At 37.9% G+C, this 288,358-nt stretch overlaps 15 protein-coding genes across 34 annotated transcripts in view; 11 read left to right on the forward strand and 4 right to left on the reverse strand.

Moving 5' to 3' along the window:
* trim8a (tripartite motif containing 8a) overlaps positions 1 to 17,902 on the reverse strand; it is a 20,931-nt gene extending 3,029 nt beyond the window's left edge. Inside the window, exons 1-5 of the mRNA XM_066679214.1 lie at positions 15,462 to 17,902; positions 5,495 to 5,590; positions 1,249 to 1,482; positions 896 to 927; positions 656 to 771 (exon numbers count right to left, since the gene is read on the reverse strand). Of these exons, the coding sequence (XP_066535311.1) occupies positions 656 to 771; positions 896 to 927; positions 1,249 to 1,482; positions 5,495 to 5,590; positions 15,462 to 16,055 (1,072 nt within the window). The 5' untranslated portion in view covers positions 16,056 to 17,902. The remainder of the gene's footprint in view (positions 1 to 655; positions 772 to 895; positions 928 to 1,248; positions 1,483 to 5,494; positions 5,591 to 15,461) is intronic.
* A 2,375-nt stretch (positions 17,903 to 20,277) lies between these two features.
* sufu (suppressor of fused homolog (Drosophila)) lies at positions 20,278 to 40,153 on the reverse strand. 3 transcript variants are annotated; one of them, XM_066678936.1, is made up of 14 exons: positions 40,042 to 40,153; positions 39,761 to 39,971; positions 37,120 to 37,254; positions 33,783 to 33,919; positions 33,417 to 33,559; positions 32,745 to 32,830; positions 32,378 to 32,450; positions 28,577 to 28,733; positions 27,722 to 27,824; positions 24,052 to 24,090; positions 23,127 to 23,261; positions 22,008 to 22,146; positions 21,860 to 21,928; positions 20,278 to 21,763 (listed from the first exon to the last, which is right to left on the reverse strand). In XM_066678936.1, the coding sequence occupies exons 2-14, from the start codon at positions 39,904 to 39,906 to the stop codon at positions 21,674 to 21,676; spliced, it is 1,452 nt and encodes a 483-aa protein (XP_066535033.1). In that variant the 5' UTR covers positions 39,907 to 39,971; positions 40,042 to 40,153; the 3' UTR covers positions 20,278 to 21,673. The 3 variants fall into 3 exon arrangements, with proteins under 3 accessions (XP_066535033.1, XP_066535031.1, XP_066535034.1); XM_066678934.1 differs by having other exon boundaries at positions 39,761 to 40,131; XM_066678937.1 differs by having other exon boundaries at positions 28,577 to 28,730; positions 39,761 to 40,129.
* An 8,109-nt stretch (positions 40,154 to 48,262) lies between these two features.
* zmp:0000000662 (RING finger protein 145) lies at positions 48,263 to 59,977 on the forward strand. The gene is made up of 10 exons (XM_066679939.1): positions 48,263 to 49,004; positions 50,721 to 50,829; positions 52,218 to 52,309; positions 54,478 to 54,719; positions 54,849 to 55,018; positions 55,252 to 55,392; positions 55,488 to 55,670; positions 56,029 to 56,176; positions 56,319 to 56,675; positions 58,262 to 59,977. The coding sequence occupies exons 1-10, from the start codon at positions 48,836 to 48,838 to the stop codon at positions 58,802 to 58,804; spliced, it is 2,154 nt and encodes a 717-aa protein (XP_066536036.1). The 5' UTR covers positions 48,263 to 48,835; the 3' UTR covers positions 58,805 to 59,977.
* Positions 59,978 to 61,304: 1,327 nt separating this feature from the next.
* On the forward strand, positions 61,305 to 70,836 carry ube2d3 (ubiquitin-conjugating enzyme E2D 3). Of its 3 annotated transcripts, none has more exons than XM_066678384.1 (7): positions 61,305 to 61,789; positions 64,585 to 64,648; positions 64,733 to 64,764; positions 66,546 to 66,631; positions 66,803 to 66,837; positions 68,061 to 68,154; positions 70,227 to 70,836. In XM_066678384.1, the coding sequence occupies exons 1-7, from the start codon at positions 61,766 to 61,768 to the stop codon at positions 70,270 to 70,272; spliced, it is 381 nt and encodes a 126-aa protein (XP_066534481.1). In that variant the 5' UTR covers positions 61,305 to 61,765; the 3' UTR covers positions 70,273 to 70,836. The 3 variants fall into 3 exon arrangements, with proteins under 3 accessions (XP_066534481.1, XP_066534480.1, XP_066534479.1); XM_066678383.1 differs by having other exon boundaries at positions 61,311 to 61,789; positions 66,732 to 66,837; XM_066678382.1 differs by having other exon boundaries at positions 61,333 to 61,789; positions 66,546 to 66,623; positions 66,732 to 66,837.
* A 3,835-nt stretch (positions 70,837 to 74,671) lies between these two features.
* On the forward strand, positions 74,672 to 80,843 carry si:dkey-20i10.7 (uncharacterized protein LOC799792 homolog). 3 transcript variants are annotated; one of them, XM_066678379.1, is made up of 4 exons: positions 74,672 to 75,048; positions 76,853 to 76,953; positions 77,052 to 77,116; positions 79,167 to 80,843. In XM_066678379.1, the coding sequence occupies exons 1-4, from the start codon at positions 74,728 to 74,730 to the stop codon at positions 80,276 to 80,278; spliced, it is 1,599 nt and encodes a 532-aa protein (XP_066534476.1). In that variant the 5' UTR covers positions 74,672 to 74,727; the 3' UTR covers positions 80,279 to 80,843. The 3 variants fall into 3 exon arrangements, with proteins under 3 accessions (XP_066534476.1, XP_066534477.1, XP_066534478.1); XM_066678380.1 differs by having other exon boundaries at positions 74,677 to 75,048; positions 80,367 to 80,842; XM_066678381.1 differs by lacking the exon at positions 79,167 to 80,843 and adding an exon at positions 78,062 to 78,539 and having other exon boundaries at positions 74,677 to 75,048.
* Positions 80,844 to 93,335: 12,492 nt separating this feature from the next.
* manba (mannosidase, beta A, lysosomal) lies at positions 93,336 to 103,183 on the forward strand. Of its 3 annotated transcripts, XM_066678961.1 has the most exons (18): positions 93,336 to 93,547; positions 93,780 to 93,919; positions 94,424 to 94,518; positions 95,712 to 95,817; positions 95,962 to 96,132; positions 96,225 to 96,348; positions 96,556 to 96,725; positions 97,021 to 97,131; positions 97,205 to 97,356; positions 98,034 to 98,151; positions 98,247 to 98,333; positions 98,424 to 98,591; positions 99,005 to 99,223; positions 100,435 to 100,599; positions 100,720 to 100,864; positions 101,851 to 101,993; positions 102,115 to 102,375; positions 102,742 to 103,183. In XM_066678961.1, exons 1-18 carry the CDS (start codon positions 93,502 to 93,504, stop codon positions 102,964 to 102,966), a joined length of 2,646 nt encoding a protein of 881 aa, XP_066535058.1. In that variant the 5' UTR covers positions 93,336 to 93,501; the 3' UTR covers positions 102,967 to 103,183. The 3 variants fall into 3 exon arrangements, with proteins under 3 accessions (XP_066535058.1, XP_066535059.1, XP_066535057.1); XM_066678960.1 differs by having other exon boundaries at positions 93,474 to 93,919; XM_066678962.1 differs by lacking the exon at positions 102,742 to 103,183 and having other exon boundaries at positions 93,466 to 93,919; positions 102,138 to 102,304.
* A 226-nt stretch (positions 103,184 to 103,409) lies between these two features.
* On the forward strand, positions 103,410 to 110,113 carry slc39a8 (solute carrier family 39 member 8). Of its 2 annotated transcripts, none has more exons than XM_066679506.1 (8): positions 103,410 to 103,840; positions 104,339 to 104,498; positions 106,336 to 106,505; positions 106,683 to 106,805; positions 106,891 to 107,094; positions 107,909 to 108,113; positions 108,261 to 108,445; positions 109,457 to 110,113. In XM_066679506.1, the coding sequence occupies exons 1-8, from the start codon at positions 103,688 to 103,690 to the stop codon at positions 109,604 to 109,606; spliced, it is 1,350 nt and encodes a 449-aa protein (XP_066535603.1). In that variant the 5' UTR covers positions 103,410 to 103,687; the 3' UTR covers positions 109,607 to 110,113. The 2 variants fall into 2 exon arrangements, with proteins under 2 accessions (XP_066535603.1, XP_066535604.1); XM_066679507.1 differs by having other exon boundaries at positions 103,764 to 103,840; positions 104,379 to 104,498.
* Positions 110,114 to 111,236: 1,123 nt separating this feature from the next.
* Positions 111,237 to 115,024, forward strand: LOC136705895 (N-acetyltransferase 8-like). The gene is made up of 2 exons (XM_066679714.1): positions 111,237 to 111,315; positions 112,884 to 115,024. Exon 2 carries the CDS (start codon positions 112,886 to 112,888, stop codon positions 113,552 to 113,554), a length of 669 nt encoding a protein of 222 aa, XP_066535811.1. The 5' UTR covers positions 111,237 to 111,315; positions 112,884 to 112,885; the 3' UTR covers positions 113,555 to 115,024.
* An 11,058-nt stretch (positions 115,025 to 126,082) lies between these two features.
* dctn1b (dynactin 1b) lies at positions 126,083 to 161,529 on the forward strand. The gene is made up of 30 exons (XM_066678638.1): positions 126,083 to 126,546; positions 132,735 to 132,986; positions 133,128 to 133,206; positions 133,604 to 133,635; positions 134,706 to 134,726; positions 139,630 to 139,647; positions 143,263 to 143,283; positions 144,442 to 144,612; positions 146,748 to 146,945; positions 147,435 to 147,639; positions 147,739 to 147,817; positions 148,395 to 148,554; positions 149,076 to 149,180; positions 149,321 to 149,512; positions 150,158 to 150,271; positions 150,439 to 150,591; positions 151,404 to 151,564; positions 152,026 to 152,194; positions 152,623 to 152,691; positions 153,134 to 153,346; positions 154,179 to 154,340; positions 154,504 to 154,635; positions 154,831 to 154,956; positions 156,330 to 156,472; positions 156,721 to 156,887; positions 158,600 to 158,721; positions 159,101 to 159,287; positions 159,380 to 159,453; positions 159,533 to 159,622; positions 159,732 to 161,529. Exons 1-30 carry the CDS (start codon positions 126,514 to 126,516, stop codon positions 159,867 to 159,869), a joined length of 3,786 nt encoding a protein of 1,261 aa, XP_066534735.1. The 5' UTR covers positions 126,083 to 126,513; the 3' UTR covers positions 159,870 to 161,529.
* A 2,556-nt stretch (positions 161,530 to 164,085) lies between these two features.
* Positions 164,086 to 179,791, reverse strand: desi2 (desumoylating isopeptidase 2). 3 transcript variants are annotated; one of them, XM_066678731.1, is made up of 7 exons: positions 179,686 to 179,791; positions 179,305 to 179,413; positions 179,000 to 179,206; positions 166,046 to 166,118; positions 165,833 to 165,926; positions 165,612 to 165,753; positions 164,086 to 165,087 (listed from the first exon to the last, which is right to left on the reverse strand). In XM_066678731.1, the coding sequence occupies exons 3-7, from the start codon at positions 179,036 to 179,038 to the stop codon at positions 164,833 to 164,835; spliced, it is 603 nt and encodes a 200-aa protein (XP_066534828.1). In that variant the 5' UTR covers positions 179,039 to 179,206; positions 179,305 to 179,413; positions 179,686 to 179,791; the 3' UTR covers positions 164,086 to 164,832. The 3 variants fall into 3 exon arrangements, with proteins under 3 accessions (XP_066534828.1, XP_066534827.1, XP_066534826.1); XM_066678730.1 differs by lacking the exon at positions 179,686 to 179,791 and adding an exon at positions 179,523 to 179,561; XM_066678729.1 differs by lacking the exon at positions 179,686 to 179,791 and having other exon boundaries at positions 179,305 to 179,530.
* A 1,995-nt stretch (positions 179,792 to 181,786) lies between these two features.
* Positions 181,787 to 208,440, forward strand: adss2 (adenylosuccinate synthase 2). Of its 2 annotated transcripts, XM_066678727.1 has the most exons (13): positions 181,787 to 181,974; positions 188,936 to 189,038; positions 190,979 to 191,047; positions 191,166 to 191,216; positions 194,820 to 194,886; positions 195,995 to 196,102; positions 196,651 to 196,732; positions 197,606 to 197,732; positions 201,052 to 201,206; positions 202,006 to 202,130; positions 202,338 to 202,435; positions 203,475 to 203,624; positions 203,839 to 208,440. In XM_066678727.1, exons 1-13 carry the CDS (start codon positions 181,813 to 181,815, stop codon positions 203,889 to 203,891), a joined length of 1,350 nt encoding a protein of 449 aa, XP_066534824.1. In that variant the 5' UTR covers positions 181,787 to 181,812; the 3' UTR covers positions 203,892 to 208,440. The 2 variants fall into 2 exon arrangements, with proteins under 2 accessions (XP_066534824.1, XP_066534825.1); XM_066678728.1 differs by lacking the exons at positions 181,787 to 181,974; positions 188,936 to 189,038; positions 190,979 to 191,047; positions 191,166 to 191,216 and adding an exon at positions 193,992 to 194,066.
* Positions 208,441 to 210,882: 2,442 nt separating this feature from the next.
* LOC136705678 (uncharacterized) lies at positions 210,883 to 216,199 on the forward strand. 4 transcript variants are annotated; one of them, XM_066679373.1, is made up of 5 exons: positions 210,885 to 211,347; positions 212,741 to 212,816; positions 213,010 to 213,154; positions 213,315 to 213,654; positions 213,703 to 216,156. In XM_066679373.1, the coding sequence occupies exons 4-5, from the start codon at positions 213,453 to 213,455 to the stop codon at positions 216,024 to 216,026; spliced, it is 2,526 nt and encodes an 841-aa protein (XP_066535470.1). In that variant the 5' UTR covers positions 210,885 to 211,347; positions 212,741 to 212,816; positions 213,010 to 213,154; positions 213,315 to 213,452; the 3' UTR covers positions 216,027 to 216,156. The 4 variants fall into 4 exon arrangements, 3 of the variants coding, with proteins under 3 accessions (XP_066535470.1, XP_066535468.1, XP_066535471.1); XR_010804070.1 differs by lacking the exons at positions 213,010 to 213,154; positions 213,703 to 216,156 and adding an exon at positions 216,172 to 216,199 and having other exon boundaries at positions 210,883 to 211,347; positions 213,315 to 213,430; XM_066679371.1 differs by lacking the exon at positions 213,010 to 213,154.
* A 10-nt stretch (positions 216,200 to 216,209) lies between these two features.
* On the forward strand, positions 216,210 to 219,388 carry LOC136705680 (uncharacterized). Its single transcript, XM_066679375.1, has 8 exons — positions 216,210 to 216,267; positions 216,440 to 216,582; positions 216,669 to 216,753; positions 216,864 to 217,011; positions 217,558 to 217,751; positions 217,859 to 218,009; positions 218,171 to 218,298; positions 218,678 to 219,388. Exons 1-8 carry the CDS (start codon positions 216,241 to 216,243, stop codon positions 218,984 to 218,986), a joined length of 1,185 nt encoding a protein of 394 aa, XP_066535472.1. The 5' UTR covers positions 216,210 to 216,240; the 3' UTR covers positions 218,987 to 219,388.
* A 29,178-nt stretch (positions 219,389 to 248,566) lies between these two features.
* zbtb18 (zinc finger and BTB domain containing 18) lies at positions 248,567 to 256,873 on the reverse strand. Of its 4 annotated transcripts, none has more exons than XM_066679975.1 (2): positions 256,547 to 256,873; positions 248,567 to 252,515 (listed from the first exon to the last, which is right to left on the reverse strand). In XM_066679975.1, the coding sequence occupies exon 2, from the start codon at positions 252,499 to 252,501 to the stop codon at positions 250,879 to 250,881; it is 1,623 nt and encodes a 540-aa protein (XP_066536072.1). In that variant the 5' UTR covers positions 252,502 to 252,515; positions 256,547 to 256,873; the 3' UTR covers positions 248,567 to 250,878. The 4 variants fall into 4 exon arrangements, with proteins under 4 accessions (XP_066536072.1, XP_066536073.1, XP_066536070.1 ...); XM_066679976.1 differs by having other exon boundaries at positions 256,750 to 256,864; XM_066679973.1 differs by lacking the exon at positions 256,547 to 256,873 and adding an exon at positions 254,620 to 254,821.
* A 19,427-nt stretch (positions 256,874 to 276,300) lies between these two features.
* The window catches only part of akt3a (v-akt murine thymoma viral oncogene homolog 3a), a 103,940-nt gene continuing 91,882 nt past the window's right edge, over positions 276,301 to 288,358 (forward strand). The window contains exons 1-2 of one of the 2 annotated variants that reach the window (XM_066678995.1): positions 276,301 to 276,740; positions 287,717 to 288,140. In XM_066678995.1, the coding sequence (XP_066535092.1) occupies positions 288,095 to 288,140 (46 nt within the window). In that variant the 5' untranslated portion in view covers positions 276,301 to 276,740; positions 287,717 to 288,094. The remainder of the gene's footprint in view (positions 276,741 to 287,716; positions 288,141 to 288,358) is intronic. The other variant, XM_066678996.1, reaches the window with a different exon arrangement.

A 288,358-nucleotide genomic window follows, 5' to 3' on the forward strand; every position in this document is an offset into this window, starting at 1 on the left:
GATGGGATGTGGTTTTCAAACAAGAGATGGTAGTGTGTTAGATGCAGGTTGGAACTAATCTTAGCAGGAAAGCAGCAAAGACAAAGGCTGCTGACCACAGTTCAAAGGAATTGACTCAACATTTCTGTCATTGTACTTGCCATATGTACAGACGTCATGACAAAAACAGGAAGTGCAACAATACATTGCCTCAAGCATTGTCAATAAGACCAAGCAACTCGGTGTTATGACAGAGAGAGAGAGAGAGAGAAAGAAAGAAAGGAGAGAAAGAAAGAGATTGATTCAAAAGCCAGAAACATCTTTCACTAAAATGGCTATTTACTGAAAGCTACTCATTTGATATTTCTGAGGAGGTCAGATCTAAAATAACCTACCTGTATAAGGCAAAAGAAAAAAAGTGGACATTTTATTTATTTATATATGTATAAGTATATATCAATTACTCTAACAGCGTGACTTTTTGTATGCATATACTAATATATCCCTTTTTAATTTTATGCTACACTTTTTCAATAGATTAAATTGATCTTTTCCTGTAAACATCCTTTAACCTTGCAACGGTTGCTATGAAAGAATGCATTGTAGGTGGAGCATGGATAAGTCTAGTACAAGATCAAAGCAGTTTCTATAAAGCTGATTTTCAGGCATGATGTACCTTCCAGCATTTTCCGTAGGCTCTTTTCCTTTTTAGAAATCTCAGAGAGAAAGATTTTGGAGTTAAGGTGGCCTGCTTTGTAAGGAGGTAGTGCACTGCCTGTACATGTCTGAGATCTGTGAAAAAGAAAAAAAAAATGAATGCGATGATCTGACATTGTGTAATATCAAATTACATTCAACCATAAAATTACCCCTGGCCTTTTGTTAGTTTGGAGTTAGAATAAAGCGAATGACTTACCGATCCATGAGTATTTTCACAGATTTGGTGTTCTGGAAAAGAAATGGAACAGGAAGAGGCATTACAGGATAAATAGTCTACAAGCTGTTGCATGGCTGTTTCTTTGTCCATGAGCATGGAAAAAGAATATCTGGAAGCTCAGATCTTGTGACAAACACACGCTGAGCTGAAGTATTTCTCACAGGTATGGCCACATTCACACTGTGCATTTATGCAAGCGAATGAGAGCATGTGGGCGTTGGCGTGTGCGGGAAAGATTTACAGCTCAAGGCAGAGTGAGTGAGAGAGAAAGAGAGAAAAAGGGAATAAAAGGCAGATGGGTGTGGGTGAGAGACAGAGGAAAGATGTCTCACCTTCATAAAGTTGATATCGTCAGCCTTGTCGAACAGCACCTGTACAGAGCTAAGCAGCTTTTTGGCTTCCTGGCGCCTTTCGTTGAGCTGTAGGACTTGGCTAGAATTTTCCTGGCAGAATTTGGAGCGTGCCTTCTCCAACACCTCCAGGGTCTTCCCCAAGTCCTCCTCTAGGAGCTGCTGCATTTTCTGGTACTGCACTCGCACCTCCTCCTTCAGCTGCTCCACCTTATCCTACACACACACACAGAATGTTAAAGCAAAGCACACGTATATACGCACTGCCAAAACGTGACAAAAAAGAAGTGTCAGAAGTTGTTTTGCCAGCACCCAGCTTAATCTGTTGCTGGCTAAATAATCCAAAAATGTTTTTACAAGCACCCACAATCCCACGCTATTCACACACATTCCAAACATACTTATTTTGAAAATAAGTGAATATCTGACCAGGCCTGTGTTCATAATCACTCTCCTTTTTGCCAGATAGGAAAAGCAATTAAATTACTATTTTTCATGAGTAAAGTACACTACATTTAAAGCACTACAAAAAAAAAAAAAAAAGATGACAAACAATGATGTGCTTTTGATAGCAGTTAAAAGTGTTTGTTGCGCTGGCAGTTGAACAAAGCTTTGATGGTTCAAAGCTTTGCCTAAGCCCACAGAACAACAAAATTTGACCAGACTTCTCCTTGATGCAACACTACTTTGTATTATAACTTTTTTCTTTTTTTGTTAAAAGTCTTAAGCCGAAAGGGAGGTTTATTTTTTCTAAAATGAACAGAAATAAACATAAGAGGACTGAGGAAAAAGCCAAAGGATAAGACCTTGCCACAAAGACTGCTCTTTTATACTATATACACAGAATAGTGCAAAAGTAAGTATCTTTTCGATTTGAGAAAATGAAATGTAATTTATTTGGGCAGTATGCTTGAATTTGAATGATTGAATGAATTAAAATAAATAAATAAATTTCATAACAATTAAGCTGATGCTTCTGAGTTATTCCATGCAATGACTCAAGAGCAACAAGTCAGAAACAGGCCTGTTCTTCTAGCCAAAAATATAAAATAATAATAAAATATATCACCATCATATGTTCTTCTGTGGTCTTTCAACACATTTACTGGCAAATTGCTTTGGAAGATAAGCATCACCTACTGTATATTTATACAGATTTGTTTGCTTGAAATTCAGCATGCATACATGTTGAATGGACTCCACAAGTTGCAAATGCCTTTTGGGTCTATCAGATCCACCCAAGAGTCTCTAAACACCAGCAATGGAGAATAACATAAGACTAAAAAAAGGCCATTTGCACAAAGCCTTTAATATACTCAGTGTCTACAACATGCTTAAGTTGGAGCAGTGACCTAGAGACAGTGTAGAATAGAGGATATTTCATTAGCTTTAAATGAAATCACTGATTTTCTATGTGCTCTCAGTCTTTGGGCTACACTCTACATAATATTTATACACAAACACAGTAAAACACATGTTTACAAGGCACAGATTCAAATTCATTATTTTATTCATTGTCTGAAACCACTTATCCAGTTCAGGGTCGGAATCATTGGGTGCAAGGTGGGAACAAATCCTGGAGGGGGTACCAGCCCCCCTCAGCACGACACACACACACACACCTACGGACACTTTTGAGTCTCCAATCCACCTTCCAACGTATGTTTTTGGACTGTGGGAGGAAACCGGAGCACCCGGAGGAAACCAACACAGACACAGGGAGAACACACCATACTCCTCACAGACAGCCTCCCGGAGGAAACCCACACAGACACAGGGAGAACACACCACACTCCTCACAGACAGTCACTCAGAGTGGGACTTGCAGTCACACAGCTCCAGGGATCTGGGGTTGTGGGTTCAACACTACATGCTGCGCCACCATGCCATCCATGAATTCAAATTGTATAAAATAATTTATTTGTACAATAAACGTCTTTATAAGCTTAGTATTAAAAGAAAAATGTATGAAGCCAAATCAATGACATAAGTATTTGCATCTAACTTTTGAATATTTTTATTATATTTGTCTGACCTTTGCATATTTTAAATACATTTATCTTAATCTTATAATATATTATATAATTGAATTTTATTTACTTGGATATTACATTTGCATCATTTTTGTATGTCATTTGATAAACCTGAAATTAGAGGTGGTGAAATATTCAGATTTGAAAAATTCAGACTGAAAATTTAGATAAAAAAATTCAAACCCATAAATTCAGGTCTTAAAAACTCTAATTGCAAAAAATATGACTCTAGGAGAGACGTCAACAAGCTGACTTCTCAGGAAAAGTAAACTGGATTACAGTGTTTAACTGGAAAAATCAGGCTGAAATACCTTCTGTCCAATTAATCTAAACAGCGTCTGTTTAATTTTAACTTTACACCAAAACAGGCCAAATCTCTGGATTATACGGCCACAACACTAGAGTGCATTTTTCCCCTCACTAATTTTATATGAAGCGACTGGACCTCTGTTACACACAGCTATAATCAGATGTTTATACATAAATGTAACTATTTCTACATAAATGAAGGGTTCCCAATGAAGCCCTTTGCGTTCAGTAATGTTACAAATATCACAGATGAAACGTATTAAAGATCTGAGCGTTTCTCATGTAAATGAGTGTAATTTCTGTACAGTGTCTTTTTAAAAAACATACTGAAGTTTCACAGGAAAGCTCTGTTTATCTTGCAGTAGATATATAATGCAAACATCATGCAGTTTAGGACAGTTTATTACCATGAAAAGCATGTCTTGTTCATAACAAACCACAAAACTTAAGACACGGTGCTGAAATGACACTCAAATCGTTTACACAAGAAAACTTGCGAACATTGCAGGAGCTAAAAATGGTAATTATTACGATTAACGACATTAAACACAAGCATCTTTACACTTAAATGCCTTGTTCATTTATCAAGTATATATTATTCTGGTAATTAAGTAGTTTAAATGTTTCACATTTTTATAATGGTCTGATTGATCCAGACAGCAATCCACAGTCTAGGGGGTGAAATAATCTGAATGGCAGTAACAGTCTGTGTCCAGTGTTGGGGTGGGTTATGGACTGAGGAGCTGACTTTCAGTCAGAAAGTGAAAGAGATGTGTATCACAGAAACACCTCCACATATGAATAAGCTTATCATAAAATCTTAATCTTCAACACATTTCTGTCTGAGCATACAGTAAAACACTAAAGTTGAGCGGAGCTTGGCTAAACAGCGTAAATGGTTTTTAAGCTGCAGTGATGGACACAAAAGGAGGAGGTGAAGTGTGTCCCAGTTCTACTCCAAGACCCCTTGATCAGTTGAACACTTGCGCCTTATTTGTTCACGCTTACAACGTCATTTAAGTGCTGACTTCATTTCACCATCTCAAAATTTCAAGTTTATCAAATGCCATAAATAAATAATTAAAATACAAAATAAATATATATTCATTCAATTGAATTCAAGTCTACAAAATTAAGATAAATGTTTTTCAAATAAACACAGATGCATTCAAATCAATGTTCAAGAGGGTATTTTATATTTTTAAGGGGTTTAGAAGAACACAGGTGATTCCAGATTCTCTTCAACAGCCATTACATGGATTTGTTCAAATCAGCAGCACACTTGATTTAACTTAATGAAATATTGATTAGCTAAAACAGGCACTGAATGATAACTACAAATAATACTAGCCTGACACAACGAGAGGCTTCAAAGTGTCCTTTCACTGGGTCAGGATAGTATTGTTTTTTATTTATCACCCAGATAGCTACACAGACAAACTACCGCTTACTGTATTACCATTATATTTTTTTTACATATATCTCATGCAAAATAAATAAATAAAATTTAATTATATATGCATATGTAATGTCTTTAAATCCACAGAGTTGCCTAAAACATATACACAAAAGGGAAAATATATAATATCCATGAGTGTGTGTGTGTGTGTGTGCACACACTGAGGGTTGTTCCCTTTGTCATAAACCTCCTGCTAATTATATAGGAAAGGATAAAAAAAAAGTTCATGTTAAGAGATATTTCATAAATGTACTGAATATTATTTTTTTCTATTTCTATTTTTTCATATTTCAATACTCCATTCAGCATACATTAAGACTTTGATATGACAATTGAAAATATAAATTCACAAGAAGTGTAATAGACATAAGGTGTTAATGTGACGCGGAGAGACAGAAAGAAACTGTGTTTGTGTGTATCTTTTTACCTCCACCTGTCGTTTGTCTGACTCCAGTTTGTACAGTTGCTCTTCTATGTCTTGCACTCGATCATCAATACGATCCTGCTGCTTCATGAGCATTTGCTGCAGAACAGAGAGAAAACGATCACATTACTTTGCCTGTCACCCACATTAATAGACTGTAAGAATGTATTTCTTGGTCACAGAGATTCTTCTGTTCACATTTGGTATAATCAGTACACACTGTATGATAACATGGGCATCTAGAATGGACAATACATACCTGCAAATAATTTTACATAAGGGTGCGTACAATGCAAGAGCCATTTGTTTCTTAGATGGAAGTAAGATACACATCAAGCAATGGGTCAGTCCCCCAGAGAAAGGCCCACATAACTGATCCAATATAAACACATTTTTTTGGTCACTTTTGTAGAACCACCTCCAATTTTCCACTGCCTGTCTCAGCATCTCTATGACAACCAATTCCAGCAACCATATTATGGCAAATGAGAGAAACAAAAGCTGCCAACAATGAGACTAATTAATCTGAATCACCCTCCATTTTTGAGCGCGCACACACATTTGCCCATCTGATTCTGCCCCCTATTAGATGTCTGGACGGGTTTTAAATTGGATTCGGAAGAAGGCACTAACCCCCAGCATCCCCCATCCCCCAGCCAAATCAAAGCCTGTCAAAGCCTGGCTTTTATAATCCCCCTCTATTCCCCCGCTCTCTCTTTTTGGCTGAGGGGAAAAACACTGTACCTAAAACCAACAAAAATGCTACACAACAAACCAATTCATATTGAGTCTGATAAATGTTTATACAGTATGCGCAATAGGTAAGCCTTGGCTGGAAAAAGGTAACACAGCTGTCATGACAACAAACCTTTTGTGCACGTGTGCGTTTGCATTAATAAGCATGAACACAGGGAGAAAGAGGGAGGGAGGGAGCAAGGGTTAGAGAGAGAGGGGGGTGTGAGGGTTTAAAAAAAAAAAAGTCTGGCTGCCTTGCACTCTCTCCATTCCCCTGGTATCTCCCCCTTTGTTTGCACTGGTTTCAGTGTCAATGACAGATTGTGATGTTGGCTGAGCAGAGCGGCCAGCCCTGCCCTATAGTGCCTGTGTCATAGCTGCAGGGTCACTGCTTTTCCAGGCAATGTGAGTGTGGGAGGACACATTCCTGAGGCCTCTGAATGGGGATGGGCTAAATGACTGATTTTCATTTTGAGATACTTTCAACTACCAACCAAAAACAAGGCAAATATTCCAACACCAAGGCAAAGGCTATATTTTGAAAAAGTTTTCAGGTGGATACTAAAAGTACACATATTGGGGAGCACATCAGTGGAAATTCTGACATCACAAACAGACTAATTGTCCAGAATTGCAGCTAAATGTACTGTATATAAAAATACGTTCAGTTATTAACACGCCCTACATTTTTGTACAATAATATTTTTCCTAATGCCCACACACACGTTGTGTGCAGATTAATCAACCAAAAATAGACCGTCCATAAATGATTACTATTCTGTGTGTGTTCACAGCAGCACTGCTGTATCTGACTCTAACAGACCACTACCAACATGTCAGTGTCACTGCAGCACTAAGAATGACCCACCATCCAAATAATACATGCTTTGCCATAGTCCTGAACTTCATATGCAAATATATAAAGAGTAAAGAAACATGGAAGTAACATTGAATGTTATGGCTAATCTGTGTATATCTGTGCGTGTATGTGCGTGTGTGTGTGTGTGTGTGTGTGTATTGAATTAAAATGTAATGTTTTTGCAGTTTAATTTTTACTTACAGGTCTTATAGATTTAGATTTAACCCCACCACCCCCCACACAAACCCACCCAAGATGTTTCAATTAAATTGCCATTGAATAATCAGAAAAACCACACATACTGGCAAATAGTGTTGCTTCACAGGATAATGTGGGTTTCACAAACAGAGGATACACTTTATTGAGAAATCCACACATTACACAAATATCTAGAGCATAGATTACTAAGGATATTCTAAACTAAAAGTAATGTCTGGGTTTTATCTTTCTGGCTCTTGAGAAAAATTAATGATACCTCTGTCATATTTCCACTTGTGAGCTGAGCCTGGTGCAGGCAGCGGTATCAGAATCATAGAATTAGTCAATGGTTACTCAACAACCTTAAAGTGAGCAGAGGAAATTGTATATCATGAGTTCAACAATGGACTAGTCCAAGAACATGACAAATGCGCTCTGATTGTGACGGGAAGTTAAAGGAAATTGCTGCTCTCCTGGTACCAGGCAGAGAAGAAGTTAAAGGAGGTGCTTTTCTGAAAGGAGGCTGAATTTCTTTCTCCAGTCAGAATAGACTGAGAGTGTTGGTGTTCAGAGGAGCGCATCCATATACTGTATATCCATCTGTGCCAGTTCCTCCTATTTCAAAAACTCACAGATGTGCAGACATGCTCTGTGTGTTTCTTTTGTTCATAAAGCTGAAGGTAACATCTAGAGAGGGTTTCACAACCAACAGCAAATGCTTGTCTTTATGATAAATATAAGCATTTTAATTGCAGTGATACAAATCCTAATGAAAAGCTTTTTGAAGCCATTTTGTAGTTTTTTTTTTAGCTTTTAAAGCTGAAGTACATGTAAGTTCAGGCACAGACCAGAATAATCTGGTTTCCGTGAGGCGGTGTGAGGGGTGTCTGTGAATTTCACAGTTAAATGATGGAGAGAGTTGATTTATTTCTGCAATTTGTCAGTAAAGTACTTTGTGACTCAAAAACAACCCACGTACACTCAGAACAAAGACAGAAGGTCATGCATCATTACAATGCAATGTTCTGAAGAAGTGTATATTCTCAAGAAGTCTGATCCATATCCATTGTGCAAAGTGAAAAGTCTTGTACAGTATGTTCAATACTGTACTCATTCATAACTAGAGAGAAGACGTCACATTACTAAAAATGAAAAATATAAAATAACTACTTCCTGACTTTCCTCTAATGAATAGTAACCATGACTGCCTGTTCAAAACACATGTCCAGAGCCCAGTGCAGTATTAAAGGAAAGGTCAACGCATTTCTGAATCTTCCTCTTCAAAACAGCAGGCCTGTGGGAAGAATCCCATCGATCAGCAGCTCAACTGACTACAGTCTCTGACATGCCTGCTGTGTATTCACCGATTGACAAAAGCTTTTAAGAGCAGATTCTAAATGGGAAGACCTGCTACATCATCAAACATGAGTTGTTCCCATCCACAGAACAGTTTCCACCAGTAATGCTAAGTGCAGGGAAGTATTTATAAATTGAATATCATAATATTCTCCAAATATTATTAACATTACTAATAATTTATTATTATAGAGCACTTTTCTAAAACCCAAAGATGCTAACAATAATTGGTAATTATTAAATGCTGTCAAATTGATTCAGATTTTATGTACTAGCAATGTTAATTATACAAAGATTTTATATATTAAAATGTGATGTCATATTACATTCTTTTTCAATACTCAGTTAATTAAGTCAAATAATTTTGACAGCAGTACAAAATTTAAAAAAAAAAAAAAAAAACAAATCTTAGCTTTAAATACAACAGCATCAGATACTATTTACGTTAATAATGCAAAATGACTCATGCTTTGACAACTGCTACACTAATGTTTCACAAACCTGACAAACCTGTTTAGACTGTGCTGTGTTTTTCATCACAAATTATACCCAACTGACCTTAAAAATAATATACTTCTGCCTGTGTAGCAGCAGAGACCGCTATTGTCTAATACTGTATAATAACTTATGAATGTAATGTTAGCCCCAGAAAGTCTTATAACCATCCATAGAATGTATTTGAATTACCTCAATCAAATATATATATATATATATATATATTAACCTAACATATATATTTTTAATTTAATGTAAATAAATAATAATAATAAAATAATAATAATAATAATATAATAAAATCAACAAATCTGTGTGGCAATTATTGACATATAATCATTTACTAAATATTTTCTTACAGTATTCAGACTGGAGTATAACAACGTAAAATATCTATAGCATGAAGAGCATGTGTCATACAGGTGTCTCTGGCATTTAAAAAATGGAATGTAGGGAATAAATAACATACTTTGCTTATAAGAAACACCGTAGAAGCTCCGGTGCTTCATATAAATTAGTTTTATATTGTGACACTAGTACTGTGTGTGTGTGTGTGTATTACACAAGAGACAGAACAAAAATGGCAGCCTAATATTATGCATTTTTAAAATAATATCTAAAAGTATTTTGTCTGGTAAATACAGTATATTTGTATGTATTGGACATGTTAACCACACTGGGAATATAGTCTTGACAGTCAGATTTCCATTGAGTGATGCACTGGCACCATATTGTAACAGCAGGGCCATTTAAGATAAAAAAAAAGCTTAATTCTACTAGCAAGTTGTATTTTCAGGTCTCAGCTTCATCTACTTTTCCAGGACAATTTTCACTACCAGGGTAATGAGATTAAATTAGCAGAGTCTGAATATGAATGTTAAATATATAGTTAAGTTAGCATCAAGCTAAATGAGATTACTTTTAGTTGATCTTACATACAGTCACAAGTAGGGGCTTTTGCATCAAGACAGCTGAGTTTGACAAACACATACATACCACTCTATATCGTCACAATATTTCCCTTTGCAATAATTTTTCAAGCAAAGACAACCCCAAAAGAGACCAATTGAGACAACTTAAATGTTAGCTTTTCTTCTTGGTTTTTCTAGCTTTGTGGCAAGAGTCAGTACATGTGCATGGATGTTTCAAAGTTTGTCAGTCAATCAGTAAATAAGCAAAAATGTCTCTTCTAGGCTGGCCCACAAAGTGGTTTACTGAATTTCCAGGATTCCAAGACCTCTCATCAGTAGAGAACTTCTCCAGGGTCCTAGCTTGATTATGTGGTCATTGAACAAATTTCTGTATGGTTTGGACTTTTGTTTTGAGTCTCTGTCCTACTGGAAGATCCAAACCTGACCCAGTTCCATAAGTCAAAGAATGCCAAAATTAACAGTGTTGATAGGCCCTTTCAGTAATGCCATTCCTCTTACACCATTGTGTGTCCATCTTCCTTCCCGTGGGGATAAATGACTAAGGTGATTTGACCTCTGTGGCACCTCAATTATACCTCAGTGAAACAGGAAGTCATGAGTTCCTGAGTATTCAGGTTGAGTAGGGGAACATTTTGCTAATAAAAAATTGAGTAGCATCAATAAATCCAGCATGTGGTTTTGTATAAATAAATCAATAAGCAAGCTTTTCTTTTAATTAAATTTGATTAAAAATTATATTTCTCTTATATATGCCTTGTGAGACTTGACTAAAAAAAGCCAAAATATTTTTCATAAAGTTCCCTACATGTTTATTCCAAGGGCGCAATAAGGTTGGAAATAATAGTAATTTTGTCTGTCTGTCAATACTGCTAAAGCTAAAAGTAAAGATTGTTCTATGGCATCGATTCCATTATATCAGAAGACTAAAGAAAATCAACTGAAAATTGATACTACGATAAAAGTCAAATTGACCAGACACTAATACAAAATACTTTGCAAAATATAGGACATGAATTTACTTACATTTAAATAAAATAATTTACAAACATGAAGAATCTCTACTGTTCCATTAGAGACATAAAAAGGAAAATGTGCATTAAAACTGAGGTGGTATGACATGCATGCATGTGAGCCATCTGAAAAAAACTAAAGCCAGACCAGTGTCTGTATGAAAAAGCCCAAAGTGCTCCCACATATTTGTGTCCACTGCAGCAGCAGCTTTGTCTACTTTAATCCCTGTCACACAGGCCACAGTTTGCATGACTGATGAGCTTACATGCTCAGACTTCCTGGGTGTGTGTGTGTGTGAAAGAGAGAGAGAGGACCTGATTTCTCCTTTGCATCTTCTTTACCTGAGCTTGACCTATTTTGCCTTTTGAATCTAAGCAAAAGAAAAAAAAATATATAGCTTATTGTAACAATTTAACCTAAACAGAAAGGGAAGATTACAGATTTTAAGTCCTCTTTCAAAAACCCTTATGCATTATGGCATGTCATGCCATGGGCACAGCAACACAACTTTAATATTCTTCATTCTATACTTTATGTATTCAGCAATCATTTGTGATCCTGGTAGACTTTCACTGTGGAACTGAATCTGAATTAGATTGATGGCATCAAGAAAACTTGACAGCAAAACACAGGCTCATCACACATTTGTGGTTTTATATTTTGCTTAAAGCATTAACATACTGAACCTCCCACTCCCAAAAGAAGGTGCCAATGTGTTACATGTTCAGGCAAATCTGACAACTCAACATCAAGGCTTTTCCTATCATAAATACCTATGATTCTTAAGCTCCAAGCTCACCAAACTACATTCAGTTCTGCCCTACTACTACACGTAGAGCACTGTCTGGACTTGTCTTGTTGGCAGAATCAACAATTCTGTGAAATGGAAATCAATTTCCCCAAACTTTCCACAGGAAAAAACTAAACAGTTAAGTTTTGAAAATCCCATTTAAAAAAAAGAATATATATATATATATATATAAAATGGCTCTACTAAGAAATAGTCAATAAAAGAAATACTCAGTATACAGTGGACAGGCTTTCCACCATAACATAACACTGCCTTCACCTGAAAGATTTACTTCCTCCTGAAATGATCAACCTATAAGCAATATATATGAGCAAAACAGGCCATAACAGGTTTTAAATAATCTTTCCTGACTCTCACCCGGTCCTTCTTCCTGCCACAGCTTGGTGCAAAGGGAACAGGGATAAACAAGGAGAAACAGATAGCATGAGGGCAATAGTTCAGCAACTCAAACCCTGCTTCCTCCAGAGGATTTCATATGATGTCATCCCTACCAAGAAGAGAGAAAGCACTTGTGTTTGGGGGAGAGCAAAGAGGGACTGGGGTCACACCCTTCCTGCCTCAGCCTAAAAATCACATCCTATCCCCCACACGAGGGCCAGAGACTACTGTGGGACTGCTTGAGTCACTCTCTATATAAATGTACTACTGAAAGAAAGAACAGAGGGATGTGTGTGTCTTTCAACAGCAGCTGTGAGTAAAGCAAGCTTGCCCCCCCTTTCTAACCCCACCCCACCCCTATTTGCGGAGGCTTGGCCGCCTTAGGAGCCATGACACATTGGCCATCTGAAAAGCATTCCTCCACGCATCCAGGAGTTGGCCCTGCCAAGTCCGGCAGCAGCTCACCTCACAACGGCTCATTATTCTTTGGGGAGGCAGCTGCAGAATCACCATGTGGTCTTCCTCATACACTCCGGTGTCTTAGCTACTATATTTTTTAATCATCTACGTCTCTCTCATATTCATTTGGCTGGATCGAAACATAGTCCTTCATTTCTTAAAAAGAGAGAGATTAAATCTTCCACTTTTACACATTTCATTAATTTTGATATCTTTGGTACTGGGTCATATCAGAGTCATAGCAGAGTTCAAAATGTGACCAACCTGCTAAATATGTTTGTAACTAGTTAAACAATTTATGGAGTGTTCAGTAAGAATTTATTAGCTGCCATTATGCACGTTTTTTTAAGCTAAAACTTGTGAACTCTCCTTTTTCTGGCCAATCAAACTTCTCCCTAACATCTCCCAGCTGACCTATCAATGTCCTGCCCACATTGCCTTTATTGGTAGTAACTCCTGTCATGTGGCCAAGCTTTCTTGAATTCTGCCAAAAATCCCATTCATTCACAAACATGTTTTGGTCAAAAATAAATACCACCTTCTCTCTGGGTTGCAACAGTAAGTTTTTACAGTACAAAAACGTTTAAACTGCTATAACACCTTTGAGGACTAAAAGGGTATAACTGGTCAGAAAAGAGCTATTCTAATAACATATCAATTAATAAGAAATCATCATTAACGGCATTAAAAGTTCATGAACATTCTGATTTGGGATTATGGGTTTTTTGGTTTTGTTTTAAAACACAAAATCTGAGTGTATCTGGCTTTTAGCCAATTTCCTGCAAAGCTAGTAAATAAGGAAGTGCAAATAAAGTGTTTTCTCCCATCCCAATATGGAGTATCTTCTGACATAAAATCTTTGTCTGGTACTTGCATTGTCCTAGATAATACTGTTAATACTGTTGTTTGTTTGTTTGTTTATATCCCTGGAGCAGGATTTACACTGCCTGCTGCCCCACCATGCCACACATATTTTATATACATGTAAAATCCCACAACTTGGTTCATACAGTAATAAAACTAACATGGACCATTGACTGACTGTTTTTTTTCTCCAATTAAAAATATTTCCACACTGTGGACATTTCAGAAACTTCCTGCCACAAGTTTTACTCTCTGTTTACGACACCTGATTGTTTCATGCTAAATTCAATATCGATCAGTTACAAAAAAAAAAGATCTGCCCCGGGTACAATTAGATCAGACTGGGACATCACTGGGACGGTTACTACCATTCTATGTTTGTGAAGAGTAAGAGAGCAAGAAACAGCTAAAGAGAACAACGAAAGTAACAACAGTATAAACGTTAAAATGCAGTCTTACTTAAAGACGTACATATAGTATGGCTTCAATTTAAGCCAAATATTTGCAGAGGTGCAATGTTAACTACTACATTTCCTGCTACATAACTGCACATAAACGTATTCAAACTTACAGGTGGTTGGGAGGCACCACACTGAATAATTAGATTTCATTTTAAAAGGTCTGTGGATATGTAATTGTTCCAAAATCATTGTCAAGTGTCATAATATATAAGCAGGCTAACGTGTTTAGGTTGCAGTAGCTACATCAGTGTGGATAAAAAGGCTCATATTATCTGATAACTTCCTGCTTAGCTGAGCTCAGAGGCTCCTTCAGTCAGAAAGGCATGTAGGTTCAGTCTACTTAAAAAAACTGGTTCAGTTTGATTCCTCGGTCAGCTTCATCAGAGCTTTGGTCAGAAAAGTTTCTTCAGTGAGGTCCACATACAATGTTTGTCATTTTGTGCATCAACAATCCTTGTGATTCATCCATATAATCACCATTTTCACAACCTCTCACTCAATCCCTTTTATTAAATTAAATAAGCTGTGTGTGCCATTTTGCCATTAAGACTGATATATGAAAATGACCTCTTCTACAACTGGTCAGCCTCCAGCTCGGTTTCCATATAGAGACTAAGTGCTGTGGAAGGAATGATCTTTTTTTTTAAACTATGCATACAGCATGAATATTCATTTCAAGAAACTGGAAAACTGGATGTCCATGGCATTGAGCCTTTAAAATCGATGTGGATATTAACTCTTAAAAGGCTTTAAGAGTCAGAGAAGCAATAAGGACTAGTTGAATTTCAGTAAAGAGCCTTCATAAAGTCTTAAAAGAAATCCTCAGGTTTTGCTTTGGTAGTCTCTCTGTGTGCATGTATGTTTCCGTCAGAAAGGTTTACTTTGTTAAGCTATCATTTTGCTGTCTTAAGCTTGATTTAAGTTAAACCAAACTTCACACACACCGATGTTTACATTGGTCTGCCTAAAGAATGAATAGATCATGTTTAAAACTGTGAAGCATCTATTTGACCGTGGTTTCCCTGGATGAGACACACTATAAATCAGAGGGAACATCGGGAAGCATTCCACACAACACAATCTCTGTAAGCCAGATACCTTAAGCGCAAAATTGTATATACAGTGAGCTTGTCCCTCACTTTTTCTATTGGACAGGATTGAGTTTGGGCTCATGTTATCCATTTAAACTGAGATATCCTGCTTTGTGGAATTCCCCTCAAGGATGTGTGTGGAGTGCTGATGGAAGCTAACTGGTAAGGAAGTAGGAACTATTTTTATGTCATGTTCGTACAGTAGTGTCACTATCTAGGGCCAAACAAAGACTTATATGTTCATAAAGCCCCAAGGGCGTCCCTGACAATACCTTCCCCTTGTCCATTCTCCCAGTATTGTGAAAGTCGGTTTTACTCACCCTTATGTCATTTCGTCGTACTTCCACATCACAGACTGCGTGCCCATGGCTGGCTGCACATCTGGAGAAGCAGCAGTACTGGCACACGGCCACCTGCTCGGCCTCGCAGTGGTAGAGTCTGTACTCGTCATGCTGCGGGCAGCTCCAGGCGCGCACATCCTCTGCGTCCACCAGCAGGTGTCCGGGGTTGGGTGAGGGCTGCTGCAGGTGCGTCTGGATGTGCGACTGGCAGCACGGCGCGTTACACCGGAGACACACTTTCTGCGCAGGAAGAGGAGGTCCCCGCCGGCACAGGATGCATTGCAGCACCGCCGGCGTCTTCTCGGCGTTCAGCGCGTTGAACTTCTCCACGATGTTGGTCAGTTTAATGTTCTTCTCCAGGTTGGGCTTCTGGTTGTAGGCGTGGTTGCACTCCGGGCAGCGCACCAGCCCCGTGTCTTTGGCCCACGCCTCGCTGATGCACCCGCGGCAGAAGTTGTGCTTGCAGGGCAGCTGAATGGGCTCCACGAACACATGCAAGCAAATCGGACAGATCAGCTCCTCTTCGAAACAGTTCTTCCAGTTCTCAGCCATCTCAGCCGATTGGGTAGACATCCAGACCTGCGGGTGAACGGCAACCGATCCACAAACAAACTGAGAAGTGACTTTAAAACGAGCCTCGAGTTGGAAGCAAGCCTTCGCTCATTCCTGTAACTCCTTTTTCTCGAGTTAGACGTGGGGCTCTGCTCGGGTAGTCCAGGCAGGGAGCAGAAGCAGCTGCTGAAGAACCTCCATGAACGTGACCATGCCAAAGGGAGCGCCTCTTCCGCCCCTTCGCCAACTTGTCAGCAATCAAATTCCGCAGCAGAGGGAGAAATCAGTAATCCTGATGTTGCAAGGCGATTGCGACGAGAGTGTAATTGCAAACCGGCGCTGCTTTATGAGATTGACTCTTCAACTCAAACGCAGCAAACCACGGTCCTCCGAAAAATAAACAACCCTCCGGCCTTTTGGCTGGATATTTGTGTTTGTTCGATCAGAACGAAAAGTGCACGAGACAAAGACCCTGATAGACTACTCAGCTAGAACCTATAAACAAGGCGCACAGAATAATTACTATTATTATTATTATTATTATTATTATTATTAAGGAGCGGCCGGTTTAATCACACTCTGGCGAGAGTGAATGTAAGGAGCTCTCAGAGCCGGTCTCGTGTTGAAATGTCAGCGGTCGAGGTCTGACTGAGCGCTGGAAGTCAGGAGGATTACATACGAATATTACTCTTCTGCATAGTCTAGAAAACGATTCTCTAAAACGAGCTTTCACAGCAGTCCATAAACGCAGACGAGGCATGCATAATCATTTACAAAGTTTAAACCCGCACCAGAAGTTCAGAAACGGCTCCCAGTCTTCACCGGAGGGAAGCGGTGGAGGAAAAATAGCCACCAGCGTCGGACTAAAGCCGTCCTCAAATCACACTGGACTTAGTCGTAGCCCACGGCATATGACATTTGCCCCGGCAATATAACAGGCCTACTGTGTGCTGATCGCTGCACACGGTACGAAGAAATAATAGTCTCGCTCCCGGGAGAGGTGAGCTTTTACCTCAGCTGTAAGATACAAACAAACAGCTACACCAGTTCTTCTTCTCCTGGTTGTAATAATAAGGAAGTCCGTTACTGAAACACGAACAAACTGCCAGCTCAACGGTCGCGGGCTGATTTCAATTCCAGTACAAACGCCTGAAGCCTCTCACGCACATACTGCCAACGTTTCCGCGAAGCTTTCCCTAAGCCCACGGCTCCGAGGACACACACGGGTCTCTTTTATCGAACTCCGCTCCGGCTCTTCTCCGTAAAACCCCTCTCTCTCTCGCTATCTGTAGTCGTTAAACGTGAAGGGTTTTTCCGAGACGTTCAGCCTTGCCATGGTTCAGTCACAGCGACTACCTACCTACCCTCGCCGGATAGCCCCGTTTTCTGTCCGCGTTTATTCCTTTCAGTTAAAAATAGTGAACGCCGTAACGTCAAGCATTTTTTTTTCACGCTGACTCGTTAAAATATTGATGTTTCACAGACAGATACCGCTCTCCTTCTTAAAGGGGACGATATGGTTTTGTCCTTGTTATCGTTTACTGTCATCAGCCATTTTGTTTTCCTGTTTAAAGCCTCTTTAAAACGACGTATCTGTTTATTTTCCTCTCATCTGTGTAGCCCTTTTCAAGAGCGAGCGCCCTGAAAGGCAATATCCGAACAGTTCGGAGGTCCTCCAATAAAACCGTGTTTTTAAAGCGCTGCTCGGTGCTGTAGGGGTCCGGGGGTCCGCGCTGTACTCCCGTCCGCGCCTCTGTTATTATTTATGATGATTTTTTTTCTCTTTCAAGCAAACCCTTGATGAGAGGAATGCAGGCTCAGTACTGCAACTCAGGACACACTTCACATTTACACCCCCGTCCTGCGTCACGTGACCGCCTTAGACCTGCTACAGCTCAGTAGGCGGGGTCAAATGCAGGAGGAGGGGCTAGGCTTCAAGCGGCAAGCCCTTCAGCTTGAGCGCCTCGTCTACAAACGACAGAGCTGCGTAGAAATGATTAGCGATATCTGTATTGCTACACTTTTTTTTACCACTTTGACTGTGTTTTGAAGATTGCATTGCACTTTTAAGCATTTTCATTTGCGTTACTGCTACGTAATTTGACCCCAGAGCATCAGTTAATGCTCTAAATTTAACTCTGTAAACATTTGTATTTATTTGGGTCTTGGCCCCACTCGACACGTACGTATATGCTATATATATTATCTTAGTACTGCAGAATATGGAAGCCGTTTTTGTCTGCGTTACTTACATTTGTCGTTTCCAGTTTGGCCACTGCCATTAATTTGGCTCGAAGAGGAACGAGACTTTCCATTTAAAAAGGAAACTCCGTGGTAGATATGACGATGTCAGTGGGCCCCACCTCAGTCCAACAGCGGGATCCGTCAGGTCAGATTGGCCCGATTTAAACACTAGGGCATGATAATTTGTTTTGCATAATAATTTTACTGGTGGTAGAGCCCGCCCTCTACTTATCGGTGACTCTCCGTTCTCTAATAATGTGCTGTGTCACTGGCTGTTGGTAATGTCTTATTTATGGCACAATTTCTCAGCCATTTACTATTTTGTACTAATCTGAGATAGAGAGGTAAGCCATGTTACACAATTGCTTTAGCCAACAGCCATAACTATGAAACTGTTATCAGGTGGAAGTTGGAAGAACAGCACATATTCTGCTTACCCTGACAGGAATTAAAGTATAAAAAATTACACAATCCTCTGAGTTCCACTGACCGTAGGAGCACTTTGTAGTTTAAAAATTACAGACAGTAGTCCATTTGTTGCTTTGTATACTTCGTTTTCCACTTTTCACCTTGTTCTTGGTCAGAACCCCCACAGAGCAGGCGTGATTTGGGTGGTGGATCATTTTCAGCTCTGCAGTGCCACTGACACAGTGGTGTGTGGTGCTGGTAAGGGTGAATCAGACACTGCAGTGCTGCTGGAGTTTTTAGAACCCTTACTGTCACTGCTGGACTGAGAATAGTCCACCAAACAATAATATCCAGTCAACAATGTCCTGTGTCCACTGATGGGCTAGAGGACAGCCAACACAAACTGTGCAGTAACAGATGAGCTGCTGTCTCTGACTTTACAAGGAAGATTGCAGAAGTGTGTCTGAGAGTGGACAGTGAGTGGACACAGGGTTTATAAACTCTAGCAGCATCCACGCGTACCACCACAATGTCAGTATCACTGCAGCGCTGAGAATGATCCACCAGCCAATTCATACCTGTTCTGTGGTGGTCTAAAAACATTAAAATTGATAATCTAATATTCAATATTCATTGTCCATTTTGTAAGTTTCATTGATCATAAAGCACTTAATAGTTTTATAATTATAAACTGTATTCAATTTGCAGCTCTGCAAAATTTGTTAGCCCTCTTCAATGGTCTGGACCCTCAGAGGACTACTATAAAGCAGGTGTTATGTGTAGTGGATTATCAGTACTGCAGTAACATTAATGTGATGGAGGAGTGATACATCTAAGTGCCACTGCTGGACTGAGAATTGTCCCTAAACTATAATTATCCTTTCAGTAGCATCCAGTGACAACTTTTAAAGGACTAGAGCATGACTAACACAGACTGTGCTACTGTTATTGCTTTTACACCTACAGGATGGACAAAACAAGGTATGTGTGTTTAACACAGCACTGTTTAAATACTCCAGCAGCACCAAAGCATCTAATACCAAAAGATCTAATACCAAAGCAACACACAGCAACACATCCACAGCTTAGTGTCCCTGACACAGAAAAATGGTCCACTGCCCAAATGATACCTGTAACCCTGTGGTGGTTTTGACTGTTGAATAGGGTTATAGAAGGCTAACAATGTATTAAAATCATGAGTAACTGTGAATATTACAATACACTTAATACAAAAAAAAAAAAAAAAAAAAAAAAAGTGTTTAAGAAGCCAGAACTCAAGACTGAGATTTGCAAAACAATTATTTGAGACTTCATGTACACAGGACTGATTTCTTCTTTAAACTTGTGCAAAATAAACTACTATCCATTGGCTAAAACAGCTTTTGTCTAATCTTGAACAGGCCACGGTAAAATTAGTGTTCATTGGCTCAAGTTGCAGCACCACCTGTTGAAATAAAAACACATTTAGTACACAAGGGCCAAGATTATACTGCAAAGCACATAAAATACAATTTTACAATATATCAGTGTTAGATCAGCTACATACGAAAACCCTAACAGAACAAAATCATGATTATACATCATATTTATGTAAATAAACTTTAATGCACTTGAGTAACAAAGGCAGTTTAGTGATTCAAATGGGTATAAAAAGACAATACTCTATACTTAAAATCATCTCTTTGAAAAGAAAAAAAAAAAAGTACAGGAAGCTATTTTACATTTTAAAGATTTAAAAAAAAAGTATTTTAACTATTTTATTTTGCAGACATTGTTCTCTTCACTTTTAGTTTACTTCTACATAATGTTATGGGAAGCAACAGGAATGTCAAATGGAAATGCTAACTATTTCTAAGTGGCTAATAAGAGTCAGCAACATTGTTTAAAAACGGTCTATAAATCCCATAGGAGAATGTACAGGAGAATGCTAGTTAAATACTGACTTTGGTATAAAGGAAGAGTCTCATAACTAACAGTGTTTTGAAAATATTTCAAGACAGATAGGCTCTAGTGTTTTGAAAATATCATGAAAATAAGTCCATAGAGGTGAGTAATTCATAGGCTGAAACAGTTGGCTTTGTTGTAGTTTGAAATGTGTGTCCTTTCACATGTGAAGCAGGTTCATGATGGTAGTTTTACTGGTAGCAGTTGGCCATGTCAGTTCATTTTCACACTAGACAGAGAAGCAGCTATAATCTGTTCTTGCAAAACCCCACACCATTTCTTACAGCATGCTTCTTTAACAACTAACCAAGTGTTTCACATTTCTCTCCAAGAGTAAGTGATAAATGAATACTCATTTGATGACTGAAAGGCACTGGTTTGTGTTGTAGTTTTTGATCTGTCACTGAAATCAGTTCATTCGTTTTAGCTCCACACATCACACCTTTGGTATAACTGACCATTACATGTTACAAAATGTTCTGTACAATTATCACATTTATATTTTAATGCAGTTTTTACAAGTGAATAATTGTGATGTTTAAATCAGTATTTAATTGAGTACAGAAAATGCATAATCAAAAATATTTTTATATACCTATATAAAATTGTTTATCCCTAAAACAACGTAAATATTTTCATCCAACTACTTCTGTAGCAGTATCACACCTTAATCACACCTAATTTGTCAACATGGTGCATAAAGACCATGGAAAGACGTGAAATTCTTACGGCCATCACTTTGAAAGTTGATTCCAATTCTTCTATATGTATAAGCACATATGTAGGCAGCAGGAATTAGAAGAAAGAGGAATTAAGACCTGCCTGTTGAGACGAGAAACAATCAACAAAAACATTTAAATGGCAAGTGGTATAATGGACTCAAAACTTAAGGGAAAAGGCATATTCTTGTAGTGTTTCAATATCTGTCAGAGAGGGAGTAAAGTGTCTGTGTCCATTTCCTCCAATTGTGTAGGCATGAGTCTCACTGGAGCCCTGCGGCTCAGCTCTTCTCTGGAGATGTGGGGGTAGTCTCAGCTTCAGTCTTATTGCAGAGGGCTGTCAAACACTGTATCTGGCAAGACAGAAATCTTCAGCTTCTTATCAGGCCAGCTGTACTCCTTTGGTAGCTTGGACTGAAAAAGAAAAAAAAAAAAAAGGAAATACCAAATCAGATTTTTATTTTTTAAATAAGTTATATGATTGTAATGATGATGAACTAAAATATATACCTCTTCATGAATGCTCATATCTTGGATGTCCCCTAGCATCTGCTCAACAAATTCTTCTGTGAGTAGAATCTAAACACATGAGAATGGAATGGTTATCATGGCTGAATGACATGGCAATCACATGAAAAGAGAACAGAAATTCCATTACTTGTAGCCAAGGACCATGTGCAGCATATGGATGCTCCTCTGTGGCAAAGGCACCTTCCACTCCAGTGGATACAAAAGTAATAGCTGTGTCACCATTGATACTTTTATATGTAAAGTGCCTCCCATGGAGCAGACGACCTCTACAACAAACCAACAAAAAGGTAAAAAAAAAAAAGGGGGGGGGGGGAGAGAGACAGACGTATGATTTTTTTTTCTAATTTAGCACACTCAGTGATAATCTTTTTTTAAAAAAAGATCGCATTTAGTCCTAAACAAAATCATCCACAAGCAAAGCATGGATTGTTTCTGTTCAAACAAAAAGAGATCACACATCAAACAAAGATTTATGCTAAAATCCTTAGTATCAGTGATGAATTAAGTTTGACAGCTTGACTGAGCTTGGTTTAAAATCCAATAATTACATTGTTCATGTTGAAAGAGACATTTTTCTGCTCTAATTATATGGGAACATGGAACTTATTTTCAAAACATAAGTACAGCGAAAGTGTATAACAAGTAATGACCATATAATCATGGACTTTAAATTCAGGTAAGGGCTTTAGGTGGACTTTTCTAAATTCAAAAAGCTACTAATGTAAACCATGTTTATTAAACATACTTATCCTGCACACAGCAGATAAGCAAATCAGTACCTTTCCTAATATTAAACAGAATGTCTCACTCAGCCAAACTCTCATGCGACATGGCTTGTGGAAGCATATAAACCCAGGTGTATCAAAGCATATAAGCATTAGTTTTGTATCACAAAACGGTATAGGTAATGACTTTGAACATTTGTTTATAAAAGACTTATTTTTTTATTATTATTTAGGTTAGCTTGGTGTTACCCTAATGCTGTATAAACCTCAATGAAACTAGCAAAATGAACACTGTTGTGGAGTTGTGGATGGGGTGAAAATCCTGTGTGTAAACAATACAAATCCTTGTGATTTCTACAATAAATCTAATTATGAAAGACACAGCTGGTGCATGTTTATGATCAAATGACCTTTATAAACAACAATATGGTTAAAACCTAGGGGACGCTTGTGTGCCTGGGTGCGATTGATGGAGGCACCAACATGTGTAATGTGTGCACAACTGACCAGGTATATCTTACCTAAGGCACAGTGGAAGCAAAGTCCCAGATTCTTGGTTGAACTTGAGGTGCACACACTCCAACTGTCGCGTTCTCACCAGCTCATGAGGAACAATAGCAGCTGAGCTCTCACTCTCCAAACTGTCCTTACGACTTCTGGACAGGGTGGGACAAGGAGAGGCAGCAGGGGTAAAGGATTCAGAGGAAAAAGACAGAAAATGCAGAAATTCACATATATAACAAATTGCTCTTGGATCTCTACAAAAAACTATACAACAATTCATCAAGATTCATAGATCCCTTCTACTTACCCACTACTCATGTCACCTTTTTTTTTTTTAAATAAAGCTGCGTCAGTAGAAGAACATGTTAACTGTTTATTTGAGCATGAAAAATTTTGCAATGTTGTGCATTATGCCCATTTTGTTGACAGTTACAGGAAGTGGTCTTGATGACAACTTGCTAAGTAGAAAATGCAAAGGCCTATGAAGTCATCAAACACGTACTTAAGAAATTTGTTTCCGATTTCTTACCTCTGTGTCCTATGAGTGTTTAAAAAGCAACATTACTTCATCACAATTGTGGAACATTTCAACTGTAGCTATATCAATTTTGAAATTGAATTACATTATAATGAATAATTTAATGTTAGTCCATTCCACCACTAGCTATGACCATGACAAGTATGGGTCAAAGCTTTCAAGATGAAGGCAAAATAAATAAATAAATATAATAAAGATTTTAAATTTTTAATTGAATCCAGCTCAGGTAAAAAGACAGATACCATGCCATGTGGCAGTTGACAAAATGTGAGTACCCTTATTCTTAAAAAAAAACAAAAACAAAAACTAACATAAATATTAAAAGTGAGCACCCTCTCTTAGTGAAGAACCTCCTACTTCATCATGTTGAGTGCATTTCACTTTATCTTTTGATTGGCTCTTACCTTGATTTCTGCTTGCTCTGCAAATGTCCAACTGATTGTCTATGAAAAAATCAGGGGCAAATTTGTACCACAGCGTAGAGAAATTAATGCATTTACCATTACTGCCAAGAGGCAAATCAATTTCATTCCTTTCAACAGCCACTAAGAACAGAGACAACTGTTTCCCTCCTTTTAAGAGTTTTGAAATGCTTTTAGCTCACCATGGCACATTACAATATTCAAGGTTTTATTGTTGCTATCATATTTGATCATTTAATGGCAAAAGAAAGTTTTTGAATTAACAATGAAAAGAAACAGTTACTTTATAGGTCTACCCCCAACCATATTTGGCATTTGGAGGTGGTGTTTCAAAAACAGGAGTTGGAACAGTCTTAAGGCAAATGCCACTCTTCATATCTCAGTTTATATTCATTAATATTATCCTTTTATATTTCTTTATACAAAGGTTGCATTGTATAGAGGATGCACAAATAAAATATCCTGATATTGAGGCCTTTGCTAAACTAATGTATTTGTAGTTCTCAAAATACCCCAACTTCATATTTAGTTAATCTTAGTCATCTGTGACAATCAATTTTCCTTTTGGAAAAACCAAGTCAAGCTTTGCTTATTAAACCTTGGTTACTTGAGCCAAATATCTGTAGCGCAAGTTATATTGTGACTTATTCAAATAGCCTCATGTGCCATGCAGAGAAAAATGTGACAAACCAAAAATCTTTACAAAATCGTTCTCTGTGAAAGCACCTCACATTAGTTCATAAAAATATATATATGATATGACATTTTGGTTTCTGGTTGTATTTTTATTTATTTTTTTACAGTGATGTGAAAAAGTTAGGACACCCCATGAAAACCTTTGTCTTTTTGAACATAGAACATTAAACATATGAGATTCATTTGAACAGTATTGAGAGATGGATCTTATATAGCTAAACAAAAAAATGACTTAAAAACACAAGTTGTAAAATTTAATGAACAAAATTGTACATTCTTTGGGAGGCAAATGTTAGGACACCCCCCCCACACACACACACTTCTGTTTAAAATGTCTATATTTAGAATCAGATGCACCACATCAGCTGCAAATGATTATACCATCGTTAAAGAGTAAATTGGAGGAGGCTCTTATTTAAACCTCAGACATTAGTTTGATTTGCCCTTGGTTGCTGAAGTGAGTGGTATCACCATGCCAAGATCTAAAGAGATCTCTGAGGCCTTCAGAAAGAAAATTATAGATGTATATGAATTGTAAATTACTTTCAGGACAGCGGAATGGCTGATTTCTAAGTGGAGAACATTTAAACCACCTGCCAACATGGCCAGGTTAGGTTCAGTCCAAGATGCATTTATTTAAAAAAAAAAAAAAAAAAAATAACCCTCTCCAACAATCCTAAAATGTCATCACAGGACCTACAAGTAGCTTTTGCCACAGTTGGTGTCAAGGTACAAGCATCTACCAATCAGGAAACGAGGAGGAAACCCTTGCTGTCCAAAAAAAAAAAACCAGGGCAAGAGTAAAGTTTGCCAGAAAGCACATAGACAAAGACCAGGACTTCTGGAACAATGTGCTTTGGACAGATGAATCCCAAGCTGAATTATTTGGGCACAGTAACAGAAGACGACCAGCACAAGAACCCCATACCAACCGTGAAGCATGGAGGTGTAAATGTCATAGTTTGGGGCTGCTTTGCTGCAGCGGGGCCTGGCAAGCTCTCCATCATAGAATCTACTATGAATTCTTCACTGTATCGGAGGGTGCTTGAGGGAAATGAGAGACTACCTTTGCAAAAACTGAAGCTGATGTGGACCATGACCCAAAACATTTCAGTAAATTCACAAGGAATGGCTCAAAAGAAAGAAATGGAGAGTTCTGAAATGGCCAAATCTGAACCCAGATCTTAATCCTACTGAGATGCTGTGGGGTGATCTGTGCATTCAAGAAACCCCTCAAATATCACACAGCTGAAAGAATTCTGCATGGAGGAGTGGGGAACACTTTCTCCCAGTTGATGTCAAAGACTGGTAGATGGTTACAGGAAACATCTAATTGCGGTTATTTCAGCTAAAGGGGGAAATACCAGCTATTAGGGCATAGAGTGTTCTAACTTTTTCCTCAAAAGAAATGTACATTTTGCTCATTACATTTTACAACTTAAGTTTATAAATAATTTCTTCAGTTTTATTTGTTTCGTTACATAAGCTCCATCTCTTAAACCATTCAAATGAAGCTCAAAAGATCATCATGGAGTGTCCTAACTTTTTAACATGACTGTATATCTAACACCTATCAAAGGCTCTGCAAATCTATTCCATGGTCCACTGCATTACAAATGATAAAGCACCCATTTATATTGGGAATGGAGCATCTCTAATTTTGAAGGTTGAACCTGTCTGTGGTAGCAGATAGAATGAACACAATTCCACCAACTAATCAACAACAACATGATAGTGAGACCTTACAGCCCCAATTTTCATTTCATCAGTATTCCATTGCTGAAAGCTTGGCAAGGCTAAAGAAGGACACAGCAGGTGCTTCACATGTAGACAGGGGGCAAGGGGTGGATGACAAGAGGGAATAAGCAACAGGAGACTGAGATTAGTCCATACTTGCTGATGTATGCATGATTGCAGAGATCAATGAGAGGAGGTGGTGTTTCAAACATCTCAGCTAACTACCAGCAGTATTATGAACAACCAAAATTCAGAACATATCACATGTTGCTCACAAAACCCTCTCATTATCAGCTTAAAATCTGTCACCAAGACTAAAATATTTACCAGTTATATATACACGTTTTAGAGTATTTAAGCTAGGGAAATGTATTCAAGATTGACAAAAAAAAAAAAAGGTAAATATATGATGTAGCTTCAAGGGAGATAATCTATAAAAGGAATAAAAAGGACACCTGTCATTTTAAACAACATGCAGATGAATATTAAACATGTAAATATATAATCTATTCCCCTTTTACTGTCTAAGCAATTTTTGCCAATCAAATCTCATTTTACAGCACACCTTAAGAGAATGCTAGTAAATAAAATAACTATGCTAAATATAAATATTCTTACGCTATGTGACTTATCGTTTTCATTCATTCATTCGTCTGAAACTGCTTATCCAGTTCAGGGTCACAGACTTATCAGACTCATAATCAAACAATGAATCATGAAGAACGATTTCTGCACACATGAAAACAACCAAAGAATGAAAGTTTGTTTCCTCGTGTCTGACTTACTTTAGTTTTGTCTTTGGAGTAATTAACTTCCTAACAAATCAGAGAACTGTCAAACTGACCCATTATGCACTTTATATCTAGTACTCAAGTGTACAGATTTTCACCTTGAACAGCAAGTTGTAACATTTGACAAACAGGTTGCTCAGTAAATCAACATCAGATGACAATTCCCCAGGCTCACACAAGACAAACAGCTTTGTTCCAGCTATTCTGTAAATAAATGCTTAGTACAGTGTAGGCTACACTCTGCATAAAATTATTCAATGTGGAATGATATATTTATATATATATATATATATATATATATATATATATATATATATATATATATATAAGATCACTCTCCCTGTTGAAACAGTTGCTGTATACACACACACAAAATAAAAATGTAACGCTAAAGACGATCAGGGCAACTGTACAAATATTGGACTTACAGTGGCCGGTCTTGATTGTGTCTCTGGCTACTAATGGGTGGCAAGACAGACTTGCTGTTTATCTCCAGTCCCTTCCTCAAGGCTTCTCTAATCTGTTCAGTGTCTGCAAATGTGACAAAAAGCTTGTTAACCATCTTTAAGGGAAAAAAAATCATTTAGTCAAAAACAATATAGAACACCAGCAGCAGGGGAAAATGAAAATCTTGTTAAAAAATACAACAGATTAAACAGCATACAAGTAGCCAATTAAAGGTTCATTTATGAGCAACATTAAAAGGAGGATATTGCTATGCATGGAGCCTTCTGTGTGTACTCTGCTTTCATTTAGTCTGTAATTATGCATGTTCTCTGAAAGCTTATGAATACAGACGGAAAGGAGCAGAACCACTGGAAACTGTGGGGAAAGTAGCTGACAGTTCAACAAAAACAAGACCCCTGGTAGAATAAGTGAAAAGAATTCACTGTCCATATACCGTGAGGTATTTAAAGGCCTCACAGACCACCACAGTTTACACCTCTTCCCCTTCCGTCTTTTTGTAGTAACTAATGATACATTTTTCCAACCTCCTCCACCATCACAATATTTTGTCAAACTTTGGACTCAGAACTGCCCTCTATTGGATGTAGTGCTCAAGCTCTGTGCTAATGTAATTGACACACAGAAGTTATGTGGGCAGTAAACTTTCAACACTCAAACATTTATATACGCAAAAAGAGTATAAATGAATCTTACTGACTCAATTCTTTAACTGGAAATTTACATTTGATTCACCCTAACACTAGCCGAGTAGAATTTCGTAGACCATGTTTTTCAAGAAATGCCTTTATTAGACAACAGCCTTATAAATTCCTCACCTTTGTCAGACAACCTGCGTGGCTGTGATCCAATACAGATGCTTCGGCTGTCGTCTTCATCCTCAGGAGGTCGACTGAGGTCATCCCAGGCACACTTGGCACTGACACCACTAAGGTTGGACCCATCCGTCTCAATGCCTTTATCAACTCTCTCCTGCTTGGGATGATGAAGTCACATACACAGGTATCACCAGAGGGTTGGAACACTCTTGACCAGACATTTGTAATTTGCCACTGTGGAAGAGCTTGCGAGGAAGCTTTTTTGCAGCATTGCAGAAATTATGTAGTTCCAATTTCATCAACAGAGATTAATAAATGCCAATCAGAGAGGCGGTTTGTGGAGGGTTTATTTTCTGGAAAGCTATTCTGCCAGTTGAAAGTACAACCAAAGTATCAACAGATGATTGAAACAGACCTAGTGTTTTAAGTCAGTTGAAACTTCTTTTTAGTTGATTGTTTTATGTCAGTGTGTGTGTGTGTGTTTCTCATTTGGTGATGAACAAAAAAAATTTTCAAATCAGAGTCTGATCTGAAGTGAACTCAATAAAATTATAATATCTTTGATCCGTGGTCAAGTATCTATTACTTCAAACACTATAAAAGTGACAACACCTAGCAAATGGACCTGACAATGTATGCAACATTGTCACAAGAAGAAAAAAAAATATTTCAAAGTTTCGGATATTTGAAGTAGTTCTTACAACATTTTACTCCAAACTGCACACTTGAAAAGAAGGAAATTGAAATTAATCTAATCTAAAGTTAAACTTTACACAGCACACAATGGAAAACTGCTTAATAATTGTATCATACAATTAGCTACAAATAGCTTCAAAATTAATTTTGATACTTTACTGACCTGTAATAGGGAGAATAGGGCCTCTTTTTGCTACTCTGGGCTCAACACTGCAGAAACGGCACTATGTAACTTGTGGAGGAGGTTAGGAAACCACTGCCCCCCCACTGATTTAAATACGGTGATGTAAAAAAATGAATTACACTGTGAGGAAGCCCCAGGAGCAAAAAACACCCTACCTTATCTAGTGTCCCCTTAACAGACAAGCCACTTAAAAGTACAACCTTAGTGAGCTTTTTATTATTTTTATATATATATATATATATATATATATATATATATATATATATATATATATATAATTGTGTGTTCTTTTAATTGTGTATGTCTGTTCATGTTTGGTCAATGTCAGGTCATTTTTTTTAAAGACTCTTTTCCTAGAAGTGTCCATAGCACTTGGTTAAATTCATGTTACTTGAAAATCACAGGTCCTTGGGGCACACCTATAAACAACCTGAAACAGCAGTGAGCATGAACACTCAGATGGAGCAAAACTCTTTATATTTTTTTACAGGGAGGGAGGAAAGGGGGAAAAAAAAAAAATTCTTTCTAATTTTTTTTTAGTGCCTAAAATAGACATCCAGTGACTACCTTGGGGGTGGGGGTGAGACAGAACATACTGCTGCAGAACAAAGAATTTAATCTTTCCATATAAATAAGAATGGTTTATTATGAAAAAAAAAGTTCTGTATTTCACAAATCTAAAATTATTTACACAAAAATAGGATCCACAAAGTATTCAATCTTTGCAAGTAAAAGATAGATCCTGGCCCATCATATTGTGCCAAATTTCATGAGAGTATTGTTAAATGGTTCAAAATGAACATTTATCAACACAAGATTGTAAAGTATTTAGGTCTTACACCTTACATAACATTGTGAAAAGATCCAGGAAATCTGGAGAAATCTCAGTCCATGTAAGGCAAGGCTGGATATCACTGTTGAACAGGCATGACCTTCAAGCCCTCAGATGCAATACATTAAAATGCTACTGGGATAAATATAGCCAGATAGGCACAGGAGTACTTCAGTTTTTACACAGTTCTGGGTTTTTAATACAGTGTGCCTGAAACAGAAGGGGAAAGCCATACACCAATGCTATGTACAAAAGCTGCTGATTTCATTGGGTCTGAGAATCTCAGAAAGTTTGGGAGTGGAAGGTGAGCTTTGGTCAGGAGGAATCCATGTTGCAACTTGTTTTCTGTAAAAACTAACATGGAATTCACCTTAAAGAGGAAAGGGTCTGTCTGACTCTGTCCCAACTTTTTCAGATACCCTGAATTATACATTTGTTTACATACACAAAATATTATCGAGTTGGTCAGTGAAAACATTTAAATCCTTTTCTTTCAACATTTGTCAGATAAATAATGGCTCATAAGAATTAACAAATCAGATTATTGCTTTTATTGCATGTTATAATACAGGTGCATCTCAAATTAGAATATCATCAAAAAGTTAATTTCAATAATTCAATTTTAAAAGTGAAACTCATTATATAGATGCATTACAAAGAGAGTGATCTATTTCAAGCATTTATATCTTTTAAATGTTCATGATTAAGGCTTACAGCCAATGAAAAAAAGCCATCATCTCAGAATATTTAAACATTTAACACAAAACACCTGCAAATGTTTCCTAAGCCCTTAAAATGGTCCCTTAGTCTGGTTCAGTAGGCTACACAATCATGGAGAAGACTGCTGACTTGACAGATGTCCAGAAGGCAGTCATTGACAGCCTCCTGCTGCATCCAAGCATATTAACTGAACGTGGAGTGGAAGAAAAAAGTGTGGCTGAAAAAGGTTCACAAGCAACAGGGATAACTGCAGCATTGAAAGGATTGTCAAGAAAAGGCCATTCAAAAATTTGGGGGAGATTCACAAGGAGGCGGTCGCTGCTGAAGTTGCATTTCTTTGGTCAAGTCACTCATGACCCAGAGATAACCCCAGAAGTGTCTCACACCCAAGGAGAAAAAGGACTGGACTGTTGCTCAGTGGTACAAAGCCTTGTTTTCAGATGAAAGTAAAATTTTGCATTTCATCTGGAAATCAAGGTCCCAGAGTCTGGAAAGTCACACAATACAAGCTGCTTGAGTCTAGTGTGAAGCTCCCACAATCAGTAATCTTTGGGTAGCCATGTCATCTGCGGGTGTTGGCCCACTGTGTTATATCAAGTCCGAAGTCAGCGAAGCTGTCTACCAGAAGATTTTTAGAGCACTTCATGCTTCCCTCTGCTGACAAGCTTTAAGGAAATGCACATTTCATTTTCCAGCAGGACTTGGCACCTGTCCACACTGCCAAAATACTGACCTGGTTTTATAACCACAGTATCATGGTGCTTGATTGGCCAGCAAACTTGCCTGACCTAAACCCCATAGAGAATTGTTTAGAGGAAGATGAGAGACACCACACCCAACAGCGCAGATGAGCTGAAGGCCGCTATCAAAAGCAAAGGGCTTCCATAACACCTCAGCAGTGCCACAGGCTGATCGCCTACATGTCACACAGCTTTGGTGCAGTCATTCATGCAAAAGGAGCCCCGACTGACCAAGTATTGAGTGCATATACTATACATACTGTTCAGTAGGCCAAAATTTCTGTATTAAAAACCAATCATTTTCTAAATTGGTCTTATATAATATTTTAATTTTCTGAGATGATGACGTTTGGGTTTTCATTGGCTGTAAGCCATAACTATCAACATTTAAACAAATAAACACTTGAAATGAATTACTTGTTTGTAATTAATCTATAAAATGAGTTTCACTTTTTGAATTGAATTATTGAAATAAATTAACTTATGACATTCTAATTTATTGAGATGCACCTGTATATCTGAAATGTGCCCTGAAATGCGGTTTTTAGATTTGAATTGAAATGTAGATTTAGAAATGTGATAAACCTAAAACAAGCATATAAAACAAAACTATAAACAAAAAGCCTTACTTGCAAGTGAGGATCAATGTCAAATATGGTCTCCCCTCTCCTCATGTCAGTGATTAACCATGGACCTCCAGCACTGCAAACAACAGGAGGAGGGAAAGGCCCATTTAGACAAAGTTAATGAAACATGAGAGTAAAAGAAAGCTTCTCACTGCCAGTGACCCATTTAACTACAGACAGTGGATTATTCTGAGAAAAACAAAAATGTTTGAAATTTTTATCTGGTGTCTCCTAGGCAGTAATGAGTGAAACATAAAAATATTACCAGTTTCAACATAGAACAGTCAAGCATGTGCCCTCTTTGAAAATCTGCAACCATATGAACTGTTTGTCCTGGTTTTGTATCTAACCCGGTTTTGGTAATACTTACATATGCACTCCACGCAGCAGGTCCAAAATACCCTGACCGTTCCATTGCTGTGCTGCCTGCAGCTCCTCTGTACACACACCCACAATCTACAGAGAACGAAGAAAAAACACACAATTAGCACTTTCACCCTGAGACATCTGCATAAAATTACATTAAACAGCTGCTCATTCTCTTATCACACAGGGCCAATTACAAATGATCCCAACATTTGTTAAAATATAGATGTAGTTAAAACTAACCGCAAGGTCAAAGATAATTCATTTTTATCTTCTGTATCAGTGTTTAGCAAACTTAACATTGTTTGAAATACTCTAAAAATTACATACAAAACAGGTTTTATGTTTTCTATACCTTCAAAAAGAATCAAAGACCATTTCCAGGCATCAGGCATTATTAATGTTTTATAAAAACTGGTAAACATATGTTCTATTGATTTGCTCATTTAATTAATTCATCATCTGTAACCACTTATACAGTTCAGGGTCACGGTGGGTCTGGATCCCACTCGGAATGACTGGGCGCAAGACAGTAACACACCCTGGAGGGGGTGCCAGTCCCTCACAGGGCAACACACACACACACACTTTCTAGCCCAAATTATGGTTCCTAGGTTCTCTAAAATTCAAAGTAATGTAACATTTCTCATTTTACAATACAAGTTATATATCTTACCTGAAGGAAATTGACATGTCCAAAAGGGGTCTGTACTGGTTGCATCTGAGGGTCCTCTGTGAGCAGCATGTGTTGGATTCGGGACTCACTGTTGTCTAGTGGGCTGTGCCAAGAGATGTGGTCACCACTGCAGAATGTGTTTTCTGTTCTCCGGGGGGGAAGGGGAAGGGGGGGGGGGAATGCTTACATTTATGCACGCTGAATATCAATAAAATGACAAGTTTAAAATTAAAAAGTAATTCATTTTTTGTGTAAAATAAAATACTTTCTGACTCTTAATAGTGATTGAGGCTTACTCTGTTCTGTCTTATCAGGACTTAAAAAGTTCTAACATACAAAGTCTTCTATGAATACTCCATGTCATACCTGATTGAAAGACATATCGAGCAAGACCCTGCATGAGCTCAGCAGGCCAAGTGGGGGGCGCAGTCTCCCCAACTTCTCTCTTCAGCCGAAATGTAAGCTCAAATCCAAATCCACTTGGACCTTCTTGACCTGTAAATCTAATAAATAAATAAAATATTTATATATATGAAAAAAGCAAGCTTTAGTACTTAATATGTGTATTCCTATCACCCCAGTAGTCCCTTGTGAAGTGCACTACACCAGGGGAATACAACCTGTGGAAAGTGCCCCTTGGACAATGGTGGGGAGCAAGTACCTGTCTCTATGGGAACATAGGTTAAGATTGTAAACATCAAATATTCAACAGATAAATCTAATACAGCAGTGACCCTGTCCTAATGGTCCTTAGCAATGCATGATTCACTCACTAGATTCTAGAGTGGCTTCAGTGGAAAATGATAAATAAAACCTGTTGTCGATTGGCTTAATGGAATGTAATTGACAATGAAAATCTGACATTGGATTGGCTGCAGTTGAAACTTGCTGACATGTACCCCACCCACTACAGCATAACCATGCACTCAGTTATTCAGCTCATAGTTTGAAATAAATAAATAAATAAATAAATAAAGGAACTGGTGGCTCACAATTAAAAAAATAATAATAATAAAATAACTGATTTCCAAGCATTTTAATTTTGTGTTAACAGGGAGGAGATGATAAACTTTGGATTTACTTTAATAGCTATAGAAAACAAGGGCTGGGGCATCACAAGCATATTAATTACAAATTAGAAAGACCAACTGACAAAGTACTTGTGGTGGAGGGAAGTGTGAGTCTAACGTAGACAAACTAAATGGGCTTCATGTACAAAAATCACCTGAACTACAGTGTTTTTCCACCAACAAGGAACCGGAATTTATCCTGTTTGCGAACAGTTCTGCATGTTTCCACCAAAATAAATTCAATAAAATAAAAAAAAGCTGATTCCTCATCACGAATGTGAAATTATCCATGGGAGTGTCAAGCTTCAGAAACTCCACGAAGACCACAGTCTCTCAAAGTGATATCATGCAATGGAGCAGAATGGGGTCATTTATAGCATGTTATATAAATAAAAAAATAGAAAATTAAACAGGCTCATGCTCCATTTTTGTCTTTCAGAGGCTGTGTTTGTGACATGAGGCCTGTTGGCAACTTTTCTTGGCTGTATACAAGATCTGCAGGATGGCTCAGAAATTTTCAACATTTACACACATACATCATGTATCACTATCATCTGGATCTGCTGTAAACAGAGAATATACAACAACCTTGTCATGAATCTATCCGTTTATCTACGGCTCTGGCACTGTATTCAGTCACAGCAATGTTGGGACCAAGCACCCCCATAATGCCCCATGCTGATGATAGATCTTTGGTTCCCATTTAAACTAGTGAAAACTGGTTTGCTGGAAAGCACTAAGGTTCCAGGAGGCACACATTTATTTTGGTGGAAAAGCAGTAACAGGAATTCAGACATCTTAAGTGAGATTTCAAATCATAGTGAGTGAAAGCATTCAATTGAAAGGGAACTTCAGACGGCATAGAGAGTCGTAAGTAACCGTTTGTCATTGCACAGGAAGATAACAGTGAAATGTACCCATCTGTCATCTTATTTCATTGGGGTTTAAAACAGCTGGCACATTATCTAAAAGCACAATGTCTGAGTATATTCATGTGTGAGTGCAGTTAAACTAATGATTCTTTAATCACTGCTGAATAATACAGCAAAAAAAAATTAAAATTAAATAATAACTAAGAGCTTTCATGAACAAATGTGTGTGTCTTTTAAAGACATTTCAATCGAGAGGGAAAAAACAACCCCAAAACATTGTCAGCTATCCTGAACTGTAAATGTCCCTAAATGTTAGAACAAAATTAGACCATTTCTTTTCACCCAATGGATTTGCACTTAAAAACGTAAACCATGTCTTTTTGGGCACAGGCACATTATAATTTCTGAAAATATATTGCACAAATCCAAAACAAACTTAGCTATGACAGTATTATGGGCAATTAAATTTGAAATTAATAACATTATATTTTGAGAGAGTGTTCTCCCCGTGGGTTTCCTCCGGGTGCTCCGGTTCCCTCCCACAGTCCAAAAACACACGTTGCAGGTGGATTGGCGACTCGAAAGTGTCCCTAGGTGTGAGTGAATGTGTGTGTCTGTGTTGCCCTGTGAAGGACTGGCGTCCCCTCCAGGGTGTATTCCCGCCTTGCGCCCGATGATTCCAGGTAGGCTCTGGACCCCCCGCGACCCTAAAATTGGATAAGCGGTTACAGATAATGGATGGATGGATATTTTGAGAGAATAAAATCATAATAATAATAGTCAGAATAAATTCACTGAGCTACTAGACGCCTACTGCAAAAACACAGGCCCATTATACTCTGTGGACCCCTGTAGGTGGCAGCGGGGTTTTCTCATAATACAATTTCAGTTTTTAAAAACTGAAAACTGGGATTTCCTCTAAAATATCGGCTTTAAATCCATAATAGCCTATATTTTATATGAACAGCCATGTTTTTACGTGATTACACCTAAACCAAAGTAAATAATGTGTAAATAAGTTTAAGAATCCAGTTGTTTGAAGATACAATACTTGCTTCCCTGCACCTCACAAATGCTCTACTGTAAAATGCAGTGTAAATGTGTAAGTAGAATGAGATGCTGCTGAGTACTCCTGTGACTTTACATTAAAATCATTACATTTTAAACTCAGAATCTCTTACTTTTATTTATTTAAATAAACTGGGTGTCTGTTAAAGACGGTACTGTGATTATAGTGGATCACCATATCAATCAGTGGCCTACTTGCTTAATGCTATGCCCTCATTGATTTCCATGGCAACAGTAAGCAGGGAAAATACAAAACTCACCTCATATCTATGACACTGTTTTAGGGCCACTTGTTAACACATACAACACATTATTTTTGAAAGAGTCCCAAATAAGCTTTTGTCTCATTCTGCATTCTATTTTTATCAGCTCTGGGAGAACCGAATGAAGTTAGGCTGGAGCAATGTTTCTGATATAATCATTACAGCTGTCTCACAGCATCCTTTTAGATGTCTGCAATACAAGATGTATAAATGCAGTAAGAAACATATTTAGGTAAACAATTCTGGAAATATTACTCTATAAATGGTAGTACTGAAATTGATTACTTGAAAATTTGTTTGAAAACGCTAACAAGTATTCATTCACATTAAAATGCAGTCCGGGGTAACACTATCTACAACGGCAATTATGTCTGTGCATCAGATTCTAGAATTAATACTGTATGTTACCACCGCACTAAATTACACTTACTCATGGACTCTGTTGTCACCATACAGATCACTGAGACCGAGACTGACATAGTGCCAGTGTTCCTGTACTTCCAGTGTAGGGCATCCCACATTTCTGTACATACTAATGTAGTCCAAGGGATCCGGTCCCCCTAACCTGTGCCAAGAAAACAGAAGTTAAAAACAAGCGCAGGAATACCGATATGAGCAAGAAAGATTTTTGCACCAGCAGCTACTAAGTTCTTATTAGCTAGGCTTCATAGGCATTAAGGCAGCATAAAAAACTCACTGAAAGTTATGTTGCAATAAAAGAATTCTGTACTTGCTGGGTTTGATTAAACTGTGCATCAATGTAAAGCATTTAAAAATCACATGATTTAGATAAAATACTCTGTAGCTTATTTAAATTTTATTAAAAAGTTTGGGCTCTCTGGTTGCACTGCAGTATTTGTTAAAGACACCCTCTTGTGATAATCAGGTTTGAAACTCTGCTAAAATGTTCCCATGAAGCTGTATGTATTCTAGGCAATGTATCATACTTTAAATAATCAGTCATTGCCATGGCTGAGCATGCCTACTTTAAAACTACAGTGTTCTAAAGACAGTCTCAAGCAGGCATTTCAGAGAACCAGGATTTATTACATCATAAATCCATGCATGTATGTAGTTTGTATTTAACACCATATCTGTCCATAGGTCCATGTTCATGGCATAAAAGGTGGTAAGATGTAATTAATTTACTTAAACAGTTTTATTTTAGGGAAGTTGAAGCTGCCATCTATATAATTTTTCTTCATGTGTGTTGCTTAAATTTTGTTATCATAAATCTAAGATACCAAAAATTCCAACTTTTTCATGCAGGTTAGCTGCAGGTGAGTGGTAGAGGGGTAAATGGTGATAAAGGCAGTGACTAATTATTGCATATAAAAATTTTAATCTAATGACCACCTCAATATAATTTTTTTTTCTTCCCATTCCATTCTCTCAGATCCTTTGAGAAACCTACCTACAGCAGTGCTGCTGTAGGTTTTAAACCTCTCAGTGTCATTGCTAGACTCTAAATAATCACCTAACTAATAATAGCCAGCAAAGAAGGTCCGGTGTTCACTGATGAAGAACTCGAGGGTGAGCAACACATGAGCTAGTGTCTCTGACTTTACATCTACAAAGTGGAGCAAATCAGTAGGTGTGTAAGAGTGGACAGTAAGTGGACACACTGTTTAAAAACTCCAACAGCACTGTTGTGTGTGATCCACCTGTAAAACGCACACTAACACAGGGTAATGGTGCCTACACACTAGACAATGTGGTCTACGCATGCAGTATGCATACGCATGCAGTGCTCCTCCATCTAGAATCTGTGTAAATGGCAGGAGCAGGGGTGGGGTTTGTAGCTCAAAATCTAGTGGGGAAACAAGATATTTTACAACTAGAAGAAAATATGGATTGTCGAAACCAGACAAAAACACTGATAAACCAGAATACACACAGTCACACTGTGCCAGACTGCCACGTGAATCTTTAAATGTTGTTAATCTGGCATCCAAAACTGGGAAAGAATACATTGCCACGCTTAGCCTTTCATCCATTTTGGATTTTGATCTGTTGTTGGTCTGTGCCCATCCTTGATTCTATTAGTTAACGTGCCTCCATGTCATGAAGTCCATTGTAGCAAAAGTGGAAAAGGTTTGAACTTTGACACTCAAAGGAGCGTAGTTTACTACATACAGTCACATTTGTAATCCATCAGAGCAGATGCAGAAACCTAACTGAATTACATTCAAGGAATACGTTTCTGATGCGCCTTAAGTCTCTAGTGTGCAGGCACCCTAACAGGTACAGTCTATAACTGTAAAGCTACAAAGTGCTCCTGTATGGTCAGTGGAGCTGGGAGAATGGACAGTGGGAGGATCATTACATTAATTACAAACAAAAAAAATCAGTTCTTTAATCAATGACTGTGTGAGGACAATATTAAAATAATTTCTTATAAGTTATCAAGTTATAAAATCTCAGCAAAGCACAAACCTTCAAAGATGCCATTGTTGAATAAAATAATATTTCTCAATTTAATAAACTGTTCCCTGAGTTTTAAAATGCAGTCCCTCTGTTTATATTTTTAGTCCCTGGATATAACATACTGTTCCCTCTAAATAATCAAATGTAATGAAGCTTATTCTTGAAGAGCTTAGTTAGTAGAACAGGTATATTTATTACATTAAAAAAAACGAAATGTTCAATATAGGTGTCAATATATTACGTTAAGAGGTCTATTAAATTATTTAAATTGGAGAGAATAATTTCTTACACTGAGGGAATTTAACCTAGTTAATTTTTTTTAAACCATGAAAGGGATTCTTTACAAAAAAATAAATAAATAAAATAAAAAAAAAAATCACCAACCGGTTTTATTTACTGAATTTAACTTGCTAAAAATATTGTGTGTTAAAACATTTGCACATGCTACATTTAATGTGTTATTATTAAATGTGTTAGACTGCAAAATTTAATAGTAAATGTTCTGTACATCAGCAATCTGACACAGAGCCAAACTCAGCTCCTGAGTCTAAGCTCTTTAAAACTTAACAACGATTAGTCAACTTATTTGTTGAATAAAGCACATTTTTCGAAGCAAAACAGAGCTTTATTTGATGGCGATTTACCAGTATTTGACGATAGCTGTGACCTGGAGCGGGTTGGGCTGGTCGGGGTAGAGCCGGCGGCACTCCCCGTACACGGCCTGCAGACCCGGGGGAAAGAGCGAGGCGAGGCCGATGTGCGCGCCGCTGCTAGGCCTCATCTCATCCATCCTCACCACGACTCCCGCAAAGAAGGCTGAGATCTTCAGGAAACGATGAAATGACGACGCTTCCTCTGAATAAATAAATATTATAACCCTTTGCACTGGATACTTGCGCCCAAACGTCACTTTTCGTGAATTTACCTCATCTGTACTTAGGGTTTAAAACCCTCTTGGGTCGCTTCCCTCAGGGTTTGCAGGGTCGGCGTGGGCGGGGCTCCTCAATTTGATTGACATGTCTGCTGTCCAATTAGACCTTTAAACAAGAGAAGGCAAGGCCTGGGATTGAATATTGGGTCAGAGAGCTGAAGATCTTCTGGTGTTTCGTTAAAGAGCCCATACCCTACATTTCTACTGTATTGTTTTACTTTTTAGATGCCTGTTGTAATTCATCTACCAACACCGCCAGAGATTGGGCATCCGGAATCTTGACCAATGCATGAGTGCAATTTCTGCTTCTGCGTTGAATCAATGCAGAGTCTAGGCCATATAGCCTGTGCAAGTGGCCCATGTTGTTTTGAACGTTTTTACATGTGTGTTTGTGTTTCTGCATTGTGTTTCTCAGTTATCTTTCATCAGCTTGATCCGTGACGTTTATCCTATAGCAGTCCAATCACAGTTTTCTTTAAGTCTGTGCAGCAATGTATATTCAAGGCAAGCTCCAATGGACATGCAAGCAAACCACAACAAAAATACTTCAAACAGGTATTCTCAGGCATAGAATGCATTTTTCCTGAAGCTATTGCTACACTAAATCATTTGTAATTATTTCCCTCATATTCTGCAGTTATTTTGTACTAGTAGGAAAATTAAATATATTTATCTACTGCATATTTAAATATTTCAAACATAAAAAACAGTTTGTTTAACCTGAACAGATTCCAGTATCTGCTTATCTTAAATTAACTGTTTTTGTTAAATAAACTCTGTTCTGATTGGACTCTGTTAACTAAGGAGACAAATAACACATTTGGATGCATCAAACTTTTAAAAAGTTATTTTTCATGTTATATGAAAGAATTTTAAGAGTTTTTCAGTTCAGAAAGTAAATAAAGTCTGAAATAGATCTGTAGGTGCCCATAAAATAATATATTAACAGAATAACATCAACATCTAGTCTGTAATATTTTTATATATAATAACTCAAACCCAGTGCACATTGATTAGATTAGTCAATTTCACTATTATGCATGTGTTATTGTAGTTCACATACCAATCCAAAGAGGTCACACATCCAGACCAGTTCTTGCATTAGTCAAGGTGACTTCCAGCAGCTAGGAAAGTGAAACACAGAGCCAATGGATTTTCTCACACACAGAATGAACTGGTGCTGATTCAATGCCTATAAACTTTTCTTTTAATTTTTACAGTTAATCTTTACTAGTTAGTAAATTTAAAAAGTTCCTAGTGCAGCTTTATATTTAGTAGCTCATATTCTGTGAGAAACAGGCGCCACCTACTGGTGGCACTAATTATTAGTTCACATATAGTGTTTTGATTCACTTATCACCATAGGAATTATGAGTGCTGTTGGGACACAGGAAATATAATGAGTTATGTGAATTTACCTGCTGTTTAGAGACAGAAAACCTGTTTAAAACCCGATTATTTAAGTGACAGAGATAATCAATCCAATCTTATTAAAAGCTTCATCTTCTTTCACGAGATTATGATTATTTTCACAAAACGATGGCTTAGAATCATGATTAGTCTTAGTCATGCACTAATGATAGTCATAGATTAAATGTCTTATGTTCTTCAAATATTGACTTAGCATCTTGATATTTTGTTATTATTATTATTGGTACTCATTGATATTCAGTTGGGAATTACTGTGGTTATAATAAGTTGAAATAAGAATATATTATTTTTGACATACGTGGCAATTTTGAGAAATTAAGTAATTAATTAAAGAAATTATTTTTACAATTTTGGATTTAGAATACATCTGATACCCTAACTCCATTAAATTAAATTATGAACATCCATCATCCACACATGGATCACTAATTTGGCTCTGTGTTTTCCTGATTGCTCTACAGTGTAAGAATCTAAATCCAAGTCACAGTGCTCCAGCATCGCCCATTCTCATAGAGAACATCACAGATCCTCATGACAAACTGCCAGAGAACCACCATTACACTGGACCTACTCCAGACTTTCCTATAACCCATTTATACAGTCATTATCCTAATATTTATGCACATATTTGACCAATCCTGCCTGTAAACAGAACCCCTTAGGGCAGTCCTCTTGAACCTCAGTATGGAACGTGGCAGGACAACTTCAATATGAGAGGTGAGTTGCACTGGGGGAAAGTTGAGAGGTTGTTTGGTGACTGCAGGGAGCTTCTAGATTTTGTAAAAGATGGCTTATGAGTTTATGGTACCTACCCCAGCATTGGTGTGAGCATCAGTTATCACGGAGGGGATTACGAGGTCTGTGGAGTCTCCAGGATAGAACAACAAAAGTGTAAAAAAAGAAGAAAGTGGTCTGAAAGAGTGTGGACCACTGTGAAGGGGAGATTGTGAGTGAAAATGTCAAGGAGAAGGAATTACGAAAAGATAGTAAAGTGATCTAATATTAAGATTATCCATTGTTTCTATATTTACTTTACTTGAATTTATTTATTTTTCTTGAGCAACCCCAATTTATATATTTACATTTTAGCAGAACTGAGCAGAATCTTATCAGTGAGTGTGGGCTGAGGTTATTGCATCATTAATTCTGAACCCTATCAACTTTGTGTGTTTTTAGCCTAGTCACTGTGTTTTGCCAAGAAAAAGCATGAAAACAAAGTTTAAATTAATAATTTTGTTTGGTTTTTAAAATATCTATATGAGAATTGATGACTCAAAAAAACCTGTATTCAGTCTATAATTGTGTATATACAACATGTCATCTTCAAATGTATCTAGTCTACACCATTTTCCTGTGGTTCCACAAACAGAAAGTGTAATTACACTTCATGTATTTCATAATTTTTACAACGCAATCTCCGATGACTTCATGGATTTTCAGTTGCAGTGGGTGGTGAATGTTCTTGGTATGGTGTCCATGACTTCCAGTTTCCATGGAATGATCCTGAGTCATTTACCAGGAGCCAGAGATAAGACATATTTGTGGTTGGTGTGTGGGTGGACATGTAACGTTTGCATACTTCAACTCTCATTTCATTACTGTATGCCTTATTGTGCACTGGTATATATACATATATACATAGATTTCCTGCTAACAAATAAAACAGGTACCTGATAAACCAGCATCCTGGTCTGTTTCCTTTTCTTGGTAGCCATGTGTCTTGGCTTATTAGACCTACACTTTTAGTTGCTTTTCTACAAATGAGTATATTGAATTGTTGACTAAAAATGTGTGGGCCAAGTGAAGGAAGTTATAAAAGAATAATTTGCGTGTCTTTCTAAGACCATTTGACTAACACGCCCACTCATATTCCCACTCCAAAATGCAAAGTGTGTATCTTACATTACTGCTCTGTGAAAAAAACCTTTTACAAAAGAAACAACACAGAATGGCTTGTAATATATTTCATGGAATGTTTTGGATTTTAATATAAGCAGTTAAATGTCAAACAAATGTTTCACAAAGGCCTACAACAAAAATCAATTTAAGAAAAAAATAAATACATTTCAAATAAGTAAGAAAAGATCTTCTTGGCACATTTTTTTAAAATAATATATCCAATATATAAAGTCTATCTTTAGAGAGTTTGGCTTGTTATGCAGACAGAGAATACTTTGCCAGAAGAACTGAGCCCATAGATGAGCTCCTCAAGACCACCATCTATGGAATTCAGTTCTCAGGGCCAAGTGCTCAGGAGAAGAGTGTATCATCTGAAGAAGAAACCAACCTCATACATTCAGAGAGGGCCATGTCGCTTAGTAATAACCAATTAGTAAACAGAACATCATTATATCATTTTATATTCTATAGAAAATTTAAACAAATAAATGATGGTGTTTAATTTGTCAGTATATATCCCAACATATAAACAGAACATATTGCAGTGCATTTCGAAAACAATTAGTTCTTACTAAGTTTACTAAGGGACTGTATTGGGCATGAAGCATTCCAGAAAGCCATATGTTGGGAATAAAGCTTGTCAGAGAGTCATATTACTGGGAATAAAGCTTTTCAATGACAAATCTCGTCGATCTGAAAACAGACCCAGTGGTAGTTGCAGTCTTAAATATTAGACAATTTGAAAATCTTATCAGTTCTCTTCCAAGCCATTTTTGCTGCACAGTCCTATAAAAGTCACTGCCAGATTAAGTGACATGCGGTTTATTTTCTCAGTGTTATCTCAATCACGTATTTGTTTAATGTTTGATCATTACTGACTGACTGACAGACAATGCTCTTCATGTCCTCAGCTAAGTTCTAGCCACACCTGAGAAGTTTCAGGAAATTCTTTCTTTCCCGTTAAACAAAACTGAACCAGTTGAACTGCCTTAATAAGTGCAGTGTTGGAAACCCCCATAAGAATCCAAGCAAGATCCATTATCTGCTTTGATGCAGGCTGGTCACATACAGAAGGCCACATGACTCCATATGTACGATGAAATACTGTCAATAGATTCTATGAAATTTTGTCAGTTCAATAAGACGATATTAATTATGTTACTGAATATACTCATTAAATAATGTCATGATGAAATAAAATGTTGGACATAAATTCTAAAGCAGGTAATACACAGATGAATAGATTTGTTATATGCTACATAGCTTAATTTACACAATATGTTTTCATGACATATTCAATTGTTCAGTTATAATTTTCAAATACTTGGCACTCACCAACGGGACAACTTATCCAAGATGTTTTTATACAAGTCCTTCTTGGAAAAAAGCTCCTGCTTCAATATCCACTACCAGTAAACCAGTGCGAGTTGCTGCTAGAGCCTTCGGTGTAAACACACACGAAGAGAGTACGTCTTCTTATAAATATGGCTAAATCCTTTCAACTTAAATACCTGCGTCCCTCTGTTTTCCTGCCCCTTTCAAACTCACACACTCACACTCACTCATGCTCTATGAGTACGGTAAGTCTGGCAGTCACTTCCCAGTAAGAAGGAAGCAGTGGGAGGGAGTCTCCCGCCCCCTCGTAATGAATCAATACACAGCACTTCTGAGGAAAAACATCTCACTGGTCCGGCCCTCAGTTCCCATAAAACAAAAAAGGGAAAAGGGGAGAGGGAGAGAGAGCGAAAGAGAGCAAGAGAGAGAGAGAGAGAGAGAGAGAGAGAGAGAGAAAGCCTACTCGCCTGTGTAGGAACCAGGAATTCCCCTATTGCAAAAGAGTAGTTCCACACAACAAGAGGCGACCCAGCACAAGCTGAAAGAAACCAACACAGACTCAACACATCTGTTTTTCCAAAGAGGAAATGGAAATCATACCTGCCGAACACTCATTTGCAGAGTCATGTTTACTGTTACCACTCCAAAAAAAAGAAGAAGAAGCAGTTCAAGTTTCCTCATATGGAAGTTTCTGCTGATTGATACATGTACATTGCATCATAACTGAGGTGTGGTGCAGAAACCATGTACACACTTCTTCCACCTTCCCACACTCTCAACTTCCATGCTTATGTTTTACTGTAAGGTGAAGTCATGGAATGGTTTTGCAGCCCACTTACTGACAGAGATATGCTTCACCCATTGGCCAATTCTCCAATCATAATGGAGATAACATGATTGTTGCACACCTCACTTTTCTTGAAATTAAACACCAGAAAGTTGCTGATATTGCAGCATGGAATGAACTCATGCCGAACCTCATGATTCATGTTGTCACGCTGATTCATCCTCATGCTTGTGCCCAAAAAGATATTGGTGCTTTTCGGACAAAACCTCATATCTCCAAAAAAAGTAACTTTACAGTAAAAAAAGACGTAAAAGAATCTTAATTAAATGTTGAAAGAAAATTATTGATAAGAGATTTTGGGGCTTTTCTACTGATGAATTTGCTATTAAACATTAACGCAATGTAAAGAGCAGGTGACATAACAAGATTATGTTCCAACAGCCGCAATATATTTACTAGGCCACAAATGTGCAGTTAATTGTTCTGAGACTGCACACATAACATCATTATACAAAATGTGCAATCTCAGTAAGTAGACAGTAAGTGATATAGCTGTACAGTAGGTAACACCGCTTCTCTCAACACTGCAAAACTGGGTTTGATTCCCAACTCTGAAAACCACACATTTCACCATTTTACAACATTTCAACATCCTAATGCTGCTAATATCTGGAAAAATATTATGTTGTAATTTGCTGTAGATAACAGCAACTATCTAATGCCACTTCCTAAATTTAGTATATTCAGCTGAACATAATGTAGAACTGATTAACAATTTGTTAATCAAAACAGGTATGCGATGATAACTATAATGTTGAATGGTTTAGAAATTGAGAGGTTTAGAAAAGGTTAAACAAATACATTGATAGATGTAAAATCCTTACAGTATTGAGAATGTTTATTCAAACAAGCAAATGCTCATTGACCAAACAATACGCTTTTTACATTTAATATTCTCAAGTGCCTCTATTACTGTATGTTGTCAAGATTCTTTTGTAATAAGTTACTGTAATTCCCAGTGTAATCATACTGATCAGCAGTCAATGAAAAGAAAGAAAGAAAGAAAAAAAAAAACGAAGTTTCACAATATCCTTTTAGTGACGCTGGGTTAGCTTTCTGTCTTGTTGAGAAGTATAGACCATTTCACCATACACGTTTCCTCATAAGACAATTTTTTGCTTGAAGAAGCAAAAGCATCTCCCCAGTTCTTAGAAAGCACACAGTTTGAGGAGAGGGTTGGGGTCAAACCATCCGTGTGCAGTGACTTAAAAGCCCAGAGCAACAATGAAGGAATCTACTTTCAGAAAAAATCCTTTTGCTAGTGGGATAAGTTGCAATTGACATTTTGCGCAGGACTTCAGAAACAGTCGCGGCTTTCATGCTGCTGTTTGAACACGAGGGAAATTGGCTGCAAAGGTCACTGAGCCCATTTCCTCCCCCCCTCCTCCCACCATGCTCACAGAGACAGACCTTTACAGCACCCGTTGCTTTTTTACTTGCACTTTAACCGATAGTCACCACACTGAAATGCTCTACATGTGTGTTCTGGGAGAGTGTAGGTTACCCAAGGGGAGTGCTGAGCGGATTTTCCTTCCCCTCAAGTAGCCCTGACCTCTCTCTGGTATCACTCTTTCCCAAAAAGCTCAGTTTTATTTTGAGAAGGATGAATAAGCAAGCAAATCATAAAAACTTTTATATTTAAAACAGTAGGCTAATGCTTTCCCTCACTTTATCATTTATGACCTAAAAGACTACACGTGCTCCAATTTCCTACTGGATCCTATGCATAACTATGCTGTTTACAAAAAAATGCTTTAAGTGTCTGTTTTATATCAAAGATACTTTACTCTTGAAACCTAAATATTCTTAATTTGTATTTGTTGTTTTTTGTTTTCTTGTGTCATAGAACATTTACTTCACTACTTTACTATTTAATTCACTATTTAATTCACTATTTTTTTTATCTTAAAACCTTGTCATGCACTGACAGAATAACAGACCCATGTAAGCCTCTTAATTTAACATTTTCCCTATGAGTCAAGAGGCACCATTTTCATGACAGTGCTCCCTATGTTTGTTTTCACCATAATGGCTTACATTTCCAGAATTTGACATATTTAGTTGTCATGTTTCTCTGGTACTCACAAGAATATTATTTCAGGCTAATTAATGACCATCAGTATGACCATGACCATTGTAGAAGAAATGGTTCATGAGAAAGGTTTACATGAGACCTAGGTTTCAAGCCATGTCAACTGCTTACTACTACTACTACTACAACTAATCAAGCATTTCTTAACTTTCTTAATAGGCCTAATGTTACTTTGACATAACTTTACACATATAGTCCCTTAACATTAAAATAAAGCATTCCTCTTCCTTAAAGAAAAAAAAAAAAATAAATAAAATAAATAAATAAATAAATAACGTACTCATGAATATCCAAATTACCTTCCGTTCAACCAGATATTATTTTCCTGTTCAACGGTATGTAGCAGTGATAGCACACACTGCAAGTTCAGCACTCTTCCGTTTAAAATAAAATGAGCCCATGTTCATTTACTGTACTCTCATTAAGTCGACAAATGCATGATAAATGCGGAACCAAACAAACAACTAGCAGAAGGTTGAATTGTTCATAGCCCTTTAAAATGCCTTGGGTAGTGCAGTTGACGCTATCTGGAATTTAAACAGTTGTGTAGTTGCTGCAGTGTACTTCTTTATAAGTGGAAGTGTGTGAGAGTTCGGAATCGGACGCGCCCGGGTCTGTTCCACAGGAAGAGGACGAGCTGAACATGTCAGAGCTGGAGCGTACACTCCTTCAAACCCGCTGTTATTAGTCTATAGAACAAAGTTGGCAGTGATATTTGTATGATATAGTCAGTCGTTATGTAAAGTGCAGGTTATATTTTTACTGTCCTGTTAGTTTGTTTTCTTTATAATACGTTTACTTTTAGAAGGAAATGAAAACTACAGCCTGTGCTAAACCAGGCCACGGAGGCACTTTCTCTAACCAGACACCGAGAGAAACAATAAACCGCCTTTTTAAAAATTAAATGTACTGTTTTCCTTTTCTCGTACGTGTAAAATCTGAGAAAGAGCACATCGAACCTAAACCATTTCGGAGACCCACTCAGTAAGAAGAACTCCGTAAATGTTTACATGAGCTCATCTTCTGCAAGCTTGTGACCCAGTGCTGCTGTCAGAGTATCAGCCATGTTACAGATCTCCATTCAGTGAAGCTTTTCAGAAACGGAGGCATTAAACTTCATCGGTCCATGACGTGACACAAGCCCCGTATCTCCTGTTTGCTGCTCACTGTTTGCACTGGTAAACATGCTGCGCCTGGAGGACGTGGCCAATGTGGTGCTCAGGGTACCCAGCATCATCGTGCTGGACTTGCTGTACAAATGCGACATCGAGAGCTTCACTTACCACCTCAGAGCGAGGACAGAGGACATGCTCTTCAAGTACAAATACGTCCTGTGGAACATGTACTACATAGGTACACATTTACATTCAGCTCTTTATGTTGTCCTGTGCAAAACAGCCTAAAACTTTTCTCAGTTAAATAAAGGATTTGATCAGTCAATACTGACGACATCCCATTGGTGCATCATCAGCCTGCTAAATGTGCTAGAGTGAGTTACAGGCTGGTCCTGTGAGGAGCTTTGCATCTATCTACCAAGAGCACGAGTAAATGTCTGTACTTTCATCAACCTAGGAGTGAGCAAAAATTAGAGTGGCAATAGAAAACATGTTCACAATGAGCAGTGTACCTTGTTTAAAATGAATCTAACAGACACAACACCCCAGTTGTTCTGTGTTTACAACTGTTATAAAAAATGATAGATTTAGTGATTAATAGAAACACACTATAGACTGTAGTTTTATGTCACACATTCATTCATGACCATTTAACATACTAAATATTTTGTTCAAGTGAAGTCAAGTTAAGGATTTAATATTATACAACCTAATAGATAATAAGACTGGCACATTGTTTTGATCATCATTGTTTTAAAAACATTTATATGAATAACACAATATTCTACAATACAGAAATAAGAGCTTCAGCAGTGTCTTTGTGCTTCCCCACACTGTCAAAGGGAGAATATTCTGAGCCAATTTTTTTCTATATATATATATATATATATATTTTTTTTTTTTTATATTTTATATAATAATTTAATAATATTTAATTTATTTTTTGTTTAACCAGTCTTTTGGTAAAAATAGTCCATCCATCCATCCATTATCTGTAACCGCTTATCCAATTTAGGGTCGCGGGGGGTCCAGAGCCTACCTGGAATCATCGGGCGCAAGGCGGGAATACACCCTGGAGGGGACGCCAGTCCTTCACAGGGCAACACAGACACACACACATTCACTCACACACTCACGGACACTTTCGAGTCGCCAATCCACCTGCAATGTGTGTTTTTGGACTGTGGGAGGAAACCGGAGCACCCGGAGGAAACCCACACGGACACGGGGAGAACACACCAACTCCTCACAGACAGTCACCCGGAGCTGGAATCGAACCCACAACCTCCAAGGCCCCTGGAGCTGTGTGACTGCGACACTACCTGCTGCGCCACTAAAAATAGTCAGTCTGGTAAAAATAAATGTGTCAGCAATTATCAGTTTGAAATATTGGCAAAATCAAAGTATATGCAGCTGCTGATAATCTTTAAAGAACTAATTATCTGCTGATAGCGAAAGGATACCTAAATCATTGTGCATCACTAGTTAAAATCAAACAAAAGCTAAAAGGATATACTCAACTTATAGATTGATGAGTGAAAATTATTATGATAATAATCAAAAAGTTAGAGTTAGGTCAAATCTATACTAGCACTAAACTCAGTTAATGGAATTATAGTGAACATGCAGTTGGCCCTCTGTGTCCTCAGGGGGTTAGTCCATAAAGTCACTTCAGATATCTTAATCTTCTGATGTTCAAAGTATTCCCATGAAATCTACTTAAATCCTGTAAATTTAAATAATTTTTAGATTGATTAGGAGTAGGAGACTACAGCAGAATATAGTGCTTGGTGCAAGGCTATTTCAAATGTTCTTTTTTTAAAACTTTGTGTAATATAGTTCTTTGTTTGTTTGTTTTAAACTAAATTTTGTGTTTGTGGTTGGTTGCATTCACAGTCAGTACTCTTGCAGACTATTGCTGGTTGACACACTGCTTTCTAATACTTGTCCACAGGTCACCTAGTGAGCATAGTAGTCCTGCTGTTGCCGCTTGGACATATTGTTCAACTTTATCTGCATATACTCACTGCACTTCTGCTGTACATGGGCCATCAGATCTCCAGGTGAGCACACCTCAAACCGAGATTGACTATTGGGGAATACTTCATTCACAGTTCAATGGTGTCTGCTGTCTGGACTTGCATTTGGCAGGCATTTATTTTTGTTAAAACACCACTTGTTTTAACCTCCTCCTGCTTGCTTGTTCCTTGATCCTTAAATGATCAACAACAGAGACTATACAACCCTCAAGGTGTTTCCTTTTCGTGAGAAATTTATGTGAAATCAGTCGGAGGATGGAAAAACATTTTCAGATTTAGATTTCAATGTGTCACCTACAGATGCTGTTCCATTCCAAAGTTAACTAAAAGTGTCTAAAGTTTGAATATTTATTCTGAAATCTGGATGACAGGAACAGCCTGTACAAGCTGTCAAATATATCTTAGCTATGTTGACTGCTATCATGGAGCAAGCAAATCAATATATTAACAGGACACAAAAAACAGACATGATGTTGGTATACAAGTATCAAATGTACTATATATATAAGAGACAAAATACAAACATCAATTCTGAAAATAAATAAATAAATAAATATAAATCAGGGCAGTGTGAGGAACACCCCCTTCAATGATTATTAAACCACTTTGACTGATACTTGGATTAAAACAGTACAGAATCAAGACTTAATTTTTGACCTTGTATTTTTTATAGATATGCACTTATTCTGAATTAAATGTCTGCAGCATATTTAAAAGAGGTTAAGACTGAGTAATAATATAAGTATAAAAAAATAGAAATATAATTAAAAATTTAAAATAAACTACCATCCAGGAATGGCCTTATTCTTTACGTTCAACATGTCAGTAAACATGCTAATGCATTTCAACATTAAAAATATGAATAGAGTGCATGTTTAGCAAAACTTGCAAAGTTCATGAACATAAACATCAATATCATTCCATGATTTCAGTATATTCAATTATAGAGAATTACTTAATCAATGCTAGTTAGATAGTATTAGATTGTTATATAATTTCTTAATTTGTCTGTAATTGATAGTTATAATATTAGAAGGACCAGCTGGGTCTTGTCATTGTTTTTGATCAGTTAAGGTTCTATATGTTAGTTGTAGTTAGATATAATTATTAGATTCTGAAGACAGAAAGGCCAGGATTTGGTTTAGGGCTGTGTTTCAGAATAATGCCTTAATCAACAGTTCTCCACATTGTCTAAATATTAATGCTTTTGAAATATCTATTATGATTTATAAATAATGTCCAGAAGTCCAGAATTTTATGCTTTACACATTCAGATTATACATACATACATACATACATTTTCTTTTCCGCTTCTCCATTTCAGGGTCGCGGTACATTCAGATTATATACTACATAAAATGCATTTTTGTGCAGCTATTTTAATATTCGGTTATACTTTTCTGTATTAACAGGGAATATGTGCTAACAGAGGGCCAGTACGGCTATGACCGTATACTTATCCTGGATCCTCCTGCTTTGAATCGTTTTGTGACTGCTCTTACAAGTAGGTAAAAACCCTATTACATTAGTAGTAACATTTCATCCATTTCTGACCATCCACTTCTGTTATTAAAACGAGTGTGGTCCTAAATGCTTGTCTGGGTGTGCTGCAGCAACTGTTAATTGACTAAGCATCCTGTTTTCACCCATTTCATGGGTCAGTTACTGTAAAAAATGTAAATTTGATATCAAAGGAGCACCAACATCAGCAGAAAATGTGTGTAATAGCAGAAGGGGGAAAAAAGAATGAATATGATTAAATCTTGTAACGTGTATACTTAAAAGTGCACATTCACATGTTGTTAGCTACATATTTTTTCCTTTAGTGTAAAAGAGCATTAGTCTGCTTTTAGGTCTTTCCTTAAGTAGTAAGTTTTAAAGGAATATATACAGTATCAAATTATTCTTAAGATTTCAGTATAACTGATGTCAGTAAAAATGCCCTTGAGAAAAAATCCTTTATCTCCACTACCAGGAATAGATGGGAAAGCAGGACTACTGAAATGGGAAATGGCAGATATATATTATTTCTTTGGGGGAGATCAATTATTATTTTTCTTTTGCCTATGCACACAGATTTTATTTGGTCCCTTAGATTGCACACTGCAGCTCAGTAGTTGAGAGGACTATATTAATTCTGAGACAAACAAGCCATCGTAATCTTTTCCAGAATGTTGATTGGAACATTTCTCAAGACAAGTATGATGATGGAGAATAGATTTGTCATGGTTGCAGGTTACATGTACATACAGGAGTGCTTCCATCCTCAAAAGAATCCAAAGACATAAATCATTCTGTATGAGACCAAATATATACAGGTGCAGCTCAGTAAATTAGAATGTCATCAAAAATGTAATTTATTTCAGTAATTCAATTCAAAAATTGAAACTCATATATAGATTCATTGCAAACAGAGTGATCTATTCCAAGCGTTTATTTCTTTTAATGTTGATGATTATGGCTTACACCTAATGAAAAATCATTATCTCAGAAAACTGGAATTACACTAGCAACAGGGTTAACCGCAGCCTTGAAAGGATTGTCAAGAAAAGGTCATTCAAAAATTGGGGGAGATTCACAAGGAGTGGACTGCTGCTGGAGTCAGTGTTTCAAGAGCCACCACACACAGACATGTCCAGGACACAACTGTCGCATTCCTTGTGTCAAGCCACTCACGACCCAGAGACAACCCCAGAAGTGTCCTTCCTGGGCCAAGGAGAAAAAGGACTGGACTGTTGCACAGTGGTCCACAGTTATGTTCTCTGATGAAAGTAAATTTTGCGTTTCCTTTGGAAATCAAGGTTCCAGAGTCTGGAGGAAGAGAGGAGAGGCACAGAATCCACTTTGCTTGAGGTCCAGTGTAAAGCTTCTATAGTCAGTGATGGTTTGGGGTGCCATGTCATCTGCTGGTGTTGGTCCACTGTGTTTTCTGAGGTCCAAGGTCAACACAGACGTCTATGAGGAAGTTTTAGAGCACTTCATGCTTCCTGCTGCTGACCAACTTTATGGAGATGCAGATTTCATTTTCCAACATTTCCATCTGGCACCTGCACACAGTGCCAAAGCTGCCAGTACCTGGTTTAAGGACCATGGTGTCCCTGTTCCTAATTGACCAGTAAACTCACCTGACCTTAACCCCATAGAAAATCTATAGGGTTTTGTGAAGAGGAAGATGCAATACGCCAGACCCAACAATGCAGAAGAGCTGAAGGCCACTATCAGAGCAACCTGGGCTCTCATATAACACCTGAGCAGTGCCACAGACTGATCGACTCCACAACGCATTGCTGCAGTAATTCAGGCAAAAGGAGCCCCAACTAAGTATTGAGTGCTGTACATGATCATACTTTTCAGTTGGTCAGCATTTCTAAAAATCCTTTTTTGTATTGGTTTTAAGAAATATTCTAATTTTCTGAGATACTGAATTTGGGGTTTTCATTAGTTTAATCAGTTATAACATCAAATTCAAAGAAATATACACTTGAAATATAGCTGTATATATCTGTTTGTAATGAATGAGTGTAATATAAAAGTTTCACTTTTTAAATGGAATTACTGAGAAAAAAATGAACCAGTCTGTGAAGATGTTCTGATGCTCATATACTGTGATGTGTTTAATAAATCTCTTCTGATGATATTGTATTTTCTATATATTTGTATGTTTGTATACAGGTCAGATTATTGTCACCACACTCTGTGCATTCCTCATGCGCACCCGCCGTGTGTGGCTTTTCTCTGCTCATTTACTCCCTCTGCTGGCACGTGTGTGTTCAGTTACTCAAGAGACAATCCTCACACTTACCACTGTTTCCATGGGAATAACGGGGTTAGAGGTCGCTGTATTCCTCTTCATGAATTTGTTTGTACCATATAGACTGGCCAGAGCAGTCTACAATGAAATGGCACTGTTAGAGGTAAGTACTCGTTTAAGTAGATTTAAGCCATTTGTGAGTGTGACATACAAATACTGTTTTAAGATTAAACTAAATACATACACACACACACTGTACTGCCAGATCCCTGTCTCTGCATCTCTTTTGTAGGTGACTGATCTATACCGACTGTTTGCAGTGGGGGTATCTCTTTGGCATAGTTTTGCGGTGCCTGTGTTGTTCAGTGTCTTCTGGTTTGTGTTATTTGGAGTTCAACTAGTCTCCAAAGCTGGTACCTCCTCTGCCGTCCACGAAGGACTTCTACTTTACCTTTTAACAAGGTAAGAGTGACTACTCTAGTTACTTGCTGTTATTTAAATTTTTCTGTAATGTGTAAACATAGAAATGTTAAACTTAGGGAATGTCTGTAAGCACAACACTATATAGCTTTTTTTTCACAATATTCCAACCTATATAATAAACATGGCTTGTATAAATAATTATCTTGTTTCTAATGTGTGCTAATGTTCTGATTTGTATGTTTGTTTGTGTTTTCTGAATGTGCTCACATAAGCATGTCAGAGTGCTGTGCTAGCCCCTACTCTTTGCTAGGTATGACATTTGTGGTTTCCTATTTGGCTTTGGGGCTCCTGAATCTCTGCAAGTTTTACCTGGGAGGTTTCACAGCACTACAGAACCACAATGTCATGCACAGGTTTGTGTGTGTGTGTGTGTGTGTATAATGAGTACATGTTTCCGTTTGTGTGTAAATACATATTTTTATGTGTTTTGTTTGTGTATGTTTTGTAGAGGTGTGACAGAGGGTGTGACATTGTTATTGCTAGCCCTGCAGACCGGCTTGTTGGACATGGCAGCCCTGCAACGCTGCTTCCTCCTCTTCATCATCCTCTTCATTGTACTAACATCCACACTGCAGAGCATGAGTGAAATAACTGAACCTATTATGCTAGGACTTGGTGCCAGTAGAAACAGGTAGACATTTGTTGTTTCCCTGCAATTCAAATATTCAATCAAATATGATTATATTTAATACATATTTGATTGCAGATAACACAAAAGGCTGCTTAATATCAATTCCATGTTAGTTTAGCTGTTTCAGGTTCTGTAACCTGATTTTTGACCAGTAGTTTATGATGCAGTATTTAAGGAAACAAGGTAGCTTGCAAACTGTATAGAAAATAAAGTAACACAATCACACCAACTGATGTAACCATATTTTACTTGGTGTGAATGGTAGAATTTCTAAGATGGGATAGATAAATAAATTTAAAGTTGATAAAGTTGATCATACAAACCATGAACAAACATATTGGAAGTTGTGTATCCATAGGAGTGTGTGGAAGCATTTACGGGGGCTGAGCATGTGTGTGTTCTTGCTGCTGTTTCCTGGGTTTATGGCCTATAAGATTTCCCAGCTCTTCCACATGGATTTCTGGCTTCTCATCCTGGTGTCCAGCTGTATGCTCACTTCACTGCAGGTATTCTCTGAGAGATCTCAGCCTCTCCCTATTGTTTTATGAAAATGAGTAAAACTTCATGTACATGTGTTAATTTTTGCATAGTGTTTAAAGGCTGTTACATATTCAGAAGTCCCAGCTAATCATATGGAATTTATCCTAGGTGACAGGCACTCTGCTGATCTACTGCCTCTTTATGGTGGAGGTGTGGCGCAGTGCCCCTCTGCCCGGCCTAGATGAAGTGATGTATTATGTGAATGGAGTCTGTCGATCACTGGAGTTTGCTGTGGCACTATGTGTGGTGGCATACGGGGCATGGGAGTCACTCTGGGGTGAATGGAGCTGGATGGGGGCATCAGTCATTATCATCCACTCCTACTGCAATGTCTGGTTACGTGCTCAGGCTGGCTGGAAGAGCTTTTTGCTCCGACAGGAAGCAGCTCGCAAGATTAATTCATTACCGCGGGCAAGCACGCAGCAGCTCCAGGACCATGGTGATGTTTGTGCAATCTGCTTTCAGGTCAGCATCAGACCCACCTACAGGGGTGGTACCTACATAAATATCAAGATAGAACTATGTGCTACCACACTAATCAGAGTGTTCCTTTAGGCTTTATTCTTAGGAGTTTTTGATTGCCCCATCATATTTACGTATTTAATAATATTAATATAATAATACATTTTCATTATAAGTGCATTTCATGATACTCAAGGACACTACAGTACAACATTGCAGGAGACAAACAGTAAAATAATAATTATAAATATAGCAGTAAGTAGTAAAAGGAAAAAAAAGTATTTACCCATTAGACATGATAAGAATACAGTAAGAATATAGAGGACTACTACAACTATAAAATAAATAAATAAACAACAACAAGCCAGTGAGACAGTAAAACTCTTTACAATAGGAAAAGCACTGTGAAAAAAAAAAGTTTTTAAATGTGGAATCTTAAAGGTGGAAAGTGATGGGCAGAGAGGAAGATGCAGGGGGATAGTGTTCCATAACTTTGAGCATGCAACACTAAAAGCTCTGACACCATTCCTGCCTAGTGTGGCAGGAGGAAATATGCTCCAGCCGACCAAAGTCAGCATGAAGGAGTGTGTCTTTCTGTTTCGGCCACAGAGTCAGGGAGAGATGGATGCAGTCTTGTGATATTTTTAAGGTGAAAAAAGCCTATTTTGGTGATGTTATTAATTTGGGCCTCAAGAGAAAGTGTAGAGTCCATGACAATACCAAGTTTACGGACCTGATTCACAGAGGATGTGATGAAATCCAGGATCGATAGAGTGGAGTTGTTGTTGGAAAAGAGGTGTTCTTTGAATTGGACCAAGACTGAGCGCTCCAGTATCTTACCAGGAAAGGGAGGTTTGATATGAGGATCAAGGCATAACTTCTTCAGGATTGGGGTAATAGCAGCTACCATTAAGTTATGAGGTACATAACCTGAGCTAAGAGATGCATTGATGGCATTGAGTGGGCAAAATGAAGACTGGCAAGCTTTAATCATGGGGGAGGGGGAGTGAGTATTTGAACTACCATCAACCACCACCATACAACTGGGTGAAAAGTGGAAAAGTGATTAACAACTGAGGGCTATGTGAGATTCAGTAGGCAAGAAATAGTCTGTAAATTTGAATTTGAAATGTTGCTAACTTTCTCATAAAAGAAATCCAAGTAGTCATTACAAAGGGCTGTTGATGGGGTTAAAGCTAATTAATTAAAGTAAACAGGGCTCTTGGATTACCAGAGATTTACAATAAATGCAGTCAGCTGTTGCAGGCAGTTAACATGCCTGTAGTTTAACTATAAAGACAGACATTAACATTATTAAAAATATAAATAAAATAAATGCAATATTGTTTTCTTAGATAGATGTGTGTAGATGTGTGTAACAAAAATGACAAAAAAATTTAAAATGTAATGCAGTACACTGCTTAATTGGGGGAACAACAATCAAAATACTTTGGCATTTCAGCTCCACCACTGAAAATCACAATGAATATTTCTTTGCTTTGATAATCTGCAAGATAATGTTTACAAAGTAAATTATATGTTCAGCGCATTCTGCAATCATATGACCATCCTTATCCTCTCCCCACCAGGACATGACATCAGCAGTGATAACCTACTGTGGTCATTTCTTCCATGGAAACTGTCTAAGGAAATGGCTGTATGTTCAGGAAACCTGCCCCATGTGTCACACCTCCATCAAACCCCCAACATCAACTCATAGAGCTGATGCTGGTGACACCCATCATCAGCCACAGCCCCACCTACCTCAGCAGGAGCATGCCCCTGAGCATTCTGATGCCCAGCATGAAGAAGAGTATCACCTACAAGAAGATGGAGTGCAGAACCAAGATGAGACACCTGAGCCAGGGGCACCACACATGAAGACACATCAACAAGATCTAAATTCAAGTTTTAGTGAAGGCTCCAATAGAAAGGACACTGCTATGCCTTCCAGCGCCTCAGAAGGAAGCCCCTCCACATCAAAGTCTGAGGAGAGAGATAGTGACTCAGAGCAGAGGACTAACCTGCTAAGAGAGTCCAATTCAGTAATGGACTCAAAGAATGAATCTCTGTTTCAGTCTCACAGTGATTATCTACAAAGAGAACCATCAGAACAGACTTCAGAAAAGTAAACAATAGTGAGAGACCATTAGGAGACAGTGGAGACGTATTGGGTCTAATAGAACTCACTCATGCCTCATAATTTACATTTGGGTACCAAAGACAGTAACTTCCTGTCCTCGTGCTGACCATGTGCTGGGACCTCATCACATCATTCTGTCAGGCAATACCAAATATGTGTTTCCTTGACATTTTTGAACTTATGTTGATGTGGCTTAAAATGTCTAGTTTATTTTGAAGTTGTCTAATATTCAACAAACCTAATTGCCTTTACTTTAGAAAGGTTACCTTATTAACTCATGGAACTTGTATTATATTTCTGAATTATATTGTACTGTGATTGAAGAAATTAATGCAATGAACATTTTGAGTACAGTTTTGTTCCTGTCTTTCTTATGCCATTGGAGCACTTGAATATCTAAAAAGTCTACGGGATGCTATCTAAATATGCAGGTTCAAATGATAGAGGTTTGTGTAAATCTCGTACAACACAAAGCATGTGGATTACTGACATTGTCTCATCATTCTTCATTTCTCTAATCATAATTTACAAACAAAAATTGTCAGTGTGTCCATTGCTTCTCATGAAAGGATTGTTTAGCTGTTTTACTCTTTTCGCAAGTCTGTTACATATATTCATCTTTTTTTTTCCCCCACTGGTGCAGACTTTTTTATGCTTTACCCATCTGATTTACTGAGCTGCTTAAGAACTTTACAAAAGCATACGGCTGAACGTTAAGATGAAAATATGTATTAGATATACAAAAAAGTTTTGAAGCTTTTTTTTAAATATATAATTGGCATTCTAATTTCAAATATTCTCCCACTCTGTCATTATATGGTGACTGTTGTGTAGTACTCAAAATTAAAATTTTCATTAAATTCAGTGAAAAATAACTTAAAAATTGAGTAGTTTAAAAATGGCTAACAAAAAGATTGCATTATTCCATTAAGCATTCCTTATTCCATCAAGGACAAAGCACCGCAAAAGCATGTGCATATATTTGTTCTATTCTTGGGGAATAATATTGGATCCAAAACTATGTGAGTTTGGGTTTAAACAATTTAAAGAAGCTGATTTTTATGGTAGTTTTGTGAACAACATGGATTAATACTTCATTATTAGTTTAGTTTTTTCTAATAATAAAATTACAATTTTTATTTTTAATACTATGCTACAGTTACCATAAAATGACGAGGTGGAAATTAAGAGTATTTAATTACAATAAGTTACACAATCATGCTTTGAACTTATTTGAACACCTAATGATTGCAGTTAGTGTTGTTAATTAAAATGTGCTTATTTTAATATTAATATGATGAATAATTCAGTCTGACAAATGAATTAAAGTAAAACAAATGAACCATATATCACCATCTTCTAAACATAAACATGTATTTAGTACTCTCTCTGGCATTTTTTGTGATGCAGTACTTTGTTCCCATTCTGCCTGCATCATTTTGCTGAACCACTTTCTGTCCTACTTGCCTGGACAAACATCAAGCTGCTTTCTTTTGAACACAGTCTGGTCTGTTTTGGTGTATGCTGGTAAGATGCAGTTCACCTCACCCTCCTGTCGTTTGCAGTACATTTTTACAGGGCCCACAATGTACAATTTATTGTAATATTTTTCTAATGAAATCTCTCTCAACTCTTTTAACCGTTAAGGAGTTTTATGTATAACAAAAACTACAGTTATTTTTTGTTATGGTATGGTAAATTCATTTTGTCACTGTTACCTTTATGCATTCTGAGTATTATTCCCAGAAAGAAATTTTTCATGTAAAATAGACAAGATGCATTAATAAAAAATGTATACAAATAATTTTAGGAGGTGGCCTGGGACACATTTTAGCCATTATGGCTGTTATGCATTGTACCTCTTTCAAAAAGAAGTCCAGGAATCGGGTGTACTCTTTGTATCTGTGCTAACTTTCTGCTATTTTACCTAGAATTGACGGCAACGAAACAACTTTTGAGGGACCTGGCTATATTACACTGGCTATTGCATGCATTGGGGTATCGCTCTACAACTAAAACCACTGGAATGTTTATACTATTCATTCATTCATTCATTAATGATCTGTAACCGCTTATCCAGCTCAGGGTCGCGGTGGGTCAGAGCCTTCCTGGAATCATTGGGCGCAAGGCAGGAATACACCCTGGCGGGGGCGCCAGTTCTTCACAGGGCAACACACACACTCACACATTCACTCACACACATACACACCTACGGACACTTTTTGAGTCTCCAATCCAACTACCAGCGTGTGTTTTTTTGAACCGTGGGAGGAAACCGGAGCACCCAGAGGAAACCCACGCGGACACGGGGAGAACACACCAAATACTATTGTTAAGCTTAACTCAAAAAGTAAATATGAGCAACATTAAGTAAATTTCAGTGTTACTTTTTTACCGTTCCTCGCACTCTGAATCTTGTGCAACTTGAATTCATTTTAGGATATTTCCATATGAACGTAATATGGCAGCGTGTTTGATAAAAAAATATTTTGTGTGGGACAGTTTAAATTCGCTTCATAGCTTCCGAACAACGTTTGGAGTTCGGCATTTTTGATTGAAGCATTTCTTACGCTTACTTTACTGAATATTTCCAGCATGTACAGTAAAACATTCTGTCCAGTAATCTGAACGTTAAATTCTCGGGGTCTGGGTATTCTCTTTTTTCTCCAGTGCTGCAGGCGGCAGTACAACATCGTCTGCGTCCTTTTATGCGACATTAAAAGCGGAAGGGTGGTCAAAGTAACGGACATCTTGTAGACTCAGGAATGAGTTTTTAAGTTTTATTTGGGCAAACCGTGTTCCGTGCTCGTGTTTGGTGTGAGTGTAGGAGGTTTAGCGGTGGAGGGTTTCGCTCTATGGACGCGGCGGAGAGTGTTGTAGTTTAAGTGAGTGTCCGTTAGTTCGTTTCTCTCAGTGCGGCTCCGGTTTCTCTCTCACACGCAGAGCTCAGATGGCGCTTAAAAGAATCCAAAAGGTAAGAATTAAACTCTGACGGTTTTACCAACCAAACCTAATACACCAATATTTCGAGATAGAGCATTGTGTTTAATTAGCGCTGTAAGCCGTGTTCTTAACGCGGGGAAAGTTTTCAGCGGTAACTGGGTGATTTCACCGTTGAGGAGAATCAGATCGCTGACGGTGATGGTCATTTGTGTTACAACGCAGAGAAACTTGGTGAAGCACTTAAAATCTCCCACAAAAGAATAAGTACGTGTGATTCATATTGTCTAGACAAAACTAGTCAAATACAGAGCGAAATACAAACGATTTGTGATCAGAATCGGTTCAAGTTGATTCTTATTCCACTGTGTGTGTAGTTTATTTTGTCTTTATTTTTTTCTTAAATATGTTACAAAGCAGTTTCGTCGTCGTGATTTATTGCGATTGGATGAACGTTGTCTGATGACGTTTTGATAGTTTCTCAGGATTTAAGGTTCAGAACCCACATCCTTTTCCTCAGTCAGCTGTTAAATGTGTAAGGGAATACGCGTCGCACCTGTTCAATGAGTGATATGTTTATTGTACTAATTAATTCATAGATCTCCTATCTCTGTGATAAGAACCGAAATTAAGCATTTCCCAGTGCAGCGTTCACCAACAGTTTCACAATTGAGAGACTGCTGTTCCATTCCTGGTAACACGAAGATCACCTTACCCCCATTCACCACCGCTTTTCTTAGCCCCTGTGTTATTTTTAAACTTTAAGGGTTTCTGTTGTTTTGTTTTTTTTCTCAGACTGCTTTTTGGGTCAACATTGAGGCCTTCTGGCATTTGACGAATGTGTCAACCAGAATCTCAAATTTTAAAGCATGTCCCTCGTGTTGATTTAGTTCAAGAATATTACTGCAGTTGTGCAATGATCAAATGAAGAGTGCTGGATAGTTCTGGATGCCTGCCAGCTAACTCAGCGACCCCCACATGAGATACTTCAGGTGTCTTCCCACCCAGCAGTAAAAATAAATGTTGCACTCAGGGTTGCAGACAGAAATGCCTGTGTACTTGTTTAGGGCTATGTCCCACCCCTGTTCCTCGTGACCCCCAAGAGCTAAAAATACTGTATGCCAACACACAGCACCTGCACATCTCATATTGCCACAATCATCATCGTGACAGTATGAGTGAGTATCTATGGACCTTTCATATTTCCATGTGTAAATTATGCTCAGGGTGAAGAGTATCATTGAGGATGTCCCAACGTTCAACATCACCAAAGATTTGTGCACATTCCTCATATCAATAGGAGTTACTGATGAGGTTAAATAGTGAAGGATCACAAACTTCAATCCACCTTATTATGATATCCCTTAATAAAATCTTGCTTTTTTGCTGTTCAAGAACTTGATGTTGGAGTTTAAACCCCTTTTGTGGCATTGAACATGGTGACTTTAGGCTCCATAGCTGTATATGAGCCTCCGCATTAGTAGGGCTCCCCAGAATACCATGTTTGTTGTTCAAAAAATCTGCATCTGAAGTAGGGGTGTGTGATATGAGAATATCAGATTTTGAAGAATAAGAATTTGTCGGCGATACACCATCACGGGAAGATCTTTGGGTCATGTTAATGCATTTTCAGTTCACTGCAGTTGTTGTTTACATACTGTGTACATATTACACATCAGTCAAATGGGCATACTCTTGGGACACCGATAATGTTAGTCAGTACTCTAAAATGTATGACTACTGAATTAACACCAAAGAAATTTGTTATTCCATACATGAGATTTTTTCCTCATAAAAAAACAAAACAAAATGAAGATGCGCACTGCATATATGGCAAAATGCAATCAAAATCAACAACAATCAAAATATAAATAGGTTTTCAAAGCTGAGACCATTTAAACACATGAGGGAGGTGGCCTCACTGTACAGCCAGTTGTGGAAGGCTCCCTCTTTCCAACACGTCTGGCTTTAAAGGGGAAGTCACCATCTTTTTCCTGTTTGATGAGGGTAAAAATCATTTGGAGAGGTGCATGAGATTAGTTTTTCAAGGAAGATAAAATGTTGCCATTAAGCTTGGATCATACAATATTTAGTTTTTCTGCAGTAAAATGAATAATTTTCCTTATGGAGAGGTTGTGGTCTTTGAAGATTTGAAATTAAATTTAGAATAATGCCTAAAATATTTTGACCACTAAAGATTCATTTCAATACAGTAACATTACTTCATAAAATTCCTCTAGTTTATTCACTGCCTCAAGATTTGAGTATGTAATTTCAGGTGGAAAATGGAAAAAAAATACCTGGAATGTTACTAAAAACCATCATGAAAAAGAATCGTGATATAATCAAGATCATGATGCAGCAAAAACAATCGCGATAATGTATTTTTGCCGTATCGCACATCCCTAGTCTGAAGCCTGCTTTAAAATCCAGAGGCTGCACTGCAGCTCCCACTAACTCACACATACATAGTGCAGCTAAGGGTACAGGAGTTAACCAGAGTTTTGTGGTGGTATTTTTTTTTTTCTTCTCCTTTAACTGCCATAGAGCCTGAAAAAGGGTGGAGTGGAAAACTGCCTTTATCGATAGCCACATTTATCAAAACAAAAAACAAATGAATGAATCTCAAAATTAAAAACCGAATACCTACCCAGCAAACGAATATCCGACCAGACGATTTTTCGGGGCCAACCCTAGACAGGAGACCATGTTAACTGTATGTTCACAAATTAATATTTTTGTCCTCACTGGCTGCACCTTAAAGTAGCTCAATACACAAATGATAGGTGGTGTCAATTTTATTTCATTTTTCTCTGTTGTTTCTTGTAGGAATTGACTGACTTGGCCCGTGATCCTCCAGCACAGTGTTCAGCAGGTCCAGTTGGGGATGATGGTGAGATCCTAGACATCAGGTGTGGCACATCGTTAAAAAGGTTTTGATTGATGTTAGAGGTGAATTTTTCTTTTAATTTTTCAGTGTTTCATTGGCAAGCTACAATCATGGGGCCTGTGAGTATGACTTTTTATTTTATCTATTTTTTTATTTATTTGTAAATTCTTATTTTTTTCTCCAGTCATGTGTAATTATAAATGTATACAACATAATTTTATTAAACTAGCTGATTTACTACTCTACACTTAAGACTGAAATATGTAAATAAACTCTCGTCTGATAAGCTGCTGAAGCTCATCATTACAATTAATTTCAATTTTCAATTAATTTTAATTTCCATCTTTTTTACTACTGTATTGTTGCTTTATACATACAGTAGTGTTCAAAATGATAGCAGTGTGTTCAAAAACATGAGTTAAGCACAAAAATCATCATAATAGTTTTTATTTCCAAGGATTGGGAACGTTGCACTGTTTTCTAAATCAAAGCATGAAGAGAAATGTATATAAATTGTAGCTATTACAGAAAATAACAAAAATGAGCATTGGGCTGTTCAAAAAAATAGCAGTGTCTCAAAATATGTGCTTTTTTTTTTAGGATTTAGCATTCCTGTGAAACCTAATATTTAGTTGTATAACTGCAGATTTTTAGAACGGCTTCACATCTATATTGGATAGAATCAACCAACTTTTGGGCCTGTCGACTGGTATTCCAGCCCAGGATGCTTTGAGTATATGCCACAATTCATTTGCATTTCTTGGTTTTTACTCAGAAATGGCATTTTTTGATGTCACCCCACAGGTGTTCCATATTAAGGTCTGGCGATTGGGCTGGCCATTACATAACCTCAATTTTGTTGGACTGGAACCAAGATTTTTCTCGTTTACTGGTGTGTTGTTGTCTTTTTGAAACACTCATTTCAAGAGCATTTCCTCTTCAGCGTAAGGCATCATGACCTCTTGAGGTATTTTGATATATGCAAACTGGTCCATGATGCCTGGTATGCAGTAAATAGACCAGGTATTATAGTAAGACAAACATGCCCATATCATGATGCTTGCACCACCATGCTTCACTGTCTTCAGAGTGTACTGTGGCTTGAATTCAGAGTTTTGAGGTGTCGTCTGACGAACTGTCTGCGAGCGGTTTTATTTTCATTAGTCCACAAAATGTTTCTCTTTTATTTCTTTTTAGGCCAGTTGATATGTTCTTGGGCAAATTGTATCCGTTTCAGTACATCTTTTTAAAACGGTGGCAATTTGCAGGGACTTCTTGCTAATAGATTAGTTTTGCACAGGCGTCTTCTAACTGTCACAATACTGACAGGTATTCATCTTCTGAACAATGTCTCGAACGACCCATATTTCTCAGGCTTTCAATGAGAAATGCATATACAACATGTGCTGGCTTCACTCTTAAATAAGGGCCACCTGATTCACGCCTGTCTCTTCACAGACCCCACTAATTGAACTCCACACTGCTATTATTTTCAACACACCCCATTCAATTAATTATTCAAATACACAGACTCGAGCATGCCTATCATTAATGCTGAGTCTGTTGGTTTTCTAAGAATCTACTGCACCCACTGGTAAATTGTTTGTCATATGGTAATATAATTTATACCAAAAAAAGTGATTAATCTGGTTAGTCATATTGGGCTGCTATTATGTTGAACACTATATTACACAATATAAAGTACAATAGACAACAGTTCTTTTCAGAAAATGCAGGTGCTGTGCCAGTTTTCATTAAAATTAAGCATTTAATATTTGATTGAAATTAAAACTTCAATAACAGTGGCCCATTTTTAGATACAATCTGTAAACCTCTATTAGGCTGTTGAAATTTGTATGATCACTGTCGAGTCATATGGAATTTTTTTGTGTGTGTTCAGAACGAGAGCCCGTATCAGGGTGGTGTTTTCTTCTTGACCATACACTTCCCAACAGACTACCCCTTCAAACCCCCAAAGGTGAAAATGTGAGATAGCAGTAATGTGTCCAATGCAAGTGTTTGTCATGCGAGTTTAATTTGATTTAACGGGGTTTTTTTATTTTATTTTATTATAATTTTTTTTAAGGTTGCATTCACTACGCGAATCTACCATCCAAATATTAACAGTAATGGTAGCATCTGTCTGGATATCCTCAGGTCCCAGTGGTCCCCTGCACTTACAATTTCTAAAGGTAATTTATATCTCTATATCTTATATGGATAGTTTTAAGATCTTTACTGGCCTGTCCTATGAAGTGTCCATATCAACTTATAAAATTTGTTAAAATCTAGACCCATATTTACAAAGCCTCACAGTGAAATTGAACTGGTTTATGATCTGGTCCTCTCAGTAAATGCATTGCAAACAAAAGAGAAATCTAATTGGAACAAAAAAGAATCCTCCCTGAGAAGCTTTATAAATCGGTGCTGTGATCCAGTACTTGTCAAGTCACTCTTATTTAAGAAACAGCACACAGCTTTTTTTTTTTCCAGTGTCATTATAAAACATAATGGTTTAAACAAACAAAATCATTAATGGGGGAAAAACTGGGTGCATTTTTTTTATTTTTATTTTTTATTGCTACTCACTCTGAAAGTAGTTGTATTACAAGGATCAGTGCAATGACAAGCTATAGAAGCTGGGAGCAAGTAACATAACATCTGCAGTACTATCTGATAGTCGTCAGGTATTTCTTGCACTTGGGAGAAGTTCACATTCATTGGTATCCTAATTCTTAACAAGAATGTTGTTCATGGGAAGTCAACATGGTGGAAACTATTGAGCAAAATATATGCTGCGTCTCTTGTGTTCATACCACACTGGATGTTAAAAACAGGGTTTATGTACAGATTCAAAGTTGGCTTGAAAGAAAATTTCTCAGAAGGAAGTTAGGGTATCTGTAAGAGGTTTGGTCACAAAACATGCATATTATCCAAAATGTAAGGGGTAAAATAACAATAGAGTGACTGAAAAAGCAAGTTCTATATATTGTTACAGGGAAAACCGTTGGTATGAATAAGCACTTATGTGTTATAAGAATGAAGGGAAAATAAGGGGCTAACATTTACAGAAAGTGTTGATAAGGGAAGTAGTATATAAATTTTTTAAATTTAGACCTTGATATATTGCAGTATTATATTGTCTGGCATTTGAAAGAAAAATATATTTTCTTTAATGATTTATTTATTTTCATAATGCTGTTTGTTTTGAAGGATTGCCAACTTTGTTGTGACTGTACATGTTACTGTGGCACAGAAACTAAACATCTGTCATCTTTATATTATCTGCTCCATATTTTAATTGTCAGATTTGTACATGTTCATTCACTTATTCATGAATGTTTTATGAGAAGAATACTTTACAGGGATGAACAGCTTGTGTGTATTGTATAGTAACTGGATCTCTCGTCTGTAGTTCTCCTATCTATCTGCTCACTCTTATGTGACCCAAACCCAGATGACCCTCTTGTGCCAGAAATTGCACGAATCTACAAAACAGACACAGAGAAGTAAGTGTACACTGATGCATGTTATCTTTCATGTGCACTAGTATAGTTGTTCAGTAGAAATATGTTAACCCATACATTCTTATTTAAGGCAGACCCGTAGGATCAATTTTGTGTCTTTTAATGCACTACCTTGTCAGGTACAATAAAATGGCCAGAGAATGGACAGAGAAATACGCCATGTTGTAGGTGAGGGTAAGAGCTTGTGCATTGTGAGCAGTGGAGAAAGGAGGGTAGAAAGATTGGTGTGATGCGTTGATGCTGCTTCCTGTGTGGCACTGCATGAATGTTTGACCACTGCAATCCTGGTTCACTAATAAACACAGGCCCTTGCTGACTCATAGCATTGGCAACCCCAAACTTGCTGTGGCTATGTTTGGCAGACCACCATATATTATTTACCATATCAGAAATACATTTAAATAGAATTATGAGCTGCGTGTATAGTCTGTGGTCTGTACTATGGTCTGCTTTTGTTATTAGCCTCTGTTTATTTTCCAGTTTTTAAAAAAAAAAAAAAAAAAGAATGCTATGGTTTTCAGTGATTTACATGCAGTCACTGCATATGACTGGGTGCCTACTTCCCATGAAGTTTTCAAATTATACTATTTTAAAATGCATTTTTCCCTACCTCCCCACCAAATGCCCTAAAAACAATCGTCTTACATAGGCAAGTGAAAATGACGTCAGTGTTAATGGATTCACTATTAAATAGTAATTTGACACATGATTAAAAAAACATGACATTTTCCATGAACTGAACAACAATATTTTTAAACTGACAACACATTTGTAGGAACTTAACTGATTGGTTATAAACATAATTAGCAGAGATTCTTGGATGGAAATTGCAAACTACAGTCACACATACCAGTAAGAAATTTATTTATTTAATTATTTTTTGTTGTTTTGTGTGTTTTATTGTGCTTAGTGTGTGCTTCCACTCAGCTGCTTGTAATTTTGACCAAAATGACCTACAAATATCTTCTAAACATGCTATTATTGTTTAAATTATTGATTTGTGTTAGTGAGTTAAATTGGTCTCCATTTGCTTGTGAATAAAGACAGTGTTGAAAACTAATGTTCAGGTGTAAAAAAATAAATAAATAAATAAACACTCAATGCATGTGCATATGAAATTAGGGATGTGTGGAGTGTCTGCCATAAATGTATCATGATTTTGTTCTGCTGCTTATATAAAGGGTGATATCTTCAATCGCAGCATTAGATCCATACTTGTGTGAGAGTGGAAGTAAGATATTAAATATAGCAAAATGTTCAATGCAAATGTGGAAAGTGCACTGGGTAAAAACCGCAAATATATCGAGAACAGAACTAGGTGAAAATGGTTAAAATCCACAGCTTTTGTGCCTCACTGCTGGGCGCTTATGTTGAAGTGAGTTATGTCTCATTGTCATTTCACAAAGGAACAAGGAACTCTTTCCACTAACTTGTGGAAAATGGGCATTTATATGCTCTTTAATGTAAATGCATTTTTAATGGTCACTTATAACCGTGAAACAAAAAAATTGTGATGTTTGGCTAGGTTATCATAGTGTGAAAATATGGAGCCATTAAACCTGCCAATTATGAGCTTAACTTTTTTTGGCCTGTGTAAATGTGGACAGCTTATGATGTGGTGAGCTGCATTGTAATAGCCAGACTTAACATATAAAGCAGGCCAAGCATGGTTTAATGGATATTGAACCAAATTAATACTACAGCATGATCAGTAGTTAAACAAATATTGTTCATCAGTCATGCGTTATGTTTAGATTGTCAAGCAGTATGTTATGTGACGTAGTGAAATGAGAGGAATTGTATGGAGCAAATTTAAAGTTGCTAGAAATTTAAAGCTGCTCCATGGAAATCAAGAATAGGAATAATAAGAACCATATACCTGTTGATTGTTGTCTCTGTCAGTAATTAAATACTTTTAGGAAGTTTTGGATTTACATAATGAAACAGGGCATGCTTTTGCATAATACATCCATTCACTCATACAGAATAATGCGCCCCTCTTTTTTTTTTTTTTTTTTTTTTTTTTTTTTCTTCTTTCTTTATATATCTTTCAGATACAACAGAATAGCGCGGGAATGGACACAGAAATATGCCATGTGATGTTGGCAGGACACATTTACAAACTGTTGTTTATGCCCTCGTGTTTGGACACTGTCTTAAGGCCGTTTTACCCCTGCTGTCTCTTATGGAGGAACAGTCCAAGTTGTCTGCTCAAACAAGACTACAAGAAAAACCTGCAGGAATTCAGTTTTCAGCTCTGTTCTGGATCCCATCCACCCAGTGGAATATTTTCTCTGCTTCTTGCTTTTCTGCCTTGTGGTCCATGTGTCCAGTCACTTTCTCTGACCTCTCACCTTGTGCCACATCTGTGTGAGCGCAGTGCTGGCCTACTCAGGTAGAGGGACTTTGAATGTAGGCTCAGCTGCTTCTTGAGGGCTGTATTTTACAATGCATGTCATCACAAGGTGCTGGCTCATTTTGCACCACAGTGGCATGAGAAATCTGCCTCCTCTGTACTGTTAAATTGTCAAAGTCTGGCCCTTCAGATCACCTCTCTGCCCAGTTTATTCACAACTGTGGCACTGAATTAAATGAAACTCACTCAATTGGCTAACATGTCCTGCTACTTTTATTTTTCCCCTTCAATAAAGTTGTGTACTCATCTATGGTCCTGTTCCACTTCTGTGAATGTAGCTGTATCATGTGATTTCAGACTTATGTAATAAGCTAGTTCATATATATAGCAGCCCCCTGGGGTCTGATATTACGAAAGTGCTGTGCTCACCTTTTAAGCTTTTGAATCAACTTAAATCCTGAAATGGTTGCATTGTTTTGACTGGCTTTTAAATTGAACTACATTTCAAAGTAAAATCCACTCAAACACACTTGCAATAGCCATAAGTGCACTTGGTTAATATTTAGATGGATACAATGATTTGATAATTGATTGATCAGATAAGATTTGCTAAGGTATTCTGCTCATCTTTCCCATTTTACTGAACGATTTTTAATTCCCATTTTAAAATGATAAATTGGACTATTGCACCCACATTCCATCTTATTTCTGTGAAGTATAAAACAGTGAATTGTTCAAAATTTGAGAAGAACTTGGATTGTTCTACATTCCAAAGATTAAGTTTTTCTAAAATGAAATAAATAAATGTAGGTGCATGTTATGCAAAAATATCTAATAATAGAAACTTAAATCTGAAAATTTGAATTGAATTAATTAATAACTGAAGCAGAAAAATTTATGAATGTTTGATGGTTATTAGCTTTCGAAAATTAGTAGAATATTTAGGACATCAATTTCTCATGCTCTTCCAGTTGGATTTAGCTGATCTGGATTCTAACACGAACCACACTAAAATGTTTGGGTGATCTTGAAGTGCATTGACCTAAAAATTATATAATTTTTTTAAAAGCTGTAAGATAAAAGATTTTGCTCTGGGTACTTTTTTGAGTTTGTGCCATATTCTGAATACTTGAACTTTAATTCCATAAAATTGGTTGTAATCCACCAAACCAAAAGCAAATGAGTGCTGTGACTATTCAGAAATAATTTTGTAGAGGGCTAAATGAGGACTTTTAATACACTGGTGGGCTCACAATGTACCACTGTATTTGTGTAAAAAACACCTCAACCTATCCAGTCTAAATTCAACTGACCAAGAATGAGTGTGATTGATGGTTCACTGTCCATGCAGAGACTACATGTCCCTCACCAGCAAATAAATTCAGTATATCTTCGCTGTTCAAAGAAAAATATGCATCTCCTAAATAGTAACTTTACAAGAGAAGGGGGGAAAACCCTTGACTTTCAATGGAAGTCAAAGTAAAAAGATTTCTATTGGTTCATCAATCATTAAATTTTCACACAAATGTGAAGGACAGCTACTATGTTCAAATGATGTAGTAAACTGGTAGTAAAATGGAGATACAGTACATGTTTTTATTTGGACAGTTACAAGAACCAGAGTAAATATTTATACTGACATTACTTGTAGATCATTCATGGAAACCAAGAACTGTATGAGTGTTTCTTTTGTATCAAGCAGCAAAAGATTGTAGCATGACATGTTTGATTAAAAATGGCTTACATGATATTGTACATACTGCATAGTGTCTACATATGCACGTCACACTGACGATGCTAAATTGTTTGTCAAATATTTGAATTAATTATAAATAAAATTAGCAGGTTATAAAAGGAAACATCAAATCATCAGGGCACAAAACAGTTTGCCTTGAAAATGCACAACAAAGCAAGTTAAAAACAAATGGACAGAAACTGCAATCAACACTTGTAACACTAGCTCCTACACAAGGATGCAATGAGTAAAAGGGATGTGAGGATGACTGGATGAAGAGATATTCAATGATGAATCACAAAGCTGCACTGGCCAAAGAGATGGTGTTGGAAATTGTGTCTGGTACCATTTTAAAAGAAAAAAAAAGAGGACTATGAAAAAAAATAAAATCACATTTCCATCCTCAAGTATAATATGAGGATTGCATGTCATGAAAGTCATCATAAAAGTCCAATAGAACAATTACATCAAAAGAGTTGAATGATTAAATATGATAAAAACAATTTAAAGAGATACTATAAAAGAAAAGAAATAAAATGCAGTTACAGAAATCAAGTGCAGAATATTTTAAACTGAGCTGTAAGCCTGCTCAAACAGGAATGTTTTAAGCCTTGTTTTAAAAGTGTCTAAAGTCGGGGATCTTCTAATATTCTCAGTCAGCTGATTCCATTTATGAGCGGCATAGGAGCTAAACACTGGATCACCATGTTTAGTTTTGACCTGAGGCAGGACTAACTGCTCGGCTCATATCTCTAGCAGAGCTGATAAATACACCGGTCCTACCCCATTTAGACATTTATAGACCAGTAATAACACCTTAAAGTCTATTCTGTAACAGACTGGTATCCAGTGTAAGGATTTGAGGGTGGGGGTGCATAACTTCTATATATTGAAAAGGTGTATACATATTTTGCATACTGCAAGGCACAAGACATGAACATGACCTCACTGGATAAATGTGGCCTACAGCATGCTGATATAAGAGTGGTTTTGGGTAACATTTAAATATTAATACCAATAATTTAAAAAAATGGCAACTTGGTCTACAAAAGAGTAATAAATATGCAGAACCATCAAGTGTGCATTACAGTAACAAATATTGCTAGACAAAAGTCCATACATTAGGCCTGTTACAATAATGAATTATTAACTTGTCGAACAATATATGGACATTTCTTCATTTTTGCTGAACTTGGTGTTGCCCATTGTGTTTACTGGTGTGTTTGTTTACATGAGAATGAAGTATTTGAGCCACTCATGTTCTGTTCTCTGGTTTTCTCTGGTCTCTGCATTCTGGAGCTGATATGTCAATTTGTTTAAAACCAGTGAGTTTATTTTATCCATGCTTTATTTATTTACGATATTTAACAATGTGTTATATTCCAATGGCAATGTCTCAATATTCAAAGTAAATGGTTTAATGGCTCTTTAAAGTGGTGTAATTACATTATTATGCTGTTATTTGATCATGTTATCAGGGACATAAAATTGCCCTAAAAGTGACAATGACAATAATATGGTTTGTCCCATATATTTTTGTGACAGTATATCAATCACAAAAATGGCTATTTTGACAGTCCTACTACACACTGGGATTTCTGAAAAATGTAATTATCCATTCTGCAGAAGCATCCAGGCCCAAGGAACTAGGATAAATCTGAAATTTAAATGAAAGCATTTTTTCTGCTTTTAGATTAAAAAAAAAAAAACTAGGCCTACCTCTTTTTATTTTAAATATGTGCATAGTCTCAGCCACAGATGCTCTGCTCGGCAATGCGAAGTTAGTATGCACTGGACATTATTATTATTTTTAATAATTACATAATATATATAATAATATAATAATTATTTCTATTATTCAATTTTGTTTTCATTGTGTTGGTTTGAATTTTTGAATTCAGAAACCTGCAACACGAACATTTTGTCTAATAATTTAATAAAATGCTCTGTAATTGTAAACTAATACACTCATTTTGTTATAAAAGCAATTGCTCTACCCTGAATCTGACAAAGATATGAACATAATGCTCTTTAAATGCAATGAAATATATGTTGTAATAACATTTTGGTTATGACAATGTAATTAATTTAATTCGTATGTTGAATCTTTTTACGGAAAAATCTTTATAACATCTATTAAGTGAAATAATCGGGAAAAGAGGGTATTCATCCAAATTATCTTTATTAAAATAAAATTACAATAGCTACCGCAGAGAATTGTAACTGCAGTTCTTTTATTTTGACACGATTCTTGGCGTAGTGCGGCTGATGGCTGTGTTCTAATCGTTCTCGATGTAAAGGAGGGCACTAGAAAGAGAGCGAGGGGGGTGGGGGTCTGACGTGGTGTTGCGGCTGTTGGAGTTTTTCGTGAAAGACGATTTTTGGCCGTTCTTCACAAAATAACCAACTATGTACTGAGCGGACAATTATAATACATAAATATTGTAATTTTGGTAAAAATATTATGGCTCATACATTGGCGCAGGTTGTTAAGACACGCCCCCCATGGCTGCTTAGCAACCGTTACTATCCGCCATTATTTCGGTCAAGCGCTGAAGGGGTCTCGGTGTCGCTGGTGTCGGCGGAGATGGTGAAGCGGTGCGCGTGGGGCGACTGCAAAAGCGACACCCGTTACCCGAACCGAGTGGAGGGAGTGGTATTTTACCCGTTCCCCAAACCGAAGACGAACTTCCAGAAGTGCGAGCAGTGGATCCGTCTTTGTGGAAGACCGCAGCACCGCCTCAACATACACACCATCAGCAAGAACACCTACGTCTGCTCCAAGGTGAGAGAGCGGGACAGCGTTCAGCCGTTCACCGCGCAGGTCAGGGGACGTGAGGTAGATTCACTGACGGACAAATTGAACTCAAGGAAAAATCCTGACTCAAACAGGTTCATTCTACTGAGGCCTGTGCTCATCACAGAGCCCCTGCTGCTAGTCACTGGAGTTATAAACTATAGTGGCCAGACACCAGTGAACGGCGTCAGGTCTCGAGCACAGAGTCTACTTAACTTACAGTAAAGAAATCTTAAAGTGGGAGTTCTCCTTTGTCACAGTGGAGTTTTAAATATATATTCGGTGAGTTATACTCTCAGTTTTATGTCAAAATGGAAGGTTTAATAATAGTGTTTAGCATTTCTTTTCATCAGATGATTATTTTGTAAAACAAATTATAATCAAATAAATTTACCACTCAATGTATGCTAAAGTAGCAGTTGATTTCAATTTCTTAAACAAAAACCAAATTTTTGCAAAGATAAGAGTTTTTCTGTTTCACTACCATACTGTTCAGTGCAGCATGCATTAATGACCTGTAAACTACACTCACACCTATTTTACAAGCATAGAATGTGTTCAATATTTAAACATCTACAGCAAAAATAATGAAAATTAAAGGTGCTATATTCAATATTTTACATTAATTTATATTTAATTTAACAGCAAACGGCTGTGTACAAATGCAAACAGCATTTCTGGGTAAAGATATGTTAAACATGTCTTGAGCAGAGTCATATACCCTCTGCTGTTCTCTGCTCTTTGTTTTTCATAGCCACATGTGCATATTAGTCTCACTCTGTAAAAATGTTGGCTCTCCCCTAGTTTTGTTTTGCCTTCTCCAGGAGACAAAACAGTGACCTACGTTCAGGTGAAAGCAATTGTCCAAATATTCCTCCAATGAAGAAAAATGTTCTTTAGCCAAACATCTGATGAAATATAACTGTTTATTTTAACATCTCTGTTTAGCAGCCACCCTCTCTGGGTGAAAGTCCTCTCTGCTAGAAAGTTCCAAATATTCCTTTAGCTGTTTTCAGCTAAAATGCCTCTGAAAAAGAAACATTTTATTAATAAATGAATAAAAATGCTAATAATTGTGCTATTCATTAGGCATCAGAATAAAAAGGGGAAAGTGTCACTGAATAAGGAGCATGTTTGAATTGAGATTCTGCTGCTTTTCATGGGTTTCAGTCATGTAATATATTTTTTTTGGGGGGGTAAATGAACAGAGCTCTGTTTACAAACCTATAAAGTGTTGACAGAAATAATAAAAAAATGAAATATCACAGTTTTTATTTAAGTTGTGTATTTGAGTAATGAATAGGTCTCCAATATGGAGGCTACTCTGACGTCAGTTGCAACCCATAGCTACTACTAATGGTGAGTGAATGGTGGGTTACAAAAACTCATGTGAAATAAGATGAACTCCCCCTTTAACATGTTTTAATATAAACCAAAAAATTGTCTCTCATGTCACATTATTCTCATGTTTGCCATGACAGAGTGAATTCTCATGCCAGCAGGTTTTTTGCTGTGTAATACCACCAGATTATTCCTTGTATCTAGAAAATAGTTATTGAATAATGTAAAAAAAAATCCAATTTACTATGATTTTCAATCTTTTTAATCTTTTCAAATGTACTAGATATTAGGACATGTCATTTAATTTTGTATGTGCAGTTGGACCACCAAAATGGTGCTTATTTACTGCATCTTAAATAAGTATGGTTAACCATTTATTTTGTTGTAAAAACTGTGCAGTAACATCATTATTTTCCAAATGTGACATTAATGTATGTTTTCTTTATATTAGCACTTTGTAAATGGAGGCCCATCAGATGAGTACCCAGATCCGTTGGATGCACTGGATGAGACGAATTCCCCAAAGATATGCAGACAACCTCCAAAGAAAATGTAACTTACAATACATCAATTAATTTAAGTTAAAGCTATTTATATGGATTGTTGCTACCTATTCCTCCAATCTGTGTATGTTTCTGTGTGCCCTACAGACAAAGGTGTGAAGAGATAGTTAGCAGAAACGAGAGTGTTGAGATTAATCCTTCCAGCAACACCAGTAAGTATCTAGTCAACCAAGCATTAGTCAGTTTATGCCACTAAATATGTTTCTACCTAACCTTTTATGTCACAAGCAATCAGTCAGTCAATCCGAGGATCTCCTGTAAAATTTAGAATTTAAACTACTGACAAATTTGTGTGATAATGTCATTGATAAGTAGGCTGTTTCTATCCATATTCCTGGTTTATTGTAACGAGGACACATATCAAAGCTAGAACCTATTGCTCTTTAAACATAGCTATATGCATATAATCTATTGATTAAAAATGTCATAAATTATTGTTCTGAAATTGTTTCATATGGAGGACCAAATCTGCCAAAAATTAAAAATAAATTAATAAACAACTAAATAAAACTTGGATTAAAATAAGAAATGAGGAATGTAAAAACAAAAATAAATAAATACATGATATATAGTTTATATTTTGTATAGTTATGCATTATTTTGCATTTATGTATTACTTATATATTTCTGTATTATTTACTATTTTTAAAATTATACTTTTTTTCAATTATTTATTTTATATTTTTATTTTTCATCTATTTTTTAAAATATTTTTGTTGTTTTTAATTTAATTTTTAGTTTTTATGTATTCATTTTCTGATTTATTCATTTATAAATCAGTTTCGTTTATTAACTATTTATTTTTTGCATTCGTAAATTTTTTTCAGTTTTGCTTTCTTATATGATAATAAGGGGGCTGTCCATCAATGATTTCATTGAGTCTAAACATTCTTATTGGTTGATCGATCAACTGTACCTCTTTCTTCGTCAGCTGTATTCAGCGTTTTAGTAATGGCAGCCTTGATACACCCATAATACAAAATGGAAAACCAGGACTGACCGTGTGCGGGAGAGACATCTCTTTCACCTGGTAAGTCTGCTCCTAGAAATGGAGCTGTGGGAGAGAAGTCACTCTTTATGCATATCCTCTGCTGCAGGGATGTAGCTGTGGGAGACACTGCTCTCCCTACGTGGATCCTTCTGCTCCTAGAGATAGGGCAGCGGGAGACACGGCTCCCTTGGCGTGGCACCTCTGCTCCAAGAGATGGAACAGCACAGTCAGTCCTGCCAGCAGCTCACACACATCAGAATGAGCTGCGAAGGTACAAAAAGTGCTGCCAAAGAGATGTTTGCTTCCTTTGAATTTATTCATTTTGTCTGAACTCCTGAAATGAGATCACACAAGTGATTGAGACATTCAGCTTTATTCAAACAATAAACACATCTATGAAAGTATGACATTGGATAGAAGGTGTGATTGGACACAGAAATGGCGTGGCATCACACTTAACAAGCGGATACATACATTGCTCCATTTCATTGAGGCTTGCAGCTGCTTCTCAGAGCAGATCTGACACCAACCTTCACCCTGACATTTGTGGTCTCGGACACTTCTGTTAGGATCAACTGCTCTGTTCTGGACTTGACTGCTGAACGTGAAAAAAACACTCCCTTCATTAGCATATGTTGAGGAGGAAATACAGAAATGAATAATAAAGTAAATCATTGGGCACAAGGCAGGAATACATCTTGGAGGGGGTGCCAGTCATTCACAGGGCAATAAGTAAATCAAACAAAAGTTAAAAATATAAATACAGAAAAAAGATTATATATGAATTAATAAAAAAAGTAAATAATACATAAATAAATATTTTAGGTAATAAATAATTTAAAAAATATGCATACATATGCACATTATAATTTATTTATTTGTTTTTACATTCCTCATTTCTTTTTCTTTCTTTAATTCCACTTTTATTTATTTATTTTTCATTTTGGCAGGTTTGGTTCTCCCCAGTTTCAAATCTTGAATAAAACTGTATATATTAGCAGTAAAGAAATACAATAAAATTGAAATAATGTGCATTTAGTTTATATTGAAGTTGATAATATCATTGGGCAGAAAATTTGCAAATGAATTAATAAGAAATGTGTTCACTAGGTTTTGAGTGCATATCTTTCTGAACACAAGTGCTAATTTTTAAATGTATTTGTTTAAGTTTTTATCTATTTATTTATTACTTTTTTAAATGTAACTTTTAGATCTGGCATATGAAGTTGCACTAACCCCTTTTCAAATTGTGGACCCTATGGCGGGATTACGAGACATGGCAGCAAGGCAGGGCAAATCAACATCTTTAGAGGATTCCCTGAGGATGACTGCCTATATACAATCTGAGGAAATTAAACATCTCAAAAAGCAACTGTCTGATATGAAATATATCAGTGTGACACCTGAATTAATTAACAACAGCAACATTGCCAGTTATTTTGAATTTAGTACTGGATTCACATTTGACATGTTTAATGACCTGTGCACATTTCTCAGAGTCCCCAGAGACTGTACCAGTCCACAAACAAGCATTCCTCTGATCTACACAAAGGAAACATGGCACACAAAAAAGTTGCCTCTTCGTAACCAGTTCTTACTGGTTTTGATGAAACTACGCAATAACTATGACACAAAGGATCTGGCGTTTAAGTTCCAAATTGATGTGCAGAGTGTCAACTTAATATTCAATGCTTGGATTAATTATTTATACCTCCGGCTTGGTCAGATATCATTGTGGCCACATAGGGACGTTATCTTAGATAACATGCCAGAAAACTTCAGGAAAGAATTCCCCACAACGTTTGCCATTTTGGATTGTACAGAACTGAAACTTGAAAGACCAACATCAGTGTTGCTCCCCGGTCAGAACCTTTCTGATTGCAAATCTTCAAACACACTCAAAGGACTGGTTGCATGTGATCCTCGTGGATCCATTTTATTTGTGTCCACACTTTATGCTGGGTCAACTTTAGACAAGGACATTTTTCAACAATGCAGCATCACCTCTCTTCTTTATCATCTTGTACAGATTGGCTACCTAAACACAGGTGATGCTTTAATGGCAGACAAAGGCTTCCAGAATGAGAAAGATGTTGAAGAACTTGGCTTGTGCCTCAGCACACCCCCATCTGCAAAGGGCAATGAGCAGATAACCAAAAAAATGGCCAAATATAGAGCACATGTAAAGAGGGCAATTTCAAAAGTAAAAAAGTTTAAAATAGTGTCTGATAAGATTCCTAACTCTGCACTTGGTAAGATTAATCAGATTTGGTTTGTGGTCAGCATGCTGACAAATTTTCAGCCACACATCTTTAGCCAATAAGTAAATGGGTGAACCACTCCACTCCAAGAAAACAGTGTCAGTTTTGATTATTCATTCATTCTTGTATTGTCTGTAACCATTTATCCAGTTCAGGGTCGCGGTGGGTCCGGAGCCTACCCGTAATCATTGGGCGCACGGCAGGAACACACCCTGGAGGCGCCAGTCCTTCACAGGGCAACACACACTCATTCACTCACACCAATAGACAATTTTGAGTAGACAATCCACCTACCAATGTGTGTTTTTGGACCATGGGAGTAAACCGGAGCACCTGGAGGAAATCCAAGTGGACACAGGGAGAACACACCACACTCCTCACAGCAGTTTTGATTAATTTTGCCATAATGCATTAATGAAGCATTTCTGGATGCCTTTCGATTTCTGCTCATTTTCACTTTCTGTTTGTCTGTATTATGATGTATTCCTTGTGTTTTTTTTTTTGTTTTTTTTTTAGTGGTATTGTTACCTTGAATTTGATTGTAAAATACATTTGGAACACTTCATAATCTAGAGGCCCAGCATCTTTTAAATTAAATGTTTTTACACTATATGTTGTTCCTCCTTTGGTTGTGCCCCCCCCAAACACACACACACACACCCACACACAAACATTTGTCAGGTTATCCAAGTTTTCTCATTAATTTTTAGTATAGTAAGACCTTGATATCCCTTAATAAAAATGATGCTGTCACACTGGGTTAGCAAAGCATATGCATTTCCTGAGACATGTGAAGTCAACCATTGCTTCTTTTTGAGCTGCTGCTAATGCAGCTTAACTGGGCTTTGAAGAAGCTACTTGCCCAGATCTGATATATTAGCTAACAAATGGCTCAAATACCTAAAACTCTATGGGCCTCATTCATGAAACACACGTAATTTGTTCTTAATCATGTTTTTCGTACAAACCGGATTTCGTACAAACCGGACAAACCGGATTCCAAAAACGTTGGGACACTAAACAAATTGTGAATAAAAACTGAATGCAATGATGTGGAGGTGCTAACATCTAATATTGATAATGTGATCTAATTGATCACAGATCAAATCACAGAAAAGTTTAAACTGAGAGAATGTATCATTTTAAGGGAAAAATATGTTGTTTCAAAATTTCATGGCGTCAACAGATCCCAAAAAAGTTGGGACAAGGCCATTTTTTTACAACTGTGTGGCATCCCCCCTTCTTCTTACAACACTCAGACGTCTGGGGACAGAGGAGACCAGTTTCTCAAGTTTAGAAATAGGAATGCTCTCCCACTCATGTCTAATACAGGCCTCTAACTGTTCAATCGTCTTGGGCCTTCTTTGTCGCACCTTCCTCTTTATGATGTGCCAAATGTTCCCTATAGGTGAAAGATCTGGACTGCAGGCTGGCCATTTCAGTACCCGGATCCTTCTCCTACATAGCCATGATGTTGTGATTGCTGCAGAATGTGGTCTGGCATTATTTGTTGAAAAATGCAGGGTCTTCCCTGAAAGAGATGACGTCTAGATGGGAGCATATGTTGTTCTAGAACCTGAACATAGTTCTCTGCATTAATGGTGCCTTTCCAGACATGCAAGCTGCCCATGCCACAAGCACTCATGCAACCCCATATCATCAGTGATGCAGGCTTCTGAAGGGAGCATTGATAACAACTTGGGTTATCCTTGTCCTCTCTGGTCCGGATGACATGGCGTCCCAGTGTTCCATAAAGAACTTCAAATCGTGACACATCTGACCACAGAACAGTCTTCCATTTTAAAAGACCCCTAGCCCAGTGCAAACGTCTGAGTTTGTGGAGCTTGCTTAGAAATGGCTTCCTCTTTGCACTGTAGAGTTTTAGCTGGCAATGGCGGATGGCACGGTGGATTGTGTTCAATGACAATGCTTTCTGGAAGTATTCCTGAGCCCTTTTTTTCCATTTCCTTGACAGTGGCATTCCTGTTTGAGGTGCAGTGACATTTAAGGGCCCGGAGATCACGAGCATCCAGTAGAGTTTTACGGCCTTGACCCTTACACACCGCAATTGTTCCAGATTCTCTGAATCTTTTGATGATGTTATGCATGGTTGATGATGATAACTTGAAAGTCTTTGCTATTTTACGCTGGGTAACACCATTCTGGTATTGCTGCACTATCTTTCTGCGCAACAATAGTGGAATAGGTGATCCTCTTACCATCTTGGCTTCAGAGAGACACTGACACTCTGAGAAGCTCTTTTTATACCCAATCATGTTGTCAATTGACCTAATTAGTGTTAATTGGTCTTCCAGCTGTTCGTTATATGCTCAATTTCCTTTTTCCAGCCACTTATTGCTACTTGTCCCAACTTTATTGGGATTTTATGACACTGTGAAATTTTGAAGCAACATATTTTTCCTTTAAAATGTTACATTTACTCTGATTAAACTTTTGATTTGTCATCTATGTTATATTATGAATAAAATATTGACATTTGCCATCTCCATATCAGTGCATTCAGTTTTTATTCACAATTTGTTTAGTGTCCCATCTTTTTTGGAATCCGGTTTGTAAATATCCAGATTCATCTAAAGGTTCATAGTCTCAAAATGTTTGTAGGTACGAACAAAATTTAAACCTGCTCCAGAAAACATGTAAAGTATTTTCAAAAGACGCTGAAAACCCGTAGTGTTCGTATTTTCAAAAGATGCTGAATGTATTATCTGACCTGACTGAAACTAACTGATTCAAACTAAATTTCACAAAATAGTCCTCTTCCAAATACAGCCTGAAATTCAGAGCAACTTCCAGTAGTTAACGGGGGCAATTGCTTGCTGAATTATTTAGTTACTTGCATAGTCAGCCAGTCTGTAACCTTTGTCAATAGCTGATGTTGTGCTGCTGCTGATTAACAGACAGCTCTCCCGAGAACTTTAATGTCTTTGGAGATGATACTGGTTTAATAGCTGACTGATGTCTCTATGGTCAGTCACTATTGATATCCATTCTTTTGTATTTGTGTAACATTTTAGAACCCCCTACTACTCCCGAACCTGTCCGCGTTTGGCTCCTTGGACACTGGAATGTTTAAGCATTCATTTTAAGCACTAAATCATGCCAGCATCATCCTAGGGATTTAAAACTGTGTTATACTTGACACACTGTAACTGGCGCGAGGGTCTGCACCAAAATGATCCAGTCGCAGTCTGAGTCTTGTGCCTTTACTCTGCGCGCAGTCATGCACGTCCAGTGTTTTATAACAGACTTCATAAAATCCACAGGCATTTAATCTTGTATGAGAGACTATAGAGATAATCAAATGGGCCAAAACTCAGAAGGAGCTTGTGTCAAGAATAAATGCCTTTAGTGTCCGTGCAGCTTTACCCATAAGATAAGACAACATTTTATTGATCCCAAAGGAAATTGTAGTGTTACAGTACTGTACATAGTGCAGAAGAGAAGAAATACAGAAATAAATAACAATAAATAGTGCAGGGATATAGTAGTGGGTTACAGGGGTAATAAAGTGTGGTACAACAATGCTATAAAACATAATATATTAAAATTGAGTATGGTCTATATCAATTTAAGCTCTTGTATTTGACACGAGCAGCCTTAGCAGGTATTGCTAAGAAACATAAGTAATAATATATATATTAAAACAAAATGAAAAATGTCTATACACATAAATGACAATGTACATGTCAAACATGGAGCAGTATAATTACTATGATGAGTGCATCATGATAGTATAACTGATCATGTATGGTGTAGTTCAGCACAGTTCAGATAGGAGGAGATCAGTAGTATCCCTGCAGTAAAGAAATTCACTGTAAAGCCTTATTGCTGTGGGAAGAAACAACCTCACACGCCTCCTTAGCACAGCACAGTTGTATCAGTCTTCCACTGAACGTGCTTTTATTTGTCCACTGTAGTGTGCAGGGGGTGTGAAGTATTGTCCATAATGCCCGGCAGCTTGTTAAATGTTCGTTTTTCTGGTACAACCTCCAGAGTGTCCAGTTTGACTCCAACAACAGAGCCAGCCTTCTTGATTAATTTGTTTAGCAGGGCTAATTTCAGTGAAAGTGCAGTAGTGTGCAAATGTGTTAGGCCCCTAAAATGATTATTATTTAAAATAACATGTCTTCTAAATAAGAGTGGTACTTACAATTATATATTATTATAAATACAAATTGGGATGTTATTTTTCTAAAATTATGTGTATTGTCAGCCAGTGTGAAGAAAAAAGTTTCTTTCCAGATGATCGTAAAAATTTGTGAAATAAACAGCAAATTTTATTTAGCGTAATGGAGTATAATAACTTAAAATAAAATTGCACTGTTAGAGCACACAGAACATCACTTATTTTAATAATGTCATATGTTTTTTATTTTTATTTGAGCACATCATTTCTTACTGCTCAGATAATATCTTCTTAAATCTCATTTTCTCAGGTGTCTAATGCCTCCCTATACTTTCCCATAAGTGATCAAAAAATATACACAGAAATAAACTGAAAAGTGTAGTTTTGAATGCACTTATTTATGAATTTATGAATGCATAAATTTATTTCCAACCAGGACATTTGTTTTCTTTTGCTTTAATATAGAGATGTTAAGGCTTTTTGCTAGGGTTAGGGTTGTTTCCTCAGTCCAAGCATTCTTATAAGGAGGGTCTTTTTAAATTCATAGGTGGGAATTATTGTAATGACATGTTAATTGCAAAGAAATGTGCCCGCTCACCCAATTTGCAAATTATTATTATTATTATTATTATTATTTGGTATTCACTTACATACACATGTTCTACTAAAATCTGGTGTTTAAGCGTTTATGAATCTGGCAGAACGTTTTCCGGAATGTCCATTTCTTTGTACATTACGCCTAGTTTGCAGTTTGTTTCATGAATGGGGTCCAATGTCTCTGAACTGTGCCAAAGTTGATTTTACAGAAGGGGAAATGCAGAGCCTGTATAAATGAAAATTAAATTTTTTTAATTGATTCATAATCTTTCAAGATAATCATGACGCAGATAAATTTTATTTTATTTTTTTTTTGCGCATTGATTTACCATATTCCTGTCAAATATTTGAAGGGCTCAAAATGCATCTGTTACCTCCAAACATTTTCCGTGGGTAAGGACATTCCAGCTAACAAAATTACATTCTAAGAACGTTCCATTTTGGTTGTGGGGACATTGTACTGTAATGTTCTCTCAACTTGAATTTATTTTATAAATAAAATAAAATAATTTAATTATTTTTTAATGTTCTCAGAACATTTTTTTAAACTAACAAAAACATTCCGGGAACATTACCTTTTTATTTACACCAATAATTTAACCTTCTAGGAATGTTGTCTTGGAACATTCTTAGAATGTTGCAAAATCATGTTCTTAGAATGTTTCCATAATGTTCTATTTTGGTTGTTGGAAACATTGCACTGGAATGTTCCCTCAAGGTGAATTTGTCCAGTTTTTATTTTACGCTCTCTGAACATTTTTCCTTAAGTCCGATTTGGAAAAGTTCCCTGAGAGTGAAAAAAAAATGTTTTCTTAAAGTTTCCAGAACTTATTTCCCCTGAATGTTACCTCAACATTGTTTACACCAGTGATTCTCAAAATGTTTCTGTCATTCCCCATCTCAGATGAAATCAGGGACTTTCTGCGCCCTACCTGTCCCATATTACCCTCAAAAAATGGTAATATAATACACATGCAAGTTTCCATTTTTCTAATTTATTCAAGTAACATCAATTTCTATCTCTAAATCAGTAGTTTAACATTATAACACCAGATACAACATTAACATGAATGTTCAAATAATAAAAAATACAGAAAACTGGTCAAAATACAGAAGGTTTAATATTTAAACTGTGCTTCATTTTCTCAATTTTCAATCTGCAAAAAAAAAAAAAAAAAAAAAGGCAAAGGCAGGTGCAAGGGCGTAGGAATGAGTTTGATCACTAATTATTCTGAGACACTGAATTTGGGGTTTGGGGTTAGTTGTCAGTTATAATCATCAAGTTAAAAGAAATAAACACTTGAAATATATCAGTCTGTGTGTAATGAATATACAAGTTTCACTTTTTGAATGGAATTACTGAAATAAATCAACTTTCATGATATTCTAATTTTATGGTGTGAGGTGAGTCAAAACCCACCTCACACCCAAAATATTAGCTATAAGCTGATTCCTATGTAGATAAAGCAGTAAAATATTGCATTTATAATGATGTGGAACAGCATTTTATTAACATTAACGTTAGAGACGCTGTGTCCCAAACAACACACTACGGAATTTTACATAGCACACTACTAAGTGTGTTAGCTAAATATGTACTTTCATACTATTCAGAGCAGTGTGCAGTTTGAGACATGGCCAGAGACTAACGTTAACTTCTTGCACACAACCTGACTACAGCTAATAATATTAACATTAACTAACTCTCAGACACTCCTCTGTTTCCCTAAAATTGTTCATAAATGTAATTAGCCGTCATTTTTATCAATCCCAGTGCTTGTAAAAATTAACTTCATAAACCAAATTCTGGCGGTGAATAGGAGGCCAGTGAAGCTGATAATTGGAGCAGCTTTATATTTGAACAGGCGCCTTAATGAAGGCTTAAAGAAGACCCTTCTAAGACTCGCTGCCAAAACATGTTAATGTCTATGGCGCATTTTCAAAATAAAAGTCTGCGAATAACAACATATTTTGGTTCAAGGCAAGCTAATTTTTTTCTGGTCTCCTATCTAATATTGTTTAATTATGTTTTTATGCTATTTCATGCTATTAATGAATCCACTGTGAGTGTGTGCTTTTTACTGAGTAAGCTTCATAGGCAAAAAAAAAAACCCAAGGCTTTCTTGAAGTTATACTGCAGTTTTTGACTTGCAAGTATTAAGTGTGCAAGGGGTGCCTGTGGCTTATTGCTTCTTTATACATGACTAAATTACTCGGCATTAGTTTAAAGAGCAATGCAAATGACATTACTGAATAATTTAGCAAGAACATAATCTGGTAGCTCTTTTTGTGTTCCTTTGATAGTTTGATATGACTGAATCAGAATCAGAATCTCTTTATTTCGCCAGGTATGTTAAACATACTAGGAATTTGTCTTGGTGACAGCAACACATGTATGACATGTAACACAGACTGTTAACAAACATAACTCTAAAAGAGGTACAATAAACAATAAATAAACTAAAGAATACAGTTAAGTACTAGAAAAAAAAGAGCGTTAAGACATAAATTAGACAACATAAAATATAAAATCTATACTGTACAGATATGAGTATGAATATAAATGTTTCCAAATATTCCTAAAGTAGGTTATATTATATATTGTTGTAGGAGTTACAGAAATAGAACTTCTGTACAGCTGTGCAAAATAGCATAGTGCAAGTGAGTAAAGTGTCCTGTTCAGTGCAGTTAAGTCCAGTCGGTTTAGTTCAGTGGTTTGGAGACTCAGAGGTGTTCACTGTGGTTGAGGAGAGCTACAGCTCTGGGAAAGAAGCTGTTAGCATGCCGTGTTGTATGACTGTATGCAAGAGTGATGTTCGCTTGCCTGTGAATCTCAGAAAAATAATAATGTATTGTCAGAGTGAATCTACACACCGGTATTTCATTTCAAAATGCATAGCCTTGTTCCTTAGTTAAATCATTATGATACGTATAAAATAAATGGTAAAAATATCAAATAAAATGAATGCAAAAGTATTTTTGAATGATTTTTAAAAACAATATATTTAAAACAGTTCTGTAGTTCTTCTAATATCTCAATGAATCTGGAAATTTTAATTTTACAATTTGAATGTTTTGAGACAATCGTCATAATATTTGTAATTTTATTTAATAACTTACATTAAATAAATAAATGACATTCTGCCTGCTACATCAGAATGTATTTATTAGACGTACAAGAGTTTTAAAGCTTTTTGTGTAATGAATCATTGAAATTCAAAACTCAAACTTTCTCCAGCTCTTTCATCATTTTATGTTAATTGTTGAATTTAAAATTATTTAGTGTGAAAATTATGAGTGAAGAATTTATTGGTCGTTGCAATCATTATGAGCTCCATCAGGAAAAAGCACTGCAAAACCATGTAATCTATTGTTCTGTTATTGGGGATATTGTATCCAAAAGTATGAGTTTTGGGTTAGACGATTTAAAGACAGTGATTGCAGTATTAGCCATTGATTCAGAATATGCATTTTAAACAGGTTCATGTTTATCAATTAAACATAAGGATTATGTCTTAATATATTGCATTTGGTATTAATGTGTAGGTAAAGGGTAAATATAATGCACTAACTTTTAAAGAAAACCAGGCAATAGAAAACATCAGCTTTGTCCTATATTGGAGAAGTAATGTCAACCCATAACCCTCCAGCAGCAAGGTGAGATGCTTTCTCAGGGTGAGAAAGATAACATTTGTTTATATATTAAGAATGTTTACAGTTAGACGTTTTCTTAACCAGTACATTACAAAAAGTTACAACCACAAATAAGAATTAGACTAACAATAACTTGATTAGTATCAATTAGCTGTCTGTGTCCATTTATATTTATTTATCATCATATAGTCTTGATAGTATCAGCATGTATATTTAGAGAAAATACAAAGACTGGTAATATCTAACTTGTCTTGGGTTCCAGAGCACATTCCATTGTCTGGTCCAATTACTCAGAGAAACCTACATATGAACAAAAATGACAAACGTAAATAAATATATAAAAGTTAGTCACAGTGGTTTTGTGCCTTGAAGATGTGTCAGTCTGTCCCTCCAGTAAAGCAAGGAAGTCTTTAAAAATAAATATAATGATGCAAAACATGTTAAAGTTTGTAAAAGAACTCTCAGTACTGTTTTGACACTGTATACATACACTTTATATCAGAAACTCTACTTTTACTCCACTTTTCCAGATGTTCTGGATTGGAGGAACACTCTCAACCCAGCAGTGTCATTGAGGTATGTAAAAACCTCAGTAACAGCACTGTGTTACTACATTTCTAACGATACCATAAAAACTACTGTGAACATCACCACAATCTTCAACATGACTATGAAAATCATTCTGAACACCGGTATGAAACATCTTCTTGAACACCATCATCACCATCACTGTCAACACCATCACAAACATTGTTGTGCTTTTCCTGGGGTGTTGTGGGTGACGAAGAAGAATCTGTGCCACACACTGTCTAGAGTTTTAAATACGTTTTTATTTCTTCAAAGAACAGTATCTGATCATCCTTAAGTGCTGGGAAAGAATCCGCCAATTCCATTAATCTCTAATCACCTCTCTCCGTATTTCTGGTCATCTCTCCCCTCTCCCAGCTCCTACTCCAATCTATATGGTTCTTTCCCCTTCAAAATATGATGAATGTGAATTTTGGTTTATATTTGCACATGCAAGGGACTGAAAGAGAAAAAAGTTTATAGTCTCTTTTCCTTACTGGGAGCTTGTGCTAAACATTTCTCTCTTTGGAACACAGACATAGAACATACATATAAACTCAGAACAGTGAGCATCTCTAAATGCTGCACTTAAGACCATATGAATAAAAGATACGTCAACATCATTATCAACACAGGTATTGCATTATGAACAACACCAACATCAACACTGTCTTGTAAGTGTCACTGCTGTTATGAGAATGGAAAACCCATGGTGGTTTCTTTCCACTATCGGATGAAATATAGTGATGAATTGTGCAGTAACAGATGGGCTACAGTGAGTAACTGCAAGTCTACAAAATAACCACAAAGTTGCTACAAGCTACATATACCTGCTTTTAAACTTTTAAACAGTTCTATTGGTGTACACTAATATTATTATCGACGTATCAGCATATTTTTAGTTTGATAACAGGCTAAAGAACACCTGAAATATATTTGCTAAATGAGGATATAATGTATGCATCATATATTAAATATATATTTATAATAGATTATATTTTACACGATAATACTAAATTTCTTTTAAGTAAAGCTGCTTATTAGTAGTGTGCTAATGTTACCGAGCTTAGTTTTGTTTGCTTAAAAAGGAATGTACAACTTATGTACAACTTGCAGCAGTTCACTAACACATCTTTACTGCTTTTAACTACTTTTTACTGAAATGAGTTTATATTACTGTTTTATGTATTGTAATGCACACAAACACGGTTTTAAAAGCTATAAAACGTGATATCTCTTCGCGAGATACACTAAGCACTTTTAGGTTTTCGCCACCAGAAAGCACTTATGTACACCATTATGGAAGCAAATCTTCCATAACAGATTTGCTTCCATACATGGTGTCACGAAGCCTTGAGTAATTAACCATTTTCAGATTCAAGAGTGCCATCACTAGGAATCGGTTACCAGGTTTTGAATCTGTGATGTATTTCCTGTGACGTATGGTTTGGCAGAAAACTTTAATGGAGGAATATATTCTGTTAAACTACATAAAACAGTAATATATTAAAAATGAATTTAGAATACACTCATAACACATCTTTATGAGGCACATTGGGAAAACTATACTGTTGTAATTACATTCTCAGTGTTGCAGGTTGGCACTTCTTGTTATGAAATTATTCGGTTAATATCTAAAATTCTAATATTCTTGCAGAAACACTTGAGCAGGGCTTTTGATAATACATTTACATTTATCACAGCGCTAATCCACTGCCTGTTTTTTCCATAGGCAAGGCTCATATGGGCTTGCATTATAAGGTATTTAACATGAGAGCATTTTGTGTACATGCCTTTGAGCTTCAGATTCAAGATTGCCATCACTAAGAATCGGTTACCAGGTATAATGAATATTCATGACAGAAAAATAATAATTTAAATATCCTTTATTTTGAAGTGCCATGTCCTGATATCTTCATTACATCCACCAAATAACAAATATTTATTTTGTATTCATGTATTATTTATTTATATATTACATTCATTTCCTGTCAATGACTTTTGGCTTTTCTTTTGAAATCCGTTCCCCTACATGCTCTTACCGTAATGTTCAGAATACGCAGTTCTACTAAATCAACGATGGTCTATTTTGACAAAGCTTTTCCAAGTGGATCACAATATGGCATAAGTCTTACCGAATTAAAAAACATACCGCTATTATTGTGAACGACATTATATCGCCCACCCCTAATTCAGGGTAAGGAAACTCGAAAGAACATGCCAACATAATAATTTTATTAGACCGTATGAACAGTTTAACCGCTTTCTAAACAGAAAAGACGCTAATAAAGATGCGACACAAGCTCCTGAGACCGCACACAGTGAGGGAGAGAGGCATAAACTTTAACGTTACATGTGCTTTAGTAATCGCCTCAGGAATAGGGGGCTTAGTTGAACAGTGGTTACATGTGAGGTTTTCTTATCGTTAAAAGTTTATTAAATGTATAAAGAATATGCATAAACAAATAAAAAATGGCAAAACAATATCAATTACAGTACAAACTAACAGAGAGTAGCTGACACTAGAAGCCAAAAAGATATTAAATGAAATATCAAGCAAAAATATCACCAAAATATAAGCCAAATCCACCATGCGATTTGAGCTCACAGTCTAATCATCTTTTTTTACTATTATTATTTTTTTAAATCACTACCTGCCGGTTCACAGTGACAGAACCTCTGCTCTGCTGAGCTGCACGAGACAGTCTGTCAATCTTATATTACTGAAAGAGCCAATCAGAAATAAGCAAAGGAAAAAGACATTTTTTGGTTGGTTGAGTTGGCTTTATTGACAGTGACAGTTTGATTTTATTCCTTTATTTTTACAAGGTGTTTGACTCATTGGAGCATTGCTTTATTGCAGAAACTTTAAAATGTATGGGTTTTGGGGAGAAATTTTGTAATATAATCAAGTTGTTTTAGACAGATATAAGTACTTCATTTATCCCTTGGCACAGGAATGACCTGTAGCTTTATTATGTCAAGTGGCATTCAACGAACCTGTCCGATTTTGCTGAAATAATTAATCTTGACAACCCAAATTCTTAATTTGTTAATTAATAAAATTTAAATTTGCATGGTATTAAAATTTTGGTAAAGAATTTAAAATGTCAGTTTGCTGATGATACTGCCATTTTCTAAAAGCTAAAACTATGGTTGACATAGCATATCCATTTGAACTTTTCTGGTGCATCCGGTCTGTCTCTCAACATTAAAACTTTTTAACTGCTCCCAAGCCATTCTCGCTCTGAAAACCCTGTTGCCTCCATTACAGTCAAGTCTGAAGTGACATAACAATGTCAAGGATCTTAATAGAGAGAGAAGAGGTTAATATTGAAAAAAGTTTAGTAGATATGAAGAAATCCCTAAGTCACTAGTTAACCAGAGATCTTAAGATTTTTGAATGAGTTCTTTTATCTAAAGCTGAGGGACTGTCCACATTTATTTATTTGTGTCAGTCTGTATTTACCTCTGACAACAGCATTAAAAAGGCTAATTTGATTATTTTTCAATTTCTTTGGAGGAACAAAACTTATTATTTAAAGAGAACTCAACTAGTCAGGGAATATAATAAGGGTGTGGTATTAAAGCCTTAGACTGAGTAAATTGTTTGAAAACTTACCTATCACTTCCCCACTCTATGTGGTTTCATATTCCTAGAGTTTTATTTGATAAACTTATGAGTTTTATTTGAAAAATTATATTCACTCATAACTTAACCCCACATGGATCTTTGCTGTGGAACAACAGGAAAATACTTGTTATTAGGAAATCAGTTTTTAAAACTGAATGGTACTACTGTCCATTAAGTCAGGTACAAATAATACCTTGTGGTGTTTTTTTTAGATCACAAAGAATTTGTTGACAAATTTAACGGACACTGAATGTGAGAGGCTTACAAGGCACATTCTGCAATAGTACAACATGAATCAGAAGCAAAAAATAGACCAGGATTGACAATTTTATTGTCGAACACAATTATTCTTCATTTTTTTTCTGTCCCATAGTGATAAAACCTCACAACCAACAACATAAAATACAGCAAAGTGCATGAATTAATATAAAATTAGAATTTCGGGGGCATACTGAATACCTTATTCAGGTCATAAAACGTCCAAATAGAGGCCAGATATAGGCTGAATAATATTTTCAATAGATTTTAATCTCATTTTTATATTCACAATGTCAGAATGAGGAAAGGACTGGGTTTCTACATGATGATTACGTTGTTTTTATTTTACCTCGTCATTGGTTTATCTATGTCTGCAAAGACATATCTAAATTGCGCAGCAAACATGTACCGTGAACAGTCCCTGCTGAATGAGGAACAAGTTTGAGCCGCGGTGGACCTCAGGAGAAAATTTGGGTGAGACACGTCCCTGATTCTCGTGACTCTCATGAGAGCGTTGTTTGCTCTGGGTGATTAAGTGTTTTGTTCAAGTTTACAGTCGTAATCATGAGATGCACCGTAAATAGATGAGTGTCGGCGTATACATGGATTTTAATCAATTTAGAGTCAAACATGAGCGGCTTGATTCAACTTAGCGGATTGCTCCCTGTTTTGGTATCTCTGCTTGTTTTCACCCTGTTTCTGAAAGTGAATTGTGAGAGTTTGCGGGTCTCCGTGGTCAGTCTAAACGGAGTCTGGGCTTTAAACAACTCCAACAACTCACTGTCCCTCGGAGCTTCAGTGCCGGGGTGTGTTCATACGGCGCTACAGAACAACAACATTATTCAGGTAGGTTGCAGGGAGTATAGCCTACTGCAGATCTGAATCTCATTAAATCACAAAGGTGCCGTCAAATTAGATTAAAAGGCCCATATCACGGAAGAACATACAGTCCCTTCTTTCTTTAAATTTGTAATGTCATGAGAAAAACATATGTTTATCTGCCATTTTAACCTAGGCCAAAGCTTTTCCTGAAGTTTTTAAAAACATGAGCAGCACTGCTGTGTCTAATCCACTCATACTAGCACCACACACACACTATCACAGCACCCCAATATCAGTGTCAGTGCAGCACTGAGAATGATCCACTGCCCAAATAATCTTAGCATTAAAGAACAACAGGCAGACTACAGTCTGTATTTGCAGAATTACAAAGTGGACTAAAGGTTAGTGGAGCTGACATGTATAATGAGTGTAGAAACGATTAGGTCATTTTAATGTTATTGCTGATCATTGTATTTGACATATTTTCACGTTTTTGAAATAAAGGTCCATTTGTCTTTGTGCCCACAGGATCCATATTATCGGTTTAATGATCTGGCCTACAGATGGATCTCTCTAGACAACTGGACCTACACCACTTCATTCTCCCTGGCTGACTCTTTTAGGTTTGGAACACGCTGACGACTTATAATGGTGTATATATATATATATATATATATATATATATATATATATATATATATATATATATATATAATGGTATGACCATCTCCTTGTTTCTGTACTCACTGTCCATTCACTCAGCTCCCCTGACCCCACAGGAGCAATTTGTAGATTTAAAATGAAAGATTGTTGTCCATCTGTTGTTCTGTACATATATTTTTCACCATGTACATCAATGGTTTTGTTCTGGCAAGAGTGGAGTTTATAAACACTGTGTCCACTATGTCAGACACACCACCTGGTTGGTCCACTTCCTAAAGGTAAAGTCAGAGACAGCTTATCTGTTGCACAATTTGTATTGGTCATCCTTTAGTCGTTTGTTAGTGGACACTGGACTTTTCTGGCTGGATGTTTTGGCTTTGGGACTGTTCTCAGTCCAGCAGTGACACTGAGGGATTTAAAAACTCAACACTGCTATGTCTGATCTATTCATACCAACGTAACATACATTAACACAACGACAGCCAGGTCAGAGTCTCTGCAGTGTCTTTGAAAATGCACCAGACCACACTTTGAGGGTAAACAATGTGTGCAGAACAACAGATGGACAACAGTTTGTAATTCATTCATTATCTGTAACCAGATAATGTAACCGCTTCTCCAGTTCAGGGTCGCGGTGGGTCCAGAGCCTACCTGAAATCATTGGGCGCAAGGCGGGAATACACCCTGGGGGGGCGCCAGTCCTTCCCAGGCCAACACACACACTTACACATTCACTCACACCTACGGACACTTTTGAGTCACCAATCCACCTACCAACATGTGTTTTTGGACTGTGGGAGGAAACCAGAGCACGAGAGCAGAGAAACCCACGCAGACACAGGGAGAGCACACCACACTCCTCACAGACAGTCACCCGGAGGAAACCCATGCAGACACAGGGAGAACACACCAAACTCCTCACAGACAGTCACCTGGAGCAGGAATCGAACCCACAACCTCAAGGTCCCTAGAGCTGTATGACTGCGACACTACCTGCTGCATCACCGTGCCGCCCACAGTTTGTAATTGTAGAACTATAAAGTGCTCCTGTAGTGTCAGTGGAGCTGAGTGAAAGTACAGTGAGTGCAGAAATAAGTATGCAGTATGCATATGTGTATTTTTTATTTATTTTATTTATTTTTTTCTCAAACAGGGAGAGTAGGAGAGCTGTTCTGGTATTTGAAGGTGTGGACACAGTTTCCACAATTTATCTCAATGGATTATTCATTGGAAAGACGGACAACATGTTCCAGAGATATGTATGTAAACACTCACTGACTTTCCAGAACTTGAGATTGTTAATTTGCTTTGACTCCACGTTAATCATAGGGAACAGTCTGATTGGGGTTACACATTATGTCCTTCATGAAAAGGCACTCCAACAGATTTGCGTTCTTTCTTAGGACTTTGAAGTTGCTGAACTCCTTAAGGATGTGAATATCCTGAATGTGGTTCTCATGTCAGCTGTGACTTATGCATCAGAAAGACGTCAAGCTCATACTGCCTACAGTGTGCCCCCAGAATGCCCACCTGCTGTACAGAAAGGGGAGTGCCATGTAAACTTTATCAGAAAGGTATAATAAAGATTGGTTGATGTAAGCTCCCACTAGAGGGTCTTCAGCGCTAAAGCTTGTTCAGCTTTGATGGAACTTTGTGTATGTTTCAGGCACAGAGCTCTTTTAGTTGGGACTGGGGGCCGTCTTTTCCAACTCTTGGTATCTGGAAGGGTGTTCGTCTGGAGTGTTTTGAAAGTATCAGAATAACGAGCTTCGTCACCAGTCCAAAATATGGTGTGGTTTGCTGGACGTTCATGAATCAACCTCAACAAATTCCCCTATCTAAACAGATACTGTGTTAAAATAATTAAATGAATATTATGAACTATTATTTTTAATTCAAATAATGTTGAAGAAGAATAATTGCAATATATTAATCTTATATGTAAATATTTTTTCTCTCTCGCTCTCTATTTCATGGACACCCTTTCTGTCTCTCAGACATTGCCCTCTCATCCTGGACTGTGGAGGTGGAGTTGTTCTTTGATGTTGTTGTGGCTTCAAAGGGTATCGTCCTCTTGTCTGTGCCGCAACTACATTCAGAGGGAAAGTTTCAGCTTTCCCTTGTGCCGGGCAAAAACAGCACATCTTTTGTCCTTCAAATCAGCCAGGTAATGCAAAGATGCAGCTTCCAGGGTGTTTACATAATGTGAATTCCAATGAATCTATATGTACACTGACTCCTAATGTTTATTTTGTTTTTTTATTTATTTATTTATTATTTATTTTTAGTATTTCTGCTTCTGTACCATTCTGCTGTGAATTAAATTCAAATATCTATTAGTCTTATGTCAATGAACAAATATTGTCATTAACTTCCATAATCATATCTGGAAACCCAAATGAGCATTGATAACGCATATGAAATAATATTGCACATGTCTCACAGGTGTAATGTGTTTCTAGAATATTACAGTGGATCTTTGGTGGCCATTTGGTCATGGACAACAACCCCTGAAGGAGCTTTTTATAAATATCAGTATGGAGGGAGGAGAGAAATTACATGCAAAGAGAATGGTAAGAAATTGCATTCTCTGTTTTCTGTCTTTCACTCAGGTTCTTCCACTCACTGTAGTCTCTTGGTATATAGATTGCGTTCCGTACTGTGGAGCTGGTACAAGATCCTATTCCGGATTCTACTGGCCTTAGCTTCTACTTAAGAATCAATGGACAGCCCATCTTTCTGAAGGGTTCAAACTGGATACCAGCCCATGCCTTCCAGGACCAGGTTACAGCAGACAGGTGAAGACGAGAATCTTCCTCAATCTGTTATGTACAAAATGGAATGAAAACATAATACAGGATCTTGCATTTTCTTGCACCATTGGAAAATACCTGCATCTATTAATTTTGTGCGATCTGTGCAATAAAAACCCTGTGGTCACTGTAGACAAACAGCCAATAAGTTGTGGGCTTGAGTGGGCAGATACTTTTATTGCTTGCTAATGGCAGGTTTAGACAGTCAGATTATTGACTATCTGTGCAGAATGGATTGGGGGGAAGCATACCTACAGGCAAACTACATAAATCTAACTCCTATTTACTGCTTGCATGTTAACAATCCATGGCTCAGTTTGCATGTCCTAAACTAGGCAGGACAGATAATAAAAATAGAAATATTAAAAACGGGTAGGTGCTGATGAGAGCAGCCAATTTAAATGGGGACATGTCTGCACAATGCATAGTCTGAGTCAAAGTGGGCATATGTGGAAAGATGGAGTGAGCATGGCTATTAATGCTAGATTTTGCAAGTAAGCATTGGCATAACTTATGACAGACCTAATCATTTTAACATACGTTAACGCTGAGATTGTTTGCTTTCTTGTAGACTATCAACTTTAAGATGTGAGGTTTTGTTTCAGCAGTGACGATATGCTGGTTTGTTTGTCCAACTTAAATTTTTTTTTGTCATCTGTTAGGTTGGCTCAGCTTCTCATCTCTGCACAGATGGCAAACATGAATGTTTTGAGAGTGTGGGGGGGTGGGATCTATGAACAGGACCTCTTCTACAGCCTGTGTGATCAACTAGGCATTATGGTATGGATTCTCATATGACATACATCATGACCATCATGACTTTTGCTACTGTTGATGTTTGTCATTGATGTGTCATTTATTTCTGCTCATTTTAGGTTTGGCAGGACTTCATGTTTGCGTGTGCTTTATACCCTACAGAGCAAGGTTTCATTCAGTCAGTGCGGGAAGAGGTCACTCAACAGGTACATTTGTGCACCTGTCCATGTGGTAGAAGTTTAGGGATATGTTGGCTTCTTAATTTAATCCAAACTTTCACAATTTATGGTCTTCAGGTGAGACGGCTCAAGTCCCACCCCTCTGTGATCCTTTGGAGTGGGAACAATGAGAATGAGGCTGCAATAGCAGCTAACTGGTTTTTTATTGCGCCGGATGAGAGGCCACGTTATTTAAAGGATTACGTCCATTTGTATGTGGACAATATTAGGGAGATTGTACTGCAGGTGAGAAAAAATTTCTGCCTTATTGGAGTGTAGAAAAAAATTGTAAAAAGTTCATGTTGGATAAAGATCTCATTTTCACTGGGATCCAGTTTAGTTAACGGTGTAAATATAATCTTTAAATGTGCAAAATACAGAATTTTTCTGAAGGCATAAAGGCAGAAGAAATGGTGCAGTTGTTGTCGCTATAGCATCTTTGCTATATATATATATATATATATATATATATGTAAGTGTATTTAACCAAGTTAGGAAGCCACATGATTAAGAAATAAAGCCTGCAGAATTGTAGATTTAGATGTATTCACCTATAACCTGCTTGAGATAATTTTCTGGAGAAAATTGCTTCTGATTTTGTTAGTTACTGATGCGTTGTTTAAAGCATTTACACTTTTTTCCCTTATATATATATATAGGCTGACAGCACAAGGCCCTTTTTAGCATCTAGTCCAACAAATGGGGTAGAGTCTGTTAAAGAAGGCTGGGTGGCCAAGAACCCCTATGACCCTAATTATGGAGATGTCCACTTCTACAACTACTTTCATGATTGTTGGGACTGGAGGACATTTCCTCGTACACGCTTTGCATCTGAATATGGATTTCAGTCGTGGCCCTCTCTCTCCACCCTCAGTAAGGTATCACACACTTATTGATACAGATGTGGACCATAATATATTTGTGTTGAAGTATGTGTATACATGGTAAATGCGTATTACAACTAGGGCTGTGCCATATAGTATCGTTCACGATGATATCATAATTTTTCTTTAAAACGATAAAAAAAATTGATACTGTAATAATCATGATATTCTGATTTGTTTGCACAGTGACTCAGCCCAGCAACTATTCTGTGTTTTTGTTAATTGCTGTGAAGCTTTAAGGTTAACTTTTTGTATAATTGTTTACTTTTGCTGTTTATCACGCACACACTACATTTTCTGCACTTTAGTTTTTTGGTAGGTTTTATGCTACATTTATATATTCTATACAACATCAGAATCTTGGTAAATTACTGTTTACAAAATAAGCAAATGTTTACAGATTTCTTTTGTCACTTCTTTATATTTGAATATTTGAAACGGTTACATATGTAGTAAAATAAACTTGTCAATAAATAAAACCATTTAATGCTATTGATATATATTAAATATATTATGATTTATATTAAATATATCAAATCAAATCAAATTTATTTATATAGAGCTTTTTACAACTGATGTTGTCACAAAGCAGCTTCACAGAATTCCAGTAAGACAAAGATTTGACATGAAATGTAAAAAAAATGTAAAAAACCCCAAGTGAGCAAGCCAGGGGCGACAGTGGCAAGGAAAAACTCCCCCAGCTGAGGAAGGAACCTTGGGAGGAACCAAGGCTCACAAGGGGTGACCTATCCTCCTTTGGTCAATCTGGTAATAATACTGGTAATAATAGTTAGTAGTCCGTGAGAGCTTCAGTGTAGGGGCAGCTTCAAGGTGCTTGGTGGTTGCTGGAGCGTGGGCAACATTTATTTTGTTGCATTATTATGTTCTTGAAATTAATACAAGTATTGTTCAGTGTTTTGTTCATATCACCAAGAATATTATTGCCAAAGCACCCTGAAATATTGTGATTTTATTTTAGGGCCATATCGCCCACCCTTATTTACAACTATACATTTGCACATTTAAATAGGCCATATTTCAAAAACCAGGCCAAAAATGTTTTAAAGTTATATTTTGTGTTTAATAAATTTTGATAATATTAACTGTACATACTACTATTTATTTTAATGTGTTGTTATTGACAATTTAACTGCCACTCAAACTCACTCCTAGGCTGACTAAACAGACAATGTGTGTACCAACAGGTTTCAGTATCTGTAGACTGGGATTTCAGCAGCAATTTCTCAAGTCATCGACAGCATCATGAGCTTGGAAACCAACAGATGTTGATACAAGCAAAACTACACTACATCCTTCCCAACAACACAGACCCAATACAGAGATATAGAGACAATATTTACATTACCCAAGTAAGCCTGCATACACAAACATTTTAGTGTCAGAAATACATGCTTCATGTCACAAGGCTCAAATGCTGGAGTATATAAAATGATGACACATATTCATAAGACCTTACTTCTCCTGAGCAGGTCATGCAGGCCCAGTGTGTGAAGACACAAACAGAGTTCTATCGTCGATGCCGTAGTGATATTGTGGAGGGCAGAGGGCACACCATGGGTGCTCTCTACTGGCAGCTGAACGACATCTGGCAGGCACCTTCCTGGTCTTCTATCGGTTAGTAAATCAGGAATACACCTTTCAAATATAATTATAGCTAGGTGATTGGCTGATTGGAATCAGGTTGATTGCTTGAGAGTACAAAGGTTGATGGTATTTATGGATGTGTTAATATGTGTCACTGCTGTCTCTTATCAGTGACACCTAAATCACATGCACACTTTCTTTCAAGTTTTGGAAATAAAGTAGTAGAAAATGTTGTTATTGATTTATTTATTGATTTATTTCTTCTTTTAAAGAAATATGCCTGTCAAAATTTCACACTTTTTTTTTTAACTACATTTGCATTTCAAGAAGGAAATGCATAATTCTTGGGGTGGGGGGGGGGTGCTGAAAGTGTGTGTATGGATGTTTGTATGTGTGTGGCAGGTGTGTATGAAATTATTATTATTATTATTATTTTTCTTGGAAATTTTTAAAAATAGCAAGGACTGAGTGGGGAAGAGGAGAGTGAGTCATTCTAGATCAATGATTAAAGATTCATTCATTATCTGTATTTGCTTATCCAATTCAGGGTTGCGGTGTGTATGGAGCCTACCCTGAATAATTGGGTGCAAGACAGGAACACACCCAGAATGGGTCTAGCATGATAATCGAAAAATGAGGGCAGTTTGTAATTTAGTTTCAAAGTTTACAGACACATCTCAATGCATTACTATGGGAGTGGTTTCTCAAAAGAATTTAACATCAATGTATTAAACATGACAGATCTGATCAACACCAAACATACATAACACACCTCACTGCCATGACTTCTGAAGTCAGTTTCAAATTGAGTTTGTATATTGAGTGATTTGATCTGTATTAATTGCAGAATGCTGTGGAAGAATAAAAACAAAATGGAGTAACCATATTGTGATTTTTAAAGCACAATAATAAATTATAAAGAGTATAATAGTTTTCAGGCACCAAAATATAAAAGCATATAGTTGCACCATCAGTGTTTCTAATAAAGCAGATGCTGTGTGTTCATATGTGTTCAGAATTTGGTGGCAAGTGGAAGATGCTGCACTACTTGGCAGTTCGCTTCTTTGATCCTCTCATTGCAGTGGGAGTTGAGGATAATGGAGATTTTCTGATCTATGCTGTGTCTGACAGGAACAGAGACTTCATTCTGAAAGCTACGGTAAGAGCCCCTGCACATTTGTCACCTTGCTCCCCTGCCTGCTTTGCGGTTTTCAGTAGAATGGCTACATTAATTCCATTTTCCATTTTAATGGTTCTTTTTCTGTGTTTTTGGCATTGAGGTTAAGTTTTATTATTGGAACAGCTTCACTCCCCAGTGTTCCCTGGAGTCTGAAGGTACCAAGGTGAAAGGAGGAACAGCCACATTGGTGTTCGCGCGTCCAGTTTCTGAGCTGCTAACAAATTGTAAGAACTGTACTCGAGAAGCATGTGTGGTCATTTTTGATGTCAGTGACCCGGAAAATGGCGTAAGAAGCCCAAGCAACTATCTGTTCCTCAGCTCACCACGAGATGCTGAAGGCCTTCAGAAACCTAAAATTAAGGTATTTTCTAAGCACATATATAAATATATAGTCCAAAATATAGTATGAGACCTTATTAATAATCTAGAATTTGTTTTTAATTGAAAGCTGGAAATAGCATGACATTATTTTTAAGCAGATTAGTGATACTGACCCTGTTAAAGCTTTAGATTTAGTCCATCCATTGAAACTGTTGTTCAGAGACTCTCGTGTTGATTTTAATGGCTTCTCAGAAGCTTTAGCACAAACCTGAACTCATCCAGATATTTTTACAAAACATCGGGAGTTATAAAAAGGTACAAAATAAAGGCAGACTTCAATGTGCAGCTGTGAGCATCTGAAATCAGGAATTTAACAAGAGCTCTTATGTGCCTTTGTGTTTGACAGTTTACAGTTGAGGACGGTGGGGACAGATTTAAAGTCAATCTGCATTGTTCTTCACCTGCACTGTTTGTCTGGCTGGATGCTGAGGACATTCCTGGAATCTTTGATGATAATGGCTTTCTGATGATGTCTGAAAATTACACTGTATTTTTCACTAAATGGAGACTTACAAACCTGAAGGAGTTTGTGGCCAAACTGCACATCACATCCCTCAGAGATATTTACTGATTGTGTGTGAAAGTGAGAGAAAGAGTTGAGCGAAATAAAGATATGTGTTCTTAAGCTGCAATCATAAACCACTCAGGTTTAAGAATGGCTCACTTATCATTTAACCTGATTAAAACACATTACATCCAAAATGTCCTTAAATTGCTGTGTGTAAATTGGGAGAGACACTTGGGTTTGAAGTTAATAAAAGTGTACACACACCAGTGGATTTGGGAAATTTATTGTATGGCTGTAACCGGGCTAGACCTTCAGTATATGACGACAGGTTACTTATAAACCCCCTTGACGGGCCTCAGGCTGGCGGCCATTGAGTCTGTCAGCACCGAGGCCGTTCAATGAGAAGGAGGGCAGATCACAACAAAGAGCTCATTGACTGGACCTGACTAAGGGGAAGTTTGCTTGTGGCCATCAGGCTTGGAGTGTCTGATATTTGAACATCTGTTGATCCTGTTGAGGAGATTGGACAGGGAGCGCCTGAGACGAAACCTCACTCTTTATCGCATTTAGACTTTGTTCGACTCACGACAAGGACAACAACTCGGCCATCTGATACCATTCCTGAGACAGAATCAAAAGGCTGCAGGTCTGAGCTGTTAATAAGTGATCACTTGAAATTTACAGTCCCTTTCTTCTGAGAGTAAGCGATCATTTGCTCCTCGCGAGTGAGCTTGTTAAGTTCTCTCATAATCTGATGAGAACCACCTCTTAAGTTAAACACAAAATGAACAAATCTTTTTTTCAAAATGTTCTACGCTTTTACGGTCAAAACCATTCACTCTCTACGACAAACCTGGGACACTTCATGCAGCTCCTCACATCCAGACGACCACCAGCATCCATCGACAACATTGCAAACCCCCTGAGGAACGCTGAGGTAAGCTCAGTGGTACTGAGAACTTACAGCCCTGAGTAAACGTTACAACACCCCGATTCAGAGTCATGTTTGGAAGTAAGCACAGGATTAATATAGCGGTTTCTCCATTTGGAGTTTCTTTTTATAACCTGACTTAGAAAAACAATATGATATGCTAGAATTGTTTTACAAGATTATTTTCTCTATATATTAAATTAAGCAAATAAATAGAAATTGTGCAGTAATATTTATGTTCTTCCTTAGTACATCCATATGGGTCCCAAATGGTCAACCCAGGTGTGTAGCAGCAATTAATGAATAAGGGTTAAATAATGGCTCCACATGTTTACCATCCCTGTCTGTCCCATGCCCGCCTTGAACCCAGCTGGTCTATGTTCTACCAATGTTGGCTCCTAAGTTGGCCCCTGAGTGTGTAGGGGTGCTATTCAGTGGCATAAACCTTGTTTGAGGCAATTTCCTCACCACTCCTCACCATTTTATTACTCTGGATTTTTGCAGTGTTTGTCTCTACTTGATCTGCTGACTGTATTTGGCCTAGCTAATGTGTCTGAAGTGACAGAAGATCAGCTACAACTCATGTGCCCAGCTGTTCTCACTCAGGTCTTGCTTCCCTCCTGCCCTTACATGACCTCCCCTGTCCAGAACATTGACTCTCAAGGTGAGTGCATCCTGATCTTAAAGTCTTTAAGATGGTGGCTTAGTGGTTTGCATGTTCGCCTCCCAGCACTGGGATCTTGGGTTCAAGTCCCATCTGGGTGGAATTTCCATGTTCTCCCCGTATCTGTGTGGGCTTCCTCCTGTGTGGCTTTCCTTCCTCCCACAGTCCAAAAACATGGAGGGTACATGAATTGGCTTCTGTCTAATAATTGTCCTGCTGTGTGAGTGAATGAGTGTGTATGTGTGAGTGAATGTGTATGCGCCCAGATATGGATTGGCACTCTGTCCTGGGTGAAATCCTAATGCCCGATGCAGTCCTCCAGGTGGACGGTCGTTCCTGGTCGAGAGTGCGTTGTGCGCGTTTGGCTGCCGCTTCTCGCCAGTGTGTGGATTGAATGTTCTGAGCATTCTGAGCGGTGTGGATTGTAAAGCGTCCTTGGGTATCTAGAAAGGCGCTATATAAGTGTAACGATAGATAGAAGTATTTGTTTTTCAGCACTATCTATATATAGGTTGTCAGTATTAGATTAGGTATGTGGTGTTTTTGTGTCAGAAGGTTTAAGCAAAAATAAATCTGCAAACAAAATTCTTAATTGAAAAAGTGTGTGTATATATTTATTTATTAATTAAATTATTATTATTATTATTATTATTATATAATTTTTTATGGAAATTTGGATAATTATTTAATTTCTTCTCCCCCCCCCCTGTGTTTGGGACACTTTTCAGGGGTGAGTGGGTGTTAAAAGAAGGCATTCCTTGAATCTCCATTGGTTACTGATTTTGGACTGACAGGTGCCCTAATCCTTGTTTTTCAACAAAGAATTAAATTCTGTCACTAAGACGGATGTAGTAACAGACAGCTGTGTCATGCTGTTGACAGTTGATGAGGTTCTGTGTTCACCATCTACAGTTCGTAATATCAAGAAAAATACCAGGGAGTCTTAGGGTGTCTTAGGGAAACTTTTCAAGATGGGTGGTGACCATGGTGGCCATTTTGGATCCAACTTTTGATTTTTCAATGGGAAGAGGGTCATGTGACACATCAAACTCATTTTCTCACAAGAAAAACAATAGTGTGCTTGGTTTTAACATAACTTTATTCTTTCATGAGTTATTTACAAGTTTCTGAGCACTTATAAAATGTATTCAAAGTGCTGCCCATTGTGTTGGATTGTCAATGCAACCCTCTTCTCCCACTGTTCACACACTGATAGCAACACCGCAGGAGAAATGCACAGGCTTCCAGTATCTGTAGTTATACAAGCACACCATTGTTTTTCTTGTGATGTTTGATGTGTCACATGACCCTCTTCCCAACCACCCACTTCCCTTGGCCAACTTCAAAATGCCTACCATGGTCACCACCCATCTTGAAAAGTTTCCCCCCTTTCCATATACTAATGTGCCACAAACAGGAAGTTAATATCACCATATTATATATAGTATATAGTATATGAGTTTCACTTTTTTAATTGAATTACTGGAATGAATAAAATTTTGATGATATTCTAATTTATGTACATTTTAACCAGACTGAAACCATATTTTCCAGAAGAAAACAGTTTAAATTAGTTGTGTTGTATTTGTCATCAGTGTCTGTGTGCAGACCATAAGTTTCCCTATATATTGAACTCATGAACAGATCAGAAACAGTTCCCATCATTTCTGGCTCTCTTTATCCCTTTAAAATCTAGAGCATGGCAAAGCTCTGGAGTTTCCAGCGACACTTTCTTGGTTCACACTGTAAAGACGAAACTCTGTCCACGTCTTTCATATGGAGATGTCCCTTCTCACCAGTAGAATTCTTTATCTCTGTCTCAATATATCTCTTGCAGTTTGGGGGTTTGGCTTCCTGGCCGTGACAATAATTAATTTGGCCTCTCTGTTGGGCTTGCTCCTGGTTCCCTTCACCAAGAAACCTTACTTCCCAAAAGTGCTGACCTACTTCATTGGAGTGGCCATAGGAACCTTATTCTCCAACGCTGTACTGCAACTAATCCCTGAGGTAAAAAAAAAACAACCCACAAATAAGTGAGGAAGCGTGACAAGGCATTAATAAGCATTTATAAGTAAGCTCTGAGACTAATAAGAAAATAAACCCAATGCTCATGACTCAGGAATACAAGATTGCAACCTCAAAATCAATATTTGTTTTATTCTGTCTTCCATAACATACAAACAGGCTCTTGGGTTTGACCCGAAAGCTGATGACTATGTGATGAACGCAGTTGGGATTTTTGGGGGATTCTACCTTCTGTATTTTACTGAAAGAGTTTTAAAAATGGCACTCAAAGCAGATTCTGAGGTGAGAGCTCTGCCCCAAATTAATTCCAATTAAGAGAAGTACACAAGGCTTTAGCTCACTGTGGCATATTTTGCGTCTTTCTCAGGATTGCCACAGCCAATTCCCTCCCCTGCAGACCACTGATGTGACCATCACCAGCTTCAGCAATGACATTGTCATAAGCAATATCAGCAACGAAGTCACCCCAAACATCTACCATGACATTCTACCAAACAGCCCCAGGGAGAAGCCAAGCAATCCATCTGTGAACCAAGCTGGCAACCCAGCTGTAGGTTCAGTCAATGACCAGGTAAGGGCTCTGTTGCTGACAGCTCACACTGGTGAATAATCGTGTTAACGATTGACACATTGTCAATACTGACTCTGAAGTGACAGTTTTGTAATATTTTATTGAATAATTTTAATCTGGGTCTTGAAAACTGTTTGGTGATATATTGGTGCATTATCAGCTAAGAGAATGGCCTGAAATCTAATGATTAACACAAACACAGAACACTGTGACCTTTTAATGCGCTACGTGTACACTACGTGTTTCCTTGTGCAAGACGAGTGGACGCTGACATTTTCCATGGCTTAATATTTGTATAATATATATATATATATATATATATATATATATATATATATATATATATATTATAAAGATAATGATAATAATGATGATAATATTAGTAAAATATTGTTTATATAGAATCTTTCATGAATCAAATATGATTAACTAGGAGCCCAGCATAAATAAGTAGCAGAATAATATATAAAAACTCAAGAGAATTCACAAATAAAAATCCAAAATTTTAATACAGGAAAACAAATTAAGGTAAATTATATGCTATAATTTACTATTTACTAATTTAATATGCTATAATATATATTATATTATATTTAATGTGAAATATATGAAATAATATAATAAACTAGAGAAAAGCTAGTACATGATGTATAAAAAAAAATCCCAACTTGATTTTTGCTGTATGTCTTAACGGAGCAATTTTCATGGTTTGGGAGCTTACATATCTGCATTTTGTCTAATGTTAAACTTCTGAAAATAAAAATGTAAATTATATAGAAATTGTCATTGTTTGTGTGTGTCCCTCTGTGTTTAGGGGGCATGTGTGCTGTTGACATGTCGCTGGCTGCGAGGGGAGCGTGTGTCAAACATAAAAACAGTGGCTTGGATGATCACACTGAGTGATGCACTGCATAACTTCATAGATGGACTGGCCATTGGGGCCTCCTTCACTCTGTCTCTCCTCACTGGCTTCAGCACCTCTATAGCAATTGTCTGTGAGGAGTTCCCTCATGAGCTAGGTAATATACACATAAAATGTCCGGAGTATCAGTTACCTTTCAGCAGGTTGTGTTCACTATGCTTTTTGTTACAAACTGATTTTTTCTCTCTCTCTCTCTCTCTCTCTCTCTCTCTCTCTCATATATCTAATCTCATCTCCTCTCAAGGTGATTTTGTGATTCTTTTAAGCTCTGGTATGAGTGTGCCTCAGGCTGTGTTCTTTAACATGATGTCAGCTATGTGTTGTTACCTGGGCTTGGTGTTTGGAATCCTGTTAGGAAGCAGCTTTGCCCCGAACGCCATCTTCGCCATTGCTGGAGGAATGTTCCTCTACATCTCTCTGGCAGACATGGTGAGAAACTTGCAGAAACATTTATCTTACACTAAACCAAACCAAGTAATGATATACTAGGTCTCAAGAATTTATCTTGTCAGTTGCTCATTCAACTTTTTTTTCTGAAATCATAGGTATTAATACTAATTACCAAATACCATTACTAATAACAACATCTCTTCTGGGCTTTAACATTACTGTGACTAATAAAATTTACCCAGTCATAAAACAGGAGTGAGGTACAGATGTTGGAGTGGTACAGTTCTTTCCACATGTATTTGATGGTACGCTTTCTCCTAACTTAATGTGTGCGGTTAGTAATAACAGAATATTAGAGTAGTAGTAATACTCGACTAATTACTAGAATAGTAGTAAATAATAGTACTTAAAAGAAGAACGTACAAAATGTTTAAAGTTTTACTTGCATTATAATATGTGTATCTGCTTATTTTGTCTGGTCATATCCAAGCCCCAACACATTCCAGACCTGTTTTCCAAAAATACTGGAAACATGCTATATCTGGCTATGAAGGACGAATTTGGTTATGCAGACTTAAATAATGTGACAATCAACTCAAATCAAGGATTCAAGGATTTTTATTGTCAATTCCACTATATATCTAGGACACATAGGAGAATCGAAATGCAGTTTCTCTCTCACATTATACACAGATTTACAGACAGACATGTAGGTCAATAATACAATACAATAACTATATCAAAGCAAAATGTATTTGTATAGTGCTTTACAACTATAAAGACACTTTTGACACTTAAAAATGTAAAAAAAAAAAAAAAAAAAAAAAAAAAACCATGAAAAATCCCCCAGGTGTGTATTGCATCTGGATAAAAGTTACAAACAATGAATGAATGAATTATTAATTAATTTATTTATTTTGGTATAGGAAACAGCTCATCTATACTTTATTTACTACACATATAACTAAGAATGTGCTGTATATTTAAAAAAAAACAATCTTAACTGTTTTGAATGTTAACTGATTTTTTTTTTTTTTTAATAAACTTTAGTTTCCAGAGATGAACGGAATAATGGTGGCACATGCCAGAAACCAGAAAGAGAAAGCCTTGTACTTTCTGTTCCAAAATGCTGGACTGTTAACCGGATTTGCAATTATTCTTCTCATCACCATGTTTGCTGGAAACATCAATCTGGGATAAAAAGAAAAGAAACAGGATCGGGAAAAATGAACATTGCTGTTGCTTCATTACTGCCAGGGCCTGAGGGTTTGATACCAAGAGTAGAACAGAACCAAGTAATGACTCATGACCTTTTTATAGGTCACTTTTTCTTTTGTAAAGGAACACAATCTTGTAGGGCATAAATTGAAGCTTTTGTAGTATTGTGTAAAGAAAGACACTGTACATTATTGTCAGGGTGACACTGATCTAAGTGTTTTGTGATCTGTGTTTGTTAGTCTCATGGAAACAGTGCACTACTCAAAAAGTGTATTTTATTGTGTCAGTGACAGGCTTGCACAGCACTTTGATATCCATTATGAGCATGAAGCTGACTTAGCCTGAATGGGAAATAGTAAATACTTTATGGTGCTTTGGTTTAAACATTACTTTGATCATTGATGAACATTTCCTGCAGTGCCTTAATTTATATACACTTTTGCAGAATGAAACATTTAGCCTCAATTTCTTACTGTGATTTTTCCACTGTTAAAGGATCTTGTTTATACAATGTGATTAAATTGAAACAAATAAACAACATGTTTTAAATGTATTATTTTAGTTTTTATTTTAGTTTTAATTGTGGGTTATGGATGTCAAAGTAAACATTAGTCAAGATTGTTTCATGAACATATGCAAAAAGCTGTAGAAAACTTGGGGTACTTTTCTGTCACTGGGATTTGGTTTGTCCTCATGGCTTAAAAAGGTTGAATGAGGCATATGTGATTCTGGAATGGAGAACCTGAGAGCAACTCTGTCATTTGGATTGCCTGAGAAGCTGCACACTAATCAGGAAAACGTCAATTTCCAGGTGATTACAGTATGTGTCAGAAGATGGAATTTGCAAGACAAGAACTTACACAGGCTACCTACATCCAGTGTGAGAGGATGAAAGCCATGCACAAGCTTACATGACAGCACTAGGGGTGACTCTTCAAGAAGAAAGAGAGACATTGCCCAAAGCTCTGGTCCCTTTTTGAAAGGACCATTCCATTTGAAACCCATCTCGGCAAGATGTACTGGGTTCATGCCATACTAACAGCAGGCATGTAAGACAGCTGAGACACAGAACAGGACACATACACACACACTTAACCGGTTTCAGTACTTTGAATTGTATTGATGTTTTAACTAACAGGCAGGGGGCGGGGTACTGTGTGGCCTTATAATGCATTAAAGTTAATTATGCAGAATGAGAAGCTATTTTCCTTGGGTGGTGGCCAGTTATTAGTTACAAAAAAAAGTAGATATTTCCACATGTCACATCCTCTGCTATAAGCTCCTACAATCAATGTTGTAACAAGATATAGCAATAGCAACATATCAAAACCAATTCGTTTTATATAGAAATAATTTTATCATCAGTTAAAGTTGGTACAGCAATAAATAGCTGACTGGCAGCTGAAATCACTGGGTGCCATTAATCGTCAATTAGAGATTGCAACCCCTCTAAATTATGATAGAAAATCATGTTATATAAAGCGAATTAATGTATTTATTTAATTGTTATAATTTGTAAGTAAATTTTTTAAAGACACAAAAACGTGTTTTTTCTCTATTTGGGCCTGAAAATACTGTTCTGTCGTACCCAGACTTTTATTTTGACGGTCCCCACAGAGTCTATCCATGCTGATACTGCTCTTCTGAAAGTTACAGCTAGAGAACAACAGAGAAGTGGATAATCACCAAAGGTTAGTAACGAAATAAAACCTCTATCAAATAAAAGCCTGTAAACCTAATGTACTTTGAACACTAAATCTCAATCGTTAATTTATTTTTACAAAACCACTTTGAGTGAAATATATTGTTTCGCCCACCTGAAATGACAATACTTTAATATTACAGGTTTGCGTTATTTTTTTTTACAAACGTTAGCCTGTATTCATTTAGTGAGTTTGTCCACTTTCTGGGAAGCTTGGTCTAAGTCTAATAAATAGGCAAAATCATCATCATTACAACGATGTTCTTTGCAAACAGACGCTGACACGTAGTAGCTCGCTAGATTTATAACGGGGAGACACCGGTTTAAATTTCTGTATAATTGTATTTTTAATATGTAAACAAAGACATGAAAAGTGGTTTGATATTAAATTCTGAAATTTTTTTCATGTTTGAAAATCGTGAAAGTTTCATGCCTGAAACTTATTTTTAGGATAATAAGAGATATATACATATACTTTTGACATAAGACCATTTTAAATGCATTAATTACTCATGCAACGCAGAATATTATTAGGTTTATTGGTTATTTGACCTATAAAATAAATTACTGCGGTTAAGCCAGCTGCCTTTTGAGAAACACGGTTAAACTGTCAGATTTTAGTGCGCTGATACTAGACTGAGCGGTAAAACTCAATGCGCCTGAAAATCTGAAAGCCCTTCATTTTAAAGGAACCGTAACGACATTTAAGCTGTTTAATAAATTGTCATTTCTAATAAGTGCTCCATAAAACCAACAGATATCAGTTCAGTGTTTTTCATTCTATGTACTTCATGAAATATGGAGTCATATTGCTGTATAGCTTTTGAATCAATGCCATCCAAAATCCCCATAAATGTCCATTGTTTTTAATGATGACTCAAGGTTACTGCTTTATAAAATGGTCATATGTAATAAGTAGTCCATACAACCAACAGATATGTGTTTATATCAGTGTTTACCATGCTAAGTACCTATGAAATGTGAAGTGATTTTACTGTATAGTTTTTGAGTAAATGGCATTCACATCTCCATAATTGTCTATTGTTTTTAATTATGACTCAAGTTTACTATTTTATAAAATGGTAATATCTTATAAATAGTCCATACAACCAACAGATATCAGTTCAGAGTTTACCATACTATGTACCTATGAAATGTGAAGTGATTTTACTGTATAGTTTTTGAGTAAATGGCATCCAAAATCCACACATTTTAAAATGTTTTTAATGATTATTCAAGTTCATATGTGCATACAGCTGTGTGTGGTGGCTCTTGAAGCTCTGACTCCAGTCCACTCCTTGTGAATCTCCTGCAAATTTTTTAATCAACTGAGATCTGATGTTTGTATAGACTACTTATTAGAAATAACCAGTTTATAAATCAGTACTTGATTCATTATTAAAAACAATACAATTTTTGGAATTGTAAAACATTCCTGGTTCCCCTCTTTGCTCAATTGGCCAGTGAATTCCTGAATTACACTCATAAGTTCCTCTGAATCTGAATGTGACTTAAAAAAAAAATAACCATGATATGTATGTGTTTTTCATTTGAAAGGCATGGCTGAAGTTCAGATTCGTTGCTATGAGGATGAGGATGAAGAGGATGTGAAGGACATCTTCACTCTTGGGATGAGTGAGCATGTCCCGTCTTCCTGTATGCACGTGCTGAAGCTTCCACATACTCAGATGTTACTGGCTTGTGTGTTCTGTGCTCTGATGGCCAGCTCCAAGTCCCTTCTGCTGCCCATACTTGCAGTCACTCTCCTACTGGCGGCCGGGCGGCAACTCGTCAGCTATATGTTCTCTAACTACATCCAGGTCTCCCTGCACAAGGACCTTAACCACATTCGTCAGACCTACCTGGAACAGCCAAATTCCTGCTTCTGGGTGGCAGAGAGCCAGGGACGAGTGGTGGGCACTGTGGCATGCTTGCCTGCGGAGAAGAATGAAGGCTGTCTGGAGCTCAAGCGGATGTCAGTGAAGCATTCTCACAGGGGACAAGGAATTGCCAAAGCCCTGTGCCGCACTGTGGCAGATTTTGCCAGAGAAAGAGGTTATCCAGCTGTCATACTATACACCTCGATTGTCCAAACAGATGCTCAAAAACTCTATGAGCACATGGGTTACAGGAAAGTCAGAGAGTTTCTCCTTCCTACAGCAGTGGCTAGGATCACCAACTTTACACTGATAGAGTACAGGCTTGACTTACAGCAGGTAGAAAACTGAAAGTTTTCTAAAGAAGCATTGCTCCACTGTGTTCTCACTGTGTCTGTGTGGGTTTCCTCCGGGTGCTCCGGTTTCTTCCCACAGTCCAAAAACACACGTTGGTAGGTGGATTGGCGACTCAAAAGTGTCCGTAGGTGTGAGTGTGTGAGTGAATGTGTGAGTGTGTGCCCTGTGAAGGACTGGCACCCCCTCTAGGGTGTATTCCTGCCTTGCGCCCAATGATTCCAGGTAGGCCCTGGACCCACCGTGACCCTGAACTGTATAAGGGTTACAGACAATGAATGAATGAAAGTGTATTCTGAAGCTTTTGTAAATAAATGTGAAATGTCTAAATGAGTGATACTTCTGATTGAATCTCTAATGTCAACTTTGTCATTAATGTCCACGTAACTTTATTTTTATTTGTTTGTTACAATGGTGTATCAAATTCTGGCATATATTTGACAGTAAGTGAGCAAGCACTTCTCATGTAAATTGTTTTAAAGAGAAATGGGCAGGCATGGAACCCTAAGCATATTTCGCAAAGTGCCAGATCTTAATATTCAGCTAATATATTTAGCCCCAAACATCAAGGCTTGAGGGGTGGTGCTCTTGGTTAATTTTGAGTGCCTACAAACAGTCATCAGAAAAGAACCAGTGATTGTGTTTTTGGCTCCTAAGCTTTCACACGGGTTTTCCATGTGTTCCAGAAAGCGTACAGTGGCACAACTTGTGCCGAACATGTCTCAACATATGGTGCATTGCCCCTGCTGCATATGGGGCTGTGTATCGAGTCCATGGTGAGACTGAGAACTGAATCTTGGAGCAATGAAAGAGCCACTTTACCTGTGGAAGTTGTGTCATCAGAATATGGTGTGGGAAGAAGATATTGCTGGTGACAGGAGTGTGATTCTCTGAAATATTCTGCTGCAAACCCATATGTTCAGGCATTTGAGCAGATGTAAATTTGGGGTGCCATCTACTAAATTTGGCAGTTTTTAGGCAGGTGTTCTCAGTGATTTGGTCCCTCTGTGTATACAGTTTTAAAGTAATTGTAAAATATGAATAAAAATGATCATTATAATAATAATTAAAGGTAATTGTTGATAATATTGTACATAAACGGTTTATTGTTTTTTTTATGAGATATTTGTGCTGGTGTTTAGGCTTTTTTTTTTTTTTTTACCTGAATATAGAACGAATTGCAGTTGTGTTTTTATCCTATCTGCCACCTGTACATTCGAGTGTTTACTTTGTCCAACACCTGACTCATCAAATCAGCTCATTAACATTCCAGAAAACACTGAGATATGCAGAGCAAGGGATGTACAGGACCAGATTTGTGAACCACTACTGCAGAGATTTTTGTTTTCTTACAAATAATATTTCATGACGAACATTTAGTGATGATCATTTCTAATTCCCAAAGGTGTTACCAGCTTCTGTACATGTTATAGAATCTGTGTTCTGACTATGATTAAAGACTCATTTCTAAAGCAAATTTCTGATGTTTTTGAAGTTGTCATGTGTCCACTTATTACAAGTAATTATGAACAGAAACAGTGCTTTTCAACTAATTACCTTTGTCATATAAATGTTAATTAAATAAAAATTTCTGAAACATTTTGCTCGCACCAAATATATTACATATCATAAATTTGAGCTGCCTCATCAAGATTTTAACTACTCGCTGGCTATTTTCAGGAGATCTACTCTTATACTAGAGTTTATTCAACCCTAGATGAGATTTTTCTGAACGTTTCTAATACAAAGTCAGTGGTTTTATTAAATGTTTGACTGTAATATAATGGACAATCACTTCTTGTTAAATAGGAACTTCCGGTCATAATATAATATAGAAGCCTTTTCTTCAAGTGTTCATGGTTCTGTATAGAACCATTTCCTTTAATAAAAACATTTGTAGAACTATAATTTTTAAGAGTGTAGGAAATAAAGATATCACCCCATTTTTTTGTTCAATAGCTGAAAATTCTTGCTTCTTGAAACATATCTTCTATTATATATTTTAATCTGAATGGCACGTTTATTTAGGATAGTTTAAGATACAGTTACGTAATCAAAAACAAATCACAGTTAGCATTTTTGCTCCTCCAGTGGCCTTAATATTTAGAGGCATGGATGCCACTGGTTTTTATTAAATTTGCATTGATTAGGTAAAAAAGCTTTCAGGTCTGTATGCAAATTGTAAGCAAGAATGTCTAGTTCACAAATATAATTTCAAACAAAATGTTGTTGCACTCACCCATAGCATGTATTTGACTGTGTTCGGTTGTATCATTTGTATATACATTATTCTTGTAAACCTTTGTATTAAATGCGATTAAAATTTGATAATGATTTTGCTGTGACTATCTCTATTTAGGCAGTTGGGAAATGTCAAATTTGCTACCTCCTTATGAATCTCCATGTGAACAGAAAGCATTGTACCTGCTTTTGGTTCACCACATCCTTGCATTTCACATTGTATACTGTTAATATATGGTATAACAGATGATTGCTGTGTGTGTGTGCATGTGTGAAGGTGTGTACCCAAGGAGTTGTTGCAAAAATGTCTGACTTAATGTAGTTTAGTTAGCTGTAATAAATTAAACAGCTAATTTCACTTACTTGGGGTTTCACACATGCAATACTTTCTTGTCAAATAATGTGTCACAACAAAAATACATAGCTGTTGTGTGGTTTGTTTGTGACCAACTCAATGTGCATTCATTCATTATCTGTAACTGCTTATCCAGTTCAGGGTTGCGGTGGGTCCAGAGCCTACCTGGGCGCAAGGCGGGAATACACCCTGGAGGGGGCGCCAGTCCTTCACAGGGCAACACACACACTCACATTCACTCACACCTACGGACACTTTTGAGTCGCCAATCCACCTACCAACGTGTGTTTTTGGACTGTGGGAAGAAACCGGAGCACCCGGAGGGAACCCACGCGGACACAGGGAGAACACACCAACTCCTCACAGAACTCAATGTGCAGTGGTTTTCAATTTTCTGCTCAGCTTTTGCCTTTATTATTTGCATCCATAATTAACTTGTGGACTCTGCTTTCCCACTTGAGTGCTAAAGACAGACGAGACTGGTATGTTTTTTGTTAAATATATTTAACAGTCATATTTTGTTGATGAAGTGCTATTTTAAAATCTCTTTTACTTGGAAATTATTTAGTGCTAATCATTTCATTTAAGATCACAACAGATGCAGCAGGATGAATCTTAACTGATAATTTGAGAAAATAAATATTTGTATCCTCCTAGAAAGTTTGTTTAAGCAAATGGAGGCATTGTTGGGTTGGTCAACCACTTCTTGTTTACCATTCTATTTTGTCTGCCAATGATCTTCAAGATCAGTCCATTATGGTTTAAGAGTATATATATAAAGTGTATTATAAAGTGTTACCAACACAGATTACAAGGCAGGACTAGGGCGAAGACAAAGAAAGAAACTGGAACAAAATACAAGGCCATGTGCTGAAAGAGCACATGACAGGGAAACATGAATCAGGGCAGAAAACGTGACAGATGTGTGAATGTGAAGAACCTTTTACAGGTTTAAAAATGAACTATTACACAAATATTAGCAAAAAATGTTTATTTATGGAACCAAAAGCTGTTCTATGTACTCGAGTTAAAGTACAGATACTCAGTGTAAAATATTATTCCAGTAAAAGTAGAAGTCCTCGATTTATATCTCCACTTTAAATGTACTTAAGTATTGAAAGTAAAGGTACCATGATGTGTTATGGCTCTAATGTCCTATTATAAACTTTTTTGTAAGGACACTTATGCTTAATCAATGCTTTGTAGGTGAAAAGACTAGTGTCACTCTTGGTTCACCAGACTTTTAATAGGATGTCATTAATTAGTCACTGATGAACACAACAGAAATGGCCAATGATTACATACAATCAATGTTACATCAACTGTCACATGAACCAAAAGTGTTTCCACTCTAAACCAAAAGAAGTCTTCATCTCTTGAGTATTAAGCCAAATTTATGATTCTGCATTGAACCTATGCTGTAGGCCGCACATTGAACCAAACCCTACGTAACCTGACTCTCACCTCTCCAGAAATATAACTAACTACATGTCGCATTGACGCAGACCGCAATAACTGTGATTGGTCTGCAGTCAGATGAACATGGATCAAGTTGAATTCCAAAAATATGAACTCCTTCACACTACAGAGACTGCAGACAGCAGCAAAGGTTAAAAGGTTAAACAAAGGAAAAATATGGACGTCTCTGAAAAAAATACAACTCAAAACAAGGAGGGGGAACACACGGGAAAAATTTGTCTGTCTAGTTTCTGCAGTGCTGAGCCAATATTAGCATTGACAGAGGGTCTGTTCTCCCTTTTACAGCTCAGTGAAGCATCACAATAATTTTGAAGCTGTAATTTTAAGGTGAAAAAATATTACAAAGTGTTCCTTCTAGTTTCATAGTTACAAAGTAGGCCTATTTCTGCAATTCTGAGGCATCTATTTCTTAAATATGTTTTTAGTTTTTCTGACATTTTGCCTGATACTCTGTTTTGTTTTTTTGGATTTGCCTTTTGGACTTATATATCTCGCTGGACTGATTTTCAGGTTATGGAATATTTCTGTATATAGTTTTGACCTCACTTCATATACTGTATTAATTTACACTGTAAATTGTAAAACACTGTCAAACAGACCTGCAAATAATTCTCACTCTCGGTTTTGAGTGATTAATGACAAATCTGTAAACCATATAATATGAATGAATACTAGTTCAAGAACAAGAACAAGTTAATACTTACACTCTCAGTTAAGCAAACAGTTGACGTAAAAAGTCTGCCTTTCTTATTGTTTGGTTTTGCATAGTGATAAATGCAGTATGCATAACAAAAATGTAGTATGTATACTTGAATGTAGTATGAATGACAGTGTTTGTGCAATCACTGACGTGCAGTCCCTGGTGCTAAATGAACCACAACACTTAACATAATAGCGACGCTGACATGCTACTGGCCTGACGTTTCTTTAAAAAAAAAAAAAAAAAAAGCTGAAATTGCTTGCCTTTTCATACAAAGGTATATCCATGTATACAGCATAGCCTACACATTGTGTTAACAAAAATAAATATATAAGTTAAATACCCTACTGGGGGTGTCACTGTGGCGCAAAAGGTAGTGTCTCTGTCACACAGCTCCAGGGTCCTGGGTTGTGGGTTTGAGCCCCACTCCGGGTTTCTCTGAGGAGTTTGGTGTATTCTCCCCTGTCCTCCGTGTTTCCTCCAGGTGCTCCAGTATTCTCCCATGGTCCAAAAACACACGTTGGTAGGCTGATTGGCTACTCAAATGTGTCCATAGGTGTGAGTGTGTGAGTGAATGTGTGAGTTTGTGTTACCCTGTGAAGGACTGGCGCCCCCTACAGGGTGTGATCCCACCATGCGCCCAGTGATTCCGGGTAGGCTCTGGACCCACCATGACCCAGAACTGGACAAGCAGTTTCAGACAATGAATGAATGAATGAATGAATATCCTATTATGTGTGTGGGGTTTTTTTTATGAATAATGTTGGCAATGTGTGATCTTTTTTTGGCTTGAGTATCTGCCTCCAAAATATTTGTGTACGTGCCTGCCTAAAAAAGTTACAATGCGTAGTGTAAAATGTAGTATTTATACCTAAATACATAGTTTGTTTACAGAAAAATGTAGTATAAATTTGTAGTATTCATACCTGAAAATTCATCATCTAAAAATATATCATTATTTATTTCATGTAAAAAACATTTTATAATGTATTGTATTATGTGCATTATGGAATGAATATATATATAAATGAAACCCTAAGCTGTTAAACAGCTGATAACATTTATCAAGCAAAAATGGAAAACATTCTTATTTTAAGACGTATAGCAACTGGTCTCGTCTGTTCCTAATGTTTACAGATTGGTGTTAAAAAAGAAGTCAGACATCACAGTGGTAAACATGCCCCTGTACCAACATTTTTTAGAAAGTGTTCCTGGCATCATATTGAAAATTGTCAAGTAATTTCCAAAAGCTATAAACTTTCAGGCTTTACTTCAGTAACAGACCTACTGACTACTCTTTAATACTTGATTAGGAATAACATCGCTAACACTATCATCATCATTATTTTCTTTTCAGCCTAATCCATTTTGTAGTTCGTAGTTTTGTGGAAGGTAGGGCTGTTCACCTGTGTAATCATAGTGATTATGAATCCCCTTGGCAGTATTAGTTTTCCTGATTTGTTACTGGATTCTTGTTTAAGTTTGAAACACATTTCTCCCAAAAGGAGGAAAAAAAGTCATGATTATAAAAATATTGGTTTAGTATCTTGGAACAATGACTTGACTTGTCCCTTACAGTCTCTGATTATTTTATTACAGTCAGGTCAGTCTAGCCCTATAAATTGTTTCATTCCATGTGATGCCAAAGCTACCTAAATCTGGGTTTGTAGGATGTCTTTCCCTTCCTCTGTTCACTCAGCACAATAATATTCAATACAGGTGTCTGTTGGCTAGTGTTACATAACAGGAGTTCATTTAGCTGTCCACTGATGTTGTATAAGAGGCAGTCTGAAATGAAGTGGTGGCTGGAATCACATGTCTCAGAGGAGCTGGTCTTCATACCCCCAGTGATTTATAAAGAAATACTTTGCTTACAAATGAGAATATATTTACACAAGATTTGACCCATGCATAGCCATAAGACATTGCGCAACAAGTGCAAATTGGTGTGCATCATCAATTGATAAAATAGAGAATTGCAAGTAAATGTGCAAACCATCCTCACACATATCTGTCTATAACGCATAAAATTAGATTAAAGATTAAAGAAGGATTAAGGAAGATTAACACTCACTTGTCTAAAATAACTTTCAAAAACGCAGTATATTTATATATATATAAACAATTAAAATACATTGCTTGTTGTATTTATTTCTACTTTATTTGCAGTATTCTAGCTTGTTTTATTTTACTCTGTATTTTATTCAGATTTTTTCTTTTAAATTATTTTATCTATTTTGTATCTCACTGTAATAAATTAATTTGCAAAGCACATTTTAAACTCTTTTTTTGAAATGTGCTGTAAGTTCGTTATTATTATTATTATTATTATTATTATTATTATTTATAAGAAATTAATCTCTTTATGGGCTGGTAATAGTTGCAGATAATTACAAGCCTAAACGGTTGCACAGAATCACAGGTCTATATAAATAGGCATAATATCTATTTTGTCATAATGTCTATTTTGTCATAATGTCTATTTTGGCACTATTAAAACCTAGCTGACAAATAAGACGACAACATGTTTTCATAAATCATGGAGATTTTTTTGCGGACGATGTAGAGTGGTTAATGAGCCGATTTAACACTGTTTACTGCTGCAGCCGCATGTTGTCACTCAACTAACTTGCGTTTGTTTGTAATGACATAATAGAGGCAGTCAAACAACACATTTTACCTCGCCTCGGCCTCTGAAACAATATCTTCTACGGCGCAGTCTCCAAAGTTTCTGTTTTTTTGTCTTTCTGTCCTTCATTGTCTCCACTATGTCACGTGAAAATGAACAGAGAGGCCCATATTTAAACATTCACCACTTATAGTTAAATGTGGGCGTTACGGAGGCGGAACATGAGGTTGTTTCACCTGCGCACGACTTGAAGAAGGTTGTGATTTATAAAAAGAAAACAGCGTTCGCGCACCGTTTTATAAAACTGAATTTTTTGAGCGTACGATATTTTCTGGCTTTGGGCGCACGCACTTTCACTCCAGAATTCACGCAGTTTTATAAATGAGGCCCCAGGACGGGCGGGGGTGGGTGTGGGGGTTACGCTTGGCTCAGGCGCGCCTCTCGGTTTACTCCGGCTCTGACGTAGCGCCTCCTCAGGAAGCAGTCAGATCCACATTGTATGGAAATCAGAGCCGAAATAGGACCACCACAGACAGGGACTTAAATATAACTAGGTAAGTTATAAAGCATGTTTTGAAATAAAGGTCATGAAGGTACGGGTGGAGGATGTGTAGCACACACTTTGTTCAGTGGTGTGTTTGGTGGAGAAGCTGGAGCCCGATGGGGTGTTGTGGATATAGGCGGTGGCTCAGACTGGATGATGAGGGGTGGTTTACATACGGGGCGCTTTAATTAGATTTTGTTTTTGTGTGTTTTGGTGCGGGTTGGACTGGCGGTTATTATCATTTTCTCGTGGGGAAGCCCTGTGTGCGTTTGTGTTTCTTCTTGGTTCAAATGAGAGCAGGCTATTTAAGGTAACAGGTACTTATCCAGGGGTTATACCAGACATCATATTCAGCAGAGAACGTCTTGTTTTAAACTGATTTAGAAGAAAAACTATAACAGGAATTTTACATTTTATTAGAATTACTGATTTATACATGTTGGGAACACCTTTATTTCCCCCTTGGACAGACTATAATAGACTGTTTTGAATACAACGTGTAACTCCCTCCTCTGCCCCTAGATGGCAGGAGAGCACAATAAATGTAGGCTTTTTCAGTCTATCATAAGCATATACATAAGTAATTATAAAAAATGCATTCCTGTCCAAAATTTACATTCTACTAGTACATTTTGTGGATTTTTAAAGTGTAGGCTAAATAAGTACACATCCACATATCCCTTTTAAGACTGAGATATTGTATATTTGTTGAACAGACACATTCAGGACAGCCCACAGGCTAATCTTTCATTCATCATCTGTAACTGCTTATCCAGTTCAGGGTCGCCGTAGGTATGGAGCCTACCCAGTATCATTGGGCAGGAACACAGGAGGGGGTGCCAGTCCTTTACAGGGCAACACACACACACACACACACACACACACACACATTCACTCACAAGTCGCCAATTCACCTACCAACATGTGTTTTTGGACCGTGGGAGGAAACCGGAGCACTCGGAGGAAACCCACACGGACACAAGTAGAACAGACCAAACTCCTCATAGTCAGTCACCCGGAGCTGGACTTGAACCCACAACCTCCAGGTTCCTTGAGCTGTGTGACTGCGACACTAACTGCTGTGCCACCGTGCCACCCAGGCTAATCATCATTATTAGAAAATGCAAACATTCATTCATTGTCTGTAACTGCTTATCCAGTTCAGGGTTGCGGTGGGTCTGGAGCCTACTCGGAGTCATTGAGCACAAGGCGGGGAGGGGGCAGCAGTCCTACACAGAGCAACACACACTCACACATTCATTCACTCCTATGGACACTTTGAGTAGCCAATCCACCTACCAATGTGTGTTTATGGACCGTGGGAGAAAACCAAAGCACCCAGAGGAAACCCACGTCGACATGGGGAGAACACACCACACTCCTCACAAACAGTCACCCGGAGGAAACCCACGCAGACACAGGGAGAACACAAAATGTGAACATTTTTAATCTACTGTTTGCAGGTGTTTGAAGCTGTTTGAAGATAGAAGGGTGTTTGGGTAACGTTTGGCATGTAGTTACTTACTGTTTCTATATATCTTTTGATCATGTTTAAATTTAAACTTTTTTTTTTTTTTTTGAATCAAGAGATTTTTTTCCTCTGGGAAAAAAAATGCTGCTGCTTCCGATATTAATAATCATTGTTCATTTGGCTAGTTGTTGTAATATGTGGAACATAAAGCTTTCCAGAGTTATGTCAAACTGTAAAATACAGACATATTATGGTACAGTATGTTTAACACAATAGACCAAAATGTGTCTTAATGTCTGTCAAAATTGATGTTTTACTTTTTTACTTGTTTTACATGTTTCGCCAAGGTGTTGGATTCAGCCGATGAACCATTTCATGCAATAAAATGTGCACTTTCTGTGGAGTAGGTGTTAACTTTTTTTTGCAAATTAAAGATAAAAAACGAATCAGCAAAACACTTAACCAGGGCCAATCACAATTCTGTACATGACTCTGCTGAAACCCTGCAGCATGTGGAACCTAGTTGTATCAGGAACAGGCAAACAGGAGAGAGAACACATATATTTAGGAGAACCTCACCTTTTGGCATTTGTAACAGATATAGTTTTTTTCTTCCTTGTCCTGTGTGTAGCTTTCACTCATCCTTCTTCTCCACTGTTATTTCCTCTGCTATATATTGTCTTCACTGCTCTCTCCCCTGCTTTGGCTTATGACTCAGTCTTCGGTTTTGAGACATGTCAGTGTCTCTGTTGGGTTTTAGTCTTAGATCTCGTCATTAGCATGCACGTATTTGGATGAAAAGCCCAAATGGAAGCTCAGCTGGAGCATCCTGGGCTAAGAGCTGCTGTTGAGGTAAATTAAGAGCAAATATGTTTCTCATTGATCTAAGTTAATTGTACTGATCATCACATACACAATGAGGTAGGGAGCAGAAATGCGTTGTATTGATAGACTCTCCTCCCCTGCACCGAGTCCAGGCATTTTGTGAATAGTGAGAGCGTTCCAGCCGTCAGTATTTGCTTTCTATGCAGAATTTGTAAATAAAGAATCAAGTCAACAGCGCTGCAATGCATTTTTAGCTTATAAAGAGGGTTAATCCTCTTTTTCTCTCTCTCTCTCTCTCTCTCTCTCTCTCTCTTTCTGTGTGTGTGTGTGTGTGTGTGTGTGTGTGTGAAAACTCTGGTCAGCTGAGGGTATACACAGCTCTCTGTCTCTCTTTGGCTTTTTTGTTAAAAGCTGCAGCACATTGAAACTAACCCACAGAAGAAGGGAGAAAGAGAGACACTGAATAGGGAGGCTGCCTTCCTCTGGGTCTCTGCCTTAAAGGGAACCACACTATTGAACATATTCACTCTCAGCTCCATTATTAGGGGTTATTAATGGAATGTCTATGAATGAGTGAATTCATAAGTGAGATGTGAATTCCAGCTCCTGAGTCACACCAGTCAGCTCAGGTCACCAATAGAAGAAGACTCCCAATTGACTCTTTGTTCAGGACCACTTTTAGTTTAAATAAAACCTGCCGCAGTTAGGTATATTTTGACCTATGATTGTTTTTTTAATGTTTGTATGTGTGTTGTCAAAACGTTGTGTCTCTAAATTTTTGTTCTTGGGAATAATTAAAAAAACCCAAGGTATCATAATGAAAGTGTCAAAATTTTAAGACTAATTGGCTATTAGATATGATTGATAGATTGATTGATTTTGGCACTTTTTTTTTGTTTTACCCGTACTTTATATTTAACAAAATAAATGTATTATGTATTGTATAGGTTGTGTTCTCTACATGGCTGTATTGTTTCCAATCCAGAAGTGCAGGCCTGTTAATTGTCATAAAACAGAATGTTTAAATGTTGTGAAATGCTTTCAAATATATGACAGATTTGTGAATCTGCTCTCATCTTTCCCCTAAAATAGCTTACGGGATGACTTTTTCAGGAATGACCCTGTGCTTTATGTGCAGGTTAAAGCTCAGGCTTGACTGTCAAATCTTTGTTCCTCAGGGTCTCTTATATAAAGGGTATATCATATGTAGAAAGCTGACCCAGACTTAGTTTGCTAGCACAGAAATGTTTGAAGATTTGTGTATGGTTATTAATGGGTGTGCTTAGATTCTTAGAATGTGAGTTCTGCAGCTGCTTTGTTTTTCACTAGTGGCTATGTTTACAATGAAGCTGTAATGTTTCCATAACAGAGATTTGTTGTTAATTCTGTAATGTTATTTCTATAAGAGTTCTATAAGAGACAGCATTTCTTACTGTATTAGGTATTCCGAATATGGACATAATACCAATACTGCAGTTTCATTTCTGCATGTTTCAATTCTGAAGAGCCCAAAAAGAATTACAACTTAACGTATATATACAACTTAACTTGTATACCAAACAAAACAAAAAAGCTATATCTGATATCAAATAGAAGAAAAATTATTTATTAGATATATGCCTATTATAATAAATCTAGCCTGAAAAGGCTTATGTGAATACACCACAGTAGCAGTGTACTTCTTCCTGTGGTGTAGATTTGGTAGTAGACTGTGGTAGTTTGGGCAAGAGTAGTACTTTTTGTAACTAATATTGACATGTCCTGTTCCAATATTATTTATCCCAGGTTACTTTTACACCATTAATTTATTTTTAATGGTGATGAATTTACTGTTACTGATAGATAATATTCGTACAGCTAAAATCCACATTTATCCAATTCCATTTTTCATTTTGTAATTAAACATTACAGCTGCCATCAAGAAATGTGTATTAAATTAGTCTAATACACATGTATTCTGTTAGCTGTACTGTTGTTATATATCTGTAGCAGTGAATACACAACTAATAGTAATTGCTTGCAATATTAATGTTTAATTTCACAGTTATTAGAGACATAGCATAAAAGCCCCTATTAACAAATGATTTATTATGCTGCCCTGTTTCCTGATTGATGGAGGGCTTTAGGACCCAGTATTATCTCTTTGGCTCTCCTGCAGAAAGCAGCGCAGACACTAGCGCAGTAGCACTGCTCTTCACACGCTCACCGCTCGCGCGCGCACACACGCACATACACACACATACACACCAACACCAGTCTCACACACATGCACACACACACACAAACGCTTGCACACGTATATACATATGCACTGTTCACCCTCACTCTGACAGCTCTCACACAGCTGAATTGACAGATAAACCCGCGCGCGCGCTCTCTCTCTCTCACACACACACGCACGCACACACACACACACACACACACACACATACAGACACGCCACAAAACGCTTTCATTTTTTTCAGTTTCTTTGGGCTTACTGGTCATCACAGGCAGTTCTGCCGGACCTTTACTGGACTTAGCTACACTCTACCTGATTTGGTCTAGACAGCAAGTTTCAGCCAGCAATTGTAAATGGACAGAGGGCAGAGGGATGTGATGGAGGAGAGAGGGAGGTAGGCAAAGAGAGAGAGAGAAAGAGGGAGAAAGAGTAGAGACCATACTCCTGTCTAGAGGAAGGCAAGGGATTGTCAACGGCGACGGTGTAGCAGCATGTCTCAGACTAAGAGATACACTTACAGCAGGGTGAGTGACATACACTCTATCAATTCCTTTCACTCAGGTGCATGATGAGGAATTCCATAACCTATTGTCTCTTGTGGTTTTTCATCCACACAAAATAATGTATATGGATAATGCCAGTGGTGACTGGGCAGCTGTATTGTGTGAGAGCATGCTGAGTTATGTATGAGTCGTTTATATTGTTTGCCTGTGTGCATATATGTTTGAGGAAATGGTTTCAAATGCATTTAAGGGTTAGTGTTTGAGGAATAGTAGCAACGTTGTCTATTCCTGAGCACTACTGGATGACCGGAAATGAACTGAAATGACACACGGTGATGTCATCCAATGATATCATTACTGGTCTGTGGAGTTAATTTATCTGTTTTATATATATATATACATAGAGAGAGAGAGGGAGAGAGAGAGATTGTTTCTAATTTATTTCATCATTGGTAAGATGGTCAGTATTTTTATATTTTTAATTATGAAAAGCCTTTCCCCTGGTAACATGATGAAGTGTACCCTATAAAACTGATTTAACTGATTTTGTTTGGGTATAGTAGTACAGTATATAGCCAAGACTTACAGACATATGGTCATCCAACATTTCTTCTGAAATGAAGGGTATTAATAGCTAGATTTTCCTCTTTGTTGCCATAACAGTACTTGTTCTCTTTACTCTTGGTTATGTGTTGTATGATTCGTTCTCGATCACATCAAAATCACTCAAACTCATCCTAGAGTTATTGGATAATGCTCAGAAATTACAGAGAAAGCATTTCAACTGATTCACAGCCCAAACCAATGAGGATATGTATCCATTTATCCCATGTTTGGCTTGGTGGCCTTAGATTCATTTGCGGATGCTCTAGACCCCAGTTATATTTCATGCTTGCCTGCACTACAGAGTATATGACTCCATAACTGGTGCACCTACAAGTAGCTGAATTCACTCATTGTGAGGAACATCTACAAATGCATGGGCATACAGTAAATATTAGGGGCCTCATGAAAACCCTTCAAGGCTCAACAAAATATGGGTGATTTCCAGCCAGTGTTCTACACACCAGTTCAAAATTAGATGCATCTACTGTAAATCAATCTTAAGGGCCATTAACAAACCATTGTTTTAACATTGTATTATTTTTCTAAACCATCCTGCTGTATATTCTTTACTTTAAATGTTCTCTGTATATTTGGTTTGTCTGTATATTCTAAACCAAGACCTAAAAACTTATTAAAACCTTATTTATTCACCTGAACTCTGAACCTCCAGTCTATACTTATACTGCATGACAAAAACTGTAGGTCTGCAATCTAATGATGACTTTATCAGCAGAAACTGTTTTACAGATAAGGGGCTCATACAAATGTAATTATTTGGAGAGGGTTGGCTATGTTGAGATGAGTAAATGTTTAGTCCTGGTAAAGACACTGTTGGCTGTCCTCTAACATTAAACTAATAAATGGACATAAGCAGCAGACACTGAAAGATAAGTTATCAACAGTATAATTGCATTCCTGTTTGGTGTTAAGTATGTGTGTGTATGTTTGTGTGTGAAAGAGTGTGTGTCTGCTTGGATGTTTGTGTTTCTTCATATATTCATGCTCCTAGATGATTTTCTGTTGAATTGTGAATGCTCATATGTCAGAAACTCCAAAAGAACATACATATACACACACACACACACACACACATTTAAAAATTAGTCTGGAGGCCACATGACCTCATGCTGAAAAAGTAAGTCTTGCTTGAGCACATTATGGCCTGCACCTTGGATCATTCATTCATCTTCTGTAACCGCTTATCCAGTTCAGAGTCCCGACATTGTTGCCTGTGCCTATGAGATTTAATTCCAGACAAACAACCAATATTTCAGATCCGGTTAGTAAGAATGGTGCCACCTCAAACCAAAAGCAGTATTCACACATTAATGTCTGTAATATACTCTCAGATAGCCACATGCACAAAACCACATCCATCAATCACTAAACGCAAAGATAAATTGCTGCACCTACCATTAGCTCTACTGCATGCAGATTCAATCCTCAATAACAATCCACTGTCAAACAGAGCTTAATTATTCAGTGCCTGCAGTCAAAGCACATTCCTGCCTGGTCATTGTAATAATCTCTCTCTCTTTACCACCACATCTCACTTTTTGCTGAGTCACTATTATAACCTGCTGGCCTTTTTATGAATAATATGGATTTAGCAAATTAATGTCATTGAAGAATCCATAGTTTTAAGCATCCTTTAGAAAGAAAATCAACAAAGAGAACACCTTAATATCAGTATCTTTATATATGTATATCTGTATGTAGTTTCTCACAGACACCAGTAAGATCTCAGAAATGTCTCTAAATTGCTGATATAACACCTGATTATCTACCAATGAAACTAATGAGAGCATCTCTAATATTTCTCATAAAAGACTTTATAATATTCTGTTTCAGTGCTGTAAATAATTATAATTTTCATCTGTACACATATATCATATCTCCTTTTTGTCTAATACTGTTTCTCTTGAGGAATTTTAGGAGAAATGCAACTGAGTCTCCTGAGCCATCAACAAGCAGCTTTTGAGCAAGATTTTCCTTTGTCTGTCTCTGTAGTAATATATAGTAACACTGAGTCCACAGAGATGCTGGGTTCTATGAATAGATCTTGTACTCTGCAATGAAAAGGAAGAACTAAATATATGTATTGCTCCCTCAGCTCTCCTCCTTATGTATCTCTTTCATGAGTTTAACAGTACAACTTATCCTATTCTTTTTCAATTTAAGCCTCTTACCTTAATACTCAGAGAGGAGTGCCAATGAAATTTAGTTTGCACCTAACCAGAAATGCAATATACAGTATTATTTACATAAAGTGCAGTAAGTAACTATGGCAAATGGTACAGAAGATTGTAAAAAAATAAATATACTTATTGCTTAAAATATTAAATATAGTTAAGGCTACTGAGTAATACTGTAATAGGCTTCTTCACATTAGCAGTACAGGAGTAACAAGGATGCAATTAAGTGGGAGTGCAATAGTATAGTTAAAGTGACGCTGTAGAGTTCAGCAGGGTGACAGCCTCATAAAAGAAGCTCTTCCTGAGCTTGCTAGTGTGGGAGCAGAGGCTCCTGTAACGCCTGCCAGATGGAAGGAGAGTGAAATGTCCGTGGTTTGGATGAGAAGCATCCTTGATCATTTTTCTCACCTTGCCCAGGCAGCATTTGTTGTAAATATCCTGGATGGTGGGTAAATGAGTGCCTGTGATGCGTTGGGCAGTTTTCACCACCCACTGGAGTGCTGTGAGGTCAGCTGCAGAGCAGTTGCTGTACCATACAGAGATGCAGTTGGTAAGTATCAAGGATCTTGGGACACAGGTGAGCTTTCTTGAGGCTTCACAGGAAGTAAAGTTGCTGTTGAACCTGTTTGACCAGGAGGGAGGAGTTCACACACCAGGTGAGATCAGAAGAACCAGGTAGATGCAGAGGAGCTTGAAGTTGATTCCTGCTCTACATTCGTTGATGTAGATGGGGGAGTGAGCTTGGCTTCTAGCTCTCCTGAAGTCCATGATGATCTCCTTGGTTTTCTGAGTGTTAAGCACCTGGTTGTTGTTGTGACACCATGCAGCCAGATGCTGCACCTCTTCCCTATAGGCCGTCTTGTCATTATCTCTGATCAGACCAATCACTTTGGTGTCATCTGCGAACTTGATTATGGTGTGAACAGGGAGTACAGGATCAGGCTCAAAACACAACCTTTGGAGGACGCCTGTGTTTAGGGTGATGGAGGAGGAGAAAAGGTTGCCTAACTTAAAAGACTGGGGTCTGTCACTCAGAAATACAAATGCAAATGATTCCGACAATAACCCTCCCTTTCTCTCAAATCATTATTACTGAAATAAATAACTGAAATTTTAGAGGAAGACCATGCTTGAAGGGCTCTCCACCTAGGGTTTCGACTGTAGTCAATCAGATAAAACATTTTTGTTGTCAGACATTTATTAATCAATCTGCCATCAGGACTGTCATTGCCTAGCTTTTTTGAACAATGGCTAAGCAGAATATGTCCATGTGTTTTGCAAATACTGTATTAAAAGGTTAAAACAGCTATTATATTAAATTGTTAATTAATTAAAATAAGACCTGAAGTGAAATAATCTTACAGGTCTAAGAGTCTAAAAGTATTGCATTTATTAAGTGTCCAGTCAAAGTGTCATGGAATGAATTGCTTATTTAGGACTCATTTGTTACTGTTAATTTATATGAAATTATGTAATGTGATTTTTATGTATAAAGAATTACTTTGATTAAAAAATTAATTGGTGATGTGTTGAGGGAGAATGGAATGTAATTACTCCAGGACACGGTGCTAACATTAGTTCTGAAAGCAGTAGTTCCCAGGATTTCAGCACTGACTTGCTTCTCTAAGCAACTTTGTGAAACAAGCCTCTGTAAGAGGGACTGTGACTCCATTGGCTGCAGCACTGTACAATGAGCAGATATCTCTGGCTGCTGAGAGGCTAAATAAAGGTGATGACCAATGAAAATTGTGTTCTCTGTTTAGGAGTTGTAGAGAATCTGCCCCACGCTCCGGCTGTGAGAGAGCTGCATGTTTCTGTCTCAAACCATTTCCTTATCAGTGTGACCTCAAAAAATACAGAACAAAACACGTCCAGTATCGCTTTAAAACTGAACACATGTATTTGTGGATGGTTGACAAGAGTATCTGTACCATAACATCTGACATACAATCTTTCATTCTTACGTTCTAGCTTTAAGCAGAAGCTGGAAAGAACTTGACCTGTTGCTCTCAGCGCCGGCGCAAAACAAACCACTGTACGACTCCATTGTGACTCCATTGGCTACACACTGAATGATAGACAGATAACTCTGGCTGCTGATTGGCTAAATAAACGTGACAACCAATGAAAAGTGTGTTCACTGTTTAGGAGCCATGAAGAATCTGCCCCTCGCTCCGGCTGAGAGAGTTGCGCGTTTCTGTTTCAAACATAAATGTGTGACCTCAAAAATACGTAACAAAACGAAATCAGTTCAAAACGAAACACATTTTTAGTGTCCAAATACGGGAAAATTCTGTATATTACTGTACGGTTGGCAACATTACATGTGCGTATTCTGTCAAGAAAGCAACACAGACCGATAGCCAATGGCTAACTGGAGACAGAACTGTTGTTGTAAATGAAATAATTGGGCCCCACTTTATTTTATTTTTTTTTAAACTGTACTTGCATGCATTTTAATGTCTGAACAAGGCCTTATCTGACCTGAGAAAGAGCTGCAATATCCCGCAAGCAGGCATCTTTCAAGTTAATTTTGCAAAAACAAATTCTTGCAGTTTTCTTCTGATTTGTTTGTAATGGTTATTTCTGGATGCTGTATATACAGGCTGACTTCATGTAATGTTCATGTTCAGCCCACGGGGCACTCACTCAGGGCCCATTTCTTGAAGATCAGTATTTTGCTAAGCTGGAAGCACTGGCCCATCTGCTACTGAGGATGTATCTTTGGTTACTAATAATGTACCTCTTGTAGTTATGATATGATATATCTCCTGTGTTTAGGCTTATGTTTAATCTTTTACCATTACTCTTGTCCATTTACCACTTTTTAAGTTTGACTATCAGGTGGCATATTTCTTCAGACAAGTTCTTATCATGCAAAGCCACAAAGGATCATGCTTATGTGATACTGACATTTGTTCACCAACATTTTTTAATGTCAAAAAAAAAAGCAGGTAGTAAAACCGCAAATAATATTTTGGTAAAGGAGCCAAACAGTGCTTGAGTAATTAGCCTTAACTGAAAATGTCATGATCCTTGGTTCAGGCCACTGTCTGTGAGGTGTTTGGTGTGATCTCACATGTCTGAGTTTGTTTCCTCTGCGTGCCTGTTTCCTCCCACAGTTCAAAAACACATGCAGTTTTACATATGTGAGTCTATGGTGTGCTGTGATTACTGAAGACCTGTCCTGGTTGTGAACCACTCTTATACCCAATGATTCTGATCACATTGCAACCCTGTTCTGGATTAAAAAAAATAGACAAAAATGAATTTGTGAATGAAAATTGCGTTGCAGATGTTCTCATTTTTGTTTCAGAGTACTATGATTTTTTAAAATGTATTTTACGTTTTCTCTCTCTCTCTCTCTCTCTCTCTCTCTCTCTCTCTCTCTCTCTCTCTCTCTCTCAGACCACCAGTAGTGGTAGCAGCAGAATGAGTTCAGATGGAGGGGGACGGCCAGTAAAGGTGGGATCTCTGGTGGAGGTCATTGGTAAAGGTCACCGCGGCACTGTGGCCTACATAGGCACCACACTCTTTGCCTCTGGGAAATGGGTGGGAGTCATTCTGGAGGAAGCTAAAGGCAAGAATGATGGTACAGTGCAAGGCAAGCGCTACTTCACCTGCCTGGAGAACCATGGGATATTTGTGAGACAGTCACAGGTAGGGAAAAACACATTATGGGCATTGTGTGTACATTACGTGTATAAAAGTAATGTGTTTACATGCTTCCAGTTGAAAGATACTCTACAATATTTTCTTGTTTTGTCTTCCTGTGTCTCCTATACTATTCACCCAATTCAGATCCAGATGGTAGATGATGGAGCAGACACAACATCACCTGACACCCCTGAACCTGCCACTTCTAAAGTGCCTAAGCGAGGTATGTTTACCACATAAGTATAACATTACTGCTTTAGAGAGAAATTTTAAAAAAAAAACTTTAATGTAAGGTACTCCCCACCCCACCCCCAGACACACACACACACACAAAGAAAAAATAAATAAATATATAACAAATAAATAAATAAACAAAATAAATGGCAAATGATACGTTTGAAAGTGATTATTTAATATTTTTACTTTTAGTTTTAGTTCCTGAGCGAATCTTGATTTACTTTTTATTTTTTCAGCCAAATTTGAAATAGATTTAGTACAGAATTTCTGACACATCCAGACCAATAGATGTCTGTGACTGTTTAATGATGGTTTAATGATGTTTTATCTTTTTTAATTGACATTGACCTTCACAAGCTTCATCTACTTTCTAACTTTCTCAGAGATTCTGGAAGCTCCCAAGGCCAATAAAGTGGTGAGTGACAAGTATTATTTTAATAAAAAACTCATTGCTGATTATGTGTGTGTGTGTGTGTGTGTGTGTGTGTGTTGTTATTCCTTTGTAATTTCTTATCTCCAGTGGGTTAAATACGACAGATTATATGCTTTGTTACCTTTAATGTCCAGCAGAGGGGGGTATCGTTATGGGTTCTATGCCAATGTCCATCATTTTCATTTTCCAACATGAGTGTGTTTTTGTTCCTGTCAGAATGCTTCATACACTGGTGAGAGTGAAATCATTTAATCAGTAGTGCTGCACTGAAAGTGTTTTATGCTGTTTACTCCTCACAAATTCCACCTTAAAGTCGAATAACATCCACACACATTACAGTCTATGTCCCACTCACGCTTGAACACTCAGTTCACACCTCTCACAAGTGTGCACTTTTGTGAAGGCTTTACATATGATCTGTGCCCTTTATGTATTTCAAACATGAAAAAAAATTGATTGAAATGTTGAAAATTTTGGAAAAAGATCTATATATTATATATATATAAATACAGCTCCAGGGACCTGGAGGTTGTGGGTTCGATTCCCGCTCCGGGTGACTGTCTGTGAGGAGTGTGTTCTCCCCGTGTCCGCGTGTGTTTCCTCCGGGTGCTCCGGTTTCCTCCCACAGTCCAAAAACACACGTTGGTAGGTCGATTGGTGACTCCAAAGTGTAGGTGTGAATGTGTGTGTCTGTGTTGCCCTGTGAAGGACTGGCGCCCCCTCCAGGGTGTATTCCCTGCCTTGCGCCCAATGATTCCAGGTAGGCTCTGGACCCACCGCAACCCTGAATTGGATAAGCGGTTACAGATCATGAATGAATGATTTAATTATTTATAGTTTAGTTGTTTAACATTTATATTTAATTCTGTTTCCAAGCTTCTGATATCATAAACACTTTTCTTGTTCATCCATCCAAAATATCCCCAAATTGGGCCTTAGGGCAGGGATTGGGACAGGGCCTATGTGTGTGCTTCACTTCCACCACTAGCACTAAAATTGATTGACCTTTTGGCCTTTAACTCTCCACCTTTTCCTCCTTTCTGAGAGTGCAGCGAGGAGCCAAACCCAAAAAGGTGCTGCATGTTTTATTCTAACCTCTGTAACCATAGCAACCGCCAGTCCGAGTGGCTCCTCTGCATGCCGTCAAAGCCTGTCATTAACACATCTCATTAGACTCTTATATGTGTGTTTGGATATGTGTGTGTGTGTTGTTTCATGGACCCCCATTTCTTGTCAGTTGTCAGTGTCTCTGATAATCACCTGCAGCCTGGCTGAGTTTGAGTATTGTAATCAGTGGCTTATTGAATATTGTATTCAGTGGCATATTCTGTAAGCCTGTCTGTCTTTATGAGTGAGAGAGTGAGCAAAGTGAGATACAGTTATATATTTAAATTACAGTAAATCAGATGTATTCTAAATATGCATGCTTCCAAATATGTTCATGTTTGTGCTGAGACCGAAAAAGAATGATAGAAAGAGAGTGAGGGTAAGTGTGTGTGTGTATGTGTGTGTGTGTGTGTGTGTGTGTGTGTGTGTGAGAGAGAGAGAGAGAGAGAGAGAAATTTCATAAATTCTATATTAAAGGAAATGTTTGGCAAATAGCCCAATTTACAACTACAAGTCGCCCAATTCAACAAACCATTTCAACCTTCAATTAGTCAATTTTTAATAATTTCTAATAACCAGCTTATAAAGTTTTTACATCTACTTAATTCTATTCTGATGTATTTGCTTATTTATGTAACTTCAAGTTGCTATACATTTACTTTTACTCAACTATGTTTATGAGAAACGTAGTTGAACTTTTCCATAACTATATTTATGCAGTAATATTCACTTATTGATTCCTCTTTAATTCCTCTTAATTTCAGTGTTTTTTGCTGAGATCATCTGTTCACACTGGTGAATGCTCAGACTTTTCACTTTTATTTTAATTCAAGTTTTAATTCAAGTTTATTGTTTTAATTTAGACCAAGAAAGCAACAGAAAAACAAAAAGTGTCATATCATACAAACTTCAGTTTTTACATGCATGAAGGTTTTTTTTTTTTTTTTTGTTATTGTTTTTGCGGGTTTTTTTTTTGTTTGTTTGTTTTAGATTTTGTGTGTTCTGTTTAGTCTGTTCTGCTAAATCTCTTCATGCTTGAAGCTGGAGAAGATGCTTTGTTTAGAAACATAACTGATATTTTTTTAAATACTGTTTGTGTCCTGCTGGCTATAAATATATCAGAGGTTCTGATAAAAAAATAAATTTTCTATAAAATAATTTCATTTATATTCATAAGTCATTTAATTTAAGTTGAACAAAATAATTGGATGACTTACCTGCCTCTGTGCTACATCACTTTGCTCCCATGCATGAGCACTGCATGCATATTTAGAGACTCATGCAAGAAGAGTGACATGAAAGAAGAAAAGAAAGGGAGAACATTTCTTACATGTGAATGAGACATGAGGTAGGTGGATAGTGTTGGAAGGTGAGGCGTTGTACATTTACTTATCAATCTGCAAGCATTCATATTTTAGAGAAATGGTTTTAGAATGGAGGACTTTGGCTGGGCTATTCCAAAAACTGGCTTAAAAACAAAACACTGGTTTCTATATAATCACCTACTCCAGTTTAACTTTTCAACTTTGTTTAATAATGCTGCACAGCTGGTGGTTTTCCTGAAGAATATATTTGGTCTGTGCTCCTGACTATTCTTGTCTAACTGACCATGATTCACTGATTTCCTCTCAGAAGCTCTGGGTCGAAGCGCTGGCCTCTGTTGGGCAAGGATTGCCATGGGTCACTGCTGAAATATTGGACTCTCTGAGGCGTGTCTTCTTTTAAATGCCAACATTGAGACTGTTGGTGGTCTTTAGCACACAAAAAATGGGTACATTTGAAAATGAGGAGGCAACATAAAATGATGAATTTCATCACAATATTTAGACTTTTCTTGAGTTACCAGGCTTCACATCATTGCTATCAGAAAAACATATCTTGTATCTTTATTTTTATCATGTACATAACATGGTGTCATTGATGACAAGCTGTGAATTACGTCACACTTAGGACTTTTATGTTTAAATGTGAATGAGTGACTTAGTGACTGATGGATTTATAAGCCAGAACCAAGACTTCCTTTGCATCTAGTGAAATGCCAACTGCTTTTTAAACTTTTATACATTGTCCAATGTATTTTTTATTTTTTTTACATACAGGCTTCTTTAAACATAGCTATTGTTAGTGTACACACTGTAACAAATGTGGAATAATACTTTAGAGTATATAAATTAGGTAAATAGCTGAACTATAGAACATTTTCATGTACAGACTCTGGATTTGAATTTGAAATGCAGGCACATTCCTTCTGTCATCAGGAGTGTCAGTATCTGCCTCAGCCTTTTGTGTCTCAGAGAGCATAACTGATCATTCTCTTTCTGGAAGAATACGATGACCTTTCCACTCTTCCTATGTGTAAAATCCTATCCAATGCTCTCTTTGTTAATGGATGAAATTAATTGTTAATAGTGCTCTCCTCCAAGTGTGTTGAGCTGTTTAATGGTAATGGGTAAGTAGCATTTAGAAAGATGCAGTGCACATGCTAGCCTTCATTTTTTCTGGTAATATCTTGTGAAATATATAGACTGCAATAATGTAGACCTGGATAATTATTGGGACTGAAAATACAGAAGAGACAAACTTATTGGACAAAGATTAATCAGGAAAATAACTCAAATCACATAAAAAAAATGCACCATAAAATGATAGAGTTTTTGACCAGCCAAGTCCATTTAGCTGAAATAACTCTCACTTCGCTCGCTGACGAAGTTGAGACTGAAGATATTAAGCCCATGAAAAAGGTTGGAACTGAAAAAGGCTGCAATAGAGGCCATCACAAGATACATAGCATCTGCTAGTGTTTGCACGTCACAGGATTCATGCAATCACAAATTGCAAGGGAAAGAAATAATCATAATTAATTTTGTTTCTTGAAATGTGGAGAATAAAATGGCAATAACTGTATTGTTCACCTTTATAGATGTACATAGCATCACACTGAAGCTGGACTTTACTATTAGATACATTAGAATTCAGTACCCAGTGTTCTGTAGAACAGAGCCATAACTCACTTTGACACTGTTTTAATATTGAAAAAGTGTAATATGTGGTAGACTGAGTTAACTAAGAGTACTTTCTGTATGAAGTGAACAGACTTAATGATAAAAACAACTCATTCTACTACTCCTTCCTTACTGCATCCCTGTCTTTCCACTGCAGAGCTGTAATCTGATCTATAAATCTGTCTCTGCGCTCTCTCTCTTCCCTCCTGTTACTCTCTGTAATGGATATTCCAATGATGCTGCATCTGTGCACTCAAAGTGCAGTAATGCATTAAAGCAGTGGTTATCCACCAGCCCTTAGGGCCCTCCACTGCACTACACTGCAAAACAAATTTATATATATATATTTTAAATATATAATATATATAAATAATATATATAAATAAATTTGTCTTGCAGTGTATATATATATATATATATATATATATATATATATATATATAGTAACAGTAACAGTATTGCAGTGCTGTGCAAGAGACTTTTAATCTTTTAATTATTTAATTTCTGGTCATAAACTGTCATAATTATTTTTAAAATAAGGTACATTTTATGACTATATGAGATTTACTTTAAAGGAAAGTAGAGGTAGATCAAATAAAAATGTGAGAGTTAAAAACATTGTTGAACAACATAGATGAAATGGGACTGTCAACAACTATGCAAGAGCTGGTGTATGACCAAAGATGCCACAATTAGAAAATCAATTATTTAAGACATAAGACAAAACGAAGTTCCACTATTACTTCAGATCTAAATATAATCCACAGGTGTTTTGTAAATCTTTATGGAGAGGGTAAGAATCCACGCAACCCCCCTGCCCCCAATTAATTTCACTACAGTGGCATAAACATTAGTTAGCAGTATCAGAACATGTGTAAACACACACACACACACATCAGATTTAATATTTTATTTGGAACTATCAACAGTGTGATGTACATGCACTTTGGAAAATGTAAATCCAGCAAGATTTGCCCCTGTTCACTTCTTGCCCCATTGTTTTGGAAGGCCCAGTGTGATTAGCCCATAGAGGAAAACTGAAGAAACGTTGCTAGGATACAGGGCAGACTTCCATCAATTCACCCCAACACCTCACCCCCACTCTCTCTCTGTCTCTATCTCTCTGTGTCTCTCTCTCCCTCTCTCTCTCTCTCTCTCTCTCTCTCTCTCTCTCTCTCTCTCTCACATTCATACACACACACCCTCCCTCCCTCTTTCTCTGCCTCCCACTGTCTCCCCTTTGCTATCTATGGCTCTCACCCAAGAGGGAGGGAGGCTAGTGATGTAATGTGCTTGCTAGGCAGTCGTTGGCACAGAAGAGCAGCGGAGAGTGAAGGAGGAGATTAACAGGAGAGAGAGAGAGAGAGAGAGAGAGAGAGAGAGAGAGAGATGGATGCTGAGGGAAAGTAGGATGGCTGCTGTATGTGAGGACTTGCAAAGGGATGACAATGCTGTAATGGAGCACTGAGGAAGAGGAGGGTGAAGATGAAGGTGTGAGCGAATTATTCTAGCTGGAGAGAAGGGGACAGATTCATCTGCGGCAAAGAAATAGAAGAGAAAAGGAATTGTGCAGCCATTTCAACAGCGACTACCTGCAGCACAGTCTCTCTGTGTGCGTGTGTGTGTGTGTGTGTGTGTATGTGTGTGTGGCTCTAGCTTGCCTGCTGCAGCTCTGTGTGTATGTGTGTAAATGTGTGTCTATCGCTTTTGCTGAAGGTTTGGCCTGCTCTCCTGTCTGTTAGCTTCTGTTAATGTAACTGAACACTCTTCTGCCTTTCTGCTCTCTATCTACCTCTGGTGTGTCTGTGTGTGTGTGTACATACGTGTGTGTTTGTGCTCCTCTTTGCTTGCCAACATGATGAGACAGACACCTACTCCACGTAAGGTACACAGCATCTGATTTTATTTTTATTTTCAATGTACTATGCTCTATCTGTAATTCAGCCATCAAATCAGTGTGAGTGGAAACGGATTAAGTGTGTGTGTGTGTGTGTGTGTGTGTGTGTGTGTGTGTGTGTGTGCAGCTTAGAAAAGTGTTGTTTTGTTGGTGGGAGGAGTGTGAGTAGAGAGTGAATGAGTAAGTGAAAATCAAGTTGATGAGTGCCAAAGCTAAATTTATACAGAGACATTCATAAAAACAGACAATAAAAGCACACAGATATACGCACATAATGAATGGTATTAAAGGTCTGAAATAATTGTTTAATCACTGATATTGTTTAACTGTAATGGTGTAAAAAAAACTGTTATTTTGCTTGTACAGTGTTATTTATGACATTATGACTGATATGATTAGTCAAACTTTAAAAGTTATAAACTTAAAAGCTTTTCTACTGATAAAGTTGTTGAGCTTCATTAGTTATAGTCCTCATTAAAAATGAGATACGTTCTAAACATAGAGAACCGTGCACGACCTCTTAGACCGAAATATTCACAGTCAGATAAACAGTACTTAAACATTCATTCTGGTTTGACTGTTGTTTCTATAAATACTTTCTCTAGGGTTTGAAAGGACATGCCAATGTCAAGAAGTTTTTACTGAGGAAAACGGAACAAAAAACTATTCCATGAGAGTTGTGTCCACTGGGACTAATGTGATAGGTTACATCTTACTTGAACCCCACTGTGTAACAGTGACAAAACCATGGCATTTGTCAGATGCTGTCATGTGATTTGGTTCAGTAATGTACATATCTTAGCTTTTAATTGCCTTGACATACATCATAGTATCTGTCATGACAGCTTAGTCACATACTGATTAATGCCGTATACTCTAATTTCCTTGATAACCAGCATTATGGCATAATTCATGAACCTTTCCTGTGGTAAGATGAAAAAACCTGAAGTCTGATATGACTTTATGACACGTTTATGACATAATTAGAGATTGTTCAAACTTCAAAGAGGTGCTTCAGACCCATACATTTCATTTTAAAAATACTTTGTTAAAGACTCATCCTCTATAAGGTCCTTCTACAGCATTATCCCAAAAGTACTTTATGGGTACAAAAGTTCCTTTTGTGTCATCTTCTGTCTGATGTATTTTCAGTGTATTGTGGATTTTCTCAGACAGTAAACCAACTTTTACTTAGTAAACACACTGAAAACGTCTTGACTCAAACTTCATTTGCTGTAAAAACCACTGAAACCACACTGACTCCTGTTATAGGTGTGTGATTTGAGTCAGCAAGAGGTTTATTTCTAAGAGCGTGAAAGAGGTTGTCTGTAACAATTTTGTGCTACAGAAACAGTTAAAGCAGATAAAATAAATATTAGCTTTGTTCATGTTAATTTCTCACTAGCCTGCCTATAGGACAAAATAAACCAGGGGAAATAGGAAGACAGTCCATTGCGAATCAGTGTGTTTTTTATGGTGATGTATGTGTGTATGTGTGGGTGTATATGTGTGTGCATATACAGAGGGGTTTTGTCTGAGTTAGATCTGTGGTTTCCTCATTGCAACAATGCAGCTGTGAGAGGCCTGTGTGTGTGTGTGTGTGTGTGTGTGTGCAAGTGTAAGTTTGAGTGTTGTTTTTGACCTTGATTGTGCTAGGCGCTCTTCAGTGGAATGACTAAAAAAAAAAAATAATAATAATAAAAAATGAAGACTTAGGGCAGTATAAATGACAAAAAATTACAAAGGCCTACTTAAACTTTCAGATCTTCATATTCCAGCAGATGTCATTTTTCCTAAAAGTTGTGTTTGCCAATTTGATGTCAAGTTGACATAATATCTGTCAAGCGACATTGATTCTTTTCTTGATTGTTTTTTATTCTGAGATAAAATGATATAAGGTGCAATACACTCTCACTAACAGTTCCCTGTGAAGTGGGCTACAAATGGGATTCAGACATTTTAAGGCACATTTTAAGGTATGTTATATCATAAGGATTGGTGAGAATTAGCTTATCACTACACAGGAAATTTTACCCAAGTGTGTGTTTTGAAAGCTACCAATAATTTGGAAGAAAGTTTAAAATATTTAGATAGGTGTTAATTTAGCTCTTTTGTTTTTACATAGTTACTGTTAGTTGTTCTGAGGTTAATGTCGCTTACAGAGCATGCTCCATGGTTACAGCTGTTTCATATGACCTTATATTGTCTTTAAGCTAAAACAATTGCTGGGCATTTTAAATAACATGACTTTACCTATCCAAGTCTGCCTTTGCACACATTTTGTTATTAATGGTTTGTAGCTGACACAACTCAAATAAATACTGGGATATTTAAATTGTTTAATTGTAACTGTCAACATTTTTGTCTCATTTAGACGTGAAAATGAAAGAGATATAAGTATGCATCCCTGACCCATTTATACACGTCACATTTTTAAACAGAACTCTGTGTCAGTAAGTAGAGGAGCTGGAGATGTGTCACAAAGTAGCACCATAATCCCTACATAGTGACCATCAGAGATAATAAAACTAGTAATACAGACAGTAATTTACACCAGTGAAATAAGATGATTATTGAAACTTGTATATGAGCTATGTATGAATAACTCACTCAGATTCAGACAGAAGAGCAGAGAAACCCATTAGAGATTGATGTATTAACAGGTTCACATTAGATCCACATACAAAAATGCTAATGTGGCTAACTGATTTTAACAGTATTTGTCTCCACATTATACTACACAGTGCGATTCTATACCCTGCTGACATATAAGTGGGTTTCTGCGCAGGGAGAGGAGCGGTGTAAGAGATAGTTGGTTTTCATTAGTGCTGTGCTCTAAAACCAAACAATTGGTCTTCAATATGGCACCCACAGCAAAAACATTAAGTTAATGCAATAATTAATGAATGAATAAATAAGGGAATATAAGCACTGATTAGAGATCCAGTGTAATTGAAAAAAATGTATAGACTCTGTATCTCAGTGCATATCACAGTGACATAATGCTACTAGACACAGTTGTGAAGTTCAGTCTAGCTTAAGTAATGTAATGTTTTCTGTGATCTTCAGTTAAAATGAGACTAATTCTATCAAAAAATTTAAAGTAAATCACATCAGCATGACAGAGATGTACAGTGAACAACAAAGAGTTATTTAATACAAAAATGTGTTATGTCACAGCCCAATATCAGAAAGTAAATCAGTGTCACCTGGCATAAGTATTTTTTCAGCTTGACGCAAAAGTTGTAATTAACTCTAAGAATTAATTAAAACAGACAACACCTATTGGAATTTGTCCATTACTTATGTACTTATGAACACAGGCGCACTGCAAGATGCTCCCTAAAGTTGCTTTGTTACTTTTTTGTTACTTTTAAGAACTGTATCTGTGTGTGTGTGTGTGTGTGTGTGTGTGTGTGTGTGTGTGTGTGTGTGTGTGTGTTATCTGGGATAAGGGAAAACACATTAATCTCAGTCGACTAACTCTGATTATTGTATTTTTTATGAAATTTTCTTCCTGTCTGCTCTCTCACTTCTGAACCCTGGTGGCTGTGTGTTTGTGTGATGTGTGTGTATGCGTGTGTATGTGTGTTCTCTCCTCAGACAACGGCCAGGAGGCCTAAGGTGAGTTTTAACTCAAGCCTTAAAAGATTAAGACTAATCCATTTGTGTGAGTGTGTGCAACAAACTTAAAGTGAGGATCCATTACCTGGAGAATTAATTAGTCCCTTGGGGCATTAACAGAGTCTTGTATTGTATAGTGTGTGTGTGTGTGTGTGTACCAGGTTTAGTCATATTTGAACCAAAATATATTTACGAAAGGGATATACACTCACAAATATATACACAAATATATACACTCACATTGTGGGGAACTGTCTTCCAAATAATAAATATAAATGTAACTCAGAGGATGGGAGTGTGTGAGTGTGTGAGTGTGTGTGTAAGAAAATATTGGGAACGAAAATAACTTTCACTTTCAAATGAATTTAAATTAAATTAATGAAATGAATTAAATTAAATACAGAAACTATGTTTGTTCTGTTTTTAATTCATCAATGCCATTTGAAAAGCCCTGTAATATACTGAATTAATAATTCCTAATAAATGGACCAGTAGAAATGCCCAACAATTGCAAATTATATTTGCAATGCAGTTAATAATGTTTATGCTTTCTCTTGTAAAGACTTTTTTTTAAAACTTGTTGATAATAATGATGTAACTTTATCCACACTTTGAAGAAACCATCTTTATCTTTTTTTTTTTTAAATGGATGAATCTCAGTGTTAATATGATCTTGAGCTATGTAGCTGAGAATGTAGCTTATATAGCCTTTATATAGACTTTTCACAAGGGTAATTCCACTGATTTTTCAAAAGGATTTTCAATTTGAATTTCATTATGGTGATGGTGAACCAAGGGTTGTAAAGTCTATAAAACCTTGCCAGTTTATATAATATGTGAAATGAGGTTTGAATTGTAATGCTGAGAATGGTAGTGTTTTTTTTTTTTTACTTATTGTCCCACAGCTCATTGCATGTCCCTCTTCAACATGAACTACAAAATGTCCAATGATGAATTACAATATGGCCAAAACATGATATCAGAACAATGATTAAAAACAAACAAACGAAAAAAAACATTTACATTTTATTTATGATATTTACCTGTGAGTAGAGCTGGTCGTCACTACTGTAAATCATTCTGAGAAGTATTATGAAATACTTTGTTTAACAGTAGTAATAAGACAATAAAAGCACTCTGTGTGTGTGTGTGTGTCAGGCACGGGCTGGCGTAGGGGTGAAGGTGGGCTCTGGCTCTGCCTCAGCTGGAGAGATGAGCAGCAGTGAACCCAGCACACCTGCTCAAACCCCACTGGCTGCCCCTGTTATCCCCTCCCCTGTGGGGCCCCTCCCCTCCCCTGGCGCACCACCCACTCCTGTACCCAGTAAGGTAGGATACTGTTTACTTTATTTTTTTAATGTGTCCTTTTTTGGTTTGGCTGCTACCTGCATGATTTCAATCATAAAATGTTAACAGTTTTTCTCATTACATCCTTTTTATTTTCTAAATTTTCTGTGATATTATTTTATTTTTTAAACACTTTTTATGAATTCTTACATACTGCTTTATAACTGCATTATAAGGTATTTTGTTGCATAACAAAAATACCTTATAATTGCTATATTTATTGTTGTCAACTCTATATTCATCTCAGTTTATAATTTTTGAAAATAATTCCTATGAATATCTCTGTATTCATTATGTTTTATAAATCCATTCATAGAGTATTACAGGTGTTGGACAATGAAACTGAAACACCTGTCACTTTAGTGTGGGAGGTTTCATGGCTAAATTGGACCAGCCTGGTGGTCTGGACATTAACTGCACATTGCACCAGTAAGAGCAGAGTGTGAAGGTTCAGTTAGCAGAGGGTAAGAGCACAGTTTTGCTCAAAATATTGCAATGCACACAACATTATGGGTGACATACCAGAGTTCAAAAGAGGCCAAATTATTGGTGCACGTCTTACTGGCGCATCAGTGACCAAGACAGCAAGTCTTTGTGATGTATCAAGAGCCACGGTATCCAGGATAATGTCAGCATACACCAAGAAGGACGAAGCACATCCAACAGAATTAACAGTGGACGCAAGAGGAAGCTCTCTGAAAGGGGTGTTCGGGTGCTAACCCGGATTGTATCCAAAAAACATACACCACTGCTGCCCAAATCACGGCAGAATTAAATGTGCACCTCAAGTTTCCACCAGAACTGTCCGTCAGGAGCTCCACAGGGTCAATATACAGGGCCGGGCTGCTATAGCCAAACCTTTGGTCACTCATGCCAATGCCAAACGTCGGCTTCAATGGTGCAAGGAGTGCAAATCTTGGGCTGTGACCAATGTGAAACATGTACTGTTCTCTGATGAGTCCACCTTTACTGTTTTCCCCACACCTGGGAGAGTTACGGTGTGGAGAAGCCCCAAAGAAGCGTACCACCCAGACTGTTGCATGCCCAGAGTGAAGCATGGGGGTGGATCAGTGATGGTTTGGGCTGCCATATCATGGCATTCCCTTGGCCCAATACTTGTGCTAGATGGGCTGCCAAAGACTACCGAACCATTCTGGAGGACCATGTGCATCCAATGGTTCAAACATTGTATCCTGTCATTCCCAAGACGAACTGATGCTGTATTGGCCGCAAAAGGAGGCCCTACACCATACTAATAAATGATTGTGGTCTAAAACCAGGTGTTTCAGTTTCATTGTCCAACCCCTGAATATAACATACAGAGTACCTTAAGCCTGACAAAGGCTTGTGTAATTGCTTAAAATTAGTTATAGTTATCTGTTCAACATATTATAAAATAATTAATTTAATTAATGTGCAATTATTTGTCATTGTACAACGTACAACGACATGCTGTGGGTTCGGTGCCTTTGTTCAAAGGCACCTCAACCATGGATTAAGGGAGCAGTACAGTGCTGTTCTTTCACTCCCACCATCCCGAATATTCCTGCCGGTCATGGCAATAGAACAAATGACCTTTCAGTACTAAGCCCTCTTCTCTAACCATTAGGCAACGTTATCAAAGTTTTAGTATAAAGTGTTGTTATAAACAGGTGTTTTATTGTGACTTTTTATAAAGTAATTATTAATTATGACAGTCATGTAATTAAACCTGTTTATGAAAATTTACTATGAAAAGTTATTATGCATTCCATATAATGTCTTTTGAATGCATTCATAAAGCCTATTGGTACAAGATTCATAGAAATATTCATTGTTTTACACATTGTCATGCATTAATAATATTGTGCCTCATTGCTCCATTTTCAGTGTGACATCATGGATACTCAGGTGCATGAGTGAATGTATGATTATGCATGTGAGAAAGTGTGCTGGCTGTTTGAGGCATTTAGACATGAAATTCAGGGATTTCCTAAATCTTCTCTGTTGTTTGAGGCTATATGCTGTGTGTGTGTGTGTCATCTGCTAATTCATTGCATTCTTCTTTCAATCTCTTCTTTCTAGACTTCTGGAGCTAACCTGGCATGTGTATGTATGTGTGTGTGTGTGTGTGTCAGGAGGAAGAGGCTCTACGAGCACAGGTGAAAGACCTAGAGGAGAAGCTGGAGACTTTACGGATGAAGAGGGCAGAGGACAAGACAAAGCTGAAGGAGTTGGAGAAACACAAGATCCAGCTGGAGCAGCTTCAAGAGTGGAAGAACAAGATGCAGGAGCAGCAAAATGAGCTGCAGAAACAGCTCAAAGAGGCCAAGAAGGTACACATACACACACACACAATGCAGATAAGCAAACTTACATAGAGTCACAGGCAAATGTAAAACATTATGTTGTGTTGATTTTCCAAGTAAGATTAATTATGCTTCCTCTACAAAAAAAAAAAAAAAACATTTCTTCACATTTTATTACAGTGTCTTCTTGCTAAAAATTTTCCTGTTAGAAAACATTAAAATATAAAACATGGCCTGTAAAAAAGATGACAAAATAATTTATCTTTGCATGTCATGTCATTTGTTTGTTCCAATGTGTTAACCTCAAAGAAGCAAAATATCATGTTGAGGTTTATTCCCTGAAGATATTTTTCATTTATTTTATACAACAAAACTAAATTATGAAAGCAGCTGCAACAAATCCAGACATTTGGAATTGTAATATGAAATTAATTCAACATTATGGAATTGTAAAAAAAAAGGAAATTTATTATAATTATATGCACTTGCTGTTATTTTCCAACATATTTATGGCAGGAGGCAAAAGAAGCTCTGGAAGCAAAGGAGCGATACATGGAGGAGATGGCTGATACAGCAGATGCCATTGAAATGGCCACCTTAGACAAGGAGATGGCTGAAGAGAGAGCAGAGTCTCTGCAGCAGGAGGTTGACGCCCTTAAAGAGAGGGTGGAGGAACTGACAATGGACCTGGAGATTCTCAAACATGAGATAGAGGAGAAAGGTACACACACACACATTTAGATTCATTGTATTTTGTTCATAACCTCTAAATCTATTCACCTGTGGAAAATGACGTATTCTGTGCTTTGCTGATCTGTAGGTTCTGATGGAGCAGCTTCTAGTTTCCATGTAAAACAGTTAGAGGAGCAAAATGCTCGTTTAAAGGAGGCTTTGGTCCGGTGAGTGTGAGTTCTTTACAGACCTTGTGCTATTAAATTTCTTTATTTTATTTATATTTTACTGTTCTCAAAAAGAGACACAGAGGTAGTTAGCAGGTTTCCCAGTGCACTGGCTCTGCATTTATAGCACAGAGAGCTAGCTTAAATGGTAAGCAAATATTATCACGATGGGAAATCACACAAAAGGGGGAAGCACACGTAACATACATAAAAAATAAACACACCATGCATCCAAGCTACTTTACACAACATATTTATTTATTTAATATATATCAAAAGTCGATATATAACCAAGAGAGGTGGCAGTGGTGTGCCATAGAAGCCACAATGTCTCCATAAAGTTTAAGAAACCTTGTGTAATCTATTCTTGGAATAAGAATCCTTGATTTTTGTGGAATCAAGATCCAATCAAATCCAAATCATAATCAGTTAAATCCAGAAATATGATCCCTAATATATACTTGAAAGTAAAAAAAAGTTTCTATAAAAATTAACTTTCTATAGCCTAACATTTATATGTGTGTGTTTGAGCATGTGTGCTTGTGTGTGGGTTTATTTGTTTATGTGTGTGTTTCAGGATGCGGGACCTCTCTGCCTCAGAGAAACAGGAGCACATAAAGCTGCAGAAGCAGATGGAGAAAAAGAACTTTGAACTGGACACACTGAGGACACAGAAAGAGAAAGTGCAGGAGGAGATGAAGCTGGCAGAAAAAACCATAGACGAGCTGAAAGAACAGGTGCAGAATCCACAAATTTTTCCAATGTTTTTCATAATTCAATTGAGTATGTAAGTAAGTTGTAATTGTAAGTATGTAAACATAGCATAATTAAGGGTTTTTACTTTTTTCTAGAAATAGCTATAAAATATTCCATTTAAAAAAGGAGACAACATGTTTTACTTGGCGGCACGGTAGCGCAGCAGGTAGGTGTCGCAGTCACACAGCTCCAGGGGCCTGGATGTTGTGGGTTTGATTCCCGCTTCTTTGAGGAGTTGGTGTGTTCTCCCCGTATCCGCGTGGGTTTCCTCCAGGTGACTGTCTGTGAGGAGTGTGGTGTGTTCTCCCTGTGTCTGCCGGATCACAAACATTGAAGCATTACTGTATACAAAGACGTCCAGAGTGGTTTTATGTGAAATGCTTCATTTTAGAGGAACATTTTAGATTTCTACAAGAAATACTTATGCCATTTTAGATTTCTACTGGTGTTGTTAGAAACCAGTTATTACAGGAACAGATATACCTGGATGTGTGTGTATCAGGTGGATGCCGCACTGGGAGCAGAAGAGATGGTAGAAATGCTGACTGAGCGTAATCTGGACCTGGAGGAGAAAGTGAGAGAGCTCAGAGAGACTGTCGCTGACCTGGTGAGTGGGCGTACTCTCTTATATCTGTGTCTATATGTGTTGTATGAAACACTGAGGTGTGTATGGAGTGCTGTCTGCAATGTATTAAGTCCTATCATTGATTAAATGCATTTTGGTGTATTTGTGTGTTTGTGTTGTAGGAGGCAATTAACGAGATGAATGACGAACTTCAGGAGAACGCTCGGGAGACAGAGCTAGAGCTCAGGGAGCAGCTGGATCTGAGTGCAGCCAGAGTGAGGGAGGCTGAGAAACGTGTGGAGGCTGCACAAGAAACTGTGGCTGACTACCAGCACACCATCCAGAAGTATAGAGAGTTAACTGCACACCTGCAGGTACTGAGGAATCCCCACAGATCATTGTACTGGTAGTATTTAATATGTTGTAAATATTGCTATACTGGTTCATTACGTTTGTTGTAACTTGTTGAACCTCAGAAAAATATAATCTTATGATGTGTGTACTGTAAAATATTACATTATTGCCAAACTTCAAAGTTATATTTGGGAACAAATTTAGTAGAAGGGATACAGACAAAATAGGCTACAATATTAAATGGATTAAATTGAACGAGAGAGTGTGTGGACTCAGAAAGACCATGGAGTCCATGAAACCCTTATAATAGTACATTTTTAGAAATAAATATTAATAAGCCTATTACTCTAAGATATGTTTTGTTAAAGGAAAGTGCCTAACAGATCTAATTGGATTCAATATTGGCTTTATGAAAGGTGCTATATGTGTAACTTATTATTAGTAGTATTAGTATTGGCATTACTTACATTTAATGACTGTTACAGTTGTAACTTGTCAGTAGTTTTTTAGGTGAAACCAGTAAATAATGCAAAAATAAAGCATTAATCGACAATTCTAATTCAGTATTAAATGAATTAAACCCTCTAAAGAATGGCTGAGACAGGACACGTGGCTTAAAATGTGTTTGACTGTGTGTGTGTGTGTGTGTGTGTGTGTGTGTGCAGGAGGTGAATAGGGAACTGATGAGCCAACAGGAGGCCACGGCTGAACCACAGCAGCAGCCTGCAGAGATCTTCGACTTCAAGATCAAATTTGCAGAGACCAAAGCATATGCAAAGGTTAATTATATATTCACACTGGCCTTTGTTCATCCTTTACTGAGCAACAGATGCAGATTTGAGTATCCACTATTCAGAGGTTTCAACAACCCCTGAGCCAATGGTGGAGTTGTGGAGTTGAGGTAACAATGACATAATTGTGTTTATGAATATGTATGTGTTTGCAGGCCATTGAAATGGAGCTGCGTAAGATGGAGGTGGTTCAGGCAAACAGGCATGTGGCTCTGCTCACCTCCTTCATGCCAAACTCCTTCCTCAGACATGGAGGAGACCACGACGGCATCCTCGTTCTGCTGCTCATCCCCAGACTCATCTGCAAGGTACATTTTCCGTACACTGTGTGTGTTTGTAAACTTTTTAATCAAACCAAAATAATATAGTAAATTTGTATCATGATAACTTAGGAAAATTCAGTATTCGCTAAATTACCAAATAATAGTAATGACAAGGAGTGCCATACAGAAATGAGATTAATGTACATTAGCTTAGTATTCCATGTCAGTGCATTTGCACAAATATCTTATGGAGTAGCATGACCTTGAATGTATTATTACAGTTATGTCACCATTTGATTATTGATATTTGTTAGAAACTATTCACATTCTGACAGAAAGACAATACTACTACAAAATTATTTATATGCAGGCATTGCAAGGTCATTAAAAATACTTTTGTTTTTATAAAAATATTTTAAATGTTGTTTTTGCCACCAAGTTGGCAGGGTCTTAGCTATCACTTGCTTTCTCAGAGACATGGGAAGCCAGATACTGCTTCAGACGTCTACTAACACAACACTGGACAGCTCAACACAACTGGAGGAGAATGCTGTCTCTCCATATAACAAATGCCCGTCCTAGCTAATGTGGTGCTTGTAATGATTGGAGGAGGGCCATCTATTCCCACCTAGTACTCCTGACCTTCAATGACTGAGATATCACAATAGATCAAACCAGTGAACTCTTGATGATGGAGGCAAATTTTAGATTGCTGTTCCAATGGATTTAAAAACACATTTTGCTTGCTATTATTATTGAAAGGTAGATTGTCAACGTAGATGGTTGGAGTTAACATTGTTATTACAGTTATTACATTACTGAGTCCTGTAAGGTGTGTGTGTGTATGTGTGTTTTAGGCAGACCTGATCAGTAAGCAGGCTCAGGAGAAGTTTGATCTGACGGAAAGCTGTTCTCAGAGGCCAGGGATGAGGGGGGCTTTGGGGGAACAGCTGAGTTTTGCTGCTGGACTCATTTATTCCCTCAGCCTACTGCAGGCTACACTGCACAAATATGAACAGTATGTCAATACTCACCTTTGTTCTCTCTCCTTTACATTCTCTCTCTCTCTCTCTCTCTCTCTCTCTCTCCCCTTGTCTATTATTCAAATATGAACATTGTAGCTGTCCCATTAACATAATGTATCTCCATTTTTGTTGATTTAATTTGCTACAGCAGTTGAACACAGCAGTGGTCCTTCACAATACTTTGTATGATCAATGCACCAATAGAAATCTTTTTACATTGACTTCCACTGAAAGTTAAGAATGTTGCTATTTTGGGAGATACATGTTTTTCATTGGACAGCGAAAAAATGAACAGATATATTAGTATCTATTGGGCAAGAGGAACATTTACAATGAACTATGTAAGATTTGAAATGCGTACTTGAGACTATAAGCAGGAAGAAAGGATAAATGAATGTGTGTGTGTGTGTGTGTGTGTGTGTGTGTGTGTGTGTGTGTGTGTGTGTGTGTATAGTGCTCTGAATCAGTGTGATGTGGAGGTTTATAAGCGTGTAGGTCCTCTCTACTCTGAGATGTCTGTTCATGAGCGTTCTCTGGACTTCCTGATTGACCTGCTGCATAAAGACCAGCTGGACGAGACAGTGAATGTGGAGCCCCTCACTAAAGCCATTAAGTATTATCAGGTAAATCTATCTTTCAAACTCACCAACAAACACAATTACATGTTGCTGCCCTGCATAGACATTTTCACAAATCTAATTAAATGACACAAGCATATGACTGTTTCTTATTTATTTGAATTATTTCTATTAAAAAAAACTATTTGTTTATTTGAAAAAAAAAGTTATTTAAATGAAAATAATATACAGTTTAATAGATATTAAATTATATGTATTAAGAACTGATGAACAATTCCTGCATAATATTTTAATTAAAAAATTATTCTTAATAATCTATAGCTATGTCAGGCTTGGAGTTCATTTATAATTCTGGATATATTTAAAATTTCTTCAATTAATTTTTACAGCTTAGCATGGTAGAATTATTTTATTCATTAATTTGCAGCCAGATATGTCTTTTCACTTTACATTTTCCTGTTCTGTTCCTGCAGCACCTCTATAGTATTCATCTCGCTGAACAGGCTGAGGACTGCACCATGCAGCTGGCTGATCATATCAGAGTAAGATACAAACCCCAACACAGTTTCACGAGGAGAGATTATGATGTCATGAGGACCCTAGTGCTCATAGATCCCCATTCTTTACATTTTGTTCTTCACATTTTCTTTTTTTTTGTTTCCCAATCTTTATCATCCACAAAAAAAACTTCTAAAACTTGATCAGTGTTATGGGGCAATAAACTAGAACATGTCTCAAAACACACAGCCTCTATATAGATACAAAACATCTATAATGTTTATGTATAGTATTAATATATAAGACATAAGTGTAGAATTGCTTTCCACTGATAGTGAGAGATCCCAGAGCACAGGTTCCTCTGGCCATATTCACCAGGAATTCATATGATTAGGAATTCAGCCCCACACACACCCACACGTGCATGCACACAATCACACGGTTCTATCACATGTGGTTAACAGGTGTAATCTCTGGTTGTGTTAGTTTACTCAGAGTGCACTGGACTGCATGGCGGTGGAGGTGGGTCGTCTGCGTGCGTTCCTACAGGCTGGTCAGGACGAGACTCAGCTGTCTCAGCTGCTGAAGGATCTGGACACTTCCTGCAGTGACATCCGTCAGTTCTGCAAGAAGATTCGCCGCCGCATGCCTGGCACAGATGCCCCAGGCATCCCAGCTGCTCTCAACTTTGGTCTTCAGGTCCAAAGCCTCCCTAGCACAGTGCCCTAACACAACAACTTTGTCCTATCTACAAGCAGCAACATTAAAACAGAAAGCTCCAAGAATGATGCGAATGTACCAACGTTGTATCTATTTTGGTATTGTTTTCAGTAGATTTGTCTACACCAGGCACAAGCTTTAGTAACAGATGCAAGGCTCCATGCATCTTTCCATTTCTGATTCATCATACAGCTTTACTGCTTAGATACACAGCAAATCACCAATTTAAGTTAAATCTGAAGCTGTTTTCTGGTTGATCAGTTTTATTGTTATTGGTTCAGATTTATGTTCTGACCTGATGCTTGTGGTGTAGACACATCATGACACATTGCACCTTTCTGTCACGCACTTGCATTGCTTGCAGTTAGAATATGATGTGAGGAACAGTTCAGGGAAAAAAAAAATGTTTGGACGTGATGCATAGATTTGCACTGGAATTATAGTCAAAGTCTAATGGACTTTACAGTGATGGAAGCTTACAGCTACTAATTAGCCATGATAAATACAGCATATTGTTGCTGTTAAAAGGAAACATTGTAATTCCATTTGTATAGTTTAACATCCTTTTGCACAATGTAAAAAACAGCTATCTTTTACAATGTGTGATATTTTCACTGCAGTTTACTGGAGAGCAAGGTTTTGATCTAATATCTAAAAGTTTTGGTTATGCTGTTTGATGAAGTAAAAGCTTCTACATGTTACATTAATCAACAAAAAGCAAGTTCAAGACACAACATGCCTTGGAATATGAGCTATATTTTTTTGGAAAATGGAGATTTTAATTTTATTGATAATGTGAGTGTATTTACAGGTGGGTGAGATGCTGGCAGAGAGCAGGAGGCAGCTGGCATGGGTGAATGCTGTGCTTCAGGAAGTGGCTGCTGCAGGAGCTCAGCTCATTGCTCCACTTGGAGAACATGAGGGTCTGCCCACCCTCAAACTGGAGGACATGGCCTTCAAGGCAGCCGAACAGGTCACTGAGAGTGTGTGTGTGTGTGTATAGGAAATATAGCATATTGTGGGGGACAAAATCTGTTTACACACTCGTGGTGGGAATTTGCCTTTCTTTTTTCTTACTTGGGAGAAAAGTAGTGTCTATGGACAAGTATATGACATTTACAATATCTCTTGCTCAGATCTACGGCTCTCAGGGTGTAAACCCCTACGATTGTCTTCGCCAGTCCTGCAGTGTTGTCATAGCAACAATGAACAAGATGGCAACTGCTATGCAGGAGGGAGAATATGACTCTGAAAAGCCTCAGAGTGGGGTGAGTTTATTTCAATTCACATCAGTTATATAGATTTATATATATGATTTTTCAAAGTCAAAGTCAACAGTGGCAAGAAAAATACTTTGGAAGAAAACATTAAATAAAACCATGGGATCATGATCTAGTCTGGACAGCACTGGTTTGTGAACCATTCCATTTCATAATGTGTGTGTGTGTGTGTGTGTACTTTAGGTAGCTCCAGTGGATGTCCGGGCTGCTGCTCTGAGGGCAGAGATCACAGATGCTGAAGGACTCGGTCTCAAACTGGAGGATAGAGAGACTGTAATCAAAGAGCTCAAGAAATCACTAAAAATCAAGGTTTACATATTACTTACCTATTATAAATACAAAATATTTACACTAAAAGGCACACAATATTAGGTATGAACATAATTATGGTTCAAACCATAAAATGCAAAATATATACATTTATGGAAAAACAAAAACAGTGTACATTAACTCCTGCGGTCACTTTTGGAAATATATTTGACAGGAGAATGTAAGCATTGTTGTTTTACTTTTCATCTCCTCTGAAATACCCAGATACATTATTGCCAGCACTGTTCTCAGCATCTCCTCTAAGAAAAAATTCTAGCAGGACATTTAAACAAGTGACTGCTCACATTCAGAATGACATACATAAATTACATATCTAAATGATTTACATACATTTTAAGATTAGTGACAGGCACCATTTTTGATTAATGCTTTTAAAATAAAGCACAATTTTACTAGATTTTTCTGTTTATTAGATATTTTCAGTGTTGCATGAAATGGAAAAATTATGGAGGACACAAATGGGTGGCAAAAATTAAAGTTGCATGTAAACACATCTTCATAAATACACAATCTCACATGGGAAGTGTTAACAAATGTAGAAAAGAGTAACCAACAGAATAAACTATTTGATCAACTGATAAAATACATTCACGTGTCTAAGTGCACGTAAAGAGAGAAAGAGCAGAAAGCTTAATGGAGGGAGAACATAGGAGGAGAGCACCACTTACAGAGACTGCAAAAATTGTTTATAACTTATTTGTTTATAAATTATATGTACATTAAACAAAATATTTATGATTCCAAATTGATTATTACTGAATATGAATAGTATTCTAATTAACCCTTGCAGCTTGTTACAATGTAGTAAATGTTAGTAAAATGTTATTATGTTAGTAAAACTCAGGTAACAAAAATGGTGATGCCTGCACAGGGTCTTTGATGAGCTATGCCTCAAGTGATATTAAAGCCACTTTTAGTGTATTCCACAGCATTTCGTTAAGGATTGTTAAGGAAGAATGACATAAGCATGTTCTTATCTCAGTCAACACAGCAGTATCAATGAATCAGCCACCCTCCAAGCTCCATAAGGGGTTGAAAATAGAAAATTTAAAAAGACATCATAGCAAATACACAAATCCAAAGAAAGGTATTCTCCAGTCTTAAAATAAGTAACAGTTTCTTGTGAAAAAATTGAAAGGAACATTTTAAATTATATAAATCTAAACATTTTTTGCTTTGCCATTTTACAACAGTTACTCAGAAGTAGACCTGAACCATTTGGTTCACTGTTCCACTGGCTTCTCCTCAGGTTTGGCCTGAGGACCATGATGTTGTGCTTTTCATTGGTTTAGAGACCCTATGACCAACAGCAAGAAAGGTGATCACAATTAATTACTTTTCTTTGTTTGCAGGGTGAGGAGCTGAGTGAAGCCAGTGTAAGGCTGAGTTTGCTGGAGAAGAAGCTGGACAGTTCATCCAAAGATGCGGATGAAAGAGTGGAGAAAATCCAGAGTGTTCTGAACGAGACTCAGTCACTACTGAAGAAGAAAGAGAAGTAAGTGAGAAGAACTATAACACACTGAATATTAGAATGTACTGATAGTCATGCAATGTCCATAGCAAACGAGGGCTTTGGCATTCTGAATGAATTTAATTTGTTTAGAACCACAATTTGATACAAGCTAATAGACGAAGGTAGATAGTGACTTTTACATTAATTGAGATACATGTACCTAATACCGTCTTTAGGTACTTTGGTCATACTTGTCATTTTGATGCAAATGTGTGTGTGTGTGTCTTTAGGGACTTTGAAGAGACCATGGATGCTTTGCAAGCCGACATAGACCAACTGGAGGCTGAGAAAACAGAGTTGAGACAGCGCATAAACAGCCAATCAAAGATGGCGGAGGGTCTGAGAGGAAGCCCTGCCTCTGGCATTGCATCCATTATGACGGGCGGTATAACAGCTGGTGAGTGAATGAGGAGTGTGTACCAGGGTGTAGTCATATATATATATATATAAGATCTGAAAGTATCAAGTATCAATATTCAACATTTCAACTTATAACCTGGTATTATGTCATGGATTATTAGTGTATGTTAATATATGTGAGTGAAAACATCAGATTATCTGATGATTCTCCAACAAACATGTTATTACAATGACTTAGATTTACTAAGCCAGTCTTTGTGTCTCTCATGCACTCTGTTTTTCATCTCTCACTTTGCCAAGTTGTAATATGTCTGTCTTTATATCTCTTTATTATTCCTGCAGAGGAGCAGAAAGGTAAACTGTTCATCCATTTGCATGACCCATCTGCATGGCCTTTATATGTGTCTTTATAGTGCCTGGAAATAACTCATATTTACCGACTCATTTAGAAGTGTCCCTTGTGAACATTTTGTTCTTCCTGATTTCCTTCTCTGAATAAAGGTACATGATATAAGTTTGATATTTTGTTAGTGAAATGTGGCACTTTAGAAACAAAGTCTTCTCCTGAATGGCCCCCCAGCAGTCTAAGCACAATATTATTAGGAGATCAGCAGTTCAATTTTCAGTGATGCCTCAGCTATCTGAATAGCTTGATTGTCTCTGTGTGGTTGGGATGGCCTCCTTTCTCTGATTTTACTGATGTTCTTAAGGTGGTAAAATGCTGATCTAGTAACTGCTTTAACAAGTCTACTAAAACGGAGAACTGAGTCCATTTATACACCAAGGTTGCGAGTCAGTTCTCTAGTTTTCAGGGCTCTTGAATCCAGATATGCAGCCAATCTCTCATTACTGTTCCCATATAGAATAATAGTTGTGTCCCATCCAGTTAGTGATGTGTTCAAGGCACTTTCATAATGAGTCAACTGGACCAGAGTCGTTTGGGGACAGGGCCATGTAAATCTATCAGAGTATCATCTGCATAGATGTGAAATGGACAGCCCATAGTCTTGTAGAATCTGGCCAAGAGAAAGCATGTTTAAATTAAATAAAAGTTGACCAAGAATAGAAACCTGGGGGACACCACAGGTCACTGTTCTCCGAAATATTATTTTCTATTTCTACAAAGTAGTTCCTGCTTTGCTGGTATGAAACGAACCACTTTAGGGCTGTTCCTGAGAGTCCAACCCAGTTTGCAAGTCTATCTATAAGAATCTTATGGTCAATGGTATAAAAGGCAGCACTGAGGTCAAGAAGTAATAGAAGAAATACCTTTCCAACCTCAACATTAATTACCTTAATTAGAGTAGTCTGTTGTGATTAGACTGAAACCCGGACTGGAATTTGTCTAGGCTGCTGTTTAAGGACAAGAAGCTAGTGATTTGCCTGAAAACTATTTTCTCAACGATTTTGCCAATGAACGGTAAATTAGAAATTGGTCTGTAGTTACTTATCTGATATTATTCAAAATTTTCCAATTATTATACAATATGTTTTTAATACACTACACTCCAGAATTTAAGATGTTTATTGCAATATATAAATGATTCCTGAGTTATGGGACATTTCTTCTCAGGCAACGGACAACTAAGTTATTTCGATTTTTAGATTTAATAAGTAGTGCAAACACCATTCACACAGATTATATCCAAAAGTAAACCTTGTTGTATTTATGTTGTTAAAAACATTAATGGCAAACTTCTGAAGCTCAATATTATATATATAGATATGTGTGTGTGTGTGTGTATGTAGGGGCTGTAGGAGTGTGTGCTGCTGGAGGTGTGCAGGTGATAGATTCTCCATTGCTGACTCAGCAGATTGAAGCTCAGCGACTCAGCATAAAACGGCTGAAGAATGAAAACAACATCCTGAAGGTCACCTTCTTTCACACATACTCACACATTTATTCCCTCATACACAAATATCCTTGTCAAGTCATACTCTACGCACTGATAAAGCCCAGCCTTAGACTCAGTTACAATGGGAATATGTGAGATTATATTTCGAAATTCTTTCTGTATGTTCATTCTTTGTAAAATTTGTATATAGTCTTTACCCTTTTGTCCCCTGGGCAGCCTGCACTCAGACTATCCCACTTTAGATAGACTGCTCCTTAACTATTGCTCAGGCTTCTCCCTGGATCCTACCACTTTTTAAAGCCCAAATACACACTCCTTTATTAAGTCTATCTTTTTGGAACATCATATGCCCTATTGAATATTATCTCGTGTGTGTGAACGCACTTGTTTGCAGGCCGAAAAGATGCGAGCTCAGTTAGCTTCACTGCCTCCGCTGAACGTGTCTAAACTTGGTTGGAGAGAAGGGTGCCGACCTGAGGTACTGTCCAGCGCCCTCTACCGAAAAACTGACCAACTGCTGGAAACACTGTTGCAGATGAGTTCTAATGTCAAAGTGGTGGACATTACTGGAAAATCTCCAGGTTAGTGAGGATAAGATCCAAAAACAGTCTCACCTTTGCACAGTCATGTTCATATTTGTAACTGATTGTTTTTTTGATTTGTGTGTTTATAGTGAGTCCCAGTGCCCAGCTCCTGGAGCAGACAGCTAGACTACAGTCTCTCAGTGACACTCTGGACAGACTAAAGGTAAATCTGTGCTGGGAATCGCTATTCTATTCTAATAAAATTTGGATTAGTGTTTAATGTGTGGATATCTCTTCTTTAGGATGAAGTAGCTGAGCATGTGGTGTCTCAGAGACCAGGAGCTCAGGTTTCATCTGCCTTTGCCACTTTCCCCTGCACCTCCTTTGTGAAGGTGAGAAATAATGCTCCCTCAATAAAATAAAAAAGACCCTCACAGAGGCAGCTTCCTCTATATTTCTCTATCCCTGTATCTGTTTATCAATACGTCTGTCCTCTCCCAGGCTAAAGAAGAGAAGCTGGATGATGCAGTGTTAGTGGGGCGTGTGATGGTGCCATGTGCTTGGGGTCAGGAGCAGGTTCACAGGCTTGTCCTAACTCATGCTGAACTGCAGAGAGTTCATCGTCTGCTACAGACCTGAATACAGACTTCCCCAACAATCAAGCCCCCCAGCACCCCCTCAATCTTAACCTGCTCACGCTGGCCACATCTCAACGCTTCGATCCAAGCAAGCCTTAAACAAAGTCTGTGTCTCAGTCTCAGTGATGCGAAGAGAGTTTATCAGCTTCTGGCACAAGGTTTACTTTCCAGAAAGATGAACCCATTTGTTGGTTAACTGAATTTTAAATTAATTTTTCAATTAATAATTTCCTTGCAAATGTATGGAAGCACATCCCTGCCAACTTAAGGATAGGAAAAAGCTCTAAATAATAACTTTCTTATTCTAGAATTTAAAGAATGAATAAATTAATTAAAACCTGTGTCGCAGTCTTTAGAAAAAAAGATATTGAGAATTTAAAATTAATTTAAATATTTGGAGTCATGAGATTAAATAGCCACGAAAAGCCACTATATTCTCCCTTCATTAATAATACACTACAAACAGGAGAAATGTCTCAAATTGTGGAATGAAAGGTCTGATAGCATGCCGTTTGTATTATCCACAATGGGCTTATAAAAGAATTTAAATGCTTTTCATAGAACGCTATCAGTCTATCCCCTAACTCCGGCCATCCCCTCATTCCGGCCACTGCTGTATATGGTGCAATCCCGCTCTCTATCTTCGCCAATTGCATTGGGTAAAACAATAAAACATAAGTTCACGCCTTAGTAGGGCATTTAAACATCAGTCTTGCAAAAAATCACATATCTAAACAATATTTAAGTATCTCTAACAGTGTTGTAATTCTTTGTGTGCAAAACTGCATGTAGAACACAACACATTTTCATTTCGCGAAAAAAATATTTCTCTCAGTGTAAAAGTTAGCTTGTGAACCTCTCAAAACCACTGAATCTAGTAGCAACTGTCTCGTTTGACTGTCCCAAGCAAGTGAAAGTGGCCGAAGTTAGGGGGCACCAATAATCTTAGCAGTATTGGCACCTACTTGAACAAAAGCGTTTTTATCTAAAAACATATTTTTTTTCAAAGTCAAGCAAGGCTTAAGAGCATGACATTAATCTACACACATGTGACTCCTGAAAAATGTTGATTTGAGTGAGTAAAGTACTTCTATTTATTTACAGTTAGCTAAGATTTCCAATACTGCATTTACAAGTGGCCTGTATTTACATACGCTATAATTTTGTACAATCTTTAAAGACTGAGACTGAGACTTTGTTATACTGAGATTAAAAGCAAGATTGTAGTTAGTGTCATGAAACCAAACAAGTGAAATCCAAAACTGCTTGATATGCTTCACTGTGCTGTGTAAGTGAAGAGCTTCCCAACAGTAATGCTGTTTTTAACCAACCCACTCCAGATAAAATCTAAACATGCATCTTAGTGTATAATCCACATGAACATTATTTGACTAGATTAAATATGACATGTCAATAATTATTATGGAAAGAGGAGGGGGCAGCTGAGACAAGGCAAAATATACAGTATTTGCTCATAGGTGATTATTTAAGTGGTCTTTATTAATCAGTGGTTCCCTTTGCTACTGACTGTTGTGTAAGTTATTAACCTATTTATTGTGTCAGATTCATATTGTTGCTTACTGTGATGAAGAACGTATTCGCCAAAATACATCTGAATGAAGCAAACCCAATATGTTGTGCTAGGAATTAAAGCTGTTCACAAGGGCCATTTGACTGAAGTGTTGTCATTTGCAGATTCATAGATTGTCATGGACTATAACTCTGAGCATAAGTCAAAGGTCACAGTGTATGTACTTAATTTGCAATGAAGTATAAGATATAGACAAATTAAGTATAATATATGGCACTTAAATAAAAAGGGAAGGTTAAGGAGAGAAAAAAGTGAAAAAACAAAATGGGAGATGGGACTCATTAATGGTGCAAGACTCACCAGACCATCAAAACAAACAGGAGGTACCTAAGCTCCATCCATGTTTCAGTTCTGAAAAAAAAAATGACAGAAGATTCTGTCCATCCTCCCACTGTAAGAAGCCAACTTCACAATGTAGCTCCAAAAGGAAGAGTAGCTTTCAAGAAAAAGGAAGTAGATAAAATATAAGAAAACCTACAGATCAGTTAAAGGGTCAGAAAAATGGGCTAGTTGCCCCAGGGCCCTAAACACTTGAGGTTACTTAAATTGTGTGAAAGAGAAAAATGTGACCAACCTCAAACGCTGAACTTGGCATATGTCGAAATATATCCCAACATTTCAAAACTGAACACATGACTTTCAGAAATAAAGGAATATATGGCAAACATAAGTAATGATGGACTGTAATAATGACAAAATCTGGGCAGGCTAAATACTAACAGTAGGTAATATTATATCTAATGATTTTTTCTGTTTTTTTTCTCTTAATAACTAATTGATTTCTGTACTTTATCGAAATAAGGATTTGACTATTGTCAGTGTTATTAATGCATAGCACTGAATAGTGTCCCCTATGGAGGAGTTACAAACCATTTTTATCACGTGCTTCTCCTCTAAAAACAAATACTTTCACTTCTAGTACTTACACTTAACAGGCACTCTTAGTGGATGAATGTAAAAATAAAGAAGGATGGTCTGTGAGGCATGGTAGAGTATGAAAGAGCAGAGCTGGTGCAAGCTTACTCAACACTTAAGAACCTGCCACAAATGGAAACCTGGAAATGGAAACCAAATGGAAAGTATTTGCATAATTATTGTGTACCGATCATTATTCAAATAAGGCAGTGAATGGGCCAATTGGAGCACTTTCCCACAGAAACCATAACTGATGAAATCTAAATTATATGAAACAAACAAATGTTTTCCCTGTCCTATTTCCTAGCAAAAAGGTTTGCTGATCTTTCAGAACAGTTGTCATACTAGTGAAGGAGAAGGAGCACATTCTTCTATATCCATAAAGAGCTGGACATGAAATTTTGAGTTTGAGTTTGAGAAAAATTCTTGGTGGGACTTTCACATTTCTCTGAATGGCTTGGATGGGAACGCATTAGTTTGAGGATTGCTTGGCTGTTTCACTGGATGAAAAAACACATTTCTGTGATATGAGTGGGACATGGATATCATAACACAGTTAATTGGAAACCTAACTTTATGCGATCGCAATAACAACAGCACTACTCCCAGCAATAATGCCGCCGGGATTATTCAGTGGATCTCTTTTGTTCTGGGACTGCCTGGAATATGCTTCTCCATCTATCTCCTGAGTCAGCAGGTCGGCAATGGAAAAGCTGCCCCAGTCTACCTCATCAGTCTGCTAGCCTCGGACATCTTCAGCATCTTTGGAAAGCCAAGTAAGCCCATAGACTCCATTTCACAAGCCACCACAGTGGCTGACATCTCCTCCCTGGTCTTTTACTTTGGTGTCATCACCAACATTGTGTTCATGGTGTGTGTGGCACAGGAGCGCTACCTGGTCGTGGCCTGTTCTTGGCAGGCTGCCTGCTGTATTAAGGTTAAACAGTCAGCCATTGTTTCCCTGGCTCTGTGGGCAGCCCCCATCGCCATACTGCTGCTGGCTCTGAATGGATACATACTCTTTTTCTCCATTGTTCTCCTGCTGCCCTTCGCTATCTTGCTCTTCTTCCTCCTGGACACCATCAGGGCCCTGTGCTGTTCCAAGTCCTCGGTGCACATTCTAGAAAGGAAAAGGATTCTAGGCATGCAAGCTGTCCTTTTCTTCAACTACAGCCTCCTTTATCTCCCCTTCGTCTTAACCACTCTGTTTAATGCTTTATCTCTCAGGTGCCTGACCCAGTATTTGGGAGTGATTGCGAATGCACTCTTGAATTTTGGCCCCTTTGTGGACCCATTTCTTTCCATTTTTCTGACAAAATTCAAGGACATAAAAAAAGCCTTCTCCTGCTGCAAGAGGACACACAAACCTGAGGAAGAGACGTCAACTGTAGTAACCATTTCTGAGACTGTAACTAAACTTTGAATGTGTACATTAAGACAGAGAAGGGTGGGTCGAGGAGGGTCCAGAGTCCACCTAGGGCTGAAATTTAATATAAATTAAATGTAAGCATTTTATTTGGCTGGGATTTCTGAAATGCTGATTTAATTCCCTTCTTTTCTCATTCCCTGGGCATTTGGAGTAAAACTAAAGCCTCAGAAGAGCACTGATTTCATCATCTGTTTTACCTCTGCTATGTCAAACATTGTCTAGTGCAATCCAGGTCTGTTCTGCTTAAATAAACTGGAAGGTTTCACATACAGTGGAACACAACACGTTTTTCTCAGAACAGAAAATCTGTAGTTTTTAATATTCATAAAATGGAATACAAACAGTTTCTTCAATACATAGAAGACTCTAAAAACCTAAAAGGTGTAAAACATCTGAAGTAGGTTTTTCAGGTTAAGAAGGAGTCTGCTACTCAAAGCAGACTGACAGGTAAACTGTAGAGAAAGAGTGCAGAGCTCTATGAGCTAGTAAAAATATTTAGGCACAATCACCAAGGTGGGTAGACGTGGGATGTGAGAGTCATTAAAAAAAAGGGGTAGTTTGGCCCAGGTGGCAGCTTTCCTGTAATCATAATACACATGTTCAGAAACACAAAGTTGTAAACAAAAGCTCCCCCTGAAAAAAGATTTCAGGGATGGAGGAAAGAAAGGCTAGTGAGAAAATCCAGCATAAGTAACATTACCAAAAAAACTAAACAAAAAACCCAAGGTGAGTCAAAGGAACATTGTACAAAGTGTTTTTCTGTCCTGAGTTTCCTAAATAAAACATCAAACATCAGAAAGAAATTGTTTTAAACACTGATGAAACCACCTTGGAGTGTTTTTCAATAAAGGAGTTTGATAGTTCTCTGGGCAGATAAAAATAAAATAAAAACTATAAGGTAGGTCCCATAACCAATAGGGCAGGGATTTTCCACACTGCTGGTGAACTGCAGGTTTGTTACTGGAAGGTGTGGGCCCTATTGGCAGCACTGGGCCAGTCTCTGAGGCCTGTCAGTCAAGGCATTAGGGTCTATCGGCGTGGCTGGTGTCTGGTGGGTCGGGTCATGGGTGCAGGTGCCACAGCGCAGGAAGGCGTGGAGGCAGAGGCAGAGGCAGCAGCGTCCTCCGCTTCCTCCAATTCTCCCTGCAGCTCCTGACTCACACTGGACTGCAACGCTGCTGGTGTGAGCCACTCCTTGGGCAGGCAGCTCTGCAGAAAGGGCACACAGGAGCTGAAGTAGGCCAGTCTGTTCACCCAGCGAGGGATCTCACGACCACACAGAATCTGCCAGAGACAACCCACACAGACAGGGATATATTATGATCAATTATTATTAGAAAAAGTAAATTTATATCAACAATACAGTATGCATTTGTACTGAACTTAGGTGTGTGCAAAAATATATAATTGTATGATAGTTTGAAAAGCACTCATTTTTCTATTCTGAAAACGTTGTATTTATATAATAGGTCCCTTCCCCATCACATGATACTATGCAGCTGAGAGAGAGAGACAGCTGGCACAGTCTCACTCAGAGACACGTGAAGCCAGTTGCTGTGTATATTTGGAACTGGACAACTTAACATGCTTGGAGGAGAAATCTAAATGCCCAAGTATGCAGTCTTAAATTTGCCCCCATGGAGTCCACATAAGATCTCAACATGTAAGGATAGATAACACATGGTCCACTCTTCACAGGTGGGTTTTTTGAGAAATGTAATCAAATCACATTGTTTATGGGGATTTTAACCCCAGATTAACAGACGGATAGAGATATTTTCCCTTTGTGTCCCACTGAGAACTTCTACCTCTGACAGTGCTGAGGAAAAGTGATTGCAGTTCTTGTGCATGAGGTGGTATGCGTTCCCTTTGTATTCCTTTCCCAACTCCTCCATGATTCGCTCCACATCCTCTTCAGTGAAGTCTGTACTGCCTAGAACAATAGCTTCTCTGAAAGTGGAAAGATAAAGGAGTTCAAAAGCACATTCACTCCCCCCACTCCCTCGACTATTCTGCTGAATTTACTCACTTGAATTTAAAGGTCTCCCCGAGTTCTGTGGCATCACCAGGAGTTATCTCAAATATACCTGAAAATGGATATGGATGTCCCCCATAAGCAAATTCTGCAAAAATGTAAGAGAGGGGGGGAGGATAAAAAAAAGTTACTATTGCTTGTTACGGAAGTGCACAATGTCAGAATGAAAAATAGCAAGTGCTTAGAGCAGCAGTCAGAAAATCTTACCTCTGCCATAAATCTCAATCCCTGAGTGAAAGACCCCAATACCCAGAGAGGTAGTGAACTCATTGATCCAGTACTAGAAAGAACAAAAATATCTCAATGTATTTCATTATTTATTATTGTAAATAATAAAAAATTAATTATTTTAAAACTGAAAATGCTTGTTTCAGAAAGAAACACACACTGGTATTCCTTGTGTGCAGTATGTGAAATAAAAGAATACTTGTTTCTGCTCAGTGGCCTCAGAGGCGATGACCTTTAAGGATTTTCAATGTCAGTTTGCAGAGGACGATACTGACATTCATATACACACATAACATTTTGCTTAACCCTCTCCAGTGTTCTTCCATTTGGGGTGGCTAGTTCCAAATCATAGTTGTTTGTTATTAGAGGTCATGCAACTATGGAGAGAGATTAGTCTCAAAATAGTTTACAAATGCGTAAATGTAAATCCACAAATTAAACATCCACAAAATAAACATCATAAAAAACAGGCACGTGACTTCATCCACAAATGCAGATTCAACAATTTACAAATACATTTTAAATTCGAGACTTCAGCTTCACAAATATTTGTAATGTAAATTTAAACAAATGTTTTATTTTCACGTAAAATTGTGATATATCTATGAAAACCAAAAACATGTATTTATGAATTTAACTGTATTTGTACAAATTGCAGACTGTGAGACACAGATTGGGATGTATTAATTTGTGAACAGTGAAATATTTGTGACTTGTGTTTAATTTGTAGATTAACATTTACGCATTCATCAAGTATTTTGAGACTAACCTCTCTCCATATGCAACCAACAAGAAAGCATCTTCAGAGTTAATGTAACATATGTTTTACTGGGTTTTAAATTATGAACATTAAAGGGGCCTTATAACATTTTTAAACAGTACACTTCTTTCTCCATATCATTGTGTTGGTTTTGCTTTGTTAACCTCATTTTTAAACTCTCTCATAAATCCCATTCCATACTGAAGTGCCTGCCGTCTTAGTTTTAGCCCATGACTGATTTAGTAAGACCACAAAAAAAGTGGTTTTGTTTTATTGTGGTGGTAGATCCAGATCCCCAAATGCTAATGCATTTAAAATGTGAATTTTCATAATATATCCCATTTAAAACTTGTGAACTTGTGAAAATTCATCACTGATCATGAGTATGTAGTACATATTTTAAAAGACATGGCACACCTGCAGCACTGCCATTAGAGATTAAACAGCTGAAAATGAGCTGCTGTATAAATGCTGTCTGTTATGAGGATCTCAGGCCTTAATAAGCAGCCACTCAGAAGATATGGGCAGTGACAGTTGACCTATTTTGCAGTAGCATTTGGTCAATTTAATAAGAAGCCATAAGGAGTGTGTCAGAGAAGGGTGAGAGTTTAGGTCACTCCCCTTAGGTTTGATTCTGTATACAACCATCTGGAGACCACCTTCTCCTACACTCTAATCATAGTACCAAAACATGGCAGTGTAGTACATGCAATATCAGATATCTTAAATTAATATTGTCTGTTATTTTTATGAGTGATTAAGGATGCCTCCAAAATACTGAACTGCATAGGCTGTAACTTCCAATGTCTTCATTGTCCTGTACAAAATGTCAAGTTTTAAGGGAGCAATAACTTATGTTTTTCTATTATTTTATATTTTCACCTGAGGCTTTGTTGTTTAATTATAATCAATTTCCCCAAATATTCAGTACAATTAGGCTGTTTTTGTTGCTGCATTTTTTGTTGCTGCATGTATCATATATATGGTTGTTATCTCTTTCCTGACGGCTGCCTTATATTGTGCCTCATTGTGCAAAGTGGTCTGGGCTAAAATGCTCCTATTAACATCAACCTAAATGCACAGAACTACTGTAGACTGAATATGTGGATATATGCAAATGTGCTGGTTGCTGGAACAATAAAACAACAATAAATTCAAACAGGCTAGTCTTGTGGCTTCATTTGTATGTGTGTTTTATAAAAAGGGAGTAGGTTTACCATTTGTTTACATTCTCCATCAAAACTTCTTATTTAAAAATGGGTTAATTCTTTTAACTTACACTACATTTTCTCTAAAACAACATTAATCAGCATCAGATATTAAACTCTGTACAATTTCTGTACAACTGTCCCAGTGATCTCAACAATAAAAATACATGTTCAGCTGCTTAAAAGCGGTCATTGAATTTCTTTTCAAAAAAGGACATAGACAATAAGCTCAGATTGTATGGGATTGTGTTATTGTGTGAAAAGCTGTTATTTAGGGAAGGTTTGTTTCAAGCACCATTTGTCCTTGCTTAAATGTAACATTCCATATATTGTCATATTGTGCTGTACTCTGTCTGTTGAAAGAGCACTCAAAACAACAAAAACACAAAACTATTAAGTTGATATAAGCGTCTGAAATGGAACACTGTACTACATACCTTACACAACACGTTACTTCCTGAATTATCATTATTCAACACTTTGATGTAAGATACTGTGTTATGTACAATGTGTACATCACTGAATACAATAATGATATATATGAGTTTTAGATATAGAGAAACAAACTGCAATTTCAAAAAAAATTGAGATTCCTGGAACTTCTGGGAGAAGTGGGAAATCTACAACAACCAAAACTGAATGAGAGTCCGGCACTCTGCAATCAGCATTTGAAATTAAAGATAGATCTTCTTGGCCTTCTTAGTTAAAAAAACAATACTTACAAAATAATGACACGTTTTTAGCTACAGAATCATAAGTGTCACATGCACAAAAAAGCCCTTAGCTGTTTAACCCTTGTCTTTCAATGTTCACTTAAGATTGCCAGCTCAACACCATTACTGAACATTATTTGTTCCATATCACATTGTATCAAAGATTTTAAGTTGTGCTACTATTACCTCAGCCAAAACAAGGAAACCCTTTTGCAAAACTATATATACAGTAATACAATTTACCTCAATGAAACCAGAACCGAGAAACAGAATGATTTATTATAGTTTTAAATTCTTTGAGCATGAAGTTCACCTACAGATGAATCATCAGCATTGCAGTCTATTGTTGAATGAGTAAGAAAACTCCAATCCTCCTTCATAGTGACCACACATTTATGACTTTCTCAAGCACAGACTTGCCTTCTGACTTAGCTGGTCCTCTTTCATATCTTCTCATTTCTTAGTACAGAGTCATAGGAAATGCTCTTTCAAGAAAAGATGAAGATACTAGGAGGAGATGTACGTCAGTTTAAAGTTATCTTGACTAATTATCCTTCCTAGCTACCAAGAAAACATAGTGTCTGGAACAATGCTAAACAACAATTCAGCATGTTTACAAATTACATTCATTAAGAAACAACGTGGCTAAACTTCCCTAAAGTACAAAAAAAAGAATGTTATTTATCTTGAGAGAAGTGCAGAAGAAGAACTGAAAGCAGAGAGCTAGCAAGTGTCTGCAATCCTTGTATGGGGCTCTGAAACAAGACGCTTATCCCTTTGCCCTCAATTACCTCAAAGCTTATTAAACACATCCTTCATTGTAGAACAAGGGATTGGCCTCACGGCAGTGGAGTTATAAGTAGACAGAACATCACAGTAACACCACTTTAAAAAGGGTGCTTTACATTTTTTTATTGCTGCAGAACAGTGCAGGCATAATTACCCTTTGGATACTAGTCACAGAGGATCTCCATTTAAAAGACTTAAAGCTTTATTCCATTTTGAGATTGCGCTTTATTCTTGTCTACATTAAAGCTGGTGATTTATTAATATATTTATTTATTTCATATCTTTTTTTGTTAGTATCAGACTATCAGTTTGTAAAACTGTGATAATTTTCTAGTAACTTTTCTGAATTTTACAGGTATCCTGTAATCATGTTTATTCACTTAAACACTATGTAATCATTAAGGACATTGTTTCAAACTCATTAACTAATTAAAAAACCAGAAAATCAAAATAAGCTTTCCCCTTTCATAAGTGATTAAATATAACACGACGCAGCAAGAAATTCAGTGACTAAAGCTTCTTAAACCTCACAGTATACTCCAGTTGATTGTAGTTTAGAAAGCTTTGCCAGTTTTTTTTCTATGTTATAGTTTTTCAGTTTTATGCTGTACAAATAATATTGCAACTTAAGAGACTTAAGTAGTCTCACCTGAGATCACCTGTATAACTTCAGATCTTGTGTGTTTTACTTTGTAGTTCAGTTTCCTTTGTTCAGACCAAATAAAAAAAATAAAATAAAACTATATTTCAGTCCTCATCTGCCTAGTACTGACACAGTCATATGTATAATCAAAATAAGAGTGATGACATGAAGTATATTTTTCATAACAATGCACTATGCTGGGCTCAAAGCGCTTATTGAAGTTGTGTATACCAAGTGGAATTTTTACACATCACAGCACAACAAGAGGTATTAAAATGGATAAAGGTGTCCAACCAGAAAGAGCACCAGAAATGCCTCATTGCTCTATGTTTGTACTCTGCTGATTGCTTGTATGTTCACCACACTCAGTTCTCTCATGGCACATATTTTAGCATCTTGTGACTTCATGTTCTGTTTTGGATTTTTTGGATAAATGCCTTAGATTCCACAAAATTGATTTAGGAATGTACAGAGGCACACCTGCTCAGATGTTCTCAGTGTGCATGTTTAATGTGTAGTATGAAAAGAAGCATTTCCACACTTGGGCTGCATCAGGGTTCGCTTTTAATCAAACCAAAGCTTACAATCATAAGCATATCCTGTTTCTATTTAGGTTTTCAGAATATTAGCAGATGACATAAAATGCAAAAGGTGTTTCACACAATATAGCATGGTTATTTCAATCTTCTAAGCCTTTTGCCAACAATGTGCACCATCAAAAAAGAGAACTCTTGATAGTGGTCTACAATGCATTTTGGAACACCACTCTTCCATTAAAAATACTGTTAATAGGTTAAAAATAATAGAGCTCTGAAATCCAGGTATAATGAAACCAGCTGTAATGGGTTGTAATGTTTCTTATCCTCCTGCTTAATTAGATTAAAGTTGTGGATGCAGCTTTCCGTAATAAGATTGAATGAGTGAGACTTTAGCAACATGGTATGTTCCCATATTTATTATAATGAAAAACAAAACCAATCCAAAAAACACAGCTGGCAGTACCAAAAGCTGCAGAACAGCACATTTTTAATTGGCCAAGAGTAACTAACCCAGCAGAAGCTCTATCAGCCATAATAACCTGTAAATGCCACACCAGGGACAGCACAGTTACATGAACACACATGGGTTTGGCTCCTATGTGTAGACAGATTAGACAAGAGTGGTCTCATTTTAATATTCCAGAGTTATGATACAGCAGTCTTATTGTTTTAGGTCAAGCCACTTGTCTGTTGCTGATTGATAACATGCTCAAATCAACAAATGTATTCATGCACTATGTTGCTGATGCATTCCCTCTTGTAAGATATGCCGATATCAGATCGTGAAGGATAAAAATTTCTCCACAATACACCATCACAGGGAGATTATTGGATTGTGCTACGCATATTGTCCGCTGCCGTTCTTATAAGTTGTTTACATACTGTGTACATATTACACATCAGTTGAATGGGCAGACTCTCGGGACACTGATAATGTTGAATTAAAACCAAAAGAATTTGTTATTCCATACATGGAATCTCTTCATTGCAAAAAATAAATAAATAAAAACAAAACTGTGGTGCCACAAAGCCTGAAGAGCCCACAAGTGATACACACAAAGCATACCAGCGATTACATGAAGGGTTGTCCCCTTCAAAACAAGACCAAATTTGAATCTTTCCATCAATCCACACGTTAGTTAAACAGTACTTGCAAAAAGAAAAAAAAACAGTTAAAACTAAAGTACAACAAATAAGTATGTTCCCCGTGGATATCCGCTATGGCTGTGTAGCTTGGGCTCTCAGCTTTAACTTAACAACACATCAATCAAGTCTGTATACCAATAAGGGGCGATGCTCAAGCAAAGAGGCTGGGAAGCAAGACACGCGCACCGTGAGAGAGGACACAGAGTTTTATATGGCAACAGCAATCAAAATAAACAACAATCAACACAATAAATAGGTTTTCAAAGCTTAGATCCCTTTCACTGTATGTCCTTTCCCTACTGAGACCATTTAAACACAGGACGAGGAGTGAGGGAAGCGGCCTCACTCTACAGACAAGCGGGGAAAGCTCCTTCTTTCCAACACATCTGGCCTTAAAGGGAAAGAGTACTGGGTTAGAAACAAGACAAAATATCAGAATAAATCTAGGTGAGTCAGGACGTTTAGAGAGGTGCATGAGATTAGTTTGTCAAGGAAGATAAAATGTTGCCATTAAGCTAAGATAGTATAATTTTTTTCTGCAGTAAAATTTATCATTTTCCTTATGAAGAGGTTGGGGTCTTTGAAGGTTTCAAAGGAATCTTATTGCCCACCACTAATTGCACACATTATTTTATTTTTTTTAAATTTAGCCTTACATTTACATTGCTCCTTTCCTAACACCCAAGGATGCTTTACAATCAACATCGCACAGAATGCTATCCCATTCACACAGTGTACTCTCAGCCAGGAACGACCACCGACCTGAAGGACTGCATCAGGCATTAGGGGGTTTACCCAGGATAGAGTACCAATCCATATCTGGGCATACACAAATTCACTCCAACACCAGGGACATTCATTCACATACACATTCACTCACAGCAGAACAATTATTAGAGAAGCCAGTTCACCTAACCTCCATGTTTTGGGCTGTGGGAGGAAACAGAGGCCCCAGATGAAACCCATGCAGACATGAGGAGAACATGGAAACTCCACCCAAATGGGATTTGAACCCAAACGACATTGTAACATTTTCCCCTTCGTTATGCTAAACTGTGGGATCCTTCACGCCCTGACAGGAATCTGTGATTCTGAGTGTTATAAGTCACTCTCCAGCACTGGGAGAGGAGCTGTGTATGAGATAAATGTATATGTCTTTCACAATTGGTCAATCGGTCTCCAATATGGAAGCCACATAAATAAACACATAAATAAATAAAAATATGACTGCAACCCATGGATATTACAGTTTTTGTAAAACAATGATTTGTGAAAATATGAAAATAACACCCTAAACTGGGTTTACAGATGATGAATGAATGAAAGAATGAAATTCATCTTTAATAAAGTTGATCACACAAAGATTTCTAGGTATTGTTACATTACGCTATAGGACTTTCTTAGGCTATATATTATATTTGCTCTTAACTACACGTTCACATAACCATCATAGCTGCCCTGTAAATCCTGTGTCAATTTGGTGCATTTGTTTTTCACATTCTCAAAAATTAATGCTACACAAGGTGCAATAATAATAATAATAAAAAGAATAGATTGCATTTAAAGTACTTTTCTAATACCCAAGGTCAGTTTACATGAAGAAACAAAAAAAAAGAGAAAGAGGGGAAAAAAAAACCTTATATCTATTGAAGAGTGCAGAAGTTCTGAGAGAAGAGGTAGGTTTTTAGCTGAGATTTAAAAGGAGAATTCCAGAGCTTGGGTGCTATAACGCTAAATGTTCTACCACCAGCAGTAACTAATCTGAATTTAGGTACTGACAGACGACCGCTCTTAGAGGACCTCAGTGATCTTGCAGGACAGTAAGGGTGTAAAAGGTCAAAAATATAGGCAGATGCCAGACCGCATAGAGATTTGTATGTGAGCAGGAGAACTTTAAACTGTATAAGGAGCAAGACGGGTAGCTAGTGGAGCTGATGATGAACAGGGGTTATATGAGCTGATATTTTTAGAATAAGAGAGAAGACTAGCAGCAGAGTTCTGAACACACTGAAGGGAGAATATAGTTTTATAAGGAAGGCCAATTAAGAGAGAACTGCAGTAGTCTAGACAGGAGGAGATGAATGCATGAATCAGAATTTCAGCAACCTTAAACAGAAGGAGCAGGCGAGCAATATTACGAAGATGGAAAAATGTTTTTTTAGGCCTTAATATGAGGTTTGAAGGAAAGGGAGGAGTCAAGAAGTACACCTTAATTGCGAATAACTGGTGAAGATTTTACACCCATGCCATCATAAGATTTTTTTACTGAGTGGAATGCAAGAAATAAGGGCAGAGGGGAGCAGAGTAGAGGTATTTTTAGGGCTCACATATAATTGAGTGTCATCTGCATAACACTGGAAATTAAGACCATGGCTGTGGGATGATCTAGCCAAGTGGCAGTATGTACAGGGGTTGGACAATAAAACTGAAACACCTGGTTTTAGACCACAATAATTTATTAGTATGGTGTAGGGCCTCCTTTTGCGGCCAATACAGCATCAATTTGTCATGGGAATGACATATACAAGTCCTGCACAGTGGTCAGAGGGATTTTAAGCCATTCTTCTTGCAGGATAGTGGCCAGGTCACATACGTGATGCTGGTGGAGGAAAACGTTTCCTGACTCGCTCCTCCAAAACACCCCAAAGTGTCTCAATAATATTTAGATCTGGTGACTGTGCAGGCCATGGGAGATGTTCAACTTCACTTTCATGTTCATCAAACCAATCTTTCACCAGTCTTGCTGTGTATATTGCTGCATTGTCGTCCTGATACAAGGCACCGCCTTCAGGATTCAACGTTTGAACCATTAGATGCACATGGTCTTACTGGTGCAATGTGCAATTAATGAAGATTGGCCACCAGGCTGGTCCAATTTAGCCATGAAACCTCCCACACTATCATGACAGGTGTTTCAGTTTCATTGTCTAACCCCTGTACATAATGAACAGTACAGGGCCTAGGACTAAACCTTGAGCAACATCTAGTGCAAAAGTACGAGGGGAACATTTGTGTTTAACAAGAGCAACAAAGTGAGATCTATTGGTAAAGTAGGAAACGAACCAGTTATCTATCAGGAATGACTTCAAACGAGCAGCCACCACCATGGCTAACAGCTTAGCTAAAAAAAAAGAAGGTTAGAAAATAATCAAGGATGGCTGTGTTCAATCCAGGCTTTTTAAGAAGGGTGTGATGGCAAATATACACAAAAAAACAGAAGGGGCAGTGCAGGCAAAAATCAAATCTTTTAAAGAAAAGTCAGTGTTGTCTGGTCTACTTTCTAATGGAGCACTTCAGTAGCCTGCTGAGTGATCTTGTGTGTGTAGTATGTGTATGTATATATATATATATATATATATATATATATATATATATATATATATATATATATATATATATATATATATAATTATTATTATTTTTTTTTTTTGGATAAGTTTGTTTCAGGGCAGTACGGTGGTGCAGCAGGTAGTGTCGCAGTCACAGCTCCAGGGACCTGGCTTCTAGTCCCGCTCTGGGAGACTGTCTGTGAAAAGTTTGGTGTGTTCTCCCTGTGTCCACGTGGGTGTCCTCCGGGTGCTCCGGTTTCCTCCCACGGTCCAAAAAACACATGTTGGTAGGTGGATTGGTGACTCAAAAATGTCCAGAGGTATGAGTGAATGTGTGAGTGTGTGTCGCCCTGTGAAGGACTAGCGCCCCCTCCAGGGTGAGTTCCTGCCTTGCGCCCAGTGATTCTGGGTAGGCTCCGGACTCAACGCGTCCCTGAATTGGAAAAGCGGTTACAGATAATGAATGAAAGTTTGTTTCAGTACATAGTATGTCCTGTATGTTAGACAGAAAAAAACTGTATATATTGGAAACTCTTAAGCACACAACATAAGGTTAATTTTGCATTTTATGGTCAGGCACAGGATACAAGAGAATTTAAAAAAAATCCCTAAATACAAGCTGCTTAGTGAAAGCTTAATGAGAATGAAAAGAAATTGATCACTGTTACAGGGCTTTTTTTCAAGACCTAGATTAAGGCTTAGCTTATTTTAAATGGATTTTAAATAGTGAAATAATAGTTTAGTCCAGGACTAGGCGCTAAATATCTATCAAAGCCTCTACAACTGTGTCATACCAATTTTCTTTGTGACACCATGTGTCCTAGAACTCAGCAATTTTACCAGCTTTTTTAACTCAAATATTTTATGAATAAATTAATGCATCACAACAAAACAAGTTAGCTGAACAAAAGTAATATTAAATATCAACTCAAACCTTAAAAACAATTCAAACCTACTTCTGTCCTGCTCCACTTTTTACAGTGCACGCACCTGGATACACTTTGAACAGTCACAACCGCAAGCAGGATGCGGGTCTGATAACTAAGCCGATTCCAACCCTCATGAGTTTCACAATGACACAGGCATCTTAAATTCTGAGTGTCTGACCTAAACTCTCTTCAGGAAAAGTTGTACTGAGTGATTAATATTAAAAACACAAGATTGAACACACTCTCTTGCAATTACTTGTATTTTGATTTTAAAAAATGATAAAAGCTGTATAACTGTCGCCTTTGATTCTGAGAATCATTATCGTAAAGAATCTGCCCTAGTCCTGCCTTATTTGAGCAAATCAGTCATGATCTCTCCAAAAACGCTTGTTTTAGAAAAGCCAAAACACGACACCTGTTTAAAATGTAAAAAAATGAAACATTAGCTGAAATTACAAATGCTAAAGACTTCAGTATAAGAAAATGGAGAACTTCCAAGTGCATTCTAGCTTTTGTTATCTGTATCAAACCTGACAGGTCATTGCCCTAAATTCTTTGTCATTGGACTGAATGGCTGATTAATGAGGGCAAGTTCATCAAATGAAATTCTGTCCAAGTTTGACACTCTCAGCAAAATATGCTACTAGTGTATATGGTAATTCATTTAATTATGACATAAAAACCAAAAAGACTTGAATGAAACAAACTGCTCACTAGTTTACACGCTACATGTTCTCACATCAGATCATTTTCATGACTGTGATTTGGTCACAGAAACCACATCCCTGCTTAAATTTCTTTAAAAAAAGCTGTAAGGTTAGACAGTTGAGCAAAAATAGACCAAAAGAAAAAAAAATGCTCTGGGGCACAATGCCAGTGCTGAAGCTCTTATGTGGTTCATGTGAAAGAGCCATTTTACTGTTACTGAAGAGAATATAGCACAATTCTGTTTATAACACTATACAATTACAGTATAGACCCTTATTTTTTTTTTCTAAGCTAAGATGACTGTATGAACATGTCATTTTCGTCGGGTGCGCTATAGCTTATTAATTGATACATTAGCAGGCATACTGGTCACAGTTTGCAAAGTTCACACCAAATATATTCAAACCAATATTTCATGATGTATTTATACATTTTACTGCATTTGGAGATCTTAGTTACAACTGACTGCACTGCTAATCCAGGTACAGTACATCTAGGCAATGCTCAAACATTGGCATATTCCCACCATGTGTTCTCTGAACAGTTATGTAGGTCAATCCTGTCCCAAAAGAGCAAAGTAAAGAGAGATGTCTGTTGGGCAGTCTTGGCCATTTTTTCCCAAACAAAATACTACACTGCTGAGTGAATGGCAAACCTGGCCCGAAGGATTAGAAATAAATTAAGAGATTATAATCAAGAAGAGCATGTTTAGATGGTGCATTGCTTGGGCTTGATGGTGCATGAAACACAACTAAAGTTCTCATATTAAAATATAAAATAGAAATCTATGTTAACAGTAAAAGTTCTGAGATTGAGGGGCTTCAGATTTCTGCTGTGGTGTAAGGCTACGTTCACAGTGCAGGTAACAGTAACCCAAGTCCTCTGTTTCTTCATATGTGACACAGACATGTCATTTTTGTGACTGGGTGAATAGCACAATTTGCATTGAATTTGGCTTTTTAAAATCAAACACAAGAGCTTCTTTCGTAGTAGTTCTCTATCAGTTTATTATTTATGCCGGTATGAAGCTGCTAATATTCTTTAAAGTCTTTAATTAATATTCTGTTTTTAACAGAGCAAAGAATAGGGTCCGTTTGTGATACAGCACTGCACAGTAAAACACCAGTCAGGTCCCATTACTTTTTTTCATAAATGAAAGTGCTTGTATAAAACAGAGGGGCATTTCCTTCTTATCAGAGCCTGAAGCTTTGTTCTTTTGCATATGCAGGTCAGTTTAGGAGCATGACCTGTTCAGAGTGATGTCAGATATAGGCCACATAAGATGGAGTGATAACAGCAGAAAAAAAATATCAGATGTGTTCACAAAATCAGCTTTGGGCCACTTTTACATGTTGTGTGAACGTAGCTTAAGGTACAGCTCAAAGAACCAAAGTCACAACGTCCTTTAAAGAGCCTACATCATGCAAAATATGAATTATTTTTCTTTAATAAAAGAATGTGATGTCTAAACTAAGCAGGAGAAAAAATATAATTAATTAATATGTCATAAAAAAATTAAAAAAACATACATACATGTGTTAAGCCCCATCCCTTCACTCTTAAGTTAAAAGGAGTGTCTTGTCTCAGACTGCTTTGTAAATGAGGCACAAGACCGGACAGCCTGTCAGAGCAGAGCTTATTTACATTAGTTAGTCTTAATAGATGCAGTTTCAAAATCAGTCTGTTTACTTTAAGGGGTAATGGGAGGAGATTGGATGTCAGAGACACTTTTTGGTACATAAAAACTACAAATATGTCATCATTGAATAATGGAGGGGGGGGGGGGCGATAAAATACAGGGCTATGGGCCCTTTAAGGAACCCTGGGCAATTCAATATGTTGGAGAGGTTGTATCATCCAGCCACATCTCAAATGCAATCCCTATCAGCTTATGTCAGCTTGAACAGGTACACATGCAATAAAAAACGTGTGTGAGAGAGCGTAATGAGCAGAGTACCATACAAGACACTAATATAGCATTAGATGAACCGATGTACAGTTTACTGTGTAATGTTTATTAGCACAGCAGCTGGGTTTCTTTTCTTCTCACAGCTAGAGCTCTCTCATTGGCTTGTCATTGGACATCATTCAAGCAGAACAGCGAGCGCGCTCGTGTTTTCTTTTCATGTCGCATTCAAACAAACGTATAGACGGTTAAGAGACACTCACCATGTCATACACGTTCAGAATAACAGGCTCGTTGGCCATTACAGTCTTTCCTCCTCTTTCTCCTCGGTGCCGTCTCTCCTCAGCTCGGTTAAAGGCAGCTAGCCGCTAGCCGCCGCTGCCCCCGCTACTAACGACCGCTGTTTCGTTTTGAAAAAGTCTCCCACAGCAGCACTTCGTTAGTCTGGAGGCCGTTAATCCTCTTCGCCTCTGCAGGTACAATCAAAGAGAATGAAGAAGCGATTAAAAGTAAATGTAAGTAAAGGTGAACCCCAGTAATATCTCACTGCAGCAGTACACTTCCTCACCATTAGCCGCTGGAGAAACTGCAGCGCCGTGGCTAGCGAAGAACACACCAACGGCTCCTCACCACCTTCAACCACACACACACCTCACCAGAGACATAGAACCTGGACACTGAGGAGAATCAGAGAAATATCAGAATATGAACCATACTTCTCCAGCATCGGACTGTAAACCTGGTCTGAGACAATATAACTGGAAGATCTGTTAGCACCCGACATACAGAAACTAGAGCCACCTCGATAATGAAGTAGTGGGGGCGGATCTCTCTCTCTTTCTATCTCTTTCTCTCTCTCTCTCTCTTTCTCTCTCTTTCTCTCTCTTTCTCTCGTACAAGGGGGAAAAGTGATATTGTTAAGAGGAAAAACTTATTTTTTCATACTTACACTTTTAGGCTATTATGTGATTTAAAATATAGATAGTCAGTAACCACTGAAAAATGCATATATTTGATTAAAATTATTAATTATGCTGGAATGTGGGCGGCCCCTTCCGGGTGTATTCCTGCCTTGCACCCCGTGATTCCAGGTAGGCTCCGTACCCACCGCGACCCTGAACTGGATAAGCGGTGACAGATAATGAATGAATGAAGGAATAAAGGAATGAATGAATTATGCAATGTGCCACTTTCCTATATATAAAATATACCCCCAGGCAGAAATAAGAAAATCATGTATTAGCTTTTATTACCCTCTTAGATTGTCACATTAAATTGTATGTTTATGAACAATTAAATGTTATTTAGTTAATTATTATTATTATTATTATTATTTTATTAGATTGAGAAAAACAACTTTGTAACCTACGTCCACATTATCTCTTAATTTCACTGAAACATAAAATGCATATCCTAAAGTAACTGCATTGGTATTACCCAAATTCAGACTAAAATTATCCTTGCTAAAAACCTGATCTTAGAAATACTAAGCTGACCACACTAGTTTCCCAGAAGAAATATAACCCATTACTGATCATTCGTGCTCCTTACATTATTTTATTAACACCGTTATTAAAATTCTTTAGTCATATAAAGATAATCTTCATTCTCTCTGTTTCATTTATGTTCACGATATATCTATCCCCATTTCTGCCAAACTTACATAGTGCGGCTTTAAACTAAATGAGCCCTTTTGGCAGTGGAAATTGCTTTGAATATATAAACCGGGAGAAAGACGAGAGAACTTGTGCATTTACTGCCATTACGTGGTCGACACTGTGAATTACACAAGATGAACCATAAAGCCGTCAACCAATAACGGTTCAACATGTATATTTGGGCATCATTTTCTGTGAAAAAATATTTTCTTGCAGAAGTTTTCCAGATGGAAGCAGATTTAAAATTAAAGTGTATTCACAAAATTATAATTAAAATTCATTAACCACATCATTAGTCTACTTTATATACGTATCTATTTAAATATATTTGTTTTACTTAAAAAGCTTTTCCCATACTGGATTAACATATTCATGTGCTCACTGCTGCGCATAGCCTGTATAAAATCGAAACGAAATATATGTTCAAGTTTGCATTTTCATTTCCATAGTCTTTACTCAACTGTCAATCAACTCATCACAGTGGTGCTTCAACTCAAAAAGTCTTCAGAAAGGGATTTTACAACTGAATTTAGTTATAGGTCATGTGGATGAGTTTACCTAATTGTTCAGAATGGAGAAATTATTAAATCCAATGTCCAAAACCAGATAAAATGTGTAAAAAAAAAAAGTCCAAAAATGGGCATGAAAACAGGGGTGTGTCCCAAAATGCTTGAAAAACAAGTTGAGTGTGAAAATAGGTGTGAAAAAAAGAAACGTGGTACTAAAATGGTGAAGTACCAAAATGGGTGCTAAACGACAACTGTTTGTGTCCCATAGTGGATGGAGTAAAACAACACTACCTGTTACACAACCGTTTTATGCTTTACATCATTTTAATTTAGAAAAAAATGATCCCAGAAGCCAATTACCAGGTACGTAGTAGGAAAAGGGGTAAAGAATTTTAAAAAAAGTACTCTGAGTACACCAGTACTCTGTGATTTAAGACAGAGCCAAACCCCTCATTAAAATAGTAGCCCATTATATAAAAAATACTGAGCCACATCGTTAGCAGTATAGGCATACAAAGTATAGTATGTTTTAGCCAGATCAAGGTCTACCATATACTTGGTCTATAATACAGTACTGGGCCTATATAAATAGAGAGTCAAGACTATCAATATATTGTGTAATGTATATGTCGCTTAAACTCTAAAATAGTGCCTCGCCGTTTTCATTGCCATATTCAGCCTGCAATATTATTGTGTTCGGCAACGTATTCATTAGCGTAGTGTGTGAGTGTAGTGTGGTGCTATAAGGTTTGGGACGCGGCCCGATGGTCCTGTTGCCGGCTTGAGGGGGCGGGGTGTTGTATCTGTCGCCGGGGCTGAGTCTCCCTTCGGCGGTGAGGGTTTTCCGCGGTGTCCGGAGAAGCAGCGCTGAGAGAGGAGGAGCGGAGCGGAGCGGAGCGGGGCGGCGTTATGTCAGAGAGCAGTGGCAGTAGCGGCGGTCGCTCGTTGTTGTCGACAGCGGGGGTCGGTAACCGAGTATCGGTGGTGCTTGGGGCGCAGTGGGGAGATGAGGGCAAAGGGAAGGTGGTGGACCTGCTCTCTCAGGACGCCGACATAGTCTGCAGATGTCAGGTAAGTCAGATAACGATAACAAGAGCCCATCTTAGGTTATATCCCTACAGAGGTCGGTAAATAAACCTAAAAATACCCCACTGTGTCACTAGACAGAGCTGTATTTGATATAGATATTAGCTATGTGGCTAATGGTGCGGTGTGGTGGTTAGCTCGGTGTTATATGGTCTGAAAGCTGGTCAACACGACTAGGAACAGAGAAGAGCTGGAGACGGACTTCAGCCTCCAGGTTAAAGTCACCTTGAGGTTATACAGTCGTCCTGTAGTTCAGTTTTACCAGCTGCATCTTGTAAACTGTTTTGTTGTACGTGTTGGAAAAACCTCCTTTTTCATTCGTCTTTATGCAAATAACCTGTGCTAGGGATAGATAAGTAGCTGTGTAAATGTACTGAGGGTCAGTCTCAACTTTGTTCATTTGCTACAAGTTTATTTATACAGTATTGTCAGGTAAAACATATGCTTATTATATTATTAATATTTTACCTACCATGTTCAAGGGTTAGAGTGCATTATCAGATCCCATGAGTAATACAGACAAACTGTAGCCCAAAGAGGTGTTTGTATGTCAATGGGGACATTGGTCAATGGAGAATAATCACCATTAAAGGGCTCATATAATGGGAAAACCAACATTAAGTAATAATAATAATAATAATAATGTTATGTACCATAGGAACACTATAAAACACAGTGTAAAAACTATTTACTCCTGAGTGCAAATTGTTCATATATGATAACCAAGTGTTTCAGTATGTTTCTAGGTAGCCAATTAGAACAAAGGCAATTTACATCGTCATTAGCAGTCTCAAAGGGGAAATATTATTTAAAAAACATCACTTTTCGGTGCATTAGCACATTAATTTAAGTATCTGGGGTGCCTTCCATCTCACTGACTGAACAACAGTCAGCCTTTGTGGTTTGTCTAAATAAATCAAATGTGGAATGAGCCATTCCGGTATTCCTATGTTTCTGATGTCAAGTGCAGAGACTTCAGTACCTCCAATTTCCCTGAGAATCTCCAAACACTGCATTTATATGAGAGCGCAAAGATGAGGTCTGCTTGATTCTTGCTGTTGTGCAGGCAAATGGTCATTCTGAACAGGGCTGTTTAGACAGAGGAGAACAGTGCTTTGTTGTTTGATCCTTGTAGTATTTTGACCAAATATCACAGATTTTTGTTAAGAGCACAGGAAACTTGTGCAAATCTGGTGTGATGTTTAAAGCATTCCATTTATGTTTTTATTTTTTTTTTTTTTTTAAAAAGTGGAAAAGTCTCAGGTAAAGATGACTTAATTAAACTTATTTTTTTGTGAGTGTGTAAAATGGAGAAAGTGCAAGGAAATGGATATGATGGGTTTTTTTAAACACCTGAAGTTGTATAGTTTTCAAAAAACGAAACATAAGACACTTTTAAGTTCATTTAGTCCTGCAGTCATCCCAGGATACATTTGAATGTTAAAAGCAGTAAAAACTGTCCTATTGAAATTGGAGTAACTGGTGTAAAAAGCAGCAAAATTCAGTGAAGGGCTGAAATGGGCAATTTTTTTTAATATTAAATAAATGTGTCATCATTTAAAAAGGTAGAAATAGACGAGCATACATGTTCAATGAAGTTGCTGCTTGCTGCCTTTTTTATGTGTTTGTGAGGGATTCCTGACATAAATTTTTCATTTCAGGAATTACCAACTAAAACAAAAGACACACCAGGGAGGGACAGAAATGTATTAGTGATATATTCTATGCATATATTGTAGTGTTTTTACCAAATTGTTTGGTCTGGGGCAGACATAGCAATAATGTTTCAATTCAGCTCAATTTATTTAGATGAAGTTTAAAGCTTGGGTGGTTTCTAGTGTCATTTGCAGACGATATTAAACAAACATTGAAATGTATGCCTTGAGGAAAGCCTTAAGTGTTTCTGATTACTTTGCCTAATGAATTATCTAAAGTATTAGTGTGTTTGTTGTCTGTGACAGTCACTGCAGCAGATCTTATTTTTGGCTGTCGTGCCATCTGGTTTGACAGAAACTGCTTATTTGTTGGGCCCTATATGTATTTCGAATAATGAGAAGCAGAAAAGAAATTCACTTTGTTTATACGCGTTCCAAAATGTTGCACTCCAAGAATCCCTGCTTATTTGAACTTTTATTCCACATCTCCATAATATATATTGCATAATATAATGTTCCTTTAAGTTGCAGTGTCCTTTCATATTTTGCTGCATGTTTATCTGGTGACACTAAAACTAAATGGCTGCATGATGAGGGTGATTATGCTGATGTTTTTTTTGTTACTAGTGCCACTGCTTTAGACCAGACAGTGAAATTTCTTTTGTACATATGGAAAGAGCAGTGAAGGAGAACACAGACGTTGCTCTGCTTTTTATAAAAAGAGCACGAGCAACCTCTTTGGATCTATTTCTGACCGTGACAAATGGTGCTCAAACACATGGGCTAGTAGTTACGCTATTGCGCATGCTCAAACAAAATGAAGCATGCTCATGCAAAGTGAAGCAGCAGGGCTGTGGCAGTGTTTTGTGTTCAGTAATGTTATTACAACATAGAATATTCAGCGTTGGTCTGAAGGAAGGCTGCAGCTTATATGACTGGTACTATAACTTCATAATCTTGTTTTAGTGGTTATTAACGTATTAGATATGATAGTAGTTTCTGTATTATTAAGTTTTCAAGATTTTAGATGACAAGCAGGACATCTGTAACCATTTTAAATATGTGAAGTAGGATTTGGTGATAATTTAGACATCACCACCAATGTGCACAGTTTTGACACTTTGTGCATTTCATACCTGACCACTTTGATTTTGTTTACCACTGAATTATTTATTAATGTGGAAAATCTGAAGAAAATGGCATAATTCCTCTTTTCAAAAGCCCCTGTTCCGGCAAAAATATTATAAAAAAATCACAGTACAAAAAAAGATATAATGCATAATACATGCTTTATACAAAAAAATGCATAATATAGTCTTATAATTCAATGGTATATTACAAGCAAATTTTAGAGAGGATCTTTAATTGATAACTTGGTATTATTCTTTCATATAAAAATATATAAAAACTGAATATTAATAGGAATTTATGGGCTTAAATGTTTGATGCAGATCCTGTTTATAAAATGAATGTTTCAGTTTTGTTGCAAATTTAATGGATGTGGTTGTGTTTGCTCTGATAAAAATATATTTTTTCTATTGTAAGAAAATGATTTCTAATGAAGTCATTGTAACTGTTATTACAGAATGCAGCTTTCCTAAAGCCACTCAACAAATGAACCTTGTTGTTTGTGGCTTCTGCTTGACCTGTGCTACACTGTCCCCCTTCTTTACAAAAGTCTTCTTTCTGAGATCTGAATTCCTCTTGTCAAGCTGCGCTGCTTCATTAGTATCCTGTTTCCTCTCTTAACTGTTTCTATCTGTCTGGCAGGGTTCAAATGCCACCTGTTGCCCAGAGGGCATAACAGGTTCTACTTTCCTCCTTACCAGTGTGTGTGTGTGTGTGTGTATAGTAGTGAATGTATCAAGTAGTCTTGATATATTCACTCATTTGGACAGTCTACTCTTTGAAATGTGTGAGAGGCACGTATTTCACTTTGGATAATTTAAACTTGGATTCAGTTAAAATAATACTTGGCTTCACCTAGGGTTGGACAACATGGTCTAAATTTATATCACAATATGTTTGTTAATTTCGGTCAACACAATATAATTCCAATATTGGTATGAACAATATATATATATATATATACACACACAGAAAAACTGCCAAGATAAAACAAGAAACGTGACATCATCATCAAATATAAACCTCTTGGTTTTATAAATATTAACTTCAAAGTTAGTTTATAAAATTGAACTGACAGCAGTGCCCTGTAATGAACAGATAATGTAACTAATGTGTATTGAAATATTGAAAATGTGTTTAAAAATCTTATCACTGTTATTGAAAACGTTTATATTGTGATATGTATTGATATTGAATTTTTGCCCAGGCCTAGCTTCACCCAAAATCCTCTGCAACAAGAGTCAAGTTTGATATAACCATGACCTAATCTTTACAGATTAAAATATAAGACAAACAAGGAATCTTTTTTTCTTTGTTAATTGCTGTATATTCCTTATATATCTCTTTATTCCTTATCCTCATAATTCATTTTGAGTTTGTAGTGTTATTGTTTTCCTATCACATGTTGACCAAAAGAAGGTTCCCTTTTTTGAATATTGGTCCCATTTTTAATGTTTTTTCCTGTTCCTTTTGGAAAGTTTTATATATAAGACACCTCATGTAACTAAATAATAAACTCACTCACTCTCTCACTCACTCACATGTGCCATTAGGAACAGCTACACAAGGGACATTGCTACATGCTTCACATCAATGACACATGGTGTCTTTGTTTTTCCATGCAGGTATGTTTGAATTGAATTGAGTTGGGCTTCAGTACCATATTCAGAATACATATGCAGTAAGTGGCAATGCCGGTCATTGTACAATTGATTTATTTCTAGATCTATAATACACCATATGTCATAATTTATGATCTTAACATTAAGAGGATTTTAGTCATTTTTAAAAGTATAGCCATTTTGGCTAAGCGTATAGACAGAGTTCTAGTCTTAATATATTAAAATATTAAACTGAATCTAAGACATGTGGACACACACCAGTTTATCTGACAGTATCCAGTAGCTTGCAGCGAGTTGTATAGTGTCTTTCTGCTGTGGGTCTGTCACTATAGGTGGCATGCCTGCCACTTAGCCCACTTCTCTGTGGGCCTTTTCTCTTCTAGCAAATATCCTGCTACAGATCAGTCACAGCTAGCTACTTTTAGCATGTCAGGTTTGCGATATGGAAGTCATGCGGCCTGGTCTGATGCCCCAGTCTAGTGACAGATATCATGTGAGAAAATCCACCAGGTAATTCCAGACAACATATATATCATTTTTTTGTTCCATTTGCAGCATTGGCATCTTCAATATTGATATTGTAGAAAGTTGTAGCATATTTTGGAGGAACTACAACATAACAATTTTTAGAAGGTGTTGGTAATTTTTCTCTCTGTTTCAGTACTGTGACATTTTTCACTTGCATAATTAAGTTGAATTTATGCATATTAACACTAAGTATTACAACAGTAATTAAATGAAGTGTAATTAAAGGCGAATTGCCATATTTAATTTAATCATTGATTACATTATTTGCACTTTATAACATATGCATAATTAATAATAATAATAACAACAACAAATTATTTGAAATCATGTTTTTTATGGTTATGTGCTGTAGCTGATGTGCCAAGAAGTTTGAATTTTTTAGCTTCCTCTCAGGAAATTATGTTAGCAATTTTCGTAGTTCTTGTAAATATAATATAAACAACTTAGCATGCTATGAGCAGTGCCACACTTAAACAGGATGTGGGTTTGAGCTCCAAAAATGACATATTTTGTCATAATATTTTGTCTTATGTTGCTGAATTTTTTTTTCTTAGCTGCAGTTTTCTTATTTATATAGCACTGACTTTCTTAAATCCTTTGTTAATTCCAACAGCTGTATGTATGCTAGTGTTTTTTAAGCAATTCATTGGTCATGAATCTTTTATTTATGTTTTACCTGTAGCAGATATATACTGTACTAATGGAAGAATTTTAATTGAAATATGATTAAAGGAAGATTTTTTCCCCCTGTATCTTAACTATGATCATAATGTCAGTTCTAGAAGGACAAGATTGTACTTCAGATGTTCAGTGTGTTAAAGCCTATTCAGTGAAAAGCGTTCTTGAAACACAACACTGGTAATGCTAAACGTACCATATGTCTCTGCTGGGTCCTATGGGTACAAGCACATCGTAAATACAACTAAAAAGGAGAGGCATCTCATTGGACCTAGCCAGGAATAGCTTGGCTCTTCTCCTCACTGGGTAAAATAAAAGCACAAATATGGACTGATTTATTGGGTGTGCGCAGTGAGAACCCCTCTCAGATCTTCCAGGGTGTCAGTGCTGACGGAGGCCATGTTGAAAGCTGACGCACAAGGATATTTGATATTCACGCATGGTGACAGTTTGTATGCCAAGTGCATGTACTTAATCTATTCTGTGTTTACCCTGCTCTTTAGGTACATACTGTATGCATGCCCTGATAAGAAAAGTATCGGGGCCTGTTTTTTCTAACTTGCCTCTAACTTCCTACAATGTTTACACTGAGCGGGAAATTCTTATTATATTCTGATAGTAGCCGTTGCTATTTTGACTCTATAAAGTACCCAATGAAGATTTATCCCGAATATGTTCTGCATTTATGGCCTCAAAATTACAATGACCCTTTTCTTGTGTTTTGCTCTCTGTATGTTTTGTACAAGGAAGACTAATGCAGAATATGCTTATTGTAGACTGTTATAGACATTTGCAATTGAATGCAGTTTCTCTGTACTTCATCTGTTTTTGTAACTCACTATGTCCCAACGCAAACATCTTTAAGGCCACTAACTTGTAAATTTTATGCAGCTTGGGTCTTTATGTATAATCACATCAACTTTCTGTACTTTCCGTCAAGTTTTCAGTGAACAAAATTTATTTTAATATGAATATATTTTTTATATTTCAGGTATGTATTATTGATAAACCTGTGGATGGTAAAGAAAGACTGAAAGAAAACAATGCTAATAATCATACTTGTGTATTTACAAATGCCTGTATTTAAGTTGCTTGGGCTGTGATCACATCTCCTTTTTATTACACATCTCTGTTTTATTAACTTCAAGAAAAAGGTCTGAAATATGATAGATGACTGCAAATGTAAGTGTACACTGTTATTAGGGAAAGCAAACAATTTAATTGTCAAAGCGCAATGAAATTCAGTTTGCTCACTGATTTACTGAATTTAATATTTCTCTTTGCTTGACAACATTGGTATAAATTTAAAGATTTTTTCTGATTCTATCTCTATAGGGGGGCAACAATGCAGGGCACACTGTTGTGGTTGACTCTGTAGAGTATGACTTTCATCTACTACCTAGTGGCATTATCAACCCCAACGTCACTGCCTTTATTGGTGAGTATTTAAACATCATTATGAATTGTGTCAGCTTGCTCCTTCTGTGTAGTGCTATTCATCCTGATTGTGGATGTAAGTTCACTACATATTTCTGAATATGTGAAGATCATAGTGGCTCATAATAAATGCAGGAACTTTACTGGAAACTAAGAGAAAATTTGCAACTCAGTCAAAGATGCTGCTGGTTTTCTCAATGGGCAGGCCATCCCAAAGTCATCAGTTTCACTGAATGTGTTTTGGATTAGATCATAAAGTCTGTGATAAAGTCAAATGGTGAACACCACTTAATACAAAACATTTTTTTTACATTTTTTAAATCATTTTCAGATTTTCTTTTAAAGTCACAATGAAATGGAAATCAGAATGCATTTTATTTCTTTAATTTGGTGTATTTCCAAATGAAATGGGTAATTAGGGTCATGATATTATTTGATTATTTGATTTGATTTGATGATGAAAAATGGGCATTTGTAAATAGTGACATAATTGGTTATGATTTTTTCTTACCCATATATAGCACTTGACATATATTGTTTAATAGGAAGGAAAAAAACACAGTTGATTACATAGTTTACTAAATTATTTATTTTAAAAAAGATTTTTTTAAAAGATATGGCACAATAAAATGTACCAAATATGTACTTATATAAACCAACAGGATAATAAATTTAATTTCAGCTAGATTTATAAATGGTTAAAACCATAAATAAGCGGTTTCTGCTTTTTTTCTGATGCTGGAAATGAATGACTTGTACCTAATGGCTGTTTGCTCTAGAAGTTAAATAAATTATGCTTGGTTTCTGACTTTGGCCCAGCACTGTATATCAGAAAAAAAGTGCGGGTGTGGTTTTATTATTAGCTGTGAATTTTCTGCATAATTATAATGCTTATAACAAATTATAGCCACTGAAGCCAGCTAGTTTGTTGTGGCCAGGGAAACTATGATAAATGTAAGGCTATGGTTTATAGGAAGCCCTTGCACACTTTTAGTTTTTAAGACAGTATTCCTTCTGCAGTACTTTATATAGACGTCTTATCTGGTCCAAAAGTTATATACAGATATTTTGCAGTTTTGTGTCTCCCACACCTCCTAAAGACATGATAAAGGCTAGACCAAAAACAGCCTAAAACCCAACCCTGAAGACCCAGGTATCTTATACAAATCATGTTTCTCTGCAGGCAATTATTCTGCAAATAGCTCTCTGCTACTTGTTAGCAACTCTTGTATCTGGGAAGAAATAATAATGTGATGCCCTGTAAACCACTTTCCTTATATAGCCATGCACTTTATCACACTGATGCATGACAAAGTTTATGCTGAATCCAGAGAGCACTTAGCAACTCTAATTTGAGCAAAAAGCCCATGAGGGAGTACAGATGTAAACATATTCTGCAGAACCTCCTGCTCACTTAAAACCTTTTTATAAACAATCATTATGCTGGTGATGTTCCATGAACACAGGTCTATGCAGTACAGATTTACTCCTGAGGGTGTTAAAATATGTGTCTAGTTGAGTTGCACAAACAACATGTTAGTGTGGTTTCAAATACACTGTTGAAATGACTGATAAAATTCGACAAAACTACATAAATAATGAAAAGCTTTTGGCTCAAATATCTCAAAATAATCTGGCTACTTTGCAAGCTTCTGTGAATTTTACTGCTTGTGGCTGCCCATACTGGCTTTTATTAAACATCAGGACTTAATCCATGAAACTCGATCTATGGGATCATAGTACAAATGGGACTCATTTGCAAGACGTACTCTTTTGCATACTGAAGCCATCTTCAGTATAAATATGGCTTCTATAACTATGAACAACAGATATAGTGACTGACCTCATATCTAGTCACACACTCTGTTCAGTTCAAGATTTAGTAGAGGATCTGGAATAATGAGGCACTCATACAGTATTTCTTTTTGTCTTATACTACAGGTAATGGAGTTGTCATTCACCTCCCTGGCCTATTTGAAGAGGCTGAAAAGAATGTGCGTAAAGGAAAAGGTGCTTTATTTCCTAAACAGGAACACACTCAAGGCATTTTTTCTGTTTTCTAAGCATGACTCTGTGTCCAAGCATGTGTCTGATTAAACCTAACAAAGGTTACTGAATTTCCTTTCAGGTTTGGAGGGCTGGGAGAACAGGCTTGTCATCTCTGACCGTGCACACATTGGTAGGATGACACTTCTTTGTTTCCAAATAAAATGCATGAGAGGCACTGTTCTGTTTTAGAACTGCTATGGTGACAGACAATTAATTCAACCCAGCATATAGGAAACATGCTTTAAGATATCTTGGGGCCCCTTCTTCTTATGTTGTTTGTAACCAGTCTGTTTGAGAAAGTCTGTTCTTGTAGATTACAAAGAATCACAAAGCCATTTACAAACTGTTTCCAGAAAATTTGGGGTACTTTCTAGAAATGCAATAAACATACTTGAACATTTATTTAAGAGATAAAAGGACAAATATTGTCAGTATATTGTTAAATATAAACAAATTTAGAAACTGATGCCTGCAGCACACCCAAATAAGCCACTGGGTCACATTAACTTTTATTTTAATTACACTTATGAATTCTTTGGGAATTGAAAATACTAATAGTTGCAGTTTTTTCCAAGTGGAATTTTTGCCCAAAAGAAGACTTGGGTAGCTCAACAGTCTGTGGTCGCTGTTGTCTTATACTACTCTTCATTCATGGAGTTCCTGGAAAAAGATGTCATCCTGACAGTAGTATATATCTCTCCAGAATTCCAGTATAAGCCTCTGTATCAATGGTATATTCACATATCCACAGAACACTAATTCTGTGGCCATTGATGAACCTCCATGCCATCACAGGTGCTGGTTTTTGCATTTTTTGTCTGTTAGAGTCAACCCAGAGGATTGACTGGCTTTTCTGCACTAAATAATATAAGGTTAATATGTGGTTTCACCTTTGCATTTTTACAGTTTAAGGTTACATTGTTTTTATGCAGCAGTGGACTAATTTTCCAAAATACTCCTGGGTTCATGTGGCCATGCCCATTATATTAGAATGAAGGAGCAATTTGTGAGTGTTTTATATTCATCTGCTGATAGTATAATGCTTCAGAACAGTGTGATATATACAGTACCAGTCAAAAGTTTGGACACAACAAATTCCGTGGTTTTTCATTATTTTAAAATTTTCTGCATTGTAGATCAATACAAAAGTCATCCAAACTATGAAGAAATATATATGGAATTAATTAGTAAACAAACCAGAATATGTTTTAGATTTTAGTTTCACCAAAGCATGCCCCTCTTGTTTAGACAGCTTTGCACATCTTGGCATTTTCTCAGACTTTATGAGGTAGTCACTACCTCAGCTTTATGAGGTAGTCACATGGAATGACTGTCAGTTAACAGCTGTGCCGTGTATAGAGTTTATTACTTGAATGTCTTGCCCTCTACATGTGTTTGAGACCATCAGTTGTGTTGTGAAGAGGTAGAGATGGTATACAATGAATAGCCCTATTTGAGCAATGGTGTAATCTATATTATGGCAAGAGCTATTCAGCTAAGTAAAAAAATGACAGTGTAAGAAATTCATTAAGAAATGAAGGTCAGTCAGTTTGAAAAATGTCAAGAACTTTGGAAGTATCTTAAAGTGCAGTCCCAAAGTCCGTCAAACGTCATGATGAAACTGGCTCTCATTGGAACAGCCCCAGGAAAGGAAGACCACGAGTTACCTCTGTTGCACAGGATAAGTTAATCAGAGTTATCAGCCTCAGAAACAACAAGTTAATAGCATCCCAAATATGAGCCTGCCTAAATGCTTCACACATTTCATGTACCCTACACATCCCAACATAAACAAAACTCACACAGAAGACTGTGTGAATCTGGACTTTAAGGTCATTCATTCATTATCTGTAGCTATTATCCAGTTCAGGGTCGTGGTGGGTCCAGAGCCTACCTGGAATCACCCTAGTAGACTAATGATGTGGTTAATGAATTTTAAATATAATTTTGTGAATACACTTTAATTTTAAATCTGCTTCCATCTGGAAAACTTCTGCAAGAAAATAATTTTTCACAGAAAATGATGCCCAAATATACATTCATTCATTCATTCATTCATTCATTATCTGTAGCTATTATCCAGTTCAGGGTCGCGGTGGGTCCAGAGCCTACCTGGAATCACCCTGGAGGGGGCACCAGTCCTTCACAGGGCAACATACATTCACTCACACCTACGGACACTTCTGAGTCGCCAATGCACCTATCAGCGTGTGTTTTTGGACTGTGGGAGGAAACCGGAGCACCCGGAGGAAACCCATGCGGACACAGGGAGAACACACAACACTCCTCACAGACAGTCACCTGGAGCAGGAATCGAACCCACAATCTCCAGGTCCCTGGAGCTTTGTGACTGCGACACCTACCTACTGCTCCACCGTGCCGCCCTACTTTAAGGTTGAATTGCTACAAAGAAGACACTTATAAGGAACAACAAGAGAAGAGAATGGCTTGGGCCAAGGAACACAAGGAATGGACATCAGACAAGTGGACCTTTGGTCTGATGAGTCCAAATTTCAGATTTTTAGTTCCAAACGCAATGGAGACAGCAAAGGTGAGCGGATGGTTCCTACATGTGTAGTTCACACAGTGAAGTATGAATGAGGAAGTGTGATGGTGTGCAGGTGCTTTGCTGGTGACACTGTCTGTGATTTATTCAACATCCAAGGCACATTTTACCAGCATGGCTACTACAACGTTCTGCAGTAAAATGCCATCCCATCTAGTTTGCTCTTAGTGGGACCATAATTTGTGTTTTAACAGGACAGTGACCCCAAACACACCTCCAGGATGTGCAAGGGCTATTTGACCAAGAAAGAGGGTGATGGAGTGTTTTGTCAGATGACCTGGCCTCCACAATCACCTGATCTAAACCCAGTTAAGTTGGTTTGGGATGAATTGGACTGCAGAGTGAAGGCAAAGCAGCCAACAAGTGCTCAGCACCTCTGGGTACTTCTTCAAGACTGTTGTAAAACCATTTCAGGTGATTACCTCATGAAGTTGTTTGAGAGAATGATGAAAGAGTGCACAAAGCTGTAATCAAAGCAAAAGGTCCGTACTTTGAAGAATCTAAAATCTAAAACATATTTTGGTTTGTTTAACACTTTTAAGTTTAGTACATGCTTATGTTTTCCTCATATTCTGAATGATTATGTAGGGGGAGGAGAAAAAAAAAAGGAATGAAAAGGTGTGTCCAGCTTTTGACTGGTACTGTATTTTCTATATATATTTCACCTTTATTTTACCACAGTCCTAAAATTTTTTGGGGAGTGTGGTATAGGCATCAGATTATACATATACTATATAGTTAAAAAAATAGAATGAACTTTGTCAGTGATAATCTATACCTTATCCTTTTGTGTGTTAACGTTTCAAATTAATTAATAAATTACAGATTAAAATTTGCATTTTAAGAACGGGTTCCAGCTTTTCGGGAAATAGTGTTTGCACATTAACTCAATAGGTATGTAGATTTTTAAGTGGGATTTTTAATTCATTTGACATGACAAAATACATTTTGTGAATGCTTCATGATGAATGGACAAGTTTAAATGCCAAAATGCATAAAAGCATAAATAGGACATGTATTAAAATCTCCTTGGAGATATGTATTGTCAGCTAAAGCCAAACAATATTGTAGTAGTCATAGTAACCTCTGTGAGCATGTTGTGTTTAGATTGCAGAGATTTCAGCATAGTGCTGCCCAATGTTATTGTGAAATATTCTCTGTCTCCAGTGTTTGATTTCCATCAAGCTGTGGACGGAGTTCAGGAGCAGGAAAGACAGCAGCAAGCTGGCAGAAAGTAAACGCTGTTCCTCATAAACAAACACAGATTATCTGTGGGTTATTAAAAATATAAAATTTGTTTGAAATTAAATTTTACTTACAGAACACTTTATTATGTATAATATGTATATTATGTGTACAGTATAAGTATATTCTCACTGAATATTTGGTTTTAAATTACATTTAAAGCAGCATTTTAAATGTTTGATACCTTTAGCAGGGGTTCTTAACCTCAGTGTAGCAACCCTATTTGGTCCCAGGATTGTGAGAGTGGTTTGACGAAAAAATAATAAAAATACACTGATGATCATCCTTCCTAGAGTGTTGATGGATGAAGGTGTCGTTCAATTTCATGACACATGATTAATTATTCTGTGCAGACCCACCAACCAATCAGGATTATTAACTCAGGTCACTATTTATATATTATATGTTTCTGTAGCAGCCAAAGTCTAATAAAGTTGAAACTAAGTTGTATGCATGCATTACTGGTTGCTCCTGCCACACATGCGCTATGTTTCATTAAAACAAGGATTTTATGTGGATCATTCTTTCTCGGCTGCATGTTAGATGTTGCTGTATGTTACGTGACAATTAAACAGAAAACATTTCCTGCATTGGTAGATTCTAGGATTTTTGCTGTAAATATTTCTATGATCCTCTCCTGAATGGATTTTACATGTGGACATATTTGCCATGGATTTATCACCTTGTACCTTCCGTCATATTTTCTTTCATATCATAAAATGTTGACTTTGATGTTTTATTATGTGTGAATGATGATTGTAATTATAGTCTTCCTTGGGTTTATTCTGTATTGCAGCATGATTAAAAAGATTAATATTGTCAATTACTCCTATTAGCTATCCTATTCAGTGAGTTGGGGGGCTGTATAATATTTGTCACCCAGAAAATTGGTTAAACTAAAAAAAGGTTCAGAACCCCTGGCTTATAGAACTTTTGTGTTGTTGTGTTTTGTGTGCGTATGTTGCTGGGTATAGTTACTAATGGCAAATCGCATGTTTATGCTTTTAATACTTGTGTAAAAGATGCGACTGGTCAAATTTGAGAGGCTAAATTTTCCTTGTGGTGAACTTTAATGTTACATCTTTCTTTGCCTGCAGTTTAGGAACAACAAAAAAGGGCATTGGCCCTGTGTACTCAGCCAAGGCTGCCAGGAGTGGCCTCAGAATATGTGACCTTCTATCTGACTTTCAGGAGTTCTCAGAGAGGTGAGTATGTGTTCATGTTCCAAATGAACACTATTTAAACAATTCACACTCCTATTCAAAACACAAGCATGGCTTTAGCCACTAATCTTGTGTAACAATAAGACTGAAACTGAAGAATGCAGTGTAGCAATCTCTTGCTAGTATTTTTAAACAGATATGCTTTTTATTTATTCTAGTCTGCTGGGGCCACTATTGTACTGAGTTTGCAACAGACCTTTTTTGAACTAGAATTAATACCAACCAAAGACTGAAGTTTTAGGCTGTAATATTTGAATAGATTTAGTAGAGTTGTATTATTTATTCTCTGCTGTGCTGTTGCTAATAAGTTGTGGCTTTAGCAGACTGTGGATACCCACTACTTATTGCACTAGGATTTAATAAAATGGAATTATAGATTCTAACTAAATCATGTAGCCAATATGTCAAGCTAACAACATGGCCTTGTATTAAATGTTTTATTGTATAAATAAATATGAACATATTCATATTGTATCGTTGTATAAACATTCCCTCTTTGTTTCTGATGTCTTCAATGCTGTTTTTTACAGATATAAAAACCTAGCCCTGCAGTATAAATCTATGTACCCATCATTGGAGATAGATTTAGATGGGGAACTAATGAAGCTTGAGGTGAGTTGTCTTATCTAAACTTAAGCGATTTCAACTGTGCCCAGCTAGTCTTCAGTGTGAGCTTACTCTGTGAACGCTCTTCATACCTGGACTGTACTTTATAGCATTGTGTTGTCTGTGACTGCCAGTGTAACGCTGAATATATTAGTGGTGGAATCACACAGAAGCACTTTGTCGTGCAGTCTGCAGAATTAAACTGCTATAGTGTGAAAGAGATGCATCGCTTTCACACTTGACTGTCACCGAATGTCCCAGGTACTTCACTCGTTCTCTATAGAGAATAGAGTGATGTGGTGCCTGAATGTTGGTGTGTGCTGGGTAAATTGCATATACACAAGTAACAGACACCATAACACCAAATAAACGTCCCAGCCTGTTGTGATGCCAGAACTGGGAAAAAATACTGAAAAAAACTGTGCGCAGATTGTGTTGTATTTGTATTGTATTGTGAAATACAGGGCTATGTTTAGTTTAATTTACTGAAATATACACAATGTGTGATAATTACAAACTACAATATCTGCATTTATAAACTGTGGGATCTGGAAGGCTATAGACCCTCATCTCCACTTGTGACCTTCTTTACAATCTTTTACATTTGGGCAACTGTATGAAAAACAGAAAGATCACATTTAAAGTTTGACAAAGATCAACAACAACAGTGGGGTTGTTTTATTAGTGTAAATGTGAAAAAAAAAAAACATCAGTACAGTTACAAAAAAAATCTTTCATTTATTTTCATTGATTTTTATTTCCATGGTACATTTTAGTTACATCTAAAATTGCTTTACACAGAAAGATTAGAAAAAATACTTTCTGATGATGATGTGCACGTTTTGTTCTTCTTGTCTGAGAGTAATATCTTTCTGTTAGGCATACGTGGACAGAATAAAGCCTATGGTGAGGGATGGGGTATTCTTCATGTATGAGGCTCTGCATGGGCCTCCTAAAAAAATCCTTGTGGAAGGCGCCAACGCTGCTCTGCTTGACATTGACTTTGGTGAGTCACTTAAACTGATGTTAAATTCTGTACAAAAAGAAGTACAATATGTTTCTTTTCTAAACAAGTTAAAAATGTACAGTTTAAACAAATAAAAAAAATATATAAATAAATAAAAAAATAAAACAAAACAAAAAAAACAAAAAAAAAAAAACAAAACAAAAAAAAACACAGGTTACTAACCAACTGATGCCCTTTTGAAAGCTGCTTGTTGGAAAACTACTCCGCTTTAGCTGGTGAGTTTTTCATAGGCCAAATTCGAGATATGGTTGATGCAGATGAATACACACACACAAACTCTCTCTCTCACCCAGTGGAACAAGTTTTTGCTGTCACTGCGCATGTTTGCCTTGAATGCTCATCACATCCACCACACTTTCCCTTTTCTGTTTGTTAAAATGTATGTTTAATCATGATTCAGGTTTTTTTTTTTTTTTTGGAATACGTTAACAGAATTGTAAGGCATGTGAACTTTGTATGAGCTCAGCTTAGAATCATTAGTTGGAATCGGATGAAATCAGGTGAGTTTAGCTTTGCAAGGCTTTGCTAAATATAAACTCTTTGTTATGACATATATAAAAATATTGATCTACATGTCCATTAGAAACACACTGTGTTTGAACAGGTTTCACTGTACCCTAGTATCTACACTCATTGTTCATGCCATCACATCCACTTCTAAAATCCAGCGTTCTGCAAATTTGGAAATGCTACAAAAGTAATCACATCACAACGGAAGTGGACACCAACAGGGTTTGGAAAGCTTATCTATCCTAGCAACAGTAACTACAGCAGAACGCAGACCATGATTTGTTGTAGACAAAAGCATGCTCGTGCTATCTGCACTTGTAAGATACTTTTGCAATGTGTAGCTAGAATACTAGCCTTCATCCTGTGTTATGGTAAACCACTTGTCAAACAATGTTCTACTTGCACTTTAAATGGTGATATTAACAAGTGAAGAAACATTTGTTTTACAGCTTAATTAATATAACTCTCAGAAATTTCTTTCTCCAAAGGTACATGTATAACATTTCAACCTTCAAAACAGAGAAAGATACTAGTGGCCATTATGTCATTGGTAGTGTGCAGTTAATCTCTAATTAGTTAAAGCATTTCGTTCTTAATGCAGATGCAGATGAAGAGGTGGTTAAAAGTTAGTGTTATTTGGATATATTTCTCACTAAATTTACACGAGTAAAAGACGTTGTAGAGATTCTTCCAAAATGATTGGGAATGAGTGTATCTGTTGAGTCTGAGTAAACAAACGATTATCTAGTACTTTTAATTTATTCATAATTCATTAATTTATTCATTCATTCATTCATTCATTCATTCATTGTCAGTAACTGCTTACCCAGTTGAAGGTCGCAGTGGGTCCGAAGCCTACCTGGAACCACTGAGCGCAAGGCTGGAACATCGCAGTGTGACACACATTTGCACTTTTTTGGACCGTGAGAAGAAAACCGTTTTTGGATTCAGATGTATTCTGTATTCAGTAGACATATACCGCACTATTTCTTTTTGAAATACCAAGATTTCAGCATTTGCACAGTGACAGGGCACAGAGTGATTTTGGAACAGCTGTTTGGCAGCTCACTAATAACTAAACATTTCACAAAATCATCAACATTCTTTTAAACACATTAAGTATAAACATTAACAGAGACACTGAGTTTTCTGTTTTAGCTTTAAGTGGTTGTTATACTCCCCCACCCCTAAATATTTTTAAAATGGTTTTAAATGGTTTTGTGAGGGAGCTAATTAGCCATGCTAAATAACACCTGGTAGAACGTAAAATTTTATTTGAAAGCTTGCCAAAGTACCATATCTCCATAATCCCAAAATGTCATTTATAACAATAAATTACAAACACTCATTTGTATGTGTAAAATGGCTACTCTGACCATTATTCTTTGCTCTTCACATTCAAACCGAAGAAAAGTGCAGGAGCTATGACAATGCTGGTCACAGCACACACAAGTGCTGGGTAAACCATTAACTCCACAGCATTGTTTGAGTTATACTGCCTTCAAATTGCACCAGAAATCTTGTATTTATGAGATGAGGGCACAAGAACGCCAACCAAGAATTTTTTTTAAACCTAGCTATTGAGGACCAACTTTCAGAGCTGGGGGTGCATCAATAACAAAATGCCACAGTTGCCACAATAGATGTTTTTGAACGCTACCTCTACAGTCCTAGCTTGTATACATTTTGTGCACAAATTGTACTTATATCGATGAGGAATAGCAACAAAGCAAAATCAGAAGCAATATGCAAAAATATAACATGCTAGCCTGTGATTGAATGATAGGACAAACTAACAGGATAAAAGCTCACCTAATGTGCTTCATTAAGTAAGGCAAAAATAAACAACATGTTTCTTGTGATTAAAAAATAAACAATTATAAAAAGGGGGTCCTTTGTTTCAGAAGAAATGTGTGATGAGTCAACAAACAGTTGGCTATATAATGTATTTGAGATAAATGAACAAATCATGCACTGCATTCTGTTGCCCTTAGGGTAGATTAGCCTTCCACTCCATTTTTGTGTTCTAGATCCTTCCAACTGTCAGTATGTTTTCACATTTGCCGCACATTGGGTTTTTCATTGCCACATTAATTTTAGAGTCACTGCTATGTTGAGGAATGATCCACCATGCCAATAAAACCTACTCAGTTTTTGTCATGTGGAGGTCAGTTTTTGAAAACAAGACTGTTGAATACAAGTTTTGTGTCCTTTATATACTTTTGCTATGTCTATCAAACCTTAAGCTTAATCTAGCTGCAGGTATGTATTGTAGTTGTGCTAACAGGCCAGATAATTAAGTAACATGATGAAAAAGCACACAGAGGTGTATCTATGAAAACATTGTTATTCAAAGTAAACTAGCTTTACGAGATATTCACTGGAAATTTATCTTGTCAATATAGTTGTATGCCATTTAAAATTCAAAATAAATTCTTTAAGCCATGCTTACATTGATCACACCAGATAAATAATTTAGATTTAGATATATTTACATAAAATTTGTATAATTTCTTTTTTATTATTAGCCATAAATAGCTAATTTAGTTTTCGAAAATTTAATTTTTTTTCAGAAGTTTGTTTCAACTGCCCTAACTCCTCTTAAGATGTTTTGAGATGATAAAAAATGTATGTATACATTTGAGGTGATGATGAAATATTACTATTAATATACTGCCCACAAGGATACAGTGGTGAAATAGTACACAATAATTGGACATACTACTGAATATAGTATTGAAAGGTTCTTCAGCAGCCTCCCAGCCTTGACATGATTCTGTCATTTCAGGAACATACCCCTTTGTAACCTCGTCCAACTGTACAGTGGGTGGTGTCTGCACAGGTCTGGGCATGCCACCCCAGAATGTGGGAGAGGTGTATGGCGTTGTCAAGGCCTATACCACTAGAGTGGGCATTGGAGCCTTCCCCACAGAACAGAAAAATGTAAGGGCTTTTGTTTTTTTGTTAATGGGTCCACTGCATGTTAGAATAGATACGTTTTGGGTGTTTCAGTTACTTCCAAAAGAACACCATCTGTTCCCTCATTGTCAGTAATGTGGGCAAAATGGTAGCTATTAAATAAAACTAGAAGAAGTGGAACTTTCTCACAAGCATACATACAAACGTCTGTGACTGTGGTGTGCCATAGTTTCCTGTATGTCTGAATCACCCCAACAGAGTGCCATAGTGACAGCCTTGAATGTATTACATTGTTATGTATGACATGTTTTATGTGCAATAGTGTATGTGTACACATCCACTTGGATGTTACTGTTTGCATTGCCTCATCTTAAGCTTATATTTGTTGGAGTCAAACCAAGTTTTAATATGTTAAGATCTTTTGCATTGTGAAACAGTGCATTCTTGCAGTACATGTCTTTTGTACACCAGCCTTTTAAGTTTTTAAACACACCTCAAATATGCATGAGAGCTCTTTTTTTAAAGAATACAAGTAGTAAGGGAAGTGATGTATGTACCTCACTGAGGCAATTAAATCAGCTGCATCAAGTGTACATGGACAGGTATTGAGGTTTCTGTGATTTTCACAACAGTTAAATCTTTCTGTATGCTGGGAATAATGTTTGCCTTTTTTATTGTTATGTGTAGAACAGTAAGGGCTGAAGACTGAAAGTAAACAAGCTCCTTACATTTAACATGCTGTTGTAAGAAAAACCCACACTGGTAAAGCTGATGGGAGTTTACAGTTAATTTCTTAACATTTCATTTTAATTATTTTTTTAAGGATATTGGAGAGCTACTTCAAACTAGAGGGAAGGAGGTGGGTGTGACCACCGGCCGAAAGAGGAGATGTGGTTGGTTGGATCTCGTGCTTGTCAAGTATGCTCACATGATTAACGGTTTCACCGCGTGAGTTCCTGTTTCATTATATTTATAGTTATACCTTATTTTCTGAGCAGTTTCATTAGGTCTTTTAATGTGAATTGCAGCTTTTGCTTTGTAATTTTTTATTTTTTTGGGGATTGTCCAATGAGGAAAGATTTAATGAGAACAGTGTTTCTTTTTTTCCATTTTCAAAAATGCACCTTGTATAATATGTATTTTTATTCACTTTAGACTAGCTTTAACCAAATTGGATATTTTGGACGTCTTCCCTGAGCTCAAAGTTGGTGTGGCATACAAGGTGGGCAGTGAAAGCATACCATATTTTCCAGGTGAGCAACCAAACACTTACATTTTTTCTAAGCATTTCCCCATGTATAGTATAGGTTCTTAGCTTTCAGTTATATAGATATATAAATTTGGTCAAACGTTAACATACAGTGACTGCCAGCAGAAATAGAACCTGCACACTGTCACCACTGAAGCAAAGCAGGTTTGGTCTTGGCCAGGATTTACAAGTGAGACTTCCAAGTAAAAGCTGGGTGGCTCCTGGAAATGGTGTTGATGGGGCCAAGAGGGTGTGTCGTCCCTGTGATCTGTGTGGATCCTAACATATGTAATGACTGGGGCGTTGCTCTTCGAGACACAAAACTGAGGTTCTGGCTCACTAATGTTATAAATGATCCCTGGGCATTTCCTTGAAAATTGTAGGGGTGTTACCCAAATGTCCTGAACAAATTTACAGTTGTGGCCACAGCTGGCCTCCTAATCATCACCATGTTCAACGTGTTGTTGATTGTTTTAAATAGCTCATTTAGTCCTAATGGAAATATACAAACTTTACAAAAACATTCACAGATTTGGTGCATGAGTTTGAACTTATTTTAGGCATTTTCATATCAACACAGGGTCAACATTGACACATACAGCACACCTAATATTTAATATAATAATCAATTTTCACCTTACTCAGAAGCTTTTGGTAGCCATCAATAAGCTTCCGACAGAATTCTGGTTGTATATTTGACCACTATTTTTGGTGAAAATAGTAGAATTCAACAAATGTGTCTGGTTTAGTGGTATGGACTTGTCTTTTCAGTCAAGTTTGTGATAGGGTTTTGTGTCAGGAACAGAAGGCCATTCTAATTAATAAAATGTTGATTTAGCCATTGTTCTGTTGGAATATGCAGTTTAATAAGAAAATATTTTTATCATGTAAATCTGGACATTTTTGTTACTTTAATCACAAAATTTTTAATACAATGCAAAGGTTACTGCAGTACAATAATATTATCAAGCTTCTGTCACTAGCTGGATTTCTTAAAATGTATTGAGAAAAACCATAATCAACTTAAAATATTTTTTTTCCAGCAAATCAAGAGGTGTTACACAGGGTTGACGTAGAGTATGAGACTTTGCCTGGTTGGAACAGTGACACCTCCACAGCTAGGACCTTTGAGGAGCTTCCAGAAAATGCACAGAAATATATTCACTTTATTGAAGAGTACCTAGGGGTGCCTGGTGAGTGTCTGTGCTATCAATTGTTAAAATTCAACAGTTCAATTCAGTTCAGACAGAATGTACTGTTTATGTTTTGGATGACCATTTATCCCTGGATTATCTGAAGCTGAGACTTAAGGCTTAGTGCTTGTGATTTGGAACTTGGCCTATGGTGTAGTATTTAAGCTTAAAGCAACAGCCGTTTTAAGTCATTTTTTTTCTTCCTCTTTTCCAGTGAAGTGGGTTGGTGTTGGCAAGTCACGAGAGTCTATGATTCAGCTGTTTTAAATTAAATGTTTGTGTTTCCTGTGGCCTGCACTGGGGGATCCTTCTCTTTCTGCACAGTTCGCTAGGCGTATCGAGGGGCTTTAGAGCCAGAAAATGGGTCCTGTTTTTCACCTCTCCACTCACAGCAAATGGCAGAACAAAATAGGCTTTCTCCTTCATCCTACACTCCCACACACAAAAATGATCTCAGACACTTTTCTCTGGAGGTGGAACTTCCTATTTTTTTTTTTATTAAAGAAGAGTGTCTTTAACATCTCACTTGTACCCAGTGGTCATTTCCATGTTTTGGATGCCAAAATGGACCATCACATGACCTAATGGAACTTCTATGTTTTTGTTTTGGTGCTGTTTAGTTGCGCTTTTAGAGCACCACCAAGCTCAGAATCATCATCTGTGTTGTGATCATCAGCTAGTTCAAGTTTCTAAAAGCTTTTGAAGCTTTAAAGTTTTAAATCTTTGTGTGTGTGTGTGTGTGTGTGTGTGTGTGTGTGTGTGTGTGTGTGTATGTGTGCAATCTGTTCATTCTTTAATGCAAACCCTGACCTTGAATGTAGATCTTAAAATTTCAGAACACTCATATGCAAAGTTACATTACCACATTTATCTAGTCCAGTGTTATTTCCTATTTCTAGATCAAACCTTTTAAAGATATGTACATCAACATCAAATTTCTCAAGCCAACTTGATAACATGATTTTCTTGACAGTGCTATAATTTTCTTCACCAGAGGTTTGTATTTATGTGCTATGATATCGTCAAAATGTTTCAGAAATATATACCATAGCAGGAAATAAACAAAAAAAAGAAATAATAATAATTAAAAGAAATAAATACACTAAAAAAAGGACAATAAACGAAACACATATTTTAGGTTTATAATTTGGCTCTATATTGTTACAATTGAACTATTAGAATGTAATTCACATGTTTCATACTAACATTTCCATGATTAAATCTAATTTTCCAATGTATAGTCATATATCTCATTGGTGATCAGGTTGCTCCTGATCATATTGACTATAGTTCTAATTTATCTTGACTGAGAAAAACCATAAATGTCTTGCAATTCAATTCACAACTGAAAATGTTCATAGCAAATGAGTATATACAAAAAATCACATGAAAAATTATAAGCATCCCTGGTCAAAATTTTGTTGATATCTGAAGTGAAAATATACACATATCCTCTACAAAGAACATACTTGTGCGCAGTTTATTGCACAGTGCAATCCCTTTTCTAAATGTTACATATTGGGGAAATATATAACAGCACTTCAGTGCAGGTTATGTCATATCCCATATTCCAATAAGTTGAACCAGAATACATATTGTTCACAAAAGCAGACAATGCTATATTTAAGTGTTTTCTCTGTAGAGGTTGTTTTAACTTCAGTCAGAAATCAGCAAAACATGTAATTTGGCCACAGATCTGTTCAAATTTTGCATAAGAGTGTAAAACAATATGTTTGAATTTAGCTTTGTCTGTGTGAATTTGCAGATAGTTTATCTCTTATTTTTAAATATTTTCTAAGATGGAACCTGAGAATTTAATTATTTTATATATTTTCCATTTTATGTTCAGTGTACAGTTAATCTAAAATATCTAATGCTGATTACCATGATCTGCTGACAATGAAAGTATATTCTAGCATTATATAAGTCTAAATGTGTAGTTTTGCATATCTATTTCAACAGAGACAGATTTGGCAGTTAGTCGTCAGCTGTCCAGTTAACTGAACTTGAATGTATTTCCAATTTTGAGAAATGATCAATGACTCGGTTTAGTTTCATTTCTTGGATTTAGTCTCAGGATTCTTTGGAAATCATAAGTGTATGTATATTTTCTTTCTGGTACACTTTAGTGGTGATTGGATAGTTTGACTGCCCTTTGATTTTAATGAATATGTAATTCTCAGCATTACAAACGGTATGACATTTTTACCTTTGCCACAATGTAGCTCGAGTGGGATGTAGAGCACTACGAAATAGTAGTATTGTTAGGTTTTTGGATTTTATATTAATTTCAGCCACTTTTTTTTTTTTGGTTAAAAGTCAAATGCTTTAGATAGACTTCTTCAAATAGAATATATCAGGAAAGTTTTGAACACCTCCAGTTAAAATATTTCTGAATAAAAACTGTGCTGCTACGTACTGTAATTAAAATTGTATGAGCATCAGCATGTCCAGTGTGTTTAGTGAAAGAATGCTGGGTAACTCTTCCTATGAATCCATAATATGTCTAATATATATCTGATTTTAAAATCCTGGATATGTCATATTTTACCATCCAAAATATGTATAATACTGCATAAATACAATACAGAATAATATTTTTTATACATAAAATGCCTTATATATGGCTGAGGCCATTCTGATTTAAAAATACTAATTCATGATATAGATATAGGGATATATTAAAAATGTGTTTCTTATGTGTACGGGGTTAAGGGTTATAGGAAGTGCTACTGAGGTGTCATTTTCTCTATAAATGTTCTGGACTGTATGTGGACCACTGAGATGTGTGTGTGCGTGTTCTACTTTTTTATCTTTGCTGCTCATTTGAGTAATAATTGGGGGCACATTGCTCAATATCCCTTTAATCAAACTTGTCAGTTTAAATAATAATAATAATAATTCCATTGTACTTCTTAAAAATACAAAATATCTTCAAGATATCTTCTGATCTTTTCTCTCTGTATTTTTGAATTAAAACACTTGGGCCGTGCTCACATGAAGTATTGGGTTGATATAACACCGAAATATACCGAAAATGTCTGCATATTTTCATACAATTACTATTTATTTGCAGAATTTAGCATAAAGTAAACAATACAACATAAATGGAGTCCGTACCTGTCACCCTGGGAAGGACTGGCGCCCCCTTCAGGGTGTGTTCCTGCCTTGCACACAGTGATTCTTGGTAGGCCCTGGACACACCATAACCCTGAACTGGATAAGTGTTTATATACAATGAATGAATTAATGAATGCAGTCTGTACCTCATGTAAATTTTACAGCACATTTTATTTTATATAGTTTTTTTTTTCATTAATATAACTTTGGAATGAAACAGAAAATGCCATATATACATCTGCTGTCTGTAGAGGACATATACACCTTCTCTTGGAAGATTAAAAAAACAATCTTATTTAGCAGAGAAATTCAAACTTTTGAACATTATACATGACTGTGTGTGGAAATATATAAAATTATAAACGCTGCCTTGTTTTTAAACTCAGTGTTTATTCTACTGAGTATACAGGAGCACTCTAGCATGTTTTGTTTACCCCCTTTCACACTACTCTGTAATGGTATGGAACTCCACAGAGTAGATATTATTTGGGTGGTGGATTATTCACAGGGCTGCAGTGACACTGACATGTTTTAATGTGTGTTGCATTGGTGTGAGTGGATCAGACAAAGCAGTGCTACCTCGTTGGTCCACCTCATATATGTCAGAGACTCATCTGTTGCTGCAAAGTCCTACATCAGTGGACACAGGATGCTGTTGACTGGATATTTTTGGCTGGTGGACTATTCTTAAATATTAAAAGCATATTTTTAAATATTTAAAAACACAGGCAGCATTGCTGTATCGATCCATCCTCTTGTACCAGCACAACACACCACCACCATGTCACTTCTACTGCAGGACTGAGAACGAATCACCACCCAAATTAATACCTGCTCTGTGGTGGTCCTTAAAATTTGAAGATTGGGGCAAACAAAATATGCAGAAAACAAATGGACTACAGTCTGTAATTAAGTGTGCCTTTTTACCAGACATTTGGTTCAAAATTTGACATTCTTTTTTGAAAATTAACTAATTAGTTCTCTGAATTCCAAATGTTTTCACATATTTATATATAACAATAAATGTGGCTGATTCTGGTCCTTTTAGAATCTTCTGCTGCTGTAGTAATTTTCACTATAGAAGTTTATTTTTGGTATTTCCTTTGATCATTAGCACACAGTCCAGAAAAGATATTCTCTGTTGAAACTAACGTGCAACATCAGTAATTTGAAAGGACATCACCAGGGCATTAATGACACTTTTCTGTTGCCATATGTGTGTGTGTGTGTGTTTATACTAGGGCAGCTATACAACAATTCTCTCCTTTGTCTTTTTGACAGAAAATCACATTTTATAATTAGTTCAGATCGTTTAACTAGTACCGAAACAAAAATCTATTCTGCGCCAATTTAAGACCCACTTTAATATATTTAGATTTGATCACTTTTTTTTTTTTTTTTGCGCAGCTGACTGCTTTTTGCGCAAATGTACAATGACCTCTGTTATTGGATTCTGTATTGTTTTGCTGCTTTTGGAACTTTAATGTCTGTATGTGTATATATATATATATATATATATATGAAAGCAGAGCCATATTCTCTCAGTCTTATTGTCTCAATGTACTGGTGATGAATGTACTTGCAGAAGGTACAAGTGGGAAATGCATGTTTTCCTGCTGTGATTTATACAGCAAACATCTCACTCTTAGGCTATAAAACTATTATTACCAACAAAATGTAAACAATTATGATAATCGTACCACAATGAATAAATACATAATTGATAAACAACTGATGTTTGTGTTTTGACTCTCTAGGCCACAATAGATCCTCTACTGCTTCTAAATCAGAGATTTAACACTAGGTTAATATTTTCCAGCTATAGTTGTTTTTGTTTTTTTTAAAAATTGAATGACAAAAATTAGTTTTTGGTAGAAATGCCTATTTTGTGGATAGTTGATGTGAAAACAGTGATGAGCAGCTGAATGATCAGGTCTTTAACAGGGTAGATCCAGCATCATCTGACATTTTAATTGTTAAAAACAACGTTGTTTAAGTTTTTTATTCCTGAACTGATTACTATGAAATATACACTGAAAACTCATGAATTGGGAACGGCTAATAATGGGTTTGGTCCACCTGTTTAATTACAGCATACACATCAGGAAAAAGGCTCCAAAATGTTCTGAACATCCTTCATATGCAGCTCAACCCATGCCTACTGAAGCCACACCGTTAGTGGACGTTTGACAGGTGAGTGGGAGCAGATTACACAGTCCATTCCAACACATACTAGACCTGTTACATTTTTGCAGTCAGGTGAGTTTGGGCACAAAGGCAGTGAAGAATTGTTCTGTGAAAAGAAATCAGAAAAAAAAAATAAATCAATGTTGTCAGGAAGGACCTCCTGAATATACGGGTGCAGATGGTCAGGTAACAGGTCACTGTACACTAGCAGTAGCACTAGCAGAAAAAAAAGTTACTGTATACATACATTATTGTCACTAAAGCTACATAGAGTGTAAATGTACCTTTTAAAGGTACAACAGTTGATTTAAAGTCCAGTGTCCAGGGTTCCCAAAAGGTATATTACAATTAACTTCTCCAGAAGGAGAAGCAAATATATGTAAACCTTGATAGAACTGTGTACAATAAAATATACATCCTAGAGATGTAATTAGGGATATGAAATCAACACAAATTCTACAATTAATACAGAATATGGTTCTGTTAAGTTGTGTTCCTTTACTAAAGGTGCTGAATATATGACAGTGACAAGTGCCAGTTTTTCTGAGTGTAGTAGGGATGTCACGATACCAGAAATTTATGTCAGTTCCAATGCCACTAAAATTCCATGATTCTCGATGCCAATTTCAATACGACAAAAAATAAACCAATGAAACGAATACATGTCTACATAAATTTTTTCATCCAAAAAGTTTTTTCAGCAAATACTTTTTATCGTCTCTTTTGTTTGCTGTTGTTTCTAACCCAGTACTCTACCCCTTTAAATGCCAGCTTCACCTTGATTGACTGTATAGCGGTGTAACCTCACTCGCACCCCTCCTGTATTTAAATAGTCTCCGTGGGAGAAAGCCAGATTGTGAAAAAAATCTAAGCTTTGAAAACATTTATTGTCTTAATCATTGTTTGTTGAGCTTGTGACTTCCAAATAAAATCATCTGAGTCGTCTTTCGCGTAGCGTGAGTCCGTTACGCCCTGAAATGGAAGTATGGGTCTGTGTTTGTCCCTCCTCTTTGGTTGCGCATGGACATAACTTGGCCCTTGATTGGTCTACAGACTTGATGTACGTTTCATTGGAACGCCGAGAGCCTAAGTAACACAGGGATCATATTTTTTGTTTTTTAATTTTTTGTATCTTTTGTAACCTTTTGCCAGTACTCGTTACACAAACACGAGGATTACTAACTAAATGTTTGACGGAAAGTCTCAAATTTGATCTTGTTTTGAAGGAAACTGCCCAAGGTAAAAGTTGGTGTGCTTGTGTGTGAGTCGCTTCTGGGCTCTTCAGTCTTCGGGAGGCAGCGGTTTTGTTTGGTCGTCGGAATCAAGCGCTAAATATTTCCATGCGTAACTTTTTTTCAACCACTCGCAGCGGACCTGTTGCTTGTCTTGTCGACGCTATTCCTCGTGTTGGTGTTGTTGTTGAACTTTTTCGGTCTATTATCGTGTAGTCCTCTGTACCACAGGACACAAGAACCGTATCCGTTTCAAAATTTTGGTATCGACTTGGTTCTTGTGACATCTCCATTTAGTAGCAGTGTTCACCATTTAGAGATTCACCACACTTCCAGACTCAAACTATCTGTCTCATGTCAAAGTTGCTCAAGTCGCTTCTTTCACACACAGCTGGAAAACGTTGACTTCTGCTGTGCAGTGGACAGGTCAGCACTTTATGTGAGAGTTGACTGTAACGTAACCACCAACTGGAGGCATTTTATCAGTGATCATATGCCACCTACCAGATGATACATATCCTACATTGAAAATTCTTTTTTGTAAAAAAGCAAGAAATTGACAACAATACAAATAATTTAAAAGTTCAATCTAGATCAGTCTGAAGGATCTGTGAATGCTCATTAAATTAAATTAATATAGTTTTAAGTAATATCATTACAATTTGTTAAAATGCAGGCTCTGTACTTGGACAGTACACTTCTCCTGTCCTCAACAAGAGGTCAAAATATCAGACCGCCCATAAAAGTGTTTATTCATTCATTCATTGTCTGTAACCCCTTACCCAGTTCAGGGTTGCAGTCAGTCCAGAGCCTACCCCGAATCACTGGGCACAAGGCAGGAACACACCCTGAAGTGGGGCACACACATTCACACCTATGGACGCTATTGAGTCGCCAATCCACCTACCAACATGTGCTTTTGGACCGTGGGAGAAAACCGGAGCACCCGCGCATACACTCTAAGAAATGCTGGGTTATTTCAAGAACCCAACTGCTGTGTCAGTAAAGCTGGGTCATATTTTTGGGTTATTGTGTCGTTTGTTGGGTTGTTTAATACAACCCAGCAGTGTTGGGTTTGCGTTGCGGACCTGAAAGGGAACATGCACGTAACGGCTCGACGTCTTTCCCGCCCACATTGCTTCAGCTGGAAGAGGCTACTGCAGCAGGTTCAACGGCTGAAGAAAGTAAGTGGCTAAATTGACTTTCCTGTGGTTTTTGGTGATTATACATTGACAATGAGTTATGTAAAATATAATTTAATTTATTTTATCTCAAGAATGTAGGCAGAGGCGTATTATTAGCATCATGAAAACCCAACAATGAAGTAAGTTAGCTAGCGATAGCTGGTTAATATAGCTAATATGCTAAATTGATGATTAAAACGGCGAGGAAGAGCTAAAATAACGCAGTAGTTTCACAGAAAAAAATATTTTATGCTGTATCCTAAACGTATTCGGTCTGTTCAACGTGTGTCTGGAGAGGCTTTTTAATTTTTACACAAATGCTAGCTAGCATAGCAGGCTAACCGTTAAAACAATGGAGCTGACCATATCTGAAACAGTTTTTTCATATTACAGCGTCGTTGTTTCGACCTCATTAAAACTGTTTTTATCGTTGCTATATCCAGCACCTGAACGTTGATTTTATCGTCTCTATTTGGAGCTCCTGAACGCTGATTTTATTGTCGCCTTTTCAAGTATGGAGACAGATTAGTCACAAATGTTTCACTGTTCACAAATGAATACATCTTAATCTGTCTCAGTCTGCAATCTGTACAAATATAGTTACACTCATTAATACATGTTTTTGGTTTGTATATACATCATAATTATATGCAAAGACAAATTAAATTATTTTAATTTACATTGCATATATTTATAAAGTCTCGAATTTAATATTTATTTGTAAATTGTTGAATCTTTGTGGATCAAGTCACTCGTGATTTCCGTGACGTGCATTTGTGCATTGCCACTCGCGGATTTTTGGTTTCACCCGATCCAAACACAAACGCAGCCTGATCCACAAATGTGGCCAGCAGGCGAACAAATTGTTTTCCCCAGTGTTTTAGGACTGACCTGTTGGTGTCAGGGCCAGCAAAACAACCCCCAGTAGGTGTGATTGTGACTCCATTGGCTGCCATAATTGAATCAAATTTCTGATTACACTGAAAAATAATCATCCCACACTTATTTTAATTTTGAATGCAATGTTGTATGTTTCAAACTTCAGTCTCAATATTAGAATTTTCAGTTTCAATTTTCTTTTTCTTTTTTTTTCAAATGAACAAAACTTTCGACCATAATTTATTCTTATGTATTTACTGTGATTATATATAACTTTGATACAAGCACCACACTTACTGAGGAGGCATTAGTTTAAATATATATACATTTCTTAGGTGCCTAAGACTTCTGCACTGAACTGTGTGTGACCTTATGTTTTAGATGGGAAGCTGTAATTTTGTCTTGAATTACATTTTAATTTAAGATACTTGTAGACTTTGTTTGTGTCTTTTAATCTAATAAAACTGAAATAAATTGCATTGATATTAGTTAATGCTCCCCCCCCCCTCTTCAGTTCTGTTCCATGGATGATTTTGTCAGAGAGAAACTAATCGAATGGAAACTGGAAGCCCTGATTCCGAAGTTTGAGCGTAAGTTTTCCCAGTATAAAAATGACTTGAAAGTATTTCACTTAAGCATTGGATAACAATCCATTTGAAGCAGTTAATTATTTCTAAGTTGTAGGCTGCACAGAGTCTTTTCTCATACAATTTCAGAGCCCTGATTTAAAGGTTATATTCAGACATTAAAACATCACACAGTAATTTTACATTAAAATTACAGCTTCAGAATCATTGTGATGTTTCACTGGCCTGTAATGGGACGAATAGAGCCTCTGTTGTTGCTACTCTGGGCTCAGCACTGCAGAAACTGCATTATGTAATTTTTGGAGGAGGGTAGGAAGCCACAACCTCTCCCTTGATTTCAGGTGAGTGTTGTAAAAATGAGATACACTCTGCCACTGTAGGGGAGCCAAGGAGCAAAAAACCTATTGTTGCTGCTGTAATGAAATGAATATTCTCAACTGGCACTTCTGCTAAAGTATTTTTTTTTCTTTCTTTTGTAAATGTATGCATATATCCTCTTAGATGAAGAAATTGATAAGGAGAGCTTCTTTATATTGGATGATGCTTCCATTGCGGCACTGGTTCCTGTAATTGGTCCAAGGCTGAAGCTGAAATCACACCTTAAAAAACTGAATGAAGTAAGTGGAAAAGAGATTTCTGATGGGGTATTCTTGTTTTAAATGTACATTTGCTGGGCGAAACCTTGGTCATCTTTTTGCTCACCTCAGAGCGGTCCATAACGTACATAGTTCTAGCACATACTTTCAGTGTGCTGAAGCCGGTTGTTGTAGAAGCTTTGGCTATATTCGTTCATTTGCGAGGCATTTGCTTCAGCATAATGACAAGGCAACGCTTGCCGCAGGTGAGGCGCACTGCTCTGCCGCAGGTGAGGCGCACTGCTCTGCCGCAGGTGAGGCGCACTGCTCTGCCGCAGGTGAGGCGCACTGCTCTGCCGCAGGTGAGGCGCACTGCTCTGCCGCAGGTGAGGCGCACTGCTCTGCCAATCCTAGAAATGTTATATCCAGAGATCTAAGGGGAGTCGAATGTGATTTAGAGGAATGGGATGAATTGGATGAAGGTAGTGTAATACATAGGGTGGCACTGTTTCTTGCCAAGTTGAGGGCAAATTCTTCACAGACTCTAACAGCTATTACTTATGTTGTTCAGCAGACATCTACTCTAGTGAATGACATAGTAAGTAGTTTGAGGAATAAGACCATGTCATTTTTAAAAAAGATTGGTCAAGCTGAGACTCCAGAGGGCCAAGAATTGGAACAGAAATTTGCAGCAGCTGCTGAGCCATTCAGGAATTTTGAGTCTGAGTACAAGCAAATGAAATATTTTGCTAGCACGGGATACTTAGTCCAACCTGTAGAGGAGCCTCTTCCTGGGTTTTCCTACACCCAAAAGAGAGTGTCCACAACAGGAAGTGTTAGGCAGGTAGCTGTGAGGGATACTTTTCAGAGGGTTCCTTTGCGTCCTTTGCTCAAGTTAGTCCTTGAGAGTCCAGAGACTATGGAAAAAATACTGGCGTGGCGAGAGCAAGAAATTGGTGCTCTTCAGGATTTTAGAGATGGCACCATGTTCAAAGCAAGTGCTCTTTTTTCAAGAGAGTTTGCGATTCCACTGTTGCTTTATTGTGATGAATGTGAGACAGTTAATCCTTTGGGCTCAAAGACTTCTGTCCACAAGTTAGGGTTTCTTTATTTTACAGTGAAATGCCTGCCACCAGAATTTCTTTCCACCCTTAGTGCCTACTTCCTGCTGGCAGTGTACAAATCAGATGATGTCAAAACCTATGGTATGGATGTTGTCTTGGAGCCGGTTGTTGATGAGATCCGAAGTCTGGAAATGAACGGACTTCAAATTGACACTCCTTGTTTTAAAGGAATAGTTAAGATTGGAATTGCGCAAGTTTGTGGTGACAACTTGGGGCTCAATGCAGTCCTTGGATATACAGAGAGCTTTTCTGCAAATAGTGTCTGCCGCTGGTGCCGTGTCCAAAAGGAAATCCTTCATGTGCAGACTTTTGAGGATGAATCATTGTTAAGAAACAACATCAACTACCAAACAGACTTGTATCTGCATAATCCAGCAGTGACAGGTCTTAAGAGGGAGAGTGTGCTGAACAGGCTGGAGTTCTACAAAGTTGTTGACAATGTTGCGCCAGATATCATGCATGATATACTGGAGGGGATTGGGGGGTATGAAGTTAAGCTTGTTCTTAATTCCCTCATTGAGCAAAAGATTGTAACTCTAGATCAGATCAACTATAGACTTACAAGTTTTGATTATGGGTTCAGTGACAGTCACAACAAGCCTTCCCTCATTAAAGCACATGAGCTCAAAAACCCAGATGGAGCTCTCAGGCAGACAGCATCACAGACCTGGTGTCTGTTAAGATTACTGCCTCTTATTTTAGGTGACCTTATCCCACAGGGCAACCAATACTGGGAGTTGCTTCTTCTGTTACTGAGTTGCATGGAATTTATTTTTTCTCCATCATTAACTCTAGAAGCATCCATTTTTTTAGGGCACCTAATCCAGGAGCACCACAGTCTTTTTCTGGAGCTCTACCCTGATAGGCACCTTAAACCAAAACATCACTTTATGATCCATTATCCAGGTGCAATCAGGAAGCTAGGCCCTATTGTTCTGTTTTGGGCTATGCGATTTGAGGCCAAGCATGGGTTTTTCAAAAGACTCAGCCATGTTACGTGTAACTTTCGCAACATCTGCAAAACAATGGCCTACAGGCATCAGATGCTGCTATGTTATCACCTTCTTTCGGGTAATTTGTTCACCCACAACTTAGAAGTTGGTGCAGGATACACAAACCTTTTGGGCTGTATTGAAGGTTATGAAAACATCAAGCACAAATTCGAAAAGGTGCCGATTTTCACTGAAGTGTATGTTCCATCTTGGGTGAGATGGAGGGGCACTGAATATAGGCCTGGAATGTGTCTTCTAGTCTCCCATTCGTGTGATGGTGAGCCTCAGTTTGCTACGATAGAGAGCATTGTATCAGTGGAGTCCTCCATCAGACTGATTGTAAGGAAGTATGATACAATAGGATTTCATAGACACTATTTTTCATACTGTGTGTCTCCTGCATCTCAGCTTGAAGTCATTGATGTGAACTCTCTTGATGACCACCATCCTCTCCATGTTGCAAGGTCCTATAAAGAAGTTGATGATAATTGCTATGTTTCTCTGCGCTACAGACTGTTTTAGGCATTTTTTTTGTTCTCACTGTCATGTTGGTTGTGTTCTTGTTTTTGGAGTTATTTTAGGCATTTCGGTTTATGACCATGTGATTAACTTAAGTCTTATCTTTTTTGCTTTCAAATACAAGTTTAATATTTAGTTGTCTCCAAAGGAACTGCAGCTTGAGCCGGTTGAGTATGACCCATCGGCAGGACCATCACTGGACCAGCAGCATGAGGCCATGTCTCCAGGTCTAGAGGGAACGTTTGTATGTTGTTGTTTTTGTTTTCTTTCTTAAATTTCTGACACGCACACAATGGGGAAATAAGGGTCATTCACAAAGGATTTTTAACTTGTCAAATTGGCTATTTGCGCCAGGCCCTGAGAATAGGTGGTGTGGGGTTTTTTTTTTCTTTCCCTCCCTCATCTTGTATTTGCAGAAAATTAGGGAGGCCCTTGAAAAAACACCAGAGGGTAAAGACATTATTTGCAGCCTTGACACCAAACAATTCATCTCACTCAAACAGCGGAGAGCTATGGTTAGAATCCTAGTGTCACATCTCATCGAGCGGTTTGGAGAGACGTGAGTAAGCTTTTTACATGTTTGATATGAACTGATGTTCCACTGATTTCTTGTTGTATGTTTAAATATATATAATCTCTTTACAGTCCAGCATCGGTTGCAAAAAAAAACCTGGCCTCATCTTTAGTCAGTGAATTTCCATGTTTAAAGGATCAGCATGGAAATGGAACTGTAAGTACCAGTGACATCAAAGCACATGGGGCTTGGTTTTGATGGGTTTGACCTGCTATAGTTTATTTTAGGACTGAAATGTTAAAGAACACTTTATATTTTTTAAAAAGGAAGCATGGTATAGTCCAGGGCGAAATCACAGACCAGCAACCGGCTTCATTGAGGAACGTTTAAGAAATGTAAGGAAGAGGCTCCGTAGTGGAAAGTGCAGACCTAACCCTGTGGAGAACTGTGTTACCAGTAGTCTGGTTTTGCAAGGTACATGCACAAACAGGTTCTCATACAAAGAATATATTAGATAAGTGGCTTTATTGTTAGAGAATATTTTGTGTAGACATAAATTTGGTTATAGATGAATGTATGGAAATTCCAGGTAGGCTCTGGACCCCTCGCGACCCTAGAATTGGATAAGCGGTTACAGATAATGGATGGATGGATGAATGGATGGAATTAGTTCAATGTGGCTTTGCTGGGCAATTTTGGATTTTACATTGACCACTACAGAATGATGAACTCTAAAATGTCTTGATATATGATAATGAAATTGATTTAATTAATTATGTGTCACACAAACATCAGTCACATTGTATAACAAAATATCAGTAGAAATGGTTTTTAAAAATAATGTACTTGGCAGTTAGGGTGTGGGTTTTTATTTATTTTTTTATTTTTTTATTAAATAACTTAACACTTAAGAACATCAGTGTATGTGTTTGAGTTCAAACAGTCATGGTCTTTCTCTGCATATTTCTTTTGAACACCCACAACACCTGACCCAACCCCCACCTCCACCACCCTCCCCAGAGACTGATATATCTGATGAGAGAGCAGTGGCGATGACAGAGTGGCTAAAAAATAACATCTGGCCCCTGAACCAAGTAGAAGAATACATGAAGCAAACGGCAATCTACAGGGCTAAGTGGATAAGGGATCATGGATCAAAGACGGTGCAGGAGATTAACAGAGAGTATCCACGTTTACTGGATACTCCAGGAATGGTAGGATATGAAAATGATCAGTTAATTATAATTTATAATTATACATTAGCATTACTAAACATTATCTGTAATTTATTTGGAAAAATAATTAAAATAATTTTTTACAGATTGCACAGGACTTTGCTGTTCTACATCCAGCCTGTGCTGGGAAGCTTTCAGAGAAGTGGATGCCTGTATTCAAAGACAGAATTTTAGGTTTTGCCAGCCAGGAGAAGCAAGCTTTGGGTCTTCTTTCAAGAGTGGATTCTGTGTGTGCAGGTAGTCCTCACAGAGGTTTAGACTGTTAAGAAATTAGTGTAATTATTTTTTGGGGAAACAAGCAGTAACAACAGCTGGCATGTTGGAAATTGAATTTTTTCAGAATTTGCTAAGTAACTACATTAATAATCTTATTCCTAATAAGACATTCTTATTGCCAGATGCACAAGGTGACATGGCATTGAGATTACTGCCAGTAGTACTACCAGCTCCAGTCTATCGGATTGGCCGGAAGTCCTTTCGTCCCAGCTGTGAAGAGACAAGAAAGTCTTTCATTGATCTGAAACCAGTAAGTAAAAACATATAGAAAGTGGGCTTTGTGAAGTTTGGTAACATTCTTCTCTGTAATTACACTTGCCTCTAAACTTCTAGGATGGATTCAGTTTTCTCATCACATTAGAGATTTCTCAGTCCTATCCGGAAGATCCTGTCACATTTTGATAGATATTAGCTGTATTAATCATGTTTGTCTATCCTTCTAAAATCTGTCTATCCCTCCCTCTACAATCCTCTGTAATTCTACAAACCTGTTTCTCACTACAACCCTCTATCCTTCTACATCTATAGATAACCATAAGTCAATATGGTACGTTTAAGCATCAGTTAAATTAGGGTGTTTGTAAAATTAAAGTGCTAATGCCATGTTTAAATGCTTATGTTTACAACAGGTTGGGACCAATATGGTGGAGTTCCTGTCTGAGGCACAAGTCACTAGGCCGTACCCATTTGTTTTGGCCCTAGGTGATGATCAGCGTTGCTGCCAGTCTTTTGTGGTCATTAATGGACAAGCCATGGAGCAGAGCACCCTTGTTGCAGCTGTTGACATTTGTTTTAAGGCGTTCTATGTGTTTGATATCAACTTTCCCCGACAGTGTGCTCCAGCGTGGGAATTTCTTCAGACTGTTGTATATGAGCTGCCAGGTCAGGAATCTCCCTCAATAAGACTTTTGCGGGCATTCGTTTTTGCCACACGGTAGAGATGCAGTTCCTAGAATGATATGTTACCATTTTTTATTGTATTTTTTTCTTGTTGGAAAATTAATAACTGTTTCAACAATTACATGACTTAACTTTAAAATTGTGTAAAAAAAAAAAATTGCAATACAAAGAAATGTTGATTGCTTTAATTCAACACAAGTTAGTGTTAAAATGTATGATTTTACATGTAAAGGTTTGGATGAATTGATGCTGATTATTCTAAGTACAATAACTAAAGCACATGATTATATACAGTTATAAGAAGTAAATTTCACACTGCTATTTTCATTGCATTATTGTATATTAACTATTACTGAATGATAGCTTTCTTATAAAATAGTATGTTAACTATTATTGAATAGCATTGTAATAGTTTATTATTGTATAATATCTATACTAATGTAGGTTGAATGATATTTACTGATTAAATTGTATGTTACATATTTTTTTTATAATCTAGATATATAATTATATGTAATAAAGCCTTTTAGTGGTGGTTAAAATTGTATCTGTTTCTTTCAATGCATTTTTAGTAAGGGATATTGTTTAAAAATGGGTATTAATGTACAAATTTGTAATTGTAATCAAAATACAACCCAAAATTTGGTTCTGTTAACCCAGCCAAGTAGTTAAAATTTAATTGCATTTAGGTCAAATGCTCGACCCAATATGCTGGGTCAGAATAATAACCCAACATGCTGGGTCATTTCTACCCAATGCTGTGTTTGTCCAATATTGACCCAGCACTGGGTTGTGAAAATGACCCAATTTGGGTCAATTTCTACCCAACATTTTTTAGAGTGTAGGGAGAACAAACCCTTGGAGACAGTCACCTGGAGTAGGATTGGAACCCACAACCCCAGGATCCTGGAGCTTTGTGACTGTAAAAACTACCTGCTGTGCCAGTGTGCCACCCATAAGATATTGTTAAAATGGAAAAATATATTAATTTTGTCAATTCCGTCACATCAACATCATCAGGTTTCATGTCGGAGTTGACATTTGCTTTGAAAGAGTTGACAGGTGCTCCCAAAACCTTGTTATATGTCATGGGTATATATATATATATATATAGTAAGCTAACATCCTTGGTCCATCTCTGCATAATTATAAACTCATATTTATTGCTAGTTCTAGTTCTAGACCTCACTGACTCTTAATCATTCATTCATTCATTATCTGTAACAGCTTATCCAGTTCAGGGTTGCGGTGGGTCCAGAGTCTACCTGGAATCATTTGGGGCAAGGTGGGAATGCACCCTGGAGGGGGCGCCAGTCCGTCACAAGGCAACAAACACACACACACTCGCACATTCACTCACACCTACGGGCACTTTTTGAGTCACCAATCCACCTACCAACGTGTGTTTTTGGACTGTGGGAGGAAACCGGAGTACCCGGAGGAAACCCACGCAGACACAGGGAGTACACACCACACTCCTCACAGACAGTCACCCAGAGGAAACCCATGCAGACACAGGGAGAACACAACACACTCCTCACAGACAGTCACCCCGGAGGAAACCCACACAGACACAGGGAGAACACAACACACTCCTCACAGACAGTCACCCGGAGGAAACCCACGCAGACACAGGGAGAACACACCACACTCCTCACAGACAGTCACCCAGAGGAAACCCATGCGGACACGGGGAGAACACACCACACTCCTCACAGACAGTCACCCAGAGCAGGAATCGAACCCACAACCTGCAGGTCCCTGGAGGTGTGTGACTGCGACACCTACCTGCTGCTCCACCGTGCCATCCTGACTCTTAATCAAATACCTGCAATAGTTACATTTATCAGTAACTTTCAATAAGCATAGGGTCAAACATCTTATTGTTGAGGGTGAACTGGTGGTAATATTCACAGGTGGGATTTGAACTTTTGGTCACCAGGCAGTGAAATAAATAAATAAAGTGTCCTAATCACCCTCATTACATTTACAGTGTTTAGCAACTCTTTTTTTATTATGTGAAAACAAAAATAAATATTTTATCTTAGAAAAGGGAAGGGGAATGGTTTGCAAATGTAGGTGCCTCACAAAAACTCAAAACATGGCCTTTCTTTCATGGTTGGCGCTAACGATAGCCTTAATACAAATAGTCCAGAATGTGATTGTGTATGTGACAGCCTCTTCTGTGCTGTTGTGTGTAACTATGGTTTCAGACGACACAGTAGAGAATGTTGGTTCAGATTAATCAGCTGACGGTGGCACCAGCAGCTGTAATAGTGTAGGCATGGTGCATACATTTTTTATGATTATCTTCAACACAAATAAATAATAAATTGTGACGACAACACGTCAGTTACTGAATAATGTGCTTGAGAATGAGGTGAGTTTTTGGCTGCACTTGCTGTGTCCACTCACAACACAAAACCACCTTCCCATCCCATCCTGTCCCATCCCTGTCTGCGCTGCTCTGCTGTTACAGGTATTTTTCAGTTATACTCTCAGTGCCAACAGTGGGTGCTGCAGCACCTCTATTTCCCGCAGTTATGCTTGAGGGTTTCATTTAAAAGCTTGACCCATCTCAGTTGTTAGTAAACTTTTTGTAAATAATGTATTTCAACTCCATCAGTTGTTTGTCAACACCGTCATATGTCTGTCAATAACATCAGCAAATGTCAACACTGCCTCATGAAAGTTTTTGTCCTTTTTTCAAAGGAATATGTTACTATTTGTTCAATTTATTGTCTATATATTTAAAACACCAACTGAACTATATGCTTTGATGTCTTCTGTGCATATGAATATTGATTATATATGCTTAATGTTAAAAATGAATACAGTTTGACAGTGCATCCAAAAATGCAAGCTAAACCTCACAAAGGCAAATAAGAACCATACATAAGCAGGATACAAAAAACCACAGCACTTTATCAGGGCCCAAGATCATTTAAGGTATACTGAGGTGAAGTGGACAAGTGTCCGCTGATCAGAGAAATCAAAGTTTAAAATTATTTCACATTCTCTGGGCTAAAGATGAGAGAATACTATCCGACTTATAAGCACACAGTTCAAAAGCCGGAATCTGTGATGGTATGAGGGGGCATTAGTGCAAATTGCATGGGTGACTTGCATGTCTGTGAAGGCATTGTTAATGCTGAAAGTTATATACAGGTTTTGGAGCAACATGTTGCGATTCAGACAATGTCATGTTCAGTGAAGGCCTTGTTTATTATAAATATTTTTAGAGTGTTGTTAAAACAAGAGGAGATGAAACAGAATGGTAAACATGCAAAGATATTGATGTGGTTTTTGCAAAATGTATGGGATATTTTTACATTTGTTAACTTTTGTGAAACATTTAAATATGGTTTTAATGAAACATTTCCTTTGTTAACATATAATGCCATTTTTAAAGGCTAAGCGCCAGCTATATGAAAGTGTCAAACAAATAAATACAGTGGAATTTGAGTTTCTAACTTGTGTTTATTGATAGTCAGAAAACATGTTATTTCTTACTAATTCAAGGAATAAGGTTTAAAAGACCTTTGGTATCCCCCCCCCTTCCCCCTCAACGGTGTTCGGAAACTCTAATAAGCATCTTGCATGTGACGTAGATGGTGGACCACAACTCTAGAAGTTGCACTTAATTTAATGCAAAATGATGAAAAGGTGTTTTGTTTTTGGCTGCAATAATCCAATGTACAGTGGGACATCTGTGCACAAATGGCCAAAAGATCCCAAAATATCCAGAAAATGGACTAAATTTGTCAACTTTAAACGGGCACTTTGATCAAAGTTTTTTTTATTGCGTTTTTCGTATTACAATCACAGAAAATAAATATCAGATTCCCCATCCCCAACCCTCCCCATACCAGGTATGATACACGTATATTCTCAAGAAGAAAAAAATGGCCAGCTATGCATATAAACAGAAATTATAAAGTAATCAAATCAACAAATAACAATAATTAATAATAATAACAACAGCATGCATATATACATATAAACACAAACATACATACACAATAATGTGTGAATATATAGATTAATTACAAAGTAAAACAAAATGTTATATTAACACCCTGTCTGTATCCAGATCTTCAACGAAAGTTAGAAAAGGTTGCCAAGTATCAAAAAACTTCCCAATGGACCCTCTCAGAGTATATCTAATCTTTTCCAATCTAAGATGGTACAAGACTTCTCTTATCCAGTGACTGTAGGTTGGTGGGTTAGTATCTTTCCACTTGAACAAAATTAACCTCCTGGCGAGGAGAGAGCAGAAAGCAAGCATATTTATATCCCGTCTATTGAGATCAGAATCTATCGGGACTACACCGAATAGTGCTATGAATGGTGATGGTTCCACTGTTTTCCCAGAAATCTTTGAGAAAGTCTCAAAGATAGAATTCCAATAGGAATATAGTTTTGAACATGTCCAAAATATATGCAGAAGTGACGCTGGTGCCAATCCACATCGATCACATGTAGGATCTAAGTTGGTCTTGATCTTTGAAAGTCTAACCTTGGACCAATGTAAACGATGTACAATCTTAAACTGAATAACGGTATGTCTCGCACATATAGAGGTTAAGAAGATTCCTTGTATTATTTTATGCCATGTTTCTTCCGAAATTGTTTCATCCAGAGCAGTTTCCCATTTATTTTTAAGAAGTTCTAGTGAGGTAGAATTATGTGAATTAATTAATTCATAAATTATACTTATCGTCTGTTTATTAATTGCTTTGTACTTAAAGATTGATTCTAGCAGAGAAGTTGAAGGAGATAATGGAAAACAGTCCAACTTTAAAGATACAAAGTGTCGAAGCTGTAAATATCTATAGAACTGTGATCTAGGAATATTGTATCGCTGTATTAGCTGTTCAAAGGAGGCAAAATTACCATCGATGTAAAGATCAGACAATGAAAGAATACCCTTTCTGGCCCAAATAGCAAAGGTTTTATCCAATATTGATGGAAGAAACATATGATTGTTTATAATTGGAGCTGCCTGTGACAGACCTCTCAGGGAAAAGGACCTCCTGAATTGGTTCCAGATTTTAATTGAGCATATGACAACAGGGTTTGAGCTGAAAGCAGTGATAGGTTGTGTAAATGGCAGTTCGGAACACAATAATGCAGCTAGAGAAGTAGAATCAACAGACGATTCCTCTAAGATCGTCCACACAGGGGCAGCAGTACCTTCATTCATCATCCAATACAACAACGCCCTTATATTTGCTGCCCAATAGTAAAACAAAAAGTTCGGGAGTGCTAGACCCCCTGAACTCCGACCTCTTTGCAGTATTTTCCTTTTTATTCAGGGTGTTTTATTGTTCCAGGTCAATATTAAGTTATTTAATTTGAGAAAAAACGATTTAGTCAAGAAAATCGGAAGAGACTGGAAAATATACAAGAATTTTGGTAGAACATTCATCTTAACTGAATTAATTCGGCCAATCAAGGAAAGAGGCAGAGGGGCCCATCGCACCATATCTTGTTTAAGCTGAGATAATAAAGGTTGATAATTAGCGATGTATAGATCATTGTGATCACGTGTGATCCAAATTCCGAGGTATCTAAACTTTTTAAGGCAAAGTTTAAATGGAAAGGAGGTCAAGGACATATCTTTCCCAGCGTCTAGAGGCATTAGCTCGCTTTTCTGGAAGTTTATTTTATAACCAGAAATCTTACCAAACTCTGTTAGTAGGATCATTAATTTTGGTATACTTGAGTGGGGATCAGGAATATATAATAACATATCATCAGCATAAAGCGAGACTTTCGGCTCCATCCCAGCACGCACAATTCCCTTAATGTCTACATTTTGCCTTATAGCTATAGCAAGTGGTTCCATTGCGATTGTGAAAATGAGTGGGGATAAGGGGCACCCCTGTCTTGTACCGCGATGAAGTTCAAAAACAGAGGACAGATTATTATTAGTTTGCACTGCAGCCATTGGGAGCTTATATAAAATTTTTACCCATGATATGAATTTGGGGCCCAACCCAAACCGCCGCAGCGCATCGAAGAGATAGTTCCATTCCACCCGGTCGAAGGCCTTCTCCGCATCAAGTGATAGCACTGCTTCAGACGTTCCAGGCGGGGGAGGGGTATAAAGAATATTCAGCAGGCGTCTAATGTTAAAAAAAGAGAAACGATTTTTGATAAAGCCTTAAACGGGCACTTTGGACCATCCGCTCACTCCGTTATCTATAGTGCTCATTTCACTGGCGCTTTTCCAACAATATAGGCATGTAAGGAAACCAACGAAAGGTGTTGTATACATGGAGATAAACAGGGTAAGTACGCTTACTTCGCCTGTTTTAGTTGGTGTTAGTTAACGTTAGCTTATCTTGCCAAAACTCGGTGGCTCAGATTATACTCGGCTACGTAGTTGCATTACAGAGGTTTATAGTGTCGGATGAACCCAGTAAACATTTAGCCGTTGATTCAATGTTAAAATAACGTAATGACGGCCGTCTAATCAATATTCTCTTAAGGTTGAAAATGAAAGTTGAAAAGACGTCCAAACACAGACATTGAAAGACGACTATTAGACGTATTTTGGACGTCCATTGACGTTATTAATTGGTCTCGAAATAAATTACTTGTATAAAATGCATTTTGGACGTCCACTGACGTTATCGATTGGTCACCACTTAACTAACTTATTAAGATGGATTTTAGACGTCCATTGACGTTTAAAATATGTCCTTGACGGACAGACTACTTTTAGACCTATTTTGAACGTCCAGGGACGTTCCTTGTTTACTGGGAAGTCTAGTTCGACTTCGATCAAATTTACAAGAATAACGGTACCTCTAAATTTGAGTTTAGCTTATTGCTAAGCTATTGTCATGTACAATGTTTTAGATAACACATAACAGCTCAGCCTCTGAGATCTTCTTGACTTACTGAACCTCGACACACCCACGGACCACGTCACGGTTCACGCTGAAAAACCTACTCTTCTTTGGTTCCAGTTGGGAACGAACATTTCTGGTTTGTGAACCAGTTTATGTCAGTGGAAATGCGCGGACAATATAGCCCAAAATACATAGAACATCCTTTAGGATATTTTTCAGAACACACCTGCGCTGTCCTGCATATGCATTATATGGACAAAACTATTGGGACACACCTCTTATTTCAATATTTAAATCTTTAATTTAATTGGCACAGGAGTGTTAAATCATGCAGCCTGCCTTTACAAAAGTTTGTGAAAGAATCTGTAATTTTAAAGAGCTCAATGAATTTGAGTGTGTTACTGTAATATGGTGTCACTGTTCCAACAAATTAGTTCATGAAACTTCTTCCCACATTCCTCAATACTGTGAGTAGTATTCCTACCAGCCACAAAGACGAAAAACGTGAAGTTACAGAGCGGGGGTTGCCATGTCACTAAGGCACACAGTAGGGGTGGGCGATATGGCCCTAAAATAATATCACAATATTTCACTGTATTTTGATGATAACAATATACTTGGCGGTGTGTCAAAACACTGAAAAATACTTTCATTAATTTCAAGAACACACTATTGCAACAAAGTAAATGTTATTATAATATCAATTATACTAAATGTAATATATTGAATATATATTAATAAATGCTTTTATGTTTTATGTACTAAAATTTTTTTAACTAAAAATGTAACAGTTCATCACATTCAGAAGAAGCAACAAACAAAAAAAGAATCTGTAAACATTTGCTTATTTAGTAAACAACAGTAACTTAACAAGATTCTGATTTTGTATTAAATAAAGAATGTAGCAACTAAATCTACCACACAGGCAATGGGCAGAAATTTTAGTGTGTGCATATAAACAACAAATGTAAACATTCATTCATTCGTTCATTCATTATCTGTAACCGCTTATCCAATTCAGGGTCACGGTGGGTCCAGAGCCTACCTGGAATCATTGGGCGCAAGGCGGGAATACACCCTGGAGGGGACGCCAGTCCTTCACAGGGCAACAAACACACTCGAGTCGCCAATCCACCTGCAACATGTGTTTTTGGACTGTGGGAGGAAACCGGAGCACCCGGAGGAAACCCACCTGGACACGGGGAGAACACACCAACAGACAGTCACCCAGAGCGGGAATCGAACCCACAACCTCCAGGTCCCTGGAGCTGTGTGACTGCGACACTACCTGCTGCACCACCGAAGTCCCTTTTTTTTTTTTTTTTACTTCACTGTGGCAGAACATATACCGTATTATGGGTAACTGCATGACGTTGTTACATAAGTCAGAATATCACTATTTTCACGATATTGATTTTTAAAAATTGTTTTAATAATTATGACTATATTATCGCAAACGATACAATATGACACAGCTCAAGGGCACAGTGCGTAAAAGTCACCAATGATCGGTTGACTCAGTAACTACAGAGTTTCAACCCCCCTTCTGGCATTAACATCAGAAAAAAAAACTCTGTACAGGGAACTTCATAGCATGGGTTTCCATGGCCGAGCAGCTGAGCGCAAACCTTACATCACCAAGCACAATGCCACACATCGGAAGGAGTGGTGTAAAACACTCTGCCACCAGACACTGGAGCAGTGGAAATGTGTTCTGTGGAGTGATGAATCACGATTCTCTATCTGGCAGGCTGATGGATGAGTCCAGGTTTGACCAATGCCAAGACAATGTTGTCACATATTTAATTCTGGGTCATTTTCCACAATAAATAAATGACTTTGTCTCAATTCTTAGATTTGCTTTTAGGACTTGTGTAAATATCTAATGAAGTTTTAAATTAAATTGGATTTCGGAAAAGGCAGTGGCACATTGTACTGATACTTAATAAATAATTAATTTATTAATTATTTGTAACCACTTATCCAGTTCAGGGTCACAGTGGGTCCAGAGGCGGGAATACACCCTGGAGGGGGCGCCAGTCCTTCACAGGGCTCATTTTTTCATTCATTGTCTCTAACCTTGTAGACAATTCAGGGTTGAGGTGGGGCCGGAGTTTACCCGGAATCACTGGGCAACACACACACACTCACATGCTTTTGAGTAGGCAGTTCACCTACCAACGTGTGTTTTGGGACTGTGGGAGGAAACCAGAGCACCCAGAGGAAACCCACGTGGACACGGAGAGAACACACTAAACTCCTCACTGAGGTCACTCGGAGTGGGCCTTGGACCCGTAACCCCAGGACCCTGGAGCTGTGTGACTGCGACACTACCTGCTAAGTAAGTAGATCCCTGATTCCAATTATACACAGGATAAGATTGTAAAATATCCTATGCCAATCAATTAGAGCTTTATATAGGGCCCACCCCACTCTCTTCCTACTGCACCCTCCCAGCAAGCTTTATATCTTCACAATACCTAGACCCAGCGGCACTTTCAATGAGTGCCACCAGTTCCGTATGCGCTTTAAATGGTACATCACCAACAACCACAATAGCACCACTCCTCATCCCCCTTCACGAACCTAAAACATACCTCAGCCATTCCACGTTTGCAGTCTATTTCCCAAACAGTGCATTCCCTTAATAGGGCACTGCTGCTGTTAGATTTTATTAGAAATTTAGGATTTTGGTATGTTCTCTATGACTGAATGTCACCCGGTTTCCTTCAGGTGATCCAGCTTCCTCCCACACTACAAAAACACATATTCATTTGTGGATTGGCCATGCAAAAAGTGCCCATAGAGCTAAATGTGTGATGCCCTGTGATGGAATGGTGCTTTGTTTCTTCCTTGTGCCCAGTGACTTCACCTCCACAATGACCCTGAACACGATAAGCACTTTTTATTCAATGAATAAATGAAAGTGGCTTACTCACAATGTAAAAAATATTTAGGGAGAGGGGGACAAAAAAAATTGACAGCTAAAATCATGCCTCAAACAGAAGAGATAAAGCCAATGGTAAACACTGGCAAACTGCATAAATAAAGATGAGTAGTGGTGAAGCCCACCAACAATGAAGACCACAAACACTAGGAAGTTCAAATATCTTTAAATAATAATAATAAAAAAACTTAATTCACTTTTTTTTCAATAACTTACATTAGTTAATAACAGTGAAGGACACATGAAGGACTTTAGAGAACATGATGATCATAGAAAATAATTTTTTTTTTTACTCCTCCCCAAAACAGCATTCCTAGAACATTACAAATAAGGTCAAGTTCCAAGAATATTGTTTCCTAACTGATTCTGAAGACAATAACAAACTGGGTATTTTCACAGCGTTCACCACTGCAGCGTTGGGGGAACATTCTAGAATTCCATAGAGTTTATTTTCCTCCAAAATTCAGAATCAGTAATTAACTTTTAAAACAAAATAGAAGCTTCATAAATGTGAGCCAGGTCATGGGAGTAATGCTAGCTAAAATCATGATGTTATATTTTGCAAAAAGTGTTCCTCTTAAAAACGTAACCTACCGCACCCACCGGATCTGAATATTGTAGGCCTTCATTATGTTTTAAAGAACGGTAAATAACCTTATAAAAAACAATTCAAGCTGCATTCAACAAGACCTCGTAACTCAATTAATGACTGGGTTCCTACGGAGAAATTGTGGGCGGTCTTCTCAACTCTGAGGTCAGACCAACATGGCTGCTCGCAAAGTCAATAGTAATAACCATTTCTCTACAATAGATTAGCTTTATTACAGACAATATACAGACACAGATGCTTTCATTTGTAACAAGGACACAATTTTGAGAAGGTATATACATCAAGTTTTTAACGTTCAGGTTAAATGGCTATTTTGTATGTACAGGTGTCCTAGTTTTCCAGGGGTGATTGAAGGATTAAATATTGTTTCCTAGCTTCAAATGTTTACCTCTGAGGCAAGTCAATCAAAGACAGATATAGCACCATTTCAGACAGCTTTTCTGAAGGTCAAGTATAACTTTACTCAGAGAAGCTTAGTGTTATTGTGGGTTGTTTTATTTATTTTGTCCCCACCGGGTTTATAATACAGTCCTAATAATTAAAAAATCTATAGTCACATCGGTTGACACATCGGTGCTCTAGGCGTAAATGAACAAATCTACCACCAGAGGGAGACATCCACCTTAAAATAGGCCCGAAAAGAAAGTCACTTAATTCGAGTGTGTGCTGCTCATTTCACAACTGAGCTACAGAGCTCCGAGTTGGAGTCACACATCGGTCTATTCTTTAACTTCTCCATTTCTTCAGTAAATTATTCGACAATAGAACAGCCACATACAAATTCATTTCTCTTTTGTTCTAAGCGGCTTTGTTCATAAGGGTTCAGTTCATAAAGAAAGCACACACTGTACTGGAGAGCTCAAGTGGATGAACTGTGTTATTTTTTTGGTGGTGATGATGGATTGCTAAGTTCTAAATACACATTTCTAGAAATTGGTTATATTGTGACATGACAAAAACATCATTTATGTTTAATATTTTACTTTCGTAGCACTGTATTTAAATGTGCTTTGTAATTTATTTACGTACTGTTTAAACATCTGCCTTTTACTACAGTTAAACTCCACCCGTTCACCATGAGGTATTAATGAGCATTTCAGCTCGAGCTAATTTTCGAATGAAGCACAATATAAGGGAAATAGTGAAATCGTTTTATATAATTGTTGGAACAAATCATTGGATATCCATTTTTGTTTATTCCAATATTTTGGAAATTATTTTAAGACACTGTCTTATTAACAGTGTGAAAAATTCACAATAATTGCATAAATATCCTGGTCCAACATTGTTATGAAAACAAATATTTTTTTTACACTAATCTCTTTTAAAAGTTAAGATTTTTTGTTGCTGTTGTTCTTTTGTTTACTCAGAAAACTCAGAATCACACACACACACACACACACACACACAATTGTATCTGATAAAAATGTATAACATAGGCTCCATATCTTTGTAAGTCCTGAGTTACTGTTCTTAGGGGACAAACCAAGCAGAGTGATGTTGCTGAATTTGAGCCTAAAGAACCTCTTGAATGTTAAGTACTGATGTATTAAAAATAGTACTAAAAAAATAGAATTCTTTTCAGGAACAAATCATGATGTGTGTGTATTAGTAGCATAGCCTGTGTTAATAATTTACATGCGTAAATGCACCATCTAAATTACTGAGAAAAAAACAAAACAAAAAACAAACAGCAATTCTTAAATTGACTGTGATTCCTGTTCACTCCATTTGAAATGCATTGAATGTAAAGTTATTTTGAAGCTAAGCTAAATCCAGTATGAATTTGACCCGTGCATGCTGGCAGAGGAAGCGGATATAAATGTACACATACTGTATGTGAGATGAGGTAGGAGGTGATGAATATGGTGAGAATGATGAAAGCCCGGCTTTTCTTCCTGATACTGTAGACACTGTAGTCTGAAGGTGTCAATTGCTCATTCACTCATTAAATATTCATAACACTTGAGGTAAGGTTCATACCAGAAATGTTTATGGAATCTCACCCAATTATGCGAGCTGTGGTTTTTTAGTGAAGAGTGAAAGTCTGTGTCCGGCTTTGATAATATTTAACACAGGAGACTGTATTTGAAGGTTCTCTGAATTTACACATTTTTCAAAAAACTAAATTAAATAAATGAAATCATATTTATTTATTTTGTACGTTTAGGCATTAGTATAAATGGTAACTTTATAAGATTAAAACACTTTTAAATTTAGTGTACATTAATGTAATATGATTTCATTCTAATCTGTTTTGGATCAATTACTCGAACACCTCAGAATAAAGGGGTTTCAGTTCTTTTGGAGTAGTGTGCTCATGTAACATGGAATAACTGTGGACGTATTGACATTCAATATGTCATAGGAAGCAATACTACTAAAAATATTAGTCTATAGCAGATACACATAGTACTTTTGTAAAATTCCTGCATTATACAGTCGTGTTAAAGGACATTTACTGAGATTTAATATGAAACAGTCTATTCTCATGTGTTTACAGTGGTAGTTATAGGATCATGATGTTTGTCCTGCACCTGTAGCAGTTTTACTTAATATCCAAACCTGAACTTACATATGTCTATTGAGTAATTATTACACGTAAGACTGATAATATATTAAACACCTGAGAATCTGTGAGTAAAGATAAAGACACATTTTCTTTTGTAATATTTACACAGGTATTTCTGCATGTATTTATCATGAAAGTTTTAAAAATTTAAATGTCTCAAGCATCAAGCCACACATTGGGAACCATTGAATGTAATAAATGTATCTGAGGGAGGTTTTAGAGGCTTTACACTTTACACTCTTCAGACTCCTGGTCCCTATCCCTATCATTGCATATAATTCTGAGTTTGATAGTTTCATGCCAAATTTCAAACCAAACCACACTCAGTTACTTTGTCTACATCTTAGCAATTTGATTATACAGAAACTTTGAAGAAATTGATGAATTGCTGTTGTAGAAATTATTTTGATATTTATTTCAAAATACAGTTTATTTACAGGTTATTCCCCCATCATCTTTTAATCTGTGCTATTCCCATTAGGCAGAACACACTTTGACATCAGTGATGACCGCCTAGCTTTGAAGAACAAGTGGAATTCAGTGTTTTTGAGGGTGGAATTTGTTGGAGCTAAAACACTTGGAGCAGAGGTGAGAACTAATCTGTCTTTTGATTTAACATGGCCTTAACATGCACTCTGACTCTTCCTTTTGTGCTACACTTTATCTCCTGAAGAATGTAACTCTCTCTGGGAGATATAAGCCTATTACATTATGTATAAGTGCAGGTTGACACAATGACATTCAAAAATAAGCCAGACAATTTACCATAGCAATAACATGCTAAAATCAATGTGATGTATAATACAGACACAAGTTTTAAATATATTGGCACAGTCAGAACGAAACCTTTATTATTTTTTTTACATAAATTTCACCTGCCGTTCAGCTTGTGTTCAAATAGTGCAAAATTGCTCTGAATGATTTTTTTTTTTACATAAACTGATTACAGAAGTACTTACAAGAAAAGAATTTCCCCCTTCTCCCGTAAAGCTGCTTTATTGCAGATATGAGTTTGAGATATGAGATATGTTTTACTTGTTCTGACAGTAATGATATTCAAGTATACTTCTGGATGTCTGGCTTTTCTTCTGTTAGACTCATTATTGACACTTGGTCTTTATTTATGAAATTATTTTGTAATTATTACAAATACAAAATTGGCCAGTATGGTTATGCCAAAGAGGAGCAAAGCCAGCAACAATGCTGGCATTTTTTAACAAACAGAGACTACAAATACAAATCCAGTGAGTTACAGATCAAATGCACTATATTTCATACACTCTTCCTGACACTGTAGGTTTGAGCTTTCAGTAGTCAAACAGAGCATGGTATGGCCCTTTGCAGCACCTGACCAAACCATTGTCTCCACAGAGCAGGTGGCCTTCTCAACACAGGAGAATGTGTACAGTCATGTATTTGTGTGCAGTCTATGTATAAATAAATCTATTTATTTATCAGATTAAAATTACTGGCAGCTTTGTGCACATTTGGGCAACAAAAGGCATTAAAAATATCATTGTGTTAAATCTAAGGATGTAGAGTATGGCCCTTTAACTTTCTTTTTTTATGAATTCCTATGCTCCTAATTTCAGCGGAAAAGTTGAGTGTCTCACGCATCCTTTTACCAATTTATCAATGGTATCGTAAAATTATGGATGTTTGTATATAACACTTGTACATGTGTGCAATAACATTTCTAAACCTTATTCTGGAAAAGCACCTCTTGACCAGAAACAGAAGTTAGCTTAACTCAGAAACTGGGCGGCACGGTGGTGCAGCAGGTAGTGTCGCAATCACACAGCTCCAGGGGCCTGGAGGTTGTGGGTTCGATTCCCGCTCCGGGTGACTGTCTGTGAGGAGTTGGTGTGTTCTCCCCGTGGGTTTCCTCTGGGTGCTCCGGTTTCCTCCCACAGTCCAAAAACACACGTTGCAAGGTGGATTGGCGACTCGAAAGTGTCCGTAGGTGTGAATGTGTGTGTGTCTGTGTTGCCCTGTGAAGGACTGGCGTCCCCTCCAGGGTGTATTCCCGCCTTGCGCCCGATGATTCCAGGTAGGCTCTGGACCCCCCCGCGACCCTAAATTGGATAAGCGGTTACACATAATGGATGGAGAATTGGAAATTGCAGGGTTCAATCCAAGTGATTCCTCAGCTGTCTTAAGCCCCTTTCACACATTCACAGTCACCCAGAAATGTTCCTTATCCAGAGTAGCTGTATGTGTGAATGCTCCCTGTACAGTCACGTCTCCCCCATCACAGCCATGGTCCTAGCCAGCACTGACATCTCTCAGCTAATGTGAAAGATCTGGACAGTTTGCATTCTCTTTCGACACACATCATTGTTCATTGGCATTGCATCAACAACAGTTTGTAAAGAAGCAGTGTCACAGTTGAAGCATGTTTTCCTGTCAGCCCTCCAAAGGCTGGTGCAATCTAACTAAACTAATAATTGTGGAGAAAATTCTGAAAATGGAACTCAGGGCAAGACCCAGTGAATCAACACAACTCTCACAATTGAATAGTCAGTGCTTGAAGCTTTCATCTTTTTGAGACAGGAGAATATCAAGCTCAATAGTAAAGTCTCAAAATAGAAAACCACAGGTGTTTCTGGTCATCCTTCCACTGTGAGAAAACAACTCAGCACTGTATGTCTGAAAGGATGTGTAACTGTTAAAAAGCCATTACGGAGAATAAAAAAAAACAAAGCAGCTGCTGGTGTAACCATAAAAATGGAGTGTCCACCACAGAGCCCAGATCTTAACATCTGAAATGCATTGTTTTTCCAACTCTGGAGGAAACATTAATGTGCCAAACATATTATACATGTGCAGTTATGTTTATGTAGATCTAGATCTAGACCTTTTTTTATAATGTATTTTGGTTAAATAACAACAGCAACAACAAAGTTACAAACAGTTGTAAAATCGTATTTTTCTTGGGTTATAAAAAAATGTACAGAAACAAACAATCACATTGACAAGTACAGACACACACACAAAAGCTTCTATCTGGTTTGTTGATCTGGTTAGGGCCTCAATAAAGAGTCAGGGGAGAGCCAGCTCTGTGTGTGTGTGTGTGTGTGTGTGCGCGCACTTGCGAGAGAGACACTCATTAGAGCAGATGTGCTGCTGCTGTGGCGGCTGCTGCTTCCTTCCTCTGGCCTGAGAAGACAGGCAGCTGCTCAGCAAAGGGCCAGTGTGGCTGATCCCTGACCTCAAGCCCAGGCTGACCCCTGGCCTTGACGGGGGCAGGGACCTGGCAGATGGGGGCTGGAATGGGTGTTTGGGAGGGGTTGGGCTGGGTTGAGGCACTGAGCTGTTTACGAGTTTGGAACACTGGCTGTTGCTTTTGGGTTGGAAACTTGTGGAGTTAGTGCATGCAAGGGGGCTAGGGGGTTGGGCCGAGGTTTACAGGGGCTTATGGCAGCAACACATGTCTCAGAAAATATTAAATACAAGTGGTTTGTTAGTGGTATCAGAGGGGAAGTGATGTGCTGGGCATTGTTTGGGTGTCAGCCAAGAGACTCAGTTATAACTGTGCAAAACATTCCTCTGATTCTTTCTGGTTCTTGACACAAACATGTTAAAAACATATGATTGAAGTGGCTATTGAAACCTACACTTTTGTTTAAGGTCCTTTGTGAAGCCAATTTGTGTCAATTTATGTTGCCTATGAACCAGGGAGTGAATGATATGTTTAAAAACCTGAATCTTAATTGGATTAACTAGGAACTAGGAACATTTTCCCCTTTATTTGGGTTCTTTAACTTAAAGATACAGTGATGTGAGCAATAAGAATATGTTTTTAAAATGGGAACTTCAAACAACTCTAAAAAGCCACAACAAGGAACAGAAAAAACACTAGTTACTGTTCCTTTAAGAGTCATATACGTACTTCAAGTCCAATGAATAGGTGGATATTTTGGGAAGTTAAGCAAAATTGTATTTCACAGCAGTAAAAAAAAACATTGTGCCTTCACTAACTCATCCATGGTAGTAAAAATACGCACACACTCACACACACACACAACAGTAAACAAACAAACAGAGGCTGCCATGTCAGCATCTGAGGAGTAGGGCTTAGCTGACTTTCTCAAGGGCACCTCAGCCATGGATGTTGAGGAAGGAGAAAATGTTGTTCGTTCAGTCACTGTCCCCCATTTTTTCCCACATGCTACCCTTCGCTTCCAAGCCCACGCTGTAACATTTAGGCCACAGCTGCCACCATATATGAGTGTCCCCTTAAGTTTTCAAATACGGACTCAGTAGCCTGGTGAGTGAATGGTATATTGTGATACTGTGTTTATATACTGTACTTCATTAAGCTAAAAATGTGAGGAGATGTTGACTTTCCATGATATGGACACTTTAAAGGCAGTTAAGATGGTGAGGTCAGATGTTTTTTTTTTTTCAAGCAGTAGATAATGACATCTTTCTGTTAGGTGATATTTCACTAATGTGTTTATGTGTTCTAGCAAAGTGCTGCATAATGCGTAATCTGTCAAAGCAATAATGACTGTACACAAAGATTTACAATATGGTCATCATGGGTGGAACTCCAAACAGTTAAAAGTAACACACACACACGCATGTACGCGCGTGCATACACACACACTCACACACACACTGTCTGATTCATGTGTTCAATGAGTCAGCCGTCCACCTCATGGCCGAGCAGCAGTGGGAGCTCTGCCTGGACATTTGCTCCTCCATGTCTCCAGAATGGACAGGTGTTGGCGTCAGCAGCGTCCAGACTCGTTTCAGCAGCTGCTGCATGCTTTCAAACAAACACACACACACACACACACACACACACGGACGCACTCACACACTTAAACACACACCTCCCCCAACTGACAGATGTAGTCACACCACCCAGCTAGCTTTATGGAGCCCGAACTGTTTTGACTTTAAATATTTGCCCAGGAGGGACTGCCCTGTTTGGGCAAGGCTGCAGGAGCTGCGTGGCTGGGTGTAGCTGCAGGAAAAGGCCACGGAGCACAACGGCCAACTGCAGACACGAGCTGAACAAACATCTGAACTCAGAGAGCACTGGGAAGGTGTGAATCTGTGCTCGGTTGCGCAGACATCTTCACACCTTCAGCCGCCAGAACCTGACCCCTACTCTTAATTGTTATTTTTATCAGACAGTCTCTGTGTACAGACATTAGCCTACATTTATCTATTCGGCTTGTCTGGCATGTATCCGAAATCAAGGTCATCTTTGTTCCTAATAGACTCAACAATTCCACAGCAAAGTGTGCTGCTGTGATGTCTGGATTAAGAAGAATTCTACTATATTTCTAAATTGGGAAGAAATGCTATTGCCTACCTTGTCCTAGCTTAAAATAATAGACTTTGTTTTATTGATAGCTCAAAATTGTTTCTTTTTCAGACTTACTCTAAAATGACTTTTTTTTGAAATCATAAAATTACTTCTTGAATTGTAAGTGTAACCATTGTTAATGATTTATGACAGTTTAAACTAGTTTTTGATTTTTATTCTTGAAACTGTGCTCTCCTTCTAGACGTCTTGACAGCTGGCTCCATTGTAGGTGTGTTATTTGTCCAAGCAACGATACTTGAACTTCAGGCCTCACCAATCTGTTTAATGGAGTACTACAGATGTTGTGCAGAGACTAAACGCCAATAGTGTAGCAGTTTTAAAAAGAAAATGCATTTTCAAGAATTCAGTTGGGCTTATTTGACAAAGCTGAGGATGGTGGAGGAAGAAGAAATCCCAAAGGCGCCCCTGGAGAGGAAACTAATCCAGCTGGATTCAGAGGGAGCACTGCGAAAAGCACCTTGTTCTGCCATCTGGGCCCACACACTCCCATCCCATTAAGAAGCCACATTAAGGTGCAGGTAATTGCAAGAGCCAGCCGACAGGAGTGCAACCTGCAATACTTTCTGACTGTCCAAAAAAGTGTGAGAGAGACAGAGGACGAGAGAGAGAGAGATAGAGAGAGCGTGAAAGAGAGAGAGAAACTTTCCTTGCACAGCGAATTCATCTTGAAACACTGCTTCTGAGGACTGCCAAACAGATGCCAGTACAATTGCTTTTCTTTTTTCCTTCTCCCTCTGCAATCTAAGTATGGCGCCCATATGGTTGCAGCTGAGGGGAGTGATTGTTGGTATTGTTCACTTTGTCAGCGGTCCTGGCCAATGTGGGAGCGCTAATGATAATGCTATGTGCAGATGTGTGCTGGATGCAGGCGCTCGTTAGCCACTCACGAGAGAGGAAAGGCTGTACTCGCTCATACTGGACACACTGTCTGGGGTCACTCAAGCAGACCGGCAGGGTGTGAGGGGGAGGCGTTCTAGTGGGACACAAGGCCCCTAGTCTGTATTGCTACTGTACCACGTAGCAGCCATTTGAAATATTATTGTCAACGTTTCCATTACAAAGTAATGTCTGACCCATTGCCAATGTCTGATATATCAGATTCTTATCTAGATTAAGTCTTAAGTTTGTCCTGCTTTTAAGCTACAATTATTGTAGGTTTCAATTTCTCACTGCTGTATATATATCCTTTCTTTACAAGAAGCGATGCATTAGCTACAGAAACTGAGTCATGCTATTTAAAGTTAGCAAGTAGCATTGTTCAAACAGCAACCGACAAACTGCCTTTTCAGAATGAATTCAGTCTTGGTTTCATATGCTCCCACTCATGAGGAGAAAGGCAGATGGAGACCTTTTGGCCCAGCACCCGCAGCCGAACCCTTATAGCAACTGCCACAGCAATGACAACAAACCCCAGGATACACCAAGCCAATCGAGCTAATCAAGCTGCGCCGCCTCCTTAATTTCTCTGTCTTTTTTTAATTTTAGAGGGCACATCAAAGTTACGGAGCACTGCTATCACGTTCATCCTCAATCTCGGAAGCCTCAGGATTCCTCTTCTGTCTCCTGCCAATGATGCCGCACGGCCGTGGATAATGCTGCATTGTGAGAGGGAATGCGGCGAGTTGGTCGTGCCAGGTCCCACAGGCTGAGCCCACGTCTCTCTCTCTCTCTCTCTCTCTCTCTGTCTTTTTCTCTAACCCAGTTCAGGTTGTGTGCATTAATCCTGAGAGCAGGCCTCGGGCCTCTCCTGCACTGCTGCAGGTTGGGTGGAGGCGACAGATGGGTGGTGCGCTGTTGGAGCTCACAGGGAACGGAGAACCTGGCATCTCCACACGGCCACCATCGCACTCACACTCTCGCTCACACTGGCATTTGCCCGAAAACACAACTAGGTCTTAATATTTTAAGGAGCACCCCATTGTGCGGTACAGATTGGACAGACGACGTGCTTAGATGATGTTGCTTTTCTTCAGCCCTTCGTGCTTGTGCCTATATTTGTGTTTATATACTTTTACTGGCTGCATTTGCCAGCTTATACGTTTTTTTATGGCAACAGAATCCTAAACCAGTAGTTTTGGTACAAATCTTATATCTACAGATTAGCACCTTGCTTACCGCATACCCAACATACATACAGTGAATGATCACTGGATTAGGAATGCCTACCTTTAATCTACACTCATTGTCAATTTTATTAACTCCACTGCCCTTTCTACATTTACAGGCTGCCGTCCAACCATTTCTCTGCATATTTTATCCCCAATTCACCGTGCTCCTCAATGGTCAGGACTACAAAGTGCTCCTGTATGGTCAGTGGACACTGTAGGTGTTCCTAATCCAGTGATCATTCAGTGTATGCATCAGTGAGCTATGAGCCATGTATCTGTGGGGTACTGAGCACCACTATGGATCAAACTCTCACCTCAGCAGTCTGTAAAGTGTGTGTAGGTCTGTCTCTTGCTCCAGTGTGTGGGGACTTTGAGGGTCTGTTCTAATACTCCAGCAGTGTATTGAAGAGTGTTTTGGTCCTGCTGGGTCACACATTTGCGGCAGGAAGGTGCGGGGTCTCCTCCGAGATGGATCCAACAGACAGTGTGCTATAGACCACCGGACAGAACAAGGTCTCATCATTCTCTCAGCACTCATTGAAATCTCTCATGCACACACATACACAGTAAGCGTAGAGCCCTCATAGAGTAGAAGCTGTGTGTGTGTGTGTGTGTGTGTGTGTGTGTGTGCACATAAAACTCTGGAGGAGAGTGATGAGAATGACTGAAGGGAAACACAGGCCCTGGGCCTTAGAGCATGAAGCTGGAGAACACTTGATCCACCCAGACATCTCACATCAAGAGCAATTCAGCTCAACAGCCATGTTTAGCATCACAAAACAAACCACATCATATTAATAATAATCACCACCTCACACAGGTGCTGTTTAACTCGCTCATAGATCATCACTCACCAGCCACATCTACTGTGGAGTAGTAACTATGCATTAAAATATTTATTTTCATTATAATTTAAATCACTACTTCTTTACAGATTGAAGGGAGAAAAGTTAAATATGAGCAGTTAATATGTTAATAGATAATACATTTATACTTTTTAACACATTATCACAAAAATAAGGATGTGTACTGAAGGTGGAGAACCTTTCTACTTTTTTTGTTAATATATATCAAGTAAAAAATCCCACAATATTATTTAAGGTTTTATAATAAGTAAGAATAATAAAATAAATGATCATAAAAGTACTATTTTATTTTTACTGTAATACATTTGTGGAAAGATATTTTTGTAAAATGATAATTGATATGATAAATGATAAATGTGACACATGCTAAATATTATTAACAAATAACTAATAAAATCTTGTGGTGAGCATGTCTTCATACAACTTAGAAAAACCAAAACACAATTGGGTTAATGCGCCAATTAATAATTTATTACATCATCTAAAGAGTAAAAAAAATAGCAATAATTATTTTTGTTTCTTTTTTGTTTGTTAGTGAGTTTCTGAAGAGCTATAGTGAGATCATTAAAAAAGCATTTTACCTTCCATTTTAACTGGCTTTTCTTTTCATTTCTTTTTTTTTCTCTCTCTCTAGAGAGGAGATTTCAAAAATGTCACAGTTTTGTAGTTAGTATTCCCAAATCAAAAGTACATTCTGGTTTCTGTGGACTACAGACCTGCCAACATTTGTTAGTAAAACACGGAATATCACATCGCCAGACAATGATTAAGACAAATCCTGGACAGCAAATTATTCTGAAAGAATATTCACCTTTGCCAGTGTTGTCTAGTGTTAAAAGCCAAACCCCAAATGTTTGATACACAAAAAAGTTGTTTTAATTTACTGCTCCATTGAATTCATTGAACATTTAATGGTACGATCATTTTAGAATTTACAGTATATGATTTAATATCTAAATCTCAATCAAATTTTTCATGCTATGAACACAAAAAAGTCCAATGTTTTAATTTTAAAAAGTATGTTTTTAAATGTATACACTAAAATGCAGATAGCCCTGTTCTTCCTGTACTTACTATTACTTAGATTATTATATTTAGTTTTTAAAAAATAAATTACAATCTTTTGCAGTATATTTATATCTTGTATTGGAACTCTGAAAAAAGGCCTTTATTTGTGATGTTTTAACACATTTTAGGACTAAACTCCCATACAAGTATTTATTTACATTTTTGTTTTCATGCTATTATAAAAAAGATGAACCAGCAGGATAATCACAGGAGGAGGATAAAGATGGGTTATCTGGAGGAGTCATATTTATGAGAGATGTTCATTTGCATACAGGCCTTAGATCACTTCAGTAAACAAACCTGAAAGACTTTCAGGATACGGTATTAGATACACAGAACTACACCGTATGAAAGCATACAGAGAAAATACATTTACAGTATGCACATTCAAGACTGTGCTCAGCTCTCATGGGAGTTGGTTGGTATGTGACACACTGCTTGTTGCCGGCCAGCTGTGCATGGAATGAGTACACAGCTGTTTGCAGAGCAATAATACACACTGCTCTTCTAAGATGAGAACAACTGGCAGGACCTCAATGTTACAGGAGAGTAAACACACCATATCAGTACTCCTCCACTTCTTTCATCTCTGGCACTAAGCAGTAATAAATGGCATGAAACAGAACACTCAAATCTCTTATCCAACCCAGATTTGGGCTCCAAGACAAGTGAGGGACATTACTCCTCTAGTTTAGAATGCATATTACATTTTGATAAATAAAATGTCATCAAAAATCCTGACCAAAACTCACATGATAACTTTACCAGAAAAGGAAAAAACTAATCTTCTCTACAGACAGAAAGTGATTATTGTCCTATATTATTTTCACATGAGGTGAGGAAACTGCTTTGGGGTCTTGAAATTCATCAGTTTATACTCCACACAGTGGGTATAAAATGGGGGCTATGTTGAATATATTTAGTATATAATCTCATATACAGTGAAGTGTCTAGGTATAAATATAGTAAACTGTTTCTTTATGCAAAATAAGAATAGTACATTAATTTATATTGTTTTTATTTAGAAAATTAATGCCCTTTTTCCAAAACCACCACTCCAAAACACATGAACATGCACTGTCTCAGCATGCACTGTCTACAGCTCAGAATCCATCAGAGAGTGTCCACGAGTATGAGTGTATCATGCGTTTTTTTTTTTAATCTGTGTTATTTGTTGGAGTTAACGGTATAAATTTTTCTGCCATTCTTGTGCAGCTAGGTCCTAAGCTTTCATCCGTGTGTGTGAGTTTGTATAGCACAAATGAGTATACATGTTGACTACTGAGCAGGCAGACAGGCAGTTGGGCCAGCCAACCATTTCATTTATTCCATATGAAATAATTGTAATTTTCTCTATATTATCAGATCATTTGATTTACTGATTGCTGTAAGGTGTATTTCAAAAGATTATGAGATTATATACTAAATCTATTCAACATGACCACCCCCTTGTGGGGAACCCACTCTGTGGAGTATAAACTGATTAATATCAAGACCCCGAAGCAGTTTGTTTCCTCACCTCACCTCACCTCAACATGAAAAAAGAGAAAAATCAAAAGTATGTAGAAAAAGTAGAGATAGGACAATAATCACTTTCTGTTTAAGGATTAGTTTTTCCTTTTCCAATAAAGTTGTCATGTGAGAGTTGTTCAGAATTTTTGGTGATATTTTATTTATCGAATGTAATTAATTAATTAATAAATGAATAAATAAATAAATAAAACCTAGAGGAGTGGCCCTCACTTATTGCTTTATCCACACATAAACCAAATGATTAAACCAGATCTTCAAATCTTTAAAACAAGGCTCTACCAGAAACATTCTGCCTAAAAGCTGTCTAAATTTAGTTAACATAATTTTAAAGAATGGAGGAAGGGTCATACATCTCAGTTTTCTCTTCCTCCTGCATCTCAGTTTTCTCTTCCTCCTGCATCCTTATTCATTGTCGGATTATTTGTGTTTTGATGCCAGGCCTCAGGTTTATCTACAGCAGTTAGGATTGTACGGGGCATTCGTCTAAGCCAGCACTCAGCCACTTTTCACTCTCAGCTGGTGTGTTGTTTGTCCGACTTTACTGCATTAACAGCTTCGACTACAGAACGCAGGAAAAGCTTTACATGTGATTTTTTGCTGAAGGATTTGAAAGCATTCAACTAAGCAAGTATTACTGATGTCAGCCACCAATGTTGGGTAATGGTGTTGGATCACAAAAGCCACATTGACTCATCTCTAAAGGCACTGGTTGATGGTTAAATCATAAAAAAAAATATATTTCCAATGCTTTACTGCCCAATGCTGGGAGAATATTTACCCATCTGTAGGTCTAAGATTTATATGCAGATGCTCCTCAGCCCACATCCATTGTCCACACTGGGTGCACCTTGAAGCAGATGTATTCACACATTCTAAGTTGTGTCTAAATTATATGCAGGGTATTTGAAGAAGTATGAAAACAGATTTAGTTTTTTGCTTCAACAGCAGTGATATACTATATTTTCACATTTGTCGAACCTATAGTTTTGTTTTTCCATTTCCTTATTCTGCATGGACACATCATTTTATAAAGAGGGATAATGACACATATACTTAAGTAAAGTCAATACATCACTCTACTTAAATGTGTCATCTAGCTCCCTTAACAAACTGATATCAGACATACATGCGCTGTCCCTTCCTGAACCCGTTAAGGTCACCAGAGCAGGGAAAAGTGCTGACTCGTCACTGTCTGTATCCTGCCAAGACCCACCCTCCCTCCCCCATATCAACATCCCACGCCCTGATGCCCACTTATCTGCAACACACAGAAACGCAACCAACAGCTGGTCCATAGAGAGGCCTACTGAACATGTGCAACTGTGAATTGTGGATTTTTAAAACAAACCTAATTACATTTACAGAAAGACCATAATGCAAAGTCCATAATGTGTTCTGATGTGTTTGACACACAAACTGCACCCATTGTGCTTCAGTTGTACATAGAATTTCACATGAATGATATATATAATCACATGAACACAAATTTGACCTTATCCAATGCTGGCAGAAACTGTGCTGAAGAAATAAAGCGACACAATTATTTGATTCAAATACAATACTGTGCAAAAAGTGCAGAAAGCACTCTCCATTTCTCCAATTCCCAGGCTGTACGAGTTGTACAAATACATGTTATTGACTTTCAGTGGCTGAATATAGCAGTTTTTTAGTATTAACATTATTACAATCCACCTGCAACCTGTGTTTTTTGACTGTGGGAGGAAACCAGAGCACCCGGAGGAAACCCACGCGGACACGGGGAGAACACACCAACTCCTCACAGACAGTCAATCGAATCGAACCCACAACCTCCAGGTCCCTGGAGCTGTGTGACTGCGACACTACCTGCTGCTCCACCGTGCCACCCTTATATATATATATATATATATATATATATATATATAATAATAAAAAAAATATATATTTGCCTAAATTTCTCCCCAATTATTAGTCATCTCCACTTCCACATGTCAGTGAGTAACCCCTGATTGCACACAGTACAACCAGCCTCAGGAGTGTGGGGGGGAAACATGCCTCCTCCAAAATATGTGAGGCCAACCCACCAATTCTTTTTGAAATGCAGCTAACACAATGTTACAGAACAACTTAACATACCAGAGGAGAATGCAAATGGCCTAGATTTGCCACAACACCTAGGGCAGTGATGTGGGGACAGGAGGAGCTATCTTCCCCACCCAGAGAGCAAGGTCAATTTTACTATTTTGGACTGACAAATCACAAGGCATTCAACCAGTGTCCTCCTCATGATACGTCACACACTTAGATGGCTGCACCCCTCTAGAGCCCCTTCCCCTATTTTATACTACAACAATATCATATATTTAATATCTAATCTACTGAAAATATGAATATCAGAATGGTTGTTTTGAAAATTTAAATAAAGAGATCTCTGTTTACTGCACTGTATTGTGGGTTCAGTGTAACACTTTCTTCAGTGTATGCACCAAAGCCAAAATCCAATATATCTTCTATAAGCTTTAAATTAAAACACATATCCTTAACAGTCATTTAAAATCAACAGCTTTAGTTAATCTGCACTAATTAACACAATCAGTTGTTTGTGCATTGATGTTTCTTGGGTGTTTATTGCGAATGTGTAATGCCTCATCACTCATCAGACATATCCACCTTTCTCTCTTCCTTCTGTTTTTTTTTCTCTGTCAAAAGAAACAGTGTTTTATCTCAGGCTGTGACTTCCATAGATTTCTGAGTGCTTCTCTCTGTGTTTGTGCATGCACACACGAGACAGAGAGATGGAGGGGGACCCTTGGCCTGCTCCTCTCACAGACAACCCCCCTCCACCCTTACACACAGACATATAAGTTGGAGGTTGCGTCTTCTTTTGTTAGGGGATGCAAGCTGGATGGTCTGCCCCTCCCCATTAATGAAAAAAAAATCCCCCTCGGTCTTCCCATCTTACCACCCCCCTCAGCCAGCAGCACCACTGCATTGTCTGGGGGGCCACGGTGGGCCGCTTGTTGCTTTGCCTTCTGGCTGTGTGCGCTGTGCGCTCCACAATGGCTGCCTTTTAAACCCGATAGACTCTCCAAAGAAAAGAGAACGTCTTCCCTATACCTTTTTTTATCTACTCTGTCCTTGTCCTTTTTTCTTTCTCTCGCTTTCTTTCTGGATTTAACAATCCTTTCAGTCTTTCCATTTCTTTACAGCTTTAACCGCTGGCCTTCCTCCTTCTCACGACTCAAATACTTTAGGCCATGCTAATTCTTCAGATTTCTTTTTGATGTGGATAATATAGTGTCATCAACTCTCCAAGACTAAAGCAGCCCTGCAAGCATCTTTATTTACCCTCTTCACGTCTCCTTCACCAGCGTAGGACTTGAAAGCAGATAAGAGAACTTAAAAAAACAGAACTAAAGAAAGGGCTCCCGTGTTCATTGGTTATTTGTGTCAGCGGAGTCAGTCATACCTCGGCGTAATGGCTAGGTCTGCTGTGGACATGTGCAGCCGCCTGGCATGCAGCTCCCACGAACTTCAGGCCCAAGCTGGTCCCACACTTAACATGTTGAGCCCACTACCCTTCGGCACAGCCAAATGTTTCTGCAGCTGCCCTTTTGTCCCCGCTCCTTGAGTAAACAAAGGACAGATACAAATTAATGACCTAAATTCATAGAGCACGAGAGAGAGGGAGAGTGTGAGAGAGAAAGAGACAAGATGTTCAAAAACTGAACACAAACTGTCCCTTCTTACCAGATGTTATAGATTTGCGTTTGAAAACCAAATAACCACACGACACAATAGTATTATTTAGATTCACTGAAAAATCGGATTTAACGATTGCATCAAACCTTTTAAGGGGTTCTTTGTAGAAATGAATGTTTTCTGTACTTACCTTAAACAGCAGTGGGTGAATCCTGCACAACCATGAATGGAAAACTGTGAGGTGATGAATCTTTTTTTTCTAGTTGCATTCAGGGGAAATTAACGGGGTTAAATGATAGCTAAATGGTGGTTATTTTGCTGATAGACACTTTCAAATATGCAACAAATCTCCCACATTCAGTGAAGACTTGCTGTAAGAAGTAAATTGAAAGGAATATTAAATGTGCCTCTCTTTCAACTTTTGTATTCAGTTAGGACTGCAGGGACCTTTCAATGCTGTATTGTTTGGAAGTGTAATTAGGGGAATGTGAATCCACCGTAACAGTGGCAGCACAAACAAACTGTGTTGGGAGGGGTGGACTGAAAGCACAGCATTTAAAAACTGAGAATAAAATTCATCTGATTGGAAGGAGGTGGTGGGGAGTATGTGTGTGTTTGTGTGTATATAGGGAGGGGGTGGCTTACAGCATAGGGCCATCTGTGGCCGAGGCCTGTTGAGTAACACTCACTGACTTAAAAAAGTGGTCAGTCTTGAGGAGCATCTGTAAGGCCAGGTTTGCAGAGAAGCAAGACAATAGATAAACCTGATTTGTGTTGCTGGAAAACTGTATTTCAGGAGTGCTGGCAGAACATTCTGAGCCTGTTTGTCTGTGTCTATGAGGGGTAGGGGGAGGGGTTAGTCTTCGTCAAGCTGCTGCACAATTTCCCAAGTCCAACCCACGGCTTTGCTAGAGCACCAGCCAGATATTAAAGCAACAAATACACACAGGCCATGCACACACGCGCTTGTGCGCACACACACACATCCGGACAGTACCCAATCCACAGACCTCACGCACTGGAAAACATGTTTCCACCCACACAACATCTACAGTAAATAAGATTATTCAACTGACGGCAAAAAACACTCTGCCTTGACAGCCTATAAATCGTGACTATCTCCAGCAGCTCCAAAGTTCATCAACATTGAGAAAGAGAGAAAAATGGCACATGTCAGGAACCAAGGTACTTATAATTTATTGCAGTTTGCACACAATTTAAAAATTTCACCAACAGCACACCAAAAAGTACAAAACTAAACAGCCTCAAATTTACTTCCCTTGAGAAAATAAAACATACTATGATTGTCAAAGCTAAATGCCTAAATTCATAAAAAGAACAATGTCAACATACCAAAAAAAATCTCAAAAGGGAAGCAAATACATGTGAAGGCAATCTGCTTCTTTTTCAAAAAGCGATTGTCCTTTTTTTTTTTTTTTTTTTTTTTTTTAAAGAAAGCTTTCACTTCATTTTCTTCCATCTCCTACGCACTAGGCTTAAATTTTGTTGTTCTTCACGCTGGGTGTTTCCAAGGTTCAAGTAAACTAAAGGTTTGTCTATTTTATGGACATGCTTCATACGCCATTTCACAGCTTCATTGCCATTGAACAGAAGTGAAATAAAATACATCCAGTAAACTACGCCAGTTCCAGTTCTCCCCCTCTGAGCATCAATAGGCTGTTAACAGTAGTTTAAGGCGATCAAGTACAATATCAGAAGCCAGCAAAATAAAATAAAATAAACAAAAAGTCTCACAAAAAATAAACCAAATAAAGAAAAACCCACAGTTGATTTTTTTTCTTTCACATTTTAGAGTGCAAAAGGTAAAAGTACCACTGTGCAAAACAATATGAAGAGCGTGAGCTGTTGAAAAGCTCAACCCTTTTTCGCTAGCTGTTGCACCAAGCAAATCTATGCTGGGGAAGCTCAAGCCCCTGAGGGCCAGAGAGGCACGCGAGCCCACCCTTCTTCCCTCCCTCTCTCGCACACTCCCCCCTCCTCCCCGCCCCACCTCCCTCCTGCCCACCGTCAGTGTGGAGCCTCTGATGCCTCCTCACTCTGCAGCAGGCCCAGCGCTACAGCACTGTGCTCACAGCTCCATGACAACAGCGCTTTTTCCAAATTTAGGATTTCATTTGTTTGTTTCTTTTTGTCATTATTCTTTTACTTAATAATGTAACATGAAATGCAGATACATTTTTTTTTTGCCAAAGTATAAAAAAAACATGAAAACCTAACGTTAATTTATAAAAAAAAAAATTCAAAATAAAACCAAATATATATATATATATATTCAAATCACATGTACAATGATGGAAAAATGTCATTCCACAGCACTGTAACCATTTTATCATTTCAATAATCTAGAATTTATAGATTTATATTAATGTAATAATGTCAATTAATTAAGAGTTAAAACCATAAAGGCATCTGTTCAGCATTATTCTAATTCTGTTAAGCTTTTAAAGGTGCAACCACACATGCCAAACATTTTCTCCTGTCAAAGAGGAAGGATTATGCTTTGAGTACAAAAACACACTCTCACAACCAGACGCACTCACGCACGCACACAAACACACAGATTGGAGCTTTATGCTGTTTACCGATTCTTCGGCTTTCACCCTACACAGTAGATCTGATGAGGCCATCTATACAGGAGCCGACATGTTATCACAGCAAACTGAATCTTCATGGCCACAGAATTTGAAGCAAGTGCCAATCAAGCATATAAATAAATAAATTACAAACAAAAAATCTGACACTTTTCAAATGCTAGATGCGAGTAAACAGGATACTGAGACAGCAGTTGGAGACCAACAGTGGAGAACAGCAGCATGTGAGGAGGTGCTAAGCAGGAACCACACTAGCTTTGGAAAGATGTTCAGAGGTTAAGCCTCTGCTGACACCCAGCCCCATATCAAACGCCTGCATTCTACTACAACCCTGGAGCTAGATCCCTCAGGCACAGACATACTGCAACCTAACATCAGTGCATGTACACCACCTTCACAGCCCAGCAGAACGTCTTAACAGGAGTCACTATAGACTCTCTAGTGAGAGGAGAAAAAAAAATAACTACAGTGGATTCAAATTAGTTAATTAAAAATACACTCTCCAATGCAAAACAACAACAGAAATAAGAGTAAGTTAAATAAAATTCATGCAATTTCTACAGCTGTAATATTAAAGTATATATATTTTTTTAAACAGACAGGTGCCCTGACTGTAATGAATCGGTCAATTACAGTGTACAGTAATACAGCAATTCACATCTTCTTAAATATACATGTTGGACATCATGCAACAACAGATCCCATTTCAAAAAACAAACAAACAACAGCCCAGAAAAAAAACCTAATAAAACACCCCAAAAAAACTAAAAAGTTAATAATTATATATATAAAAAAAAATACACTACAGAAATCTCTAGAAATGCAGCAAACGTAAACCCAGTATCAGTAGAAAACAAGTGTTGAGGGTCTGCAACTAATTTAAAGATGAAAGAATCATCCGTTCAATCATCAAATGATATAAAAATGTGTCAATTGATATGAAAAAGGAGGCTGTACATTGCATGAGTGCCTTATTTGTCTTCTATCAGTCAAGTTTCCTATCACAAGTCAAAAAAAATGTACAAGAGCCTAAATAACAGAAGCTTGGAGCTTTTCGAGCAAACATCCTCGCATGACTTTAAGGACTAACTTGTTAACATGTCTGCGTGCAGCTGCACTCACACACCAGGTATGATATTTGCCAAAAAATCTGAAATAAAATAAAATAAACAAGATATAGTAGTGCACGATATATACACATGCTCATAAATGAGCCTTATGTGTACAGGTTAATATAGAATCATAGTACCCGTTTAGTGTATGCTTATCAGTTTTAAACTTCCTCAGTGTATTACCTGAAATCTTCATATGTTTTTTTTTTCATTGCATGGATGTCCAATAAAATGTAAGAGTGTAGAGAAGTGTATGTATATACACTGTTGTATGCAGATTCATACATATCTGAAGTGATAGCTGTAGCCAGCACCTACGTTTTATAAAAACGGGAAAAAAAGAAATAAATTTAAAAACAAACAACCAACAACAACAACAAAAAAATCACAACTAAATAAACCAGAAAATAAAATCAGTAGTAACATTTTTTCATGTGCTAGTAAAGTGCAATTTAACAAGATAAGCAATGTACAAACAAGAAACATGACTGATGCAGACCTTTTCCACCATCTTCTCTATCCACCTCTTTCCTTACCTCTCTGCCCCATAATGTCACTCTCTCACTTTCTCTTTTAACTTAAAAAGCAGTTTGAAAGGGTTGTCATTTCAGTGTTCATTTCCACAGTTCTTGAGAACTATCCTCCAGTGCCCAGTCCCTGACTGTGGGCAGGTTGAGCGTCTCACTCTTAACGGAGAGAGAGTTGACCAGTTCGCAGTGGAACTTCCGGATGTGCCGGTACAAGTCCCCTGACTGCGTGAAGCGCCGCTCACACCACTTGCATGCATGCGGCTTCTCACGTGTGTGTACCACGGCGTGCCGGCTCAGGTTATGTGAGTACTGGAAGCTCTTGCCGCATGTGGTGCATGTGTAGGGCTTCTCACCCGAGTGCGTCCGCTCATGCCGCTTCAGCGTGTACATGCAAGAGAAGGTCTTGCCGCAGATGGAGCAAGTGGGGACATTGACGTCGCCTGCTGGCTTGGTGCGCACCCCCTCTTGCTCACGGAAGTGTGTGCTGAGGTGGATCTGAAGGATGTGCGGGCTAGGGAAGACCTTGTTGCATAAAGGACACATAAAGATTTGTGCATGCGGTGTGCCCAGCATGCTGGATACATAGGGAAGCAGCGAGCTCTCCACGCCCGCTGCCGCCTCCTGCCCGCGCTCGCTCTCACTGCCCAGCACCTCGCTCTCATCCTCGGCCGCCTTGCTGTCCCGCTCAAGCTCACTGGCCAGTGAGGCTTCGCGCAGAGCCGAGAGGTGTGCTTCCAGGCCCAGCCGCCGCTGCTGGACTGTGTGGACGCCATGAGTGCCGTTGGTGTTGGCTGCCTCCTTCAGGCCGCTGTGCTCCATCTCATAGTCGCCACTTGCTAGCTCATCATCGTCTGAGATGGCGTCTTTCTCCACCTTCACCTGCACCAGGGCACTCTGCAGGCTGTCCGGAGTCACTGGGCCACAGAAGTAAGGGTTCCCGCCAGCCACAGCCTCTCCAGGGGGGCCACTAAGACCTGATTTCACTGACAGGTCCAGCACGCAGTCAGCATCAGCAGACACCCTGCGGGAAGGCACACAGCGCCGAGATAACGAGCCTGTGGAACTGCTGGGGCTGCCAGCGGGGGACTTGACGGTGTCAGGCCCACGTGGCTCTGCTTCTCTCGGGCTGGTGGCTGGAGAGGCGGTGCGCTCAGAGGCCAGACGCATCCACATGCTGCCCGGCTCCTGCAAACAGTCCCTCTTGCTCTCCAGCTCCTCATCATCACTGTGTAGCAGATCAGCGGTGGCTGGCCGGCCCGTGCTTCCGCCCTCTGAGAAGCTCTCCACCTTGTCCGAACAGCTGGACGCATCCTCCTCACGCTTGGTACTGTCGGCCTCAGCTGTTGCCTTCTGCTTCAGCTTCTTCTTGCACACTTTGACGATGTCGTACATGTGCAGGTAGCTGGCAGCAGCCAAAACGTCCTCCACGGGCAGCGATTTGAACTGGAGCTTCCCCTCGTACATGAACTCGAGCAGGAGGGCGAAAGCTGGGGCAGTGACAATGTCACTGTTCAGATGGACAATGTCCCTTTTGTCCAGCTGGTCCTTGTAAAAGAGATGGAAGTACATGCTGCATGAAGCCAGCACTGCGCGATGGGCTCGGAACTGGGCATCGCCAACCAGAACGGTGGAGTCACAAAGGAATCCCTGATGCCTCTGCTCACTCAGACACTGTAGCAAATGTCTGCTGTGGTCTGGAAACTCCATGCTGTCTTCATAACCTGCAACAGACCGCAGATGTTAGAGAGGCCCGGCAGAACAACAATTGTTTTGTTTGCAGCCCTGTATGGAACTTCTCTCTTTTCCCACCCGCTCAGTCTCGCTCTCTCTCTCTTGCTCACTCTCTCCCCCAATGCACACAGACACACACTCACTGGCTCTCACACACTAATTCTCTCTCCCTCCCCTCCCTCCCCTCCATCCCTGTGGGAACACTAGAAAAATGTTCACCACCGAGCCGACATAAAAGGATTACAAAGATTCAAGTTCAAAAAATAAAATCACAATATCTGCAAACCCTCTACTTTTCATTGCAATTCTGTCTTCTAGGTGTATCCAGCTGTTTCTATTATTTGTTTTCAGCAGTAAAGCTTTTTACTTTTATTTTCCACTTTTAAATCCACCTTTAAATAGAGTACAGAGTAATTATCACAAAAATAAAATTAAATGAAAAAATTAAATTAATTAAAATGCCTTACAAATCTGTGCTGATGTACTAGGCTTGATGGTGCGCTGTTAAATGCTAAAGTCCCGATGCCACAGATGCCTGTGCACAAGTCACTTCACTGCCTTTCCTCTGTGTGCTCCTGGAGCAGTTATTTTTAATAACCCACTTTGGCCAGGACGGTGTGTTTAGGTAACAGGCTTACAGGTACACAAACAGCTCAACAGCGCAGTCACACTGCTGCAGCACTAAGAATCCTAAGCACCATGATCTTCAAGGTTACGACAAGTGAGGTAGCAGAACATCAGCGCAAATTTCAAATTAAAATTAGACAGCCAGCCACCAAAAAAAAAAAAAAAACTAGTTACCTCAAAAACCCTACAACAGATCAGCATGCTAATCACACAAGTAAATAGAAGTAATATTAAACTCAAAGAGTAAAATAAAGAAAAATGTTAAATCACACCTGTTACCCGCGGAGACAGCTCACGCCTCAAAAAATGCATGGGCACCATGTTCAACCAGCACACTTAAATGAACTCATTTGAATCTTCATTTAAATCTGATTGGGATACCAAGCCAACCCCCCCTTAAACAGTGCTCAGACCTTCGTTAATGAGAGGCTTACGGGGAGGGGGCAGACATGGGACAGCCAACCCCTAGCCAACCCCTCCTCCTCTTCTCTCCCCTCCCCAAATCTTTCGAGAAATGGAACATCCTCCCCAAAGAGGCAACCCACAGCAGATTTACAATACAATCACTTTAAGTGCCCTGTAGTCTACATCAATCCTAATCCTTAAGATGGCTAAAAATAAAGATTGCAGGACAGCTCGCAAGGTAGCAGCGATCAAATTAGGAGGCTCGGAGGACAGAGAGGGACAGAGAAGGAGGCTTATGAACATCTGATCCAGCTGACTGAGGCCATATGGCAGCTGCTGCCCAGATAAAGAGATTAAGACTAGGAGGAGTGCGATTACAGCTGTCTAGCCAATTCAGGCAGCTCAAATCTGCAAGTTCTAAATTAGTCACTACCAACAGAAAAAAAGACACACAAGAGCTAAACCCTACCAAGGGACAAATTAACATTTTCACAACTTATTAAATGCCTTTAAAACTTTTTAAATGCATCACAAAAACTGGCATAGAATACTGGCATGTTCCCCTATTGCTTTATGAGATTATTTTTTACTAAAAGGAAATGAAAATCTGTAGCTGAATAAATCTGCCAGACACATATTTTAAAAGCAGCAGACCAAACTGTTAAGCTGAATATCGGGCATTAGATTTTTGAACAAACATCATATTTCTTATCTTTAAAACACAATTACAAGACATTTTTCCCTACTTAACATGACACAAACACACAACACTAACAATGGCACAGCTGTTAGAGTTTGGCTAGTTTGCCAATCACAGCAAAACAGGTGAAACCAAAACCTACAAACAACTCAATGAAAAGCTTGCCGAGTAACTTCATCCTAACAACAAGACGTGTCACTCATCCCCAGTCCGATTACACTACGTAAAGACCTTCACTTCCCATTTCACTCAACTCATAACAGCTGCACAAGTAAAAAAAAAAAAAAAAAGACTTAGCAAAAGCCTATAAAGCTCCCTATTCAGAACACATGACTGTTTCCTGAACCCCCCTAGTACAGTACCTGCAGTACGCATCAACTTGATTAAGTCCACTGTTGTGGTAGGTGTCTGCTGCTGTAGTTCCCTTCGCAGAATCAATGAAGGGGTAGTAGGAGGAAGAGCAAGCGTGTGTGAGAGGCAGGAAAAAAAAAATCAAACTGCGAGGGACAGATGCAAAGTGGAGGAGATGTTGGAGGGGAATGCGATGCCTCCTCCTGCACACAGATCCGCACACACACTAACTCCCAGTCTGTGCGGTAGAAGAAAAGACTGGGGGATGGCAGCCTGTCAGCTGCTCTGACATCATGTTCAGATGGAAATGCTACCTCCAGCTGTGCTCCTTTTAGTGCCATATGCTACTCCTCTACACTCTTGCCACCAGCCTCTCCTTTATACAAGTTTGTTTCTCTTTCTCTCCCTTAAAAAGTGTATGTGGGGGGGGTAGCAAGGAGCTGTTGAGAGGTGATTCTGTAGAAACCTGGCCAAACCCCCTCCCCCCACCCCCTTTACTTGTAATCTCCCAGCAAAGGAGAACTTTAGAAAATAGGTCTGTGTGAAAGCCGACACTTTTTTTCTAACCTAGTTTCCTGCACAGAGAATTTAAATACCCTCAAGTTTTTTTCCTCTCTTTCTCTCTTGCTGCTCTCCTTCCAGTAACCATAAACAAAGGCCAGCACAGCGCATTTGCAACTGACAGATCCACGCAGCTGATATTGTTTTCGACTTTTTTATGGTTCACTGGCCACACCATTACTGTCATTCATTTTACTAACCCTTTGGACCACTGACAGAGTTGGGGGGGGGGGTAAATTAATGGACAATGAGAACAATCCTATAGACCTCATGAGTAGGACCTAACAAAAACTACTCTTTTCCTTAATGGGGCTACTTAAGGCTTAACCTTTTTTTCATTATTACTTTCACCCATGTCGACTTTCTTATACAAAGTGAGTAAAATGGGTTCTACTACATCATGCAATCCTACACCAGGGGAAAAGCCTCTGTTATAAAGTCTTAGCTATACCAAAGCAATGCTTGATTTTTTTCCTCAGGCGGTACTATGGAAGTTTAAAAACACACTTTAGCCTATCTGAAGTGACTGCATTTTGCCTTTCATTATACATTTTTTAAAAACCATTTGGAACTCCAATTACAAATAATAACCCAACTTTAATATTAACCTTGGGTTAGTATTAGGAAACACAAACAGTAAGTACATATGGATAGTTTCATTCCAAAATGCCGTGGATTCATATGCAACCATTAATGAGGTTTTGGATAAAAAAAAAATAGAAAAAAAAGTTGACATGTAATGAAAAACTAAATTTTCCCTAATACGTTGTTATTGGTCATTTTATAGCACTGATGATAGGATGCTTAAAAGTAGCCTCTAATGCCTTTTGGAATTAAACACGTCAAACAGAAATTTCAGACACACATTTTCAGTTTGTAAAACTTAAAAAGCTTACATTTTATTATATACTAATACAGTAAATCCTCTCTGACTTCATTACTGATAATCAAATGTGAAGTGTATGTTTTTTCCTAATGCAGTTTGAGAATGTAAGTCAGCCCACAGCTGTACACCCCGTCTCAATCTCACACACTTCAACAGCCCGCTGAAGTAAAACTTAGGTCCATTGAAAAATGGAGACCCTCGAAACCACCACGAAGAGCTGTGTTAGCTACTTTTCGTTCTGTAAACTTACAAAGAGAGAAAATACACAACATGGAGTATTTTTTGGCAACGAATGTACAGAAGAAGGGCAGCCGGAGTGTCGCTTATCGACTTGTAGAAGAACGGCGGCTGTTTCTTCAGCGGTGCGGAGTAACACAAACACAGCAACACTGTGGGGAGTGTGTGAGAGCGAGTGTGTGTTTCTACTGCTGACCCTGCACAGTGAGTGAGGAAAAGCTAGCTAGTGGCTAACAAAAAAGTCACTGATCTACCTGCAGGGTTTCAGTTCTGTAGCAGGCCCCGTTTCAACGGTCAGCCGCGCGACGCAACGGTCGGTTTCGAGCGTGCGAAGGCGAGCGCCGTTAAAAACATTTAAAACAAAACAAAACAGCTCGTCACTTTTCCTCCACACCGACCCAGCAGCCCAGCAGCTAAACACCTCCTTAAAGAGCACCTCGCATTAAAGCCCACTTACAGACAACGAGCGCCAGTTCCTTCCCAGCTTCCTCCGTCAAATCTTCTCGAGAACAAGAAAAAACAAACTGGGTTCGACTTTCAACGGCTTTCCATAACAGCCCGCCGTGTGGAGACGCAGCGTCGGGGAGAGAGAGAGAGAGGGGGGAGAGTGAGAGATAGAGAGAGGGGGGAGAGTGAGAGATAGAGAGAGGGTGAGAGAGAGAGAGAGAGAGAGAGAGAGAGAGAGAGAGAGAGAGAAGAGCTGCTGCTGCGGCGGCGGCAGCCAGATGTTTCCGAGCTGTTGCTACTCAACTCTCGGGCGAGGAGGAAGCGGCTGAGTGGCAGCGCGGAAGCCAATGGAAGAGGCGTTGAGGGCGGCGGAGGCAAATTGAAGCAGCCGCTGAGGGCCGGAGAGGGAGGGATGAGCCTGCGCGGCGTAGGTTGACACCAGGCAACAGTGAGAAAGCAGAAAAAAAGAAAAACAGAGCGGACTGGTTCCTAGAGCAGACACAGGCGCAGAACAAGAAGAGAGAGAGAGAGAGCACCGCGCACTGACACCTGGGTAATGTAGTCAGAGAGAGAGAGAGAGAGAGCAGGTGCACTGTAACAACTTCACTCTCAACATGGACTGGAAAAGGGAGGAACGGTCTATTTTGTCTCCCAAGAAAACAGAAATGTATTAAATGTACATGGAGAACATGAATAAAATGGTTAGATTAGGAACGGTATCAACATATGTTGTATATGTGCCTGAGAATACCTGCTATAAGTGGTACACTGGACTTGAGGAACTTTGTTGTGGTTTCTTTGTGGAGACTGCTGGAGGTCTCCTTGATTGATGCACTAATTGATCAGGATGCATAACGTCTGGTAACTAAGCAGGTGAACTACAACAACACAGACTCCAGTAAAATTAAATAATGAATCTTTAATTAATAAATAATTATTTACTTATTAAAGAATGCAACAATTAGCCTTGGAATAAAGCAGCTGTATATTGCAAATAGACAGTGAGTGTAACATTAAATATGTAAATAATAAAATAATAGGGAGTGATGTTTGTGTTAAATATCTTTTTTAAAATAATTCTTTTTTGAATGACTTTCCTTAACATAAAATATTAGTGTTTTTTTTTTCATCAAAACCAAATAATTGTACAGGAAAAAGACTGTGTTCTGTGTAAATGTGGACAGAACCATTAGGTTTGGTCCTATTAAATGGTAATAGTGTACTTTACTAAAAGGTTATAAGCCAGTTTTCTTATTTTAAAACAAAGGGGTATTTCATTTCAGAGAAAAATGTTTCATCTTAATTGCGCATTAATTTGGTAAATATAATAATAATAATTATTACTATGGAAATAAAGTTATTTATTGATTTATTTGTTTTCACAGGATCTCAAAGAGCCTGCATTTGCCATAATGAATATTAGACTAAATAATTATTACAAGCTCAACTCAATGGAAAAATACAGTATGGACAAATACATCATTACAAGTCATAACATGACAGTCCATTTTTCCAAGGTCTTTTTTGCAGCTGAAACTCTATAGATCTAGTGCAGTGTGAGAAAATGTCAGGAAACATAATCAGGTGTGCGCAGAGGCTTCACAGATGCGTAACGCCAAGTTCAGACAGTTCCTGATGAATACAGTCACTTGTTCTTCGTAGTTGGCTGCAAAAACCCATCCCTCCCCTCATCGTCATGGTCCCACACTCAGTGTGCCTCTTTCGCCCCAGTAAATTAATTGGCGTTACTAATACATTTCTAAACAAACCACTGTCCTTCCAGGTCTGGAATCTTGACCTAATACCATTATTATTTAATGCAAAGAATGGCCTCCTCGTTAAGCTGATGTGGTGAATGTGTTGGTGCGTGAGCCATTACATGTGGGGGACAGTTTAAAACTCACTGCATTCTTTCTATTGTAGCCACAGGACTGCCCAACAATCTGGTCCTTGTTCTGTCAAGGAGTGTTGCGAATTACCATCATTCAACATCATTCACATTAGTTCTCAATAGGAGTGAGCGAAAGGATGGCCTGCGCTCAAACTAATAGGCACACTGTTTATGACAAGAAATGTGGTGGTGCATGTGCTACAAAATTTGTGGGCTTGCACAACAGGTGTTTGCTTCCCATATTTTGACTTTATGCACTGACATTATGTGAGAACATTTTGGTGTCATGTCTTTGTACAATCCATAAAACAAAAGCTCTTCCTGGCACAGTGCCACAAAGAGTCCGCTAAACCTAAACCCAGTGTCTGAAGTTTTCTATTGCCTTTTCATCACAGCCTGGAGATGTGCCATATTCGGCAAAAGCACAGCACAGAGTGCAGTGCAAAATTATAGTGCAAAAACATTACATTGTTTTGAATTTTAATTAATATGACGACCCCTGCCCCAAAAATGTTTTTATAACATTATCATTGCCTGCAATATATAATATGCATTGGTACTGTTGCAGTGATGGTGTGATTCTCCATTCAGGAGAACAAGGGTTCTTGTGTTTAAAATGATGCAAACACAGCCACACCAGGGGTCCCTTTTTAAAGAACATGGCAATATCCCATCAAAAGTCCTGTCTTGTGTGACAGAGAGAGATAGGAGAGATAGCGTACAATAGAGAGAGAGAGAGAGTTTTACTGATTAGCATAATACTGATTGTTCCTTGCCCCAGCACCACAACCAACAGGCCTTTTTGATCCCAAATGCTTTTTAGGAGCTTGTAGTCTCTTGAATATGGCTGTGCCATCAGCTCAGGCAGCGTCATGTTTGAAATGATACTTCCTGCAATATTCTCCATCTGTTCTAACTGAAGTGAAAGATGTGAAGGATTCGCCTCCTCTACTGCTGGAAAGCAGTGCTCTAGAGTACAATGAAGGACTATTAGAAGTCATTTTTATGATGGTGTTATAGGAATATTAAAAAAGGACAAATGTTCATTTTGAATGTCTTAGAATCAGAGCTTTAGCAATACGTAAGGGTTTGTATGAAAGTTGGCACCAGGAATGGACAGGGCTTAAAAAATTGAGATTATTTATAAATTAAAAAAAAGAGAAAGAGAATACACTGTAGATTTCCCAACATATTCACATAACCAGCAGTATATAACCGCAAAAACAATGATGTAGGTGATTTGAATCTACCTTCAATGTGCATTTTTAGTATACTTGTTCCCATAAGAGTATCCCTTAGGTCTGAATATGCCTGAATTCCTTCCTCTAGAGGTCACTGTGGAATCCATCTTGTAAAGACTACCCTCATGTTCTATTTAACAGCTTCAGCAGCCTCTATAAACCTCAAACCTCTCATTAAAGAAAGTATACTTCCCATGCGCTCACAATTATGAGAAAAGCAGACACATATACACACCGAATAAGCATGAAAATCTAGCAGTGGTCCAGCACGCTTAAGTATTCTTCCCAATTGCTGGGATTCCCTGTCTAATTATGCTAATACATGTTGCTTGGAGGTAAGAATTTCACAGCAGTGTCTGCCACTAGACAGGATTAGGCAGATGTTGATACACTGGCCTTTTTGATGGGATTAATCTTGCTTCAGAGCACAGAGCACAGTGTGAAAGAGAAAGAGAGAATGTCCAGTAGCACAGCTGCTTTAGTACTGCAAGACACTCAGTCTGAGCCTTAATATAATCACCATGGGCTATAAGAAAATACTCACCCCAATATCATTAACAGCAATAAAGTCTGTCCAGAATGAGTTGGTTTTGGCAGAATAAAATGGCATGATATTACTATAGCCACTTCTCAGTACTTTACCCTGAAGATATAACTGACATTTAACTCCAGGAAGTAACAAAGGAAGGTGTTGTAATTCACACCCTAGGGTCCACTGTGTCCCTGGCAGCATTCAGACAGGGGCTTTCTGCATTGAAGCACATAAAACATTCTATGTCTTAACACTGTGTTCCTTAATTAAAACAGCTTTAAATTTCTATATGCTACAAAGTTGTCATTTATTGGCTTTTAGTTATGAAAGTCTATTAAAACAGCTACCACCCTAAATGTAATGCTTCATCAAGTCAGGACAAATGTAATATTAATTAAACTAAAATTACTAAAATTAAAATCAATGCTGTTTCTGCAGGTACCATTCTCATCCACAGAATATGGTAAGAATATAATTTTATTATTATGATATAAATTTCTGATTAACTGAGTGCAGAGCACAAATACTTATAAATGTCATCAGTGTACTAATCTTGTCCTGTTTTATTCTTTTTATTATCACTTTCTTTCTTTCTTTTTATTATTACTTTTATTGATTTTTTTAATCAAAAGTTGATTAATTATTTCTTTTTGTATGATTTTTAACATGAATCTATGCAGAGACGCTTCACAAATAAAGGATAATGTCATATGACATTCAGCTTCTCTGACGGCTTCATCCTGATCAGGGTCATGGTGCATCCACAACCTGCCCCAAATCATGGGGCAACATGCAAGAGTACACCCTGGACAGGGCTCCAGTCATTCGCAAGCATTGTTTCTTCTAAAATCAAATGGCTGAACTATTTTAAACAGAGCTATTTCAATAAATTGACTTTATTGATAAGCACTTCAAGGTTAAACATGCTGTAATTCTAAAAATTTCCTGTCTCATAGCCGTGTACACGTTGTAGACTGGTAATTTTCCCCTTCATATAAATATCCAACAACCCCAGTGTTACATTAGCACCAGCTGTGCTAAACTCGCCTCCAGTGCACGCTGTGTAAAAGGCACCAAACTCCAGTGTGTATCGTAAGTGTTAATTTAAGACTGATGATCCGACTGTGAAGCAATAGTTTCAGCATGATGTTGAGATTATGCTGTTAGACTTATCGCTACAATAGAATGTGCTAATAGATGCAGGGTGACACACAACTAATCATGATGTGAAAATAGCTTAGAAGTGTTGTAATGTATACTCAGTGGCAAGAAGTGAATATGCTTTACTCTCTTTATCGTTACGCAGACTCCTCCAGTAATCCTATGTAGTTAAGCTTGTTAGTCAATGTACAGTAAATACAATTAACAACAGATAGTAGCAGCACAGGCTTTAAAAAAGTATTTTCTGGTTAATTGCATGAGATTAGAAAACGTGCAAACTCTAAAGCAAAACCAACTAGTAGCAAATGAGGAACTGCATCATCCATTACTCCACACACACCTCCATACCTAATGCTGTCAGGTAACGACCGAGAGAGCCATACACACATGGGAATGAGAGGGAAGGGGAACCCCAAGCCCCCCCCCCCACACACACACATCAGACGGCCGATCACACACTCTCTGGAGGAGAGCGAAGGATTGTTTATCTGGAGCCCAGCCTCTCTTGTCCTCTCTGGGGACCCAGCAGCAGCTCTGAGCCTGCTGCACGCTGCACTCCCACAATTATTATAGCTCATAACAATTAGCATTTAATTAAGCACCCAGCCATATGGAGGAATTCGCTTTTAACCGCTGAAAACATGCTGATGAATTAAGGCTAACACTTTACGGTGAACACCACAGCTGGAACAACATGACTGTGTGAATGTATGAGTCTGTGTGCGTGTGAGTGTGTGTGTGTGTGTGTGTGTGTGTGTGTGTGTGTGTGTGTAAATACTTCACAATATGGATTGAAGTAGGCTAACTTGAAATGACCGCTTGCCCTTTCACTTCCAATACTAAACGAGCTATACCCTACATTATTATTGGCTTTTATCTGTTACCTTTAAGTTCACTTTTCCAGCCTTTCTTTATTCCTTATAATAGAACAGACTTTTATATAACAGGGAAAATAATTTTCTCACAGAGAAATTCTTTGTGTAGCTCTGGGCAGGACTAAGACAACAAAATGAAGTTTGCCAAGGTCTATAGATTTATGTAGATGTTATCTTTTTTGTGACATCACAAAACAATGAATTTAAAACAGGTTGCAAAGAATATTGCAATAAATGGACGTAAGTGCAAAACTGTGCCAGAAAATGGCCTATTCCCTTCCTTGAGTTCATCCTTTTCCTTGACATTGGCTTTATTTCAGACAACAGCACAGACTTTATCATATTTGTCAGTACAAAGAAATAGTAGAAGTTCGCAAAAGCCTTTTTACTGAGTATTGAGGGATTTGGGTGATGACTTGTTTGAATAAGATGGATATTCCTGCCAGCCTCGATTCCCGGATGATGGATGGAGACACACAAAAGGAGGAAATAGTGCTCATAAACCCAGTCTGTGTTCTGGCCTGCCGTTTCTTTTTTTTTTGCAGGCCTGGAGTAGGCTTTGCCCAAGATACATTAACCCATTTGTAACATAGAGAGAAAAGACTTATTTGTGTAGACTGAGATTGAACATAGCAGTTCTGATGTCACAAATGATAAGATGACATCAGATGGCTGTGAAACATTAGAGCACTTAAACTGAAATGCTGTATTTCACCTACTGCTCGTGTATACAAAAGTGAACAAAACATAATTTGCAGTGATGTCACTGAGGAGTCATTTTAGGTTTCCATAAAGTAACTTTAAATTTAGTGGTGTCAACATAACAACTGTTTATGATAATTAGGACATATTAGTTAAGGTACCTGTAATTATTTGTAATATCATATGATTTCCACATCACCCAGCCTTATTCTCAATTAATGTTTTAAAAAACCTTAAATTCAAAGGTTTGGAATTGAACCTCAATGATACCACACCATATAACGCTTTTTTTTACCTTTATGTTTAAGAGTGCACAAACTGCTTTCAGGCTCCACAGCTAAGAACAATAGTGACTCTTGTGAATAATTCATGGACTGTCCATCTTACTTTCACCCTCTTAATGGGCAGTGGAACATCTGTTCAGCCCTGCCGCGCCTCCAGAGGTGCTACATCTGTCTGAAGGGGGGAGGGGGCCATTCTCTATGGTGTGAGCATCAAGGGGAAGCTCTGTGTGTTTAACTTGTTTATCCACAGATGGTGAAGATCAGGCTCATAAAAAGGGAAAACAGCAGCTATGTTTTAGATTCACTGTGCCTTACACATCTGTCAGTCAAGCTAGTCCCTTTATTATGACTGAGGATGAATTCCAACCACTGCAGGCCTTGCACCACATCCTTTTGCTGTTCTTATGTAACATTGCTAAATGACTTGTAATGAATCTTTAGTGTTGTTTGTTGTGTTATGACGCTTCTCCTACCCAATTGTAACAGTTGTCCCTTATTTATGTTCTGTAGTCACATGAAAATGATTCACTCTTTCTTCATTTATTCTCTGTCAGTGAATCGCATTGTGAAGGTTGAATGAAGACATTTGTGCCTGCTTGGTTTGTGCCATACACGGCTACTTTTTAAAACGCTCATTAAATTGCTCATTAAAATCCAAACATCCAGCATAATTCATCACTGGAAAAGAAATGTAATGTAGCTCTGAGGAGAAAATGAGTCCATCAGGAGTCCATCACACTGTTGTTCATCAGTGAGTCAGACGAACGAGACAGCAGGCTACTGTCCACTCACTGGCCTTGACTCAATCGGCGCAGCTTGCGTCCCTGTTATCATCCCTCCTCATTCCCTGCTCTTAAATCTCTGGAGCTGCCTGCTTCTGTCCCACGTCCATGGCTGGAAAGCTCGCGCCTCTCTACCCCTCTCCTCTGGCCCCAGCTCCTCTGTGGCCAGCGGGGGGATGTTTTCCTGGGCTAGGTGGAGCACAGATGCGGCAGCAGCCCTCACATTGCTAGAGGAAGAGATGGCTGACTACCTTTTGGCTTGGAGGCACCATTAACCAATTTGCCTTCCAGATGTCCATCAGTGAGCAGTGGCCAGCTTCGTGCCAGTCAGAGCCATCCAGACTCTATACATCTGGCCAAGCCTTCTCCCACACACAATCTGCTATTTTTGTTTTTGTTTTCTACTATTCCCGAAGACATCATCGAGCTGCAAATTGCAGGCCAGAGAAAAAACATTGTATTTAGCGTAATGTATGAGGCGAAATACCACATTTCAGAGAAAAATTTATGCACATCTGCCTTTTATGCAAAATAGATGGGCTTGGAAAATAAAGGTACCACAATGCTCTGTAAGGGATACTTTGAGAAACTTTTTGTGTCCCCTTAAGAACCATATTAAAAAATACATATATCACTATCACATTATAACATATAGGTTCGTCTTTATGAAGAGGTTTTTGCACAGTGTTCACAGAAAGGGTCCTTAGGGAACCATATGGATTTCTTCTGTGGCATATATATATATATATATATATATATATATATATATGTTTTCTTTATTTGCACTAGCCTGTAAATTATTTACAGGGTGTGCTATCCTAGTTTTGGTGTAATGGGATGCTATTTGTATCCCAATTTTGCATGTACAGTGGCTAGTCCCCAATGTATAGAGGACCCCTGACCTCTTTAATATATATTGTGTAAGCACTAAAAACCCACCTGAAAAATTAGTAACAAAAACAGATACAAGTACAATACCATATCATTCATTTTCTCATGCTTACCTACAGTGATCCTGATGGATGACGCTTTGTTGATGGTGTATGCATGTACCACAAGCACAACCTCTGCCAGTGTGAACATTTGAGGCACCAATTCCCAAGAATGCCTAACCTGAGCCAGCTGTTGGAGACAAGCTACCTGTGCCAACGGCATGCGGCACTGCCCACTGCATCATCTGTTCCAGCGTTTCCATCTGTGGCATTTGTACCAGTCCTCCTCTCTCTGCATCTGGACGCTCCAAAGAAAGCTTTCCAACAGTGCTGGCTGCCAACTGGGCCAGATGTTCGAGCTGTAAGCCCCGGGCTAAATCAATGTAGCTCTCCACTCATTATTCCGGCCCTGATGAATTGCAAGTGCCCGTTTTTTTTTCTCTCCTCCAGCTCCCTCCTCGACAAACCATCCATCAGTGAGAGAGACTTGAGGAACTGCGGTGGCGGGGATGTCTAAGGAGGGCCTTGCAGATGTGTCTTTTAAGGCTTTTGGCAGATGACAGGGGACCCTCTTGAAAGCTGTGTTTCGTGTTACACATCTTGCTGTGAATTCCGACAAAGGACAAGAGGGGAAGCCTATTTCATGCTTACAAACAAGTGTTGCTCTTAACACACATAATGTAAGTGGAATGACTCTTCAGAAAATTCCTTCAGTGATAGTGTACTCAACATCTGTGAGGCCTGTGTTTGCAAAGATATGTGTAGCTTCTTGTATAAACTAGTTTAATATTCCTTTTCACACAAGGCATAAAATGCAGTTTCTGCCTGGTTTGACAAAGGTCGCTCTGTTCTGTCTTCTGTAATGTTGATGTAGTCTGATTGGACGGGCATGCAAACTGGATGTGTGGACTTTGCAGGTGAGCAAACAAGGAAGATTTAGTGTTGCAGTGGTCCCAGGGAATACTCAGAATCACTGGGTGCCAGGCAGGAACACACCCTGAATGAGCCACGAGTCACAGCGCATCACACACTCACCCATTCACCCTAGAGGGCAAATCCACCTAACACCATGTGTTTGGACTGTGGGACAGACACTGGAGCACCCATATGAAACCCATGCAGACGAAGCAAGAACACAAAGATAGCTGCCCCAGGCAGGTTTTGAACACAGGACCCAGAGATCCTGGAAGTGTGTGACAGCGAATGTACCTGCGGCGCCATCATGTCACAAATTTTAAAATATGTATAAATGCAAATGGCATTTCTAGTAGGGAGTTCTGAACCCCAATTTTTTCACTCCTCATTGTTCGCTGGCAGCTCAACACAGCATCCCAACATTTCACACAAAGAAAAATGACAATGTTCTTGTTAATCTAACAGAGTATTGTGGGAAATACATCATACTTTCTGTTTGTAGTAATTACAATATCTGGAGGAGTGTGTGAGTGAGTTTACTCTGTGATGGACTTATGTCCCGTCCAGGGTGTTCCTGCCTTGTGTCCAGTGATTCAGTGTAGACTTTGGACCCACATTGAACATTAACAAAATGAATGAATGAATGAATGAATACTGGCCACTTCACATGCATGTATTATAGATTTATAATCTTTGAAACATCTATGTTCAAGATCCCTATTTACTGGCCAGTAACCTCACAGTACGGCACTGTAGTACATTAGCTGAGAAAACATGGTCATAATAACAGAGGGCTGCGATTTAAGCTTGTTTTGCTCTGCCTTCCCCCAGGGAAGTATTTACTGTGGCCTGACAACACTGGCCTTGTTGATCCAGATGGTGATAGAATCAGGCAGTCTGCATATCCTCTCACAACCTGCTCCTACACAGTAGTGAATATTCACTGTCCAGTGAAACCAGTGTCTTCTTTCTAACATCACCAGTATTTAAATTCTGTACAACTATTATCCACTTCCCAAACGCAGTCAATGTGCGGAGTGCGTATGAAGAGAAGAGTTATGAAAAATATGCAACATCCAACAAGAGCTGTCTGTAGTGCTGAGATATGTACAAATAAATCACAAGCTTGGTCAGTGCTTAAATGAATAAATGACTAAATATATAAATAAAAAATATTGGACATAATGATACAACACAATTCAGCTGCTAATGCTGAATCTGTTCATTTTAATATCTTGTGAATTGAGTGCCGCTTTAAGACTAAAATAAAAACCTGTATCCCTCTCCAGTCCCTTTGGCCTGAATGCTGTAAGCACCATGGCAACCTGCAAAAACTAAACAGAACCAGATCCTGTGCACAGCCTACTGACTATGGTTTAACTTTAGCCCATCCATCCATCCAGGGGATATAAGAAATTCTACCACAGTTGCAGTCTAGAATATATAGATATATTTACTTTCTTTTTCTTTCTTTCTTTCTTTCTTTCTTTCTTTCTTTCTTTATTTCTTTCTTTCTTTCTTCATAAAATGGTTACTTTCTGGTGTTTTGCAGAAGTAGCTAATTCAGGACCAGAATGTAAATGTCTTTCCCAGAATTTTGTTTCAACTGTGCTGATACCTCTGAGGCTGGTCTGAGATGATTAGGGCAATCAGGCATTTAGAATGAAATCCTGGAGGGGCTTTATACTTTTGCTTTTTCTCTCTTGCTACCTGCGGTGTTTTGGAGGAGAAAACATCACTGTCACAGGGCAATGTCACATTGACCCTCAGGGGTTTCCGTGAGCCACATATTTAAAAACAATTCATGTTCCTTTATGTCCATTTCCAAAACACATAACTTTATATCTACAAATGTATTCTTTTACTAACATTGATGATTTAGAATATCATAAAATGACCTAAAGCTCATAAAATGTTTGGTAATTAATTATACATGATACCTGAGCAGCTCCAGAGACCTGGAGTTTGTGGGTTCAAGTCCTGCTCTGGGTGACTGTCTGTGAGGAGTGTGGTGTGTTCTCCCTGTGTCTGTGTGGGTTTCCTCCGGGTGACTGTGAGTAGTGTGGTGGGTTCTCCCTATGTCTGAGAAGGTTCTTAGTCTTGGATGAAAAATATTTAAGTTCTTGTCTTTGGTTCAGTTGCAGATATCTCAGTGAATCTGAGCCCAGGCTTTATAGAGAGCTCCATTAAACTCAAGAGGAGACAGAGGAGACAAGAGAGATTACTGCTGCCCAGATAGCAATGATGGTTCGGCCCAAATGTGTCCCACATCTGCAATTCTCTTATGGCCCACATTTGTCCTTGAACGATGTCGTTGACTCGGGGTGAGTTTGGCTGCTTCAGCTCAGGTCAAACTTATATGGGCCAGATGTCAAAACCAAACCTTTCTGGCCCACAAAACACATACCGTAGCCCAAGTCAAACCCGGCTCACGACAGCTGGCCCATGTCTGACCCACACAACACTTGCCAGTGCTGTAACTGAGCCGTAAGTGCCAAAAGTGGCACAGATTAGACCCAAATGTCTGCTTTCTGGGTGGGCTTTTTTTCTCAGGAGAAATATCTGAGCAGCAGGAAACTTGTGGTAATTTCCCATTTGTATTTCCATCTCATCTCACTGTTGTCTACTGAAGAGATCTCTTTTTGATTTTTCTTTACTCTGGAAAGTCATTCACCAAGATTCACTTGAGATGACTGCGGATTCCCTGAGGCGACCTGTTACCGAAGCCAAAGCAAACTTCCTCATGATTTGAAAAGAATGGAAGAAGATGCACAGCTTGTGTCGGAGCTCTCTCTTCCAGTTGTGATAATCCAAACACAGCCTGGGCCTCCCAGATGTGCCTTCTTCATCTTCCTGCTCCCATGTGAGGGTGTGGTGGCCCCTCAGGAAAACCAAAATCAATTTCTCCAAATGCTCTTGACTCCAGCTGTTCCCAGTTGTGTCCCCCCACATATCCCCTTGTGTCTCAATTTGTAGCATATTGCAAGCTGCAAACATCAACATTTATTATCACTGGAAAATAAAAAATGGTGGTGGAACATTTAACAGTGAACAGTTGACTGAATTGATTGCATCTGACTTTTGAAGCTACTGATGATATTAATGGCATGTTTAATCAATATTAAAGGAATGTTCCAGCTTTTTTATTACCCTAACTTCATCTGTCTGGTTGGGCTGTTGAAGAGAAACAGAAGCACATAAAGGTGACTATGCACAATGCCAGTTGTGCATTAGTTAGGCATTGGGCTGTGTAGCAGGATAACTGCATTCTCTGGAGTTTACCATCCACTACTGTAGATAAATGATTTGGAAGTGTCCAGCCTTCCAAGAAATATAGAGGCTATGACTGTAGCAAAGGGTCAACAAACTTCCTACACTCTAATAATTAATGAAATTATACAAATGCATCAGACATAGATTAGGTTGAATTGTTTTCCTGCAGTTTAGAAAAAGACCCACATCCCGACCCAGGTCTTGTTTTATTAATCCCAGTTAAAACTTGTGCTGTCTCAGACGAGGTGCTGTACACTGCTCCCCTACCCAGATTTGACCTTGACATATGGCTTGGCTCCCAGACGCAGAGCTGCAACGCAGAGTTGGCTGCAAGGCCTGGCCATGATGAGATTGGATGGCACCCCGTGGCCCTCCAGCATGCATCTGGAAGTGGAGGATGTGAGAGGGGTGTGGCATGAATGTAGTGTGTGGCGCCCAGGGGTGTGTGGGGCACCGCTGGCGCCATGGCGATCTGTCAGCCCCAGATGTCATACCCAAGGAACAGCTGCATTGGCTCAAGGCAGTGAGATATAGATTTCCTCGTCCAGAGAACCTGCCACACTCACAGAACCCAGCAGAGAGCACAAACCTCCAGCAAAACCTCCGCCTGGAAACACTTCCAGCAAATCACATTACAGCTCCTTTCAATCTTGTTCTGACATACAGCTCATAGTGTTTTGCTGCTTAATCTTGTTTAATATAAATATGATTGAATTGGCTACTGCTATGTTTTTTTTCTTTCTCCTAATTGCTAGCAGCATCTGAATTAGATTTACACCTCAAGTATCCAGCTTCATTCATTTTGAGCATTTGGAGAAGGTTCCAAAAAAGCCCCTAAAATACACAATGTCTAAATAACTATATGTAATTCATGCATTAAATATTGTGCATGTGATTAATGATTTAGCCATTGTCTCAATAAGACAGGTTCTGAATATTTTCAGGGTCTAAGCAGTATTATGCAAGGGCAACCCTATAAGTGAGATTAATTTCAAGAAACCCCTGAGCATATTATTTTGTCTTCAGATATGAAAAATAAATGTCTTACTATATATATATTTGATGTTTTCTAATGAAATCAGATATTGAAAGTGTTGTCCCTCTCATTGTTTGATTGCTGGATCGATCCCCATTTAATCAGCTATCTGAAGCTGAGAGCCCCAAAGGTCACAATTAATCTTGATCTTTCTGACTGGGATGAATGTCCCTAATTCTCCCCCAAATCAAGGAACATCATGTTAGTCAATTTTATCTTTCAAGCGTGTTGAGCTGTCCATCAGTTATGTTACATGGCTGTTACATGTTACATGATGCTCTCAGTGATTCTCTCAGTGATGCTCTCAGTGATTCTGGGTAGGCCTCTGACCCACCGTGACCCTGAACTGGATAAGCAATAACAGACAATGAATGAATGAATGAATAAAAAGGAAAAGTGCTACTTGTGGCTGGTTCCTTAAATGTTTTGATTGTTTATACTTTTTATAGCAAGAAATGAGCCTGAATCAAACAGTAGAGTTGCATCTTTTTTGTTTAACATTGAATAACCAGCTGTAAAGCCTGTAAATGTCACTTTGTTAATTGCTCCAAAAGATGACAGATCTTGGACACTCCAGCTTTCTGAAACATGGGTGAGCATATTCCAATGCGACGGTGCAACACAGGCAGTTACTGTGTCCAGTATTTAAGTGTGGCCTAAGCTGGACTGTCTTTGGAGATCAAGAGGACATTGATTTAGGCTCCAAGGGCCTCCAAGGGTTGTTTTGGAAAGGAGACAAAACTTTTTTTTTTACCACAGAGACCAAACCCTTCTGCATCAGTTGATGTGGCCAGTCCGGACTTGGCTCTTTACACTTAACATACACACACGCAGAACCTGGAGCAAATTTGTCAAATTGTACCTCTGCTGTACACTCTCAGCTGGACATGAGCTTAAAGAAAAAATCAGCTTGTCAACACACCTGGGCCCGGCCTTCTGGCGAATAACACGGGCCATAAGTGCCTTTTCATGTGCATTAACAGATATTTACCTGCCTTTTCAAGCAGTTTTTACCTTTTCCGAACCAAACCAAACCCAGAGGGAGGAATAAAGATTCCATAATCATTTTTCCATCTGGTCTAATAGATCTAGACCCTTGTGTAAGTCCTGTCCACTCATTTATGGAAAAAAAAAGTTTCTTCTGAAATCAGTGTATCAGTGTAACCTCTACTCTCCTGGGAAGACTGTGGTAGGTATTTGATTGCATTTCAATCACAAGAGCATTGGCATATACCAGATGAACCACAAACACCAATTCCACACATATTGAATTTGATGTACTTGATGTATTTATTTAATTATTTATTTATTTTTGATGATGCTGTACTCCAGAGTGCCACAGTCCATCCTGTTAGCCTTTTCTAGGTAGTGAACATAGTAATCTTAGATTCACTAACAATGCTTTTTGATGAAGGTTATACATGATATGTGTGCAGTTGAACACTACTGTCAGCAGTGTCTGCACCATGAAGAAAACATATAATAAAAAACTCTCTTTATTCACTTTCATTTGGAAATCTGGAGTGCCTACCTATTCACAAACAGTGAAAGAAGACAAACCACACTGTTTTTGTGGCCTGATTAATGTCATAAAAAACATACATGCGAACAAGGCCAAATTCTTCACAAATACTTCACAGAGTTGAAAATGTGAAGTATTTCAACAGGCAGTGACTAAAACATTATACAAAACGTACAGTACTGTGCTGGCAGGTATAATGTATCTCAAACAAGCATACACAAAATGTGAAGGATTTTGTGATCTCGCACTACACTGACAACTTGGAACAGATTAAAATTCAGTCATGCCCCCTCTGACGGTTCACTCCTAGGGGGACAGTGCTCTCCGTAATGAACATTAGCCACAGCTACCTGGATCACTTCCTCTCTCCACACACTCATCCCCTGTGACGGGCAAGAGGGCACACCTCCAGCTGAACCCCGGAACATTCCAGAACAACACAGAGCTCAGGAGGTGCGTCTCGGCCCCTTTCATGTGTGTCCAAGTGAGTGGGCACTGGGGCAGGCAGTACATGCTGCTGGACGTAGAGAGGGACAGCTGCAGGCAGAGCGGCCACTCGAGAGGACGCGGAGCAGCTGCAGCCCTGGTTAAAGGTGTGCAGGACAGCTTTGCTTTCTCAGATGGGAACCATAAGGCCAGAGCTGTCCATTCTGGTTCACCTAGCTGCATTCAAGTGGCTAATGTGGCCCCAAAGTGATACAGCCAAAGAAAATTTTTTTTTAAATATATAGCTGTGTATGTTGACCTAAAAATCATACCACAATGTGTTGAAATCTCTGAACAGTTATCCAGGTATATACAAAGGAATGTTGTGTTTTTTTCCTTACTTAAATTTCTTAAACGTCTACGATTGTGGGGAATTGCAATTCTCTCTGGTTTGTTAACATTCAGGAGCTCGGTGTCTTTTAAAGTGGAACGGTGTGTTTAAGGAGTTCCACTGTTTGACAGCCATGTTTAAGCATGAAATTTTATCTAATACACTTGGAGAAAATGGTACATAAATGTGGATAGGCCATGTATGCACCCAGTTGGGATGTTGGATTACAAAGATTACAATCTTTTACACTTTGTTTCTGTTTATTGTTGGTCAGTTAGCGATCTTGGCATCAGCTGTCTCACAGAGCAGAGCAAACTGCAAATATCCAGTGTGACCTTTACCGGCGTGGTCCATACTAGAAAAATATATAAATTAAGAGCTGTCCCTGATGGTACTTTCAATATGGCATACAGAATTACAACTACAGAAGCAGGGACACCATTGCACACCAGATATGTCTTGGCTGATCTTTTATCTTTAAGGTATTTATTGGTGTAGTGTGGGCTACTGAAATACAATCAATCAATGAAAGTCATTGCAAATATAGTGAGACCAGATTGTTGTGTCTTTCCATGGGTATGTGTGTGTTTTTATACAAATGTGTGCATGTCCAGACCCAGATCCATGTAAACATGTTCCCTTATGGTGAAGTCAGCACCTATATAGCAGTGTCACTGTGTAATGGGACAGGTACAGTGTCCCTTTGAGCTCATGGACAGATGACAGAGGGAAGGAGGGTTTTTGCTTGGGGGTCATGCCTGCTGTCCTGTGGGTGCATGCAGGCCTTCCCCACCTGTGTCACAGCACAGGACTCTGTCCTCACCTCCACTGCGCCTCCCTCTGCCATCTGGACCTTGCCACTTGGGTCTGAGCTGAACCGGGGCCTAAAGCCTGGGACAGTAGACTTAGAGGCCACTGTCACAAACAGCCTCAGGGATCATATGCCCAAAAGGAATTTCACATTTCAGCAGTTCTCAGGTGATACCTGAACACACACTGAGGTCCAGAGCAGCTGTGGTTAATATGCTGTGCTCTACAAGCTACAGGTTCACAGTCAGCAAAGTAAAATAAAATAAAAATATGAAATGAAGGACATAGGCACACATGGAATCCAACAAGAAAAAACTGTCTGGTGAAATCAACCATGATAATATTAATCATGATTCTGTTAAAAATAAACCTCATACATCCAGAAAGTAACTTTACAAGAAGAACATTTAATAAAGTTTGTATAATAGTGATTTACCTCTGGTAATTTTGGAACATAATATATATTGTTCCAAAATGACTATATGAAGCTTTGTCATAACAAAGCAACTCAAAAATGATTCACCACATTTAAGCAAGTCAAACTTGGGAAATACAAAGTAAAATATATAATATTAATGGACGACACAACAGAGTAAGCACTACTGAGCACAACATTTTCAAAAATAGAACACATGCAAAATGGTATGCAAAATTTGCATATTGACCATTGTTCATTTGGGAAGTGGGAATATTATCGGAAAAACACTACTATTCAGTACCATGCAAATTTTGGAAACCCCTGGTGAAATGAAAGTTGTTGATTTTCAGTTGTTTTCGCATTTATCTGAAATGTTCTGTTTAATTTTTCATTAATTGCTGGATTTAACATAATGCAAAAAAACCCATAAACAGATATCATAACCTGTGCAGAGTCCACATTTAAAATGTTTTGTTATATTTAAAAATAAACCATGGGTTTGCAAAAGTGTGTAGAGAACGTTATTTTACATGCTTTTGACTACTAGGGATGTCCAGTCTTTGACATACCACCGTATGTGTATTTCTCTCTCTCTCTCTCTCTCTCTATGAAATGCACTGCTAGTAGTAGTGTGTTAGTGTATTCATATAAATGGTGTGTTATTTTTTTCCAAGAAGGATCACATGCCAATAGCTGTTTTACACATACAATTTTAATATGATAAATTGAAATCTAAATCTAATTAGAAAATTAAATTATATATTGAACCTGCTCTGCAAAAAGCAGCATTGGACTATGAAGCCTTTTTCCATTCATCTCCTGCAGCTCCCCCCTATGAACATTCAAATACTGGGTGCAGTACTGAAAGCCAATATCAGAATACACATTAAGATATTATAAAGGACAAGAATACAAGAATTGGATAATATACAGGTTTAAAAAAATAAAGGACAACATGTTTGGGCAAGCCTGCATTTCAGTAAAGAAAACCAATCAGAACAAAAATGCTGGAAAAACTTATAATGAAGAATTGCATTTATAGTAGTCCTAAAAGCTTAAAAAAGTTATTTATTTATTTATTTGAACCAATCTATGTATTCATTTCTGGGAGATTTCAGAAATCATTTTAGTGATTTCGAAATATTTCTGTGGCTTTCAGTTTCAGATTTAGGTCTCAGCTTATTCAAAAAGATGTGTTGTACGAGTGGCATAATGACTTGATAGTATGCAAAATACTGAACATGGACACCCAATTGAAAGATTGCATTTTAATAGAAAAGCATGTGAAGCTTGCCTGGTAGTGAAGTTGGCCATTAAGTTTAGATCAGAATTTGAAAGAGCTGAGGACATGTTACAACCGAACACAGGAGACACCACACATAGGCATCCTAAATCACTTAAGCATAAGTACATTTAATGAGATCTGTAAAAAGCATGTTACTTAGCCTACATGCTGCTAATGGGCTAATATACTGTATGCAGCACACTGCTAGAGACTACCCACAGAAACTATAATTACAGGCAATCAAAATTAAACTCTTTAGCCTTTGAATTCAGAAACTTTAGCACATTATTTAGAAACTAAATAGCTCTCCACATTACAGATTACTATAAGAATGAATGATGGTTAAGATTAATGTAACAATAGGAAAATAGGATATTCATGCTGATTGTGTGTAAGTGTAAAAGTGAGGCATTTCCTGGAACTTTTAAAACTGAGGCTTTAATTTTATCTCCCATGTTGTATTTTTAAAATAGACATTTAACCATTCAAAGTGTTTAACCCAATTCATTATTTTTTTTAAATGATCTTTTTCATAATGAATAATGATATTCACAGATCAAGGCAACATATTAATCAAAATAATAAACAAACATGTATCTCTTCTGATCTAAAGAGATAAATAGGCTAAATATCTATTAAAAAAATAAAAAACCTTCAGTATAAAAAAATCCTTGAAATGTTTCTGCAGCCCTGGTGAGTTATAGCCCTGCTAATGTTCCTCTGTTCATTATACTGACATAAAAACATTCAACACTGCATTATGTTTTTATTTATTTATTTACTCACAAATCACAACTACTTTCACCATTACACTGCCTGATCTGTTAACACTCAGTAAGTTGGCTAAAGGCAAAAGGTTAGGAAATATTTTTGTAAAATGCATGCTATTAAATTCCACAAAGCAGGATTTCTCTGTTTAGCCAGAAAACCTAAGCCCAAAGTCAACCCTGTACCATAGAAACAGAGATGAGGGAGACTCCTATTGGACACTCCTCAGCTTTGGGTTTACATTGACTAATGGAGAAACCCTGTTTTGTGGAAGACCCACGGTTGAGTTAAGCAGATAAGGGTGGAAAGTTGAGGAGGTGGCCCAGGTGTTGTTAATGGAAACGTCAAGCAGAGGAGCCATAGTCCCATCTCCCCTCAGCCACAAGGACTTCTCGCGAGAGCTACCGGACTTAGCCAGGTCGTACCGGAGCGGCGCGCGGGAGCGGGAGCCCGCACGGGAGTGACGGCGGCGCATGACGTCACTGAGTGAGCGAAGGAGCGAGCAACCCTGAAAGTCAACAACGAGCAGCAACGGCGGCGGCGCGACGAGCCGGCGGACACACGGACAGAGAGACAGGCAGACGGACAGCGGGGAGAGGAGCTGCACCGCCGCCGCGACTGAGCTGGTTTGGTGAGCGGTAGTCAGCTCTCCTCACTCTCCGCGCGTTGAGCGCATATCTTGCGGCAAAGGAAGAGCTCGCAGTCCGCCTCATAGAAGGGGGTTTACCCGGGTCTGTCCCACCACCAGCGCCTGCAGGTAAACAACGTAAAGACACCGAAAGCAAACCCTGCACACGGTAAACACATTGAACACAGAGTCGGGTGGAAGCAGAGGGCGCTCCGCTGCGGTTGTCAGTGAGCGGCTCTCGCTGCAGGTTCACAGCCGCTCCGCTTTCCTCTAAACCCGCTCAGAGGCGGAGTGTGGAGCTGATGGATGCTGCGGCGCGGGGCTGAGTTATTAGCATCAGAAGAAGGTGGTGCAGTCGTCCGCTTCACGGCCTAGTGATTGTCCTCCATAAGCAAACAGACCCGTCGCTGGTGCTGATTTCACTGCAGTCTGACAACCTGCTGTAAGCCCTCTGATAGCACAGCTCTCTCAGGCTCAAATGAAGATCAAACACTGAGGATTCTCTCACACTCCCCCTTCCCAGGTAACGTGTAGATAATCGTCGAGAGGAGCGTCCTTATGATGTCTGTTCAAACAGACAGTAAGTGACATGTTTACATGTGTGACGCTCCGCGTTCATGACAGTGTTTATCCGTGCTTACTCAGGCATCGAGTCTCTCGCTAATTAAAGCACCGACAACAACACGGGGTTAGAAGGCTCGTCTCGTCAGCCATGATCGTGGTTGCGTCGTTGCAAAACACAGCTGAGTTATATCCTAGGAAAACAAACACACACTAGGACCGGCGCACACAGGCATTGTGACCAGCATCTGGACGTTGTGATGACTGTCATGCTTTATGATGATGGTGTGACGCGATTGTTAGTACATACCCTGGGCCCAAAGAAACGTATCTGGAAATCGATGCCACGCATAAAGTATAGAAATTGTTGGATTAGCGAACAGAAGTGGCGTTCATATTAATCAGACCTTAATTTTCTTCTTTGGCAGGGTCCAATTTTAAAAGCAGCTACCTGATCAGCACATGCCCAAGTGACTAACACATTGTGATACAGATGTAGGCAAACACAGCTTTAAGGGTCTTGTCTTAGGGCAAGGGCTCATCTCTGTGCTTTTGTGTCCATTTGGTTATGTCAGCAGTCATTATGACAACCAGGACATTTCAGCCTAGTCCTTGGGTTTCAGTTCTGTTCCAGCTCCTAAAGTCTGGGACAGGTGGGCACTGACCAGCTCAAGTTTGCTTACCTGGCTGAAATGATCTAGACCAGAAGGAAGACATGAAACAGCAGCAGATATCCTCCTAAGAAACAGACCCTTTATGTTATTGGGTATGTTATGTGGCTTTATCTTTGAGTTAGATCATAGAAAAGCTGGGTCCATGCAGTGATATTGTATCTGGGAGCTAATAAGGAAGCTGATAAAAAGAATTCTTAAGTCATGTGTTCTCTTTTGCATCCAGCCTGTTAGGATGGCTTAAAAAAAACAAATACATTTAAGTGACAGAGCTTATCGGGAAGTGTTTTGTTTAATTATATCTTGGACCTTGCTTGACCCACAGCTAGGTTCCTGTACTGCTTTCGTGAATTAAATCTATGTATTTTAATATTAACCATGAGTGTGTCCGATTTGTAATCAGACTCAAATTGTGATCAGTTTGTTGCAACATGTCCTGAGCAATTCCCATCAGTAGTGAAAAGTTGGACAAGTAGTCTTAGAGGCTTGATGGGGTGCAGAGCAGTTTAAATGTAAAATTAGGTGGAAAGTTATTACTCTTCTATGCGTATGATTTCGTTTTAGGAAATTGGGATTTGATGTGTTCGTGTTCAGACTTCTACTAATGAGTTCTTTATGGGGATATAGGGCATGCTTTATCTTGTTCATAAATAAACATTATTCCATCCATTCCAGGCAGCGCTCAAAGCAATCAGCAAAACAAACGTGTATTGACAGAACAAGTATTAAATGAGTTGTTTCTTTTTGTAGGGACACAGTTCCGCTTTCTTTACAGTGAACATGAGAGACAGAGAGAAATCATAAGCATAAATGCAAGAATGTGTCTCTTTTTGAATTATGGCTGTGGCAGATTAGCGGAACTCCTCTGAGACCACAGACATCCACATCCTGCAGTGTTCATTCAGAACTATTTCATTTCCTCCATTCTGGTTTGCAATCTTAGTTTCTGGTGCACTGGATGTATGACTCGTCCACATTCACTGAATGAATGTTGTAGACGCCCTCATTATATGTTAATTTCCAGTTCAGTAATTTGGCTACGGATTAATCTGATATTATAGGATAGAAGATTATACTGTCTTAAGCCATGTTGAGCTCTGTTATATACTGTAAGTTGTGATAATTCTGGTTACTACCATACCAAACAGTGAATGCCATATGTCTCAAAGCCAAAGTTGCAACTTATGAAGAGTGCATTCTGTAACTCTTATGCTACAGAAATATCTCTTATTCTCTAGATTTAAGAAAGCAGTCAAGTTATGCCCCTTTTTGAAAATGGAAAGATTTTCTAAATACTGATTAGCAATCTCCATTCCTCACTATCCATTAACTCCCAAATGACGAGAGAAACATGCTACGCTCGAGTACTTGTACGTTGCTCATTGCTGCCCTCTAAAGATGTGTTGTTGTTTTGTAAGAGCCAGTTTACTTTCCGTTTAATATAATTAGCATAAACACGTGATTTTGAAAACTAACAACTGTGGAAAATAGTTACAACCAACTCAAATATTTGCAGCATAAACGTATTGAAAAGTACTAGATACTGCTGCAGGGAGTGAGATGCTATGATCTACTGTGTTTAATGAAATGTAAAATTTAAACATAAGATGTGAGTGTATTCCTGTTTATGTCAGTAAGAGTGTAGGTAAAGCTTGCCCAGGCAGTCTTGACTGTGCTTGTGAGAGCACTGAAGAGGAGCCTTTGTATGTCAGTGCTACCAGAGTCTCTCATACCTTGGTTGCTACATACCAATGATTAGATTTGAATCAAGGCTGTTTCTTATTTAAGTGTGGCAGCTGTGTGTTCAGACACTTTACCAGGCAGAGACTCTAATAGTAGTGTTAGTTTTGGTAAAACGATGAATGTTGTTTTAGAACAAGCTGGTGTTTTTTTTTTTTTTTTGTTAAGTCTTCTCTGTTGGTCTTATTGAAAGTGTTTGCAGTTTGCCTTTCTTCTTCACCTGATGAATTCAGGATTAACTGCTTCTAAAGGTGGTCTCTGACAGAACTAAACAGCTCTGATATTTGGCTGAGATACCTGGGAAAACTGAATTTGAGTGGCTGAATAAATGAAACCTAAAAGCTTCCTGAAGCAGTATCATATTACTAGGACTTTATTTCCATTTGTAAACACATCCTTGAGGGATGTGGAGGAACATATCAGAAAAACAGTCATGATGACATGGTTCATCAGAGGTCTTTGAGAACTTTACTGGCTTGTTTTGCTGCTGCCTTGGCTTCAGGTTTGCAGGCAGTTTTACTGCCAAGAGTTATGGTCAAATTTAGATAACCATGTTGATCAGTTTTGACAAAATGATCTAACCTACATTTCTGTCAAAAAAAATCATGATTTATATTTTATAATAATTTTCACAAAGCTCTACAGTGTGTACAAAGATGTTTTCCTGCTACTGTACAGATCCTTGAAGCGGGTGTTTATTGTTTGTTTTGGTTTTTTTGGCCTACAAAACTGCTAGGTGCAGAGCCAGTAATGCATTATGATGCATAATAATTCACCACACTAGGAAGCTACAAAGTACATGAAAATATGTAATTATTTTGCAATAAAGTTGGTTTTACAAAAGCTGAATTACAGAGGCATGTTCCAAGAAGGCAGCTAGTTATAGTGGCGAAGGGATCCTCTTTGTTTGTGCTTAGTATTCTCTTCGGGGTGAGCTAGAGCAGACCAGATTCATGAAGGGAAGCTGTGGGTTCCCTTTGTTCTGAAACAGCATTTACATTAATTAGGTAAATGGAAACCATTTACAGCTTTAAAGAGATGCCGCAGTTTGTTTCAGGCCTACAGCTCTATTGTATTTGTGCTTAACCAGAGTGGTATAAGGTGCTTTATCATTTGAAATGATGTTTGTGTGCTCAAGAATTTAGGACACTGACAAGTCTTTATACAGGTCCTTTATATGATGCATGGGTCAGTGTTGCTTTAAAGGATTTTTCACTGAATTAATCTTACGTTTGAGTCCATAAAAGAGAACATTGCTGTCAAAAAGTAGTCAATTACAGCAGTGCTAAGTAATGAATGATATTTTTACTGCTGTAATTGTAAACATCGGAAGGAGGGGATTGAACTCCGTTCCCTGTTGTCATAAATAAGTGTGTTATTTCTCCAGCTACATACAGTATTAGTTTATCATTCACTCTTACTTCCTTGGCACATTAGACTTGTTGACCATACATTACTGGTTAACTGTCAGTCACGTGGTTTAGCCACATGGCTTGTCACAATGTCTGAGTAACACAATAACCACAGTCGCCCAGGCCACTATAGAAATGAAAAACAACAGTCATGTTCATGTTCTTGTTCACATGGGTGACTGTGGGTGCCTTTGTTTTGAATCAGCATTTACATGAGTTGGGTAAACGGAAGCCATTTACAGCCTTAAAGCAATAAAAGTTTAGTTTGTACCAGCAGGTGTACAGTTATCTCAGCAGAACGTACTATTGTACTATGAGTATGTGCACATACTTTTAAGTCTATTGTTTTTTTTGTTTTTTTTTTTGGATGACCTAACCTGCAGTCCATGTGACATCCCTTTTAGCCCTCGGCTCACTCATTAGTAGTCTGTGCCTGGTTCTCTGTGTAAAGATGTTCATGGCAGTGTCCCGGCTGTGGGGAAATCCCATATCTTCAAACCTGGCGATCAGAATGGTTTTGAGCAAAGCTTTCTCCTGTTTGCAGAATCCAAGAGTATCTTACTAAGGCACCTTCCTGATTTGTTCTGCAGGAAGTGTTGGAGTTTTGTGTTAGATAAGAATGTAATCCAAGGAAGAGTGAGTGAGATGTTACCTTTTGAAGTGATTATTAATATGCTGGTCCTGCAGCTTACTGTAGTTATGCACAGTGCATATAGATTCTCTGCAGTTTATCATTTTGCTGATATTGGCATTTGACTTGAGCTAAAAAAGGGGGAAAGGAAATGCAGGCATTTTAGGGTGACAGCTAGCCTATAGCCTGCTTTTTCACTGGCTCATGTTTGCAGGCATGAGTATTTATTCAGGGACTGTTTTGATTTAGAACACTCTCTTGTACTCACACATTTTCTTAATTTAAGCAGCTTTACATAGGCTAGTTTGTTCCCATTACTTTTTTATTCAAGTGTTACTGAAAGAAATTAGCTTCAATTCATTTTGTAAATACTATTGTTAATTTAAGGTAAAGGAAATACAGATAGAGTAAATGGCCAGGGCATGAGAACACCATTTGTAATTAGTGTGTTTTGCTGTTTCAGGCACACTCCTTGCTAACATGAATACATCAATGCATATAGCCATACAATTTCCACTGATAAATGTAGATGGTATAATAGGTTAGAATAGATACAGCAAGTGTTGTATAGCTCTGTGATTTTCAATGTGGTACTGTTATATGATACCACCTTCACAACAAGTGAGATCATCAATATTTTGTGTTGCTGGAGTTGCCCTGATCAACTGTAACTGTCATAATAACAGCATTTAAATCTTAGTTTGGTGGATACCAGAGTTACACTGCATGCCCAAACACATAGTGCCATCAGCCAATTCTGGTGGAGGAGGATTAATGAACTAAGGCTTCATGTCTTGGTCTGGGTTTCCTTGGTTCTGGTTCTACAGAATACAATATGATATTATTTTACAATATAGTATAGTGTTGTTATATACATTAAAGCACCTGTGAAACCGGCTCTGACCTCACTAACTCTTTTGTGATCGAATAGAATTGAGTCATAATTTGTCATAATTTACTTTAAGGCCTTCCAAGAATGGTGGATGGTCTTATAGAAACACAGAGGGACCAATTCCAAGTTTATGCTCATGATTCTGAACTGAAATAATCAGTAATCATATCAAAGTATCTGGGTATACAATTAATCATTAATGCTCTGACAGGGATAAAATGGTTAGAATAGAACAGTTCTAAAAGTGATCTTTCATTGAGCCAGCAGTGAGTGATTCAAATATTAAGGTCATTCATATTTGTTATTGCTCTGCAATAATATTCACTTCATTGTAATGATCAATTGCCATTGAAGTAAGGCTTTGCAGCAGTACTGTATCATTTATGACATCAGTATAATTTTTAATACATGACTACTATATCTGAGTCTTGGTAAATTACTGTTATTTACAAAATAAACAAAGCTTTATAGATTTCTTCTACTGAACATTTGAAAATGTTCTATTTATAATGAAATGCATTTTTACATTTATTTTGTTGCAATAGTATGATCTTGAGATTATTCAAATATTTTTCAGTGATTTGTCACGTTGCTAACAATAACATTTTGACAAAAAATGCTCTGAAACATCGTGATAGTCTAAGTTTGAAGGGCTGTGAGTTTTCCAGGGAGCTTGCTTGAGCAGGATAATATAATAAGTACAAAGCCCAATTTGAATGAAATGATTAAGGCTTCTGTCTTTTTAAATACTGCAGGGAGTGGTGCTATTTTACTGTTTCATTATTATTTCTGCTCTTCATTAAACCACAGTTAGTTTCGACCCTGCAATGTGTGAGAGAGAGAGACATTCCAGGAGTGTCATTGTTGCACGTTATAGCACTCCCTCTCGTGTTCTATTGCTCAGTTATGTCATGTTCACTACAAGGTTCCCAAGGCTAAAACCCGATAGAATGACATTATTAATGTTAATAATGTTATAATTAACACCTTGTTCGCTAGCAACAACAACTTGCAGCAACTTATTAATTTAAAACAAACATGCAGTAACAAAATTATACAGTGTAATGTATATTAAAGATGAGATTTACTTAATTATGCATAATTTTATGTTAATATATAGCTAAATCTTTCAGCAAACTTAGTGTGACAATACCATATAATGGATATTACAGGTTTACATCTGCAGGACCATGTCTTTGATGGAAATGGAACTAAGCTTTCTATCAGTCTGAGAGAGAGGGAGAAAGATGGGAAGAGAGAGAGAAGAGGGATATGCAGGAGCTGAGGGGGTGGAGTAGAATAGCACGATACATTTCCTCCACCGCTTTGCCATACAGACAAGGGCAGTGCGTCAGACTGAGTCACAACTGTCTCCAGCTATAAGAAGTGCTGGTGTACAAGGACTCTGAATGTGTTGTGCTCTCAGAGCTCAGCCATACTGGAGGTAGATGGCTTTTGAAAGAGGTATATAGAGAACCGCCACAGTATACATCGAATGGACTTATACGACCTTGGGGAAGGCAACATTGACGAAGGAAGAGCTTCGTCCAAGCTGACATCCTCCCTTTCTTTTGATTAGCTTGTTTTATTTATTTATTTAGAATATTTTCCAACGATGTACGCAGTAACTCTAGTGTGGTGTATCAACGGCAGCAAAAATTCTTTCAGTACCACTCTATAAAACATTAATTAATATCATAGTATGAAATAAGTATGGGAAAGTACGCTTGTTGAAGGAGAAACAACAAAAGTTCTCTTTAGACAAGCTAAATTCTCCCTTGAGGGAGTGTAGTTGAACCCAATCCAGCTTTATCTCAGTGCCTTTTTTTTCCCACCCCTGATACATGAGCATCTTTGGAATTGAACATTCCAGTCAGATCACGACAGCAGCCTTGATGCTTCACACAGCTTGGCCTCACCTCATAAGACTTTCCTGCTACAAATCAAAGAACAAGGACCTCATTGATGCTTGTTTGGTCACTTGTATTAAAAGGCCTCTATCAAATAACAGATTTATGTTGCATTTAGATGCAGTTCAGACTATTTTTTGACAGGTCCCTCCTACGAGGAGCCTTTTATTCAGCCCAGATTTTCTCACTTAAGTTTACATTACTATTTTTAGCTGAATTGACAAATGCTCTGTTCATGTCCATAGGCGTTAATTTCTGAAATATCTGTTTGTATTTATTCAATAATATGTAATGAGTTTGTATGCATTAGTTAAGAGTTATTTTTTGTTTCATTAATTTGTTCATTGATTAATTTTCTGGATAATTTTTCATTTTTAAAATTGTGTATTTATTTTGTATTTCGTCTATCAATTTTAGAATTTTAAAAGATTCTACTTTCTCAGTTTCATGCTAGTATTATAACAATATTTGAGTTATAACAATAACTTGCTGTTGCATACTCCTTTTAGTTTTTGACATCTATACACATTTTATATAGTGTATAGGGGGGGGGGGGTTATAAAAAATATGATCACACAAAGTTTTTAATTAATTACCATGTCACAGCCATGCTCTATACAATCACAAGGAAAGATCTGGTTCAAATAAGTCAGATCGGTCAGAAAATTGACACAGAAATGACAAACATGTGTATCCATGTAAGGCCCATTGCTTCTGTTCAAACTGCCACTAACAGAACCCCACTGAATGGCTTGATGTGCTGGAGGAGAATGAAAACTGCCCAGATCTGTCACATCAGCAGACAGACACCTAGCTAGTTAGCAGCATGAGCAGAGAGATGAGATGAGTGGCTGTCCTTCCCGGCTAGTGAGCAAGGCCGGTTGTGCTGTCTATGACTTTTGGTCTTGGGTGGCTGAGACCTCCCCTGGGATGGAATCAGTAACATCCTGATGATAGGGCCAAGTCTTAGGCTGCTGCACCACTTAGGAACCATATTACACTTGTTTTAAAAACCTGACTTTAACGTTGTTGAATAGGAATAATATAATGAAGATTAAATTGGGTGTGTGCTTAAATGCGGGTCCCTGAGCCAAATAGAATTGTTTCTTAGAGTTAAAAATATTTAAAAGTGTACCTCCCTTGCTCTCTCTAAATTATACCATAATAAAATCTTTTATAGGCTTGTTTGTTTTGAGCGGAAAATAACAAGACTATGTCTTTGTTTATTAGATTGTTTATTCTGCTTTATAATAAGGAGTGTTACGTTATCTTACTTTTTGTTGCCCTATGTGTCTGTTTTGTAAGTGCATGGGTGAGTTGAGAGGGTCAGAATTTTGCTTAGTTGATTATTGAAATTGGTGCCCATAGAGGCCGCCGTACTGTTGTGGATCAATACATGTAGGTACTGTATCTCTCCTGTAGCTTTAGTTTATTCCCATCTTTGTAAATTGTAAATGACTGACACTGGAAAACATTTTTTCTAACTTATTTTTGTGTGTGTGGGTTTGAGTGTACAGTGTGACTCATGACATTATTGAAAATCTATTTCTGCTGGAGTACTAGGAATACCGATTATAGTTCTCTTTACCATTCTGTTTTAATGAGACTAGAATTCATGTTTATTGACCAGGAGCCTACCGCATAGCTCTGTGGTCACTAGTTGAAGTTCAAGTCCATAAGTCAAGAGGTCAGTTCACGATTCTATAGCCGTAAGGCAAAGTGCACATTCTGGAGAGTAGATAAGCTTGTTTTACATGAATTCACATGTACATTGAATACATCTCCTCATATCTGAAAGCAAAGTGATGAGAGTAGGTAAGAGTCCAGAGATGGAAAACCGCTTCTCTTTATGTTGTACACTAAACATTGTTTAATAATCTATAATAGACATGCCGGAGGAAAAGATGCAGCATGCCTTATATGCTGAATATTAATGATCTGTCAATATTTCCTGCCAGTCCAGATAACTGCTATTCAGAATGCTGTGTTGTAATATATATAGGAATACAGGGAATTGAGGATGTTACCATTTCTTCCTGTGTTTAAGTCACGTTACGCACCCACTCATTAAATATGCATCAGTGATTGAGCTGTGAACCTTAAGGAATTAGATTTTAAATCAACCTAGAGCCTGAAATAAAATGAGTTCAAAGAAGGTCACACCATCAAAATGCATGACTCATTCACAAAGTTGACAGTCCTAAAAAACACCCCAACTTTCAGTGGAAATCAAAGTACAAATATTTTATTCCAAGTATTTTTTGTGTATTTCTATTGGTCCATTCATCATGAAATGTTCACACATTGTGAAGATAACACTAACCTGGCTGCTGTGTTTAAATCATGGAATGAAAAGTGGAGATAAATGTTTTTCTTTGGACAGCAATGATATGGTAAATTGGGCAGAAAATTATCTTTGCTGATATGAAAGCTGTGGAGAAGAAGCCAGAGTGTTTAATTAACGATAATTATGCTTTTATACAACATTTCTGCATCTTATTTGCCCAAATTATATTTTGTTAGTTTGTGGCTCATTACATGTTTTTTTTTTTTTTTAGCTCCAAAGCACCAGACCCAAAAAAAAAAAAAACTTGCAACAACTGGTTTAAAAAATGATGTAGTTCTGCTGTCACATTATTTTTAGAAATCTGCTACAGGAGCTGAAGTTCAGATATTATCATATAGAGCATTAATAGTGTATCTATCTTCCATCCATCCATTTTCTGTTAAGATTTAGCGTGCTCAGGTCTGAAGCCTACCTGGATCACTGTGCACAAGGTGGGAACACACACCCTGGACAAGGCGCCAGTCCATCACTTGGCATCACACACTCACCAGGTCATTTTCTGTTTTATATATGCTAAATGAAAAATAAGGGTGATCAGAGCAGCACAAAGAGGAGTTACTTGATTATAGTTATTCATACAGTTACTATAAAAAAGAATCTCTTATTATAAATCCCATTTGGCATTCTACTTGATAGAAGGCTTTATTTATATTGGAATGTTCACAGGAGTTCTGCCCTGTTGCTAAACATAGCAGCCTAAGTCATTCTCTGTAGGATTTGTGATATAAATGCTGTGGTATCCACTTGGCTCTTGAGCACATTCTGAAAGTAAACAGGGATGAAGTGTGTGAGGTGGTGAAGATGAATGAGGGGAGATGGAACCAGCAGGCTTGTTTTTCAGACTTGCTTGCCGGTTGGGTAAGAATATGGGAGGGGATGAGGGGGTCGAGAACGAACAATCCATGCATTCCATTTTTTTTCTGTGTGTGTGTTTGTTCTAGGCTGACTCACTGCTGAGGAGTGGGAAGGTCTGTGGAGAGTGTGTGCAAGCAAGGAGAGAGAGAGAAGTGTCGGAAGGAGGGGAAAGCCTCCATAACGGCTTCGGCAGGAGAGGGAGAGAGAGAGAGAGTGAACCGACGAGAGAAGCGACAGAGAGAAAGAGTGCAAGTGTGTGTGTGTGTGTGAGCGAGAGAGAGAGAGAGAGAGAGAGAGAGAGAGGGAGAGCACCAGTCAGGGAGGGAGTGAGTGAAACGCTGACCCCTCCCCTCCCCTCTTCCTCTCCTCTCCTCTCCTCCACCACCCCCCCTCCAACCCCACACCTCCCCACTCCTTCTGGAGCTGGCGTGTAGCAGCGGAGAGCACACCGTGACAGAGGCATCATGAGCGATGTCACCATCGTCAAAGAAGGCTGGGTGCAGAAGAGGGGTAAGTGCCTTGGCCGCTCTCAGAGGCTCGGTTAACTAATGGGGCTTGGCTGTGTGCGAGAGTGAGCCTGAGTGTGAGAGTGAGAGTGCGTTTGTGTCTCCAGGGACTGGTTCCTCTATCATGGGTGGGCTCTGCTGCTGTAGTATGCCACAGCATGGCTTCTGTCTGCTTGTGCTGGATGCCGGGTAGCGTGGGTGTGCCTCTGTGTGTGGGTGTCT

Source organism: Hoplias malabaricus, chromosome 8, assembly GCF_029633855.1.
Source record: "Hoplias malabaricus isolate fHopMal1 chromosome 8, fHopMal1.hap1, whole genome shotgun sequence".
Classification (NCBI taxonomy): Eukaryota; Metazoa; Chordata; class Actinopteri; order Characiformes; family Erythrinidae; genus Hoplias; species Hoplias malabaricus.

What these genes read in the sequence shown, in the direction of transcription:
- sufu (XM_066678936.1), bottom strand. Translation starts at nt 39,906, where the DNA reads ATGGATGAGATGAGGCCTAGCAGCGGCGCGCACATCGGCCTCGCCTCG. An exon ending in ACAGCTATCGTCAAATACTG is followed by an intron (nt 37,255 to 39,760) that starts GTAAATCGCCAT and finishes TTCTTGGCACAG; the next exon opens with GTTAGGGGGACCGGATCCCT. An exon ending in TTGCTTCCACTGTGCCTTAG is followed by an intron (nt 22,147 to 23,126) that starts GTAAGATATACC and finishes GGTTTGTTGTAG; the next exon opens with AGGTCGTCTGCTCCATGGGA.
- zmp:0000000662 (XM_066679939.1), top strand. Translation starts at nt 48,836, where the DNA reads ATGCTGCGCCTGGAGGACGTGGCCAATGTGGTGCTCAGGGTACCCAGC. An exon ending in TTTTGTGACTGCTCTTACAA is followed by an intron (nt 52,310 to 54,477) that starts GTAGGTAAAAAC and finishes GTTTGTATACAG; the next exon opens with GTCAGATTATTGTCACCACA. An exon ending in GTATGCTCACTTCACTGCAG is followed by an intron (nt 56,177 to 56,318) that starts GTATTCTCTGAG and finishes AATTTATCCTAG; the next exon opens with GTGACAGGCACTCTGCTGAT.
- ube2d3 (XM_066678382.1), top strand. Translation starts at nt 61,766, where the DNA reads ATGGCGCTTAAAAGAATCCAAAAG. An exon ending in TGCACTTACAATTTCTAAAG is followed by an intron (nt 66,838 to 68,060) that starts GTAATTTATATC and finishes TCTCGTCTGTAG; the next exon opens with TTCTCCTATCTATCTGCTCA. An exon ending in TACAAAACAGACACAGAGAA is followed by an intron (nt 68,155 to 70,226) that starts GTAAGTGTACAC and finishes TATATCTTTCAG; the next exon opens with ATACAACAGAATAGCGCGGG.
- si:dkey-20i10.7 (XM_066678379.1), top strand. Translation starts at nt 74,728, where the DNA reads ATGGCTCATACATTGGCGCAGGTTGTTAAGACACGCCCCCCATGGCTG. An exon ending in AGACAACCTCCAAAGAAAAT is followed by an intron (nt 76,954 to 77,051) that starts GTAACTTACAAT and finishes TGTGCCCTACAG; the next exon opens with ACAAAGGTGTGAAGAGATAG. An exon ending in TAATCCTTCCAGCAACACCA is followed by an intron (nt 77,117 to 79,166) that starts GTAAGTATCTAG and finishes TGTAACTTTTAG; the next exon opens with ATCTGGCATATGAAGTTGCA.
- manba (XM_066678960.1), top strand. Translation starts at nt 93,704, where the DNA reads ATGAGCGGCTTGATTCAACTTAGCGGATTGCTCCCTGTTTTGGTATCT. An exon ending in GGGAAGAGGTCACTCAACAG is followed by an intron (nt 98,334 to 98,423) that starts GTACATTTGTGC and finishes TATGGTCTTCAG; the next exon opens with GTGAGACGGCTCAAGTCCCA. An exon ending in ACAATATTTACATTACCCAA is followed by an intron (nt 100,600 to 100,719) that starts GTAAGCCTGCAT and finishes TCTCCTGAGCAG; the next exon opens with GTCATGCAGGCCCAGTGTGT.
- slc39a8 (XM_066679506.1), top strand. Translation starts at nt 103,688, where the DNA reads ATGAACAAATCTTTTTTTCAAAATGTTCTACGCTTTTACGGTCAAAAC. An exon ending in TACTGCAACTAATCCCTGAG is followed by an intron (nt 106,506 to 106,682) that starts GTAAAAAAAAAA and finishes ACATACAAACAG; the next exon opens with GCTCTTGGGTTTGACCCGAA. An exon ending in CACTCAAAGCAGATTCTGAG is followed by an intron (nt 106,806 to 106,890) that starts GTGAGAGCTCTG and finishes CGTCTTTCTCAG; the next exon opens with GATTGCCACAGCCAATTCCC.
- LOC136705895 (XM_066679714.1), top strand. Translation starts at nt 112,886, where the DNA reads ATGGCTGAAGTTCAGATTCGTTGCTATGAGGATGAGGATGAAGAGGAT.
- dctn1b (XM_066678638.1), top strand. Translation starts at nt 126,514, where the DNA reads ATGTCTCAGACTAAGAGATACACTTACAGCAGG. An exon ending in AGCTCAAAGAGGCCAAGAAG is followed by an intron (nt 146,946 to 147,434) that starts GTACACATACAC and finishes TATTTATGGCAG; the next exon opens with GAGGCAAAAGAAGCTCTGGA. An exon ending in CCTGCACCTCCTTTGTGAAG is followed by an intron (nt 159,623 to 159,731) that starts GTGAGAAATAAT and finishes GTCCTCTCCCAG; the next exon opens with GCTAAAGAAGAGAAGCTGGA.
- desi2 (XM_066678731.1), bottom strand. Translation starts at nt 179,038, where the DNA reads ATGGCCAACGAGCCTGTTATTCTGAACGTGTATGACATG. An exon ending in TTCTGAACGTGTATGACATG is followed by an intron (nt 166,119 to 178,999) that starts GTGAGTGTCTCT and finishes TGTTCTTTCTAG; the next exon opens with TACTGGATCAATGAGTTCAC. An exon ending in GGGGAGACCTTTAAATTCAA is followed by an intron (nt 165,754 to 165,832) that starts GTGAGTAAATTC and finishes TTCCACTTTCAG; the next exon opens with AGAAGCTATTGTTCTAGGCA.
- adss2 (XM_066678727.1), top strand. Translation starts at nt 181,813, where the DNA reads ATGTCAGAGAGCAGTGGCAGTAGCGGCGGTCGCTCGTTGTTGTCGACA. An exon ending in TTTCAGGAGTTCTCAGAGAG is followed by an intron (nt 196,103 to 196,650) that starts GTGAGTATGTGT and finishes TGTTTTTTACAG; the next exon opens with ATATAAAAACCTAGCCCTGC. An exon ending in TCTGCTTGACATTGACTTTG is followed by an intron (nt 197,733 to 201,051) that starts GTGAGTCACTTA and finishes CTGTCATTTCAG; the next exon opens with GAACATACCCCTTTGTAACC.
- LOC136705678 (XM_066679373.1), top strand. Translation starts at nt 213,453, where the DNA reads ATGGGGTATTCTTGTTTTAAATGTACATTTGCTGGGCGAAACCTTGGT. An exon ending in CAAGGCAACGCTTGCCGCAG is followed by an intron (nt 213,655 to 213,702) that starts GTGAGGCGCACT and finishes GCTCTGCCGCAG; the next exon opens with GTGAGGCGCACTGCTCTGCC.
- LOC136705680 (XM_066679375.1), top strand. Translation starts at nt 216,241, where the DNA reads ATGTCTCCAGGTCTAGAGGGAACGTTT. An exon ending in CAGGTCTAGAGGGAACGTTT is followed by an intron (nt 216,268 to 216,439) that starts GTATGTTGTTGT and finishes TTGTATTTGCAG; the next exon opens with AAAATTAGGGAGGCCCTTGA. An exon ending in CTTTCATTGATCTGAAACCA is followed by an intron (nt 218,299 to 218,677) that starts GTAAGTAAAAAC and finishes TGTTTACAACAG; the next exon opens with GTTGGGACCAATATGGTGGA.
- zbtb18 (XM_066679972.1), bottom strand. Translation starts at nt 253,473, where the DNA reads ATGGTGCCCATGCATTTTTTGAGGCGTGAGCTGTCTCCGCGGGTAACA. An exon ending in GCTGTCTCCGCGGGTAACAG is followed by an intron (nt 252,516 to 253,424) that starts GTGTGATTTAAC and finishes GGTCTGTTGCAG; the next exon opens with GTTATGAAGACAGCATGGAG.